The 271,305-nt window shown below is 42.6% G+C and overlaps 4 protein-coding genes across 11 annotated transcripts; 1 reads left to right on the top strand and 3 right to left on the bottom strand.

Moving 5' to 3' along the window:
- Nucleotides 1–5,647: 5,647 nt before the first annotated feature.
- Nucleotides 5,648–6,333, bottom strand: LOC147898370 (general transcription and DNA repair factor IIH subunit TFB5-like). Its single transcript, XM_087379827.1, has 2 exons — nt 6,202–6,333; nt 5,648–6,055 (listed from the first exon to the last, which is right to left on the bottom strand). Exons 1-2 carry the CDS (start codon nt 6,234–6,236, stop codon nt 5,878–5,880), a joined length of 213 nt encoding a protein of 70 aa, XP_087235953.1. The 5' UTR covers nt 6,237–6,333; the 3' UTR covers nt 5,648–5,877.
- An 87,746-nt stretch (nt 6,334–94,079) lies between these two features.
- On the bottom strand, nt 94,080–169,383 carry LOC147898371 (uncharacterized). 6 transcript variants are annotated; one of them, XM_087379270.1, is made up of 13 exons: nt 169,106–169,383; nt 168,761–168,952; nt 168,333–168,417; nt 168,074–168,149; nt 162,137–162,310; nt 151,412–151,514; nt 142,268–142,377; nt 107,790–107,882; nt 107,612–107,692; nt 96,266–96,647; nt 95,616–96,073; nt 95,168–95,395; nt 94,080–94,232 (listed from the first exon to the last, which is right to left on the bottom strand). In XM_087379270.1, exons 1-12 carry the CDS (start codon nt 169,227–169,229, stop codon nt 95,303–95,305), a joined length of 1,971 nt encoding a protein of 656 aa, XP_087235396.1. In that variant the 5' UTR covers nt 169,230–169,383; the 3' UTR covers nt 94,080–94,232; nt 95,168–95,302. The 6 variants fall into 6 exon arrangements, with proteins under 6 accessions (XP_087235396.1, XP_087235392.1, XP_087235397.1 ...); XM_087379266.1 differs by having other exon boundaries at nt 94,083–94,232; nt 95,616–96,647; XM_087379267.1 differs by lacking the exon at nt 94,080–94,232 and adding an exon at nt 94,541–94,973 and having other exon boundaries at nt 95,616–96,647.
- Nucleotides 169,384–192,466: 23,083 nt separating this feature from the next.
- Nucleotides 192,467–229,395, bottom strand: LOC147898372 (putative UDP-arabinose 4-epimerase 2). 2 transcript variants are annotated; one of them, XM_087378882.1, is made up of 12 exons: nt 229,279–229,395; nt 228,935–229,053; nt 228,191–228,315; nt 225,839–225,957; nt 225,406–225,519; nt 225,172–225,279; nt 224,851–224,942; nt 221,786–221,927; nt 194,824–194,918; nt 194,012–194,141; nt 193,258–193,402; nt 192,467–193,009 (listed from the first exon to the last, which is right to left on the bottom strand). In XM_087378882.1, the coding sequence occupies exons 4-12, from the start codon at nt 225,881–225,883 to the stop codon at nt 192,771–192,773; spliced, it is 1,110 nt and encodes a 369-aa protein (XP_087235008.1). In that variant the 5' UTR covers nt 225,884–225,957; nt 228,191–228,315; nt 228,935–229,053; nt 229,279–229,395; the 3' UTR covers nt 192,467–192,770. The 2 variants fall into 2 exon arrangements, with proteins under 2 accessions (XP_087235008.1, XP_087235007.1); XM_087378881.1 differs by lacking the exon at nt 228,191–228,315.
- Nucleotides 229,396–253,252: 23,857 nt separating this feature from the next.
- On the top strand, nt 253,253–255,824 carry LOC147898373 (pathogenesis-related thaumatin-like protein 3.5). Of its 2 annotated transcripts, none has more exons than XM_087378760.1 (2): nt 253,253–253,270; nt 255,064–255,824. In XM_087378760.1, the coding sequence occupies exons 1-2, from the start codon at nt 253,253–253,255 to the stop codon at nt 255,733–255,735; spliced, it is 690 nt and encodes a 229-aa protein (XP_087234886.1). In that variant the 3' UTR covers nt 255,736–255,824. The 2 variants fall into 2 exon arrangements, with proteins under 2 accessions (XP_087234886.1, XP_087234885.1); XM_087378759.1 differs by lacking the exon at nt 253,253–253,270 and adding an exon at nt 254,678–254,784 and having other exon boundaries at nt 255,050–255,824.
- The last annotated feature ends 15,481 nt before the right edge of the window (nt 255,825–271,305 follow it).

The raw sequence follows: 271,305 nt of genomic DNA on the forward strand, positions 1-271,305 counted from the left end.
TGTACTTCAGGGAGCTACCTGACTTGCTCCAATGGCAAGGAAAACAATGGACCAGAGTGTGTTTTCTCTCTGTGTACCAACAAGCATTTCCAATGCATGCTGTGGTTGGAATGTTTGTCTAGTTTGAGAGTGAAAGCCAGACATACAGAGGGGGAGGCCTCTGTGAGAAGCGCAGCGGAAATGAACGGAAGAGAGAGAGAGATAGCACACCTCACACACACACACTCAGAAGGAGGGAAAGGAGAGAGGGACTCGGGAGGCACAAGAGAACTGCAAGTGATCTCTGGTGAAAACCCCGCTACATCTGGGGGAAAACCACAGAGACAACAGGCTGCTTGAGAGCTCAGAACATACAGCTCAACAACCAAGTGGAAGGGAGCACAAGGGAGTGGATGAACTGCTCCACTACCTTGCTCCACAATTGCAAGACTGGGTTGGCTCTGCTCCTCTGCCAGGCCCTGGAATGAGTTGATCTGCTGCTCCACAAGATGAGAAATGAGGGGAGAGGGGAGGCACATATATAGCCCAGGCCCCAGCCCCCCCCTAGTCGGCCAGCATAAGGGGGCACCGACCAGCAGCTCATGAGGGGCCGACCCCACTGCTGTAACTGGGCCGACCCACCTCTAGGGCTGCCCACAGCCCTATAAGAGGGGCGGGTACCAGCCCTACAGCTCCCCCCACCAGGGCCGACTAGTAAGGGGCATAGGGCCGGCCCCCTCTGCTCTATATATGGGGCTGGCAGTCAGCCCTCTGCAGATCTGGGAGCCGCCTCCCTCTGCCCAAGCACGTGAGCAGCCTGCACAAAAGGGTGCCTCCATGGCCAGGTACTATGCATGAGCATGGGCCAACACGAGGTGACTACCTATCCTCACGGGGGACGGGCACACCCACAACACAGGCCCTCACTCATCTACCCTAACCTCTCACTGGCCGGGCACACCCACAAGCAAGCCCCTCTCTCTCTAAGGTGACATCAGGAGATGTTGACCTCCAACAACCTTAGGGCAGAGGCATTCGGAGCCATATGCATGCCTTCTGAAGATATTAGTGTCTCAAACTCTACGGAGATTGAGAGATTGACAAATGCAGGTGACAAAGAGAATTCTCAAGAGGAATCATTGGCACATTGCTGAATAGGGAATAGGAGGAACTACAAGTTACCTTGGCTGGCTCAAGATTCAGACCTGAATGGAGCTCAATGAGAGCTTGGTTCCATAGGCAACTGCTTCTGAGCTTCTAGAATGGGATCAATTGAATGGCGAGCTATGTGGAGCAGTCACAAGGTTCTCACTCTACAGGTAGTTCGCCAATGCGGCTGGAAGATGATCCTATTAAACAGACCCAGGATGCTTGGTCCTTTGCAGGGTCTGGTTTTTCCTAGTTTCTGACAGAATGATGTTAGAAAATAGAGGTACTGATTAACACAAGTGGACGAATTTTCTAACTCTGATCACTCACAAATGATATGCGCGAGTGCGCGCGCATGCGCGTGCACACACACGCTGAGCAACCACTCAGATAATTGAGAAAATGTAGAGAAATAATGCAGATAAATAGTCGTCCACAACCGTTGGAAACAGTGCTCACGTGAGCAGCAATCTTCCAGCCTATGCTAGGCTAACACTTGAACAAAACCTGAACCAAGACTGAGACCTCTCTCTCTCTCTCTCTCTCTCTCTCTCTCTCTCTCTCTCGGCTTCTGTTGAAATGTACAATCATGAGTAGTGCATCGATGTGTAGAAGGGAGAGGGCAAATAGGACCTCACCGAAGGATGACACGCGTGGCAAGCAGTGCAAGGGCATAATCCCATGGGTTGCCCAAATACCAAGGTACATTAGCCTTGGACAGAGAGGACCTCCAATACCCCGGATCCTTTTAAGGGGATGGGGACTCTTGGTGTGGCTAGGTGGCTGACGGTTGAGGCACACTCAGTACATGGCTCCACCACTCAATTTGCCACATGCCAAAATTCTTGACATGGTATCAGAGCATACCTCGGATTGTGGGTGGGGAGTTAATGAAGACTCTGCCACATGGTAACGGATTCCACGCCTAGTAAGACATTTCCAAGAAAAAAAAAGTCACATAGTGGCAAAGTCGACGACTAATCCAAGAGCCAATGCATGCAATGCAGATGGAGCCAGCTCACAAGCAATGAAGAGCTGTGAAAAACGGACTGCAGCATAAATCGCACGCAGTATAGAGCCCAAACAGTCGCTATAGAGAACTGGACAGACTGGCAGATAAAGCCAGACAGCAGAAGCAGCTTCTGTAGGATAACTCAAGAGAGAAGAACTGACCTCTACTTAAAAGAAGGATGTTTAACTGCCCCCCTCCACCTGCTACTGGCCGACCCAACAGTCTGTGGAGCAGACTAGACAAACTGCAGAACCCGACCATCCAACCAATGGCCGACCAGGTGGCTGATCTAGCGTCCGGTTAACCCAATCAGACTGCCGACTAGCAGTCTGCCTGCTACCGAGCAGAATAGTCACCCCTAGACCTGATATGGTCTGGGTGTACCTGGCCTATAAATAGGCCCTACTGTTGCGCTGGCCACAGCAGCCTCTCCACCCTTCACCTACCTGAGTCTACCCAGATCCTCTACACCCTAGTCCTCCTCCTTTGAGTCTACCCGGGTCTCCTACACCTAGTCCTCCTCATATGGGGGCTCACAGGTGGGGCAGCGACCATTTCCAACAATCTCTCAACGACCCTATACCCATGCACGTACGAGGTGTTCCAAGTAGTCTCTAACAAGAGACTTCATGAACTCTGTCCATTATCATTTTGTACAGGAGCTGATCATTGATAAGATTGTGAAGCTGATGTATTGCCTGATTTTCAACCGCCTCTCACATCCTTGGTCTTGCGTTCCATTCCCATCGTTACCTTCCAAAGTTTCCGAGCCACAGGTGGCTCCGGAGCTTGACCTTCCAGATGGAATAATTGTACAAGAAACAAAACTGCCTGCGCCTACCCTGAATCAGAGTCATGTTTGAACTTGGAGGCTACTCCAGCCTAGTCCTCCTCATATGGGGGCTCACAGGTGGAGCAGTGACCTCTCCTAACAGATGACTAGATGAAACTGTTGGTGCTTGGGTATCTTGAAGACTCTGGACTGTTTGTGACTTGGACCAGAGATTGTACCAGTGTTCTAGACTAGATCCAGTTGTTCATGTACGATGCGGAGAACTTGGAGATACTAGAGGTGTGGGTTCTTGGACATAATGATAACGACATCTTCAACATGTTCCTCAAAGCTTTTACCATGGAGCTGAAGGAGTTTCTATCCGACAGGACATTGGACCATGGAGTGTCATTGAGATGGGGTGTTGGGATACAAGGGTAAATACCCCACTTGTTAGCCCCCAAATGAGGAGTGCAGGGCAGCAAGGTGGCTGCCAGATGGCCAGCAGAGTACTATCCTTCTTTGGTTAACATTAGGCAGCCACATGGGCCAGAGATTGTACATGTGTTCTAGACTGGATCTCGCTGTTTGTTTATGATGCGGTGGAGGGAGATGCTGGAGGTCCGGGTTCTCGGATATGATGACGATGACATCTTCAACATGTTCCTCAAAACTTTTGCATGTGAGCTGAAGGAGTTTCTCTCTGACAAGGTGGGCATTAAAAAACAGAGTTTCATTGAGACGAGGTGTTAGGATATAACGGTCAATACTGCCCCCAAATGTGGCTGTCATAGAGCAGCTGAGTCCTTCTTTGGTTAAAATTAGGGCATCCACATGGACCACCAAATCCACCTAAGGTGGTTGTCCTGCAGCCCTGGATTAGGGCTGACAGGAAGCCCCTCTTTAGGGCTGGCTGCAGGGCTGAGAGATGCCCCATTGGCCAATCTACTGGGCAGAGGAGCTGCATAAACCACCTGTATGCATTCAAGGCAGCAGACACTACCCTGGTCGGGAGTCTCACAGACTGCAGTCGGCAGTCTGTGGAGGGGAATCGCAAGAGTGCCAGGGCCCTGTTCTGTGAAGCTAGCAGACTGGCTGGGTCGGCCAGACTGGGGGGCCCCTAGAGCCCCCTTGCGGGGTGCATTCCTCAGTTCGGAGTTGCAGCAAACTTGAGTGAGTATTGGGCTCCACATGGTAATACCTACATGCTGTAGGAGAATACGTGTGTGTGCAGGAGTAGTAGCATGCAAATTTCACCCTAGAGCAAGCTACTGAAGCCTACAACAGGCACACGGTGATCCAAGAGGGGTTCTACAGCAAAGGGTTTAGCAAGCAGAGCTTGTAGTGGTCCCATTCCTCAGTGGATGTTTGCTGAAGGTGTTGGAACAGATTTGATAGGTTTTGTAATTTGATTGGATATTTATATAACCTTTCTTTTGGCAGTACCTCTGTGTGTAATCTTCCACACTGGAAGGCAGATTGCCAAGTCCAAGCCGACAAGCACCACAAAGATGTGGAATTCAAGAAAGGACAATAGGGTGTACCGCAGGATCATTAATAGGAGACTCAAACACATAGGCAAGAAGTACCCAAAGTTCTCTCACTGCAGTCCTAGACCTTTCTCATCATCTAGTTTATCAATCATGTGTCTGTTGTCCAAGAAATGGACCATGCATGTCATGGCTCAAGCCTTATGTGGGTCCAGCACTCACAGCCATTCCAGATGTGGAGCAGCCCAAGATTGTGGACGAGTCAGAGGTGGTTGAGCCTGAACAAATATTGCTTCACAGGGTGCAAGTAACTGCAGCGCTTGTATGCAGTCAAAATCAAGCATCAGGCTCTCACATAGGACCTCAAAGAGGATTTTTCGAATAATTCTCACCTTCTTGTCACATACAAGTTCCAGCGTCAGCAGAAGGGGATGTCATGAGATGCGACATGGCCAGGGGGCAGCCATAAAAGAACAGTGAGCAGCTCCAACTGACAGATCTGGCTCTTTAGACCACAGCATCGGCCTGTTCCAGATCAGCCAAATCTGCAGCCTATTAAAGCCCCCCCCCCCCCTTCCAAAATCCCCCAATACGAGCATCTCCAGTCTCAGCGTAGCTTCAGCGCTTGCAGCAGCCTCTACAGCTGCTCTTGACTTGGGGAGTAGGAGAGAGGAGCTTCTCCGATCTACCGTACAAAGGCCCTGCCTTCATCATTGTTAACAGCCCAGAGGCTATTCTTTCTATAATAATACGACAGCCCACACAGTCACATGCATAGAAGCACCTGTGTTTCTCTCTCTGTATTCAGCATACCCTTCCGCTCCAGTCAGCAGTTGACAGGCTAGTGCCAGTAACGAGTCCCACTTCATCATGGGGGCTGACCTTTGCACCCACCCTTCATTGTCTACAGCACATACACTCACATGCATACAAATTCTCTCTCTTCATTCAGCGTTCGCTTCTGCTGCAGTCAGTACTTGACAGACTAGTGAGAGTTTAGTTAGCTTCCATGCCTCCTATTCAGCGTGGGGGCTGACCTCTCTCTTATAAAATGCCATGTTCTACCCACCCTCATGATCCGAAATTAGACCTGTGACGATTTCATACCAAGCTTATTCTATCACATGTTCTCAACTAGGCAACGACAATAGAGAAGATGCATAATCTTGTACTACAACTACGAGAAGAAAATGTTAAGCTGGGGCATAAGACACTAAACAGTTGCAAAATAAAGCAAGTCGTCCTTTCCTATATGTCCAAGACAGAAAACATCGTGGTTTACAAGATATGAAAACAAGTGCCTAGTTCTTTATAAGCTATTGACAGTTCGGTTAAATTTGAAGGCCCTAAAAATGTCCCTCCAGAAAGGGCTCATCACCAATTTCAACTGTGAAGAGATGATATAAATGAAAGATGCATCAGAACACGTGCTCGTAAGAAATGTAAGCACGCACTTACTTCAGCCATTCACTAAACTACGTAGGCTTCTCGTACGTATTTTGGTCACGAAAGTCCTGAACCCTTTTTTGAATCATGTCAACTACATGGGGTTGCACGAAAAGATGGGTATCATCTAAAACGTAAATGATGAATTTCTGGGCGTTTGGCATTGATTCGTTCAAGCTGATGACAAACTGCGCCATGGGGATGTCACTGCATCAAAGAAATCAGAGACTATACGCTTAGTTAAGTGACGATGATAATCTTTATATACGTTGGTTGATGCTGAAAGAGAGAATAACAGAGAAAACAGACTGATCCCATAAATTTTGCTTCAACAAAAGTGGTAAGCTCCTCACCACTCTATGTAGACGCCTTTGATTGCATTCACCATCGTTGAGCAATGTCTGGCAAGGGAGTGATCGGAGTTTAACTTTTGTATTTGCCCTGTGGGTTTTGACTACGTTGAATGTTTATTAGCCCAATGTTTATTAGCAGAGGGTTCGGAGTTTAACTTTGTATTTGCCTTGTGGGTGTTGTTCTAATTTTGACTATGTTTAATGTTTATTAGCACTGGCTCCTTACAGGTAGTGCTATGTCCTCTGAGTCCATAACTAGAGAAGCATATCCATTTTGAGTCCCACAACAATTGCTCTTTTGTCAACCGACTCTGACAATTCCCTCCAACTAGCTCGAGGAGGGTTCTAGGTAGGAAACCTTTGAGTCCAACTAGTCCCATCAACTGGCTCGACTGGTGGCCCATCTCCTGGTCACGAAAACCCCCGGCTAGTAGGGGTATCTTCACGCTTACTTCCCTGGTTTTTGGCAACTCCTTTAGTTTCGGTCATGCCAGCTAGGGGCATTGTGTCCCGCGGAGCTTGCGCAACTAATCAAGTATATTTCGACCCTCTTGGTCGACGTGGGACTCTGTAATATAATGGAGGATTGAAACTCCTTTTGTGATTTTTCGCATGTAATTTTTTTTTAAAATAATTAAGTTGTGTGTTTCAATACCATATATGGAGATCATTATACCAAAATTAGCTTTAAAAAATACTTTGCTTTCTCTTTGCAATCAAAAGCACTTGCTATACTACTATACAAGGAGACAGTGCCCACAACACTCTTGGATGCTTTGTTGCTTTAGCAATTCCTCCTAGATAGTGGAGAAATGGATTCTCCTACCCCCCCCCCCCCCTCAGCCACCCATGGCTAATGACGACTATGAGAAATCCATGACAAGATGTGGCTACGGTGTTGAGGTTGTGAGCGACCTGGGGGGCCATTTTGTCCATGATGTGATGTCCAAAATGACCAAGTGCCACATGACCGTTCACCAAATCTCCACTGTCTACTACGCACATGCCAATGGACAGATAGAGTCTAGCAACAAGACCATGACTACACTTGAAGAAAGTCATGAGCAACAACCGCACCAATGGGGACCAGAAGCTCTATTTCACCTTATGAGCATATAAGACAATATACAAGGTCACCACCAAACTTACCCCCTCAAAATGGTATATGGGGTGGAAGCAGTAGCTCGCATGTACCTTGTACCAAGTCTCTGTATCACTGCGAGAGTGATTGAGCCTATAAGAGACTTTAACACATAGGATGGACTAGCTTCAATGGCTTGGCTCTATGGCATCCTGGCTATTCGAATGTTGTATAGTACCATCAAAAGAAATGGGTGGACCGACACACCAAGATCTACGTGCTCAAGGAGAGAGACACCATGCTCCTTTTTTGGTCCAAGCAAGGCCTTTACCATGGTAAAATGAAACTCTTGAGGGCTAGGCCATATTGGCTTATTAAGAGGTATTATGATGGACGTATTATTATCATTAAGAGGTGTCATAATGGAATGGTTTAATTGGGCACACTACAAGGCAAGCAGTTCAAGAAGCTAGTTAATGGCTATAAGCTTAGGCCCTACTTTTATCTGATGCAACCGTACTCATTTCCCAATGAGCTAAATGAGTCAGTCGCCGCCATCAATGTCATCTTAACACGTGGAAATTATTTGGCTAGATGCCGAGTCACCATTCTCAGACACCTAATCTTATCATTCCATGACCTTTACTATAGATCATATGGGGCAAGGTTCCAAGATAGCTATCTTTATCATGCATGCATCCAGACGCTACTTTTAGAGCCTCCCCCCTTATGTCGATAGCATCTACTCCTTTATAGTCATTTGCTTTGACAATAATCTTCATTCTTCTGCTCCTCCTTTGTGCCTTGCCACTCTCTCCCACTTTATCCTGCTTCCCTACTATCATCATGCTCACTCTTATAGTAGTACTCTTTTCCCTTAGCAGTACTTTGTAGCACTCCCATAGTCTTGCCGTGGAGAAGTACGATCTCCTCTCCAACCTTCAACATCGCTCATGCCCATGTCCATGAGTGGTTGACGTCTACGTGCCTTATCAAAGCGGTGCAACTACCTTGGAAAACCACACCCACTCACCCTGAGGCCAATAGCATCATCGCCCAATTGGTGCAAAGTGATGTTGTCAGGGTCAAGAGTGAAGAATACACACTGAGCGATTGGTAGCTTAATAGCTATGATTGCCCATGGATAGGCACAAGAAGGTGCCACAATCTCTCCCTTCCAAGATGGAGATGATGTTTGGTGCCACCAATAAGTTTGAGGGCTGGAAAAAGACTACCTAGTACATCCCAGAAAGCTTGACAACCCCATCAATATCCTTGATTTCATTCCTTTTTTGAGATCATTTGGCTCTAGAACAAGTTTGTATATAATTGGGTGGCAATGGTAGATTATGTCCCCAGCAGGTCGAGGCTAGGAAACCCATGGGTTGATCTCTACAATGAAATCAAGAAGGAGGTCAACTGATAGTAGGATGCAAGCAATGGTAATGTGTGCTCTTGGATTGGCTCTCTCTTTTCCTTTCTCTTCCCTTACTAGTGGGGGGCATAGAAGGAACCCTAGGATATGTAGCTTGTCATTCGTGAAACCCTGCTAGATGCCCCTAGGTAGCACCCCAGCTTCCCACCCTACTAGACGAGGACCTCATGCAAGTCCAAGAAGTTGGAAAAGGGACAATGCTCAAAAAAAATGTTGGATGTCAAAAGATTAGAAGACACAGAATCGGAGGAGTCCAAATATTATGCGCCTAGATGATTATTATTAGAGGATGCCCCAGGGTTGGATCTTTGTCTTTCTCTCTCCCACGCACTCAATCTTCTCCAATATATAAGTTGACCTAGCACCCCAGATTACTGCGGGCTCTCTCTTATCTTTGGCCGATGTGGCTGGCATATTGGATGCCATATCTGCTCCAATCGTAGCCCCTTTGTCAACTGCCCAATCATCAACTTTTATGTCAAGTACACTGTTGTTAGCAAAAGTTCCCTCTACCCCAAAATCCTTCTCAATTGCCTCACCCTTAGTTCCCTCTCTATAGGTGGCATGCACTACCTAACAATTACCTAATAGGTGGTGTGCACTACCTAACAACTACCTCCACCGACCAATGAAGCTTCCTTCAGTTCCTCTCTCTTTGACACGATGAAATGCAATCAGCCGACACAAGCAAGGGTGTCCAAGTGCGAGTGTTCCAAGTCAAAGGTTGTGAGTCTAAGCTTGCATTAACTATCATGATGAGCCAACCTATCAACAGCAACCCCCTCGAGCATTTCGGTGTAGATGCTCGCCCAGTCAGATTTATAAGTTGCCCAATAGTGTGTCCAATAATTGGGACATTACATCCAGTGCAACAAGGCAAAGGTCCTCCAACAAGAAAATAAGGTCCTACACACCTGACTATAAGTTAAGCCTGATGCTCAGTGGAAAAATAGGCTGAATTGGAGCAATGGATACTCTAGCTATAATTGGAGGCGGCATCCCTCCAGGATGCTCATCAATAGACTACCAATGCATAATTACTTTACCACTTTGGTGTGATTGAGCGCTAACAGGTGGCCCACTCAGAGCAAGGCCACACTCTTAGAGGTGCAGGACTAGAGCTTACTAGCCCAAATGAGGATAGCATCCCCAAGTGCTTGCCAATGCCATGAATAGTGAGTTGACAAAAAAATGGTGGTAGTACCTAGAGGAGTTGACTTGAATCCTAGTGCCTAGCTACAAGATGCTAGCCATCCTACCTCAAGGTGATCACGGCCATGGATGTGAGCAGCTTGCCTACCATGCTAACTCCCTAGCAGGCACTAGCTCTGCAACCACAGAATGAGATAGTACTTTGGGCAAAGGTGCTGACCAATAAACAATGGGTCAATCCCTAACAACTATGCTGGATGTGCCTTGCCAGATTGGTAAGGATCCAATAATAGGGGAGGAGACCTGACTTGATGCCCTGGCATTTGTGGTCGACTTAGTATAAAGCTCGACCAACAGATGAAGCTAGCCATCCTCCACTACAAAGAGGAGGTTGAGGAGTGGAAGTAGGTAGAGGAAGAGTTGTAGGCACAGATCACAACCCTCGAATATAAGAACACCCCAATGAAGGGCAAGTCCAAGCCTCATTATGGCATGGATGCCGATCCGTAGGAGTCTCCGCCCTCCTCCCAAAAGTTGTTAATGACCCTGCCTTTGACTAGATTAGCTCCTATATGCTTGTGCCCGTCGTGTTGGGATCAAAACAATGCCACCATACAAAAGTGCCTGTAGCTCATCGAGGAGAAATGCAAGCTACACATTGAGGTGGAATACCTCTGTGTCAACACTCAAGAGCTCTAGCACGCATGTAATGCTATTTAGTGCCAAGTTATCGAGATGTAATGCAAGACAATCTTCTAATGGCACATTCTTGAAGATGCCTACCTTGGCATTCAATGCCTTGCACAATTGGTTGTGCAAGTTGGCATTCCACAACTCTGTGGTACATTAAGTTATCCAGGTTGGTCTAGACTAATGCCCACACCTTGGTTGCCCTGCCTTAGCTTATGCCTTTGCCCCACCAATCATTCTTTGCATTGCCTAGGTTTTTGTTATTGTTGCAAACCAGGATGAGGATGGGAAAGAAGTCATGGATGGATGAAGATTTTCATTGATGGAGGGAATTGCAAATCCCCCTCCAATGTTCAATCCAGTCCATCTTGCCTTTAAGGCAAGATCAGTCCATAGATGATGGTCTGCATAGCCATAGTTAGGGAGATTTCTGAGCACACCTCTAGCGGTAGGATATTCCCTTGTGTTGCAATCTAGTTTGATTGGCTACACAGGGGCTTGAGGCAGTCCCAAGGGGCACCTACTAGGCTGAATTCTCCCTACACTTGGGAAAGCTTCCTGGTGAACCTACCAGGATGGTAGGTTCAATCCAATCCATCTTGCCTTCAAGGCAAGATCGGTCCACAGATGATGGTCTGCATAGCCATAGTTAGGGAGCTTTCTGAGCACACTTGTAGTAGTAGGATATTCCCTTATGTTGCAATCTAGTTTGGTTGGATACACGGGGGCTTGAGGTAGTCCCAAGTGGCACCTACTAGGATGAATTCTCCCTACACCTGGGAAAGCTTCTTGGTGAACCTACCAACATCGTGCTGAGTCCTCTTTTAGCATCGTGGGACTTCAGCATCATTCGAGTCAATTTTGACTCTTTCTAAGCATTGTTCGAGTCATTTGAATTATCTAATCTAGAAATCTACCTAAATAGATGTAAATATTTTCTTTTGATGTTGTTGTAGCTCCACTCTGACTTCTCCCAGGACCAGGAGGTTCTCGGATGAGTCATCCATTCCCTTGGAGGTGCCAAAGTTTACTCATTTGGCCCATTTGTCTCCCATCGGCCCCCAACTTGGTAACACCGAGGTCTCTGACCTCATCCAGAGTTGTCAAAGTTGGAGCCATGTCTATCAGGCCTTTATGGCTCGGTGACTAATCATTTAAGCAGTTAAATACAGCTATACCCAGGGTAGCTATGCATCAAACGTTTTTTAATGTCTCCTTGTAGTGACATCCCAGATCGTAGATGACTAGCAGGAAGATGGATTTACAGGGCATCATGCCCCATTTTAAAGGTTACCAGTTAGTGTGAATGAGAAGTCTTCTTGCTCACTTGGATCTTCGTGTTGACTAGTATACTCCATGGGGACATTGAGCATAGTATTCCTTTATCAAACTCTAGTAGTTCATCCTTGTTTTGACTATCATTTCCATTTATTTCTATTTAGTTCTATTCATACTTTTAGCTTTGTCTTTGAGTTATATGAGTATTCTGAACCGACCTGTTGTAAAGTTTCATCTCGTCTCGTTGTTGCATTTCTAATTCGGGACTCTGTGTTGTGCACAAATGCTCATATTGATACATTCTATTAACATAGCATTATCCCTCTAACAAGGAGATCCTAAAAGATCTCTTAAACTCTTTGACACAACATTTTGTATTTGGCAGAGACCAATTTGATGAAGCTAAACTAGTCTAGGTTCCCATGGCTTTGATAGACAATGAATTTGAATGGTATCTTAAACTTCTTTTAGAGGAAAGAGCCTCCTAGGATCTCCTTTGTAGTCGATGCGGCAAAAGATTTCAAACAAAATGATTACAAGATGATTTGGCCCTACAAGTCAGGGAATATTAAGTAGGAAAGAAAAGAGAATGTGGGAATATATCTAGGGAGAATGAGGCAGTCGATAGCCAAATGTGATCCCTGTCTTGATGGATGAACATCTTAACCTCCCATGCTTACATACCCGATAATAAAAAATGTGTCGTGCCCAAATTGTATGTGCAACCGCACCACAAATGAGTGCCCAAGCCTGAGGAGTAGACTCTATCCAAAAGGGGCCTAATCACTAAGGATATGGTGCTAGATTTTGCAAACTCATGTGATGGTGTGAAGTGAGTGTGAGAATCAGAGGGAGAGAATATAGCGGGAAATGAATAATAAACAATGATGTAATATCTATTTGTATCCCACTCCCCAACAATATCAACAAGTGCTCATCCTAGTGAATAGGCAACCAAACTTGTGCCTAATCTATGAATGTCAAGGCTCAACCCTCACTACAAGGACACAAGTGTCTCCACTAAAAAGGAATCCTAATCCTCCACTATTAGCCCTCATGTCAAGATAACATGGGCCAGGGTCGAAGTGGTCATCGAGTGCCGACTTACTTGGAAGCAATGGAATGTTCTGAACCAAGCACCATTTTGCAGTAGTTAAGGTGCAAGAGATTGTGGTAGCTCCACCAATCACAAGTAGCGACATGATGCACCGAGCACTACTGCTCTTAGAAGGTAGTTTTCCTTAGTTAGAAGAGATGCGGTTGTAACAAGGAGTAGAGAAGAGAACAAGACAATAGTGTGTTGAGTTCTCTTCCTCTCACCTAAGCTTGCTAGGTTAGGAAGCAATTGAGTGTTCATTACAGGCTGAGGCGGCTTGGTTGTAAGCATATCAATATAAGTTGATTCCATTTGTCTATATTCTTGTCTCTTATGGTGAATAGCACTCAAAATTATTTCCTTAAGTGTGTGTAACTCGGTATTCTCCCATCATCATATAGTTCTCCTATCAACAACTAACCCTAAACTCTAAGTGTTAATGTTGTCATCCATTCCATCACTTGATCACGTTGTACTTGAATATTGCAAGAGAGAGCATCTTCATCAAGCATCGCACAGGGTTGGGTTAACACCATAGACCTTTTTAAGTTAGTCACGGGTGAGTGAATCGAAGCATCAACATTTTTACGATCCTACTAGGGAAGGGTCAATTGAATTGCGAGTTGACGAGTTGTTGGTTCAGGAAGGGTGGAAGTTGATTACTATGTAGAGTCAAACAGACGGAATGCTGGTCTTGGGCTGAGGCATCCCAAAAGATTGGCACATGAAGGTCCATCATGGCAAGTGGATTCTAAGTATTCATCTAAAGAAAGCTTAGATTTCATGCAGATGGCTATTTCCTCTGTGGAACATCAAAATGAACATGAAGACCAACTCAAAGAACAAAGAGAGCACCTTCGACAGTACTGTTGTACTATTATTCTAGAGGAATTACGTCGAGAAAGATATGAAGAAGGAAGGCCAGCTATACATTAGATGTGGTTGAAGAATCAATCGACAGGAAGAGCAGCGTGCTTCTGATGGAGAGAGATGCCATTGGAGACTGAAAGTGAATGTGAAGTAGCTTAGGAAATTTTCCCGAGTTCCTCTCATGGTGGATAGAAGTTGTACTCAGCCTATAGACGTACAACAATTTGTGCCTCTAAGGCATGAAGATAGTACAAACCGGCTATGTGATAGTCAACAATGATCTCATACACATGAAAATAAATATGATAGGTGGAGAACCAGTGACTCGGTCCTTTCAAGTGGAAGGCCTATCTACTTGGGCTATGGAGTGGAAAAATCTAATCCAACACCAATACCAAGGTAAAGTCTCAAAATTTCAAAGGCACTGATGATGAAGATCCATATAGTCACCTGCAGAGTTTCTTGCAAGTTTGCCACATCAATGGTGCCACAATAGATGAGGAATACATGGACTATTTTCCGTGTACCTTAATAAAAAATGCTTAGATATGGCTCAATTGGTTCCCAATTCGATATTTTCCCAACAATTGGTATGCAATGTCTAAAGCATTTCTTTAAAGTTTAGGCAAGAAATCAATGAGGAAGATGCTCGAGCAAAGCTAATTGAGCTGAAGCAAAACAAAGGAGAGTCCATCCAAGACTTTGTACTTAGGATGTAAGCTCTTATCAATTAGTTAAGCATTGTTCTAGATGACAAGTCTATGCAAGCATGGTTGATCATCACTAATTGCACTTAGGTAGCTTTGTGCAAGCGAAAGATAGTCAATCTGACTAAAACTTTTGAAGAAATGCTAGACTAATCCGTTACTCTAGAAAAGAGTGAAGGCTTAAAGAACAAGGCAAAGAAGAAAGATGTTGACAATGACACCGAGGAGATGCCAACTAAAGAAAGAGAAGCTCAAAACCAAGCTAAAGAAGGCCTTAAAAGAATTGGGCATTTGAGGGAAACCAAGCAACAATGAGAAATGGTGTAACAAGTGTTCTAGGGGTGGACAATTAGAAGATGAATGCAAAATTGAGTAGTGCAATGACTATACCAAGTTTGGGCATGATGACTCAGACTATTGGCTCAATGGTAAAAATCACCAAGTGTTAATGAACTAGGGAATCTTGGACCAAGTTGTAGGACATGAGATGTACTCATTTATGGACAGTTACAGTGGTTATAATCAAATCATTGTAGCTCCAAAAGATCAACCTAAATCCGCCTTTATCATGGAATGGAAAGCTTATGCAATCTAAGAAGTACTTTTGGGATTAAGAAACGCCCCATCAACCTTCTAGAAGTTTATGGTAGAGACTTTTTGAGATTATCTCACTGAGTTCATTGCTGTTTACTTAGACGATTTTTGTGTTTACTCTTTAGAGACAAAGATCATATTGATTATCTGAAGAAGGTATTCTTAAGATGCAAACAAGCGAGTATTTCACTCAACCGAGCTAAAAGTGTATTCAGTCATCTCTGAGTGGGGATACTGCTCGGTCATGTCATTTCTCAAGATGGTATATGAATCAAGCCAGGTAATATTCGAGCCATACATCAAATGCACGAGCCTCAAAATCTAACTCAATTGTGTTCTATTGTGGGTTTGTCAATTTCTATAGATGCTTTATTAAATATTTTGCCAAGATTGTAGCTGCATTGTATGAGTTGACAAAGAAAGATGCAAAGTTCGAATGGACTACTGAGTTGACTGTGGTTTTCCATGATCTTAGAAGCCGAGCAATGGCTACTCCTATTTTAAAGCAAGCAAGGTGGGATATTATTTTCCATGTGATGTAAATGCGTTTGGGTATACCTTAGGGCTTAGTTGGATGTTGGCTACATTTTCCAGTATATTATGCCAGTCAGTTGATAATCCCTACTTAGTCCAACTATAGTACCACCGAGCAAGAAGATTTGGGAATGATATTCACTATATAGAAACTGAGGAATTATTTAGTTTCAGTGTGTAGAAACTAAGGCATTATTCACCGAGTGCCTACTTACTCAAAAGCGATGGAATGTTCTGGACCGAGCACCATTTTGCAGTTAAGGTGTAGGAGATTGCAGCAGCTTCATTGATCACAAGTAGTGACATGATGCATTGAGTGCTACTGCTCTTAGAAGGCTGTTTTTCTTAGTTAGAAGAGATGCAGTTGTAACAAGGAGCAGGGATGTTTTTATCGAAGGTATAGAAATATAGTATTATAATATACTGGCAAAATTTTTCATAAATTATTTTTAAAAGTTTCAAAGAATTGGCGAATTATATCTTTTGTTATAATTTTTGTTTCAAAACTTGGCTAAATATTATAAGGCATTTAAAAAACTTTCAATTTTCACAAATATACTAAAAACTAGTTATATTGAAAACTCTATCTTTTCTATTTTACATAATTTCAAAATACATGAAATAGCTAGCATTTAGGATACTGTAGAGTATGCAAAACATAAAATTGTTTAAGGATAATGAATATCCTTCAAATCCAATGGGGGAAGAAAATTCTCAAAGTCTAGTTTAAATAGTCCAAAAAAGCTAATTATAGCCTTTTCTTTTATAGCTTGACTTCCAGAGTGCTAATGCTCTATCATATGGAAAGCTACTAACATCATCTCAAGCTAAGATCTAAGTTATCATCTAGCTTATTACAAAGCTTATTCTTCAAGTAACCAAGAGTACTAAAACACCTTTCATCCTCAATTGAGCCAAGAATAAAGGTTTGACATAAATTTGCAAGCTTGAAGTACTCAGAAATGTTATCTTGTAGGAATGTACTGTGAGAGAGCTCATTCCAAAGCCGAACCATCGAACCTTGCATTTGAACATTTTCCATTAAATTACTTTGTTGGTGCATGACTTCTCCAAAAAGGGAAGACTGTGAATAAAGCTTTCCAAAATCCAACAAACCATTGTACTTTATATTGTCCATGTCAATGCCCCATCCAAAGTGTTTTTTGAGAGCATCCAAATGATTCTTTAGACTTGCTTTGATACTTTCATAAGATCCATTGACCCAAAAATGTGGAAATATGATGGTAATTGCTTCCACTAGGTCATTTCGTGGAAACCTACTTCTGATCTCATCTACCACTTCACTTGCAACTTCAATGAGGGCATTTTTCACTATTTGTACTTTCTTTGAAAAAGCCTCTTTTTTAATGTATCAACTGCATCTTCCCAAAACTGTATAATCTCTGTAATTATCCATCCTAATGCATATATGTTTGACTGAGGTCTTTACACACCTCTCCTAGAAAAACATTGAAGCTCAGGTGTAAACCACTTCTTTCGTGCATGCTCTTGCTCTTTCTCTAAGCATAAGCATATGAGCATAAACATAGGCAAATGCATATGCTTATAAAAAGAAGAGAAAAGAGGATGAAAGAGAGGAAATAAGAGAAGGGAAAAGAAGAGAAGGAAGAGGGGGAAAAAGAATGAAAAAAGAGAGGGGAAAAGAGCATAAGCATAAGAGAAGGAAAAAGAAGAAGGAAAAAGAAGAAAATAGAGGAGAAAAGAAGAAAAGTGGAGGAAAAAGAGAAAAAGAGAGAAAGCATATGCTTGTGCTTATGCATGAGCATATGAGCATATGCTCATGCATAAGCATAAGCTTATAAGAGAGATACATAGACAAATGAATATGCTTATGAAAAGAAGAGAAAAGAGGATGAAAGGGAGGAAATAAGAGAGGGGAAAAGCAGAAAAAGAAAGAGGGGAAAAGAGAAGGAAAAAAGAGAGGGGAAAAGAAGTAAAGAGAGGAAAAAAGAGAAAGAATATGCTTATGCTTATGCATGAGCATATGAGTATATGCTCATGCATAAGCATAGGCAAATGCATATGCTTATGAAAAGAGGAGAAAAGATGATGAAAGAGAGGAAATAAGAGAGGGGAAAAGAAGAGAAAGAAGAGGGAAAAAGAGAAGAAAAAAGAGAGGGGGAAAGCATATGAGCATATGAGCATATGCTCATGCATAAGCATAAGCATAAGCATATGAGCATAAGCATAGGCAAATGCATATGCTTATGAAAAGAAGAGAAAAGAGGATGAAAGAGAGGAAATAAGAGAGGGGAAAAGAAGAGAAGGAAGAGGGGAAAAGAGAATAAAAAAAGAGAGGGGAAAAGAAGAAAAGAGAAAAAGAAGAGGAAATAAGAGAGGGAGGAAAAGAGGGGGGAAAGAGGGAGGAAAAGAGGAAAAGAGGAAAAGAAGAGGGAATAAGAGAAGAGAGGGGAAGAAAGGGTTCCTATGCCCATCACTGCAGCTAGCACTTAAAGCGCTAGCTACAAACCAATGCAAATAATGGAAACAAAAAAAGAAAAAAAGAAGAAGCACTTTCTTACTTGGAAAAGTCCCGCTCGGTGTTTCGTGGACTGGCCCTATAAAAGAGAGGAAACATACCATTTTTCAAATAACTAGTTAGAGGAAGGAGCACTTTGGAGAAGCAATTTTCTAAAGGGATTGGATTGAGGAGACAAGCATAAGCCTACAAACAAGGAGAAAGCACGAAAGGAAGGGAAAGAGGAGGAAGACAAATACCAATAAGAGAAGAGCAAATCTCGTTTTTTGTTCTTAATCTTTGAAAATCAAGCATGAAAATTAGCACATAGGCTTAGCAATGCAAGGAGAAACATGCTTCAACTCTCACAAAATGAATTCTCACAAAAAATGAACCTACATTGCTTAAAGAGACACACCTTCTTGAAAAACTTCCTTTCACATAAGTAGAGAGGGAGAAGGGTGGAGAGGGAGCACAAGTGTCAATGGGCAAGGGGCTTGGTAGGGGTGAGGAGTGTGGGGAATAGAGGTGTAAATTGAGGTCACCGAATAGAGGAGGAAAGCATGGGAGGATAGATTTTTGCTTTTCTCGTAATAGAGTTGTGAAAGACAGCATTGCGTGGCGTTTCGAGTTTTACTCTCCCAGTGTCGCTATATAGTGACACTCATACCCTAAAAGTGTCACAATATAGCGACACTCATACCCTAAAAGTGTCGCTATATAGTGACAATCCTAAAAGTTACTATATAGCGACTTTTAACCCTAAGTGTCACTATATAGCGACACTTATACCTTAAAAGTGTCAGTTCAAGGCACTTGATCTAAGAAGAGAGGGAAGGAGCTCATGGGTGGCTATTTTTTGGATCTTAATGGATTTCCTTGCATTTTGTGTTGTGACTTTAGAGGTGTGCAGATGGAAGGGACAAGTGAAAGCTTGTCAGATGATGCGCCAATGCTTGGGAGTGCAGAGTGGCTTACGGAGAAGTTGTATTGTCATTGCACTCATTGCAAGCGAGAAGTATGACATCGATGCTATATTGTCATGTGCCACTTGAGGATGTATGGGGAGGAGCCCAAACCAGTACCCACCGTTGGTGGTGCACATGGTGATGGATCATCGGAAAGTCAATGCTATTTGAGTTCGTGATTAATATTGCATGCATACACGACACGAAATCTTGAGACAAGATCTTATATTTACATAAAACCTTGAGACAGGATGAGTAGGGTGGTGTGCGTATACCTTCACACTACCAATGTGGATATGAAGATAGAGATCATGTGGATATGGATATGCCGCTACCAATGTCGGATCCAATTGATCTAGATGGATTTAGAGAAGAAGATGAAGATCACAATATGAGCCAAGAGGAAGATGTGCATAATGACATCATATGGGAGGAAGATGGAGATCACGATATTGAGGAAGAAGATGATGATCATGAAGAATCACCCGACTTTATTGAAGAAGATGATCAAGTCTATGGTGAATGTATGATGCTAGAGTACGATGATGGGCACAATACTTTGCATGCACCTCAACCTAGGTGTTATTGAGTTGCATGCAAAGTGGCATGTCCGTCCGATAAGTACTTGATCAGATAACACACCTAGGAGCGTGTTTTTAAACGAATGTGCTTTGGCATACTAGACTTGGCTCAGGATGAAGCCAAGTCTCAAACATGGACATGAATATATGAGCTTCAAACTTGATGTACATGCTCTTGTACTTTTATTCTTTCAAAGGATCAAACATGTATGAAAAGAATTTTTTTTTATCATTGGGTAAAACTATCTTTAAAGGTTAGTATGGGGAAAAACACTCTCTGTAAAACGTCGCTATATAATGACCTTATACAAGTCTGGCAAGTGTCGTTATATAGCAACGTTTATAAAAGTGTCACTATATATCGACACTTTTTAAGCCCTCTTTGCATACCGATGATTAGCGCCTTGCACGTGATAAACGTCGGTGCGTAACCATCGAAAAAGGGCCTATGCCTTGTAGTGAATCTAAGAAATGGAACAACTTTATCATAGCCCAACATACATGAAATTGGTATCAACTTATTAAAAAAAGAAGGATCACATCACATCATGCATACCAAACAATAATGCATATGCATATTCACAACATAAACTTAAAAAAAATAAATAAGCATATATTTCTTCAAGTTGTCAGCTAGAACTAAGGAACTTGGTCCTAGGTCGTGGTGCCTCTTAGCCCCCTGCCTTGTGAGTGCAGGAACCAGATACCACTTCCTGAACCAAGCCCTTCTTTCATGTTTGAAATCATAATACTACACTACATAAAGCATGTAAAACCAATTTCAACTTACTCTGTACAATGCACCAATAAATACATTAAAAAAGAAAGAGCACATCATAGACAATGATGCATATGCATATTCACAACAAAAACTTTTACAAAATAAATAAGCATACATTTCTTCAGCTTGTCAACTAGATCTAAGAAACTTGGTCCTAGGTCGTGGTGCCTCTTAGCCCCCTGCCTTGTGAGCGCACGAACCAAACCCCACTTCCTGAACCAAGCCCTTCTTTCATGTTTGAAATCATAATACTACACTACATAAAGCATGCCAAACCAATTTCAACTTACTCTATACAATGCACCAATAAATACATTAACAAAGAAAGAGCATATCACAGACAATGATGCATATGCATATTCACAATAGAAACTTTTACAAAATAAATAAGCATACATTTCTTCAGCTTGTCAACTAGATCTAAGAAACTTGGTCTTAGGTCGTGGTGCCTCTTAGCCCCCTGCCTTGTGAGCGTAGGAACTAGATACCACTTCCCAAACCAAGCCCTTCTTTTATGTTTGAAATCATAATACTACACTACATAAAGCATGCCAAACCAATTTCAACTTACTCTATACAATGCACCAATAAATACCTCATAAATACATTAACAAAGAAAGAGCACATCACAGACAATGATGCATATGCATATTCACAATAGAAACTTTTACAAAATAAATAAGCATACATTTCTTTGACTTGTCAACTAGATCTAAGAAACTTGGTCCTAGGACATGGTGCCTCTTAGCCCCCTGCCTTGTGAGCACAAGAACCAGACACCACTTCTCGAACCAAGCCCTTCTTTTGCAAAATACATTAAAAAAGAAAGAGCACATTACAAACAATGATGCATATGCATATTCACAACAGAAACTTTTACAAAATAATAAGCATACATTTCTTTAGCTTGTCAACTAGATCTAAGAAACTTGGTCCTAGCTCGTGGTGCAAGAGATTGAAATTAAGAGGTTGACATCAAGAGATAAAATGTTTAAGGGATAAAGCATATACAATGTTCAACAAGTAGTCATTAAAATATAGGATGTAATTAATTAAATTATCTTTCTAGAATTAGCTAGAGAAACTAAAAGAATGTAATTAAAAAAGAAATGAACCATAATAAAAGTGACATTAAATAACCACTAGAGCAAAAAAAATTAACAATCAGGAGGAAAGGGTAACCAGGGAAACAAAAGAACTAAATAAATATATAAATATATATGTATATATATACATATATATATATATATATGTATATGTATTTATATCTATATATATGAATATATATATATATATATATATATATATAAATGTATATATATATATATATATATAAATGTATATATATATATATATATATATATATATAGAAAGCATAGTGAAAAAGGTACTAGACAAACAATAATAGTTAGAATAGAAAACGAGAGGATACCAAGGTAGTACAAAATTAATAGACTAAGTGAGCGAGAAGGAGCCAAAAAAACAAAGGTAAGTCAACTATATGGTTGACTAGATTTTACACAAAGGAAAAGCAAAAAGTAAAGCACGCGTGTTGTGCCATGCAGTCAATGCAACCACGGTGACCTCGACCAGATGCACCAACCACGGCAACCTCCCATCAAAATTGAGAACATACGTAGAGGGAAAATAAAAGGCAAGATTAACCATGAGCTACATCCGCTTAGAGGCTCCACATCACCATCAAGACTAGAGTACGGTTTATGAAGTGTACTCAACGATGAAGGAAGTGCAGGAGGTTTGAGTGGAGAGGTCGAAAGGGAGCACGCGTACAGTAGATCAACCAACTAGCTGCTCAGTGAAGGCACTAACACAGAGAGGATGGGGACGACATGCTAACAACAAATGAGAAGGGTTGCACAGGCAGACGGTCAGGAGCAAAAAGAGTAGAGGTGTGGCCAGTCTAAAAGCCCATCCAGTTTAAAGAGAAGAGGTAGCCAAAAAGGGAAGTGTAAGCGATGGGAGGCGAGGGCATGGAGTGAGAACTGATAGCCTGTGGAGACTAATATTTGTACCGCCATGCAATGCAAAAGAGGTTGTGCATGAGTCCATATCAATCGAGCGCCACCTGCGACATGCAATAGACCATGAGGAGTAGAAAGGCAACCATTGCCACAGGATAACACAAAGGTGGGTGCAATGCAAGGGAGCACAAGGTAACAAGGCACGCTGTCAAAGGCAGCCAGTAAGTGAGGTAAGTACGCAAGAACATTACCCCAAGAGACTGCAAATCAAGCGAAATGGACAAAGCACCCGACTATGAAGCGATGAAGTTTGAAGGTAGATCTGAGAGAACGAGGAGCAGAAAATGGACTCAGGTTGGAGAAGTTGAAAGTGGGAAAGGTCGAGCAACCGAAAAGCTGGGAGTACGAGAAGGAAGGAGCAATCAAAGTTCTACGAAAGGAAGTTAAGGGCCTGAGTGAGAGAGGGGGCAAGACGGAAGTAGGCAATGAAGAAGTAGAGACAAAGGAAGGCAAAAGGAGTGGTCTCTCTCTCTTTCCCCCTCCCTCCCCTCTGTTAATAGCTGCACTATGAATCCCACACCAACATGAATGAGCTAAAATCCCTGCGGGCATGTCCATTCCGCGTGGGCAAGTGCAATGTACCCATCTCGCTATATGTACGAATGGATTTCCATCGATATGCCATATGGGAAGTGCAGCATACCCATCCTATCATATGTACCAATGGCCTTCCATCGATGAACCAAAGGCATGTTCATGCCATGCGTGCATGTGCAGTGTCTTGTGATGCCATATCTTTCAGATTTTAGAGTTTTGAAACTCTCAAAAGGTGCTTATCAATATCATCATGATGTCTTGAAGATTTTAGAGAGCTCTTATGCTAAATTAATGTCATGCATGGGCAATACATGCATGCATACATACATACATAGTGATCAAACACTTCTTAGCTAATGGATTCCCTCAGGACAAGGAATTCGATAAAGATAGAGCCCAAAAACTGATCAAGGATGCAGCTCCATGTCAATTAATAGCCGAGCAACTTTACAGGATGGGGAAGGATGGCATTGTGCACCGCTATGTCTGAGAAGATGAATTCGTGGAGATTCTAGATGAATCTCATTCAAGCATTTCAAGTGACCACTTCGCGGGAGAACTTACGACCCGTAAGGTATTGTGCACTGAATTATGGCAGCCTACGCTCTTTGCAGATGAGGCCAAATTCGTTAAGCATTGTGATCCCTGTCAATGAGTCTCCATACCCCATAGTGATGCCTTTAACCAGTGTTCTCACGAACCAGCCCTTCAAAAATTGGGGAATAGACTTTGTAGGTCCAATTAGTCTAGCCGCAAAAGGGACCGAGGCCCATTACATTGTAGTGGCCACTGATTATTTCACCATCTGGGTAGAAGCCAAAGCCACATGGAAGGCAGATGTGAGAACCACTGCTAAGTTCCTATATGAGAATGTGATATCCTACTTCATCCTTCCATTGGAAATCATGAGTGATAGAGGGACACACTTCGTAAATTACACGATTCGTATATTGATGAGTGAGTTCCTCATTGTGCATTAAAAGTCCACAACCCTATTATCCATGAGCGAATGGTCAAGCTCAGAGCTCAAACAAGATCTTGTGCCACACAATGACATGCACGGCTAAGGCAAGTCATAATGATTGGGAGCACAAACTCACCGCCGTAACACTATGGGCATATCGAACGGCATACAAGGTCATGATAAACTGCACACCCTTAAGCCTACTTTTCGGGGTAGAGGCAGTTATGCCAATGGAGTTTATTGTTCCAAGCCTCAGAGTTGTAGATAGGGATCAGATATGTGAAGAGGCAAGCTAGAAAAGCGCGATGAAACAAGACTGAGGGTGGCCTATGGCCTAAAAATTGAGACGCTATGCTGCAAGAAGTGGTTTAACCACGACCTTTTGAAGTAAGGATTTGAAGAAAGGTGACCTTGCAATGTTACATAGCATAAGAAACAACAAGAGTAAGCTGAAATATCAAGGAATTGGTCCGTATTGGGTTGTAGAGATCACACCTCAAGGGTCATGTAGAATCGCGACCCTTGACGGTGTTGAATGGATGGTTACATTAATGGTAGCAAGCTTAAGCGCTATTACGGCCCATTAACACTTCAAATATTACAAGCCATCCAATGAGAAAAAGAACTTAAAGAATTCGCTCAAATAAAGCGACAAGCGATAGAAGAGGCTATTGAGGAACCATCTCGACGTCATATGTTCGATATGTGCATAGCACTAACCCAATAGAGTGCTATCATGGGAAGGTTTAGAAACCCTAACCCTAACCCTAAAGGAGCTTGTATATATTCTACATTTTCAACTAAATCTAGTGTACCATTAGTCATTTGTGGAGTGCTCTCTGGCTATGCACTCTCTCCTCATCTCTTCTCTTCTGCTCTCCTCTCTCTATATTTATTCATGGTATCAGAGCATAGATGTACCTTCTGTTGAGGTGCCATCCTTCTTGTTTGTTCTTTCATTCGGTTGATGAAAGAGAATTTCCGTCACTTCATGTGAGAGAAGATTTTCGTTCATTGTGAGTGTGAGAGAGAGATTTCTGTTTAATCCTTATGAGAGATTCCTTCCATTTTCGTTCATTGAGAGGTGCTCATTCTTGAGAGATTTCCATTCTTTCTCTTGAATGTTTGTGAGAGTTTCTTGAAGTGAGAGTTCTTGTGAGGTTCATTCTTCCTGAGCGGTTCTTTTGCTCATTGAGAGAGAAAGATATCTCTATTCTTCTTCTCCAAGAGAAATAAGAATAAAGGGAGATACAATAGTCCTAGCCTACTGGCATGCAGCAACCAACTAAGAGGGATTCATGCCTTTTTTCTCTATCCCTAAGGTAGCCTCCTGCACCTCCATCTATTAATTTTAAGGCGACTCACAAGGCAATCGACAACAACTCACCTCATCTAAGCTCAGCCAAGCTCTAAGGTAAAGCGACGCCTCGGTCATCTGAAAGGGCCTGGGCAAAGCCTATAAAAGGCCCACTTCTCCATTCAGCCTAGCATCCAGTGCGAAATTGAAAGCCCCTCTCCAAAGTTGTGTTCAACACTCAGATCTGGGGCAGTTTGTGAGAGAGAGAGTCCATTAGTTTTCTCTAGCACTCTGTTGTGTTTTGTACTGCTCCCTTGGAGCTATTTTCTGCCCACCATTCGGTGGATGAATATACTAGCTGGATCAACAGTCGACACCCACATGGCAACTCAAGGTGATATCAACAATGAACACTTGCAGCTCTCCATCAATCTACAACTCTCCTCAACTAACTACTATTTACAACAACGAGCAGCTCTATAAACAAATACACAGCATCAACAAAACTACATCCACTCTTTAAGTGACCATGGCTTCCTTATGCTTCAGCCAATGAGCTCTCACCAAGTAACTAAGATGCAGCTCCCATTGGCCGATCAGCAACTAAGCCGCCGAAAACCTTCAATGCCTCCATCAGCACACCAGTAAATGGGATGGACCAAAAGGCAGCTCCACCAACAGCACCTCCCCACTTGATGACCATTCACCCGACGCTAGCACACAGCATACCAAGCCAGCAGCTCTAACCCCGCTCTAACAAAGTGGCTCCTGCAATAAGGAATTGCAATGGGACGGTGCCAAGAACCCCAACAATGTCAAGCAGCTGCCTATAGCCATACAAGGAACAGCTCGACCAAAATGGCTTCACACAGTGATCCTAACAAAAACTACAGACTCAACCAGCAATCGCGCATGCAACAAATGCTCTACCTTTCACTACAATGAGCTCCAACCACTACGCCAGACAATTGAACATGGCCACGCTTCAAAACACCTCCCAGCTATGTAATGACCAGTTCACCTCCGAGTTGCAGCACCTCGATCTTCAACCGACGAGGTGACCCAATGCATGTAGCAGTGCAACTCCATGCTCAAAGCCTAGACAGAGACCCTTGGGATGACAAAGCATATCTAAGCCCTGACGGAATTAACTGATTTTCACGGAATTATCTAGCTTATATTATACATTGGCAAGCTTTGCAGTGCTCCAAATAAATACATTCGCATATGTACTTGCTACAACCAAGAAAGTTATTATGCATCTTTCTATAGACAGTGCTTCACTAACCATCATTGATGCACTCTACAACATCAAAGCCAAAATCAACAGGACAATCGGTCCTTCTAGGGTCAAGTGTGTCCATTAATACATTGTTAAGGTCGAGGATAAGGGCTTGCTTTCCCTTCCACTAATATTCTTGAAACTTTGGAGGTGCACAACAAGACAAAGCACCTACAGACGCACACATAGATGCATTTACTGAACTAAATAAAAAACTTACAGGCACGTCTATTTTTGCGTCTAGAGACCCGTGTCTAATAGCGTGTCTATATAGTAGACACACGCGCATATAGACGTGCATTTAGACACGTAAATAGATGCTCTGCTTAAAAATTTAAAAAATAGATAGATGCATCGTTAAACGCGTGTATAGACACGTTTTTAAACGGTCTTATAAACGCATTTATAGATGCGCAAATAGACTCTTCTTGAACAAATAGATGCATATATAGACGCACTGACAGACGTGCTTTATAATATTTTTTTTAAAATTTATAGAATGCTGTGTATGTTGTGTATGCTATATAGTTACAAGAATCCCATTTCCACATTGTGTAATTCAATTCTTACAGCCAACCACATTTTAATTACAATTCCAAATAAAACATTACAACTCCAAAACACAATAAAATTGAAAGCTCAAAAAGTGCTTGTATGCACATATAACACGAAGCTAAGCCACGTCATGTGGCTTCAAGTACAAAAAAAAAGAGGAGTGTATATACGAGAGGCCCGAAGCCAAGCCAATGGCTTTAAGTACAAAAAAGAGTAGCTAGCACTACTTCTATGACTAATCCTCGCTCCCTTCCACGCTCCCTTCTGCGCTCCCTTCTCTGCCTCCTTCCTCGTCTTCTTCCTCATTGTCTTATGCAGGGACCTGTAAACAAGGGACAACATATATCAATGTATGAAAAACCAAATCTTTACCTATAATATTGACATTATTTAATTACTTTCAAATACCTCGGGGGCCAGTAGCATGGATATACTGCTCCTCAGTAATCAACCCGTCATGATAGAAGTGCCTCCATGTATCTCCTCTGCGATGGTTGCGGTGGTAGGCTATCTCAACAGGAGTAGGGTATCTGCCCACGATATCAAGCTACAAGACAACATAATTTGTGGAGGGATTAGTACAAAGAAACAACCTCCTAATAAACTAAATAAGCAATATAATTTGAGATCGATACTTACAAATTGGGCCTCCCATGAATCAACACCCCTTGCTCCAAAATGCATGCTTCCATATTGCTCCATCTGGATCCTTCATGCCTCCACGTGCTGCAGACTAGGGTCCTCCCTTGCTGACTTCATTGCTTTCTTCCACTCACGCTTGTGAGTTGTGTGGGGCGGGCCCCTTAGTGGTTGACCTCCCTCGAGCCTGGCAAGCTCCGCTAGTGCCTATCTCTTAAGCGAAGATCTTTATTGCCAAGTATCGTAACAATCTTTGACTTGGCCCATTTATCTGTGAACTGGCGATTGGGGGGGTTAGGATACCTAGAGCGAACAGCAGCGAGGGTCTCATCAGCCAACCTCTTTGGCTAGTCTTTGTAGTGGATAAAGCAATCTCTGTAATTGTTAGCAATTATAGAGCGTATGAAGGCCATGATGTCCTTCCCCCGTGCATCCATCAAGATGCCTCCTGTCTGAGTGATGTCATAGAATATCGTACCATCACTCGGAGGCACGTCTAAATCATCTGAATCATCATCATCCCCACTGCCACCCCTCCCAAAGCACTATGCCATGCATCCCCCACCGCTCTTCCTACTACTACGCCCGCTACTATGTCATGTCGAGCTAGTACGTTGGCCACTCGTAGCTGGAGACTGCACGGGACTACGTGGACCACTCGTAGCTAGAGAACCGAGTCTCGACTACACAGGAGTACGTCGATGGCTCTGCGAGATAGAAGGACCTCCTGGCGGCATGGGGGAAGGGGCATAAGATGGCATGGCAGAAGGGGCATAAGACGACATGGGGGAAGGGGCATAAGATGGCATGGGAGATGGGCCCGCGCTGTGTAGCCGGCTGGGCTGTGCTGACTCCACTGGGGTGATCTCAGCTGGTGTGGGGTGGTTTGGAGTCTATAGTGCCGACTCCTGAGGGGTGTTTAGAGTACCCGTCATATACTTGTATAACTCCGCAGGACTATGAGGGTGCCCTAAAAGGTTATATAAGTCCCTAAAAATAGACTCTCCGAGCCCAAAGCGCTTCCTGGCCACATGATGAACTGGAAAAAAGAAAAAAAGACAATTACTAATGAGCTCAGAAGAAAGGGGAAGGGAAGAGTGAATTACTATCAAAGTGCGTCTATAGATGCATTTGACTAGCACGTCTATTTTCACGTATAACAGTGCGTCTATAGACGCAGCTGTCTGTGTGTGTCTGAAAACAGGCTAGACACGCATCTAAATGCGCCTATAGATGCGGTTTTAGATGCGCTCTGACACACGCCTATAGATGTGCTCTGACAGACGAACTTTTCTAAAAAGTAGAAAAAGACATGCGCCCGACACAAAAACGTAACACTGATACCAAGTCATGCGTTTTTGGGATATGAGAAAGTACAAATCCAAAGAGAGCAAACTTCCAAAAAAGATCAACTGCAAAAAGACTTACCTTGGATAGAGGTATGGAAGGTTCTTCTCGTTTTTCAAAGTTGCTTCTCTTCCTTGTTCGCCCTCTTTTTCTTTAAGCTTGGAAGTAAGTGTAGGTGCCTTCCTCTTAAGTGTAAGCTTGGAAGTAAGTGTGGGTGCCTTCCTCTTAAGCATCGAAATTGTGGATCTGCTAGTAGCGAAGCAAGCAAGCTGTGCAAAGTATAAGTAATGTGAAGAAAAGCAAAGCGAGCGCGCTAAAAGTAGATTTAAAAGCCGCATCTATAGATGCGTCTAATAGCGCGTCTATATACGCATCTAAATACATAGATCAGATGCAGTTTTAGACGTGCACCATAGAACAGATAGACACGGTTTTAGATGCGCTTGTAGACGCGCACCATAGAATAGACAGACACAGTTTTATACGTGCCTTTAGACGCGCCACAGAGTTTAAAATTAAATATTTAAAGAAAAGCAAATTTTTTTGGGTTGTTTGTTTGTAGGATGTCTTCATCTTCAACAAGTAGCTCCAGTGAGGATGAATCCCTCCGTATCCACCATCGTGAAATGTGGTTGGAGCAAAAAATCAAATGTATGTGTGATCGATGTCGAGGAAACATGTATCGTGGACGCAGGATTACACTCAATCACATCTCAAAGTATGGAGAATGGGATGCGACCATAAACATGGTAAGGGTTTATAAGTTAAGGTTGATTGAGATACCTATGGGTGTTCATATGTTTGAGTTATGATCCCATTTTAATTTGATACAGGATGTAGTGCCACACCCGCATATGTTGCCCTATGCTCGTCGTGAGGAGGCGAAGCATTGGTGATATGAGGTGGGATCTTCAGGAGGGACTGTTACGGATGCATGGAGTGATGGTGATAGTAGCCCTCTGCCATTACCTCATGAAGCCGTGGAGGAGGAGGTGTTTGATGATATGGTGCGGGATTTATATGTCCATCAAGAGAGGGATGATAGCATGGAGCAGGATGATCTTTTTACTGCAGCATCGACTCCACTGTTTGAGGGGTGCACATTCTCTGTTCTACGTGCCTCCCTTGAGTTACTAAACTTGCAAACCATCTAAATGCAAGTTTGAATGCATTACTCAAGTAAGCTTTAAAGTCTATTTTGCAAACATGGTGAATTATGCTAGTGGGTCAATTACTCGAACGCTTTTCCTCATTTATGGTCTTCACGTGCAGGCTATTGTTTAAAATGCTTCCAAGGGAGAATAAATTATTGACCTCAAGAGATATGGCAAGGCAACATGTGACCTCTCTTGGAGGATTAGATTACAAGCGCATCCATGCATGTGTAAACGATTGCATTTTGTTTCGTGGACTACATAAGGATGCAAGAGAGTGTCCTACTTGTGGAGAGGCAAGATATAGAGCAGATCTCAAAACTTTGGACGTGCCTCGTAAGGTTCTGCGACATGATTTTCCCATAATCCCTCGCATCCAACATATGTTCAAGTGCAAATCTATTACAGAGCTCATGTCATGGCATTCCTCCCATCGATCAACCGATGGCAAGTGGAGAACTCCCGCGGACTCTCCTGCATGAAAGCATATTGAAGACACATGGCCAAGCTTCAAGGAAGATCCTAGGAGCTTGAGACTTGGATTGGGTATGGACGGTGTGAACACATTTGGTCTCAAAAGCACCTCTTACAATGTATGGCCAGTGATATTAGTGAATTATAATCTTCCACCCTCTATGGCTATTAAGAAAGGACATGTTATGCTGTCCCTTCTAATTCCAGGGAAACATAAAGTCAAAAATCCTGATGTTTATTTGGAGCCTTTGATTGACGAGCTAGAGATACTTTGGAGAGGTATTGAGGTGCATGATGTGAGCAGGCCTCCCTCGTCACGAGACTTCAACTGCAAAGCAGTCTTGATGTGGATGATTCATGACTTCCCAGGCTATGGCAAGTGTTCAGGTAAGCATTGCAGTTCTAATTATGAATAGGCAAAGGATGTATATCACAATGGAAGAATTGGAGTATGCTAGGGGATGCATGAGCAAGGTCGGTATATAGAATGTTATGCATAAGTTAGGAGCTTTTAATAATTTAGATTGCTTATTTAATTGATTTTTTCTTGGTGTAGTGCACTATATTCAATGCTATATGGTGTGAGGGCAAGCATTTTCGAACATAACGGATTGATGATAAGAGAAACACACAAGATTCTGGCATCATTGCTAGCTTTGAGGGAGCCAATGGAGCCATGGATAATTATTATGGCATTGTGTATGTTTTGGATGTAAAGTGGTTTAAGGACGTGGTGGAAAGAGGCCCTAATGCAACAATCAAATGCCATGCAAGTGGCTTTGTAACTATTGACTCCACAAAGTTTTGGCAAAGTAGGAAGGACACACTAGTACTACCGCAACAATGTGAACAGGTACTGTGCACACATATAAAATATACTCGCTTTTAAATATTTGATGCAAGAAAAATAACATGATTGTATTTGTGTTTGAATTAGGTTGTCTATCAACCAATGGTGGATAATAATAGATGGTGGCATGTCATACCTATTATGCCATGTTCCAAAGTGATGTATAGTACATTTACTAATATGGAGCGTATGGAGGATGATCATGGCCATGGATGTGATGATGACTGTGATACGAGAGAGGAGGATGATCATGAGATAGGAGATACAGATATTGAGGCCATTACCCATGAGGACGAGCCTACCATTGGTGATGCTGATTTCGATGAGCACATGAGTAGCATAAGTAGTAGTGGGTTGAATGAATTTTTAGATCTAAACACTTGTTTGGATTTTGAAGTAGATAGTTTGGCAAGGGTTGATCTCATTGAGGATGAGATTGAACCGTAGCCCATCATTGAGAGCAAAGTGGATGACTAGATTCCACTCATATATCACATGTCACCAGCACATGAAATTAACCTTCAAGTATCCATGGATATTTCAAGCCAACAAAGTAGGTTCCCATGGAGAAATCTACCGATCCGGCCCATGATTTTGATGGCCTGGTGCTTCCCGAGATTCAAGGCCATTCCTAGTTGTCTAGGGGGGTGGGAATGCTAAGAGGACATTCCCCTGCTATGCAGAAAAATAGGACGAACAAATTCCAAGAGCTATGATGAGGTGTTCCCGCGTGTTTCAAAGCCAAGTTCTCCGCTGAGTGTAGAGTATCTATCGCTGAATGTATTCCTGGATCTCCTTCTTCATTGGCTCTATGAGCTCCGTAATACATGGGAAGCTGAAAAACGAGGCTAACATCACAAATTTTTGTGATGTTGGCAGCGTTTTTCAGTTGCCTTGGAAATAAACCTACCTTGGCGGACACCCTCCATGTTTGGGAGTTCCACAATTCAAGATGAGCTTTTCCCCATCGCGGGAATGCTCTCTAAAGAATGACGAGACTCCTTTGCTTCCACCCCCAACAAAGCACATTGGAGTCGTGAGCAACAAAAGTGCATGCAGGTGGTTCCATGAGCTGCCTTCTTACACGTGATCATGGACAATAGGGGGCTTCCACGTTAATGATCTTTTGGCCCGGCTCAATCTGCGTAGAACACGCAACAGCACAGTATGGCCAGTTGAAACGGCTGAGCGAGGAGCTCGTCGCCTGATCAAGCTACACGCCTGTCCGCTGTCTTTTAATCATCTTTTGCGGCCTCCAAGATTAGGGCTCTACATCAGCCTCCACAATTAGGATGCTAATTAAACAAATCAGCCTTCGTCCCATCCCCGCTCAGCCACGTTCGGAGTGGACTTTCTTGCGTTTTGAGAGGGAGATCAGCATGGCCGATGACGAAACTTAAGAAGGTGAATTCAGAAGCCTTCCGAAGGAACTTTGGAATTGCTGTGTGTAATATTTTCTTGCAGTTGCGGCCCGCGGGTACTTGCGATCATACATTCACAACACCACATACAAGGACGGATTGAAACTCCAATAGATTTAGACCTACTAGCGAGAGCTTCTCTCGCTATTCAGATTTATACCTTGGGAATCAAACAGAAATTTCACCAGGTCCATCTATAGATGCAGCTCGCAACGGACGCGTGACGGCCCGGTCCAATAGTTTCTGGATGTGCATGTTTGCGGCCTGCAGCGACGTAGTGGCGGGGGCAAGGTGACCAAATGGCTGATGAATCCGTTGCTAATTTGGAAGAGACTCCATCGATGAGCACGTTAATCGCGGATTGTTCATTAAAGGATCATGTGGGGTGTTTAGGGAGAGTGGGTCCGACGTGGTGGAGATTGATGGAGGATTTCCATTTTCAGCGTTGGTGCAAGACTGTCATACAGTCATTGCCAAAGTCCTCCCCGCTATTCCGGCGACATTAAATCGCTACTTAACAGCTGGGCGCGCATTTGGGCGACCACAAGTTAATCTATTCTTCAATGTGGTCGTGTCTTGGCAGGACGATTATTGAGCGATGTAAAAGCTCGAGCCCTTGGCCGATGAGCTCTTTTCGCCGGGCATGTGAACTTTCCTCGCTGGCAAGCGTCCAGTCCCGAGAGGTCATGGGATTCCTGGATTTGAGCGCCATCGCCTGGGCATGTACACTCTGGATTCTGGAACGAAACCAGCTTCAATGAATCAATGGCTAGGTGTGCTGCCTGCATATAAGTTCAACGAGCTCTTCTCGGAGATCATCGCAGCCATGATCTAACAAAGTAACGGTGGTGCACACATAATTGACTCGAAATAATATCTAAATGTAAAGAAGACGTTCAATGTTCTTAACTTTCCCTCGAGTGTTAGTTTTACATTGAGTGCATGAGCTGCTAGCAGTGTAATAAGGTCCTGTGATTGCACATTGCATACTCGCATAGAGTAAATACCGCTCTTTATTATGGGAGCCTTGCGGCCACTTTTAGCGCCAGTTCTTTCATCGCCAGCCCACTAGCTAGTTGCTGTTGAGCTTGCCATCAAGTGATAGATACACACAATACAATCCGGAGTGGACGTGCTGCTTCACGATTCCCACGTCCATGAGGAACGCTTATTAGCAGGTGTCAAGGTCTTGCTTCGGTTAGATTATTACGTGGGTGTTTATTTGGCAATATTATGATGAATCACTCCGCACCCACTCGACGAACTGCCTGAGATAAAATGCAAGGAAAGAGTAACGTCAACAAATTGACGACGCTTTAGAGTAGGTGAACGCATTTGTTTGAGTTGTTTGGCCGGCTCCAGCTTGTAAGTTCCAACTTCCAAGTTCCATGTTCCCCGGCCAGCAAGACTAAAAAACACAACAAACTCCGAGACATATGATTGTTTAGGACAATTGAAATACATTGGGGTAAAGGTTGTAGTACTTTCCATTGCTGGTTCATAACTAGTGACACCAAACTTTGGTTATTAAACATTTTTTGGTTGCTTCTAGTGTCTACCTCATAGCATTAGTATGGCAGTTCAAGAACTCCCATTGGCTTGAGATTGAAAAGCTATTAAGAGCTTTTCTCTGGTCAGTGGAATCGGCTGGTCTTCCTCATTAGTTTGCGAGTGTAAGGAAAATCTATTGGCTCTTGGGATGATAACTATGAAGAAAGACCCTGTAGTAGGAAATCTTATTCAGAGTGTCTATGCTGGCTTTTAGTCTTGTCTTCTTACTGCGTTTGCATGGTAGGCCATGGGCATTTGGCCCTATGCTATGATCAATTTTTTGTACATGGCTTTTTTTTTAAGGATTGACCTCCCCACTTACTATAAGTTGGCAAGTTTATTGTTTAAAAAAAAACAAGTTGAATACATTCAAAAGGCCTGCCTGGAAGTTGAGAGAGAGAAGAAGAAGAAGAAGAAGAAGAAGAAGAAGAAGAGAGAGAGAGGGGGAGAAAACAAAAAGGAGGAGGTTGGGGATGGGGAGGATGATGTTGGCGAAGATGGGAAGGAAGCCTTGAATTGGAAGGGGAAGGAGAGGATGGGTGGCATGGGACCTACAAATTTGCAGGTTATTAATCGACAATCAATGAACTCGCCTAAAATTAGTTTCGACGCTAGGAACAAAACGGCGCAACTCCCACCTGCATCAAATGCATGCATTGAAAGCCCCCTACAATAGCCAATGAAATTGAAGAATTTTTTGAAATCCAAAAACCCCTATTTTACCTTTTGAAAGAACTCAAACCTTCACTAAGACCTTCCCTAAAGGGCAGGCCAAAACTAGTGACACCAAAGTGAAGTGTTGCAAGGGTGGCATAGTAAAAGGCATTTCCACTCAACACCAATCTAGCATAAGTGCCACAAAATGCCAACGATTTCTATGTTCCCATCCATCGCTGTACAATCTTAGGTGCCATAATTGAGCATTGGAATGCTTCATTGGAGATGGGATTTTTCTCTCATTGAGTAAGCATTTCAAGGCTACATTGCCATCTTGCAATCGGGTATTATCTTCTACATTCCTCTTCTCTAAATACATTAGCTTCATGGGTGGTTTATCGTCCTTACAAATAGGAAAGACAGCTACACAAATGTGGTAATGGTAGATTTAATTTGGCATTTTTGTGTTAGAATCCAAGAGCATGTGCCTAGCGTGCCCCCCGCCAAGACTGCTAGCACCTCACGGAAGTGCACAACCTTCATGGCCACTACGGAGGCTCTGGCATGTGTGTATGGCAGGTCCCCACCCCTGCCATAAGGCACCCTTGCCTAGCCAGCCCTCCAACCTCCACAAAAGGCAAGCTTGGGGGAATTGAAGATAGGAGGGGCAACTTGGACTATTTATGTCCCTTCATCTTCCACACACCTTTGTATGTGGGATAATTCAACCCTTTCTCCTTCTTCTTATCCCCTTTGTCCATGAGAGATTTGCACCTCCAACACCCCCCTCCAATCGATCATGGAGAGAGGTGGCCGGGGATCAGACCCGGGCTCTGATACCATGTTAGAATCCAAGAGCATGTGCCTAGCGTGCCCCCCGCCAAGACTGCTAGCACCTCACGGAAGTGCACAACCTTCATGGCCACTACGGAGGCTCTGGCATGTGTGTATGGCAGGTCCCCACCCCTGCCATAAGGCACCCTTGCCTAGCCAGCCCTCCAACCTCCACAAAAGGCAAGCTTGGGGGAATTGAAGATAGGAGGGGCAACTTGGACTATTTATGTCCCTTCATCTTCCACACACCTTTGTATGTGGGATAATTCAACCCTTTCTCCTTCTTCTTATCCCCTTTGTCCATGAGAGATTTGCACCTCCAACATTTTGCTAGAATGATGATGAGTGAGAATGCTTTGTAAAGTAGCTCATTGTAGTGCACTAGTGGAGAGTTTTTGGTGGGTTGCCCATCGTGACCCCTATGTTTTGTAGGGGTTTGGTTCACAATATTAAAATTTAAGGGTGGTGAGCTAGCATGAATTTCATCCATGTTGTATGGCCTTCATGGTGGGCCATGGATTGGCAATTTTATTAGCAATGTCATGGTTTGACCATCCTATCCATAACCTATGACTACATTAGTGGGTGCTCCCATGAAACATCCAAGCTCAATGTTCCTTGCCCTTGTCATGACATGTAGACATCTGAAGGTTTTGTCTATGCTACATTTTTTTGCTCGCATTCCATCAAATGTTTTCTGAGCTACAATTTTAGATTCTTGGTACTACTGCTAAGAGTTGGATACAATGCAAGCAATCTAGTAATGTTGCAGTAACTATGCTTGAACTTGGCTTGGCTTCCCATTTGGATGTATTGAAGGTCCATAACGCCCATATGTAAAGTGTATACCTCATCTAGGGGTAGTAATGGCTATTCACAAGTGCTTACCAAAGATCTCATGTAGTTGGACACATGTATGCACCCTAAACACACTACTTGAAGCTAGAAGCTAAATTTTAACAGTTTTGTGCCTTGCTGAAGATGACCCTTTTGGTCATGCTCAACAAGCATTGTGATGTGCATGCAATTTCGAGAGTGAATCTATCATGGCATCTATTAACATCAAGATACTCTTTTTTTCCCTATAAATTGATAAATCTAGCCATAATCTAGGATATGTTGGACAAGCAATGAGCAAGCATACTTGTCTCAACCCTTCCCACCTTACCTATGTATTCAAGGCTATTCATTGACTAGCAATTTATAGGAATATGCTTTTCATGAGAATCTAAAATGGGACTTTAGAATCTTAGTAAGTGTCTAGCTTAGTGCATGGAAAAATTTGCCCCTTGGTGGCAAGACTAGCCTTTAGTCTAGGCTTAAGGCTTAAGCTGTAAAACAAGCACTTCTACCTATGCACAAGTATTAGGAGGTCAATAAGCCCACTTTTGTGTACATGGGTAGGTTTCCTCCTAAAAATGTGTCCTTGTAGAGAGTAACTTATGTAGCCAACCATTTCATCAATTCATTCATTTTCTTCTATGTTTTTTTGACTAGTCAGTTGAACATTAGGCTTGAATTTTTGCACATTGGTCAAGGATGTTAGCAACCTATAAGATAGATTTCTCGTATATGTTATCATGGCAATTATGGTTATAGCCCATCTCTAGTAGGATCATTCCTTTCTACCATTCTAATGCTCGTAAAATATATATTTTGTATCATAGACATGACAATGGATCATTCCTTACTTTGCAAGAGTTACCACGAAAAGAGAATATTTTTAAATCATATTTAGCATTTTGTCTACTCGAGGTATTGTGCTTGAAGACTCCTCATTCACCCATGTAAATTGTATGGGTGAGAATGCTTACTTATTCCATATGTACTATGCTTTTCACCATGCAAATGCTTATATTATAGGCATGATGGTGGATCAAGGTTCTCGATCTCATACTAGATACACATAAGATCAAAAAAAAATGTTGGTTAAAAACTAAAGATCAATGACTAATACCCATATTTGACTAGACTAAGTAAATGTCTGAAGCCTAGTATATGTGCAAGAAAGGGAGAGATAATTCCAGTCCATGTCATAATCTTATAGGTATAACTTGGTTTGTCCTATTTTGCTTCTCTAGGTGGGTGAACATGTACGGTTACCATGGAGTAAATTTTAAACCAACCTATTACCTTGGAGTTTCTTCCCATCATTTACCACAGATATAGCTAGCCTATTACTTTGGAGTTTCTTCCCATTATATACCATAAATATAGCTAACAAACGGAGCCATTGAGTTCAAATGCTTAAATTAGTATTACATAATGGAGATGAAGCTTTGGGATATGTTGGGTGGGCATTTGATTGTTCTCTACTTCCCTCTTAAGTATTATCGTAAACACGTTTTTATCCTTATAAGCATTGCAAACTTTTTCAAGTTAAAATATTAGGAAATATGAGTAGATCCAACAAAAAAGGCAATGCTGAATAGACTCATCCATTAATAAATACTATGGATAAGAGTAGAGCTCCATTGATATACTATAATCCCTCCATGAATAGAAAGCTAGAAGAAGGGAATAACTTTTCCATTCTTCAGGGATTTCTAGAGCCTCCTCCAAAATGGTCTCAACTTGTGGATGTCTTCATTAGCCTTCACTAGGGCCTTCTCTTACAACCATGTAGAGGAAGGTGTGCTAATATGTGTGCTATGTGAGACAAGTGGTTAAGTCATGCAAAGTGATACATAAGCAACATAATACAAGGGGAAAAACGTTGAAGTAGTTTGAAAGTAGTGCATGCCTAGGGGTTAAGAAAACCCTAACTAAAAAGCTTTTTCAAGGATAGTAATGAAATCCCTAATTACATATTGAGGTCTTAGATTCTTTCTTGTATGATTTTTAAATAAAGGTAATCCTCCTTTTGATTAATCCATACTTAGGGTTACATTTTTTTCCAGTGCACCCTTGAGAGTGTGTACATTTAGGATTCCCTTCCATAGCAATGATTATATAATTCGCTAGACTTGTTGCACATAGAAGAAATTTACAACAACGTCGGCGGTGGCAAGGAGGGCTAGCCAAAACATGGTTCGAGATATAATTGTAATAGTAGTGATTTGAGAGAGCTACATTCCAAGGGCGATCAAGGCATGTGTGGGTAGGAGTCAAATCATCTCATAGGAGGAGGATGTTGTTGGAGAGCAAAGGAAAGGAAAGGAGGAGGAGGGGTGGAAGTGGGAGCTCAAATGGGGAGGCAATGGAAGGGAGAAGGAGGAGGAGGAAAGATGGTGAAGGGAATGGGAGCCCGTGAAGGAGAAGAGGGATGCCACGGGTGCATTCAATAGAGTGGAAGATTGGTGGGTGTTGTCACGACTCTCATCAAACATCCCTCTTCTTACCACCACTACTACTACTACTACTACTACCCATACTACTATTACTACTAATATCAATACTACTACATAAAAAACAAATATATATACTCCTACTATTACTATTACTATCAATACTACTATACATCCTACCAATACTACCACTACTCACTTCTCTATTGTTTCCTCTTGCATGCATGATCTCCTCCTCATCAATAGTCACCCTGGCTTCTTAAGATCCCTGCCCTTTTTATCGTCTCCAACCTCTCCTTTTCCATTGCCATCTTACTCGCCTTCTTTCGACCTCTCTTCTTCATCAACCCTTCTCTTCCTCCTCCTCCTCCTCCTCCTCCTCCTCCTTTCATGGACTTTCACCGCTTCTTTGCCTCCCATCTTCCCCCCCTCCCTTCTCCCTCCTCCCATCTCCCTTCGCCCCCCCTCCCCCCCGGTTGGGAGCACTGCCTCGATCCTCAGGTACCCTGTGATTCCTCTTCCTCTCTCCTCTGTCGCTCTTTGCATTCGTTTTGCTTGGTCTTTTGCTCTTATCGCTATGCGAGTCTGTCTCTTTCTCGAAGCCCTATATCTTTTCCCGGTATTTCTCTCAAGAGTCTTTGTCGCAAGAGATCAACGGGATAATGGACATGTAAGAATCACCCTCGTTGTACGTCATAGAAACGAAGTGACCGACTGCAACCAGTCGAGATTGCTTGATTTATTTGATGTCAGTCTGCCTATGTCCTCCCGAGTGATACGAGGCATTGCATGCAACTCGATGCGTGAAATTATTAGCATCATCTAACGCTACATGTATCGTGGGAATAACAAACTGCAGTCGGGAGTAATCTTCTTTAGAAACTTTGTCACTGGCGCTATGACGTTTTCCGACCCTCGCTCGGTGACCCATTCGGGCGGTTCGTGGAGTCGCTTATCGGACGCAGCTGCTATTGGCAGGACAGTGGATGCAGCGTGGGACAGCGGATACTTGAAGCATGGAGACGATAAAAATTTCCCGGTGGATCTTTTTCCTGGATTCCTCAAGTCTGGGCGAAACGAGCAACGCGATCTTAGCCAAGCGGTGATTGACCTGGATCTGAGGCTCTCTCTGACAAGTAGTACCGACGGAAGCTCTCCGTGTTCCTCGCTATCGTGCTTATCAGCAGCTAACTCCGACCATCGTCCGAACTCAAGGCCGTGTAAGGCTGTCAATGACAACGTCTCCCCCTTGTCTTTCATGGCGAACGTATCATGCACGTCCAAATGTTCTTCCTCGTCCTCGTCCCCGTCGGTGATGAGCTTCCAACACGACGAAGAAGCGGAAGCGCTGGCCGAGGCGGAGTCGTCTCATGAGACGCCGGTCGGGATAGAATCGAAGAGCAAGGATGAAGAAACCGTGGATGAGACATTGATAACCGCCGGGTGCCGAAGGTGCCTGATGTATATCCTGGTGTCTAGCAGAGGTCCACGGTGCCCTCAGTGCGGCGACACCGTGCTGCTCAATTTCCCAACAATCGACGGCGTACGCGCATCAAGGAAAACGGACAGGTAGGACAGCTCGGAGTAAATCATAGCCAACAGTTCTATCGTGTTGCTAGCAGCTGTGATATAGAGGAGGAATAAGCTCGTGGACAAACCTAGCAGCCGGCACTATCGTCGGCTTGATCCACCACATCAAGTTTGTTTTTTGTTGTTTGTTTTGTTTCATGATTCTATCTGGCTTGGTAAGAAGCGACGATCAATTGACGCTGGCGTTACTTGGGTGCCATTGCCCACGCTGGTAATTAAGCTCAAGCCAGTGCCAAGAGGATGCCAATGCAGCAGCATCACATGCAGAGCTTTGCCTGGACGGTGCGCACATATTGTGCTGCATCAGAGCCTTGCTGTGCTATCTGATTCTTGTGACATGTTAAATGCTTTTCTGCAGTGGCTTCGTGTTTATAGTCAGAATGTTGGCATTGCTTCTGTTTCATCCCCAGCGACAGTTATGTTCAGTGAAATTGTGCTGTTTGAGCTCTAACTTTAGGCTTTCTCGTTTTCAGTTCTCAGTTCTCCAAAGGAATTCTTAACTCTGAATACCTGTCTTGCTTCCTCTGTGAGTGACCCCAACTTTTTAAGGTTTTGCTACTAGACGAGGGATTTGCGAACTATGCTGAAATTCCCCTCATTTGTCGAAGCACTCCTCGCATGCTTACGTCTATTCGGTCTTCTGGAAATCATAATTCATAATCATAATTCATAACTCGTGTCTCAAGTTTTAAAAGTCCAAAGAATATTCCAAGAGCTTAGATGGTTTATTTCCCTTGTAATATTTAAAAACCAAAAGAATACTCGAATGCAAACCAAGTTACTTTATGCATTGCTCTCACGAGAGAGAGAGAGAGAGAGAGAGAGAGAGAGAGAGAGAGAGAGAGAGAGATTGGGTAATATACTTTTGTATCAATAGTTGAAATAAGTTAGAGGAGTTGAATAGAGGAGATTCAATCTGGGGGGTAGCAAAAAAGAGGCTTATAAGAATAGAGCAAATCTATTACAATAGGTAAGAAGATCTAAAAAGAAAAGTTCATGAGAATAGAGTAAATCCAATGCAAGAAAGAACAGAAGGTAAGAAGATTCAAAAAAGAAATTGTATTGGAAATGAGAACAAAAGGAAAGCTTTAAAATTTTGATTAATGGAAACCACAAAACTAATGTGACGACAAGTAAGCAACTTGAAATCGAAGAATACAAAGTAAGTAAATGTGCTCTACATGGATCTTATGATAATCATTATCCATGTAATTAGGAGATAAACCCAAGCATCTTGCTTATTCATCAAATAGGCTATAGCTTAAAAAGATTATAGAGCTCTTAACAAGAAGGATTATGTGTGGTTAAGGAAACATTCCAAAAAAATATGGACTCAAAAAGGGCCCTGTAAGGGAGTCCTTGGGTTGGTGACATGGAAGAATAAGGTGAATAAAACCCAATAGAATATTGGCTCTTGGAGGGCAATAGAATATTGGACTTCTCTATTTCTTTATTCAATGGCCCAAACAATGATGTGGAGCACCTACTGGCTACCTCAACTCTCCCATCACGTTTTTTAATTGTAACCAAAACCGAGAAACCTAGTTTTTCAACCAAACTTGTACCATTTGACTTGAAACCAAATCCTCCCATCCAACTACCACACTCCTTTCATTCTCTCTCATTCCTCATGCTTCCCCCTCATTTTTTAGCACCATTTTAATTTTTTCTTTGCTCCAATCCTCTTTTAAAAATTGCTGTTGGTTCTTGAGCGAGAAGCTTCTTTCCCTATTCTCCCTCTCAAGGGATGGACTCTCATGCCAAAATCTCGTCATTCTCCTCTCTACCTGCATTTCTTTCCCATTTCATTCTCATTCTTTCAAAACTTTCAAGATTTTTTAATGAGGTTTAACCTACCTTCTCCTTTCTCTATTTTGGACGCTTCTCCTTCAAATCTCGCCACTTCCTCTCTCATCTTAAATTCTCCCATGATTTGAAATCATTTATTTTCCAAAAAATCAACTGACCCAAGAAGATTTCCTCGTAAGATAAACATCTAGGTGAGTTCTTCTTTGACTTCGACGAGATCTGATGGAGAGGCATTGGGAACTAGCGGAGCGGCAATAAGAGCTGGTGGAGAGGCGATGGGGTTACACATTCTTTCCCTGAATTCATTTGCAGTAAGTGCTTCTCGACGAAGCTTGTATGAGATGCTAGAAGGATCTGCATGTGAAATTGGCCTCTTGAAGGGACGCATAGGAGGAGAAATGATCCAGTTAGGATCCACTATTGCAGCAGAGGTGACTTTTGGGCCCACAAAAGGAGGTGCTGATGAAGGGGGAGCTGAAGCATGAGGGGGAGTAGGAATCGGCAAGACAGAGGGGGCTATGGGGCTGAGGCACATCTGTTCTACACAAACTCTTCTTTTTCTTCTTCCACCAATTCTGCTAGCCCCTTGGCTTGGTCCAACAGTGTGGATTCTTCATTTGCAGGTCTCTCTTCAATATTAAAGCAGTCTTCGGCTTGAGTGTGCAGAAGGCCGAGTTTTTTGACATTAGCTCTTCATTCCTGTAGTCAGGTATAATGATTCAAAAACACTTTTAGTATCCATCAGAACATTATTAAATAGCTTATTGCATCTCTGAAGTTAAATTAATCAAAGCATTGCAGCTTTGATGACATTCCAATTTTGCGGAGCCCTATTAGGAGAGTCTCTGAGTAGTATGACTGAGTAGCTAAGAGGGAAGGGAGCAATGCGTCTGTGTAACAAGTCCCATAATTCCCTAGAGAAGGAGCAATTGAGAAACAAGCGTGGAATATCCTCCCACGCTCTATTGCAACGTTTACACTAACCATTCCCATGATTGATCTTTTGGGCTCGAACTGCAGTCTAGATTCCTCGGTGTAAGATGAGCCAAAGAAGGCACGATTGCTTCTCAGAAACCTCTCTATCCTAGACTTTGGAGAATCTGAGAGACCACTTGTTAGCGTCGTCTCACCTGTACCAAGTTTTGTTGAGTCTAGCTATCATATCCTCCTATCCATCATAGAAGATTAGGACTGGTGAAAGATTTCGTTGACCCGCCCATTTGAATTCTCTTGTAGAAGGAAGAAGTTGACCACCTAGCCAAGAGAGGTTTTCTCTGGTCCAGAGAGCTTGCGATTCCTTTACAAGGAGAAGATCGAATCTTGTTAGTCTGTACGATACTAGGACGAAGTTATTGTTATGCCACTTACCTTGACCATGGTCCCAGATATCTCCCCAGGCTTTATGTCAAAAAATCATTAATAAGATTTATGGCTCAGTGGATTCTAAAAGCCTATCAAAATCATGAATCAGTCTGGGCTTCCTTGCTATTAAAAACTGTGAGGAAAGTCAAGCTTGACTGATGCAGGCACTGGAAAGAGATTCCTCTAGGCTCTCTCCTCTTTGGGCAAGAAAGGTGTGTCACGAAAGGTTCAAAGCTATGGAAAGGAATGTGGAGAGCCTGGGAAAGTATGTTGCCTTTTTTATAATGGAAGGGTTTTACAAGGAAAACAGGCACCTTCTGTAGTCAAGACTCAATCTGGTTCTTGATTCTGTTCAACGCTCAACTGCTAAGAGAGGACCATCTTAAAGCAGCTCTTAGACTAAGCAAGAGAGGGATCTGAAATCATTTCATTCAGGAAGACAAGGCAATCAATGTTCTGAGTGAGCCATGAATGATGCAAGGTGTTTGGAGCTTAGAAGGAGCTACTGGACGAGATTCTTTGAGAAACGATCAGAGAAGATTGACTTTCAGGCATTGCAGTTGTTGCTGATGCATGAAAATCAATCTTTCTTTTGCCCATCTCTCAATACTAGCCACTTTCCCTTCTGCAATCTCTAAGGGTGCATGATTTCAAACCATTTGTGAAGGTTTGGGATCCATCCAGACAGCTTGTATGGAGGTTCAGGTGAGATAATCTTTGGAACAATGCAACATAATGATTATGATGAGATTTGTTTGTTAATGATGTAACTTTGAAGAAACAGTTAGTTCATAGTTCATTTTGTGTAGTTGTGTTGTTTTGTTTTATTGCACAGTTTAAAAACATCGCAAATTTTGTTTATTTTGTAAGAAATTCCATGAGAAATGAGTCTTTTCCACTCTTACTATCAATAGTTTTCTACAGAATATTGCTTGAAATAGATTTCGAGATGTTTGAGAGCATATAATTTATTTTGAAGCAAGAGCCATCAACTTCATCATTCCTAGAACACATTTGGGGCCACTGGGAGGGACAAGTTTGATCACATTTTTCTTTCAAAGAACCTTGCTCCAATAATCAGATACTGTTCAGTCATGTAGTTTTAGAATATTTTTAGTTTTCAACTCAAATCAGGGTCTATTAGAGCAACCTGCATGGAGATTTAGGTGAGAAAACCTTTAGAACAATGCAAGACAATGAAAATAATGAGATTTAATGATGCAACTTTGACGAAGCAGTTAATTTGTAGTTTGTTTTGGTAATTGTGTTGTTTTCTTTAAATACATGATTTGAAGAGGAAGAAAGATTTGTTTGTTTTAAAAGATACAGTCTTACTATTGAGGTTTTTTATAGAAGATGGTTCGAAACAGATTTGGAGTTGTTTGGAAGCATATAATTAGTTTTGGAGAAAATTCCATCAACTTCAGCATCTTGGATTACAAGAGGGACCATTGAGGAGGACAAGTTTGATCACGTTTTTCCTTCAAATATCCCTGTGAGGTATTGTTCATCCACATAGTTTAACAATGTTTAATGATAAGTAAATGTTTTTTTTAATTTGTAGATTTCAATCCTTAGATTTTGCATGCAATTGGGCTTTTCATTTTTGCTTGGTTTTATACTTTGCTAAAACATGTCATGTTTGTATATTGTTTGTTGATGTCAATGTTACATTATATAGGTGGAAAATGCATGAAATCATGCAAGCCACTCGGAATTAAAAAAAGGTGGATATCCATTTTCAAAAAGATGCAGAGAATGCACCATTTTTAAAGAGGAATGAATCCTCCTTAGCAAGTGAAAGTGATTTAGTAGCTCTTCGAAATCAAGGAAAAACACTTATGGATTTGTGGCTAGAAGGGAAAATAAATGCAGTAGATCTACAAATTATCAGGCTCCTCAATTCCATGGATTGACCGGCTTAATTAAGTTCCTATGTAAGGGTGAGAATGGTTTGTTAGGATATTGCTGAAGGTTGATTAGTCATGGAGCAAGTAGCCTTCACAGCCACCAATACCAATCTTTGCTTAATGAAAGAGACAAAAGGATCGCAATGTTGGAGGCTTGGAATCAACATTTGGTATCATCTATGCAAGCTACAAGTGTTCAAATATTTGCATATGATGGCAAAGAGAAGAAAATTCAGGAATTACAGGTAAAGGTTCAAACATTAGATGCTCAATTGGGAGAGAGCACTATACATGCAATTCACTTATAGATGCAAAACACAGCTCTGAAGGATGAGATCAAAAAGTTAGAAAAAGCATTATCATTCTCGTGAAGGATACTCCAATGGGTCTAAGACTACATAAGAGGAAATTGCATCCAATGAAAGAAATATCATGGTCACTGGAAGCGTCGAGTGAGAGCTTGTAGGAGTGTTTCAGAACTGATGTCTATCGATGATGAACACTATGGTGCTATGGGTGAAGTGTTTATGAAAAAAATGTTGGAGTCTGTTATACAACATCTAAAATTCAAAAGTCTAAAATTAGAGATAACATCTAAGTTAATGAACAAAGTTGTGGAGCATTTCAATGCAACTAGTGCATAGGGAGCTTGTGATATTGCAGGGATAAGTACAAGGGCATATCGACTCATATTTAAGAGCTTAAAAAGAACATGTTTTTCTATGGGAGCAAAAGTTAAAGCCCCTCTTCCTAAACTGATTGATGTTGTGATAAGGCCAAACATGCACTCAATTTGGGCATACTTGATTTAGTCGGTGAGCCCTAGCATGTATGTAGTACACTAACTTTGAAAACAAAGGTTGGAGAGTCTAAAGAATTAGAATGGACAGTCAACAATAACTTTGTGATGGATGTTCGAAGAGTTTTGCAAGCCATGGTGAATTTTTATGGTATGCCTATGGAGGAATGCAATGGTACTCTAAAGATTGTACTAAATCTTGATGAAAATGAGGTGGTCAAAGGTTAAAAATTAGAAAGAGTTAGCTTGACAATGATGAATAGAATACTAGACCTTGAAATTGAGCTTGATAATGCAAGATAATTCACTGTGCAATCAAAATAGGAGATTTGGTGGTTGGCTTCCTTTGAGGTATGATGGAAATTTGAATTTTAATGCAATAATGTAAAAAGACTTAGAATATTTTGAAATAACATGTGAGTTTTTTTTCCAGGTGCCGAGTCACATTCAATTTTGAAATGGTTTTTTGACCAAACCAATATCGCAAGTGTGATAAAAGGTCCTAACAATAGTGAGCTACTTGATGTTGAGGGCTATGGATCCTTTTTTGTAGAATGGCATCTAGCTACTGACCTCAAGACTATTAAATATATGTTTAATGTGGTACATGGAGCAAATACAAGCCATCCTTGTCCACTATGCATGCAAACGAGAGTACCTGCAAAGGGTGGTAAAAGAGTCAAAAGCAATGGGCCTCTGAACTTGCAAAGATAGATCAAACTAAGGCACCGGATAGGGATGCACTAAGGAAAGATCCATCATGGAACCCAATTCTTGAAATTCCTCTTGAGCAAGTACACATTTATGTGCTTCATGCTATTATGAGAATAATTGAAAAGTTGATGCATCTGTACATCATTGATGCATATAACTTGAAGCCCCAATTGGAGAGTTAGATGATGATTGCAAGATCTTTCAGATATGGGACTACACTCTAGGCAAGTAAAGATTACAAAAGATGAAAAAAGATCTGGAAAAATAGGCAATGTTCCTTGTAAGCCAAGCTTTGGTGGTGTCAAGGCTTTAAAATTCCTTTATGCAAAGAAGAGGATGACAAGCTCAAATGTGCTAATGAGTTTGATGTATGGAGAAAGTTACACAATGCCTGTTGTGAACGAAGGGGGAAGGGACAAAAAGGATTGGAAAAGGCGCGAGTGTGGTTAGCTCTTGATAGCTTGGTACCTTTACTACTACAAAAGAAAAGATTCAAAGATGATGATGCACAGTGTTTCTTCAATGCTGTGAATGACTTTAGCTATAATATGGAGATAGCTTGGGAAAAGAATCATTTCACACAGTACATGGTAATCTCTAACTTGGACATTGAGATGTGCATATTGAATGGTCCTATATTTACTAATTTGTTTTTCTATTTGGCAGCACATTTTATATGCTCATGCACCATACATGGCATGGAATTATGGAAGCATCGGAGTGTGGTCCACTTAGGGCATGGAAAGATTGCATTGGCAAGTACATTGTGCATATAATAGAGTAGAGTGCCCTAACATGGAGGTGGTAGAACTAAGTCAAGACCAATGGTTCAATTGGTTCAATGGTGGTACACATATATCAAAATAAGAGTAGCTATAACACTAGCATTCAAAGAGTCCTTAGTGTCCCATGCAGTGCAATATGTTAATGCGAAATGTCAAAGAATAATATACAACTCATCAAATGCAAGACAAAATCATGCAAGGTGGCATGCAACCCATCATAGACAAGGTGTAGACTCTTCCAATGTGGATGCCCATGCATAAGTTTCATTTGTAATTTTAGTTATGTGATTTGCAGTAAAGCCAACATATAATGGCCATGAGTTGCAGTACAAATGAGAAAATTTAAGTTATTGGATGTTAATTATAAGTATCTAGCTCAAGGTTGCACCAATTTTACTTTTTTAAGAGTTTTTATTGAAACAAGTATTGTTGAAAATTAGGGTTTTGAGCCCTATATAAAAGAATGGGCCCTCATTTTCATTTCATTGTTTAAAGAGCTCTCCACTCCCACATTTCCACCCTATCTCTTGCACCCTCACCCTTTCTCTCGCACACTCTCTCCCCCATGGCCAAGCCCAAGATCAAGGCACCACGGAGGCTAGCATAGCCAAACCCACCTCTAGACTCAGAGACAGAGAGTGATAGCCTCCCCCCCTCTCCCCCCAATGCAAGGGAGAAACTTGCATTCTAAAAGCCAGACAGGGAGCAAGGAGCAAGCCGTAGACAGAGAGACAGAGGAAGGCACAAGAGGATCATTATGCAGAGGCTGATGACTCAGAGAGCATAGATGAGGAGCATGAGGAAGAGGAACAACAAAGGATAAAGCATAGGACTAAGGCAAGAACAAACAATCAGGGTCCACGCCAATGGGGGAGAGGACACCGAGCTCCATGTCCAAGGCAAAGAGGCCATCAGGGGAGAATTGGGGTCTCAAAAGGGCCTCCAATTAGTGTTTCCTAATTTCAAAGGATTAGAGAGTGATTTGAGGTGTTCCAATGAGAGTGCTAGAAGGTGTGGGGCAATGGTATGTTGAGGTGGAGGGTGGGCAGGCCTATAGAGAGCCCCTATTGGTTGCTCCCCTTACAGTAGGAACCACCCAAACCATCCCCCCCCCTCTTAACCCATGTTTGACCCTCCTACCAGGTGCACCTCCCCCACATGAGGCCAAAATTGCATTCAATGGGATGATAGGGCCCAAATGGCAAAGACGAGCAATGATAACTTAAAACAAATAATAAAGACATGTAGTCATGTATCCATTGAAATATCCATTTAAATATATGTTTATATATACAAAAGGTCTCATAGGCTATCTTTCTTCTTGGCTAGTTTGAGTACATCGAGAATAGGGGTCTTTGAATCCCCTAGTGGATTCCTAGATATAAATCTAGCCGCAACAGCACTAACATCCTCCTCTCCTGCTGCCAAAGACATAGCCATTGCCGTCAATGCCCTGCCATGAATGTTCGATCCAAAGGCATTGATAGTAGCAAGGCGGTGTACCAAAATGACTTTGTTGGCATTTTGAGTAATGTTGGAGTATCCGATAGCGTGCGACAATGCCTTGCACTTCAGCAGCTTTGAAGGACCTCTAGGAGAAAATTTGCTACTGTGAAAGACCACAATATGCTCTGTGACTTTGCCAAGGTAATGGGCCAAAGAATGATCTCGCCCAAATGTGCTGTGAACATTACCTCGTCGAGATGAGAATTCATCAAGCTCAAACACATCCTGCAACAATTCAACAAACATTAGAAGACCGACAAAACAAAGTATACTAAAAGAACATCAAAATAAAAAATAACTTACCACTACAGCGTCGTCAGCTTCTATCCCTTCCTCATTTGCAATGTTGACGGAACCAGGTGTTGTGTGATGTTCCATTTGGGAGGTGGATGCTTTCTCCTGACCTATGTTGGAGGTGGAAGCTTCTGCATGAGAGGGTTGTGCATTGTATACAGACATGTCTGCATCCCTCATTGAAACCAACATCATTAAGAGAAAGTCTTCCATTGTCTGGTCTTTGGTACCTAAAACCCCAGGATCTTTGACACTTGTGTCAACATCGAACCTCGATAGGACTCCGAGTGCCTCATCCTCTCGTAGTCCAAAAAGAATCTCTATGTCATGGAGGAATACGTACTCTTCTCCATCGATGATGAGGGGGACAAGGACCATAATTCTGAGTCTGGGTCAATGGTCTCTGATGTAGATTCTTGCTCTACTGGGGGCTCTTGAAGTAGGCTCAATGCTTGAGTTTCTTCCATCTCCTCTATTGGATCATCAAGACTCTCTTCCATGTACATGTCTGAGTCTAGTCTAAGGACGACCAGATCAATAGTTCTACTAGAGGGGGTGGTAGACAATGAGGCTTCTTCCTCTAAATTTCTTTCTTGGAGAAGGAAGATGAATGTCATCTCCCATGAAAGGAATTTGGGCCTTAGATACAAGATAGTGCCTTCAAGGGCAAGGGGTGGTCTAATTCCTAAGAGTGGGCTGTAAGAGAATCTAGGGCTGCAAACTTGGGTCACTCCATAGCTGCTTTGCCAGAGCCATGTCCTTGTCCATGACTGTGACGTGCTTTGCATGGATGGCACACAAGTTGGCATCCTCGAACAAAGCAGTGGTCACTTGCTCCATAGCCTCTTGGAGCACCCCCATAGCTCCTGTGTTGAAGTGCATGTCGTCCTTGTATCCCTGTGCTATCTCCTGTACCACACGTTGGAAGGGAGCACACGGGATCAAGTTGTCAGTGGTCTTCTACATTTGCCTAATCTCCCTTAAGGCCCACGCTCCTGACTTCACTCTGTACAGCTTCTTGACTCTTGGTGGGGGCCTTACAGGTACCCGAACACCTTCCCACGGCATCCTATCTACCTTGAACTTCTTATGCTGCTCGTCTGCACTGGTCCTCCTCTGAGTCCTCCTCTCACTGACGTCTGGAGCTTTGGCCTTCTTTGGGATGGGGCTTCCTCAGAGTCTGCTTTACCCTCCTCATGGGCACAGGGATCATCTCTGCAATGGGCTGTATCTCTGAGAGAGGGAAGATGGTGCTCTTCCTGGCAGTCTATTGGCCCTCAGGAAGCCTCTCTATGTCCGGGAGGTTATTGAACACATTTTGTTCAATCCAAAGAGGGCTCTCATGGGGAGGGGAAGGCTAAGGGTCAGGTTGAGGGGAAGGCTGAGGGAAAGGCTGAGGGTGAGGCTGAGGGGAAGGCTAAGGCGAAGGCTAGGGAGAAAGCTGAGGGGAAGGCTGAGGTTGAGTGGAAGGATGAGGGGAAGGCTAAAGCTGAGGAGAAGCCTAGGAGACCTAACGAGAGTTGGGGGAGGACTCATGAGAGCTGGGGGAGGCACCACCGGACCTAGATAGGTTCATGTGCATGGATGCCATGGAGGTAGTGGAGCTAGAGTAGGAAGGGTGGAGGTGGCATCCAGTGGGTCTAGCAGTGTTCTTCACTCTTGCCATTAAATAATGAGAGTTAGGGTTTTTTTTAAAGTTTTATAGGGGCCCATCATATTTTGACATCCCTTTTAATTACATTTAGGGTTTCATCATGCCCCCTGCCCCCGCCCTAACCCCTCCAACCCTCCCCCCCACCCTTGTCGCCCTCCCCCCCTTTGCCCTCCCCCTACTTGCCTCACCCACACCTGTCGCCCTCCCCCATACCCCCCATCCCCCCCTCCCCCCACCCTTGCTACCACTCCACCCCTCCCCTTGCCCTACCCCACTCCCCTCCCTTCTCTCCCCCCTCCTTTACCATGTCCCCACTTTCCCCAATGTCGTGTGAGTACAAAAATTGTGGTCAAAATAAGCAAGATATTAAAGAGTACACAAATTGTGGTCAAAATAAGCAATATATTTATTTCATATTTGTATACAATTACACCATAGCTTCTGTTGGTGGTTGGACCCATCTGATCCCTTCTCTCACTCTAGCTTGCAACCAACGTGTGACTCCTCAATTCCCTATGGATGCTTTCCAAGCACTATGCCTTCTTTTCTTCTCCTTTTCTTAGATACAATTTGAACTGCTTTTGCAAGTTCTGGTGCCTTTGCCTTTTCAGACTTCAAAGTCCTTCCTAGTAAACATCTAAAAAACCAGTCGAACATCTCATGCAATGCATTACTGCAAGTGACACCACCACCATGCCTTGAGTTCTTGAACTAGGTTGCCTTGGCTCTATAGTGCGACTTCTCCATGCCTTGTGTATTCCAAATGGACAAAGGACCCCAATTTTGTACAAACCATGGTCCGTGTGCATAGAGAATATGCTGCAAACATGATGAGAATCAAATCAGCAAACAAAAACTATTTATAAAGCAAGTCGTAATGTGCGGCTCCCCCCATGCTTTCACCACCATTAATTGCATAAACTCTTTCACAGCCATCCTGAACCTTTCATAATACATCTCATCGATTTGAACCTGGCGAAGTAATCTTTATCAATCCATCTACCTTCATCCATACTTTAGCTCTCAAAGTTGCTACTTGAGGATGAGAAACCTTATTGGTCATGCGTTCACACAATGCTTTCCAATATTCCCAACCCAAACTACTTTGAGACAATGTATGTTTGTATTTGTCGAGATTGTGGTTCGATAGGAATCTCCTTGCCTTCCCTCCACCCATGGACACTTTTGCAAGAAGATTCTGTGTTGCCCCAGACATTTTCTTATCCTCCTTAAGTTTGACATGTCCTCCATGGAATCCCATCTCTGACAATAACTTCTCAGCTTCTGCAATGCACAGTGTGGATACTTCTTGCGGAATTAAATTCCAAGCATAAACAAGATGCAAATACAACAATTTATCAAGTACGCACAGTTCTACATGTAAAGTACATATGTGTACTCTCTCAAGTGGGATGGGCAAGATGGGATCCCACTTTAGATTCTTCTTGTCGTGATTGGGAGCTTGTGTTTGGCTGTAAGAGAGAATGCCATTCTCCTATTGTAAGCCAACCTTTTGCTTACATTGCGCGAACACATGCAGTAAAGGCATGTGTTCATTGCATTTGCCCCTGTATCACAACCATGCAAGCACTTGAGGGTTTTCAAATCACCAGCAAGCTGCCATTCAACTTGAAAGGTTCCATGGCCATCGATTGTCAATGTTTGCCCTTCCTCTTGTCTTTGGATGGCTGATGGGATTCCTATTCTATCTAGAACCCACTTCAATGCACTTCAATGTCTCATGGCACTCTTTCGGAATCTCAAATGCTGCAAGCCACCATATATCTTTCTCTGATTGCACTGAGAAATCTTGCTCTACTTCTTCATCCCCTTGAACAAAGGCTAAGGCTTTATTCATAATGTGGATGCTGACTCTCTCTAACTTGTGTTCTTTCACCAATTGAGCTTCATCCATTTTGATAACAAATATGAGCTTTCCATTGCAATCTGTACAACAAAAGAGAAAAATCGTTAGGATAAACATGATATAGGAAATGAACTAAGTAAAGTGCAATGCTATAATGGATTTCCTCTTACCATCTTCTCTCATGCCATAGAATTTAACCATTGCTTGTTGCAGTTCTCAACATCTAAGTAGACATTGTTGAAAGCATTCAACTCAAAGGTTTGCAAGCTAGATTTCTTTTTACTCTTCCAAGTCATTGTGCCCCTTACGCAATGGTACCCTCCAAGCATTTCTCTTGCACATTGGTTTGTTTCTCGCCGTGCATGTCTCACAAACCAAGGTGTGGATAGGGGCACTGTAGACTTCTTATACTTTCCAAAAATAGCAAACTTGAAAATTTTGAAAACAGATGTGTAAGCTTCACGACTTATACCCCAGTAGTATCACAAGCTACAAGCATCTCCTTTGCATCCACAATATCCTTGAAGTCCTTCATCACCTCCTTAGCAACTTGCACATGTAGACGCTTGTGTCTTGGGTCCCTTAGTATCTCAATGACATTGCTTGACTTCAATAAACTAGCTAGAGCATATGAGTAGTCAATATCATCCCCGTCCATTCTTCCCATCACATCTTCCATGAAGTTCCTAAAGAAGAACACAATAAAAACTTAGTCACAAACAATGTAGTACAAAAGAGTGTAATCTCATTGGAACATTTGATAACCAACCTTGTAGCCTAGACTCTCCTCTTTCTAGCACCACCAGTGGGTGCCAATGCATCCATGTTATGTGAGTACCTTCTTTTCCTCTCTACTGTAGTCTATGCTTTTTCCTGCTTGGCTCAGGTTCCTTTTTTGCTTGCAAAAGCAGAGAGGGTTGCGCAATTTCAATTTCTATAGCCTGGGGATCTGTAATGCTAGCTAGCCCTGCAATAGCTACTATGATCCTATGGACAAGACCAGATCGTGTGCCCGAGAACAAAAGTAAAGCTACATTATGCCTAACCAAGACAACACAATTTGCACTAGGACGGATGGGCCTCATCTTCACCATCCTACTGAGAACCCTGAACTTCATGATTAGAGCTAGAGGAGGGAGCATGGAGCAAGGTAGCTAGTTAAGGGAGGATGAGAGCTAGAGGAAGGAGTGTGGAGCAAAGTAGCAGAGAAGAGGTGGATATGAGAGCAAAGTAGTGAAATCATGTTTGGGGCCACGGTTAAATAGTAGCAGTGACACTCTTATATTAATGAGCCACTTAAATTAATCAAAATTCAAGACTGGAGGCCCAGTAGTGCCATCCAATAATCATGAGCCCTTAAATTAATCAAAATTTGAGTGAGCACCATGACTGTAGGCCCGGTGGCAATCATGAGACATCTTAATAAGCCACCTTAAATTAATCAAAATTCAAGCTAGCACAGTGACTGGAGGCCCAATGGTGCCATCCCAATAATCATGATCCATCTTTAATTAATCAAAATTCAAGCTGCCAATTAATCACATACTTGGTCACCCGGGTAGTGTTGTACCTTCTCATTAAAGGTGAGGGCACCACAGTGGGACTAGATTGCTTGTTTTTTCCCAAAAAAGCTCATCCAATTATAGAATCATAAGCCAGTATTTAATCTAATACCACTGCGGTGACTTGTAATTTAAACTACACTAAAAATAGTATTGCCCCAAAACTTTTGTATGCAAGTCCAGCATGCAATCACATGCCACTATGGTGGCTGGTAATTAACATCAGGACATCCAAATAGCCATGAAGGAGTTGCCATGCTGATGATTGGTACTTAAATGGTAATTAAATCACATGCATGTCAAGCTAAATTGCTTGTTTTTCCCCAAAAGTAATAGCCGACATGCAAGCCTGTCCAATTATAGAATCATAAACTACTATTTAATGTCATGACACCATAGTGACTCGTATCTTAATTGCACTAAAAATCATTTTGCGCTAAAAATAATTACATGCAAGTCTAGCATGCAACCACATGCCACCACGGTGGCTAGTAATTAACACCCAGACATGCAAGTCCGGCATGCAACCACATGCCACCACGGTGGTTGGTAATTAACATCGAGACATCTAAACAATCATGAAGGAGCCACCATGCCTTTAACTAGTGGTAATTAAGTCACATGCATGTCTGTGCACTATATGGATGGGCAAATTTGCCAAAGTCAGGTGGTGCCATCCAAATAACAATGAAGGAGCCACCATAAGTGGTAATTAAATTGCATGCAAGCCCAATCAAAATTTGAGCCACCAATTATTCACCTGCCACCCATCCAAATAATCGTCAAGGATCCACCATGGTGGTTGCTAATTAACTACACTCTACCTAATTTGGCAGAAAAAAACATGGTTTATCTGCCTTAAACAACCACCATCGCATGAGCCAAACCAAGCGATGTCCTTCACTCTACTTAAGCCTCCACTATTCCATTTCATTCACCATTTCTTACTCCTTTCACTATTTTGTCTAATTACTCCTTTGCCATTTTTGACTCCCTTCATTGTTACCTATCAACCTTTCTCTGTTGCACTTTTCCCACAACTTCTATCTCGTCTCACAATGGATTCTCTCCCAAATGTGTCATCTTGCTCCTCCATCTCTACAGTCTGAGAGCGTCTCACATAATCTTTACTTGAGATCGTGATATTCAAGAGACCTCACACAATCATTACTTACCTAATATTGAAATCATGACATATGAGAGCTCCTCACACATTCTTAGAAATCCTGATTTGGATTCTCTCTCCAGCTTCACCAAGTTGATAGATGAAGTGAATGTGAAGGATGGATACATTGTTTATCAAAGTGAGAAGATTAAAATCAATGAAAACATGATTGAAAAGGTGCTAGGCATTCTTGGAAGCAATCTGTAAGCACAAGTCTTGGAGAAGTTGTGGAAGAGATCGTATATTTTATATTCATATCCAAATGCTCAAATTAGTGCAGATGGTAGAGTCAAGGTTTTGAGCTTGCCAACTGATGTTCAAGATATATTGAAAAAGACAAGGTAGTGCTTTTTTATATGAGAGGAACCATGAATTTATGGCATGTTCAAGCAATAATAGAGTAATTGAGTGGGCGTATGGTTTCTTGCTCAAAGGCAATCTCCAAGAGCAATATGCAAAGATGCCAATGTGTGGCTTGTGTCCATTGAATGCCTTATAAGGTGTCATACCTTGAATCAGTTTTGTCGGAAGCCGATTAAGCAAGTAGTTTTCAGGGACAATTGCTTCTACCCAATACTGATTTGGAAGCTACTTCTCACTGAGCATTATGCTAGCACTGTCTACAAAAGTATCATTCTTCCTTTTAGCTCTTGCATTCTATTGAGGAGTATCTACACATGTGAATTGCTTTTGAATGCCATTACTTCTACAGAAGTTCATGAATGCTAAAGACATGTGTTCACCTCGTCTATATGATCTCATGACTTTGATCTTTCTGCTTTTCTGATTCTCAACCATGGCTTTGAATTCTTGAAATTTGGAAAAGACTTCAGATTTCTCTTTAAGAAAGTAGACCCAACAATATCTGTTGTAGTCATCAAAGAAAGTCAAATAGTAAAGTGAACCATTGATGCTACGGGTCTGTGCATAACCCCATACATCTGTGTGTATCAAATTAAGAATACCTCTTGCTTGAGAGGTGCTTCTACCAAAGTTGGTTTGCTTTTGTTTACCAAAGCAACATGCTTTGCAAAATTTTCCAAGAAACTATAGTTTCAGAATTCCAATTGCCATATTCTTATTCTGAGTTGTATCAAGCTTTTGAAATTGACATGTCCATATCTCTTATGCCATACTATGGAAAGTGGCATTGTGCTGACATGGCATGTAAATTTGGAACTAAAGCTAGCATTGTGAACAAGCATCCTTCCTTGACTGCTTTTCCTATTAGCTGATATCCTTTGGATTTGTCTTTGATAGTGCATTCATCTCCATCAAAGATAGCTCTATAGTTGTGTTATATCATTTTCTCAACGGACAAGAGATCCTTGCTAAGCTTCGACACATAGAGTACATCTTTCACCAATCCTTTCATGCTAGTGAAATTGTTCATAGGGACAATGCCTTTCCCTTGAATTGGATTCAGTGTGTTATGTACTATGTAGATAAAATTAGTTTATCTTCTAATGGTTTCATCTCTATGAACCATTCCTGATGCTTTGTCATGTGAGATGATGTGCTGCTGTCAATGTACCAAGGGTCCTAATCAACTTGATTAACTTGATAACTGCATTCCCTTTTGAATTGCAATCTATGTCAAGATATGATGTTTCAGACTTTTGCATATCCTCACTTGCAAGAAACATATTCTCAGATTCATTGGCAGAATGACTATGACTTGAATGTCCACCACAATGATTTTCTCTTCTGCAAAAATTCTCTAGATTGCTGCTGGACAGGGATGATTTTATTGAACCTATGCTTATATATTAATATAAAAACATGGTGAAAGTTTTTCGACTCATTTTTTTAGTTTGACAATATTGGTAGAATGTAGTGCTTTTTTATATATTTTCTTTTGAAATTTAAAGGAATAAATGTAAATCTTGGTGAAACTTTAACTTTTTTTGTATAAAAGTTCCAAATCTTGGGCGAATGTTTCAAACAGGGATGTTTTTATCGAAGCTATGCTTATATAGTAATATAAAAACTTGGCAAAAAATTTTTGACTCATTTTTTTCGTTTCACAATATTGGTAGCATATAGTGGCTTTTTATATATTTTCTTTTGAACCTTGAAGGAATAAATGTAAATCTTGGCAAAACTTTAATTTTTTTTGCATAAAAGTTCCAAATCTTGGCAAATGTTTCAAACATTTATTTTTATTAAAGCATACAAACTTTCGATGCCAATATAAAAGTTTACCTTCTTAATGAAACTAACTTGAAAAAATCATCCATGCTGCTGGATTGATCGCTTTGGCTATACTGCTTCTTGCGACAATCTCTTTCATAATGTCCAAACTTATGATGGTAGTTGCACTAAAAGTTTGACACATTGGTGGATGCATTTCCTATTCCTTGGAACCTTCCTTTGTTGAAATGATTTTCTCTTAGTTACTAATGTTGATGCTGTTGAGGATGATGCTGATGCTGACTTTGATGATGACTTTGTTACTGTGATGATGACCACTTCATTGAAATGGTCTACCTCTGCCTTTGTCTCTACCTCTACTTCTATCTAAAGCTATGAATGCTTGATAATTGGAATGATCTTTGCGTGCGTGAATGGATTGAGTTCAAAGTTCTTCACCAAGTAACATTGACTGTAATTCTTCTAGTGTTGGAATTTGCCATTAAATGGCAATACTCTAGACTAGATTCTTGTATCCCTCTCCTAGTCCATTCAGGATGACTTGAGCCATTTCTACAGGATTCATGGTCTCTCTTGCTCTGCTTTGTGAGTTGATTGTTGTAATCCTTGATTATGAGTCCATAAGCATGACCAATTTCATGCTGTTGCAGAAATTCTGGCGTATCTAGTTTCTTAGTGTGAGAATCTTAGATGTATTCTTAGACTCGTAAAGAGCTGCAAACATATCCCATGCTTCTTTTGATGTCTTAATTGTGTGGGACATTGTGTATGGAGGTGATGCCATCGTGTAGGAGCTTTTGGAGAAGAACTGGGAAATTGGAGGTAGTCCATTGGTCATCAATTAGTTCCTATGTCCGTGCTCATTCGTGGGCTTTAGAGGTTGGTCTAGTAGAGCCGGTTAGAAGGTGAGCTTGTAGAGAAGGACCTTGCCGATTATAGAGTGTTGCAGTAGCCTAAGCCTCGCTACTCCCATCTACTAGGCATGCTAAAAGTCATTGTGGGTGCTCGGGTCGCTGAGTAGCTACTTTCAGCTACGTATGGAGAATAGTCTTGAGCCACTCGAGATGCAGGAAGATTGCTGCTGCTTTTGCTTGCCTATCGTGAAGGTCATTGTATGGTAGCTTGCCTTTGCTGTGGGTTCTCTAGTCATCTTTGTTGAAATAAGAAGCTACTTTAGTTGCATAGGGTCGCTTTAGGTGAGTCAAAGCACCATGAGGTCGCTGGGAGATTTGTGTCGACCAGTAAGGAGAAGGAGCTCACTATAGCACTTTGTTGACCTTAAGCTTTTGAAGGTCATTGAGGAGTATAGTCAAGCTTGTCTTGCTAGTCATGTGTTAATGAAGATTTGCTTGTAGTGCATTCTATGTCGAGCCTTGGACCTATCTCTCTTTAGTCTAGAATGTAAAATAGGATTAATTCTCTCTCAAACTCTCACTCTCAAAAGCTTACAACTCTCCCAAAAAGAAACCTTTAATAAGCAAACTCTCAATGAAAGTAGGATAGGATTTTTCAAAAACTCTCAATGAAAATAGGATCAGATAGGATCTTTCACAAATACTCAAGAGAAACAATAGAAATCTCTCAAGAATCCTCTCACAAAATACGGACAAAAATTCTCTCAATGGATAGAAATTTTCTATCACTCTACAGAAGTGAAAGAACACCCAATTGCTTTCATTAGGGGAGAAATGGGGTCTCAGAAGGGCCTCATAAGGAATGGATTAGGACCGGGATTAAAAACTTAATCCAATCCTTTGTGGAGGGTTCATAATGGAGGCTTAGGTAGTTTTGGTAGGCTAGGGATGGGGTTTTGTCGACACTTAAGAGGGGGGAGCCAAAAAAGCTATGGGTAATGTCTACATATAATAAAGTTGTCAGTCAATGTATTACATGATTGACTTATTGGCCTAGTGGTAAGGGTCCAAGGGTGGGGGGCTGTGAGGTTGTGGGTTCCAATTCCTAGCACGCCTGCATAGTGCATTTACTTTTTGGAGGGTGCAAGTGGGAGCTCTTGGACATGTGGCATGCTTGCACGACCCACGGCCTGCTCTGTACCTCTTTGCATGCCCAATGTGCTGCCATTTCCAACCCACTTACAGTCCCACATGCATTTGCCTTCAATGCAATCCCTCCCAACCTTTTGTATCTTGGGACACATGGTAACACATGGTGCTCCCTCCCCACTTCGAGTGGTTTTCTTCCCAAAATCCATGGTTTTCTCTCCCCCTTTTTCAAATAAAAACCACATTTTTTGAATTGAAACCACCTATGACCTAGGCATAGTAAATGCAAGACACCACCTCAACATACCATTGCTCCATACAAAGGAGCAGTCTCATTGGGACACCTCAAATCCCTCTCTAATCCCTTGAAATTAGGAAACACTAAGTGGAGGCCCTTTTGAGACCCCATTTCTCCCCTAATGCGATCTCTCAATCACTCTCTCATGCTCTCCCAGGATCTCGATGTCTCAACGGAAGATAAGGGAGCTCTGATACCATGAACAAATTTGGAGAGAGGAGAGGAGAGGAGAGGAGAGGAGATGAGGAGAGAGGGCGCAGCTAGAGAGCACACCACAAATGACTAACTATATTCTAGATTTAGTAGGAAAAGAAGAATATATACAAACCCCTTCAGGGTTAGGGTTAGGGTTTCTAACCCTTTCCTTTATAGCTCTCTATTGGGTTAGTGCTATGCACATATTGAACATATGATGTTGAGATGGTTCCTTAACAAGATCCCCTTTAGGGAAAAGGGCCATATCAACATGCCACTAGACATATAGAGTAAGTCAATGCACCCCTTGCCCTAAAGGGGACCCCTCAAGGGTCATATTGAAAATTGCATTTATACACATCGTTTTAAGATTGTGATAGTTTCCTTCAAAGTTCAAAACTATTATAAGATGAATGTGGACACTAGCCCAATGGTTTTCCAAGATAGGTGGCATATATTTAGTGTTTTTATAATATATACCTTTGTAAGACTAGAATACCTCCAATCGTTTGGGATTACTAAAAAAGTGTAGTGGGTCAATGTTGGCTCTTTCCCATAGCTTCCGTAGGAAGAGCAAGGAATTTTCAGTATGCAGGGTTCATGCTTTTTGTCATCTACAGATATATCAGTGTCGTCGTTTGTAGTGTAAGTGTAGCTTAGGACCTCGGGTCATATTTTGATGAGAGACGTAGGCTTAACTATGGTAAACAAACATAGTGCATGAATGTGTGAAAGGAACGCGCATCATCATGATTGGGGTAATGAAGGCTTTCTCCTTCATTGGGGGTTGAGGGTTTAGGAGGAGTTTAAGGGTTAGAGGGAGGTTCAAGGTTCAGAAGGAGGTTCCAAGGCTCAAAAGGAGGTTCCACAGTTTAGAAGAGACTTAGGGTTCAGAAGGTGGATCTAAGGTTCAAGGTACAGTACATGGCAGAGAACGCATCTCCCTTGTAGATCATGGAAGTCAAGGGTTGAGAAACTAAGGGTTTAGGGGGAGCAAAGGAGTGGAAGAGGAAGAAGGTGTAAGAGCAGGGGGAAGTAGGAGAGGGTGGAGTCAGAGTAGGAGGAGAGGGCGGAGAAGGGAGGAGGAGGGAGGAGGAGAGGGAGACGAGGAGTTGGGAGAAGGAGAGGGAGAGGAGATGTTGCAAGGTTGGAAGAGAGGGGGGAGAAGTTGCAAGGTTAGGACATGCTTTTGGACGTGGAGTACAAGGAAGCATGGACACTTGAACACAATTGCTTGGAATACCAAAGTAGAACTCAACACAATGCCCCAAAGAGTGTGGGCTTCATTTCATTATGGGGTATTTATAAAAGTTGGAGAGCTTCTCTCTCTACATATAGGAATTGTAAGACATTCTCTCTCTACATGTAGAACATGCATCTTGAAGTTGCAAGTTGCATATAGAACTCGCATGTAGAACATGTTGAGATATCGAGCTCCACTCGTGATATGCCAGGGTGACCGTTGTGCATTTATGTCACCGACTTGTTAGCTGTAGATGCGGTTGGTACACCGCCCACTGGATGACAGCTATCCTTATCTACTCTAGTTCGTGGCTCAATTAGTATGCCACCTTAGTCAGTTGAGTTTGGTTTGAGACCCACATATAGGGTTCTTCAATTTCTTTGTACTAGAGTTCTTTTGGCTTTCACAACTAAGAAGAGAAAAACTGTTTTTAGCCTCCACCTGTGTGTGTATTCCCCCATTGTGTATGTGAGAAAGCCGCAAGCGAGACTCCTTCCCTCTCTCCCACTATCTTCACATGGTATCAAAGCCTTGTTCGTGGTAAGGAGCTCAAGAAAGCAAACCAAGTTCACAGTGTCCTGGTAAGAGGACCAGTGTTGCTTTCCTATTTCGAGTTTGGGAGCAAATCTCTGCAGGTAGCATAGCCAGAAGTGCAAGAGTGCACTGTCTCAGATTGAGATGCCCTTCGCGGTGTAGCGAGAGTGCAGTATATGCTGCGGGAGAGGGCGAAGCCTTTGGTGACTTTATTTTTCTGATTCAAGGCCATTTCAAGGCCCGTTTTGAAGGCGGAAGTTCTTCGCAGGCACTCAGAAAAAGGCCCTGTTTTTGCTATGCGACCACTGCTCAGCTGGTCGGTGAAAAGGTGCCGCAAAAATTGCATTGTATGCCTGTGTGCACAGATATTGGGAGTTGCAGAATCATGCTTGTTGCTTGTTGATGCAAAATCGTCACTAGGAAGTGACTGTGTGGTCAAATACCACTTTCGTCAGTTTTGCAGATCTGCCCGTGTGAGGCAAAAGCTGTGTTTTTCGCAGTGACAGAATATTTTGCAGTGTTCTATAATGGCATCTGATTCTCTTTCATAGATTGTCACAGAAAAGCCTGACAAGAACAACTTCCAGGCATGGAAGTTTAGAATGACGAATTTCCTTATGGGAAAAGGCTATTGGGAGTTCATTATAGGAAATGAAGAAGAACCAGTTCTTCCTAATGTTCCCAATCAATAGGAAATGCAGGCATTTAAAGGATGGCATGAGAGAGCCAGAAAAGTTATGTACTTGCTATCTATCAGTATTTCGGATTCTATGATTGTGCATATTCAGGATGCAAGTACACCAAAGGAGGCATGGGATACTTTAGCAAAAATGTACAGCACAAATATGCAAGCCAGGAAAATGCAGCTCATGCACGAGTTGCACAATGTGCAGAGATAAAACCTGAGCATCAATGACTACCACATGAAGGTGAAGAAAATTGCAGATGCACTTGCTTCCATTGGGTTGCCAGTGGAAGATGATGATCTAGTTTCTGTGACCTTGAATGGTCTAGGAAAGGATTATGCACAGTTCCGGCGGACATCTATTGCCATCCGTGAAAAATTTCCTGATTTTGAAGAGTTGTTTTCTCTTCTAATTTCTGAAGAGCAGAGAAATGGGGGTGCATCTTCTTCAGGAGGAACTTCAAAAGAAACTGTCTTCTACTCAAATGCTGGAAGAGGTAGAGGCAGAGGTAGAGGAGGCCGATCTGCAAGCCATGGTAGAAATCCGAATATGCAGCAAACTCAAGAAAACCAGTCCTATGTAGGAGGATGTGGTAACTCTAGAGGCAAGGGGAGCCAAAGAGGCCGTGGTGGATGGCAGAGAGGCCAAAATGCAAACAGCAATGTTGAATGCTACTACTATGGTAAAATGGGTCATATGGCTAAGGACTGCTACAAAAAGCAGAATGACATTATGAATGGAAAATTGCAGCAAGGCAATTACGCATCTTCCAGTAGACAGGGTGATGACAGAAATGAGCATCTATTTATGGTGTAGCATATGACCAATTCTCTGACAAGTGCAGAAGAACGAAATGATGTGTGGTATGTTGACTCAGGTGCGTCAAACCACATGACAGGTCATGCAGAATGGATGCAGGATGCAAGGAAAATGGAAAAACTAGGATTTGTGGAGACTGATGATGATACTGCACATCCTATTGTGCAGATTGGTAAAGTTCCTTTGTCTATGCAGGATGGGAAAAAGAAATACCTGTCTGATGTATTTCATGTCCCGAACATCACCAAGAACCTGGCTTCTGTTGGTTAAATGGTTGAGCAGGGCTTGCAAGTCAGATTTAATCCTCATGGATGCTTTGTTGAGGATATGAAAAATAACGATCGCTTGATAGCAAAAGGAAAGAAGAAGGGCAAGATGTTTACATTGGATGCAGACATGCCTGAATTGAGTGCAGCAATGTTTGCACATGGGATTGGTGTAGTTGCAGATATTGATATCTGGCACAAACACATTGGTCATGTTAATATACAGTGACTTAAATCAATGCAAGCCCAAAATATTGTTGCAGGATTGGCTAAATTCAAGGTTGCAGAAATGCATAAGGTTTGTGAAGCCTGTCAATTTGGAAAACAGGTAAGGAAACCATTTCCTAGGCATGTTCAAGAGAGTAAAAAGCCATTGGAATTAATCCACTCTGATGTGTGGACTACTAAAGCTGCATCTATTGGAGGCTGTCACTGTTTTGTCACGTTTATTGATGACTTTAGCAGAAAAGTTTGGGTGTATTTTATGAAAAAGAAAAGTGAAGTGTTTGGGCACTTCAAAGCTTTTAAAGCTATGGTTGAAAAAGAAACAGGCCAGCAAATAAAATGCCTAAGGTCAGATGGAGGGGGAGAGTACCTCTCAAATGAGTTTGCAAGGTTCCTGCAGGAGCATGGCATAAAGCAGCAATATTCATGCAGTCATACCCCACAGCAAAATGGAATTGCAGAAAGGAAAAACAGGCATATTGGAGAGGTATCTCGGGCCATGCTAAATGAAAAAGATCTACTAGATTATTATTGGGCTGAAGCAGTTGCTACAGCAGTTTATATAATGAACAGGACTCCCACTGCAGCAATACATGGCATGACGCCAAAGGAGATGTATACTGGTAGGAAACCAGACATTTCTCATTTGAAAATTTTTGGTTGCATTGCCTATGTTCATGTGCCAGATGAGTTGAGGTCCAAGTTGGATCCAAAAGCTGAGAAGTGCATCTTTATTGGTTATTCTCTGTAGCAGAAAGGGTATAGATGCTATAACCCTTCTACACGTAAGTTCACAGTGAGCAGAGATGTTGTTTTTGATGAGATAAGCAGCTGGTATAAACCAATAAATGTGATGATTGATGTAGATGCACAAAATGGTAATGCTGCACAGAATTCACAGCAGCAATCACAAAATATTAGTGGACCTGCAGTGTCCTCTAGCAGTGGATCACATACTTCGCCATGGACAAGTAGATTGAGATCAGGAGAATCTCCTCAAACTAATGCAGATAGTGGTACGCAGGTATCACGAAAAGGAAAAGAGAAGGTAGATCAGCCCATGTTTGATGTGAATGCATGTCACTCTTATGTGGATGGTGAATCTAGTGGCTCAGAACAGAGCATTGATGATGAGTTGGGTATTCCTTCTGTTGTTACACCTAGAGTAAGGAAGACCAGGGATGCTTTAAGAGCACCTGGAAGTGAGCCTATTTTGTGCAGGTCTACTAGAGCTAGGTATCCTATGGATAGGCTGAAATATGATGGATTTACAGCCATTCACTATGCCTATATGGTCAAAGTGATATAGGAACCAGAAACCACTTCTTTTGAGCAAGCCATGGGAAATGAAAAATGGGAGAAAGCCATGGATGAAGAAATGGATGCCTTGGAAGCAAATGCTACATGGGAATTGGTGCCTTTGCCTAAAAACAAGAATGCAATTGGCTATAAGTGGGTTTATAAGATCAAGCACAATGTAGATGGTTCTGTGAATAGATACAAGGCAAGATTAGTTGTCAAGGGGTATGCACAGACATATGCCATTGATTATGAAGAAACATTCAGTCCGGTTGCAAGGATGGCAACTGTAAGAGCAGTCATTGCTATGGCTGCATCAAAGGGATGGTCTTTACATCAGATGGATGTAAAGAATGCCTTCTTGCATGGTGATTTGCAAGAAGAGGTCTTTATGGAGCAGCCAGTAGGTTATGTTCATGCTATTCATCCTGAGTTTGTTTGCAGGTTGGAGAAAGCCTCGTATGGCTTGAAGCAAGCACCTAGAGCATGGTCTGACAAGATAGGACAGTATCTTGTCACTATTGGCTTTCAGATTTCCAAGGTAGATTTCTCACTCTATGTGAAAAAAACAGAGAAAGGGATTATGCTGCTTGTTATTTATGTTGATGATTTGATCATCACAGGTGATAGAGATGAAGATATCCTTCATGTGAAAATGCTATTGAAGCAGAAGTTTGAGATGAAGGATTTGGGAGAGCTGTGTTATTTCTTGGGCATTGAGGTGATTAGATCACCAAGTGGGATACAGCTCTTGCAGAGGAAGTATGGATTGGACATGCTGTCCAAATATGGGATGACAGACTGTAAGCCTATTTCAGTTCCTTTGGAGCAGAATGTGAAGCTGAGCACAGATGCAGGTGAGCTTCTGGAAGACCCTACTATGTACAGACGCATAGTAGGAAGTTTGATTTATATGACTATTACCAGGCCAGATTTAAGCTATGCTGTTGGATTGGTAAGTCAGTTTATGCAGGCTCCAAGGAAACCGCATTTGGATGCGGCTAGATGCATACTCAGGTATGTGAAGTCCACATTGCAGTATGGACTATTTTATGAGGCTAGGGTTCAGATACAGTTGCATGGATACACTGATGCTGATTGGGCTGGTAGTACTTCTAATAGACGATCTACCAGTGGATATGTGTTCTCTTTTGGGAGTGCTGCAGTCACTTGGAGTAGCAAGAAAGAGCCTACAGTTGCCTTGTCGAGCACAGAGGTTGAGTACAGGGGTGCAACAATGGCTGCATGTGAGGTAGCTTGGTTGCATAAGCTACTCTATGATATGCATCAGTCTACAGATGGGCCAGTTGTCATTTATTGTGACAACATGAACAATATACACTTGGCAAATAACCTAGTCTATCATGCTAGAACAAAGCACATTGAGGTGCATTATCACTATGTGCGGGAGAAGGTTTTACTAGGTCTTATTGATCTAGTTTATGTCAGCACAGAGGATCAAGTAGCTGACATATTCACGAAAGCATTGGGCGCAGAGAAGCTACGCAAGTTCAAAGACTTGCTTGGTGTGCAAGAATTGGGATTGAGCTCGAGGGGGAGTGTTGAGATATCGAGCTCCACTCATGATATGCCAGGGTGACCGTTGTGCATTTATGTCACCGACTTGTTAGCTGCAGATGCGGTTGGTACACCACCCACGAATAATAGCTGGATGACAGCTATAACCTCTAGAGTTTTAAAAAGCATCTCAACCATGTATATGGTCCCATATACAATGTTTTCCTATGTGGGATCTCACTTGGTGGTCATTTGGTTTTTTAAACCTTTGAAAAACTTTTTGTTTTCCCATTCTTGCTAGCACAAGGCATGTGGGGATTTTAGCTTTCTCCTCTGTATGCATCTAGCCACAATGTTCTTGGCTCTCTTTTATCTCTCCATGTAGGAGTTTCTTGAAGACCTTGAAACCTGATTTTTGTTGGTGATTTGGACTTTTAAAGCCTTGAAAACCTTTCTACCTTCTCATTCTTGCTAGCAAGACAAGGCCTTTAGGGGTTTCCCCTTTCTCCTCGAATATGTCTCTCCATGTAGGGGTTTTCCCTTGGTCCTGTGATATGAATCTAGCCAATATTTTCATGCCTATCTTCTAGCTTGTTGAGGATGGTGTAAATTGCACCATACCTTTAGGGCATTAGGGGCAAAACCTAACCCTAAGGGGTTCACATGTATATCTTCATGTACATTTTCAATACAACTGAGTGTACAAGTAGCTATATGGTATGCACTCCTCTCTCTCTCTATCTCTCTCTCCTTCTCTCACTTCCACTATTATGGTATGAGAGCCGATGGTGCTCCCACTCCCTTCATGAGAGTCAAGCCCTCCTTCAATGAGGCATCTTCCTTGAGAGAGTTTTTCGTCAAGAGAGAGTCAAGCCCTTGCTTTGTCAAGGAACAAGCTCTCTCTCTGAGGTATCTTCATCACTGCCCTAGCTCTCATCATAGAGCTCTTCTCCCTGTCCATTTCGGATAAAAAATCTCTCCATTTTGCTTCATGGAGGTCAAGGTATGTTGTTCCAAATCTCCATAGGATTCTTTGAGAGATTTTATGATTTCAATTCTCTGAAGTTGTCTTGAGTTCCTCTTAGGTTCTGCCTCGAATCCTTGTTTTCATTGAGGTGTGAGGGAAGATTTTGTAAGGATCCTTCTCTATGAGAGCCTATCCAAAGGACCTGCATACTGAAGCCTTACAATGAGCAGTAGCAAGCAACTGGACTACAAGACCTAAGGCAAGAAAAGAGCCTCCTACATAGTGCTTAGCAAGCACTGCTGACCAATGAGCGCCTTCACCTACTCCTTAGCGAGCCTACTCCTTAGCGAGCCTACTGCTGACCAATGAGCGGCTGCACCTACTCCTTAGCGAGCCTCTACAGCTCACCAATTGCCACTCCATGTTATCTACACTCCAACGAGCAAAAGCCAGTCCTCCCACAAGTCGCCTTCAATGTGAGTGAATGTACCAACCTCGTCCAATGGAGTAGCAATAGAGCGAACCCTTCATCAATGGCCCCATTTGATAGCTACAAAGCAACGAGGCAACAGCTATGCCAACAGTGCCTCCACACCCTTTCTCCAAATGATCAGCTACAATGATGAGCTCACTGGCTCACCGGCCATCCGAAATGCCATAGCCTTCAATGGTGACTCCACAACAACATAATATCCACTAATTGACCCTCAATGACAGCCTCATGCACACTCTACAAGCATTTGAAGCCGCCATCTATGATGACACATCCAACGCTATCATCCTCAGCATTCTTGCATGCAACTTGACTCCATCTGCAATAGATAAAGCAAGAAACAGGCCCAACACCTCACCTTTAACTACAATGACAACAGTTTTAGCTCCTTCAATGGCCTTCACTGCGGCAGCCAATACAACAACCTACATCTCTTACGACACTAGCGGCTCTAATGCTCCAAGCTCATGAGCATCGCCTCCATGCAAGCTTCTACGCCGGCATGAGATTAAGCCTCCCATAACCTATAGCTACCCGTTGCAACAACAAGGTTCTATCACGCCCTCGCCACCATCGCCGTTCTCCATTTCTTTGAAAATCCAAGGTTCAAGCCTTAGGCCATGTGGAAATGCCACATGGCAGATAGGACCAGACCATGGTTTAGTTAGGCCACCATAGGTTGGGTTAGCCACAGTGGTCAATGAGGTGATGTAGTGGATAGGACCCTTCTGCCATGTCATGTAGGCCATTTCACTTCTGCCACATCATCTTGGCCACCTAGGCAATGCCAGATCATTTGCTTGATCAAGCCAGTGCCATGTTAGCCCTAGAACCACCCCAACATGCCCACATGTCATGCCACATCATTGGCCATCTCAGTAGCTTGCACAGCCAACATCCACCTCATCAATGCCACATGGTAGTCCCCTGCTAGTAGGCATTGTTTTATCTCCATAGGCACAGTTCTTCATCAACATGTGACCCATAGTGCCACTCATCATTGTGACACCTCATCATTTTGGCCACTTCCCTTGATCAAAGCTTGGCCTATTCTTCCGGGAGCCATAACTTTTGATCTAGGTGGAATTTTGCAGTGCAGTAAAAAGCAAAAATGTTTGCTATATTGTGATCTATACACTGAGCACCTCATGTCTACCATCTGAAATTACCATATATCAACATAATTAAATCTTTGGAACCACCTCATGATCCACTATAGCGTACCCAACACATAAAATGAATCTAGATAAAGTTAATTTGCTTCATTTTGCACTTTGATCTATAGTCTAGCTATAGAATAGCACCACTTTAAAGAAGATCCAACTCCACGGAGCCAAATCAGCCATTGCCACAATACCCGATTAGTTCCCACCGGTGTCAGGCCCATCGGATCTATCATCAGTGTACACATTCACATATCTGATGCTAGCTCAGTCCCTTGGCATTCGACAGTTCATCAGATAGTGAGACACTTGGTAGCGTTCTCTCTCGGATTCAAGATTGTTGTATACATCTTGCACACACACACATGCCACCCATGTAAAGTCACACATTGTTGACTATTCTTTGGCATTGGTTCCTGCACACATACATTAGCCTTGTACAGCCTCTTGGCTACACCCGAGACTCAGTTTTCATCTTCGTTTTACAGGCTTGATCCTTGGCACATGGTCATTCCTCCATACCATGACTTGGTTTTGACAGTTTAGCATAAGCCCTCGGTGGTATATTTCAAGTGTTCTGATAGGTAGTTACTCGCTTGATACATGGGTAAGCCTCTTGCACAGAGCACCAGACCATCTCCAGCATGGAGTTTTTCATATCAAACAGTTGATGATACACTAGTCATGACTCCGGACGAGATCCATGAATGGAAAGAGAACCTACTTTGACCATTCATTGCTACAGGGTATGTACCAGTTTATGACAATGACTTGAGCCTCATTGGTCTTGTGAGCGATTGGATGCAGATGTTCCACATGCTAACATGGATTAGCCCACAATTTATAATAATGCACATTTGTTGGTAAGCCCTTAGCACAAAGCACATGCAGTTGTAAGCCCTTAGCATGAGGCATACTTGACCGTAAGCCCTCAGCATGAGGCAATATCATCTACATCAACATAGTCTGCTGATTCCAGTGATGTACAATCATTACCTTCGTGCATGGATCCGACTCCATCTATTGCCACTACATGCAAATACATAGCAGGAGTTCACTAGTGATCATACAGTTTTTTAGTAGGTAAGTCTTCAGAATGAGGCACTCACATCTCTAGCGCATGCGGAGATACATGCCACACTGCATTCAGCTCTTCAAATGATTTCATTCTAGCATCCACCACTGATGCTTTCATGTCTGATACAGAGCCTATCACATCCTTGGACACATTTTTCACAAGTAGTACAGACCAACATATCAATCCTTAGGACATTATATTTATTCTCTTTAATTCTTATGATGTTTTAAAACCCGATCATATCGACAATAAGTCATAGGATGTGATTCAAGTTGCACCTGAAAAACTCTGTGTTTGATATGTCAAAGTAGAACACTTAATGTAGCAATGGGAAACAGAGGGCATGGAATCTGGTACTTCTAGTATATCTTTTGCGCATTTTTTCAAGAATGAGGAGATTTCAATCTCATTCAAGAATTCCACAGATGGATATGACTTGGGAGGCTTACATTTGAACTTATATGCATACTTGTGTGTGTGTGTGTGTGGCCTTGGCATCTATGTAGTCTCTAATATCAAGAGAATGGGATGAGTTTGAGGTTGCATAGAGTTCCACTACTACACCCCATTATGTTACTATGATTGGTACCATATGGAGTGACATTGTCAAAGGGAATCAAAGTATGGCTACCACTACTCACCTTGGACATGATATGATGGTTGATAGTATTGATATTACGTCACATGATGCTTGTTTTGCTTTATTTCCTTTCATACAAATCAATTTTCTCTATATATATACCTCTTAAGTGCTTGTCTTATAATGTATAAGGCCTTTGATGATCTAAAAAGTTGGAGGCTTTTGTTGATTCTATATATAACACACAGTTGTGTATAATGTGTTTGTAAGACCATAATCAATAGATGCTTGTTGGAATCATGCATGGGCATTTTGCAAGTTTACGCTGGTTCCAATGGATATTCTAGTGCTTTGCTAATATGTAATCATGATATCAACCACTATCTTGCTTGCAAAAATTCCAATAATAGATTGTTAGTGATTTTATGCCTAGTACATGGAGAAATACATGAATTTTGTGTCTATTTATGCCCCACAAAACTTTGGTCAATGATGGTCAAAGATTATAGCTTATCATCCATGGCTTAGAAATGCATTTCTTTGTGAAGATTTCAATAATGCTCCATTTTGATGACAACACAATACATCAATTTGAAATATTTTGGGAACCTATGCTTTTTGGGATCCATGCTTCTGACCTTTGGCTTCTATCAAAAGGTTCAATGTTTGCTTGGGTGTAGCCATTTTTTGTGAGTTTTAGGCCATTTTTTGTATATAGGTATCTTGCGTGACCCATAACTTATGCATTGCTCAATGGAATTTTACAAACTTTGTCTATCAGTTGAAGTACACATTCTAATCTTGAACATGAAACAAAAAAAAATGGAATAAAATGAGACCATTAAAGCATTACAAGTGCTATGTCGCATGTGAAGTATGCATCTTGAAGAGAATAGGATATAATAACTAATTCAAAAACATCAAAATTTTGTTCTGCAAATACCTGCAACCAAGTTATAATTCAAAAGTAGATTATATGATCTTCTCCTCAACCCAAGGACACACCCAATTGAGGACCTTAGGTATGATCTAAGGGGCCTCCAATGTTGTGTTAAAATTTTCCACACCCATTTGAGGGTATACTTCATAACTTTTTCTTGATTCGTTGAAAGCTAAAACGGATTGAAAATTAGGAATCCAAACTAGTGGGACTACTGCATGATGGTCTTGAAACATTGATGGTTGGTGATATTGGTATCTAGATTCATGCTAGAATCGAATAATTTGGAGATGTGCAATTTGTGCATGTGCAAAGATCTGTTAATAAATTCAACACTTTTTATAATTTTGTATTGGTTCTTTTTCCATGCACTTGCTTGCTATATGGCTCATAAGCATGTCAAAGGTCATTGCATTTCATAATAAACAACATGAAACCCAATAGCATGCCATTTGGCCTATTGTATTTTGAAGCGATTTGGGCCACATTACACTTGCTTGAGGGCAATTGGTATATCCAATTTGGTGATGTGTATCACTGGAGGGGGAAAATCACGACGAGCTGAACATTTTTCTATTCCTGCATACTTTGGAAAATTTTTACCTCCTAGCCTACAAATCTTTGAATATTAAAGTGCATCCTCATTTGACTGCCTTAGAAAGTACATTCTCCTCCTACCGCCTTGCAACCTGCCCCATGCAGAGGTAGCTCCATGTAGCCTCGTTCTTTTGGTTTAGCATTATCTTCTTTACTCAGTTAAGTCTTCTTCCATTCTTTACTTGCCTTATAAGCTAGCTAGTCTATGTTTTGGTGGTGGTTCACTGATTATCTCCATGGCATCAATGGAAAGATGCAAAACTTGATAGAGGCTACAAGATAGGAAAGTTGAAAAGCTTGGTCAAGGCACAAAGAAAAAATAATGGGATGAAGAAAGAAATGGCACATTATTGAAATAAAAATGGAAGGCACTTTTGCAATGTTTGTGGAGGGAGAAACAATGACTTAGAAGAAAGAAGACTCCTTGTAGAGTAGTAGCAAGAAGCGAGTTGCAGATGCACACATTTAATCATTGCCATCAAGGCTAAGAACACGAGATGTGGTCTCACATTTAGTGGTAGCATTCAAGGCAGCAATGTCAGGTCCATTCAAGTGAATATCAATCTTAAGTCTTCATAAGCTTTGACCTATACCCTAAAATTTGAAGATTTAAAACCCTACCAACACCTCGAGAGATGCACGCCCAAGAGGCAATGCTCTCTAATTTGAGACATGGCCTATAGAAAGTGAAAGGGGTGCACAGATGAGATCAGCTAGCTGCAAAGACGGCAACATTGGCTACGTTGGTATCCTTTGAAACAAGAGAGAAATGGCTTGGGAGCACAATGTCAAAGATTTTGTTAATCAGAAGGACCAACATGGCTCTAGTAGTTGGACGCAGAGAGAAAGCAAGGTAGGATCATCCCGATCTGAGAAGTCTTTTGGGCTTCAACAGAATGCAAGAAAAGGAGAGACAAACTAAGTGCAGAAGTTATTAATTGAGTGAAAACGTTTTGGCACGAGTATTAGAGTTTCTCCAAACAAAAAGAACATCTGCAAAAAGTCGTTGGGATGCAAATAGTGGGATGAACACATCATACACATGCTTGATACAATGCATGTCAGTGGTTGCCTAAACCAACCTAGTGGCTATCGGTGAATGAGCTTTGGACTAGTTTAATTGTTTAACTTAAATTTCTAAAATGGGCTGTGGCTTGGACTTAATGTGATTAGGATGTGATTGACCTGGTGGTTGGAACATCATGCAATATATCACCCTACTGGTTTAGATCAAATACTAGTTATGGAATAGTTTAATTGTTTACCTTAATTTCTAAACTGGGCTGGCTTGGACATAATGTGATTATCCTAAATCATCCTAGTGGTTGGAATATCATGCAATATATCACCCTACTAGTTTAGGTCAAACACCAACTATGTGATTGTCCTAAACCAGCATGGTTGAGCAACAATATATTTCACTAGCTTGGTGGTTGTCTATGAATGAGTTTTGGAATAGCTTAATTGTTTGATTTCTAGACTGGGATGGCTTGGACTTAATGTGATTGTCCTAAACTAGTATTATGATTCCTAGTAGCTAAATACTAGTTAAGTTTTATTGCTAGGCTGGTTCAAGTCATATACCTGTTAATTTCTATACCATGCTACTGATTGTCCTAGACTAGCTTGGACTTAATGTGATTGTCCTAGACTAGCGTGGTTGAAAAAAAAAATAAAGACAAATAGAAATAATTGATGACCAGCCCTGTGTTGGTTGAAATTGCTATCTTTTGTAATAGTTAAATTATTTAAGTTTAATTTCTGGGTTGGTTTGGGTCATATACCAATAACCGGGCTGGCATGGACCCATGTGATTGTCCTAAACTAGCCCGATGGTTGGAACATCATGCAATATATCACTTAGCTGCTTCAGGTCAAACAAAAGTTATGTGATTGACCTAAACTAAGGTGGTTGAAGAGAAAATAAATAACAAAATATTTCATAACCGAAATAATTGATGACTATCCTAGTGGTTGAAATTGCTACATTTCCTAGTTATTAAATTGGTTTATTTTACTAGTAGTTAAATTAGTTTAGCTTATTTATAGGATGGTTTGGGTCATGCTTGGACTGTGATTGTCCAAAACCAGCCCAGTGGTTGGAACAATAATATATAAAATAGCTGGTTCATGTGATTGTCATTTAGTTGCTTGATTTTTTGTGTAATTAGTAGTGTGATTGTCCTAAACTAGCCTAGTGATTGAAACACAGAGCTGGTATAGTTATTTGTCTATCCTAAACTAGTTCAGTGGTTGAAATTGTTTTGTTTTGTAGTAGTAATGATTTTTCTTTTCTAGTAGCTTGATTAGTTTAATTAGCTTGATTAGACTATTTCTTTGTTTCAATGGAATTTTATTTCCCACATGTTGGCTAGTTGGCTGAGAAACCAAGTTGTATCTAAAGTTTACGGCTTAAAACCCTAACCTTTTAATTGGGCAAACAAGCTTTGAGCATTGCAAGTCTTGGTACATCAGGAAACTCAAAGATAGGAATGTGTGTTGTTGTAAAACACATATAGGATGTGATCGGGCCCAGCAAGCTTTGAATGACTTGAGATCTGGTCATGTTAGAGAATTGCTCCATGGAGATAGATGCCCATGTCTTGCAGATGAATGTGCAATCTATAGGCCACTTGGATCTTCATCATGTGTTGTGAGGGAGACCAAGTTTTGTAGCCTAAGGTCTCTATGGGAGCCAGTAGTCTGTCTAAATGGAGACTTTGAGTGGCACCACATTGAATGCAATTGTGGTACATGCACAGATTGTAATCTAAAGAAGAGGTGACATGATATATTTCCAAATGAAATGAGGGAAGACAACTCTGCTACTCTAAAATAGAGGATGTTTAAACATGTTAATGTTTAAAGGATCAGAGAAAAATAAATGGCTACTATCATATAAGAGCACTAAGTTGAGGGAGCTTGTGGAGCACTTGGTTCTATCCATCCCAAAATATGTGCTTCATAATTTTATGGCTAGCTAGCAACAAGTAAGCAATTCAGGAAGTGCCTTACCAAATTTTCCCATAACACTATTGCCATTCTCATAGATTGTGCCAAAAGTTACTCATTTCAAGAACAAGATGAGATACAAAGTGCTCACTGGTACAATGAGAAGATATCAATTCTAGTGCATATCATGTACAATCATTTGCTTGTTCCTTGTACAACTGATGCCAATCTACTTGTTGAATTGGAGTCCAGGTCAATGCAATGCACATACCATTTCTAAATTTTGGATGATAGGGAACATGTCACTTTTTTGTGCAGCATGCTTTTCTATCGCATTGGGAATGGCTAAAAAATGATGATCCCCATGTACAAGAAAATATAAAACAACATCGTCTCAGTTTAAGTCAGCCTGTAGATTCTAACTTGTCTCAAGGTTTAAATACCTGATCGGTCTAAACATGACATGGAATTTCTTTGGGTCTAGACCAAGAAAGGGGAAACATGATGGATGTGGTGCTGTTATTAAGCGAGATCTATTCAAACACTAGCTAACATGCCCTCAATAAAAGCTTAATGATGCCCATGATGCTTTAACATGGCTCACAGCCAACCTCTCCATAGGGACACAATCAACATATAGTAAACAAAGCCTCAAGAATAGTGTTGTGCATAGAGTATTCCATGAAGTGAAAGTGAATAAGGTGCAAAGAACTCTATTTAAGGAATTTGGGAATTTTTATATAATTTGGGACTTCCCAATATGGTTAAGATTTGGCCATATGGTCAAATCTAAACCTATAGTTAAAAGTGAAATCCATTCTAAACACCATATTAGGGAATCCTCCCAAGTCCCTCTTTCAAATAAGGGTTCAAGTTTTGGTCGCATGGTCAAATATTAACCCTTTACTTGAAAGTGGGACTTGGGAGATTCCCAAATTCTCTAATATAGTCTTTTAATAATAATAACTAAGGAGAAATAGACATGATCTAGGAGGCCATCAAAGGAGCTTGCAGTTTGCATAGCATATGGGGATTTTCAAACAACCACATGCTCAAAACAAGGAAACTTTCTTGTTTCTACAGTGTGTGCATCACAAGGGATCATGACAATTGTGATGACATTGCAACTATGAAGAGATGGGAGATAGTTCAAGTTTTCCCTCTATGTGAAGATGTTGTGACAAATAATGGAGACACAAAAGATGACTCATAATATTTGGGGGAGTCTTTTAATGACCTCACTGAGTGTCTGGAAGAGGGGGATAACTTTGCAATTGTTGCTAACTCTAGGGAGAACAAGGAAGATGACCCATACTATGTGTTGTAGTGTACTAAGCCCAATCACAAGGTTGAGGAAGCATTTCAGAATCATTGGAGAACAAGCTATGAGAAGTGGGATGTAGTAGTTGGAGCTATCTGGTACAAAAATACATCCAAGGGAGGCCACAATTATAAACTATTACATAAGATTCCACAAACATTTGTGTATTCTCATCTAGTAAGAACTATTAAGTTCTAATTGCAAGCTGTGCCTAGATGAAAGAAGGCCAAGAATATCTTCAAAATGAATTTAGACATGCATGAGCACATCATGGGGTATCTTGGAGTAGTGGTCAACTAAGACAGCACAAGAAAATGCATTCTAAGGACAATGGATTCCACTTATCCTAGAAAAATGGATAAATCCCAAACCCACCACGTTGGTTTTCCAACCACTACACTTGTTTTATGTAAATCCCAAATAGTAAATCCCCACCATGATTGTTTTACAACCACTGCACTTGTTAAATGTAAATGCCAAATAGTAAATCCCCACTAAGCTTGTTTTACAACCTTTGACTATTGTCTCTCCGCCAACATGGAGTTAGGTAGCACATAATGTGTGTGTAGAGTAGCAAAATCCAACTTGCATGTTCTACATACGATTCCTACATGCAGTTCCTACATGCATGTTCTACATGCAAGTTCTATATGCATGTTCTACATACGATTCCTACATGCAGGTCCTACATGCAACTCCTACATACATGTTCTACATGCAAGTCCTACATGCAACTCCTACATGCGATTCCTACATGCATGTTCTACATGCGAGTTCTATATGCAACTCCTACATGCAACATGCAACTCCTACATGCAACCCCTACACATAACATGCAACTCCTACATGCAACTTGCAACTCCTACATTCAACTTCAAGATGCAAGTTCTACATGTGGAAAGAGAATGTTTTACAATTCCTACATGCAGAGAGAGAAGCTCTCCAACTTGTATGAATACCCCATAATGGAATGAAGCCCACACTCTTTGAGGCATTGTGTTGAGTTCTACTTTGGCATTCCAAGCAATTGTCTCCAAGTGTCCATGCTTCCTTGCACTCCACGTCCAAAAGCATGTCCTAACCTTGCAATTCCTCCTCCCCTCTCCTCTAACCTTGCAACCCCTCCTCTCCTCCTCCTCCTCCTAGATCCTCCTCTCCCCCTTCTCCTCCCTCCTCCTCCTCCCTTCTCCACGTCTCCTCCTACTCTCACTCTACCCTCTCCTACTCTCACTCCACCCTCTCCTCCTGCCCCCCCGCTCTTACACCTTCTTCCTCTTCCACTCCTATGCTCCCCCTAAACCCTTAGTTCCTCAACCCTTGACCTCCATGATCTACAAGGGAGACGAGTTCTCCACTATGTACTCTACCCTAAACCTTGGATCCTCCTTCTGAACCCTTAACCTCTTCCAAACCCTAGAACCTCCTTTTGAACCTTGGAACCTCCTTCTGAATGTTGAACCTCTAACACTTAAGCTCCTCCTAAACCCTTCAACCCCTAATGAAGGCAAAAGCCTTTATTACCCTAATCATGATGATGCATGTTCCTTTCACACATGCATGCACTATGTTTGCTTACCATACTTAAGCCTACGTCTCTCACCAAAATATGACCTAAGGTCCTAAGCTACACTTATACTACAAATGATGACACTGATATATCTGTAGGTGACAAAAAGCCTCGGAACCCTGCATACTGAGAATACCCTACTCTTCCTGCAGAAGCTGTGGGAAAGAGCCAACATTTGGTGCCATTGCCAGGGAGAGTAGCATCTCAAGTAACGAGTAAACATATGCATGGATGTATAAAAAATAAACTACCATGAATGTTCACAAACATAGCACTTAAGGGCAAGGAGTGTACAAAAATTTTCCAACTCTAGCCAAACATATCAACCCCAAGCATCAACCTTGGGTTACTACCTTGAGAAATTTTCTTTATTTCTTAAAAAGAATCCACTTGAAGAACAAATCAGGATATGTAATGGACACCAATTCATAGAGCTTGCAATTTCAAACATTTCACCTTTTTATAAAAGAGCGATCCGAGCTAACTATATGAAAAGTTATGGCTCGGGAAGAGTTTAGGGTTTATACTTCACTCTAAAGCCATTCCGATAAAAACCCACTCCACCCCCTCATTCTTCTTCTTCCACAACTAGCCTCCATCCTCTTCCATTCCAAGCCCTACGCAAGACCCTTCTCCCTCTCCATAGATCACCACCCTACTCCCATCTTCATCGGTGAGTTATTTTGAGCCCTTCTCGTAGCGATAACCTAGCCATCGACCCACCATCCATTCACCCTCAACAATCCTGTTACATCAAGAAAGACTTGGGAGAACATTGCAGGTGACCATCTCCTCCTCCCTTTGAACTTTCGTCAAATTTTTCTGTCCGTCAAGTCCCCCCCGCCCCCCACTTCCTTCGCCTCTCCATGCGCCCCCCCCTCCACCCCCCTCCCCCTCCACCCCCCCTCTCCACATCTCTCCTTGTGGATATCCTCTATCCACATCCTCACATCTTGTAGTCCACATCCTAGGGTGGCTACTTTAATGCATTCATTAGCACATACCTTAGCCTCTAATTCATGTGCTCATGGCACCATATCTAAACAGACTTATCAATTCTCCATGCCATAATGGTGATCAAACTTCCCAAAGTTGAATAATAGCAGAAGATCCTGCAAGAAAGCTGAAGGAGGATATTGCCACCATAAAGCCAAGGCCGAATACTTCAATGAGTTTAAACAAGTCCAAACTAGGATCGTTGAGTTGTATCTTACCAAGCCAGCTCCCTTAAAACTGAGCCACCCCCTCTTAAATGGCCTTGATGGACTTGAAGGAGTATGCACAGCAAATGAACCCTTACTTGTTGGGAATACTTTGCCAGTGGAAAAGTTACCCCATAGTTCCCAATGTAAGAAGTTTCAAAATTTTAAGCCACATGTGTGGATGAAGCTTGATAATGAGAGTTCAACAAAAGAAAGTCCACAAGAGCCTCAAAAATTGGTTAATAATACTATGCCACAAGCTGGATCAGAGATTTATAGCTTCTTGGATGGCTTTAGTGGCTATAACCAAGTGCAAATTGCTCTTGCTGACCGATCAAAAACAATATTTGCTACAGAATGGGGTATATTTTCATATAAAGTTATGCCATTTGGCCTTTGTAATGCCCCGGACACATTCCAAAGAGTCATGTTCACCGCTTTCAATTTTTAAATAAGTTTCTACAGGTGTTCTTGGATGATTTGTGCATCCACTCAAATAAAAAAGACCACTTCGAATGTCTTGAAGCAGTTCTAATCAAATGCATAGAGTATGGCATCTCCCTAAATCCAACAAAATGCCAGTTGATGGTAGCCCATTTTGGGACACATAAATTCTCAACATGGGATTGCAACTAACATGGACAAAATCAAAATCATCATGGAATTACGTCCTCCTACAATGAGGTTATCCAAGAACTCTTGTTTGGATTTATGGTAATCTATAGAAAAAGCACACCCTACTACCCCCATCGGAATGGATAGGCCAAATCCACCAACAAAATATCATGCATTATCCTCACCAAGGTAGTAGAACCACAACGTTCTGATTGGGCAAAGAGACTAAATGCAGTATTATGGGCATACCAAACCACACTCAAGGTCAGTACAAGGAATACACCTTTTCAATTGGTGTACGGCCTTGAAGATGTGGTCCCACTAGAATTTGTAATACCAAGCCTATGCATAGCAGTATAGGAATGCATGGGAGATCATGAATCCTAAAAGAAAGACTCTATCAATTGGAGAAGCATACAAAGGCCAGATTAGTCACCATGACAACATAGCCGTCTACCTCTCCTCAAGTGGATATAAGCTTCCTCACTATGATATAAGCTTCCTCACTATAGACCAAAAATTGTATAAGCTTACAATAGCAGCAATTGGCATGCCATAAGCTCAATAGCCACTAGGTTACACGCATGACACATCCCAACTCTAAAATCAAAATAAGCCATAACTTGAGGATGGGTAATAAAATGGATCCGAGAGTATGTTGTCTCTGTGCTAGCATGGACTTAGGTAGCATAGCATGTGTGTGTAGAGTAGCGGCAAAGCTCCGCTTGTACTTGCATAAGGCTAGGAATAATCCCTCTTAGGAATCCAACTTGCATGTTCTACGTGCAAGTTCTACATACAATTTCAACATGTAGTTCCTGCATGCAACTCCTACATGCATGTTCTACATGCAATTCCTACATGCAACTCCTACATGCACGTTCTACATGCAACTCCTACATGCAACTCCTACATGCAATTCCTACATGCATGTTCTATGAAGATAGTGGGAGAGAGGGAAGGAGTCTCACTTGTGGCTTTCTCACATACACAATGGGGGAATACACACACAGGTGGAGGCTGAAAACAGTTTTCCTCTTCTTAGTTGTGAAAGCCAAAAGAACTCTAGTACAAAGAAATAGAAGAACCCTATATGTGGGTCTCAAACCAAACTCAACTAACTAAGGTGGCATACTAACTGGTGCAAATTTGCTCTACCTCAAAATGTTTTGGCTAGCTATTAGCAAATGTAAGCACTTGTATAATAGTGCTTATGCATTGGTGTTGATATGAATCTAAGTTGTGATGCCCTACTAGAATTTCCTTGCCTTTCTACTTTGCTAGCCTACATTTGACCTTTCTGGGTATATAGTAGCTTCAAGATGGTCTTATTGCTATATTTAGCTCATGCTTAACTCACCATATATCTTATGCTCTTGTCTTTTCTCCACATGAGCAATGTTTTAACTCCTTACTATGTAATATATTTAAATAGAGGCACTCTAAAAATAAAAATATGGGGGTATCTTTTACCCCACTCAAGACCACACAAAAAAACTCTCCCATAACATGAGACTTGATAATTTCTCAAACTCGCTTTGTAATAGAATTCCTAATGCATGAAGGAGAATATTGACTGTTACGAGAATTGGAATTATCCCATTAATTTAATCCATCAGTATTTATTTTAGTGAGATCCAGCATTTTTGTCGCACATCTGATGCATGTGTGCTCACTGTTCCGTAGTGATGCATGTGTGCTCCTACATGGTTGGATATACGGTTGCGGCTATATGAGTGTGTAACATTGTGTGCACCACTTACGCGATGACGGTATGTGTAGCATGTGTGCACCATCCATACGATTTTATTCATGTGTAGCATCAGGTGCACCATGAGATGATATGTGTTGCATGTGTGCACCATTTATCTGTGATTTATTGATTTCGCGTTGCTATAATACTGAAAGGTTGATTGATTTTGGCGATTAATTCCAAGGTTATCTTATGCTTGAAATATTTCATTACTATTGATTATGTGAATCCAGAGGAAGAGTAATTGATCGGGCGATGGCATCTAGCAAGCATGATCCACCATATTTTGGGTGCGTGGGCACAACTCCAATGATGCGGGGATGAATAAGGCTTATGCCTAATTTTTGATATTATAAAAGCTTATGTACATATTTGAATTTTGGAATATTAGTGGCTTGGCTAAGTGTATAAACTAAAGTTAGAAAAAGCTTTATTTGAAGAAAAAGCCAGCTATTCTAAGAGATGGATGGGCTTTTTGTAAAAGGGTGCATGGAGGAAAGCACAGGGGCTTTTGTATGATTTTTTCTCGAAAGCTTTTTGGAGGTATATACATAAATACATAGGAGGTGGAAGGAGAGTGGGGGAGATTGTACCCAGCGTTTGTGAGTTTTGAGAGTTTGTGCGTATTTTCGAAGAGTATTGTGTGCTTTTCAAGGATTTGCAGGTTCCGCGAGCATTTCCCGTTGCAGTGCTATCCGAGCCAACAAGGTTTTATCGTCCATAGCACGGGAAGCACACGCACCCCATGTCCTCGAATAAGAAATCACAGCACACATTAGATTACAGACATCGTGCATAAGAGTGCAACGAAGTTCGAAGCAGCAGAAGGAAACAGCGCAAAACGGCTCACAAGCAAGAAAACGGCTCCAAGCATACGACAAAGCCGACAACCAAGGCATAGTCCTTGGCATACCTGGCACCGAAGGCACCATTGGCACCGTTGGTTGTGCGCGAGGAAGCCTTGGGAGATTGCTCTTAAAACTTCCGGGGAGGTCCCCCATCCCGGTACTGTTCTAGCTCAAGTCCACTTAACAATTGGTCACTATCCACTAGATCAGGTCACTTTGTTGCTCTATTCTTTGAAGTTCCTAGTCATAAAGATATTCTTCAAGGAAAAAGTGCAAACAAGGGAGAAACCCAACGGATTTTGGAAGAGGAGAATCTCAAAAGCAAGTGTTCACAAGAGCAGGAGGCAGTCTACAAGTGCTATCGGACACGAGCTTTGCTTTATACCTTGCAACGTGGATTCACTTGTTGGAATCGTGTGAGTTCAAGAGCCCACAGAGATACTATTCAACAAATAGCCACTTTCAAAGCTTGAAAATTGAATTGAGATAAGTCTTGTGTTTGTGTGTATTTCCTTTCATAGTGATTTCTTCTTTGCAGCGTGCATACACTTAACTATGTCTGGAAGGCGTATTCCATCAGAGATAAGTTATCTTGAAGATCTACATCATGATGAGGATGTGTAAAACGATCACCATCGGTCAAGAAGAAGTTCAACAACGATGACACTTACTGAGGAAGAATGGCGAGAACGCTATCAACATGAGAAGCAACAACGTCAAGAAATTAAAGATGCTCTATGACCAAGTGACGACAACTTGGAAGCCACCTATATTGGTTGAGGACGAGGAACCTATGCATGCATCAGATTCCCTGGATGCATGGAAACATCATGCATGAGACCTTGAGCATGAACTTGAGTACATGCGCAACATGTGCGACATGCATAAAGCCAACGAAGAACATGCAAATCGAGTGTTAAAAGAGATGACTAAAGTCACAAAGAAGTGTATGAAGGACAAAGATGATGAAAAAAGTGAAAGCAGAAAATCATCAAACACTAGTGATAGTGAGTGTGGAAGAAGCAAGATGAGACATCAAAGGAAGAAGAAGCGACATGTGAAGACTTTACTATGACGACATCATGACACTACTCCTTTACATGAGTCCAGCGATGAAGACAACATGGGAAAGGCCATCTTGAAAGCACTCAAGCTTCGTGATAAGAAGAAGTCTGGTAAGATTAATCGCAAAACTTTTTCTTTTTTATGGTAAAAGAGATGGACAAGCTTTACTTGCATGGATTAGTTCTTTCAATCAATACTTTTTGGGAGAACGGCACAAAGATGTTGAGAAGGTAAAACTTGCTGCAAGTCACATTACAAGCAATGCACAATTATGGTGGATTGTGGTTGCCAAAAGCACTCATGTTCCAAAGACATGGGAAGCATTCAAAGATAAAATCAAGAAGCGCTTCCTACCTGCACAATTTGAAGAGGATACTCACAGGCAATGGCGAAGATTGAGGCAGTTGGATAATGAGAGTGTGGACGCATGCACCGAGAAATATCTTTCCTCTCTACTTCAATTGAAAACTATTGAGAAAGTGTCCCAAAAGGAGCAATGTCGTACCTTTGTTGAGGGTTTATGCCCTACTATTCGTGCTGATGTACATATGCTTCGACCATCTACAACTTTTGATGCTATGGATTTGGCATTAGAGTCAAAAAGAAAGCAGGAAAGAAGCTTTGCTACTTGCACCCCTCGAGCAAAGAAGCATACTTCATACTTCAAGCAGGAGGGTGTAAGAGGTAAAGTTGGTAGATATGATGGTAAGTCTAATTGGAAACCTGCTAAGTAACGTATTAATCAAAGAACCAAAGAACTTGTCACATGTTACGAATGCAAAGAGAAGGGACACTACTCTTATGAATGTCCAAAGAATCCACTTGCTACCCATAAGACACATACCTAAGCAAAGAATGCTACCAACAACGGAGGCAATGGAGGGAGAACCAATGGATGCACCAATGGTAATAGTCACCGCAACAACTCCACACGGATCAACTACATTGATGATGGATCCCATGATAAATCTTTTAAGCAAGAGGGCGAGGATGAGGACAACGACACTAAAGATGCCGACTACACCCCTTCAAGTAAGTGTTATTCAGGTAAAAGTGCATCTTATTTTCGTACTTCTTTGTTACATATGATTGCACTATTGCACGAAAAAAAACATAGTGTCTTATTTGATGATGGAAGCACCCATGACTTCTTTTCACAACGTTTAGTTGAAAAGTTAGGGCTCGCAACCATCAAAACAAAATATAAAGGCAAATCACCTTTTCAAGGATCGAATTATAATTGTTTGCAAATGGTTAAGGATCTTGAGGTGACTTTAGGGCCATTAGTTGAGAGCCATGATTTCTTAGTCGCTCCTTTGCATGAGCAAGATCTCATTCTAGGGATGCCATGGCGCATCGATCATAATGCTAAACCTGATTATCTTGAACGCACCATTATTGTGACTCAAGGCACTGAGACTATGACTCTAGAATGCAACAAGAATCTTCACTCTTGGCCTATATTATCACATACCCAAGCTAAAAGACCTTTGCGCAAACGTGAGAAGATATATTTGGTTATGGTCAATAAGATTGAGGCTAGTCCTGAGACTAAGAAAACTAAGCAAGAGCCTTTGGATCCTTTTCTAGCTACCTATGACGACTACTTTATGGAAGACTTACCCCCTGGCCTATCTCAATCTAGACCTGAGGATCATAAGATTGATCTTATTTCAGGTAGCGCACCACCGTGTAAATCACCATATAGACACAATCCTACTGAGCAGCAAGAGATTCAATTCCAAATAGAAGATCTTTTGGCTAGAGGCCTAATTCGACCTAGTAGCTCACCATTTGGGGCACCCATTCTCCTTGTCAAGAAGAAAAATGGAACTTTTCGAATGTGCATCCATTATCGTGCCTTAAATAAAATCACTATCAAAAATTGATACCCCATTCCAAGAGTTGATGATCTACTCGACAAGTTGAAAGGATCCACAATGTTTAGCAAGATCGATCTTAAGTCAAAATATCATCAAGTGGGAGTGATCGAGCCCGATATTTTTAAGACTGCTTTTAGAACCCAAACTAGTCACTATGAATTTCTTGTTATGCCTTTTAGATTGACCAATGTACCTGCCACATTTAGTCGGATGATGAATCGTATCTTCCTACCCTATCAAGACTTTGTGGTAGTTTTCTTTGATGATGTCATGATTTATAGCAAGAGTCGAGAGGAATGTGAGAAACACTTGGATCTTGTTTTCTCTCTCTTACGTGAGAACCAACTATATGCCAACCTAGAGAAAAGTTCTTTTTTCTAGCCTGAAATTGAATACCTTAGACACATCGTTTCAGTTGAAGGCATTCGAGTAGATCCCAAGAAGGTAGAAGTGATAGTAAATTGGCCATAGCCTAAAGATATCCATGAGTTACAATCTTTTCTAGATCTATGTAGTTTCTATCGTAGATTTGTTAGAAATTTTGCACACAAGGCACATCCATTGACCGAACTACTACGTAAGACTCGCACTTTCTCTTGGGGTGAGCAGCACACTTTAGCTTTTCAACAACTTAAGGGTGCAATGACGCACACACCAGTTTTGACCATGCCGGACTTTACGAGACCCTTCTTTGTCATGGTTACTAATGCTAGTGGACAGGGTTTTGGGACTGTGCTCATGCAAGATAACCATCCAATTGCATTCGAGTCATGTAAATAAAAACCAGCAGAGATAAACTATTCCATGTATGATAAAAAATTAGCCGCTGTGGTGCATGCCCTTAAACTCTGGAAACACTGTCTTATGGGTTCCGAGTTACTCATTAAGACTGATCACCAGAGTCTTAGACATCTCCTTACTCAACCGGTGATCTCGAATCGGCACATTAAATGGGCTGCCTTTATTGACAGCTTTAAACCAATGACCAAGCAAAGACAATGTAGTTGCCGATGCACTGAGCCATCGACCTAGCATAAATAATATCTCAGTCATCGAGGGAGACCCTTTCAAGCCTATGAAGGTGGACTATCCTACTGATCAAAACTTTTCAAAATTTTAGCATAAGATTAAGCAAGTTAATAGCACCCCTATGGCCTCGTATTCCATTCATAATGACTATCTATTCTACAAAAAGCGCTTGTGTGTCACTGCACCATTTCGACGCTTGGTACTAGAAGAGGTACATCAACCACCCTACATGGGACATAGAGGTGTCGCTGCTACGTATCAAACTATAATTCAAGATTTTTTCTGGCCTAAGCTTAAAGTTGATGTTGCAACTTTTGTTGCACAATGTCTTATTTGTCAAAAAGTCAAGAGCTACAATGGCAAATATCAAGGTTTACTTATGCCTTTACCAATTCCTGATGGCCCATGGGAGCAAATTGCTATGGACTTTATTATTGGATTTCCTACGACTAGCTCAGGTTTTGATATGATTTGGACTATCATTGATAGATTTAGCAAGCACGCTTACTTTATTCCTTGTAAGAAGACCTTGACCGCAGTTCAGGCTGCTCATTTGTTCATCAAGCACATCTTTATACACCATGGCCTTCCAAAAGTAATCGTGTTAGACCGGGATAGTAAATTTTGTAGTAACTTCTAGACCGCACTCTTTGACAATCTTGGTACGAAGTTAGATTTTTCCACTGCTTTTCATCTCGAGTCTAATGGCCAAACTGAGGTCACACAAAATACTATTTGTGACATGTTACATGCTTATGTGTCTGGTCAGCTAGGTAAATGGGACAAATTTATACACATATTACAATTTGCGTAGAACAACACTAAGCACTTTGCTACAGGCAAATCTCCATTCCAAATTGTTTATGGAAAGACCATTCCTACTCCATTGATCCACCTTAAGCACCAAGTAGAGGCTGCTGATCGATTTACTGAAAATTTCTCTAGCATATTGGCTACTGTCAAAAAGAATATTGAGCATGCTGAAGCTGTGCATACTGCACGTGCAAACAAGGGTAGAAAGAAAGTTGTATTGTTGAAGGTGACCTAGTCATGTTAGGTATTGAGAAGCACAGACTTAAGAGTATTGAGACACAACCTGTAGTTAAGTTTGCCCCTAAATCCTATGGTCCCTTTAAAGTTTTGGAGCACATTAATGACAATGCCTATCGGCTCGAATTACCACCCGATTAGAAAATTCATAATTCTTTTCATGTGCACCTCATGAAACCTTTCCATGGAGACCCACCAGTTCGGCCTATTTTAGATTATGCACCATTGCTTCAGGGAGAGTCCCAACTCTTAGAGCCAAACCAGATCATTGATTAACAAATCACTCAAACAAGACGTGGAAACTCGTATCCTATTTATCTTCTTACATTTATGAACCACCCCGTTAAGGATGCTAAGTGGATGCTCGAGCGATATTTTCGCTAATACCCTAATTTATTGACTACTTTTTTGACGCGCAATTGAGGACAATTGCGATTTCAAGCAAGAGGGATGTTACGAGAATTGGAATTATCCCATTAATTTAATCCTTCAGTATTTAGTTTAGTAAGATCCAGCATTTTTATCGCGTAGTTGATGCATGTGTGCTCGCTGTTCCGTAGTGATGCATGTGTGCTCCTACATGGCTAGATATACAACTGCGACTATATGAGTGTGTAGCATTGTGTGCACCACTTACGCGATGACAGTATGTGTAGCATGTGTACACCATCCGTATGATTTTATTCATGTGTAGAATCAGGTGCACCATGAGATGGTATGTGTCGCATGTGTGCACCACTCATCTGTGATTTATTAGTTTCGCGTTGCTATAATACTGAAAGGTTGATTGATTGTGGTGATTAATTCCAAGGTTATCTTATGCTTGAAATATTTCATTACTATTGATTATGTGAATCCAGAGGAAGAGTAATTGATCGGGCAATGGCATTTGACAAGCATGATCCGCCATATTTTGAGCGTGTAGGTGCAACTCCAGTGATGCGAGGATGAATAAGGCTTATGCCTAATTTTTGATATTACAAAAGCTTATGTACATATTTGAATTTCGAAATATTAAGTGTATAAACTAAAGTTAGAAAAAGCTTTATTTTTAGAAAAAGCCAACTATTCTAGAAGGTGGATGGGCTTTTTGTAAAAGAGTGCATGGAGGAAAGCACACGGACTTTTGTATGATTTTTGCTTGGAAGCTTTTTTGAGGTATATACATAAATACATAGAACGTGAAAGGAGAGCACCACTCCTATGGGGAGAGATTGTACCCAACACGCTTGTTCTGTCTCTTCCGTTTGTGAGTTTTGAGAGTTTGTGCGCATTTTTGAAGAGTGTTGCTGTGTTTTTCAAGGATTTGTTGTTGTGTTTTTCAAGGATTTGTAGGTTCCGCGAGCGTTTCTTGTCGCATTGACATACTAACAAAGGCATACATTAATAAAATCATCCCCACACTTCTTAGATGAAGGTAGGCTTTGAAATTGGCTCCGAAAACTAACAGTAGTAAAGAGAGATGGGGGTTGACATCCAATAAAATTAAAGAGAGATGGGGGTTGACATCTAATAAAATTACTAGGTCTAAGAGAGGTAAAAAATTGATGGCAATCCCAAGTTATAGGGTGATACAAAAAAATGAGATACGGCACACTCACCTACCAATGGGAGATGTTAAAATACACTCTAGTGCGGTGGATAGCGCACACAAATATGAGAGAGAAGAGACACAATTGTCCCCTTATAACTAGGTTTCCCTCAGTCTATAAGGACTATTGATACATACTTAGGTCCCATAGTGGTTGCATATAATTTCCATATGCTCTAATAGACCACAATTATAATATGTAGAGAGAGATGCATGGTCTAGGAAAACGGTCACCCCCTTTTCTTTATACTTATGTGGATTGTCATATGGTATATATTCAAGAAAATCATAATCCAAAAAAGGCTAATACTAAAAATAGTTGTTACAAGAATATTGTTCCACGTCCCACATAAGCCAAGCAATGTGTGTAAAATGTTATTTTTTGGACACTTAGGATTATCCTTGATACTCTCTAATGGCTATCTCCTGACGCTAGGCTATTAAGAGTCGAAATAGAGAAAATATGCATAGAGATACACTTGTTTAGAAGAAAATTGTATGAAAAGTATGCAAACTATGTGTTGTGTCATGATAAAGCATGAATGACCATGACCTTTGGATTAATTCCATAAAGAAATGGCATGCTCAACTTAAGAGGCCATTGCATAGGAGGTAATGCAAGCAAGATTGTAGTGGCCAATGATATCTATGATGCCATGAATACTTTCAAGAAGTGGCATATTTTTCATGAAACATGTCAACCATTACCAATCAATTACACGCATACATCTTGTGTTGCCAAAGGATATCCTTTCAAAACCATCCTGTCAAAAGCAAGGACTTGATTGCATGTATCCTTTCAAAGGGTCACATAATTAGCACAAAGAAAAGACATGTCGTATCTTTATTACGTGATGAAGCGATCAAATGCAAAGGTTTATATGTGTATCTCATCCAAACAAGAGCACACAAGTGTGGGTGGGCACTACCTCCTAGAATAGATCTTACGTATATAGAATACCTCCTAGTGTTATTTCGAGCTTATGGTTTAATTTAACTTTCACCTAAGCAATCTTATTTTTAAAATGATAATTACTTGTGAAAATTTACATAATAAGAGTTTTCCTCTCCACCATAGCACTCACTCTAAGGAGGCAATGATAATAAACGTGAATAATGTGATTCCACCAATGAAAATTTACATAATAAGAGTTTTCCCCTCCACCATAGCACTCACTCTAAGGAGTGACAATGATAATAAACGTGAATAATGTGACTCCACCAATGGATTTTTGTCCGTCTACAATTCCAACAAAAAATTTTTAGTGCACAAGTATTGCTACTTTGTGAGCAATGTACAACACCTTCTCCAAACATATGCAGATCCAAAAACAAATTCTCGAAACTCAATTCTTTTCAAATCTAACAAAATCTCCATCAACCAATTTCTATTCCAAATATTATAGAAGATATTGGTGCTTTATTCTTAGTTCTCCAAGTAGATGACGAGTTTTAAGAACCAACCTGCAGCTGTCAATATACTTGCATCCATCAAATTCCCCTATCCTTGCGTCTCTTCAATTTATCTACCCTTTCCCACACCACTGTGATCAAAGCGATCGGATGATTCTCTATCAAAGCATGTTACATCCATCATGCAATGGTCATACCTCAATTTCACTTTGGCTGTAATATCTAGTCACCAGCTTGTCAAGCTTCTCAAGGTCTATTGTGCCACTAGCTCACATTCTCATGCCTAATGGGCTCAACCTTAGGTATGGCCATATCTTCTTCTAAGAAAAAAATTTCCCCTAGGTATCAAACTACCATCTCGAACGCCAAAAAGGAGCCAGCTGGCTAATAGAGAGTCTGATTTCCATGCCTCAAAAGCCACTAGTTCACACCATTGTATATGGGACTATTGTCTTCATTAAGCAAATGTCACCACGAGGGGTTTCTCCACTACCCCTCGATGGCTAAATCCCCTGAATTGATGCATTCTGGTCAACTCCAACACAACCGTGAAAATCACAGCATGTGGTTCCATCAGCGGATACGTCATCTACCACCATCAACAGGTGGTTGTCAGCTCAGTGTCAGCCACAAGTCACCACATGCCACAACCACCACCATCAACAGTCACATATGCATAGCTGCCCTGAGCAGAGCACCTACCACACGTTAGTTGCAGGCAGGTGCAGAGCAGTAGCACACCATGAGCAGCTGCCATGTGTCAATCGAGTGACAACACCAGCAGGTGTACATCACCTGCTTTGATACCATGTCAGACTACTACGTGGCAGCCCAGGGAAGCGCTGGGTGCAGGGTCCCACTCCCATCCCATAGCCACACGTCTCCTCAAACCCTAAAAATGGTCCGGTTGGGATTAGCTTTCCAAGCCTTACATTCAAGGGCCACTAGTTCATACCATTGCATATCGGATTGTCTCCATTAAGCCACATGTAACTAGAGGAGTGAAGGCCACTTAGCGCTTTTTTCCAACATTAAGTCCATTCTTGGGGTGTAACTCTCTTCTGAAGGGGATGCATAGGTGATAAGAACTTTGCTACACCAGCAAAGGATCAAAAGAAAGACAAAAGCTCGAACAATCAGCTACTCCATCCAATAGGCAACTGCAGAGTCTATCAGAACTGTAATGCCACACCATGGGAGAGCCAAACTTGCTGCCACAAGGAAGTTGAGCCTGCTTGCTGAATTTGGATGCACTGCCTGCTCATTATGGTTTAAAAGAACTAACCATTGGATAGCTGCTTTGATACAGCCACACTTCCGGGTCCCTGGCCAAAAGCAGTCCCTCCTAGAGCCAGACCGCCAAATAAGTCCAATGTGGACAAAGCCCTCACAATCTTATCTTTCACAATCCAGAATGGCTCACCTCCAACGATGAGACTGGACCCTATCACGAGTCCTAAAAAAGAAAGATCTAGAAGGGAATTTCAGAATTATGACATTGTAAATAAGATCCAGGTCAAGTGACAGATTCATTATCTTCATTATGTAATCCACACAAATCTGCAATTTCCCATTCTTCTTCAAGACTATTATGGAAGGTGATAGCTAGGTCACCTTTTCCAGGGGGTAGATGAAGCCTACCTTCAAGACCTTATCAATCTCTTGTGTTACTCTAGCAAAATTTGGATTCATTCGAACCTCTGCAGGACTCGTGGAACCACATCATTCTTTAGATTGATCCGGAGCGCACACACACTCGGGTCGACTCCCTTCATATCTGTATATTCCCATGCAAAAATGTCATTGAACTCATTTAGCACTGCCATCAGGTCATTCCGGAATACCTTTCCACGTGTGCACTGATCTTTACTGTTTCGGGATTTTCCTTCGTGCCCAAATCGAACTCTTGAAGGTCATCTTACTTGACATGGGATAAGGCTTGGATTTATGGTTTGATCCCCAAGTTGCTAGTAGGAAATAAGTCTTGTGATTTGGAAAGGCTGTCAGCAATTTTGGTTTGCCCTTTCTTCATACTTCTAGTGGCAACGTTGCCACCTTTCTGCTGGAACAGGTTTGCACTTGTTTCCCAGATGTTGATTGAACCCACCATGCCCCCAAAAAAAAAAAGAATGAGGAAGCCACTCCTCTTTTGAAACTCTCTAATTTTTGTTAGTCAGGGTCTTAGCAGACAACAATGTTCAGTACATTTGAGACTAAGGAACACCATCCTTACCACACAATCTTTAGGGCACTGAAAAGGTGCGACTATTGAACCTTTGGCAGTGACAATGAGGTAGTACTACCCAAAAGGGCTACCTTCTAACAACACTTGTCAAGGCTGATGGTTGCTGATACGGACAGAAACAAAGCTTTCCACGTTTATGCAAATGCCAGTTCTGGAGCAATTACAAGATCTTCTGAGCACACTCATAGTATTCAAGGCAGCCACATGGCCATCTAAAGATTCCACCTTGCAGATCCAGTTAGAGTTGAGCCTCCAGACAGTGTTGAGTGCCAGTCAAAAACTCTCCTGCCCAAATTAGACAGCCAAATTCATAAGCTCAGAACTTCCATTCATCAATTCAGGTGGGACAATGAGCTTACACATTACCATCCTGATCCTATAGAAGCCACCGGCTGCCTATTTAAAGAGAGAATTCAGATTTGGAATAGAGAGCAGTGATATTGTGATAGCCATTTTGAGCAAAGAAAATGTTTCAATTGGGCATTTGTTAATGCCTGACTATAGGCTCAATTCTACAAAAAATTACATGACAATGAATGCATGGCAGTCCAAGGAATAGGAGCCATTGGCATTCAGTCCAAAAGAACCCTGTATACAGAGCAGAATATTCAATAAGCCCCACTGGCATCCTGGCCAACGTTTATTTATCACAAAAAAACCTGTATACAGAGCAAAATATTCAATAGGCATAACAAGCATCACGTTGATCATTTAGAGCCATCTGCTAGTGCACCAATCTCCATGTATAACAGGATATTTTTCAGCCCAACATGCTCAAGACTTTCCTGACATATGACCTAAAGGCCTTTTGAATACCACCCACAGACCATTTTTATTTCAGCTAGTCTTGATGGATACTGCCGTTTTCCAATGCTCCTCAGAAAAGTTTGCAGTTTGTCTACTCTGTGCTTGCTCTGGAAAAGCAATGGGCTCTTCCTTTACTTGGTCATGCTAAAGCTTCAAAAAGCACTAATAGACAGCATATCTTTGTGTGCAAAACCTTGGTCCAATGCTCTTGAAGAGCCTCTCCTGTATTATATAAAAGATGAGGAAAAGTAACTTTTACAAATTCGGGCAACACTCACAAATTAATATAACATTAAATCCATTTTCAGAATTGAAGGTATTTCAAACTAGAGAAAACATGGTATAACCTAGAACGTCAATTGAATGCATTTGAGAAGAAAGAAAATTGTCAGAAGATCAGTGCTTTGGTATACCCATGTTTGACTTCTCAAGGCTTCTCACTCGCCCTTGGATTCAGCTTCAGCTGTTACATCTCTTTGATCGATGTCTTGAGGAGTGAACATTTGGAACCCCCAAACAACTACCTAAGTGTTTTTTTGTAATGGGTTTCATAGCCATGATGTACGGCCACCTCCAAGAGGAACCCTAGGACAAAAAGTAGACGAAACCCACACTCTAGGGCAAATGCTAAGTTGCAGACTCTGCACGTACAAGAAAAGAAATTAATAATGTCAAGCTCCACGGCTATTGAAATCTTTTACCAACAAACACTAGTTAATCATAGTATCAAGCAGAAAGTACACAAATTCACGAGGCATGCCCTAGGCCAGTAAATGATGGCACCATGCTATGATAAAGAAGTACTAATCAGTCTTTTATTTTAAAATAATAGAACAACACACTTTAAAAATACAAACTTACAGGAATTCCCAAAAGAGCTCCGTGAGCTGTTACAAGCACAGGAAGTCCTCTTCTTACAGGAACAGGAATGGTTTTCAGCCTAGCCAAGGCCTCTTGCGCTTTGTTAACCAATGACTTCAAGCAACAAGATAAAACAAATGGATCAGTTAGCCTTTTACTCTCCCGGACATTTAAATATTGGGCATCTTTTGTACAAATCTTTGGAGAGGCTTCACCAAGAAGGTAATAACATTCTGTTCTGCCCTGACTCACGTTCTGATGCTCAGAAAAAAAAATTCCCTGTTCCACATGCTCCTGACCAGCAACATTTTGTGACACAAAGGGTTCGGTTTGTCCACCCTTAGCAATGTGAGAAAGAAGGATCCAATCCTTCTCATTTAGAAGGCGCACCCACATATCATCCTTCTCTTGCATTACACAACACCTTGCATTTTGGATCTTGCAACATTGGACTGGAACTGAGGATGGTAAGTGTGAATGAAAATTAGTCTCCTTAATATTGGGACTCTCTGTTGTCTTTTTGCCCCAAGAAATGAAGAAACGGTTCATGAAATAGCAAACATGACTGAATGGAATTTGCAGAAGCCCTCTTTGAGAACCATCTGAAGTTTTAGACTTTAACAGTCCATTATTTATTGCCGATTTCTCACCTCTTTTGTTTGATTTATCTCCATCATTCTGCAGCTTCATGGACAACTTACTCGTCAAATTTGAAAGCATGATCATTGACTTGTCTGAAAGGATGCCTGCATTGTTTGCTTCAAGTACTAGATCTGCTGAGTTCTTTACATTCAAATAACTTTGTGGATCCAACTTCAATGAGATTTCACTGAAATTATCACTGCATAACACCCTGTCCTTTGTATTTGAGGCACAAGGCTCATAGCCGCAACTGTGATCATATGGAAAAACCAAGTTTATGGGTCCTGCACTAAGGGGACCTTTAGAGTCACAAGAAATACAAATTATAATTCTTGAGCCTTTTGAACCAGGAGCAGCACAAATGTTGCAACCAGCAAGAGTTAATGCTCCCTATTATCACCATCAAAGATCAGATCAGATTGAGAACTGAAGCTGAACGAACAAAATATTCTGCTGAAGAAAAGTAAAATGACAAGTGCACACTGTGTTTTTGAAGGACATCGGTTAGAAATACAATTTCTAAATGATGTCCTTCAAAAACACAAAGATAAGATCAGATTGAGAGCAGAAGCTGAATGAATAAAATATTCTGCTGAAGAAAAGTAAAATGAGAGCTGTTCACTGCATCTTTTCAGGACATCATTTAGAAAAATACAATTTCCTTGTAACATGAAACAAGCTGACACCAACCTCATTTTCAAGAGGAACATCTATTAAAATCATGAAGACGTTGCTGCTGCTCCCCGCTCCCTCCTGCTGCCCTCCTCGCTGCTCCCTCCCTCCCCTCCTTGCTGCTTCCTCCCTCCCCCCTACCCTTGACTCCCCTCCTTCTCTTTTGCTGCTGCAGCCCCCCCTGCATGCTGCCTCCTCCCCCTTGCGCGCTGCCTCCCCCTTGCGCGCTACCTCCCCCCTGCGCGCTGCCTCCTCCCTCTCCTCCCCCTTTCCTGCTGCTCCCCCCTGCTGCCTCCCCCGGTTGCGCTGCTGCAGCACCCCCCCTGCTGCCTCCCCCTTGCGCGCTACCTCCTCCCCTCTGCGCGCTGCCTCCACCCTGCGCGCTGCCTCCTCCCTCCCCTCCACCTTTCCTGCTGCTCCCCCCTGCGCTGCTTCAGCCCCCCCTCGCTGCTGCCAGCCCCTCCCCCTCCCTCTCCTCCACTCCTCCTCTCCTCTTTTCTCCCCTCCTCTTCCTTCTTCCTCTCCCTTTGCTGCCCCCTCTTCTTCCTCTCCTCTACTTGCTGACTCCTCTCCTTGCTCATTCCTCTCTCTCTCTCCTTCCTTTCACCCTCTCCCCTCTTCTGGAGTACCCCTATTTTTGTTAGGGGTCTCCTGGGCTTCAGAAAAGCGGACAGAGTTCTTTTTTTGGTTTTGAATCGGCCTTTCCCACCTCGATTGACGAATGGGTTCCCATTCAGTCAATCCGTTACCGCCCACGCCGGCCACGAGAACCGTCACTTTCTCAAAAGACGAGCTGCAGCAGCTGCAAAAGGATTTGGAGCATGAGTGTTCCACTACTCTCTTCGTACGCATCCATGGCTCCCACCCCTCCAAGTCACAAGCTAGAGATTGGATGCTTACGGCACTTCCCCAAGAGCTCGCCCCCCACCTTAAGGATGTTCGTTTGTTGGGAGGTGTGCCTAGATTCCCTGGACATCACGAGAGACCTGCTACAGACCGGTTTTCTTTTTCTAGGCTTTAGGAGGATTTTTTTGTTTCCCTTTCAACTGGGCTTTGATCCAGTTGAAGAGGACAAGCAGGGAGTTTCTGTTTTCATCAGATTCCCTGGTCTTCCCTCAGTTTATCACCGGCTACTTTCAGTTATTGGCGAGAGGTTTGGTGTGGTAGCAGAGATCCGCCCTCTTCCTGGCGAACACTCTTCGGCTGCTGAGGTGGTCACGATGGATGGGGTACCTAGGGTTAGGGTCATTGTCCAAGACCCAAATATTTCAGATGACCACATCATGCTACAGCGACCCGATGGGTCCTTCTTCCGCCAGAGATTTGAGGTTGTAGGTCGGCAGGACCAGTGCAGGATTTGCAGATCCTTGGGACACTTCAAGCAGGACCTACCGCTCCATAGGCACCGCCTCAGACACGGGCTCCCCTCCCTCCTAGGGCTACCCAAGTCCCTCCTACACCTCGCACCATCTCTGGCCCTCGGTGGGTTCCGGCCGCGGTTAGGCCCTCTACTTCAGATCACACTTCCACCGCTTCAGAGGCTACCCCCTTGGAGCCTCAGGAGGAGACTAGTGTTCAGGAGCCTTGTTCGATCCCACCCCTCAATCAGGCTGTACCTTCCTTAGCAACCTAGGTTGTTGGCACCTCGTCCGTAGCACTTCTTGATCAGGATCCAGTACAGGTGCCTCCTTCTTTGGATAGAGGGAAGAAAGTCTTACATTCTATCCCTGTTTCGGTAGGAATCCTTCGTACACCCTCCCCAGGACTGGCTCAGCGGAACTCCTTTTCCGCTTTGAAGAACCTCTCTAAACTCCCAGATGATGATTTTGTACCTTCTACTTTTGGAGAGCCAGTTATCGGCATCCCTTGTGAGAGATCCTTCTCTCTTTCACCTGTGGACTTTCCTCCCCTTGGACCTCGTGTGTGTGGCAAGAGGTCAGCTCCAGCGGAGGGTTCTTTTTCCGCCACCAAGTCGGGTAAGGTATTCCAACCCGCTTCCTCCCGCCGATGAGGATAGCCACTTGGAATATACATGGATTGGGCGGCATCCCTCATCGCCGTTGCAGACAGCTGATCAGGAATCAGCTCCATCCAGGTGTTTCAAGTGGTTCCCTAGACATTCTTTTTCTTCAGGAACACAAATTGGATGTCAAAGATTGCTCCAAGTCAGGTAAGCTGCTTTCAGGCCAGACTTTTTGGCAACCTGCCTTGGGAACCAGAGGAGGTACATGCATATCAGTTTCAGATTCTATTCTCCCTTTGGTCATTGGACACGGCACCATAACCCCCTCCAGGGCCCAGTGGGTTTTACTTCTTATTGACGGACGTAAGGTTGGTTTCCTCAACCTCTATGCTCCAAACAACAGAGGGGACCGTGTTCTATTCTGAAAAGAGTTGCTCTCGTGGGCTGACATTGCAGATTCATGGATTATTGGAGGTGACTTTGACATGGTTGAGGCACCTTCTGATAAGCAAGGGAGCAAAGAAGGTGGTATTCATTCCCTCGAAGAGCAGCTTGGGATGCCTTCTTATTCAGGTTCAGTGGCAGAGATGTTTGGTCAGATGATGCATTTCATATTTAGTCTCAGTCACTTTTGTTTTCATGGTCGAACCATAGGATGCATATGCCTATCCATGCTCCGATTGACAGATTCTATGAGGATGACTGGGCTCTTGATAGAGGGGGGACAGTTTGCATTGCACCTGGTGTTTCCACTTCCAACCATTTTCCCGTAGTTCTGTCCATCTCAGAGGCCCATCTGAGAGGACGATCTCACAGTATCAGGATCCCCGATGCCTTATACATGGATGAGACTCTCACAGAGGCAATCTTGGAGATCTAGATTTCTCACATGCAGGGGGGGTGGCCGGTCCTTCACATGTGGCCACAGCACTTGCCAGTATCAGCGACTTTTATTACTCCGTTGCTAGTGCTCGGCGAGGTGAGGTACTCAGGTGGGAGGTTGGTATTTGCCGGCAGTTGGCAGCCTTGCAGAGGGAGGAGCAGAGACGACCATCAGATGCTTGGATACAGGAGCGCCTTGCTGCGGCAAGGGCTCACTTGCAGACATTGCTTGATCAGAGAGCAAAGTATGCCTTCCATGCACAGGAGTCATTTTGGATACAGATGGGAGGGAGAGTCAATAAACACTTTTTCTCTACACTTGGTCCCAGACATAGTAGAGAGAGTGTCAGGCAGCTTATTGACTTTGACGGCCGTTTGCAGTCTCATCCGAATGCTGTCTTGCACTTAGCGACAGCTTTCTATGCCTCCCTCCTTTCCGCAGATCCTGACACACAAGCCAAAGATGTGGCCAGAGAATTCAAGTCTGCCCTCTCTGCCCTTCATAAGGGGAAATGCCCTAGTTCCGATGTATTACTCCTTTCTTTATAGCCTTTTGGGATATGATAGGTGATCCTATTACTTCAGCCCTGCAAGACATTTGGGACTCAGGTGAGATGCCTGACTCACTGACCGAGGGACTCATACACCTTATCCGGAAAGGTGGCAACAGGAATTTTGCATCCCATTGGAGACCCATCACTCTATTGGGCACTTTATACAAAATCCTTGCCAAGGCGATCAGCATCCGATTGCAGCCCCTTCTTCCAGACCTCATCCATGATACTCAGACAGGCTTTGTGCATGGCAGGAGCATATTTGACAATATCTTCTCCTTTTGGGAAGCCACTGAGTGGGCTATGCAGAGCAGGCAGAGGCTGGCAGTTCTACTCCTAGACTCTGAGAAAGTCTATGACAAAGTAGATTGGGGCTTTCTTGAGGACACTCTTCTACGTTTTGGTTTTTTAGATGCATGGATTAGAGGGGTGGCCTCCCTTTATAGATCAGCTCATAGCCAGGTTTTGATTGGAGGGGTAAGGGGTGACAGATTTCAGATTTCCAGATCAGTTCGTCAGGGATGCCCTTTAGCCCCCTTCCTCTTTCTTTTTGTGGCAGAAGCTATGAGTATCTTCCGGCTGAGCTTTTTGGGTTGAGATTGCCCTTGAGACAGGAGCAAGAGCTTCTTGACTGTGAGTTGGCTGATGACACTGCTATTTTTATTAAGGCCTCTTCGCAGTCACTTGATTCTTTCCGGACAGCCTTGAATATTTTTTGCTCAGCTGCAGGGGCACACATTAACTAGCATAAATCCTTTGGCTTTTGGATCAGTGATAAGGAAACTCCAGACTAGGGAGTTGACCTTGGCTTTTCCTGGATTCAGAGGGGTGTTTCCTGTCAGATATCCGGGATGCCAGGTAGGGTTGGGAATCTCTCCAGCACAGCAATTTGCCCCAGTACTAGAAAGTATAAGGAAAAAGCTACTTTTTTGGAGCTCAGCCCAACTCGACCTTGCCTCTAGAGTTGTGGTAGTGAACCAGATTCTTTTGGCCACCGCCTGGTTTGTGTGTTCTTGCTGGTGCCGGTCTAGGGATTGCATCACTCAGCTCATTAGACCAGTCAGAAATTTTTTATGGAGTGGACTTGATGGCACAGCAGATGTTGCAGCGAGGCTGGCCTGGGAGACCATTATTCTCCCTACATCTAAAGGGGGCCTTAACATCATTGACCCAGACTTGCAGTGCAGGGCATTGTTTTGTAAGGTGGTGGTGAGGGGACTCATGCCTGGGCAGGAACCTTGGAAGGATTTCTTTTTTGAACGCATTCAGGCTTGCACACCAACCTTGGGAGATGATTCGGTGGACAGCCCAAGATGGATTTTTACTTCAGCCCCTCTCAGATCTCCTGCCTCTCCTCTCATGTCTGCCATCCTGAAAGCTTGGGGGAGCTTCAGGAACACTCTTTAAAGGGTTCTGCCCTCTACCCTAGAAGAGATTGATAGGCAGCCGGTCATTTGGAATGATAGTATACTTGATGAGCATGGCAGACCACTGGGCACTTCCCATTACATGCAGTGGTCTAGATGGGAGAGAGGCCCCGCCTACACAATAGGTACTTGGAAGGCATTTATCAGGCTACCTGAGGATCAGAGACTGCAGTCCATGAGTCACCTCAGAGGGATAGCACGCAGGGTTCAGCAGATAGATGCAGCCATCCCGATGGAATGGGCAGTTGAGTTGCCTATTACTTCCACCACTTGGATGGGAGCTTTTTCGAGGACAGCAATTCCTCTACAGGTGATCGCTCTTCGAGGTCTCAGAGAAGATGCACTGCTGTTTGACGTTGGGGATGGAGGTATACTCTCTAGATCCACGGATGATATTCTTCTAGAGGTTGCCTTTCAGCCTATCAAGTTTGCTGGTTTTGTGGACCATGGAGCGGGCTTGGAGTGGTACTTAGACCCCGATCCTTTGCTTTTGGCCTTGGGATCTTGGAGGTTGTGGTTGTATGGAGGTGCACCTATCAGGTGCTTGTAGTGGGACCCAGGAGAGTGGGAGTGGATAGATCATGGACACCGAGAGAGGGGAATTCCCTTTTTTCGTTTCACGGTTGGTAATGCTAGGAGATTTCAGCTGAACAATAGGGGTTGGGTTCTCTCCAGAGCCCCCCATTGGGACAACTTCTTCATCACTGCAGATTTGCGTAGGAATTTCTGGAGGAGGCTCTGGAAATCCCTCAGAAATAGAAAGATCACTCTTTTCTTTTGGCTTTCTATTCATGGAGGGATAGCAGTGCACCTGTGGACATCACGTTTTGGGGCTGATCCCACTTGCCCTCGCTGTCATTCTGCAAAGAAGTCAGTGTGACATTGCCTTTGGGACTGCAGTCACGCGAGGACTATTTGGAAAGGGGTTGTGAGGATACTCAGCATTTTTCATACTTCCCCTTTCTTCATGACTTGGGGCTCGGTCGCATCGTTATCCCTTACTGGGCCCCAGGTGTTTTATGAGGGTGAGCCTTCTTCTTGAGCACTCTCGGTCCACCGGCAGGTGATAGAGCCCTGCTCTCTTCAGGATGTACCACTTACTCCCTTCAGGGCTTCTCATGCTTCAGTGGACACCTCTTGGGAGATCTTGGCTAGCATTTCCTATTGGCACATTTGGAGAGCCAGATGTACAGAGGCCTTGGATGGCACCCAGATACACCCTTCACAGGTGTTCACGGGTATTTGGACTGACACGGTTCACACTTTGATAGCCATTTGGGCTAGCATGCAGGGCCCTTCACGGGCAGCCTCTTCTAGAAGAACTGTTTTTCTTCGAGTTTGGAAGGGTTCTCCCTTTTTCTCGGAGGTTTCTACTAGATTGAGATGGCACTATCAGCCCCAATTCTTTCTTTTTGGCTCTTGAGCTTTTCATGCATTGCATGGTGTATCCCGTATGGAGCTTGCTCTAATAGTTTTCTTTAATACTTAATAGAAGTTTCTTTTTGGAAAATAAAATAAAATCATGAAGACAAATATCTTACCTTGTATGGGCAAGTTTAGTCTTGGAATTACAATATAAAAGTTTTTATAGATACATCATGAACAGAAGGATGGGAAAGGTTTCTAGACATGATGAGTGCCTCTTTTAAACAGCACAGTCCTGAAGGCCAGAAACTAGGAAGGAAACATGGGAGATCTCAAGAGATCCAATGAATTGGGATCACTATGCTTTTGATTGTGTGCCTTTTGATGGCTAGGAATTTGATTAAGTATGAACATTGCAAGACATAAATGTTGGCTAGGGCAAGCAATGGACACTCAAAAATGGAGGTGAGAAGGAGAAAAACGAGATGTTGTAATAAATTGCTGCAAAACTGAGAGTGAAGGCTCAAGAGAGAGCCAACATAACAAAGCCCGAGGGCTAACTGCCCTAACTGGACTAAGTGTCCTAGCTGACCTAGGTGGTACATGTACTAACTGTACCAATAGTCCTAACTGACTATAACAAGGCACATACCAAGGAATAAGGGGCACCTATAGATAGCCCATAGAATGGCCTACAATAAATCAATCCCTAGAAAAAACAACTTCAAAATAGTCATAAAGGCTATATTAAAATCATAAAAGAAATGTAGTAATCTAGGCTGAATATAGTCCAATGAATAGAATCACTACTTGAAAGATAGAGGCTAGACTCTGCCTTAGAGGACAAACATATCAACATGCTTGAAACTCCCTCTTTTGCAAGACTCGGTTGGTTGATTCAGCAAGAGCAAAGTCAGGAATATTTCCATGACCTTGCATCAAGGAACAAAATGAATGCAAGCAACTGTCACAAAAGAAAGATAGTAATCTGCAGTCCCCTAATTAATCTGTAGGATCACACAATAGTCCAATGAACAGAATCACAACTCTCTTTTTCCAAAAAAAAGACTTCTATTGAGTATGAATGAAACTCCAAAAGGAGAAGTACATCATGCGATACATGAAATTAACAAATAAAATCAAGCTTCCGTGGTAGAAGAGCTAGAAAATAACCAAGGTTGAGGCTAATAGTAGTAAGTACCACCTCAACCTTGTGGGGGCTTCCGGGAAGAAGGGGGAGCTGCTCCACTCCCTCAAAAGCATTCCTCTTGGTGGAGGCTGCTTTTGAAGATCCCTGTGTAGGGTGTCTGTCCTAATACTAGCCAATGTGTGTGCTAGGTGGACCTAGGAAGCATCCAAAGCCTCTATACATCTACATCTCCAAATATGCCTTGCTGCTATGCTCACCAGAATCGCCCACGAAGTATTCATGGATGCATGCACAGGTTTGGAAAGAGAGCCAGGAACATCGTCCAGGGAACATGACTCAACCAAATGACGTCGAAATCGAAAGAGCCCAAGAAGAGTCATGTGGATTGTAAAAAACCTAAGGGCCTGAAAGAGAAAGCCATGCTACTAAGCCCAAGGTCATAGAGAAAGGAGAACGCATAAAGGTGCTCAAAAGTCTAGCGATCCCCTTCTAAATGATCGTCACCTGTTTGCGTTCCCAAAGACAATGCTGAATAGAATCATCAACAGAGCGGCAACGAGGACAAGTCGAATCCACCTCGAACCTCGACCTCCACTCATTCATTGCAGCCAAAAGAAAAGAGTAATTTTTCTCTTCCTGAGGAATTTCTAGAGCCTCTTCCAAAAGGATTACTACAAATCAGCAAAAATCTATAAATTTTCCCAATGAGGGGCTCTGGTGGGCTTCCAACCTCTAAGGCTGAGCTAGAACCTCTTGGCATTACTAACCATGTATCGAAAAAAGGGGAGGCTCTTCTCTCAATGCCCTGCATCAATCCGTTCCCATTCCCCGAGATCCCACTGCAAACACGTCATGGGCACACCTCCATAAAGCCAAAGTCTCCATGATCCCGAGGAAATGTGATCTGGGTTAGAATCACAGGCTGAAATGCAATATGCATAAGAACATCCATAGGTCTAGATAGCCTATCCCCAGAGTTGACATCAACGACAAGGCATCCCCGTTTGATTCCCGTAGTCCCACAACATAAAGAGGAATCACTGATATCGAAAAGGATCCTAGCCATGTGTCCCTAGAGTGAAATCTATCATCCAGAATAACCCAATCCAAGGGTACCGCTACATCAATCCATTGGATTCTCCTTACACTCCCTCTAAGGTGCCTTACTAAATAGAATCTACGATCATCCCGGAAGGCATCTGAAGATCCTTCAAGAACCTACAGAGGAAGCAAGACCTCTCTCCCATGAGAACTACTGCATATAGTGAGAGGTACCTAGTGGTCTGTCATGCTCATCAAGTATACAATCATTTCACATGGCAGGCTACCTGGGACTCTTTGAAGAGTACTCCCAAAGCTGGCCCAAGCTTTCAAGATAGCAGCCATAAGAGAAAAGGAAGAAACTCTAAGATGGGCTGATGTGAAGATCCATCTGATACTCTCTTTCCAATCTCCACCAGTGGAAGAAGTGCAAGACTGTATGCATCTAATAAAGAAATCCTTCCAAGGTTCTTGTCCTAGCAAGAGTTCTCTGACCACCACCTTGCATAATGAAGCTCTTCTCTACAAGTCAAGATCAATTATATTGAGTCTCTCTTCCCATTATAGTAGGATCAGAGTCTCCAAAGCCACCCTAGCTTTGGTATCTATTGAACCATCTAGACAACTTAAAATAAAATTCCTTATCAATCTTCTGAGTTGAGTGATGCAGTCTATAGAATGGCATTAACAAGAACAAACATACCAAGCCATGGCCAGCAACACTTGTTGACCACCACCACCTTGGAAACAAGATCAAGTTTGACTGAGCTCCAAAAAGAAGCTTCCTCCTGACACTCTCCAACACATGAGCAGTTGTACGATGGAGAGACACACACCGACCTGGCAGTCCAAATACTTGAAAGAAACACCCCTCTGGATCCGAGTAAAATCAAAATCAGTCCCCCAAGTTGGAGTGTTCTCATCACTAACCACAATCCATTGAATTTGTTCCACATGATGTGTGCCCTGCTGCCGAGGTTTGATAACAACTTAGTACAACTTCCCGCTGCTGCTCTTGCACAATGTGTTTTCAAGTGCTTTGGAGATATTTATTCCTTGCATTGCAATGCTTTGTAAAAGCCACACATTGTTGACAGAACTTGCGGGGGTGGTTCTTATGTAGCAGGAGTAACCAGCACAAGTATAAAGAGGAGATGGACAAAGTGAACACCTCATCCGAGTGCGAGAAGATAGGACAACTTTAGCAAATCTTTTCACAAAGACTCTACCGTGACCCCAAGTTTGAAGCTTTTCGAAAAGCTTCAGTTTGGCACTTGGTCTACTTGGGACACCGAGGACATCTAGAGAGGGCACTTGGTCCACCTAGGACATCTAGGGTGTACTTGGCCCTATATGGCCACTCACTTGTAGTTTCACTCTATCCATTTGCAAGTACACTCCATTGCTCAACTCCATTGCATTCCATATTTCCTTCCATTTCAATTCATCCACCATGGGCATCATAGATCCGAAGATGCATAGGTGGACCCTTCTTGGCAAGTTAGTAATGCAAGAACTCACTCCACACTCAAAGCCCTAGAATCTCTTGCTTCAGTGAGGGCTTCTCAAGAATACCTTGGCATAGGTGGCCAAGGGCAGCAGTTCATGAATGGATTTTTTCCAAGGCCCCGCCCTCACGGGAAAGGGATCACCCAACTTCATAAGGATAGGCCGCGAGCTGGGCTCTCTTAAAACAGGCTGGTTTTTCTGACAGCCAGTTTTTATCTGTATTCCCCACAATCAGCGCCTCACGGATTACTGATTTATATGGTTGGGTTTTTCAAGCATTAATAGAAAGTTCTTTTCTCAAGAAAAAAAGAATTGCATTTTTGTTGGCTATAGCAGTGAAAAGAAAAGTTTACTGTCTCTACAATCCTCAGATTAAGAAGATTTTTGTCACTAGAGATGCTCCTAAACTCCAACAGCTCATTTGCATATTGGAATTAATAATTAAAAGTTTAAAATGCCCCATTTCCTAATTTGGAAGTTTGACAGATGTAGGTGGCCAGGTAGTTCCACAGATCTTCCTTTCTCCACCAAATTACTCTTTGGTTTCTGTAATCCATTTCCTGCAACTTGTCCCTTAGAGGAGAACATCCGGTGCTGTTTTCTCTATTTTAAGCATGCAACAGTACTCCATACAAATATCAAGAAGACTCAATCAAGTATCTCATTACAAAAGACATTACTATGTGTTATGTTTGGGAAAGAAAATCCTTAACAAGTCAACAAATCATTTTAAAAACCCCTGTTTAATATTCCTTTGCCACACTGCTCTTAAGTTCACAACATTGAAGTACCTTTGCATGGCCACTTTTGATGTGCTGAAGTAGTGTTTGGACGACCTTGCCACGAGGAGGCTTATCATTTTGAGCTATAAACTGTTTACATAAAAATTACATCAATCTAAATGAATTTCTGGGAGGCTAGACATGGAGCATGAACTTAGACTTACATTCAAGCTGCCACATACCTCACCTGTAATATCGCCACAATTGTTCTGGAAAGGAATCTCTCATCTCCCTCATTCACATTGAGCTTTTCCAAGTCCATGGTAGCATACCCAAAGTCCTTTTGAGATAAAACCCAGGAGAGTAATAAGTCCATGACAGATATCATCATCATTACTTAACTACAATGAGATGCAGTATAATAAGTGATGATAATCCAGGCTTAGTTCCTTTTATGATTCGTTGTTTGCATTAAGCCGAGAATAAATAGTAATTGCTAATGCATGACCATACACAATATTGCAATCCAACTAAGTGTATTTGGTTTTGAGAAAATCATAATTTTGAAATGCCATTAAGAAGACATGCCTAAACTATGTCAACAGGCTCCAATTTAGGGGTAAGAAGAATGGCCCGAAGCAGGTATGCAGCAAGTTACAAATCTTGAGAATTTAATATCTAAATAGTGGTGCGATCCCCTACTGGACTGTATAAGGAGCTCTTTCTTGTCCTCCCTTCAATGTGGCTGTGAATAATGAATATGCAATGATAGTTATGGTCTACTGCCCTTTAGGAAATTGAAGGCCAGTTTCATTTCCACCCATCTTGGAGCTATACCTTGGAGGAACAAGAGACCTAGAGAAGCTGCAGACTAAGCTAGAAGGGTTTCCCACCTAGGCTGATCTACAGGCAGCAAGGTGGATAGGATCATTCTGGACAGAGAGTCTACTACACTCGAGGTGGACCACCCAGGCTCAAGTCTAGAGATAGCCGGCAGATAGTAAAAGTACCTTGTGGTAAGATCAAAGTACCACGCTCTTGTGGGACTGTGGATCTCTCTCTTTTGTTGTGTCGATAGTTTTGGACGGAAATATATTGTTTTGGTAGCTTCTGGTTCATTGTCTATTGATGAGTCTGCACATCTATTTGATGCACATAAGTTTAAGAAGTTTGTGATTCCACTCCCTACACACACTTTGTGAACTCCTAGGCTATTCTATCAATCTTCTGCTGCTCGTACCCTCTGTCGGTCGATTTCTAACTCTAGGGATGTTTTTCAAAAAGCTACAATCCTTCTTACCAACACCTGCTATGACAGAATATGTAATTCAAATCATTACCTCATATCAAAGCAAGGAGTTGGCGAAGGTAAAGTATGGCACAGTCATGCATAATCAAAAGCCTTACCTCAGTAGAGATACAATTAAGGAAGCTTTCTCATTTCAAAAGCCACAAGAAGACTATCCAATGAAACATTTGTGTTCCCACCTGGCACAAAGTCACAATGTAATGGAATACGCCATGATATGATTCTAGACCCAGTATGCCAAGAAGCAGCCAAGTTTATGGCTAAATGCTCAATCATACAGGAGTGAGAAAACACCTTATGTCCATAAAAACTCTTACACTCCTTGGCAGGGACAAAATACAAGATTGGGGTCAACACATATCCCTATTCCTACCAAAATGTCTCCACAACCCATAATGGTAAGAGCTACATTGCCCATCTATTGGCCATTATTATTGGATATGAAATACAGCAAGAAGAGGTCTCTGCACCCCTCTCAGCCCAAGAAATGGAGGACTTTGATGCATTTCTTTTATCTCTTGAATAGGAAATAGAGACCCAAATCACACTCAATGTGGATGCCATGAACGGCATACAACCAAAGCAAAATCTTGAGGTTGACAATATAGAACTATGCCAAAAAATAATGCAACTCAATTCAAAATTGCTACTACATCAACCAAAGCAAAATGACTCAAGGACAAAAATCCAAGAGGAATCCACATCTCAAATCGACTTCACTAGCCAACCAAATCGTGTTCCTCTTCAAGCATCTCAAGTCATTGTTGTTGATAAGTCTACAATTCCATTGCCTTAAACACACATCATCTTGAATGATACTTAGCAACAGGTTGCCATTCAGGATAAGGATCAGCGTACCATATGGATGCATGGAAGCAAACTCTATACTCAATATAAACAAGGCAACTCCACTTCCAAAACCATACAGCATTACAGTCAACAGATGCAACAGTGGTCAAAACTATTGGCTAGTATGGCCTTAGAAGAGCAACAATGTGAATGGGAAAGACAGATGTTGCCAGAATGATACATAAGGTCCTTGTACAAAATGCTCTAGCGGAAAGTTGAAAAAATGCACAATAAGCAACGATTCGTCTACAAGACAAACACCTTTTCTTTCTAAAGCATTAAGCCAAAAAGAAGAGGCAGAGCAATCCTTCCACATAATGAAAGCCTCTTGTGATGAGCTTAAAAAAGAAATCATGCTCTTAAAAGAGAACCTACAGGTAAAAGATGATCAACTCATTGCCACAACCGATACAAGCCATGAGTTGCAACAAAGCATCACGGAATTCAAATGCCAAGTTCAAAGACTAAAGCAAGAAGGTTTAGCATCCAGGGTACATGTTGTGAACTCCAATGCCAGACTACATGCTCAAGAACAATAGTTACTCCAACTTCATGTGCTCAATGATCAATTGCCGGAATCATCAAAAGTAACTGAACAATTCAATGTCCTAAAGCTTGCCTACACCACATCACTTGGTAAGTGTAATAAACACAGCACAGAGCTGCAAGACCAAAAGGCAAGAACTTCCGAATTGGAACTTCAACTTCAAAACCAAGCCGATGATAACACGGAGGAATCAACACAAGATCTATTGCTACAAAGCACCACAACAATATACCAAGATCTTGTTGCAACACTTAAGCAAGCAGATCATCTACAAGAACGAGCTCTGGTCATGATTGGACCAAGCCACTAAGCCATAAGACCCTCTAGGAATTATGCTAGAAAATGGATGAGGATGAGAAGAATGTATCATGTCTATCAATACATGCAAACCTCATACGGTTAAGACCGGATACCATACTTCTGTATGAATGCTTGAAGGGCAATCCTCCTCTTCGAGTAGTAGCGAGACACTTACCCCTACTATAACAAGCACCATCAATCTCCCTGAGATATCCTCCCCAGTTCCCACATTGAAGCTGACAATGCCTTCGACAAAAATTAATAAAGATCTACCTAAGGAATATGTGGTCTACCTTCAATCCAATCTTCCCTATCTCACCACCCTCTGCTCTGATCTTCTCACCTCCCTCCCTAACTCTAGTAACATCCTTTGTACAGTTCCTGAAATCCATGCTTACCACTATTCCTTGCCATGCCTCTTCGCCCATGCCTCACAACACTTCTTTCTAATCCAAGAATCCCAATCTTACCATCCAGTAACACCAAACTTTTTCCCACCACTTGAAAATCCTTCTCTTGAGGATAATCAAATTGTACATCCATTTATCCTACCCTTCCTCCACCTCCTACCAACATCCCTCCTCCCTCTTTCTCTCATTCACTACTTGCTTCCACCTCATGTATGTCCCCTCTAACCTCTTCATCTCTGCCAAGACCACATATCCCTCAAATCTCTAATGAATTTCCAATGAAAGGCGGCGACAATAATTACAACAATGAGCTTCACAATTTGGATAATCCAAACCGAACACCCACACAGGGGTTGAATATGGGAACATACAAGATTCCACTGCCAGATAATCCCATAAGTGACTTCTGGAGGCAATATCCAGACATGCGGTCAAGAGGAGGATGGGATCTCAGCGGAATTTCCATGAACATTTACCAAGCGCAGATTACTCCAAACATAAGCAACAAATTGAAACTACAACTAGCATGGTGTAGGACAAAGTTGCTCAAAGAAAAGTACCTCCTTGAGTACTTACTAGCACCATCGTCCTTTCGAGCACATCCCACATTCGAAGTGGTAACCCATCGCTATAAATGGAATTCCAATCGACATGATCCAGACAAAGAAGATATACCTTGCAATTGGCCCCTCATAAATAGATACTTCAAGGTCCAATGGACAAGCCAAGAAACACTAATCAAAGCTTCGAACAAACATGCATCAGAGATGCGAGGAAGCTATGACAAAACACTCAAGGAAAGCACCAAATACAGTGATGCTCTCGCAGTCATTCTAGGGGTGGCCCTCACATTGGTGACCATTTACCCACTCTCAGTTTCAATCCGAATGCACTGATAGATGCTCAAACAACCAGTCGCCTCTTTCAACGAGTCATATCTCTTGAGGGACGGTATGTTCGTCTATTTGAAGAAACGATTGATACCGGCTTCCTACAAACTAAGCAGAGATATTAAGGAGTTCAAGCACTACAAAGAAAGGATCGCCAAGAAGTTTGCAAAATACAATTATCGACGACGGCTCCACCACAATAAATGGGTTACCACAACCGCATCACAGAGCCGAGTGCATAATCAAACCTAACCCGAGGACGGATAATAAAATCGACCTGGGGGAATGTTGCCTCTATGGTGCCAAGGGCCAATATGCGTGTGTAGAGTAGCAGCAAAGCTCCGCTTGTAATATCTTGAGCTTGGATTACAACTTGAGAAATCTAGTGGGACGAGGATAGCAAAAATCCTCTCTAGAAAAGATCTGATCATACTTATAAAATCAAGATCTAGAAAGAGAAATACTAAAAGTCGAGAGAGAAAGACTAAAATCCTTCAATCTTTGAGGTATCTTCACAAGTACCTTCACAAGTGAAGGGACCCAAAGGTACCTTCACAAGTGAAGAGACCCAAAGGCACCTTCACAAAGTATCTTCATAAATGAAGGGATCCTCATGTATAAATGTCTCTCTATGGAATGAAGCTCCCACTTTTGAGTAGCGTTATGTTCAGTACTGCTTTGATATCCTTGCGCAAATAGTCTCCAAGTGTCCATGCTTTCTTACATGATTCTGTTCAAGCATGCTCTCACCTGTGCACTCCTCCCTCCTCGTTCCTCCTCCCTCCTCCTTCCTCCCTTCTCCTCCTCCACCATCCTCTTTCCTTCTCCCTCCTCCTCCTACCTCCTCCCTTCTCTCCTCTCTCCTCCTCTTGTCGTCACTCCTCCTCCTCCCTTCGTCTTACCCTTCCTCCTCCTGAACCCTGGTACCTCCTTCTAAACCTCGTGAATTAGTAAAGGAGACTAGCTCTCCACTCCTTAAACCTGCAACCCTCTATCGACCCTAGACTCCTTCTAAACCCTAACCCTTAGCAACCCTATTCTTCTTCTAAACCCTCCAAACTCTTTTCTAAACCCTTGAACTTCCATGGAGGTGAAAACCTCCACCAATCCATGTGATCAACTCTTCTTTCTCGCCTAGCCTCATTTTCCACGCTTTAGCCTACACCTCTCACCGGAATACGACCCGAGGACCTATGCTACACTTGTAACACCTATGCTACAACGAGCGACAACATGACTGTAGGTGACCAACACCCTTGGACCTTGAAAATGAGAGAAAAAGTGACAACAATCACTCATGAGACTAAGCAACATAGGCACATTTCTAGTCCATCGATACAATATGCATCCTTTTCGACTCTAGAGTCTAGTCTAACAGGCAATCATAGATGCATGGGAGGTTGACCTTAGAAAGCACATGTGGATAGGCTTCGAGAGGTGATATGTCATGATGCTCTCTAGCATGAGTTAGGGGAAGACGCACTCCAAAACAATATCATGTTAGAATTATTATTATATCCTAGGCAGTTGCCAATGTAATGTAATAAGTGGGTTAGGGGTAGTTTTTCCTCTTAGAGGTTTTTTCCCCTAACCACAGTCTAATCCCTAACTACGGTTAGTGATTAGATAGAGTTTTGTCACTTAGACAAAACCCGTCATCTCTTCTTTGTATTTTACTTCATTCAATCCACCTTTTGAGTGACCTACGTTCAGCTCACTCTTGCTCTCCGTTTCTCTCACATTTGGTATCAGAGCAGCTCTCCTTCCCGGACCTGCTCCCTGCTTCCGCATTTGCTCTCAGCTCCCTGCTCTAAGCTTTGGTCCGTACAGCTCCCGCACTTCAGCTCTAGCTCGAAATCTTCCGTCCATACAATCCGTACAATTGTACGGATTTCGTACCTATGTCCGTATGACTCCATCACCAAGCTCGCCATACAACGTATGTACTGTTTCCATCATCAGCTTGCCGTACAATGTCGCCATCGGCTTCCGTACAGTGCCGTCCATACATCTATACACTTTTTTCAATGTCGTACACCGTCGTTCAGCTCCACCATACAACTGCAATTCACAATCCATACTTTCGTACAAATTTTTGTACTTCTCTGCACTGTACACCATACGCACGGATTTCTGACTTCTTGTTTGCCATACGTACAGTTGCCATCCGTACTGTTGCTGCAAATCCATACAGTATGGATTTTCGTACATTTTGCAAGCCTTTGTACCTTTCGTTGGCGTCCGTACTTTGTGCAAGTTTTCCTTGCAGGATCTTCTTGCAAGATTACTTTCAAGACACCTTTCTTTGTAGGTTCTTCTCTTTGCAGAGAAATTGGGCCTTTTGAGCTCCTTGCAGGCACATTGCATTTTTTGGAGTGCTCTTGTGCAATTTTTGGGCAGATATTGCAGTAAGTCTGCGGGTGTTGAAGAAATTTGGGGCTTTTGCTATTACACATCAATTTTGCAGTGAAATTTGGGGCCTTTGCAGGTAGAGTGTAAATTTTGCAACATTTGGGACTTTCAGACCATTTACCCTCTTTTATATGCAATTTCCCACAAGAAATTGGGGCTTTTGCATTTGGGTTCCAATTTTGCAGGTGAAAGAGCATTTTGGAAGTTTGCAAGCATTTATGGACTCAGTGTGAGTCAATTTGTAGACTTTTGCCATTTTTTGCAGATTCTATTTGCAGAGTTTTGGGCATTAAGCAGAGCATTGTGATGCATTTCGAGCCTTTGATAGGTTGTGACAGTATTTGTCACTGTGAGCAGATTTTCTTTGGCATATTTTACTTGCGCATTTTGCATTCCAAGAAGGGATTTTACTTGTTCAGTTTGCTGTATTTCTGAGTTTATCTGGCAAAAATGGCTCAAAACAACCCTAATGAGACGTTCGGAGTCCTCACATAGGAGGATAAGTTGGATGGCACCAACTAGTCCTTGTGGAGTTTCATGGTTCACAACATCTTGGTTGGCAGACATCTTTGGGATTATGTCAATTGAGAGGAAGCAAGGCCAAATACAGTGGCTACACCTATCACTCCTACAGCTACAGGCAATGGTAGAGGTCAAAATGCAGCACAAGTAGTTGCCCCAGGAGCTCCCACAGCAGAACATAAAAGATGGGATTCTAGGGATGCACAAGCTCTATCAATGATTTCTCTCTCTGTCAAGAGGTTCATTATTCCTCACATTCAATCATGCAAGACATGAAAGGCAGCTTGGGAGATCTTGGAGAGTATGTTTGTAGCAAGAAATAATGCCATAGTTTCCTTTTTGAAGTGAGAGCTTTCACATACGCATATGGATGAGGGAGATTCCATGAATACTCACCTCACAAAGCTTCAAGATTTGAGGGAGCAAATGCTAAATATTGATGAAGCCATTCCGGATTCAAAGATGATTACCACCACTCTGAATTCTCTTAGTCCTATCTTGGTTTCCACACCTCGCTCAATTTGTCATTGAAGGGGGGCAGCAATCCTCTCTCTTTTCAAGAGTTGGTAGGACTTCTGTTACAGGAGGAGCAAACACGAAGAAATATGGCAACCCGGGATGGCGAGCATGCCCTCCTGTCCAAGTTCAAACCCAAGGGAAAAGGGCAGCAAAAGCAACATGCCAATCAGCCCGCACATCAGCATAAAGCTGATTCAGGACAGCCCTCTTATAAGGCTAAGGGTGATGCAGATAAGCATAAAAAGAAGGGCATTTGTCACTACTGCAAGAAGCCAAGTCATTATATTGGTGAATGCAAGAAGCACATAGCTAAAGAAAAGAAACGGGATTCAAGTATGGCTGTGTCAGATGCATCAACTTCTCATTCACATGATGGGGGAGACGTTATAGCCAACTTTGTGAAAGAGCACTATGTCTTTCTGTCTTGCACTTCAGATTTTTCAGTCGGTAGTTCAGTTGCCCCTTGTGCTTTCTTGACTTGCAGTTATGATCCTTCAAAGGATGCATGCTCTCTCAGTGTCAACGAGACACTGAATACTTGGTATTTTGATAGTGGTGCTTCAAAGCACATCACTTCTAAGAAGAGCTTGTTTGCATCTCTCCATCCTCCACCTTACTAAAAAGAAGGTGACTTGTGCAAATAATTCTTCTTATTCAGTGTGTGGAGTGGGGGACATTATTCTCACATCCACTGATGGCACATATTTCAGAATTTCATATGTTGTCTATGTGCCAAGCATAAAGAAGAATTTGCTTTCAGTGTCCTCTCTTAATAGAGGAGGATTTCAGGTTGTATTCGATGATGCTGAGTGTGCAGTCTAAGACAAAGAGAATGACTATGCTTTGATGTTGTCTGGCACTTTGTATCAGGGACTTTTTCAGCTTGATATATATGAGAAAAGATCCAATCTTGCATTTTCAATGAGCACTCCCATTGCTGCGATGCAAAATGCGGAGTTATGGCATGCCAGGTATGGGCACATGAGCTATGGCAGCTTAATGACACTTCAATAGCATGATATGGTTGATGCATTGCCTCATTTAGAGTCACCTCCTCCTCATGCATGTGAGGGATGCATCCTTGGCAAGATGCATAGATTTCCTTTCAAGAAGGATGGTGCACTGAAAGCTACACGTAAATTACAGCTTATTCACAGTGATGTCTATGGTCCCATGAGGACACCTGCTTTTGGGGGTTATCTTTATTATGTTACATTCATAGATGACTTCACCAACTACACTTGGGTCTATGGTATTAAGGCAAAATCAGAAGTGTTTATGCATTTACACTTTGTGGCTATGGTTGAGAATGAGACAGGACTCAAGGTGCAGACACTTCGCACAGATAGAGGGAGGGAGTATAGCTGAAGCTTACTATGTATGATGCGGGTGAATCAATGGATGTCACAATTTACAGTCAGGCTATTGGATGCCTCATATACTTGTGCAATGCACGGCCCGATATTTAGTATGCACTATCTCAGGTGAGCAAATATATGCACAACCCGAAGACAACACATTGGCAGGCTGTAAAACGCATCTTCCGTTATTTGCAAGGCACAAATTCTTATGGCTTGATGTTTCCCAAGGGGGGTGACTTGCAGATGCATGCTTACAGTGATTCAGATTGGGCTGGAGACTATGATACCAGGCGGTCCACCAGTGGTAATTGTTTCTTTTTGGGCAAAGCTTGCATTTCTTGGCTGACCAAAAAGCAATCTACAGTGGCTACTTTCTGATGTGAAGATGAGTATAGGGTAGCTTTCACAGCGACATTTGTTCGCTGATCTTCGCCTCTTATTGGAGGGTCCTTCTCCAATTCTCACTGATAGTCAGAGTGCTATAGCAGTGGCAAAGAATCCTGTGTTTCATGCTCGCACCAAGCACATTGAGGTTCATTATCATTATGTCAGAGAGAAGTTGCATGCAGGAGAGATCAGTATGATCTATGTGTCAACACATGACAATGTTGTAGACATCTTCACCAAAGCACTTCCACGTGATTCACAGTGTCCTAAACTTATCTCCTTTTGGTGATTGATCACTACCTTGTACACCACATTGGCACTGCAGGGGGGTGTTAGAATTATTATTATATTCTAGGCAGTGGCCAATGTAATGTAATAAGTGGGTTAGGGGCACTTTAGCCTCTTTGAGGTTTTTCCCCCTAACCACTCTATCCCTAACTACGGTTAGTGATTAGATAGGGTTTTGTCACTTAGACAAAACCCCTTAAGTGACAAAACCCCTCATCTTTCTTTGTACTTTACTTCATTCAGTCCACCTTTTGAGTGACCTACGTTCAGCTCACTCTTTGCTCACTCTTGCTCTCCGTTTCTCTCACATATCATACTAGCAAAGTTATGTGATTGTGCAATGTGTGTCACAGGGACGTGAAAAGAGAGGTAAAGTATTTTATAACTCAACCCATGCTTAACCCGAGGTTAACCATGGTTAAGTCTAGTAATAGTTTGGCTGTGAGGGATTGGCTAGAGGAAGTGCAAACTTCCTAGAAGTTGCTAGGGGCAAAGTCTAAGTGCACCAATAGGTCCTAGGGGCAAGGCAAAGGCACTAGAGAGGGGTCTAAAAGTTGGGCCCAAGGACAACCAACGTTGTCCTTGGTCGGGTAGGTTAGAGCTTTAATGAAGGTGTCATGCATGCAGGTGCATGCCCTTCTCCCACCTACCATCTCTCTCCCCTCACCCTCCTAGAGCATTCCAAGCCTAGCACAGGTATTCTAGGCAGATTTCAACGTCAGGCTCAGTTTCTTTCCTGCTCTTTTTACTGTTGGCTGCACTCCTCACCCTTTGGCCAGCTTCCTCCCCCTTTTCCGCTGCTGCACACAGCCCGAAGCTGCAGGCACGAGTCCCGAGGCAGCTGTACGGCTGCCGTGCAGCCTGTACGGACTGTTGGCGCATTTATCCAGGTGACTGTACGGACTATTCTGGGTGTCAGAACCGAGGAGGGCACACTTCCGAGGAGGTTTTCCTAGTGCAGATCCTAGATCAAAGACTTAGGGGCAGATCTGGCAGCTTTTTCTCCTCTCCAGCTCTTTCTTGTCCTCCCTTCCAACTTCTATCTACTCCTTTTCTCTTTTCCTGGAAACTGAAAGACACCTACGCCCTACTGGGGGCCTGACAAAAGATAGGCACGAGGAACAGAGCTCGCCCCTCTGCCACAAACAGTAGGTATTTGGATTTGGACTTCCATGTGGGATGATGAAGAGGAAACGGATACTCAATGCCTAATGAGTAAATATGATTCATTGAAGTAACCCGAACTTACTTCAAGACTTTCTATTGCTTTGAAGCATTTTGCAGTGCATGTGTGGTGTTTTGCAGTCCACCAATCTGGTCTCTCTCAAGTTCTACCAGGGGCAAGGGTGTTCCTAGGGAAAGGCTTAAGGATAGTGTGGATGCATGTGATAGCCTTGAGGCTGCTTGGGTACAGTTTGCTAGTGGTTTGCATGCTTGGATGCCTTTCAATTGGGTCACTTCAGAAGTGGATGCCTAAGATTGTCTTGCCAATTGGACTCTGTTGGTGCACTTGGATTTGATGCCCACAAGACAGTCAGAGGATTTGCAAAGAGGAACAGTGTGGGGGTGAACCCCTAATATAAAGCATTTCCCTTCAGAAGCATTAAATAAATACTGAAAGAGGCGCCAAGGCATTTGGGACCAGTGGGTGTGTTGTTTACTGTTTTCACTGAGAAGGGGCATTCTAGCCTCCCCATTGTTGTTGTTGAAGGTGTTGTTAAGTGACTGAAGCTTGCATTGTGGCTATTTATGAGGTTTATGAGTAGATGAAGATTACTTCCCTTTCGTTACATTATGCGTACCGAGTTGGGTGCCACCCCTATAGTACTTGACACCCTTTTTCAGTTGGTTACATACCTATACAGACTACACAAGATGGCCCTAGACAGATACCCTGGATTGGCACTGCGATCCTCACAAGAGCTTGCAACAGGAGGATACACAGGCTATTGGTTTGCACAGACTAGAGCATGGTTTACGGATCATGGCCTTCAAGTGGACACACTACCACCTCTATAGTACAACCTGGACGCACCCACCTTATTGCCCAGCCACATACACTTGAACCGAGCCATCAGGAGAAGTAATCGTCGATGCATTGGTACCACACTCGGGGAGCCTATCTCAGCCCATGGAGTGCCTTCTTCAATCTACACACCGTGGTTCTCTTGGTCTGACATCCTCCTTAGACTTCCTCCTCCAAGTCTCCATCAAAAACGCAGAGTTCGCATCCATCTAGTAGATGGGCCTTGTGGTGGGCAGCTAGTGACGTCAATGTCCGAATCGCCTCCATCCGAGCTGTTGATGCAAAGGTCTCATCGTAATCTAAACCTTCAGCCTATGAATACCCCTTGGCCACCAACCTCACCTTGTACGTATCAAGTGTACCATCTGACTTCTACTTGGCTTTGTAGATCCAATTGGTTGCAATCACCTTCCATTGGTTGGCCTTGGTACAAGTCCCATGTGCAGTTCTCCTCAAATGACAGCCATTCTCAACCTCCATTGCTTTCAACCACTCAAGGACGTCCTTTGCCTCCTAGAAGATATTTGGCTCAAGAATCAACTAGATTTGAGCCCTCCATGCGTAGTTCACTATGAGAGCTTTCTAGTTCCTTCGAGAACCTCTCTCATGTTTAAACTCACTTCTTCAAGGATATCAGTCAACCCTGAGTCTTGTATTGTCCGATAATCTCTTCTCTTTGGCAAGAGTCTTCTTCTTTTCCGGCTCTGGCTCTATTTGGACTTGCCGGACTTGCTTCTGCTTCTTTTGCTTTGATCTGGAACACTACCGAGAGTAATGCAAGTTCAAAGGCTATCTCGTTCTCAAGATAGGGCTCAGTCTCTTGAAACACTACGTCCCTTGCAAACACCACCTTCTTTGTTTCTTTGTCGTACAATCGATAAGCCTTGAACTGGTCATTGCCAACAAACACGCATTTCCTTCTCCTCGCATCTAGAACATGCTCAAACCCATCTCTACTAATGCTTGATTCGTTCACCCAGCCACCTCGTTTTTAGCTGGGATGTGTGTGCTATATTCAACTACCATTTGATGCCATTCTACTTAAGGTAAGAATGACATGAATTCCCCCCCGGAAAGTTTTGAGCCTTTTCATTCACATAATCTAGGACTTACCATAGTGGAGACTACCGAGGTTGGCTATGGAGTCATCCAAACGACTAGCTGAGAGCGGAGTGGACACATGGTATGCACGTATATCCACATGGTTTGCCACACATGGGATTTAGATGGACAGGCTCCATCCCTTTCAGTACAGTATGGATGCATCCCCTGAGTCGATTCCACGAGATGACATTCTCCAGCTACATACATCTCCGGCTTGGGGGGGAGATCAAGGGCTCCCCACCAAGACCCAGTTATACCGCGACCATTTCCTGAGAGTCTCGGAGGAGGGCTACATCATCAGACCCCAGTATCTCAAGGACAGGGGAGTCTCACATGCACTGAGGATCGCCACTGGACAGATGTGGGTTTCATCTCATCCACAAAGAATTGAGACACAAAGAGCAGCACATATACCCAGAGAGCAGCGGATCTGCATGTTATGCACACTAGGAGAGATTGAGACAAAGGGGCATTTTCTCTGTGCCTGCCAAGCCTACTACGTGATCCGGAGGCGATACCACTGTCTTTATCAGGACGGCGGCCCACTATCATGATTGATCCACTTCCATGACCAGGTATTGGACTCTATCTACTTGAGATGCGCTGCCATAAGGAAACCTTGATACGACAAATCAAGGAGCAGTAAGAGGAGACCAGACCACAGGATACACAGGCTGACCAGACACAATGGCATGTCACAGATTTCTATAATTTTGAGTCAGCTCCATCACACAGTCGGGTGGAGGAGGAGCTAGCTGATATGCGAACGATATGGACTGCTGAGAGAGGATTGCAGAGGTTACCTGTGACACAGAGAGCAACTAGAGCACACTTGATTGCGGGTTCAGAGATCGAGGAGACCAACCCCTCCTCTACCATCATAGCATGAGACAGCTAGACAGACACAGATCCGATATATCTTTGCCGCTCATAGACGACAAGCCACCACAATGCCGGGTTTCAGATTATGAGTTTCAGTTCCAGTTCGAATTCTAGTTCCAGCTCCAATTCCAATTCCAACTCTCTCCTTCCCACTTTAGCATGATATGACATGACATGACATGATATGATACGACATGTTTTGTTTTCGATTTTTCCTAAGATATTGAGCTCTTTTTTTATTTCAGCATAGTATAGCACTCAGAAAGGGCCTTAGCGCACCCTTTGCTCCAGCCCTTTGTGGCTTTTATGAGTTTTTTATCCTTTTTGGTGTTTTCCGCACTTTATCCCACGAGGCCTCCCGCAAACGTTAATCTCTCTCTCTCTCTCTCTCTCTACCCCGTTGAGCTCTTACTCCACTTACCATGATATACGCTTTGATCGCGATCACTCACCTACTTACTCTGGTCATCTGTACATTCTTCTCGCATACATTGACTTTATACCCTTACTAGAAGACCGTGCTGCCCTAGTCACTCGCTCACTACACGAGGCTGCTCTTCACGCCTTTCCCCACACCACCCGCTCCACCCGTCCACCACCTCCTGGGACCGTACCTTGTAATAGCTGGTACGATGATGAGGGTAAGGCTTTACGCCGTAACCTCAGATTCGAAACAAAACACAGCCTTCCGAACAAATCAGCGATGCTACACGAGTACCACCGTCTGGTATGCAGGAAGAAACTTGACTTCGTGCGTCGGTATGACGAGGAGTGTAAGGAACTCCGCAGGAAACTTAACCTTGAGACCAAGGAGAAGTCTCCCCTCCTTGCCGAAACCAAGAGAGACTACAAGTGGTTGGTTAGGCGCAAGAAACGCCAATTTCTAGCCCGGAATGAGGAGGAGCTGAGAAGCTTGCTTTTCAGCTGTGACTCCAAGGAATTCTGGAGAAAATTCCTCCGCTCGAAGTCTCAGAGCCCCCTCACAGATCCACGTGTCTGGTCTGCATATACTTCAGCTCTATACGATGTTCCAGATCAGCCAGATATCGATTTATCCCACTCCCCTAGGCCAGCTTCATCTAGTCTCTTCACACCGGAGAGTGTCTGTGCAGCAGTCCACCGATTGAAGAACGGGAGAGCTAAGGATCATGATGGATTGCAAGCGGAGTATGTAATCCATGGGATTGATACCTTAGCTTTTGTTCTCTCCCATCTCTTCAATGAGTCTGTTTGTACAGGCCTACCACAATCCTGGTTAGGCAATACCATAGTACCTATCCACAAGTCGGGGGACCCTATGGAGCCGTCGAATTACAGGACCATCATGATTGGCCACGTTATGGCCAAGATCTATGCATCAGTTTTGGAAAGCCGTATAAATGACCATGCCGAGACGACAGGACTCAGAGCCAGAGGACAGGCTGGATTTCGCAGGAGGAGCACGAGGAGGTCAGAGCTCACACAGGACACATGCCTCCACCCTGTGGATGTACATATGAGATGGTTTGTAGACGCCGCAGGATCTTGTTACATAGGGGACGTACTCGCCGCTTCATCGATCCAGGATGATGGCAGCTTTTCGGAGGAGACTTACTCATGGAGATCTCGCCCTACCAGCCGCTCACCTCACTTTTGCTCAGATTTGTACTCTCATAGCAGGAGGCAGAGTCGATGGACAGGATTTCCAATATTATTTTGGTTCTCAGACTCCGTGATACATGGACTTGTATCTTTGCATTGACATATTGTACTCATCCCCCCATTTTGCACCCAGGGGCGGTTTCCTTGCATCTAGCTTACTTTGTATTTAGGCTCGGATTTGACATTATGTACTTTCACTTGCATTGTATTGCGTAGCACTTAGATGATATTCGACGATGCCTCTTCTTTGTGGCACGTTGATTTTGTGCTATCTTGTACGCAGAGTTCTTGATGTCCCATGGGCCCATTTTGGCCTTTAGTGGACAATAATACACTTTCTTTCTTTCTTTCTTTCTCAACCCCCTCCCTCCCTCAGCCCCTCTAGGGCCCCGCGGGCTGCCTCCTACCCTATGTGATCAATCTCGGCCCCCGTGGGCTGCCCTAGCCCCCGTGTGGGCTCCCTGCTGCTGCATGGCTGGTAGCAGGCCATTGGGCCACCTAAAACTGCTGCGCCATCTGCTACGCCACCCCTGCCACCTGTTGCGGCACCCCCGCTATCTGCTACACCCCTCTGTCGCGCCACCCCCGCCATCTATCAGCTACAGTAATGAAGGCCACAAGGACCTGCGCAGGCCACACGGGCTACTAGGCCCCCCCCCGTACCTAGTGCTCTAGCTCAAGGCTGCTCCAGGCCCGCCAATGTCAAGGGACTGCCACCAGTCCCTGTCTAGCCAGGATGAGGTCTCAGACCAAGACAGGGTTCACAGCCCTTACACCCCTCATGCCTCGACTCCAGCCCTATGCCTCTGCTCCAACTAGCTCCTGACCTGCAAAAATCAAGAATCAAATCAAGAAAGAATTGCTATGATGTGGTGGGCAGTCCAAAGAGCAGAAAAATCAGTAAAAATCAGAGAAAAAAGAGAGGCCATGGAAAGCTCGCCCGATCAGAAAACCAGAGGGGACAAGGACAGAAAATACAGTGTAATTTGGACCAAAGGGCAGAAAGTAGAGGATGGGAATGTCAAAGCATGCCTATCTACTATCAAAGAGGTATGTAAGCTACAATGCTTACAAAAGAAACTGGAAGAATACAAGAAGGATGAGCTCTCAAACATACGTGCTCAAATGAATGACGACATGAAGGGATGAAAAGAAGAAATGCATGCAAAATGGGCAAAACAAATTGGGAAAATGCATATGGGTATGATGTGGGATATGGACGTGAAAAACAATCTTCTTACATCCAAGATAGAGAGCTTGGAAGCTCAAGTGATTAGTCTTCAAGACGAGAGTGCAAAATTGAAAGCAAACACACACGGAGATGAAGGGGAGCTTCAGCCATCCCTACACGAGGAGCTGAACATCATTAGGGAACAAATGAAGCAGCTCAAAGGGGCAAAGGGGACTTCAGAAGAAGGATGCAAGATCATAAATGAACTGAAATCTGACAATTGAGAATGAAAAACTCAGAAAAGACTTGGCATTCTTGCAAGACACTATGAAGGGTAAACATGCTGAATTCACCCAAAAAATCAAGAGAGGAGAGGCTACAATCTTGGAATGGAGTGATGTGGTCAAGAAAGGTACTGTTGTCCCCAAGAAAGAGGTCATTTCCGATGCTCTAGAGGAGGATAAAAGGAGAAATAGTAAAGCCCTAAATGTCTTAGTCCGAGGCCTCACAGTAGGAGATACTCCTATGGCAAATGCAAATGCTTTGTTCACCAAAATGGATGTGAACCTGACATGTGAGACAGCTTGGAGAGTTGGCGAGCCCGATGCACCCACAAGGCCACTTGTGATGAAGCTCCAAACAGCCATGGATAGGAAGACCCTCATGAGCACAAGGGTGACCTTGAAAGGAACCCGGATCTACCTAGACGATGACCTCACCCTCCTACAGCAGGAACACCGGAGGGAAGGTATGGTACACGTCATGGCAGCGAGAGAAGCAGGGAAATGGGCTGCATACAAAGATGCTAGGGTGATCATCCGAGAGAGAGGAGATCAGGACCGGGGGGAGAAGGTAGAAAAGGAAGAGAAAGAAGAGGGTGAATTATGACCGTGTCGGGCCAAAGGGACACAAAGTGGGCTGAGAATTGCAATGTGGAATTGCAATGGCACACTCTAATCTGATTCAAGTGGTTTCTCGGAGACATACACTGATAGAGACATGGTCTTCTACACTGAGACACATGAGAGCCCCGAGAGAGGACTGCCCACCATGACAGGATATACATGGAAGTCATCTCATAGGAAGGAGACGAGGAGAGACACTAGTGTGCAGGGTTCAGGGGGAGTGGCTATCCTCTTTAGATCACACATGAGACCTCTCATATCAGTGACACGAAGAGAGGAGCATGCACGACACATGTGGATACGAGTCCAGCTGCCAAACACACGACCGATTCTCATAGCAATTTGGTATTTCCCTCCAAATACTTCATCCTATGGACTTTGCAACGGATTCCCTCATAGTACCAGAACTAGGTACAGCTAAGATCGGGATAGTGAGACACTCTGCAAATGCACCACAAATGAAAGAGTATGGACGACATCTACTTGAGCTAGGGGCTGTTCATGATTTGATCATTTACAATGGTCTACAGAGATGACCATCATCAAGTGGTCTCACTTGTTTCCCACATGGCGGAGGGACAAGCACAGTGGACTACTATTGGGTCCCTTGGCCTTTACCTCACGGATATACGATTTTATTGTGCCCCCCCCACGCCCACTCGTGTACAGGTTCACTTTGATCGTGCCTTGGGCCCCATCTATGTGAGCAACTTGGCGAAGGGACTTCCAGCCCTACTACTTGGAGATGTTGTAGACCTCGCCCACGCCTCAAACACCCTTTCCACAGTAGTCATGGATGCAACCATCAGGTCTTTCCCCACGACTCGATTTGCAAGTGCCTCACTAGGAAAGATGCCACAGAATCCTTGGTATGATGATGAGTGCAGAGAGATGAGAGCTCACCTCACATGCGAGCGAGCCCTTGGCCACTTGACATCACCCGAGGCACAGCGGATTTCACGGCGGCTGACACGTCATAAGCGACGGGCCTTCCTCACCCATAGAATGGACGAGGTGATCAGCTCATTTCGAGGAGGGGATCCCATCATTTGCTGGGGGTTTCTATCGGAGGGAAAGCCACCTATACCCATCACAGACCCAGGTGTTTGGCACACTTATGGATGCTCTCTTTATGATGTCCCGATGCAAGCACCACTTGATATGTCCACTATGCCCCGGCCCACCACTTGCCACTTGTTCATTGCATAAAATGTGTGGGCTGCACTCAACCGGCTTCATAACTGGACAACACAGGACCATGAGAGGCTACGGACTGAGTATTTCGATCATGGATAGAAGGTTTGGCTCCGGTACTAGCACAGATGTTCAACCACGCCATGTCACGGCTTCCCACCCTCATGGAGTACCACCCTGTGCGGGTGTGACATTTCAGCAGCAGAATGGAAGAGATTTGAGTGGCTACATGAGATTATGGACTCTAGGATGATTCGGAGTAAGCCCTTGTGTTGGGGTAAAAGCCAATGGCCTAGTATATAACCCTTTGTACCATACATATATAATAAGAGCTTACCTTGATCTGGGTGAGTTAGCACCCACGATTTCGGTGTTCTCCTTTTCTTTGTTGCTCTCCGATAAGACCTCCTCTCCATCAACTGGTATCAGAGCTTGGTTGAGTGAAGCCAACAAGGAGACTGTAGCATTGCGGTGTTGCTGTGCCAAGAGCCCGAACTTGTTGCGTGGAGTCTCCTACTGCCCATGGGCTGCCTCTGGGAGCTGTATTTTGACATATATTAGCTCGTTTTTACTGTTTCAGCCTTATCTATCAAACTGCCTCGACTGTTCCAGCAATCTATTGCCTTGTTTGAGCAGGGAGAAGGAATATCATCCATCTACGGTCAAAAACGACCTGCTGCTCTGCAATTCCAGCCACTGGAAGTTGCTTTTTTGGGGCCCGAAAGCAAAAACGTCTTTTGCTTGTGGCGGACTCTAGTTGATCAAAGGCGGCTGGTACATTCAGATTTCAGTTGGGTTTATGCCTTCAAGTTGATGCATATCAAGCCAAAGGTTGGCTAAAAGTGATTACTTACAATTGATGCATTTTGAGCCTTTGTTTAGCTGAGAAAGTGAGCATAAGTGAGCAGTGTTTTTTTAAAGCTGTCTTGTATCCAGGAAGGGATTATTTTTGTGAGTGCAATACGCTTCCCACTAAGGGAATTTTTCGGACAACAAGTTTCAGAATTGTTGGGCTATTTCATTGGAGTTTATGCCTCAAATGCTTTAGGAAAAGTTGGTGATTGGCAGTTTGCAATCTTGTGACAGCAATAAAAAGTGAGCAGGTGGCTGTTTTCAAAAGTGAATATTAGAGAATCCATGAGGAATTGTCTTCTGAGTTGAACTAAGAAGTTTTAGTTTTTTGGACAATCTACAAGCGTTTCAATTCGAGATTTAGAGAAAAAGTTATGATGCCCGATATGCCCATGATTTACAGTTTTGACAGTTCATGACAGCAGCTAGAAAAAGTGAGCAAGGGGATGCATTCAGCAGTGAATATCGAAAAATCCATAATGAATTTGGACCTGCAGTAAACTAGAAGTTTGTAGATCTATTGGTTGTCTACAACTTTGGTGTTTACAGCAAAGACAACCGAGTTACGGTTGGGAAGATATTGACAGTTCAAAACAGGCCAAAACTATTGCAAACTGTTATTACAACAGTAAAAGTTGGCAAGTGGTGGTTTCCAATAGCAGATATAACGAAATCTATAAGGATTTTGGACTTGCTGTAAACTGAGAAGTTGTACAAGCTACATTTCTTCTGAGAATGGAAGGAATTGGATGAGCTTGCACGCTCCACAATCATGCTCACACTTTCAAAATCAGTGTATTTCAATGTGAAAGATATTGCAGGTGGTGCCTATGGTGTGTGGACAAAGTTGCATGATCTTTATGAGAAGCAGAGTGCCGCTTATCAAGTGTATTAGCTGAAGAAACTCATAGATCTTCGCATGGAAGAAGGGACTTCCATGTCTAGCCATTTAAATCTCACCCTTCCTGAAAGTTGGGACACTTTTAGGACTGCTATAAGCAATTCAGCCCGTGCAAGAGGCCTGACAAGCAGTGATGTTAAGAGTAGCCTTCTCACTGAGGAGATAAATAGAAAGAACAATGCTGGAACTAAAAGTTCAAGTGCTCTCAATGTGAGAGGAAGGTCATATTCTAGGGGGAAATACCACGACAAAAATACAAGCAAGTCTAGAAGCAAATCTAGAGGAAAATAAGGATTTGGAATACTTCTATTATGGGAAGAAAGGCCATTTCAAAAAGGATTGCTACAAATGGAAGAGCGATGAAGGCAAAGGCAAAGATAATGTGTAGCCCAAGAAGGAAGAGAAATCCACGGTCAATATAGAGGAAGTGAATGCCATAAGTAACAATAGTGATGAGGGTGACATTCTTTATGCCTCTATGTTTGAGCATGCTTTTCTTGTGACTAGTGATGATGCATTGTCACAAAATTGGATACTAGACTTAGGAGCACCTTTCCATGTCACTCCACATAGGGAGTGGTTTACCATTTATGATGCAGGAAGGAAAGGAACCGTGAGACTTAGAAATGATTATCCATGTGACATTGTTGGAGTGGGAGATATCCACTTGTCTCTTCCTAATGGTTCTACATTTGTACTCAAGAATGTTAGGCATGTTCCAAATCCGAAAAAGAGCATGATAAGTACGGGACAGCTTGATGATGATGGCTATCATGTGTTTTTTGGCAACAATACATGGAAAATTAGCAAAGGGTCACTTGTGATTGCTAGAGGTTCCAAGCATGTAACGTTGTACTCAATGCATGTGTCAGGCATAAGAGATAATGTAATCAATGTGACCGAGCAGCCATCCGTCTCTTTGTGGCATCGTCGGTTGGGACACATGAGTATGACAGCAATGAAGATACTTTCTAGTTTGCAGTATGTTCCCGTGTTTAATTTTTCAGATTTTAGCATGTGTGAGCATTGCATGTATGGGAAGCAAACATGGTCTTTACATAAAAAATCTTTGGGCAAAAAGAGGCTTGAACCATTGGAGTTGGCTCACAGTGATGTGTGTGGACCTATGCCTATTGTCTCATTGGGTCGTCTCATTGGGTCGTGCTTCTTACTTTGCTACTTCCATTGATGATGCTACACGGAAAGTGTGGGTCTATCCTCTCGGAAGAACAGTGATGTCTTTGATGCATTTCAAAAGTTCTTAGCATTTGCTGAAAATCAATCGGGCAAGAAGCTAAAATGCTTGCGCACTAATAATGGAGGAGAGTATACCCCTCATGCATTTAAGAATTTTTGTGAGCTACGTGGCATCAAACGGTGTTGGGATAAGTGTGCTCAAGGGCTTGCTCTATGGTGCATGTGTGCATCTAGGGGAGTCACATGTGTGTGTGTGTGTGTGTTGTAGAGGCACATCTAGTGCTATGATGTGTCTAGTGTGTGACCTAAGTGATGATGTAAGCCAAAGGCCCCCACATGGGAGGTTCCTTTGATTTAGGCTAGTCCCACTGATGTAGGGGCTGATTGCCACTGATGTAGGGAAGGTGCCTTTGATCTAGGCCATCTTCTCCCCATTTCTATAAGAGAGAGTCACCTCTCTCACAATCAATAGTGAACAACATTTTTTGTTACATCTTGTGCTCTCACTCCTCTTCCAAGATGCATCTATTCTATCCCACGTGTTTCTACATTTGGTATTAGAGCTTTAGGTTCTAGATCTAGCTTAGCCTAGCATTAGATGCTCTCTCTAGCATGAACTACTAGTTTTTTCAAAGATTCCTCATCATCTCCATTTTCCTCTTTTCTTCCAAAATTTTGTGAGAGCTTGTTCTCAACCTACAAGCAACCATTCCCAGAGCCCTTTCAGACCAAGCATCCTTAAATATGGGCGACCTCCTGGCGGCAAGCAATTAGAAATATATTCCCGCATACGCCCGTGTTGATAGCTTCTTCGCTCGGCGAACTTTCACACAATTCTGCCCAATGCCTCGACTATTCGATAATTCCTCTGAGCACGAGTTGGGCGACACTACAAGCAAGCTGCTGATGAATTTTGAGCTCGTTTGGTTGAGCATTTGAGGAGAAACAGACAAAAGACCAGTTGATTTTGCTAAGCTTCTATATGGCGACCTAGCGCAACATTGTGCCTCTTCTTGCTGGTAGCCCTGGTCTGGTATACTAGTGTTATTTCTGCATAAAAATCCCCTTGAATAGAGCTACGAGCTATGCGAAATGTGGCCTCCAATCTACCTTGGTCTCTGCTGACAGAATTCTTCATATTTTGGTCAAAGGGTGTTGAGCAATCACCATAAGTTTGGGGCTTCTATTATTTACTGCAAATTTTTATTGTTTTGCTTGTACTTGAGTAGTAGAACTCAGTCATGGAGCTCATGAGTGTCCTTATACTTTGCATTTAGAATGATGACTATGTGATTCTCTTTGACCATGATTGATGAGTACTTGAATTGTAAACATGACTAAGCCCAAGCAAGTAGAGAAGTTTGATGGAACTAGTTTCCATACTTAGGCAAACAAAAGCTAAGTTTGTGCTTATGAAAAAGGGGATATGGAATGTTGTGAATGGAAAGGAAAAGAAGCCTACAAAAGAAGAAGCTAATTGGTTGATCAAAGACAAGAAGGCTCTTGCTATCATTGCTTTGGGATTAAGTGACTCATACATTCACCACATTGATGGCTTTGAAACTTCACATGAAGCTTGGGATCATCTTTACACAGTATTTGGTGTACAAGGGAAATGCTTCAAATGTATCTTGCTTATTAAGTTCCTTTGGCTACAATTGGAAAAGGGAATGTGTTATTCCATGAAGAACAACTCCTCCAAAGAGAATGAAGCATTTCTTGTGAAGAAGGGCTACTTCAACAACAAAGCAAATCTGGCTGAAGGAAGAACTCCATCAGCAAATAAAGAATTAAACTTGGTGGTAGAAGATAAAGACTATGCTTTTTGAGCACTTTGTCTTTTGAATTTTTGTTTATCATCACTTGGTCAAATTTTGAGGTTCTCTACTTGGAGTAGTACTCCAAAAAGAATGTCATATGTTTTGTCTTTTGTAAATCACCTTTGGTCACCATATGATGTAGGCCATGTGATCTGTGTTTGTCTATCCCATTTTTGTGAACCTCACACCCTTGGGAACCCTTGCTAGCATGAGATCCTAGCCATAGATTTATCCTTGACCACCATGAGATGGCATGAGAAACTATGAGACTAGATGTATCCTTGACATTGCAAGAGGCAAACCCTTGAGGGGGAGTATGTTGGGATAAGTGTGATCAAGGGCTTGCTCTATGGTGCATGTGTGCATCTAGGGGAGTCACATGTGTGTGTGTGTGTGTGTGTGTGTGTGTGTGTGTGTTGTAGAGGCACATCTAGTGCTATGATGTGTCTAGTGTGTGTGACCTAAGTGATGATGTAGCCAACGGCCCCCACATTCCTTTGATTTAGGCCAGTCCCACTCATGTAGGGGTTGATTGCCACTGATGTAGGGAAGGTGCCTTTGATCTAGGCCACCTTCTCCCCATTTCTATAAGAGAGAGTCACCTCTCTCACAATCAATAGTGAACAACATTTTTTGTTACATCTTGTGCTCTCACTCCTCTTCCAAGATGCATCTATTCTATCCCACGTGTTTCAACAAACGGGAGTTGACTACTCTTGAGAATCCTTCTCAGAATGGGGTTGCTGAGAAGATGAATAGAACTATTCAAGAAAGGAATATAAGCATGCTTTCTAATGCCGGTCTACCTCATGGCTTTTGGGCTGAGTCTATCAAGACAGCAGTACATCTTATCAATAGATCGCCTAGCAAGGCTTTAGATGGGAAAGTGCCAGAAGAGGTTTGGTCAAGCAAGCCACCATCTTATGGGCATCTTCGTGTATTTGGCTGTGAAGCTTATGTTCATATCCCAAAGGAAAAACGCAGCAAGCTTGATCCGAAGTCAAGGAAGTGCATTTTTCTTGGATATGGTGATTCAGGCAAGATGAGATACCGATTGTGGGATCCAAAGGCTAGGAAATAGTACGCAGCCACGATATTATCTTTAATGAGGACAAGATGCACAAGAAGCCAGAAAAGACTGTTGAGATACGCAAAGTGGTGTTTCAAGAGGATCGACAACCACCATATGAGAGGCATGCACAACCTCTTCCACATGATGCAGGGCATGGACAGCCCATAGAGCGTGAGGTGGGAGAGCCACATCTAGGTGGACAACCTCAGGTTATGCAGGAAAATCAGTTGGGACAGCAAGATGCTCATGGTGAGCAAGTGTTGAGACGTTCCACATCTCTAGATTATGTCATGTTGACAGATTGTGGTGAGCCTTCATGCTTTGAGGATGCTATGTCTAGGAATGACAAGCATAAGTGGGAGAAGGCTATGCAGTCAGAGATGGATTCTTTGATGAAGAATGCTACTTGGGATTTGGTTTATTTGCCCAAAGGAAAGCATGCATTGCCATGCAAATGGGTTTACAAGAAATGGGTTTACAAGCTGAACATGTCTCCAGCAGATGCATTGCCTAAGTATAAGGCAAGGTTGGTAGCCAAGAGTTTTAAGCAGGAGAAGGGTATTGACTTTGATGAGATCTTTTCCCCAGTGGTGAAGATGACTACCCTTCGTATAGTGCTTGCTTTGGTTGCCAGAGAGGACATGGAGCTCGTCCAAATGGATGTAAAAACAACTTTTCTACATGGAGATCTTCATGAGAACATCTATATGCAGCAGCCAGAGGGGTTTGTTGTGCAGAGCAAAGAACGGATGGTATGCAAGCTTCAAAAAAGTCTTTATGGGCTGAAGCAAGCTCCCAGGGAGTGGTGCCATAAGTTTGATGCATTTATGCGATCCCAAGGGTACACACAGAGTGAGACAGATCACTGCCTCTACACAAAGAAGGCATCAGATGGCAGCCTTCTTATTTTGATTTTATATGTTGATAACATGCTTATTGCTGGGAAATCTACTTTGGATGTGGATGCCTTGAAGAAAAGGTTGCATGAGATCTTTGACATGAAGGATTTGGGTGATGCCAATCACATACTTGGCATGAGAATTGTTCGGGATAGGAACAAGAAACTCCTTCATTTGTCACAGAAAGAGTACATTAGCAAGGTACTTGAGCGTTTCAATATGGAGAGGGGAAAGTCCATAAGTACTCCGTTGCCTCCATATGTGAAACTCAGCCAAGCGGACAGCCCTAAGTCAGATGAGGAGCGGGCTGAAATGGCAAAGATACCTTATGCATCCACAATAGGAAGCTTGATGTATGCCATGGTTGCTACACGTCCAGATATTGCTTTTGCAGTGGGAGTTGTATGTAGGTATATGGCAAATCCTGGCAAGACGCATTGGGAGGCAGTGAAAGGTATCATGAGATACTTGAATGGTACAAAGAACATGTGCATTTTCTTTGGGAGGAAGGACACATCTGTTGTTGGATATGCAGATGCTGATTTTGCAGGGAATGTAGACACCAGCAGGTCTACTACAGGATATGTTTTCTCATTCACTGGAGGTGCAGTTTCATGGGTCTCTCATTTGCAGCCATGTACGGCTTTGTCTACCATTGAGGCAGAGTATGTTGCAGCCACTGAAGCATGCAAGGAAGCTATATGGCTTACTCGTCTAGTGGGAGACTTGAGCATTGCAGGAGAGGTGCCAGTTTTGCACTGTGATAGTCAAAGTGCCATCCAGTTGGCACAGAATCCTGTCTTCCATGCGAAGACAAAGCATATTGATGTGAAGTATCACTTCATCAGAGAGGTGATTGAGGACAAGCGCATCCAGCTTGTCAAGGTTCACACAGATGAGAACCCTGCAAATCTTCTTATAAGAGTCTTTCCTCAGAGCGGTTTGCATATTGCAGAGTATTGATGGGTGTAGGATGACATTAGGATGCCCATCTTCTCCCTTAAAGGCGCATTGGCCTTTAAGTGGGAGGTTGTTGGGGTAAAGGCCAATGGCCTAGTATATACCCCTTTGTACCATACATATATAATAAGAGCTTACCTTGATCTGGGTGAGTTAGCACCCACAATTTCGGTGTTCTCCCTTTCTTTGTTGCTCTCCGATAAGACCTCCTCTCCATCACCTCGTTCCCCCATCAAATAGTACAGACAGAGTTTGTCATGACCCCTCTCCAAGTTGATGCCATTTTTTAGACAGTGACCTTCCTCCACAGAGTTTGGGACCTACCTCACGAGAGACTTCTGAGGCTGGCACTAGAGTCCTCCATACAAATAGTAGAGAGTGAGGTAGGTACAGCATGGTTTGCACGCGTCACCGCATGGTTTGCCAATCACGACATTCAAATGGATCGGCTTCCCCCGTTTCAGTATAGCATGGATGCACCGCCCGAGTCGATCCCACGGGATGAGATTAACCTCATCATACGGTTAGATCTCCTCCAACAGCCAGCTCCACACATCTTGCACTGGGGGAGGCCAGGAGTTCCCCACCAAGACCCAGCTCTACTATTACCACTTTCTCAGAGTATCGGAAGATGGTCTCATCATCAAACCTTAGTATCTCGAGGATAGAGGAGTCTCACACGCACTGAGGATTGCCAACGGACAGATGCGAGTCTCGTCCCATCAGCTGAGAATCGAGACAGGGAGAGCTTCACGCATACCCAGAAAGCAGCGGACTTGCAGATTGTGCACAATGGGGGCGGTCAAGACAAAGGAGCACTTTTTATGTGTCTGCCCAACCTACTATGAGATCCGAGGACACTACCACTGCTTTTTTCAGGAGGGGCGCAGCTTTGGCCCACTCTCACGACTGAACCACTTCCAGGACCAGGTCTATATTGGGCTCTACCTGATGGAGATACGACGACACAGGGAGACACTAGTACGACATATCAGAGAGCAGGAGGATGGGACCACCGCACCACAGGGTACTGAGGTAGATCGAGCGCAGAGACAAGTCACGGATTTCTATGTATTTGACTTAGCCCCACAGCACTCTGGGATAGAGGAGGAGCTAGCCGACATGAGAGATATATGGATCAGTGTGGAGGGAGCCGACACAACACTGCCAGGTGAGGGACATAGAGACTGTACACGGCGCGACCAAATGCACACACGATCGAGGTTCGACCTATTTCATCTCTCCTTAAGGGAGATCGACCGAGGCGAGGCATCATCCTTGACATAGCCCATCGGATCCAGAGATTGAGGAGACCACGCCCTCCACCACCACAGGAGACTTCTCGACAGATGCAGATACATGAGTTCTTTGCATCTCATCAGAGAGCCACCATGGAGCCTGGATACGTGAAGCCAATTCATGCACTTGGGACTCTAGCTCTGAGCACTTGATATTTTCATGCCACTCTCATGCTATTTTGCTACTTTTTTTGCTATTTTGTACTAGTATAGCATTTTAGTACTTAGCAAGGGCCTTAGTGAGCCATTTGCCCCGGCCCACAGTGGTCTGTATGAGTTTATTGATTCCATACTTTGTCCCATAGGCCCGCGAGGCCTCCTGCGGACGTTAATCTCTCCTTCTCTCTCTCTCTCTCTCTCTCTCTCTCTCTCTCTCTCTCTCTCTCTCTCTCTCCCGTTAGCCCGTCTGCTCCTCCGCTCAGCCATTTAGCCGCTTAGCTCCAGCCGTATATTCGTACAACCATACAACAGTGCCATAAAGCACGCGCGCCATACAACCGTACAATAGGTTTGCCAAGAGGGATCCACGCTGTTAGGGAGGAGAGCTCGTTAATAGGGCATACCTAGCTCTAGGGTTTGGGCTGAGCCCCCAACCCAAACCTGACGGTTAGTCACAGTTGGGGGTGCCAAAATACACGCAGGCCAGCATGGAGGGGGATGCCAACACACCCATGGATTTCCCCAAGGTCAAGATGTTTGCCTCGACTCCGACCAAAGCTTCATATTCCTCCCTCGCGGCCCTCCCTTCACCTTCACCCCCTTGGTACATGTTTGCAAAGACACCTTCCCACATGCAAAGAACTATTTACAGCATAAGAGAATGGTGAGCATGATAGACCCACAAGAGCATATCTATTATTTACAGCAGTAAATCTGTGAGCTGAAGCTCAGACTTGCAGCTCTAGAGAGGCAAACAAATGCCTGGGAAAGACAAGGAAAGCAGGAAATCATTCATAAAATATTCAGATACACTATACAGCAGCACCCATGGCACAGGTGGTAACTACAGTCCAGGACTTGGTTACAACTCAGCTCAAGTCAGTGAAACAGGAAATTTCAGCAACACTAGACACTAAAATCAATGCATCAGATTGTACGTAGAGGTACAAAACAAGAAAAAAGAGTGGCAAAATCCAAGAATCATACGCATAGGGGGGCTACCGGAGGGCTGGTCTGAGGGAAGTCACAAGGAAAAACTAAACGATATCATGGAAGGCATCCCACATATAGAGGGGGAACCTGAAGACGTACTTGTCGTGGAATTGCACTCGGAAAAGAGAATGCCTTTGGATTGAGCCTATGGGTTAAGTGCACTTATGTGATGGTGTTCTATGCTTGAAAGCCTTGCGAAGGCTCAGTGAATTGGGGCTGCGTACTCAATTGCAGGGAAGGTCTCCCAGATGCAACTTGTAATCATTTCACTGTGAAATATAAAGAAATACCAAAAGGGACGCCACGGTGTTTGGGGCCAATCAAGTGCAGTTTCCCGTACTGCGTCAGGTATCCGTTACAGGTTTCCATGCTGAGCCAGGTCTCCGTACAAGCTTTCGTACAGAAGACATGGCTGAATACTCTTATGAAAAAACTTTTCAGAAGGATCGACTGGCTCAATGCAAAAAGCAAAAGTAGGCTGAGGGTCAGCATGACCCCGTGCATGATTCTGTTGAAGCACAACTGGTGTATGAAGTCATGCATGAAGGATTTGCAAACACAAGGAAATAGTGGAAAGACTCTATTCCATCGGTTCGTCTCATGGTTAAAGTGGATGAAATTGTGGATCAAGTTAGAGAATATGTCAAAAATGCAATCATTTTATTTTTCCCAAGTTGGATGCCACCTGCTGTAGAAGTAGGCAACTGGTTGACCCGAACACTAGCTCACTCGTTTGTTCGTAAGGTACACTATACAGCCAGAGGCTTTTTTGAGGTCATTATGGTAGATGAGGTTCACAGGCAAATGCTTTTGGAACATTCACCACTCTTTTTTGGGCAGCAAATGGTGCACATTTTGCCATGGTCCCCCACAAGGGATTATCAAGCTCTGATTCGACATCGATGTCCGGTCTCGGTTGAAGTTGTAGACTTCCCGCAATGCATGGCTTCACTCTTGCCTAAAATTGCAGCAACTTTAGGCAGAGTGGTTTGCCCACCGCGGCCTAATGGCAACTCTAATCGATTTTGCATTCTCTGGGATACTGATAATCCCACACCAGAGTCTTATTCAGTCACAGTGAACAATGTTGACATGGGAAGTGCATTTTATAAATTGAAATGGGGATTGTTTGCAGGGGCTTGTTTTGAATGTAAAAAATTTGGGCACATGGCTTCGCAGTGCCCAATGAGTCAGCATAAAATGCCTTCTGCTACTTTGCTTGCTCAAATGCCCATGCCCAATAAGGATGCTCCTGCCTCTATTGGGAATAAAAATAAAGGTAATAGACAGCTTTTTGTGAGTCAGGATAAAGGCTAAGCCCCAATTGTTTCAAATGGGAATGCTTCTTTCCCTTCACTTCCTGCTATTCAACTTTCAGCAAAAGGACCAAAAACTCCAATTGATGGATGGCAAAGTCCAAGAAAAGTTATTTCTGTTAGAAGACCTCCACCCCCTCGCACTTGGAATGGTGCATCTTCTAGTGGAAATTCTCCAGAGGTCAACTCAGGAATTGGAATCACGTGGGCTGCAGTGACAGCTAGCAAAAACCCTCTTCCCTAAAGAAGAGGTTGCTGCATTGCTGTCCAATCCTCAAGCGGATGTTTCTTCTCAGGGAAGAGGCCCTGACCATGAGGTAGAAATGCAGCGTTAACATCCTGAAGGTTGCTGCTGTACATAGCTGTTTTTTCCTATAAATATCTGTAAATATGCTTGCTCATATCAAATGCCTTACCTTAAATGTTCAGGGGATGTGCGACAGTAGGAAATGGAAATCTGTGTGGCTATATATCAATCGATTTCAGCCTGATATAGTGGCATTACAAGAACACAATCAGCATGTCCATGCAGGAAAGACAGGTCATTACTACGGCTATAATATATTTTATGCTGGGGAGCACTCCTTCTCAGGTGTAGTCATTCTGATTAAGCATGAGCTTCAGCCAGTTATTGCTTTAAATGACAATCAAGGCAGATGGATTATTCTTCAATGCATCATTCAAGGCGAGGTGTTTGAATTTGCTTCTGTATATGCACCTCAATTTTCTCGGGATAGAAGTGCAATTTGGGATGCCATGCACCGATATCCATGGAGATATCATGCCTTTATATGTGGGGATTTCAATAATGCTCCGCAACAGGGTGACAATACATCAGGAAATACTCAAATGTTAACCTCTGAAAGGCATGCATGGTCTCAATTACTGATTCATCTCGATCTGGTTGATCTTTGGAAGGAATTGCAGCCTTTGTCACCTGGATACACTTTTCAACATAATGCCCTTTCTTCTTACCAGGCACGTCTGGATCACTGGTATAGCGTAGCCCCGCAACATAATGATGATTTTACATGCAAAATGTGGGTTGACTATGCCTTTGTGCATTCAGATCATGCACCGTTATGGTTGAGGCTATCTTTTCATGATATGCCAGATAATAGACTGCCTCAAAGGCGACATCTGATTGTGAACAATAGTTATTTGCAGCATGTTACTTTCAAGGCAATGGTTACTAATGCCTATCAATCTCTGTCTTCTCAGAGCCACTTTGATATTGATAATGCATGGGATTCTATTGTTTCCAAAATGCAAGTTGTAATTAGAGGTTATGGCAAGTCCTACATGAAGACTATGAGGGAAACTGTTGCTCAGGCTCAATTGACTTGCCAAGACCTCACTGAACTCCGCCGTCAATTTCGTCCTTTGTTCTTGCATGAGCAAACAACACTATGCCAAGCTAAACATTGTCTCCAACTCAATGATCACAAGAAACTTGCCAAATGGGAGACCAAAGCAAGACAAAGAGCTTTCATAGATAAAGGCTCTTCTTTCAAACAATTTTTAAAAGCTTGCATCAGAAGAGATTAAACACAAATATTTGCAGGGTGCTTATGCCTGATGGTTCACGGACTACATCACGGTCACAGCGGTTCACGGACTACATCACGGTCACAACTTGCTCCTATTTGTGTACATCATTTCTCTCAACAGTTTGGTTATGCAAATCCTCCTTCATATCACGTTTTGTCTGCAAGAAAATTGCTTTTACAGCATGTTTCTCCTATTATCTCCACTACTCAGGCTTTGGAATTAGAGGAGCCTTTTACTGAAAGGGAATTGTTAAATGCAATCAAATCATGTTGTAGATGGAAATCTCCACGATGGGATGGTCTTACAGTTGAGTTTTTCTTAGAATATTGGCCTCTTTTGAAGCATACTTTGCTGCATATGGTGAATTCTGCTTGGCAAAATCAGAAAATGCCAGACACATGGAAGAGAGGTCTTGTTAAACTCCTTCCAAAAAAGTAAATCAGTGAATCTTTGGCTGATTGGAGACCTATCACGCTTATGCCAGTTATTTACAAATTTACTACCAAAATGATTATTGATCGGATAAAAAGCTATTTGCATGATCGGTTGCATCCTGCGAAATATGGTTTTATTCCTCGTAGGCATATCACAGACAACATTGCTAATGCCTATGTTGGAATAGAATATGCCAAATATATGCAGCAGGATGTTTTGCTATTACAAGTTGATATTGCCAAAGCTTTTGACACTGTTCAGTGGGATTTTATTTCACAAACAATGCAGGCATTGGGATTTGGCAAAAAAATACAGCAAGTTATCAATTGGCTATATCAAGATAGTCAAGCTGCCTGCATAATTTCAAGGGATATTTCTACCACCTGGACTCTTGGTTGTTCTGTTCGGCAAGCTTGTCCCCTTAGTGCTTTACTATTTGCCATAGCCACTCATCCAATGCTTAATATATGGACCACCTTTTGGACACTGGCCTGTTGCATGGATTGGAAATTCCTAGCAGCCGCAGCATGATCGCTCAAGCATATGCTGATGATTCTTTCTTTACCCCGAAAATAACTCAGAGCGATCTCTCCTTGATTATGTAGGCTCTTTCCACATATGGCTTGGCTGCTGGTTTTCATGTGAATTTTCAGAAATCTAACTCTTGCCGTTACATGCTAAAGACTGGCATAGTCTTTTGTGGCCTGGGGAAATTGTTCCACCTTCTCAAATGATTCGACATCTTGGCTATCCTCTAGGCTCCTTCTCAACACACTGATTGGGTGCTCACCAAGTTGAGGGAAAAAAATTGAATATTGGAAGCTTGCAACTTGGCCATTACATGTTCATTTGCGAATAACGCAATCCATTTTTATAGCATACATACAATTCTATCTGCCCCTCATTATGTTTACTAAGGCTGATCTGGTTTTCTTTATGTCTCTATCATAAAGATTTTCTGGCATTCAAAAAATGGCAAGAAAATTCTCAGATTACTCTCTATGCATCGTCTCTGTTCTCCAAAGATGCACGGGGGTTTGAACATACTCAATATTCAAGTGCATATACTTGCTCACAGGGGGAAAATGATGTTGCAGTTTATGCAAGGGGATCAGCCTTGGGCTTTCATGATCCGCTCTCTTTTGTTGCATATTGATACTTCTGCTTTTGAGCATTGGCAGCCTACACAGTGGGATTTTCTACTTGGCTCTATTCGAGGCAAGATCAAAGGCTGCCCTTTTGTCTCTCGTTTGCTTCTTGATTGGAAGCATATTTTATCCCACTTGGAATGAAATGGCAGGGATTCTTCCTTAAGGGCTGAGAATATTTATTGGTCCAAAGTATTCCACCCTCCTTTGGCTATACAAGAACCCAGGCGTTCTTATTTTATATCTTTCAAAGGGATTGCTTCTGTGGCAGATGTACTTCATGATGATGGCACTCTTTTATCTTTTTCTGCGACTGCTAGCAAGTATGGTTTGGGAGCTCATTATCGTCCTTTATTGGCACAAAATTGCAAAAATGCTTCAACCTTTCTTGCCGGTACCTCGTTTGGAACTTCAAGATAGGCTTGAGGATTGGATTCTCCATTCTTCCTCTTCTTCAGCCCGTCCTTTGAAGCTGTCACATATCACAGTGTCTTCTCTGTATAAAGTGTTGTTAACTCTGCCTTGGGTTTCTGACAGAGCCAATTCTGTTTGGCATATGGATCACCCATCAAAGTGGTGGCCAAAGCGGTTGCGTCTCCTTTGGCATTATGAAGTCCCTCTTAGGCAACAGGTTTTCCTCTGGCGAGTCCTACTTGGCATTTTTCCATCTGGGCAGTTACTCGCGCCTAGACATATTGCCTCGGCTATTTGCCACCGATGTCTACATTCTGCAAAATCTGTGCCTCACATTTTATGGCACTGTCCATATACTTGTGATTTCCTCGCTCTCATTCGTAAGGGGCTTCGAGCAAGATTTCCTACTCTTACTTTTGGCAAGTTCTTCTGGTTATTTGGTTTTCATCCAGCTAGACAGGGTTTTGATTTATTTTTTGTTTGGGTGCGCAACTAGGCACTTTGGACTCTATGGATGGACAGAAATCATAGAGTCTTTGGTGATCCTACTTTTCCATCTTTTGTTTTTTTCAAAAGATCTCTACGGCAATCGTTTTATGATTGCTTTCAAACTCATTTGATTGACCATGATGTATATATGGCTTATACTGAGATTTTCGGTTGAGTAGTAGTTACTCCGCTTTTGGAGTACCTATGAATGTAATTATTTCACAGCAATAAAATATTCTTCTCACCAAAAAAAAAGTGTGTGTGTGTGTGTTTGTTTCTTCAATCTAATAGACCCTTCACTCTTTCGGCTATTTTAAAAAAGAGAGATACACTTTAGCTCTCATGTTATAAATGAATTGAAGAGTCATGACATAACTTGATCTAAGATGGCAGATAGCATTACAATCTTCATGTTATAAAGACAACAAGATGAAGAAAGCGTCACAATCTGCCACCAAATGTGTCACATTATCAACTGTCCACATAATCACATACAAAACTTACTTGATTCATGGACACAGCGCTGCAAAGCAAGCAATTTCTTCCATTGTCAAGTACTATGCGTAGTTCACGACACATGCTGATCACACGTTGCAGTTCATTCTTCAACAAACCTGAAATTCCATGAATCCATTGAGTCAAAGCGAACCAACCCACATTCAAAAAATTAATTTTGAAGCTCTAAAAGGTTTGCTGTTTAGATATAATGTATCGATATTCATTAAGAGACCAATTCCAAGCATATTTCATCCATCTTGGATGATGCACCTCTAAATGGACTAATCTCTTTTCCCAAATACTTTGTGAAGATCAAAGAAGCCACTTGGATGCAGAATTGGAAGATCTATATATAAAGTAGTGTAAAGCAATGCATGAAATAAAGGAGGTGTAAAATTGGGAGACCTATATATAAAGTAGTGTAATGCAATGCATGGAATAAAAGAAGACTTATTTATCCTCGCGCACAATCCAAGCTGTCTATTTATAAAGATCAACATCTCTAGCTTTCTTGGAAAAAAAAAAGATCAACATCTCTAGCTACTTCATCAAAGCGTGAGAGTTGACCAAGTTCTCGAGAGAATGATGTCTCCATGTTAAAGAAAACAACATAAGTGAGAAATGCTTCTATTAGAGTTGCATACAAAAATAAAGCCCTTCATCCACAAGCTTGAATACCTAGGACTTGGGCTAACCTAACGATCAGCTAGCCACACTCGCGTGATTTACAATAGAAAGTTCATATCACCAGAGACTTTGTCAAAAGCACAACAGATGCTAGAGTATATCAATGCAAGGCTATGGATAGAGCTAGCCTTGTGCAAAAAGAGCCATTCATTGAAGGAAATTACAGGGGGGAGAAATAGCTTTCTTTGCAATACTACCAAATCTTACTTACATTGAATCAAGGCAATACGTAGCCCCAACATATTTTAGACCATAAAAATTCAAACAGAAGCTCAATGATGGGGCATAAATGTTGGAAGCACCACAAAACATCCATGTGTTCAAAAGCAGAAACAGAACTTGCTTGCTATCCACACGAAGCAAAGTTGCCTGCGCTTCAAGAAGCTCCGCAAGGAGATAGCCACTATAGTTGGCCCAATGATGACTTCTCCAACAAAGACAACGTCGGTCGTCAATGAGGAGATTGAGGATCAGAATGCTTTTCCACCACCCTAGCAGGTTCAAATAGTTCGGAGGACATCATCTCCACGAAAGCAACCAAGCACGTTCTCTTCTTCCTTTGCCTACAGTTGCGTTGAACAGAGCATTCACCAACCATGTGTTGAAAGTAGCATGGAGACAAAATGATCCGACCGGAAGATTTCTTTCACTTGTAGATCAGTCGCCTTAATCGGAGCATTCACCGTTCAATGTGTTGAAAGCAACATACAAGCAATACCTTTCATTCTAAAGATTTCCGGATGGATGGACAGCCGAGCACTCAAGGTCACACCAGCACAAGCAACAAGTGTCATCTTGGGAGCTCGATGGTGACACCAGTTTGAGGTCTGGCCCAACTATCACACCAAAGGTTTGGATCTCACCATTCCAGCCATTGGTAAGTTTATTCTTTGGCTTTGAGGCATTTTACTACAACCATTGATCTTAGCCATCCAACTGACCAAGAAGATCCATTGAAGTGGGGAATTTTTAAGCACAGTACAACAGTCGCAGACATGCTCAACAGTAGCAATTATCTTGACTGGTATAAGCAATACAGTTGCATCAGGAGGGTGGAGCAGGGCCTGCAAAATGAGCAGGTGCAGGGCCAGCAAAAGGCGCCTGCAGGGGACCTTACATAGGCACCACATTTGGGTTTGCAGGGCAGGAAAGCCCAGACTAGGTCAGCCCAGCCTGTGGGCAGTCGGCTGGCTCACAAACTAATCAGCCAATCTGCGAGCAGGTCGGCAGCAGGTCTAAGGACTGCAGTACAGTCTGCTCCAGGGTGGCTGTCCAGGAGTCTTTGGACAGTCCAAGAGCACACAAGGGGCAGATCTACCCACTGAGAAGAGCCAGATCGTGGTGAACAGGAAGAGAAGCAGCAGATTCACCTAGAGCAGCCACTGAAGTTCCGTTGGGGACACGCTGTGATCTAGGAGAGGTCTACAACAGTTAATCAGCAAACAAAGCCTGTTCTGGGTAGCTTACCTCAGCATATGTTTGCTGATGGTGCTGTCACAATTTTAGCTATATTTTGTAGTTGGACATCACCTCTATTTATGAGATTTTGGGTGAATATCTGTGGGTATTCCCTCCATATCTGGAGTGTTCCCTCTCTATACATGATCTTTACATCAATAATGGGTACTTCTTCATTCCAAATCATTGTTTTAGTCACTTCCACCCTTGTGGTCAAGGGCTCCTGCAAGTCGTTCATTGATTGAAGGATTTTGAAAGAATTTTGTGCAGTGGAGAGCAAGTACTAGCAGTTGCCAGATGGAAATCGGCACAATCGATTCCCAGAATTTCTCCCAGCCCATATTGATATTATTCTACTCCATGAGAATGCCTTCTGTTTGGTCTTCGCTCCTTTAATCATTCTTGTTTTGATTCGTCTAGCTGCAATCTGGCTCCTCCGTGCTTTCATTCGCTGCCTAAGGGCTTGGTGGCTCCCTTATCTCAACAAGGGGCTTTTTCTGCTTGAGTGCATAGCTGATTTCCTTCGTCAATCTCATTTCTTCTTTCCAACAAATCCTTGGCTCTTTTAATTCGACTAGTCCTTTGTCTCTTGTGACCTTGTAACCAACCAACCTTTACTTCTACTTCTGGCAACACCACTCGTGTAGTTGGTGCGGCCATCTTGGTCACATGCTCTTTGGAGCATGTCTAGCTGCTTCCTCCAGAGGTGGCATTCGTTCTTGCAGTGACCTTCCTTCCCGCAAAAGAAATATGACGTATTAGTGTTCGTTGGTCTATCTCCTTGATAAGGCTTTATGTCCTCCCTTTCCACTTGGTGCCTCCCTTTCCACTTGGTGAACCTCTACGGTCCTCTTGTGTTTGTTGAACTAACATTCTTCGAACGTGTTCCTAACAATCACTCGTTCATGGCAAAATGGCCATCTACTTTGCACTTGTGGCACCATACTTCTTTTTTGGGAACACCTCATATTCGCATCTCTTTTAAAGGGCTTTTCAACCTCCTTCCTTCCTGGTGCCTTTGATGACAACCAGATCATCGTCTTCTTCTTCGTTGCCCATGTCACAAAAGACAGCTTTCCATGTTATGTGGCTCTGCGTCGTTGGTGAGGCTGCTGAACAACAAATGCAAACCGTTTCATCGTCACTTGATTGTTTAACGCCTCATTCGGGCTACAAAGTCGTACATCGATTCGTTGAGTTTTTGTTTAATTCAGTTGGGCTTGAAGGTCACATCTTCCTCGATGATTTCAGGAAGGCTCCCTTCAAGTCAGTCTATGTGGTAAAATGATCATGTGGATATTAGTCAAACCAGTCAATGGCCTTATCTACGAATGTGGAGAGGAAGTACAACCAGCACTCCCCTTTGTATTGCATTGCAGTATTACCGCCATTCACAAAAAACTTTGCAAATGGAAAAGAGTTTTCTCACCCTCTCATCCCATGTATTTTTGAAATTGTATTCTTATTTTGGTCCCCTCAATGTTGCTGCATTTATTCATGGACTTGGTGGTAGGTTTTCGAACAAATCCATCATTGTGGATGCGCTCTTGAACTTGAGTTTCTCCCTTGCCTTCATGAGCTCGGTAGGAATCTACTTCCTGGTTCTTGCTTTGATTCTCCTTGAGAGGTAGAGTCTCGCACTTCTTAAATTCTTTCCTCTCTTTGGTCTTCGGCATCGTTTTTGGTCTCAAACTACTCAGTTTGCTCACTTCATTTTCCGTTTGAGTATCCTCTTTGTTTAGCGTCCAAAGTTCGCTAACTTGAGCATCCAATCCTACTATACATTCTTCTCTCCTCTGTTGATATCTTTGTCATCAATAAGCTCTTGCATTTTGTGGTCCCAACATTCATTTGCGAGTTGGTTCCCACTGTTTATTCCCATCTTAATTCATTGGCTCATCCAACACAAACCATTGCATTCCCCAACAAGATTTCCCAAAATGTTGACTACAAATGGTAGCAACATGTCGAACCATTCGTTTGATCATGCTTTCGTTTTTCACCTTTGTTCTGGATTCTTAATGCAAGTAAAGTGGAAAGGAAAACAATTGCTCAAGATGAAGAGGAAAATGCTCTGTGTATTTCTAAGAAATATTTTGCACAAAGGTAGTACAACCGGCTTGCTAGCCAAAATCAACACATCCTTTATCACAATAGCAAATGGAGGACCTTCCTCTCTCACATCTACTTCCTTTTATACAAGTCCCTTTGACAAGTCATGGCGAGCACCACCCGCCCACATTTACATTCGCTTGCAGCTACCTGCTAGTAAGGTAGCTGCCTTTAAGGCTGGTGCCGAAAATACCTTCTAACAAGGCAACCCCCACTACTCGGCTCGATGCATTTCAGCTCATTGGTCTTATTTAAGCTTGGTGTGTTTCAGCTCAATGGTCTTATGCGGGCTTGGTACATTTCAGCTCAATGGTCTTATTTGGATTCGGTCCATACAATGTTGACTTGAGCGAATGGGTCGCTTCGCACTTCACTCGAACGGGTGCTTCGTTGTGGTGCATTGGCGCCCTTCATTCAGCTTCGTCTCTTGTTGAAGCCCGTCATTCAGGTGTTCAACACAGAGCTCCACTTCCAAATCACCATTTCGTGATTTGGAAAAGCTGTTTTAACTTCCATCTGATAAAGAGGACAACCATAATGAGTGCCAAGGACTACTATCAATCTGATAGTGTTATGTTTGGCTACCGCACAAAGGTCTCATTATAGTCAATGTCTTGTTTTTGGGCATAACATTTTGAAACAATCCTGACTCTATACTTTTTCACGCTTCCATCACTCTTCATTAGACCCATTTGTTACCGATGGAAGTCTTTCCTCATGGTAGATCTACCCACTTCTCTGTTTTTGTATGATACCATGATACTCCTCTTTCGTGGCTTCCTTACCACTTGGGTCTTCAAGCTCGGAAACATCTTTCAATTAGTCATTAATGCATGACACATTGAGTGTATCAGGTGCCCTTTGAAGCCTCGTGGATCTTCTAAGCCCTTCCTCACGAGTTGAGGATTCATCAATAACCTGACCTTCTTTGATGGTCCCATCAAACACAAGCACTAGACGAAACCATCTCTAAGCTAGATATCTAAGAACTTCTCTATCTCTGTGCTAACTTGCAATCACAGACCAATATCAAAATACAAACACATGGACACATGTGGTATCATCTAGTGCATCACCCCACCCAACCGTAGATTTTTTAGGATCACCCCCGAGCTGGAGGTCAAGCAACCTCCGACCGTGGTCCATCCCACGTAAGGCTGCACGTCCCATACCACGCAGCCCCACTGTGCACAGATGTCATTAGGGAGACACAAACCTGAATGGGCTCTCAACTTAGTTGAACATTCTTTTCAGAAAAAGGTAAATTCTATTGATGCTTGGAAATGCAAACAGCTTCCAAAAGGAGCTGTCGATGAAAGTACAAAAGAAAAACAAGTTGCCAACTATATGAAAGCCACCTATTTTCGGATCTCACGGATCACCGCCTAGAGAGATTCTAAAACAGGAGTTAGCAACCAAGATGGTAATCTATGCATCCAATGAATACCCCTAGCAGAAAGGGTGTACAAGATTCCTTCCAGCCATGCCTCGCAGAAGTAGTCTTGCATTTCGTCAATCGCTCTCGAACCTAGAGTACCACGCTCCTATATGGCGCGCAAAGTGAAGATGATATCTTGCCAGATGGCTCCTAGGGTAGCCATCGGAGAACCGACTGGCCTCCCATCACCCGGCTGCATCGGGCAACCCGGATATTCCAAGCAATAATGCTGGATCCTGTCTCCAACACACTATCCTCCAATAGAGGTGGTGGGCGATAAGAGGGCTGAGATGCGTCATGGATCTCTATCCGGGAGACCTGTTGTCCATGCATCTTGTATGCCAGTGAATCGAAAAGGCGTGTCGTCCTCTGTGAGCCAGGCCGACATCCCCCAAGTAAAGTCCTCCTCATCCTTTGTGTGCTAGCCACAATCCTGAGGGACGCCAACCATATCCATTGTGCGACCGGGCATCCCCACAAGCGATGGGTCATCTCCAAAACACCTTTCTCACAGCCCATGCATCTGCCATCTACCCGCATCTGCTCCAGCCAGGGGCCAATGGACAAGCCCCCATGAGCCATCAACCAGATAGGAAATCTTGTGCAGATGCAAGCTCGTCCAAAGGCGAGGCCAGAAATGGGAAATAACCTCTCGGGACATCCTGCTCTAGCCAATGATGTTCCCTCGAGGGGGACCATATTGCTGCCTCAAGCTGTAAGCGGCGCCCAATACGAGTCGTGTAGGAAAGGAGACCACCTCCACCCAGTCAAGTTGCCCCTAGATCCTACGGGGTGTCACACAGGATTCTGCCCTCCCAAATCCACACACACCACATTGCTCCCTCCAGGGTCGATAAGACTATAGTTGGATCAATGTACCAAGTCCTGCCCAAGCGGCCCTGTACCATAGATCCTCCAATTCCGCCTCTAACTCATCATCCACCTCTATGTACCTACAACGAGCCTCCAAGTCCCACCCTATAAAACAAAGACTCGCAGGATTCGAGAAACCCACAAAAGAAGCGTATCCTGAGAGGTATCCCTATCCGTGAGAACTGTCCTGACCAGCAATGGGGGATCCAAGGACTCTGTAATCCGTCCCACCATGAATCTTGGATCGATCTCCAACATCCTGATACCTACCCTTCAGTGATGAAAGAGGGCCTGTGTGTGGGCCTATGGCTCTCTGGGACGCCGTCGCCAAGCCCTGAAGGATCTAGCTGGCCCACTGTCCCACTGTGCCCATCCCATGTGAGTCCGTTGGCCTAACATGCACCCCTCCGAATCTCTGACCTCCGGGTGCCATATGAGCGGCTATCTCTCAAACTCCTCTCTACATGATGCCTAGTCTTAATGAGTCCTCCCGTCAATCTCTACCACACTCTGTAGAGACCACCCCTCATCAATGGAGAATCCTTCCCTATCGAAGGAGCCTCGGAGAAGATCCACCTGTAAGATTGTTGCCACTGTCATCCTGTGCGAGGAGTGTTCCAAAGAAGCCCCCGCTGGAGGAGGAGTTTCCAAGGTTCAGCTCTTAGGGTGAGAGCCTCTCACTGCCAGCCTGCCCAAGAGGGCTCTACTTTGCATCTCGGATCAATAATGCCCAGCCCTCCCTACACCTGGGGCAAAATCACAGTCTACCAAGCTACCCTGACTCTGGTGTTGCGCATTCCATCCGATCCTGACCACAAGAAGTTCCGCATCAGGCGTTGTAACTGCCCCATGCAGGCCCGATGGGAGATGAAGATTTGGGTCTTTTGAACTTTTACGTGGGTACTGAGTTTGTGCATTCAGGTGAAGGCATAGCATTACATAAGTTTGGTTTTCAGGATTGCAAGCTCATTTCTACTCCAATGGAACCTGAGCTGCAGTCATCATGCTGCAGGAGAGTCCCCCAACAACATGCGACATATCATGAAGGTTAGGTTGGCCTTCCAAAGGATCAATGATGCAAATGGCAGTCTCAACCCTGAGAAATGCACCATTGGAGCCACTCAAGGGAGGTTACTGGGACATATTGTCTCATCTGAGGGCGTCAAGCCTGACCCCGAGAAGGTAGAAGCTATCCTCAAGCTCTCCCCCCCAACAACCAAACGTCAAGTACGCTCATTTGTCAATCTAGCAGGATACTATCGCCGCTTCATTGATCAATATGCTACTTTGACGCGACCCATGCCACTTCTCTTTGTTGCATCTGCTAGAATTGGTCATTTGATGTTGCCTAGAGCTCCGTGTTGGAGATCTAGGAGGATGGTCAATGCGATTCTCCTCTGGTTGTATTGGTGATAGGGACAGAGGACGACTCATCGAGAGGAGGATGGAGAAAGGGTTTACGGTGTGCTTCTGAATCTATTCATAACAACTTCGTGGGGCAAACTACGCAGGAACCAACTAACTCTACTTGTAAGCTCCTTATATGAGGAGAAGGCATTTGAGCAGCTCAGTTATCCAGTAGGTCCTGGTTTGGACACCAGATGGGGGCCATGTGTGGCCTGATGGCTAGACAGCTTCAGATAGAGTTGGTACACTGCCAACTAGGCTACATGCAAGTGCGGGAAGGCATCCCATGATTGATCGCATTGAGGGTAGACGGAGCATTTTGGAGGTGCAGTCAAACCCCCAATAGTTGGGGTAGCCTGCCCAACCATCTCAATCAAAGCTGGTGCACTACGCGAATCGGGGCATTTGGAGTCAAAGCGCCCCCAAGAGAGACCTTAGCTTCAAATGCAAGTCCCTTGCTGGATCCTATACACTTTCTAGGCCCACCTATGGGGTAGCCATCTATACTCCTTGGCTGGAGCTAATAAGACGACAGCAGCAGCGATCATTGCAACGGTGCCTTCTAATCCTGGGATCATGACTAGATGGATGGTATCCTAGCTATCAACGTCGAGCAGGTTTTCCAATTTGACATCATGAGTGGTCCTACCTCATACAGGATGCCTCTATGGACCAATTGGAGATCACCGAGGTCACCCAGACAACTTGCTAAAAACATCCCCTCATCATGAAGGCGACATCTAGGAGACCATAGCCAATACCAATGGCTGGCATTGAGGGCCATTTGGCTCAACATTATCTACCCCTTGCACTCCATCTGGTAGCAAGGTCGCTCGGATAGCTGATCATCATGAAGTTCTCCATCACGTGCAGAACCCTGCCTAAGTTTTCTGCAGCAAATGACCAATCTCCACCTTCAGGTGGTGAGATGATTGATCCAAAAAATAAACATGAACTGAGATTATGGCCATTAAGTAGCTGTTGCTAAGTTTTCCTAGAAGACATAGAAAGACGATATTCTAAACAATCCAAGAGTGCCATAACACAAGAAACTTACCAGAAACTTTTATTATGCAAATTTAAGGCTTTCTCTGACTTCTCAATTAGTTTGCAGAAAATTACACGAATAGATAATACATAAAGGGAAAAAGGGAGCAATCTTTGCTAATACTTACAAAAGTGAGCTCCACTCAAGGATTTCCGAACCACATTACGCAGAAATGCAAGGTTATCATTTGTTGGATCTTCAACCCATGGTTGAGCATACTTCCTACACAACTGAAACATAGTGTCCATTATGATGAGGCATGAATCGGTGTGATTACAAAATCCAGCTTACTTCAAGTCCAGAGAAAAATGTCAATAGAACATGATCTTGAGATAGAAACAGAAAGATGAAAGGACATCACATTCCAACCCATCAGCGAGAAACATAGCATACAGACTCTACTACCAGTGACCTACACAGCCTTCTCAAGCGGACAGGAAAACAAGTCTGCTCCTACATGAAGAAAGGGTTGGAAACCACGACATGGTCCTGAACCGAGGCAAACACACTGGCTATACATGTTCTACACACAACACACAGAAATAGGTTGTTAACAACTGTGCACACAGCTGCAACTTGTGATCAATGATACTGCTTTTTATTTCTCTCGTCCAAAAGAGCATGATGGGTATCCTTTGAGCATTAATATTCTTTCATTTCATATCGGGCTCAAGACTTTGATAACCGGAAGTCCACCAGGGGAAATTGTTTCTTCCTTGAAAACTCTTGCATTTCTTGGTTGAGTAAGAAACAGCCTATGGTGGCTACCTCGTCATCTGAAGCTCAGTACAAGTCACATTTCACTTACCATGGTGGAATGTCTATGGCTTAGGAGATTACTTGCAGATCTTCAGGGCAAGTTGGAGACACCAACTCCAATTCTCACTGATAGTTAAGAGTAGTATCGCAGTAGGTGTTTCATGCTGCACAAAACACATTAAAATCTTTTACCATTATGTCAAAGAGAGGCTCATGCAGGGGAGATCAACTTGGTCTATAGTCCAACACATCAAGGCACTACTTAGGGAAAAGTTTGAAGCTTCCCGCAAAGCTTTAGGCTTACTTCCTTTTGATGATTGATCTTTCACTCGTACATTTTTAGGATTTTTGTTATGTTGACACCCTCTTGTACTCCACTCTCACATTCTTCCCTATTCTGAATTTGAAACTGCATTTCCGTGAGCTCATGTCACATCTTGTCTAGCTTTTGCTGCATCACCAAGTCTTATGATAATATCTTGTTGTTAAGGAGATGGACGCAATTATTTCATGCACCAGACTCTTGCACTGTCCATCCTTTGTCTTCCGTTTCTTTCCATTGTCTTTGTGTTAAGGTAATGCATATGTCAGCACAACATTTGCCTTTCAAAAGCAGGAGACCCATCTCAATTAGCATGATGGGACAGCAAGTTTGTATTTTGACTGCAGCTCTTCTATGATGAATCTCTTTTGTACTATTTCCATTCTCTTCCAATACTCTCTGGTGAGTCCTGGAGTTCATGCCTAGCATCCATACAACTTGGACAACACGGTTTACAAAATGTTTTCCATCTTCCAATCACATAGGTTTAACTTTCTACATTTGTTCTACTTTATTCTCTTTCACAACACTGTATACTCTTTCATCCATGCATCCATGATGCATGCCATTTGTAATTGCCTTTGAATGTGAGGCCCAAGTACTTCAATGATTTAACTACCTCTGGTTCTTGCCTTTCAAGGTGCGGGAGATTTATTGTCAGAACTCCCAATGAGCAGAATATTCGTCTTACTGACATTTATCTGCATGCTACAGAGCTGGCAAAATCTACTCAAGGCATTAGGATGCAAAAAGAATTGTAAGCAGCGATTTATTGATGAAGTAGCTGCATGCGGCATGATGAGGTTACATATTGGAGAGAGCACCCTATACTCATTGATAGATGGAAATGATGCAATCCCTTTGCAAAGGACAAATGTGCTCTACAAAGATAGCTTAATGTTTGTTTGTCTAACAAAAGCCTCTTCAGTTCCGCGGAGACTTCTTAGCACAGCCGAAGAGTAGTTTCTTTGAGTTGCTTGTACAGTGTTAGATAGAAAGAAAGAAAGGTTATTTAAGTCTTCAAAAGACCAAAGGGTCTATGAGACTAAAAAAACGAAATACAATGAGCTGAATGGGTGGAGCCTCTAAGTTGGCATCTTCACCCACGACAAGTACAACATAAACATAAAACACTAGTACAATATAAAACATAAAACATAAAACATCCGGGTTTGAAAGATTCCGGAATCTTTCAAAACCCAAACGGGAGCTTATGCTGGGGTACTGATGAGAACATAAGTGCCGCTTTTCTTACTAAGCTATGATTATTTATTATTTTTCTCATTTACTCTTAATTTTGTCTAAAGTTGCTTACAAACTCTCTTCATTCCTTTCTTCTTTCGCTTGTTGTACAAAAATTTTAATTTGTGAGATTGGATATATTCTGGTCTTATGAAGGTATATATATATATACAAAGTGACTAAGCCCATGGAGAGAACAAGAGCTCCGATGTGGCGTCACTGTGGTGGTTCTCTGTGAGACCAGTAGTGATCCTTCGCCTCCTAGGCAATCTATGAAAGAGGTGATCTCATCAATGTACAGCCCGAAGAGAGTCGGTGAGGGGAGGCAACCCTGCTTCACTCCGATCGTACTCTCTACCAAATCCGATAGGCCAACCTGGGGGCACGAACTATGCCTCTGACTGACTCATATATGCTCATCACCCCCCATATCAGTGTCTCTGGAATGTGCAGCTCTTGTAACCTCCTGATCATGCGGGATCATGGGACAGTGTCAAAAGCCTTCCGAAAGTCTACAAAGCATGTGTGGACTTTCTGGTGTCTAGACCTCGCCTCCTCAATGATAGCCCTCAGAGTGAAGATGTGATCTAGGGTAGAGTGTTGTCTCCGAAATCCTACCTGTCCTAGTGCCCGCTGACCTCAAGCCTCTGTAAAACTGCTAAGTTTCCTCTCTAGAACTGATCAATAAATCTTGGCCAGAGTGTGGCCAATCATAAGGGTCTGATAGTTCCCCGTCTCCATAGGGCCCCAAGCTTTGTGTATCAGCACAATAGTAGCGGTACTCCAAGAAGGTGGAAAACCATCACACAGCCCAGTTGAACATATGTGCTAGGATCAGGGCTAGGACCTCCTGTCCATGTCAGTCCAGATGCCCTCGTGGTCCTGTGCTCTCTAATTGTGTAGACAACAAAGTGCAGCCCGTACATTCTGTGTGGTGAACAAATGACAAGTGGGGGGCCTAGCGTGGACATATCCAACGGTGTCTGCATCTAGGCATCATAGAGGGAGCATGCATACATGTGCCACACATCTGGGTCAGAGATGGGGATAGGTGGCTTCCCCTCGTATAGAAATCCCCAACTAGTGGTCGGGTCTCCTCCTCGAAACGATCTAACAATCTCATCCATCCTATGTGTGAGGAAAGCCCGTCTCTTACGGCGCGTCAGTCGTCAATAGATCCTCTGTGCCTCAGGTGTAGCCACATGGCTCAAGGCCTCCTACTGTGTGAAGTGGGATCTCGCCTCTCTGCACTCGTCGTTGAACCAAGGGTTCTAAGGCATCTTCCCATCCTTGGCCCGCCCTACATCCTATACCACTAAGACAAGGGTGTCGGAGGCACTATTGAGGTCTATGTCATCTCCACGTAGAGCTGGGAGCTCCCTGGCTAGATGGCTTATATACACTGCGTCAAGAGCACGGTCAAAGTGGATATGAGTGCGTGGGGGGAGCTCTCCCTGTGGCTGGCATAGTGATGGAGATATGGAAGGCCAAGTATGAGTGGTCAGCTCCGAGTGGGGGGAGGCCGGGGGGGGGTATGGCGAAGTCGTGTCTCCGTGAGACAAAGTATAGTGGGCCTACTAGATAGTCCACTGTACTAGATCCACCACCATGTGGGAAGCAAGTGAGTCTCCCAGAAGATGGCCATCTGTGAAGGCCATTAAACATGATCATGTCGTGGATTGCCCCCAACTCAAGCAGATGTCGTCCATATCCTGTCACCTATGGGGCATCTGTAAAATGCCTTACTATCCCAAGCTCACCTGCATCTAGTTCCAGGACTATGTGTGGGTCTCTGTCATCATTTGAGAAGTCAAGTAGGCCCACCTGTCTATTTCATGTCCGTGCATTGAAGTCCTCCAGCAGGAGGGTGTCTCCCCGTCTGAAAAACTCCGTGATGTCATCATGGATCATCTCATATGGGCTCTCTCCATTTGTAGTGACCTCTCGTGCATAGGATGACGTGTCTGGAGGAAAGTAGCACACTGCAATGAAGATAGGCCGAGCATCTGGGAGCTGAACTCGTATCCACATGTGTCGTGCATGCTCCTCTCTCTGAACCATAGACATGAGTGGTCTCAATTGTGATCTGAAAAGGACAGCCACTCCTCCAGAGCCTCGGACTCCGCTATCTCTTCTCAACTCTCTTCTGTGAGCTGATTCCCCATGTATATCCAATCACTATGGCCAGCCCTCGCTCCGGACTCTCATGTGTTTCGGTGTAGAAAATTATGTCCCTGTCAGTGTAGGTCTCCAAGAAACCACCTGGATCAGACCAGAGGGTGCCATTACAGTTCCATACTACCATTTTCAGTCCACTATGTGCCCTCATCCCGTGGGCCCGACACCGTCACAATTCACCTTTCTCTTTTTCTACTCTTTCTGTCCTTTCTCGAATGATCACTCTGCCATCTCTGTATGCAGCCCATTTCCCTTCCTGTCTTGCAGCCATCACTTTCACCATTCCCTCCCTGTGATGTTCCTGCTGTAGGAGGGTGAGATCATCATCCAAAAAAGTCCTGGTGCCTTTTCAAGATGCCCTCATGCTCATCGGTGTGGATCTGTCTTCCTTGGTCCGGAATCCTAGTATCAGTGGCCTGCTTGGCGCATTTGCTTTACCCACCCTCTAGGCTGTCTCGCAAGTTCGGTTGACCCCCCATTTTAGTGAAGAGTATGTGGGCGTCTGCCATGGGAGTGTCCCCCTTTGGCAAACCTCTAACAAGTACATTCAAGCATTTGATGTCCTGTCTTTTGTCCTCCTCAAGGGCATCTGAGATGATCTCTTTTTTGGGGGCAAATGTACCCTTCTTGACCACGTCCTTCCATTCTAGCATTTTGGCTTCACCCACGCTGTTTTGTTGTTTCAACTCAGCGTGCTTCCCTTGCATTGTGGCCTGAATGGCTGCAATATCTTTTCTGAGGGTAGCATTCTCTGCTTTGAGCTCCTCCATTGCCTTGCATGTCTCTGCTGGGGTCCCATTCATGTCTTTTATCTGCTGTAGTTCAGTCTCTAGTGCGTGCACTTTACCTTGAAGGCTGGTGTTGGCGGCTGTCCACTCCAATTTGTCTTTCTCCCATTCTTCCTTTCTGGATTTCTCCTTCCTCCACTCTTCTTGTATCTTGCTACCCTGTTTCTTCATTTCATTGAGTACTTTATCCACAAGTACTTTCTCAGCCAATAAAGCCACATTTGTGGCTTCGAGATTCTCTACCTTCTGAATGAGGGCTGTACAGAGATTATGAAGGCTGATAAGAACACTTTCTGCAACTTTATTGGTGATGTTGCCCCCATTTGTCCTCCACACATCCTCGTGTCGGCATAGTTGCAATCCACTGTTTGCTGCCCGTTTGCAGAAATGTATAAGAAAGAAGAGATATCTCACATTTTGCTGTCCCCGGGTGATTTCCAGGCCTGCTGGTATGTTTTACCATCTCTCCTTGTTTGCCTCAATGCTGCATTGTAGCTATATTGACTGTTTGGGGTGGTCTCTTCTGCCTTTTCTTGCCTCAGCTGTCGATTTTCTTGATTTTCTTCAGGTCCAGGACAGAAGGTGGAGGTTCACCTATGACAGATAGATGGCGGGGACGGGGGCGGGGGAAGGGGGGGGCAGCGCTGATGAAGTCGAAAGTGTGGAGGTGTGACTGAGAGACCAGACGCACTGAAGGGGGTCGCGAAGCAGGCTGGAGGGTGTCGCGAAGCAGGCGGGGGCCTGCTAGGGGCTGGTGGGGGTGTCGCAACACAGGCAGGGGCCTGCTAGGTGCTGGTTGAGATGTCGCGAAGCAGGCGGGGGCCTGCTGGAAGCTGCTAGAGGTGGCTGAAGGTGGCTGTGGCTGGGTGGCGTAGGAGGTGGCTGGGGGTGGTGAGAGACAGAGGAGCTGGAAGGGATGGAGGGAGAGGCTGGCGGAGCTGGCAGGGATGGACGGAGAGGTTGACAGGGTTGGCGGAGCTGGACGGGCTGCTGGACGGAGGGGCTGAGGGTTGGACAGAAGGGGGGGGGGGGAGAGAGAGAGAGAGAGAGAGAGAGTGCACAAGCGAGTAGGGGGAGAGAGAGGGGGCTAGCACCTCACAGCAAACAGGTCGGGGTTATCCCTGGGCAAAGGCTGCAACAGATGGCACAATCACATGGAACGGATCGCAAGGTCTTCAGGGCCTGGATCCGGCCTGGCAGGAGGCGGATCTGGAGCAGCAAGCAGGCGGGGTAATCCTGGGTCAAAGGCACACTGTTGGCGAGGTTTGTGGGCAGGTTTATTCCATGCAAGGCCCAGCCCTTTTGGACTGCATACCCTGCCATCTGCCAGCCCTGTTGCAGGCCAACAAGAGGGCTGCCACACTGCCCCTGCCCTTAAATAGGACTGAGGCTGGCTGGTCAGCCAGCACACAGCCCCACAAAGGGTCCCCACGGCCCCATAAAAAGGGACTGGTAGGTCGGTTGAAGGGCCTGCCTGGGTCCACCTAATAGGCTGCCTGGGTCGGCCATTTTGGGCCAGGATTGCCCTATAAAAGGGAAGCCCCAAGGCCTCATTTCATCATCCACCAAGGCAGCTTTCAGGGAGCAGATCTGGAGCAGAGGAGCAGCAGACTTGGGGCCTACACCCAGGAGGACCAAGGCAGCCTATGAACTGCAGACACAGTTTGAAGAAGGGCTGCACACCTAGGCTCACGCTAAGGACAGCAATGTACGGAGGATCATACGGAGACTAAGGTCTGAACGCTCATCAGGGAGCACGCAGACTCATGGATCTAGGAGTGTCTCAGAGGTGGTAGGACGACAGCTTTTGGTGAGAACAAAGGACCACATGTTGGTGGGACTTTGGCCCTATGTTGTATTGTGCCTATTGGACAGAAATATTTTGTTGGTCCTATATCTCTTCTGAGCATTGTCTATTTGCTAATCTGCACATCTATGTGAAGCACATTATTAAGGAAGGAAGTTTGTGATTCCACCCACACCACCACTGTGTGAGCTCCTGGGCTATTCTATCAGTCTTCCACTGTCCGTACCCTCTGTTGGTTGACTTCTAACATCATGTGTATCCAACTAATATAAACTATGATGTAAAATACCTGTAGTGACTATTTGGTAGTCTTTTCCTCTCTTTCTAGCCACACAGTTTGCTGAAGCATTATCCTTGTTAGTATCTAAAGCTTTAGAAACTAAAACTAACATTCCAGCTTCCTACTTCTCTTTTTCCAATTCGTTGATATGATGATGTGGCATTTTACAATCATGGCATCTTCCCTTCTTTTTTGCTTTGCTTAAATAAACCTTTGCCTATTAGATGGCTGTCTAAAGCAGCCTTAAATTGCACGTCACCTTTCAGGATTCCTATTTTGTACAACAAGTGCTTGATCACTGCTACAGGAAGAGGAAGGTTTATTCTTACTTGTCTATTCCTCCTCTAACAACCAACCCATAAGCTCCTCAAGCTAAAGTCTCTAAGCATTGCCCCTCAAAGAACAAGCGAGAGAAGTATGGAAACTCAGGTAGGACTTCGGCAATGACTGCAATGTCTTGGAGATCAAACCTTTTTCAAAGATGATCTCATCAGTATTCAAAAGAGTCTCTAAGATCCTAAAGTTTATACCTAGATGAATCCAGGAACATTCCCAAACTCATCCTCTAAAAACACAACATAGTGCAGTTTCAATCTCACGATAGTCACTCATAAGATTGAAAACCATAAACTCCATCACGCATAGCAGGGACTAGCTACTATGACATCCCCACTGACGTCATCAGCACCCAACAGTGGGTGTAGACCATAGTATAAAAGTATGCTCTCACACATACAAATCCACACACCCACACATACTTGAGCATCCATTTATACAAAGTCTTCGTACTGAGTTTCTGTCGGCACTCCGGAGGTGAAGGGCAAACTCAACCATAACGAAGGCTAGCACTAAAGGAGAAGTCTAGATCCTAAAGTTTAGTCAAATGCTCTGACATATTGCCACCCTCATGCACATTCAGATTCTCAAGCGCTCCTTCTTGAGGAATGAAACCCTTGCCTCCCTCTTAGCCTAATACATAGTTTGCAAGATATGCCATGCATGCAAAGAGGTCCTACAAGACTTGATGTGTGGAATAATAAACCTCTTGATTGACAAAGAAATCGAGGCAAGTGCTTGGGCATCATGTGATCCCAACTCCTCTACTGAACTGTGACAGCTTCAATAGCTGCAATGCTGGTCCAGTCGCTACTCCAACTTGTGTTCTACCAGGTGTGGTTGATGCATTGGGGGCAACATCTATGAGACATGGTGCATCCCTATTTACTAGTCCCCATAAACCTTTGGCAACCAGCACATTTTCAACCATGAAACTCCATGAGGAGTAATAGGTGCCATCAAATTTGTCCTCCTAGGACAAAGCTCTACCAAATAATTTGCCATTTTAAGCCATATTTCATTGCACAATTGACCGCAACCTCTGACTGCAAGTGCGAACTCAATGCAGCTCTTCTTGAGTGCTTGTACTAGCAAAGTGCTCAACAAAACTCCAAAGAGGAATTCGGGAACCGGAAAAGCAGATACGAAAACCAAGAATCTGAATAGCAAAACTCAATCTGAGCCAATCCAGATCTAGTACAAAATTCAGTCCAATCCGGATCCTAGATAAAATCTTAGACAAAATCCAATCCAATTCCGGATTTGGGCAGATCAGGGACAAATTCTGAATCCAGGCCAATCCAAGTCAGCAAAATTGATCTGGGACAAAATCCGAAGCAAGGAGACTTCGGAGCAGGATTGATCCGTGGCAAAATCTGGAGCAGGACGCAGCAAGATACTGATTTCAAAGTAGATGCACCTTTGTTCCAGGGGAGGAAAACAGGCCGAGCAGAAATAGAGGTCAAGAAACAGCAGATTGAGACTGAAATTCAACCTTGCTTTTGCACAAAACCCCCTCTTTTGACTGAAATAGGCCGGGCACATATTTCCAGGTGTGGTTGAGCAGCAACTGAATTGAGTCGAACAAAAAACAGATATACCTAGATGAATCCAGGAACATTCCCAAACTCATCCTCTAAAAACACAACATAGTACACTTTCAATCTCATGATAGTCCCTCGTAAGATTGAAAACCATAAACTCCATCACACATATCAGGGACTAGCTACTATGACATCCCCACTGACATCATCAGCGCCCAACAGAACTGGCTGAGCCTAAAATGAGCTGAAACAAGGCCAAAAATGTTGGCTGACAGCTCCAAGACAGAGGCAACAATTCTGAATAGTAAAATCTGCTCCAAATGCGGTCGAAACCGGGTAGAACAGCAGCAAAAATCACTATTTCAATGGCAGCCTGTTTGCAAACCAGCTCCCAATGACCTGAGACCAGCTCAAATGCTAGAACTGAAGGTGGCTCCTCCAAAAAAACTAGCCGCCTTAGGAAACAAGGCCAACCACCTACTCTACAACACATCTTTATGAAGCTGCATTGTGTAACCACTGTATTGGACCAATACTTGTGTCCCATAGATCCAATTGGGTCTCGAGAGGATAGTAATGTCATAAGAATTGGATGTGCTAACAAAGTTCTTTCAATCTTCCACCATGCAATTGTATATTATCAAGACAAAATCGTGGGTGCTAGGATAAGACACAAACAAGTCAATTTCACATTCAAACGGAAAACTTTGGATATGGTGGGTCTAGAGTTCACCAAAAACAACAAATGTAAAACATGTAGAGAGAAGAGATTTTCAGGGTTGCAAGCACTCACTACACTTTAAAATGGATGCAAGAAATCACTCCTTTGGAATTAGAAAATAAGAAAATTTATACACTATGCTGATGCCAATCCCACATTTCTATGGACGACAAGCAAGGGCTCTAGCTCTAGCCAACAAATATTCAAAAGAGAGTGGAGATTGTGCAGAAGAGATTCATAAACTTTAACTTCTAGTACCAGAAGAAAAGTGCCTCTACAATCACTCTTAATAGCCTCCAGTGCACCCCAGGACTCCATGCTGCAGTCCGTACCACAGTCCATACAGCAATGATCTTACCCAGGTAAGCTCCTACCCTATCCCACATTCACTGTACCTGCGTCCTCCTCATATAGGGCTCACAGATGGGTGTGGTGCCCTTTCTAACAGAATGAACTGCAGGAAGGTACAAGGGGAGGGACAGAGACACACACTGAAGGGAGGAGCAGCCAAGAGCTGTTAGGAGGGAAAGACGACCGGCAAGCAGCAAGGAGCAATTGGGAAGAGGAGAAAAGGTAGGTATGAACTGCAGGCAGGCGTGAGGGGAGGGAGAGAGACACGCTGAAGGGAGGAGCAGCCAAGAGCTGCTAGGAGAGAGGAAGGAAAGGGTAACACATTCAGAGGGGGGAGGAAGGAAGCAAACAAAAGCCTCATAAGAAGGAGATTGGAGCAAAGACGGGTTCAGTAGGTGGCTTCTTCTCTTTATTTGCCAAAACTCAATGAGCATTGGCATTAGATGGCTGCTCAACATCAATAAAAACAATTGATATACAACTTACAAGAAATTCAAACTAAGTTTCATAAGTATGCAGCTTACAGAGCAAAGATCACTTTTCTTGAAGCCCAAAAGCGGTCGCACCAACAATAATCTATTAACGAGCTCATTCTGGGCATAGTCAGGTATACATTGGAACCTTTCAGATACAAAAGGTATACCAGCGAGTCCAGCTAAGCCACTGTGTCGTGATAACCTAATAATAAATAGTTCCATCTGCATTGACAAAAATGACTCATGTCAGTATTTCCTTTTGGCTAGTCATGGCCTTGATGTTTAATCCATCATTTCATCAAACAATGAGTACCCAATGCATTGACTGATGCCGAATTACTTCATAATAACAGTCCCTTTCTTCCAAATCTGAGCATTGTGTGTGTGTGCGCGCGCGCATCACAGCAAACAAATAAGCAAGCCATACAACCAGAGAGATGGAGAACAATGAACTCAGATGCAAGAAACCCACTTACAATCCTGTCTATTCCTTACGGGGTGGAATGCTCTTATACAAGTACAGCGAGACGTACAAAAATTACAAAGCATAGATACACTCAAGCATGTATGCACATGTGCGATATGCAAATGTATATGTGTGTGAGTGTATACACACATATATCATACCTGTGCATATAGGAGATAATTGAGAGAGAGAGAAGTAGAAGTAGAAGTAGAAATTATTATCATCCACGGGGGGCCGAAAACGACCCATGGGACCCGAACGGTGTACAAGAAAAGTCTCCTCCGGTGTGAAGGGGTCAAGAATTTTCAAGTTCTTGACGGTACAAAAAGAGGCGGGTAACAAAAGATCCTAATGCTGCCGGCGAGGCTGTGGAAAGGACTGATGTTAACTGTGTGGAGTCTCCCAATAACTTCTGGTAGTCCTCCCTAATGTGTGCATAACTGGGACACTGCAGAGCTATATGTGCCTCTGTCTCCACTGTTTGAGAGTCACAAAATCTGCATATTCTGGCATGTCGAGGAAGATTCAACCACACTCCCTTCTCAATTGCAAGCATGTGAGATCTAGTCCAGAATCTAGCAATATTTCTGCGATAGAGCAAGGGGATGGAAGTGCTGATGTATGCCTGAGCAGGGGCCTCTTTTGTCATATATGTGGACCAACATGTGGGGTTGATGTGATCTTGGTAATACTCCAGCTTCACCCTCTTCTTTGTTGTTAGCCATTGAGTCTATAGAGTGCTCAGTAGGGACATCTGAAACTCTTGGATATCAATTCTTGCGGGTGGCATAGTCAGGTATGAGTCTACATTCCATCTGCTGAACCACTTCCTTATATCTGTCCCCCATCATGTGCAAATGATCTTGCTCTTATGGTGCTTTTGAAGTTTCATGCTGGCCATCCATGCCCTGTGAGGTAATCTATATGTTTGCATTTGTTGTACCTCCACTAAGTATTGCAGTACTCTAACCAAAGCATGGAACTCAATAGGTCTCCTGCCTGTTTCTAATAGTAGCACCGAGTATGGAGTAGTTGCCTTTACACCTAAGTGGTGGCGTAAGAAAGCCTTCTGCATTTTTTCGATCTCATTCCATGTCGATGGGGGAATGCTGCCTCCCCATACTTCCACTCCATAGAGTACTGTTTAAACCACATATGCATCAAACAAAATGTTCCGAATCTTCCAATTGCGAGTGTCGGTGTGCCTGCAGTCATTTTCAAAGTGATAGTATTTGCCCCAGCCTGTGTCTAGTCTTCTTTGGACACATTGCCACCATCTATGATCTGCTGGAATATCAATTCCTAGGTATTTAAAAGTATTGACATATTCGAGGGGTTGTCCATCGAATATAATGTCTAGGGGATGTAAAGGCTGAATGGTGCACACTGCCATCATTTTGGTTTTGTTGACATTTACCTACAGCCCGCTCTCTAGACAAAAGGTCTTCAATATCTGTAATAGTTTGTGCATGTGGTCGGGATCATATGCAAAAAGAACTATATCATCTGCATATAGCAGTAACAATATTACCCACACTCCTATTTTGGGGCCTTGTATGTCTTCTGTTGACATAGCTTCTTTTACAAGTTCTTCTAGCCTGTCAATGAATATCCCGAATAAAGTGGGTGAGAGTGGGCAGCCTTGCTTGACTCCCATGTTGCTTTGAAATGCAGTCAATAGTCCTTGAGATTGCTTCAATCGGCATAGAACTTTTTCATATATCCGGGAGATGCCCACTCTGAGTGTCAAAGGGACCTCCAGGATGTGCATTCTATCCCATAAACCTCCTCGTGGTATTGTACCAAATGCTTTTCTGAAATCAACAAAGCAACAGAGTAGAGTGTTTCTGTGTAATCTGCTTTCATCCATGAGGACCCTCAGTGTAACGAGGTGGTCTGCAGTTCTGTGTTCTTTGCGGAAGCCTGCTTGCCCAATAGCCCTTTTCTTGGCTTCTTCTGCCCAGCTGCTGATTTTTGCTTCAAGTATTGTACTAAAAAGTTTGGCTGGGGTTGAGCTGACCATTATAGTTCGATAATTGGTAACTGAATTTCTGTCGCCTCCCTTGAAAAGGGGCTGAACCCAATTTTCCTGCCAATCAAGCGGGAAACCATGTTGTAAAGCGTGTGTTAACACCTGTGATAGCCACTCTCTTGCTTTGTCTCCTGTCCATTTTAGAAATAAAGCGCACATAGACATGTGATCATATGCTTTTCCATTGGCCATCTTTTTCAGCCCTGTTTCTATGTCTTCAAATGCAAAAGGATTGGGAGAAGCAAGTGGTATCTCTTCAGTCCCCATTTCTGTCGCATTGACATGGTTGTAGAGTTTTCATCTGATATATTCCCCATGATCTTTTTCTTCGGACTCTTGACATGCCTCCAACCTTTCTTGGGATTTTTTATGAATGTAAGTAAATCAGATTTTTCCTTTTCTAGAATGTAATGCCTCTTCTTTTTCCGTGTGAGAGCATTATATTGTTTCTCCTTCTGTCTGTACAAGTCTGTGTTTGGAATGTGTTTCAATGCTTTGCGCATTTGCTTGCACTCTTCATCGTACCAGTTCTTACATGGTAGACCTTTGACCAATTTCTGTCTTGCTTGGGGGGCTACTCCAACCTCCTTGCTCCTTTTCAGAATGGGGCTGGTTCCTTCCTGTAGGGGACTAGCCTCTCCCTTCATGCCACTTCCTCTTTTCTTGATTTGAGCTTCTTGGTTGCAAGCTAAACCCCTCTTGCTCCTTTCCTGAAGGGGGTTAGTTCCTCCCTTTAGGCTCCTTTTCGTCCTAATCAGGCTCAATCTTGGCCTTTTTCAATTTCACACCTTTGTGGCGGTGTCCAAGATAGCCTCTTTGAGGGCTCCCCATGTGGGTGTAACTGCCATTGCATTCAGTTTTGCATCCAGTGTGATGGCATATTCTTTCTGTTTCTCTTGATCCACCCGGAAGCCTCCTGGATGTGCTGTAATTTTGTGTGTGGATTTCAGCCCGGGAGAGATGGTCTGACTCTGGCTGTTTTGCTCCTATTTTGAGGCTCTGAATGTTAGGTAATGCATCTACATGTGCCAAAGCATAATCTAATACACGGTGCCCTCCACTAGCCGAAAAACATGTAGTCCCGTTGGTCCCGGGAAATAGTTGCATTCCATTTAGTATTGGCATATGTAGACCATTCATCATGCTTCTGAGTGCTCTGCCTTGTGCATTAATGGTGTTATCGTCTGAGATCCTGTACCATCTGTCATCCACTTCGATTGCATCCTCTTTATCCATTTCATCATGCATGATCGGCTGAAATTGCATTTGTCCAGTTCTTGCATTGAGATCACCCAGTATTATGACTTTACCTACTTCCTTCAACTCAGCAATGTCTAGGCATAAGGCTGCAAATGCATCACTGGTGTCTATTTCATTCCTGCCATAAAAGGGAGAGTCATGATGTGGTATATAGCAACCTGCAATGAAGAGAGGGCATGCGCCTTCGACTTTCAGCCATATAAACCTCTTGTATTTGTCGGCTCTGTAGAAACTGATCTTTTCTGCCAAATGTTCCTGATACATGCATGCTACACCACCTTGACCTCTTTTCCCTATCTGTTTCTCATACACGGTATGCACCACATATCCTGGTACGTCTGGAATCCTGCAAATTTCGCTCTCCCATGTTTCTCCAAGGAAAATGATGTCTGCATCTTGTATGAAAGCATTGATACTAATTCCCTTGTTCCAGGGGAATCCTCTGCAAATAATTACTTGTAAGGACTTGTGAGTCCCATGGGTCTTGCATCCCTATTTGATAGTCTCCTCCATTGGAGGGATTTTCCCCTGTCGCTTGAGCCTCTCATTGTACTGCTTCCTTCTTATTTCTTGCTGTTTTGGGGTGCGATCCTCACTGACATAGAAAGGGGAGCCCTTGAGGTATACTCTACTGCTGTCCAAAATGATGTCACGTTTTGTTGTGTCCATCACTGTGCATACAATGGCTCTTTTACCAGTCGTACATTCTTCTATTCTACCCACACGATGTGCTCCATACACTGCCACATCTGGCATCATGAAGTGCTCTGCAAAGAACTCTGTCACCTCTTTTGCTAGGCTGAGAGGACTCTCCTTTTCCACCACTGGAATTCCTCGTATGACAAGGTTACGGGATCGGCTTTCTTTTTCTTTTTGTTCCTGTAGGTCTTCCTGTGTAGCAGTGTTGTTACAGGCTGGAGGAATTTGGGCTTGTTGAGCTTGTTTATGCTCGTTTGCATTTCCACCGGGTGTGAGCTTTGAGGCAACTTCTACCGACTTTTTGGGTTCCTCTAGAGTGAATCTTTCCTTGTTCCCCTGTTCTTGGGCTTGTTTAAGTTCATGTACCTGTTTGCAGCCTGTTTCCACTTTGGTTTCTAGCACTGTCACTCTGTTTTGCAATTGCATCATAGTCTTGTGGAGTTGGAGATTTTCTGCTTGGAGTTCCACCAACATGTTAATGAGCATGTCAAATTTCTTGCTGTTTTTGGTGCAGTAAACCTTCAAGAACGGAGTGGCAAGATCTAGTTTCTTGCTCAGTTTGAAAGGGGTCTGAAAAGTCCCCATCTCTGCCTTGAGGCCTGTCAGATTGCTCCTCTTCCTACAGGACCTTGCTGGAGAGAGAGAGAGAGAGAGAGATGCATGGTATAAAAAATATTTGTCCTAAGAGAGAGAGAGAGAGAGAGAGAGAGATGCATGGTATAAAAAATATTTGTCCTAAGTTAAAGCATTGCTAGGGCTTCATTGGGATTTGATTAGAAGATTTGCTAAAACGCACACAAATTGTAAATAAAGGCTACTATCCCAACCTTGAGACCCGGCGGAGCGGGTCTCTAGCCGGCCTAGACAGGTCATGCTACTCGTTTTAATAACTTGGGAACCAAGTTAGAGTTTTTTATTCTTTCCATCCAGTGACACATATTGAGGCAGCTAACATGGTGTAGTTGGAGCTTTTCGGAAGTTATGTTCACAATCATCCCCAACTTTGGGACCATTGCCTTTGCCTCTCATTCGTAAAAAGTATGAAGTATTTGGCGGTGGTAAGGTTATAGGTGCCTGTGATTACGTGAAGAAGCACATTATCCAGTCACAAAACGCCAAAGGGCGTCTCCTAATAAGCGACGAAGGGCAGTTGAGTATAAGAAAAGTGATTGGGTATTGTTTAGATGCAAGGGCTCAAGGCAAATAAATAATCATGTCTTAGTAACCAAAGCGTCAGCTCAAACAACAAAACATGTCGCAACAGAGGTCTCAACCTTGTTGGCATGATTCTTATTATGTAACATTGTGGGCTTAATTATGAAACCATGGTCAGGTTTACATGGGAGATTGGTTCTCCCATCCAGCATTTCACACAGTTGTGTCTTCTTGACCTCGATGTTTCATATCCATGTTGTGATCAAACCTCATTGGTCCGTTACATGACTCGACAAACAGAAACAAATTCAGGGATCCAGGACAGACATATCGATGCTCTTAACTTATTCACGTTTCATGCCAGAATACTGACCTGGTCGTCCACATGATGGGCAGTAAGAAGAACACGCAATTCATTTCTTCTGCAAGCCTTCTGAAGAAGTTCATACCTGCAAGGAGAAATAAGACAGCTCCTAAAGTGTTTCTGCCAATAGCAACTTTCAGCAAAGCATTGATTTCAGAAAACCAATTGCTGGCGACATGAAACTATTTTACTGATCCATCTATTTTATGTAAATATAAACACATTGATTTTGCGAAGCCTCAACAGAAAGAAGTGGTTTTACATCAACCTGGCGTTACGTGCACCTTCTTGTAAATGACCTTGTGCTGGTATACCATTTGTCCACAGACAGTTTAATACTTCACACCTTATCCCTTCATAACATAACCCATATATGTAAGTTTACTTGACATGAAGACGATCAAGTGACTTTTCAAAAGCACATCCACTTTTAGGTTGAAATGGGTATAGACAAGCTTCGAATTTTTCCAGTGTAATTCGTTTCAGAGTTATATTAAGGTCATGTCAACCCTTGAAGAGCTTCCAGAGACAGCCACACAAACGTTTTCTTCGCATAACCCTTTTTTTTTTAATCAAGTGAAAAGAGCACAATACTCGGGAGCAGATGATTGTGTGATCTCAATCTTTGCATTGTCGAAGTAGTAGTAGTCTATTCCTGTTTGATCAGAAAGGCTGCAGACAGAAAAGCATATTCACCCAGCCTGTGGACCCGATTTTGCACGAGAAGAGCTTCTAATCCACTGTCTGCGCGTAAGCCATGGTCCACTACAAATCCCACCAGATTGCCTGACTGGGCACGAATAGGACCTTCCTTGCGTTTCGAACGTATCCATCGACTCGCTAAAATGCAAAGCGCAGTGCTGTCCGAACCACCAGACACTGCGATACCTGCATCACACATGTTGTTCGTATCACGGATTATTGCGACATCTCTGAACGTCGAGCGGCTCAAAGATACAACGTGAGGTTAGTAGCGACAAGTTATCGGCCGTGCATGGATAGCGAGATGTTGAATCAGTTCATCAAAATGCAAGCTCATACCAATGTGATCTGCAGGGGTGATGCCAGCTGCACTCATTGCTGTTGCAAACAGAGCATCAAAGGCATCTGTCTCGTCGCTAAGAGGTGGACTTTTCTGGGTCGAATGATTTCCAAACTGTTCCATAATTCTTGTTGCTGAGTCGTCGTCACCAGCACAACATTATCATGCATCTCAAGCCCGAATGGATCGATAGATAGCTGGGCAGCCGCTTCCTCAACAACAATTGGAATTTGTACTTGTCACAACCTGCATATCATCATCATCATAAACACCTTCTTCGGTGCGCTCACTCACGTGCGTGACAATGAGGTGGCCACCAGTGCCCAATCCAGCCCATGCAGGCAAGAGTAGATCGATTTGAGCACCGAGAGGCCCCCACGGGCGGCCCCAAACCCAAGCTTCTTGGGCAGCCTAGACCCCCTCCCCAAGCACTCGGAGGGAGGTGGCAATTCAAACCACTGCCCGGTTTTTGTGTGTTAAGGACATCTCAAATCCCGTGTTGAGGTGGCAATTCAGACCACTCCGGTTTGTGTCTGTTAAGGACATATGCCCACCAAGCACTATGGCTAGCAAGCACTTGTTCTATGTGTACCTGTGCTCAAGTTATGACACTTGTCTTTCCATTCAGTATGGGGACTTTGCTATAAGATAACGTGACAAATGATACACATGGCAACAAAGCGTAGGACCTGAAAGTCCATCTACAGAGCGAATTCTTTCTTGTCTCTCTTTATGTTGACGACTCTAGCTTCCTCTATCTATTTTTGACACGCTACATTCTTTGGTGGAGACGTCAAGTACTCGAAGGACCTAAGATAGAAGATGGAGCACATGGAGCATGATGGTAACTAGGTGCGACAGGAAGAGCAGTTGACAGGATTTCAAATTACACTAGAAATGTGGGCAACCTTTCTATCAGAACTTGGTCAGTCAATCGAATATCAATGTAGCTATACTTGCATCGCGATATGCATCAACAGCGTCAATTCGACCAAGCCATGATCCAAAAGTACAACCGAAAGCCTTTACGGGGTCTCCAGAAGAGGATATATATCTATGGTTGGATCACTTGTACAATCTCGACAATTACCATAGATGATTAGCAGATCAACAAAAGATAGAGGAATAAAACTAGCATTTCAAGATTGGTAGTACCAATTGGATGCACAAGTGAAAGCATCATGGATTCATCTTCGATTAGCTTTATCTGCAGCATTTGGTAATACAGATATAGTGAAAGATGCCCTAACTCAATTGCAGGAGCGAAGCCAAATTGCCAAATGAAACAATTTCACAGTTCAAAGTAAAATTAACACATTTGCTGATGAGAGTAGATTACAATACGTTGGAGGATTTGAAGCTGTTCTTCCTTTGGCCGAGATTGAAGCCCAACATCCCCTGAAGAACCCAAGCCCAAGGACCAAAATCTTTGAATGAAGCCTTGTTGGTAGCAACGCGAATTGAGTTCAACACATCATAGTTTGTGTCCAAGGTACCTCGGTTGCCACCGATTTTGCTCCACGACCAACTCCAATGGACATTGATCATGTCCACAATGCTCAAATGAACTAGAGGCCTCCTTTTTGTAAACAATTTTCAAAGAAGAGCAAGCTACCAGATCGTGACGCTCAAGGGTGGCCTAGATGTTTTTTCTATAATAGATATGGCCATGTTAAGAAGTATTGTAGGCAATTTCTTCCTTCACAAGGACAAATTTCAGTACAAATTTCATAATTGACAGATAATTCTTCATTGTCATTGATCTCTCGAAAAGATCAGTCGAGGGCATTGCAAGAGTAACATCCTCGGCACCAAACACAAAACTCTCACCGTCGGTAGTATTTGTCATTTATCTGCCATGTAGATGACATTCTTCTGTCCTTCTAATGGTTTCATCTCAGTGAACCATTCCTCATGCTTTGTCATATGAGATGATGTGCCGTTGTCGATGTACCAAGGATCTTGATCTTGTTGATCAACTCGATAATTGAATTCCCCTTTCAAATTGCAATCAATATCAAGATATAATGTTTCAATCTTCTGCATATCCTCGCTTGCAAGGAACATATTCTCAGGTTCATTGGCATAATGGCTGTGACTTGAATGTCCACCACGATGATTTCCTCTTCCGTGAAATTCCCTCAATTGCTGCTGGATTGACCACCTTGGTCGTACTACTTCTTGCGGCAATCTCTTTCATAGTATCCAAACGTATGACAATAGTTGCACTGAATGTTTGAATGTTAGTGGATGAATTCCCTCATCATGCTGATTCTGACTTTGATGTTGACTTTGTTACTCATGATGACCACTTCGCTGGAATGATCTACCTCTGCCTCTGCCTCTGCTTCTATCTAAAGCTATGAATGCTTGATCATTGGAATGACCGTTGCGTGGGTGAATGGCCTGAGTCCTGAGTTTCTTCACCAAGTAAAACTGACTAGAGCTCTTCCAATGTCAGAATTTACTGTTGAATGGCAATACTCTGGACTAGATGGCAATACTAGTCTATTCAGGATGACTTGAACCATCTCTGCTGGATTCATGGTCTCTCCTGCTACTACTGCTATGAGTTGATTGTTGTAATTCTTGATCCTGAGTATGTAAGCATGGCCGGTTTCATTGTTGTTGCAAACAATCTGGTTTATTTGGTTTCTCAATGTGAAAATCCTGTAAGTGTTCTTGGAGTTGTAAAGAGTTGCAAACATATCCCATGCTTCTTTTGATGTCTTGACTATGTTGAGCTGTCCTAACATGACATCTTGCACATTCTACTTGATCAGATGATATGCATACTTCTCTTTCTTGTGCCACTCTACGTGTGCTCGAGCAATGACAAGATCTGCTATAGGTGCGGACACTATTGGTGTAGCCATAGATCCCTCTGTAGATTGTGCTGCTGGTGCTGTGGCGGCAATAGGTGGAGTAGACCTACTACTGGCTGGATCATCCAACGGTCTAGGTCTAGACCCATCGACATACTCCCATTTGTCTTGAAGTACAAGAATGATCTCCATTCAGTATTTCTATGTGCCGTAATTGGAGTTGTCTAGCTTAGCAGATGCCTCCATATTGGGGTTGCTAGTCATATACATGGTGCAATGTACTCGAAGTGTCTGTGAAATCACTGTCTAAATCAACTACAAAACACTCACTATGTCGAGTGAAATCTGAACTGTCGGTGAAGATAGAACTACAATATATAATCCAATCTGTTTACAAGACTTGTGGCAAATGATGCCGAGAATAGCCAAGAGGCTTTACAAGGCTGGAATAAAGTGCACAATGCCGAAAAATAGCCAAATAGGCTTTACAATGATGGCATGTGTGTGTAAAATCAAATCATTGGCTATCTGCCCACTGAACAATCGGTCAATGCCTTTGAACACAACACTCTGAAGTCTCCTCCACTGAACTGTGGAACATCACATTTCATGTAATGTGATGATGTGAAACCGCATGTGAGCACTAGGACTTACTCCGAGTAGGAACTATCTAGTAATTTTTTGGCATGGCTGCGATTGGATGCTTTGGAGTTCTCTCCACTATGGATATAATGTACTCTGAACTAGATCTACATCAACCATCGAGCGATGAAAAGCAGCATATACTTCCTTTTCTTTGTTCATTTTAGGTGTTGGGTCAGATGCATCAATGTAGAGGCTGATGTGCATGCAAGAAGTGGATTTGTCGTTGAGGCTCAAAAGTGTGTGGTACTTGTGTCAAAATGTGCACATGATTGGATGAGCACGTAGAGCACAAAAAAGAAGCGTTTTTCCTTTTTGGAGTGCTCTCAAATTCTTCCTGGATCAAGAGATATGGCTTGATGTACGTGGAGGGGCAAAAGGAGAAAATGATGATGTGGCCATTGTGTTCACATGCAGGGGTGTGCCTCTGGGGTATTGTGTGATGAGGTGGAAATTGTGTTCCTGTGTTCCCATGCAGGGCCTAGGCAGAGGCTAGTGTGCCTGTGGAGATAATGCCACGTGGCAATGTTGAGGTGGACTCCTGACCGTGCACTAATGAGGTGGACTACTAACCGTGCACCGATGACATGGACAAGGTGATGTGGCACTAGGGCTAATGATGACATGGCAAGTAACCCTTGTGCTGATGTGGCTCCTACGTGTCAGTCTGGACACTTCAATGTGGTCACCCAACCTGATCGAGTTAATCTGGCCCGAAGTTAACTTGACCAACCCTATCCTCAATTTATCCTAACCCAATTGTGGGGTTTTTAGTCTGCGACGTGTTACTCTTTTGGAGGGGATAAGATCCAACAGAATATTTGGAGATTATGCATTCTACTACTTGTTGCAGAAACCAATTTTTAATGTATCTTCTACAAGTTTAACTTCACAAAAAATGGGTGGGATTTCATTTACCTTGATTTTGAAGCTAACTTTTATGCAGTTGAGTCCAATAAACCAAGAACTCAAAATTTCTTGTTTCTTTTTCTTTTAAGTATTTGATTCTAGTGCTACAAAATGATGTGGCCTTAAGAACAAGGGTTTGTGCATGTGTGCCTTTTAAAAAGGATGGGAGATCAATTGAAGATCAAAAGGTTGTGTTGAGGGCCATGATACATTGAAGATCAATGGAAGATTCAATTGAAGATCACGTGTCCATCATAAAAAGGATGGAAGATCAAAGGGTCAAGTTATGGGCCATGATACAAAAACCAAGTGTTGTTATGCCACAAACTAAGTGGTATTATAGATGACCATGACTCTAAAGTGATGTTGTGAAGGTTTTGTTACTAACGAAGCGACGTAGAATGGACACACATGATCAACTAAGTGGAAGCCATACAAACTAACATCAAGGAGAGGAACTAGAAGCTATTGTTAAAATCAAGGAGATGCAAACCCATAGGAGTAATACTCACTTCGGCATCTTATTGAGAAAAGCATCAAGCCTTGATTTATAATCCTGCACTAAAATTTCCTGGCCCAGATGGTATCCCCATAATTTATTTATTTTTTGGGCACAAAATGTAGTTGTTTTTTAGATTATGTCTCAAGAGACTGATAATCACATAAAGTTCCCATTACAACAACTGGTTCCACCAATACATTTGAGAAACCAAAATACAAAAAAGGAAAGCAAATGAAGAGCATACATCAGTTATTATAGACTGAGGGTCTATTGGTTTTGCTTTGAAGTCTTTGATCAATGCCTTGCCATCTTGGTAGATAGCCCATTTGCCTTCCTTTCTAGCCTCCTTCACCTTTGCAAGCTCTGAGGCTTTGCTCTTTAGCTAAGTTTTTGTAAGTTCCTCTGCAATCCACACTGGAAGTCCTTTCAACTTGTTAGATTGTAGTAAGGATCTGTATTCTTTCCTCTCTTGTTCCAAAAGTGAGAATTGTGTGAGCTCCTTCCTTTCCAATGTCAAATTCCAGATCTCCCCACTCAATTCTTGGTGGAGATTTGCTCAGTTTTTCGAAGGTCTCACTCCCACTGTCTTCTGCTACATTCCAGCAATTGTCTGGTAGTCCTCCAATCCTTATTTTCTTTGAGTTGAGCTGCCTTTTAGCTTTCTCCTTTACTTCCTTCTGAACCTATGTACCTAATCTCTCCTTTGAAATTCTCTTGAATCTCTCCCTTAAGCTTCTTGTGCAACTCTTCCATCTGAGTAGAGACTAGCTCCTTATCTAAAATTACATTAGGGATAGGATTGTTGAGTTTGAGCTCAAAAGATTCTGTTTCGTTTGCATGATTTCAGCATCGCAAATAGGGGGGTCCTGGTAGTCTGTCATTTTTTCAATGAGTGACATAGAGATCTCTCTCCCTCTCTCTCTCTCTCTCTCCCTCTCTCTCCCTCCCTCCCTCTGTCCCTCCCTCCCACGGGGACTTGCTGATCCTCTTGAAGGAGGTAGTGACTTAGGGTGCCACTTGCCTCCTCATAGGGGTAGTAGTCGAGGGGTCTGTGATCTGGATCCGCCATCTCCTCCCAGTAATTAGGCACTTCCTCAACCAATACTTGATTGATCAGAGCTATACGAGGTAGTGGAGGTTGAGGGCCCAGTATGGGTGACCAAAGAAGGATTTTCTTTGTCAGCATATGTTAGACTATGCTTGAAAGTCACCTATCCAACATGGCAAAGGCTTGATGCTACATTGTGATGAAATATTTAGAAACCCAAAATGCATCCAAGAATTCAAGTGTATGTTGGTCACTGTGGTCTTGAAACACATTTTAAACTAGCATTAGTTCAATAGCTCACTTTAATATGTATACATTATTCATTTTACATTGTTGCTTTCTCCCTTAATTGCTATCATTTCCCTTTCTTATTACCTTCCCTCTTCCCCCACCCCCCTTTCTTTTTCTCACTTGATCTAAGTGGTTTTATTAATCAATCTTTTGTCGGGTATGTAAATCATGAGCAAAAGCTTTTGTTGGGTATCCCAGTTCCAGTCCATCCTCTTCTTGTTCCTCTTCCTCATCTTCTTCCTCCTCGTCCAGTTCTTCCTCCTCTTCCACATCCTGAGAGTGCTCTTCATCTGATCACAGATCAAGAAGAAGAGATTTTAAAGGAGGCAAGTCTGTTGAATTTACCACTTTTGATAGTAAATTTGGGATAAGCGACAACGCTCTGAATTTTATTTGATAATTCGATATCGCTTTTCAGATAGGGCACTACTATAAAAGGTCAAAGTTAAAGATTGTGAGCTTGCATCTCACAAATAGTGCGCTTGCATGGTGGGGAGCACTTCTAGTAGTAGATGATGCCCCCAAGACGTGGTGGGTGAGTGGTGGCATGGTGGAATCATAGCCATGACAGACGTGGCTAATGACAGCCACCACCATCGGGTAGTAATTCCCACAAAAGTAAATCATGAAGCCTAATCACCTCTAATCCCTCATTACCATGCACTCTAGTACTCTCCTGAGCATGCAAGCCCAGTGACTAGTAATTTACTGCACCCGTACTAATCATGCATGCAAGCTCGGTGGTGGTAACTAGAAGCTGAGTAATTGCCAGCCACTGCGGTGGCTGGTAATTAATTGCTAGCTCAATGGGTCTTAGCCACCACCACAAACATGGCTGGGAATCTTAGATGCCACCACCTCTAATAATTCATTACCATGCAAGTCAGTACTGTCGCCTCGAATTATTCAAAATTTGGGCCAACCATTATGGTGGCTCTCACCTTGACAGTAGTCGGGCTACAATCACCACAGTGGCTCTCACCTTGACAGTGTAGTCAAGTTACAAACCACTCTTCCATTTCCTTCACTGCTTCGTCTTCTATCCCTCTCGACCATTTCTTTCTCCCTTCCAATTGGACTGCAAACTCAAGCCTCCACTATTCCATTTCCTTCACTGTTTCATCTTCTATCCCTCTCGACCATTTCCATCTCCCTTGCTCTCTTCCTACAACTTCTATCCCCTCTCGTAATAATGGATCCTACACAATCGGGGAGCTCCTCATACAATCTTTCCTCCCCCTCTACAGCACAGTGCGAGAACTCCTCCTCCCCTGATCTTGAAATCGTGACATATGGGAGCTCCTCTCTCGCTCTTCAAAAGCCCAATTTGGATGCTCTCCAAAACTTCACCAGGTTGGTACAGGAGGTGAACGTGAAGGAGGGGCAACTAGTCTATCAATGTTAGAAGATTACCATCAATGAAAGCGTGATTGAAAATGCTCTAGGAATTTTTAGAGGCAGTTTGCAAGCACACTTTTTCGAGAAGCAATGGAAGAGACAAGATATTCTAGACGTATACCCCAACGCTCAGATTAGTAAAGATGGTGGAGTCAAGATTCTGATCTTGCCAACAGACCTCCAAGATGTATTGAAGAAGACCATTCCCTTCTTTCCTAATACGAGAGGAACCTGCAAGTTCTAGTTCTCATGTCTGTAAGAGGTACCATGGAGGCAAAGACATATCACATGGTCTACATCATATTGTGACCAGAGGTGATTTAAAAAGACTATAAGGACTAAAAACGCATAACGTTCCTTTTGGAGTACTACTCCAGGTAGAGAACCTCAAAATTGACTACAGAACCAAGTGATGACAAAAGTTCAAAGATATTGGACTTTAGAAGGTCCAATTGTTATCTTCCACTACCACAAAATTTGTTTCTTCATTTAATGATGCTACCACAAAATTTCTTACTTATTTTGCTGAGGGAGTTCTTTCTTCAACCATATTTGCCTTTACTTTCTTCCTCTCATTGCAAAACTTCTCAGAGTAATTGTTTTTTTCACAATAAGTGCAAGGATTGATCCTATAGCAATCCTTGCCAAGATGATTAGTCTTTCCACAATGTATGCATGCTTTGTACTTGCCCTTTGATGAGAAATTCATTGTAAGTGCTTGAGTTTGATCTTCTACCTTCCTTAAATTCTTTTATCTCTTCTTCTTGTAGAGCGCTGATGATGCTCTCTAGTGTGGGGAAAATTCTTCAAAGTAGTCACAACCTAGTCAAAATCCTGAGGCATACTCTTGAAAGCACGGCCATTGCATCATCTTCAGTGATTGGAGAGTATCGTATCATACGACTCCTCATAGTATTGACATGAGCTACAACAGAGTCTCCATCCATCTTAAGTTCAAAGAACTTAATCTTCAAAGTCAATTTAGAGTTATGAGAGCTAGCACCAAATAGTACATCTAACTTATGCCAAGCCTTAGAAGGAGATTCCAAATCTGAAATATGATGCACATAATCATCTCCCAACCCTAATGCAATAATTGCATAGGCTTCTCTAGCCTTTTAGCCTCTGTTGGTGTTGTTGAATTAGAGTCACTTGCCTTCCCCTTTTCTTTGGTTGTGGTGGATTCACCCTCTTGAAGCCTTGGCCATTGAATTTGTCTATTTTAAAGGTAGCCATGAGAGGGTCTTACCTTTATGATTAGGTAGTGTTTCTTCTCTTACAAATGGCTCTAAATCTCAACCATACAAGTGCATATTGCAAACTATGAAATCATAGAATCCTAGTACTTTTGCATCAAAATAATATTATGGCTTTTTCTTCACAATCTTTGTCACTTTTCTATTGACATATCTAGGTACTTTCTTCTTCTTCCCTTTTGCTTTCACATATGAAGCATTAGAAGAGCAACAAGAGCTAGGCATTGTGGAAAATCATTACCAACTGAAAATTTACTATCAATAAAGTATCCTCTGCATATTTGAATTTGCATCAAGCATCCATTTCCCAAACTGTCAAGAATATGAACTAGAAATAATAGCAATCTTTGAGACCAAAATTTGCATTGATAGAAGCAATAATTAGAGGGCTTTTGAAGTAGAAATAAATATTGCATACCAGCCAATATCTACATGAGAGGATGGACGCAATTGCACATCAGGTCACCATAGCCAAGCTAAATGATTTTGACTGGTTTTTCTTTAAATCATCCTCACTCCACCAACCCTTTGGGCTTAAAATTTATCAAAAGGTAGCTTGCAATATCACCCAACTTGTGCTCAAAGGACAGGTTGAAATTTTGATTGTAGGAGCTAAATTGCACAAAGTTCATTTGGAAAAGTGTATGTTGACACGGGCTATAGAGGGCAAATGTTGGGAAACCCTTCGAGGTGGAGGTGCACCCTACTGAGGTGGAGCTATAGTTCAAAGGGTTTGAGGAATGGCACACTACAGAGGGAGAACAAGCTCTTAAAAAAATCTACAAGAAAGAGGCAAAATGGAGAGAAGAAGGTGGAATTGAGGAAGAAGATGAGGATGTGGCAAACTAGAGGGCTAAAGGGTTTTGTAGAACCTAGAGCTCTGATACCACATGTTGGGGTGTGGTGGGAGAGAAGCATTATGACAAGAGATGAGAACATGAGAAGAAGCCAAAAGTCTGTTCCATTGATTGTGAGAGAGAAGACTCTCATTTATAGAGTGGGAGAGAGGGTGTCCTAGATCATAGGCACCTCTCCTACATCAAAGGCAATCACCCCTACATCATAGGGACTTCCTAAATCATTGGCACCTCCTAGAGAGGGCACCTTCTACTGCATCATCACTTGTGTCATGGTCCTAGATGGTACTAAGTTTACTTTAGTACTAAGTGTGCTTTAGTACTAAGTATGCTTCACTACACACACACACATACACACTTACTATCCCTTCCTCCATTGATTTGGTCACTTGCTCATTAGATCTCCCCCCTACAACCCCTCCCCCCTTGTCTCTTTCTCTCTCTCTAGCTCTCTCTCTCTCTCTTTCTTTCTCTATCTCTCTAGCTTTCTCTCTCTCTCTCTCTCTCTCTCTAGTTTTTTATTAAGTTTTCCTTAATTTTCTTTGCATTTTCTTTAAATTTCCTTTTTTCAAGTATTTCATAAAAATTTCTAAAATTTTCATAAAATTTTCATTTTTTCTAATTAGTTTCTTTAAATTTTCTCTCTATTTATTTCATGATGCGTGAAAATTTTTCCTAATTTTCCTATTTATTTCTTCTTTTTCCTAAAATTTTCCTAATTATCCCCCTTTTAAAACCTTTTTTCCCCATTTTTTTTGCTAAGTTCTAACCCCCTTGATTTAATCTACTCCTAACCCCTTTAACTAGAACTACTCCTAAATCCTTTTTCTATTTCTAAAACCCTTTAATTAAAACCCCTAATCCTATTTACTACCAAAACTGCCTGCTAACTAGCCCAAAATAACCTAACGCTCTATTCCCCCGACCCTTTATTCTCCCGACGCTCCCCGACCCATGGCCTATAAAAAGTATCCTAAATCTATGCTATGTCCACCATATTTCCTTTGACGACTGTCTGCCTGCTACTATCTGGTCCTTGTCACCTCGCCTCCTATACTAGATACTAGTATCTACCCTGCAATTTGCATATCGCTACGCACCTAGCATATCGCTACGCACCTATCCCGTCCTTTAGTCCTGGTTTTTGGTTGCCCATTACCCAAGCCATCACATCGAGCAACGTAGTCAAATCTCGTGCGGTTCTTCATGCGCCATCATCAGATGGTCTGATTTTGGTAATGCACTCAAGCTGCTGTCCGGGCGCCCTTTAACCTTGACTAAGCTTCTACAGTGTATACTTCCAAGTCAAGTATTGACGCTCCTACCTCGTCTTCAATGCACGCAGCTATCGTCTTACGCATTGGACTCAGAGCTTCCCCCCCTCTCCTCTTTCCTTATTTTCTAAATTTCCTCTCCTCTCTCCTTGTTTTCTAAATTTCCCCCTCTCCTCTTTATAAGTTCCCTTTGTTCCCCTCTCTATGAATGTTTTACTCTTTTACTCTCCTCTATTTATGTCTCGTCCCTCCCTATGTACTTATAGTTATTTTTCCTCCCCTTTCTATCTACAATTCGTCCCTTATCTATGTATTTATAACAACCCCCTCTCAATTCGTCCCTTATCTACGTATATATTTCCCCCTCTCTTTATATATATATTTTACCCCCTTCTCAATATATGTATCTTCCCTCCCCCTCTATTTTTTCATTTTCTTTCCCCCTGCTTCATGCGCTAAAAACATTGTTTCTTCTAAATTCCTCCCCGGGTTGTTTCCCCCTTCTCTCTTTGCAAAATTAATTCAAAATTTGCCTATATTTTTCTCATTATGTTTTCCCGTTGTAATCACCCTATAATAACTTCGCTTTCTTTCAGTTCCAATATTCTTATACTTCTATCTCTTGCTCTCATTTGTTTTTTCTCTACTACTTATAGCTATTTTTTCCAGTCTCTTCCCCTGCCCCTTCTTTCTAGCCACCATAAGTAAAGCATCCTTCTCATTCTTCCCTTGCCCTTCCGTGTGTATATCCCCATTTCTTTACAAAACTCCCCCATGTATTTTTCCATACAACCTTTGGTTTGTTTTCAGCCTCCCCTAACCTTCTACCTAACCTTTTATTGTATACACTCTACCAATTCCACACTCGATTATGCCCATCTTTTTTACATTTGGTAACTTTATAGTGCTGGTTAAGTTTATGGCTAAGTTTCTAATTTATTGTGACCCAAATAATAAGGGAGGAGGGTTTATGACACCTGTCTTACCAACTTGAGTTGACTTGGTTCTTATCATGTTTTATTGTTAGATGGTGGCAAGTAGGTAGACTCCCCTCTTCATTAAAAGTGATGCTTGCCAGGACTTATCCAAGCTCAACTTCTATACATTTTCCACAAAAGTCATTTCTACAAAAGGGCCCATTGCTAGTTTCCTTTATAAACAAGGATTCACTGACTTGTACAAACTTTTTTATTAATGCAATTAGTCCTATTTCATTGTCTAGCTTCGCTCGTTTGTCTTTTCACTATGCAAAGGGGTGTTGTAAAATCTCTCACACACACACACACACACACACACACACACACACACACACACACATGTGACTGCTACTAGATGCACACATGCACCTTAGAGCAATCCCCTGATCACAAATATCCCAAAAATGACCATGTTTCAATGTAGGTGCATAGGAGGGTTTATGAATTGAATTTTGCAAAATTTTCTAAATCCCATTGTTAAAATACTATCTGCTTAAGGAACCACTATACATGTCACTATAGGCACCAATATGGAATGTGATACAGAAATTAAGGTGCTAGCACAAGTACTAATTAAAAATTAGTGGTACAATTTTTTGATAGTCCACTATTTTTTCTGATGCTCTGTCACTTGAACTCAAAAATAATAACCTAAGTATGGGCAAAACCATAGATAAAAAGTGATGAAAATGGGCCTTTGGCTAGTAGTGGAAGGTCCTCTTTCAAGAACACTATATACCCACTATATATCTAGCTCGACAATATAGTATGGGAAATTTTTTTCATACATGCGTATGCTTGTGGATTAGGGAACTCTTCATAAAATAAAAGTGGGATTCCTCTTACTTGGACATATAAATGGTCAAATTGCTTTCTCTTGTAGTATAGTAATTGAAAAGCTCATTAATTTTTTGTAATAATTTTATTCAAAAATCTATGGACTTTTGGTATCACTACACAACTAGGTTGTTTTAAATTTGCAAACTTATGTATGCTTTCGTGGTTGCATAAAAGAAGTTGATAGTTTAATTGAGGTGCTAATGCTGTGATGCTTTGATGATTAGAATTTCAAAGAGTAGAAATGATGAGAATAGAATCCCAATATCTTTGTGAAAGGGTACCACATGATTTTCTATATCAACATCCACATCTTCCTTGGGGTTAAGATCATCATCATCATAGTAGATGAAGAAGTGGATGATTACCCAACAACAACAAAGAATTGTAGAGACAAGCAAAGCGGTTTTCTATACAATGAAATGGTCACGAGCTCCTTCTACGTAGACCCGACTCAACAGCCTCCTACAATAAGAGCACATCAAGGGGGACCTAACCAAATACCTGTGTAGCACAAACCAAAGTCCATGCAAGGAGAGAAAGGCCAGTCTGGGTAGCCGTTGCCAAGACCACATGGAGTCGAATCACAATCAGTGCAATTAAGAGCCGCCACTATTGCAGTAAAGTGAGAAAAATTGCACCACCACAAATAATTAGTTTCTATTGTCGCATGCAGTCCATCAGAGAATTGCTACAATCCACAGGTTCATACATGCTCTGATACCATGTTGATATCCTACACGTGTCCTAGGTGACGTAGAGGGCAGGGGTCCCCTCCTAGCTAAGTCATGACTCCTCTCCCCCCAAAAGGTCCCGGGAGGGATAGGAGAGGGGGGTCTCAATGGACTTTTATATTCAAGGATGTCCAAAGTACCCTCTATGCTTACAGGATTAATCTACTCAAATACACGTATCACTGCTGTGAGCCACCCCATGAATAAACATGCTCCGCACAAGCAAGTGGTGAAGGCCACTACTTCCAATAGGGACACAAGTAGAAAGGCACGACTGGCTGATGTCGTGGTGACCACTTGTCCTATTGGCATCTGCTGCTTGACTTAGACTATTCTTGCTCTTACTGTTCAAAGCCTTCCTTGTCTTCATCACGCTTGCGACTTCCGAGTCAAACTCGATGTGTTATGACTTAGATTCCTAGGACTGTGAAGGGGAACCAGTGCCTTCATCTCCTTCCTTACCCATTGGCTTCTCTTGCTCGCTTCCCTTATCGTCCTTGGTCTTGTGTCGGATGGACTTGCTCTAGTGCCCGGTGTTGCTCGAGAGGGTGTGGGCCATGGTACTTCTCCCAAGACCAACCTATGGTGCAATATGCAAAGTTGGGGTCCGAGATTTGCAACATGCTTAGCACTAGCCTTAGTGGAGGTACAGTGCCTAGTGCTTTTGGAATCGATAACTGAAAGATTCCCCCCCAATAAATGATGTAGACAGTCGAGCACATGTGCCTTGGACAATGATGTTGTGTTTTGATGATGGATCGTTCGGGTTGCACATTCCTCCATGGTAAGGAATATGGTGCAGATGGAAATGAATGAAGGTGGAAGTGGAAGCAAAGGCAAAGGAAAAACAGAGGGCAATAGAATATCAGACAAGTGCAATTATAAGTGATGAAGAAGGAGAATGCCCTGTATCAGCAATCCAAATATCATATTTGTCCTTTAAATTGGAGGTGACTATCTCACCATTTTAGAAAGAATGGGAGCAAGAAATGAGGATTTCGTTGCGATCATACGACACAAGAAGAGCAATTTTTTAAAATGCAACAAAGAACTTGTGTGCACTTCAATATTTTCAGCAGAGGAAGACTTTTGGGAGACAGTGGTCCTAGATGGGAGCTTTTGAAACAAATTATTGCCTAACTAGATATTTACAATGACTGCTTTGTTGAAGGATGAGGAAGACTCTTTATGGGATGTCTGGAAACTCTTACCTCAGCCCTATCCTTTGAAATCCAAGATGCAAATAGACATTCTTTGTCAATCTTGGGTTCGGTAAACATCCTCTTTTCTAGGTATTCTCCTTCAACAAGGTGAGCATTGGTTGATGTAACTACTTCAGTTAGCTCAATGGATGCTTGATCACTCTTCATAAACCCATAAAGCATGTGTGAGCAAATATGTGTTAAAAACTAGTTCTATTCTTGCATTTTTACATTTCCTCATGTAATTGGTTAAACCCATGTACGATGTTATGGATAAATTTGACCAATGAAAACGGCATAAATATGTGTGTGTGCTTGTATGTGTGGCAATAGTATAATAAAATATCGTGTACATAGGGCCCAGGGTTGAGGTGGCAGGGCATGACCATGTGCCACCCTTCCACGTAAGAGGACCCATAAGGTGTGTTGTACATAATCCATGGTAGTAATATTATAAAATGTTAAGGTGGCATGGCTCCCCCATGTGCCACCCCTCCACCTAGGCGGTCCTATGCTTGCATTTAATAAGATATGGCTCAAAGTCCATGGGAGAAGTAATATAAAATAGATGGAGATGGATATTATATTGGGTTATTCCCTCCATATAGGATAGGCCCATGTGGGGGAGGTATAGATAGTCCAAGGATGCAAGTTAAATAATGGGAAAAGTAGGATGAGGTGGCAAGATTCCTTGTGCCAACCCACCACTTGTCCTCCTAGATGTTTGAACGTATTATAAAATTGGGAAGAGACCAAGGGAGTATCATAGACTTGGGATATGGGAGTTGATATATGTGAAAAAATGTGGCCAGGCGTTATCGCATACAATTGAGAGTGCATAACCGCCTAGCCCACATGGGAGACTCTTCCACACACACCATGCATGTGAGAGGATGCATTTATTGGGAGAAACCCTCTCTTTTGACTATAAAAGGAGGGGGCTATTCCTTGATGAGACACACTCATTCTTATAAAGCCACCTAGCTAGTACTTTGATTTCTCCCTTCCCTTCCTTTCAAAATAAAGCATGGTTCTCTTCCCTTTATGTCTCCATCTTTACATTCCTCGTCCGATCATGTACACGCTTCTCTTCCCCCTCTCCCTTTTCCCTTGTGTCATAGTCTCCCTCTTCATTCCCTCCCCTTCTAATTCCTTTTCCCCTCCCATGATAACGTTTCGCCCTCATATTCTCCTTTCCTCTATGGCCCTCGAGCGTCGCCATGCTTAGCCTCTAGCCTCTGGTCCTGATTTCTTTTTCGGCTAATAGAAATTATGTGGCTGCTGGGATCGAAATCTCCACAGCTAGTGGTATAAAATATGTTACTCCTACGACTGGGTGCGGCACTGCGGCCTCTTCCATGCGCAGTTCTCTTCTTTTATGCCTCCAAACTGCGTGCCTTCCCTATCTCTACGGCTGTAAAACCGCCCTGCTTCTGCGCTTCCAGTCGGCCTGCTTTCAGCTTGCGGTTCCCACGTGTATTCTGGTTGGTGAATCTTCTACTCATACTGATCACAGCTGTAAAACTGCAAAATTTGTGCTCCTGCGTTCGCATTCGCACATCCACTGTGTACACTCGCGTGCATCACAAACAAATCGCACGTTTTTATGGGCTCCTGCGTCTTCTGGTCGCGGACTGTTTTTTCGGGTTTCTGCAAAACTGTAACAAATCCCGCGCCCCCCCTCTCTTCTCTTCTTCTTCTTCTCTTTCTCTTCTCCTTCTTCTCTCCTCTCCTCTCTTTTTATTAAAGAGTGGGATTTGAACCCAAGACCTCCCCCTTCACAAAAGGGAGACTTACCATTGGGCCATCAGATAAGAAGTAATGAAAACGTAATGATTCTTGCTTATATATTGAAATCTCGAAAACTGTAACTCTCTAACCGTAGGGAGTTTTCACATGCTGTAAAAAGCAAAAGTACTTCACTTCATGTGCTCTACTCATATCTCCTACTAGATCACAGATTCTGAACTTTTTCAAGTTCACTTCATGGACGCACACCTCGATGAGTTCAAGGATTCGGTGCCAGGTCCTCCACGCCTTACGGCTACCAATGGGCGAGATCTCTTTCTTGATCTTCATGTCAATCTACAACAACTGATTGTACAGTGCATTGCTCAAGGAGACGACGGGTGGGATGATACACCGTGGATGATTCAAGGTGAAGAACTACTGATATGCTGAGAGAACTTAAATTTCAATTCTACTCATTGTACGGTCATCAAGCTACTTGCTGCTTCGGAGGTAATTAAAAGGGTGTCCTTCTTCGAAGGGTGGGATGCTCCCCAAGCTTGGGGGGGGGGGAGATTTGGCGCATCTACTTATTAATTCCTGTGGATAAGCTCGTCTTGAATGGTTTATTCTCAATCTCACTACAAAGATTTCTAGGCCTTGGCTATGGTTGGTAATGTTTCAACCAAGGAATCCATTTGTACCTAATTAACCCTTTGTGCCTCATTTTGAGCTTCAAGTTATAATTCTTTTTTGTCTAAATATAAACTATCAACAAAGGATTGCCAATTTATTTGGTGCTGAATGTTTGGCTCAAGTATAGAATTCTCCCCACCCTCTCCTTCTACCTATCTTGGACTACTGAGAAACTTGGGATTTCCGGATTTTAGTCTTGGTGTGATGACATCTTGGACCCTTCAATTTGATGGAGCTTACAAACCTTCGACCAAGGCTACTGGCGTGGGTGTGAAGCTCACTTCACCGGGTGGTGAGGAGTATTGTTATAGCAAGTTTGAACCTACAAGTACATGCAACCAAGCTGAGTACTTGGCACTCATTTTTGGGCTACAAAAGGCACAAGAGCATCACATCAAGCAACTTGAGGTGCAAGGAGATTCTCAACTAGTGTGTGAACAAGTTAGTGGAAGGTGGAAGGTGGGGAGCAAAGGCTTGGTTCCACGACATCAACAAGCATTGAAACTGTGCCAACAATTTGAAGAGGTAAAAATTCAACATATCCCTCGAGCTCAAAATATAGTTGCTGATTTCTTAGCACGAGAAGCTTGTACTTCAATCACGCATGACGCGAGTGGAAGCACCACCCCTACAAAGCTGCAAGCCACGAAGGAGGGTGATCATTTGTAAGGAATGCAAAGGTTGTGGTCATCATGAAACTAAGTGATGGGCATATTTGATACGAGTTTACCGACTTCGAAAGATCATCAGGAAGGTCCTCAAGGACATTGCTCAAAAGAAGGATGCCAGACGCACACCCCTTGAAGAAATAGCATGGCGATTACAAGAACTGGAAGAAGCTAAAGGTAATGTGCAAGCTCTCCAACTGTTGACATTTGTGATGGCATTCTTGTTTGCCTTGATGAACAACCTCATGCAGCGCCATGTCTCTAACCCTCGCTTGTAAAGATGGATGCAATGTCATGCCTCGACTAATAAGGATTGGTCCTTTCAAGATTGTCTATGAGCTATTCTATGCTGAAGAGTCTTCCCGTACAGTATTTTACAATATACTAATCACACCCTACCCTACCTATGTGTGCTTTGTGTATGTATCTTCACCTGATTTTTAGTTCAAGCTTCCCCTTTCCATTGTTTGCCAATAGATAAGCCTCATTTTGTCTCTCTCTTTTCCATTTTCCAAGCATGGCAGACATTCCTGTGTTCTGTGGACGGGTTGAAGAAAATCCAAGTGAGTATCTTGTAGCCTTTACATGCTATTGTGTTTCTCTCAACTTTCTTATTGAAGATAGATGGTTGTTGGTTGTTCCCACATTCTTAGATGATTTTGCCAAGGTGTGGTACAAGAGGCAGGCTGATGAAGTTCAAGAAAGCTGGCCCCATTTGACTGTAGCATTGGTCAAGTATTTCAGCAAAGAAGAGGAGCCCAAGAATATTCATCTATTGATAGCGAGGTTAAGGCAAGAAGAAGGAGAGATAGCACATCGATATGTGGATCGAGCGGTTGGGCTCTTGGATTGCCTGGTAGCTATGTATCCGGATAATGAGGGGTTTGTTGCCGGAATGACTCAGTATGTGTTGAGCCATATGGTGTCTGGTTCAGCTGATGAGTTTCATCTCAAGTTGAAGTGGGAGGACCCGAAGACCATGGAGCATGCAAAGGCAATTGCAGTGAAGTTTGATAGAACGTCTAGTGATTTAGTCATCATTCCTCCTTTCCCTTTTGCAACGACAGTCAAGGTGTCTCATGGTGGATCCATCTTAGCAAAACCTCTTCATCCCCCATCTTCTCCCCCTCCTTTGCAATATGTATCCCCTACCCCTATTGGTGTACCTCCAACTCCTCATATTGTGAAGATTATTGATGAGCTCCGCATTGAATTGATGGAATTAAAAAGTAAGGCTACTCCTGCTCCACATGATAAGTCCCAGTTGGTTTGTCACGGTTGTAATCGAAAGAGGCACTACCACTCAGAGTGTCCAAATATTCCTCAAGTGCATCTCATGGAGACTTCTAGATCAGTTACTAGGGAGTCAGATAATGATGAGATTGAATGTGGCAATGATAGTGAATCAATTCCCTCTGAAAGCTGTAGTGAATCCGCTAATGATAATGAACCATATGGACTTCATATACCCTACCAGATTGCATTGAATCCTTAAGATTCTCTTTCTTCTCCTTTGGATTTTTCTTTAGGTTCTCTTTCTCCTCCTCTGGATTTTTCTTGATGGATTGTTCGATGATGAAAGCATCAATGAGCTCGAAGTCTTGACAGTAGGGGCCGACAATGGTGAAATCCTCACCATTTCTTCTCCCCTTGATGTTGTGAGTCTCTTGGAACCTGATGTGATTATATGTGGTGATAGCATGGTAGAGATGTTTGAAATGTGCTCAGAAGATGCTTTGATGGATATTGAAGAACAATGCAACCAACTATGGGCTGAGCTTATTGATGAGAAAGTCATGGTGTTAGATGAAGTGTTGAGCAGTAAGGATGAAGTTGAGGCCAAGAAGTTGATGGATGTGATGCATGTTGAAAAGGTCTTGATGTTATCTCTTGATGATTTCACAAGGTATGATCCCATGATTGATTTGGAAAGGAGCTCCAAACCATTCTTGCAAGAGTCAATGTGGGATGGTGTTTTTCATCAAATAATAGATTTCCCTCCATATGGGGGGAAGTATGTTTTGGAGTTCCTTTCATCCCAAATTGGGGAAAGTGATCCGCTCCTGTGTGCTTTGATACAGCATCCGGGTTTTGTGGCCCTTTTAAGTAGTAACCGGTTTGTATTTGATCCAAGGCGTGAGGAGATGGCAGTGACATCACAGATTGTTTTTGATCGAGGAAAGTATAACGGTAAATGAACACAGATTCTTGGATCTATTGAGTTCCAAGATCATTTTCAAAAACCACATGAAAGAAAGGTATTCAACAAAAGGGATCTCAAGCTTTTCCTTGTTGTGTTTTTTTTCCCAAGCACGAAATGCTATGCATTTCCTGCCGGGAGGGGGAGGAAGTGTTATAATTAAAGTTAACCAATGAAAATGGCATAAATATGTGTGTGTGCTTGTATGTGTGGCAATAGTATAATAAAATATGGTATACATAGGGACATAGGGCCCAGAGTTGAGGTGGCAGGGCATGACCATGTGCCACCCTTCCACGTAAGAGGACCCATAAGATGTGTTGTACATAATCCATGGTAGTAATATTATAAAATGTTAAGGTGGCATGGCTTCCCCATGTGCCACTCCTCCACCTAGGCGGTCCCATGCCTATATTTAGTGAGATATGGCTCAAAGTCCATGGGAGAAGTAATATAAAATAGGTGGAGATGGATATTATATTGGATTATTCCCTTCATATAGGATAGGCCCATGTGGGGGAGGTATAGATAGTCCAAGGATGCAAGTTAAATAATGGGGAAAGTAGGATGAGGTGGCAAGATTCCTTGTGCCAACCCTCCACTTGTCCTCCTAGATGTTTGAACGTATTATAAAATTGGGAAGAGACCAAGAAAGTATCATAGACTTGGGATATGGGAGTTGATATATGTGAAAAAATATGACCAAGTGTTATCGCACACAATTGAGAGTGCGTAACCGCCTAGCCCACATGGGAGACTCTTCCACACACACCATGCATGTGGGAGGATGCATTTATTAGGAGAGACCCTCTCTCTTGGCTATAAAAGGAGGGGGCTATTCCTTGATGAGACACGCTTATTCTTGTAAAGCCACCTAGCTAGTGCTTTGATTTCTCCCTTCCCTTCCTTTCAAAATAAAGCATGGTCCTCTTCCCTTGATGTCTCTATCTTTACATTCCTCCTCCCATCATGTATACACTTCTCTTCCCCATCTCCCTTTCCCCTTGTGTCATAGTCTCCCTCTTCATTCCCTCCCCTTCTAATTCCTTTTCCCCTCTCATGATAACGTTTCGCTCTCACGTTCTCCTTTCCTCTATGGCCCTCGAGCGTCGCCATGCTTAGCCTCTAGCCTCTAGTCATGATTTCTTTTCCAGCTAATAACGGGTTTACATTTTCAATCTTAAAACTCATCTTTTGGGCCAAAACAATAAAATTTTGACAACTTGAGAAGATACAGGGATGTGAAAATGCCATCGTTTCGCAAAAGATGATTTTGCGAAAAGATGGCATTTTCACATCCCTGTATCTTCTCAAGTTGTCAAAATTTGATTGTTTTGGCCCCAAAGATGAGTTTTTAACATCTTTGCATCGCAGTCCCTGTTTTGGTCCAAAAGATGATATTTTCACATCCGTGTATCTTCGCAAGTTATCAAAATTTGGTTGTTTTGGCCCAAAAGATGAGTTTTTAACATCTTTGCATCTTTTAATTGTCAAATACAAATGGCATAATATTACATATCAAATCAAATGACAAGGCACGATTTAGATGAATATCATTCCTTTTTGTACCATTTAAAATTTTTTTGTGCATTAGAATATGAATTTTGTGAATTTTTTTCGACGGTCCCTATTTTGGTCCAAAAGATGACATTTACACATCCCTGTATCTTTTGATTTACAAGTCCAAACAAAGTCATTTTACTTATCAAAACAAATGGCCAAAAGTAATTTAGATGATTATCATGCATTTTTGCACTAGTAACGTTGAGACAGCATGGCCTACTAGTAAAATTTCATACACCAAAATATGAATTTGTAGTCAATTTGTTGCATTGGTTGGATTAGTGGAATGTAGGGTGAATTCATTGGGGAGGGATGTTTTTGCAATAACAAAGAAACATGGATTTTGTTCCAAGAGTAAATAGAGTTAAAAAAGCTAAGCATTTACACATGCATGGAATCTAGACTAATCCATTCAAGGAGTCGAAACACCCCAATTGTATGAAAGGTTGCATTCATGATTTCAATTACTATGGTCGAAAGAGATTGACTACAATAAGGTTTGTCTTTAATACTAACGATGACTTGGCAATGAAACATACCAACTCTCTTATGGGTGATGTGAAATTAGTGGTAGTGGCTTTAAAGTTATATGCATATTTAACCTTTTAGCATTGAGGTAACATATGGACTTTCAAATAAATGATATTTTTTTGTTATTCAAATAGGGGATTTATAAATCTTTTATTGTTTTGTATCACTTGCTTTTTTGTAATCTTCCAATTGGACCCTGTGTGTCTTGGACCTCGTCCCCCACATAACCTCTGTTCTAAATTTCTCTTTCTCTGCCTCTCCCCACAAGTGAATTCCTTCCTCTACCTGTGCATGTGCTTCTGCCCGCATAGGCGACTTCCTTGATATTTGCATTCTTCCACATAACCTCTGGTATAAATTTCTCTTTCTCTGCCTATGCTTGTGCCTGCCAAGATGCTAACATAAAACTGTATAGTTAAGTTCATTCAGGATATCCATACCACAATCATCTTATTTTACCTTGATGTCAAAATGTGCCGATTCATTCCGTATTTCTTTAATTCTAAAAATACCTTCAATTTAAAAAGTGCCAATTCATTCCGAATTTCTTTAATTCTAGAACTTCAGCAATACCTTCAATTTGTCGCTGTCTTAACCTGCTCAACAAAGCACGAATATGGTCATTATGCAACATGATGAAAACTTTGAATTCCATCCAATGAGGAAATTAAATTTATATTAAACCTGGTAAAGCAAGCAGTGACTCAAGTTGAGCATCTTTTATACTAAGGGTCCATTTGTAGGTTAAGCCAAGTCCTTTATTCATTCTGGCCCAAGGTAATAAGCTTCTGTTTCACTCTCTTAGCTTCAGATCATCATCAAACATCCCCTGAAGAACTCTGAAATGTAAATGTGTACCATTACAGGTCAGAAGAGTTGGATGTAATTGATAACAAGAGTCAACAACCGAAAAGGTCATTTAACATTCCAACCCTGTGATCATGCAATTCATAACAATAAACTAGATCCAATGTTTGGTTCCTAAAACTGTCTCTCTCCAGGTTCTATAATATCAGGACACAATAACAAAGCCCTTCAAATAAACAGCATGTAGTATAGCATTTTGTATAAGGAGCGGTCTACTCTTGTGAATGTGAAATGGCAGTACATAAATTTTGCGGCGCCAACTTCAAAAAATGGACCATTTGAAATGCAATTGCATACATGCATCTAACTGCATAACAATATAGAGAGCTCCTGTTTCATTATTTTGGCTTCAATTCAGAAAAAAAATTCTGAAGAAAGATTAAACATAAGATAGTAGCAATGTGAAGCTCCTTCATTAGCATTTAGTGTATCATTCGTTTTCTAAAGATCAGTCTAGGAGCAATTTTAAATGTGAAATGGTAGTAGAAAAATCCTGCAGAGCTAATTTCAAAAAATGACCGTCTGAGATGCAATTGTATACACAAAGCAAAGATGCAATAGTATATACAAGCAACTATCTGCATACAGGCACAAGGAAAAAGTGCCAGAAAAAATTGACTGAGAACTACTATTATTTCTGATTTGAAAGAGTCAGCACATCAGGACGCTGTGGGGTGTGAATCATAACCATTTGGATGATCTTTTCGCCATCTCCAGGCATCCGCCAAGCTTGCTGTGAGATCTGTATGTTGGGCTGCCCACTTGAGCTCTCGATTTATTTTTGAAACATCACTCCAGACTTCTGCATAATCGCCCTCCCTCCGTCCCAGATATGAAACTCTGATGTTAGTTCCAGTCGCTGCATGACAAGCCTCCACAAATTCTTTCACTGAGACCCCTGCAAGCACACAACAGGTTCTTTACTTCGCCAAGTGTGGTGAAAAATAGCCTATTAACAACGATCAAAATATTTCTACACACATCTGGATGTGTGACCATGACTGATCTGGGATGAGGTTCTCTAAAAACCAATAAAATGCTCAAGCAGCTTCACTTGTTAAATTTATATAAAAGGGATTGATCTTGCTAATGATAAGGAGAAATGAGTTGCTCCTTAAGATGGGCACTCACTGATCAAATACATACCTTTTCCAGTTCCTACATTGTAAATGCTCACTTTTCCAGGTGAACAATGGCTTAAGGCCTTCACATGAGCATCAACCAAGTCTGTTACATGGATGTAATCCCTAACACATGTACCATCTTTGGTTGCATAGTCTGTTCCTCTGATCTGCCAAATGCATGTTTGATATGTTACAAAGGCCAACAACAAGAAACTGGGAAAACATTTCTTGCTATAAACATCACTTGCTAAGTACAATGATTGCTTCTTCTGTTTTTATATTTCAACTTCTCCCTTGTAATTTCTATGATGTATTACATTAAAAGCAGACCAAAACAAATATTGCTTCCCGTATTTGCAGTTGATCCTTTGTTTCTTACATTAAAGAGTCTGTAGAAGAACCTACTGGTCTCTTTAACTTCAATGCCAACCAGAAGAGAGAATCGTTTTTAGGTGACTTTGCTCTCCTGTTTCACTTCATTCATTTATTATTGAATTTCTGGTTCACATGGTGTGTAGTGTTGGGCATCATTTTCATTGATGTACATAGTCAAATTTTCACAAATATACTATGTTTACTTATCAGGAAACACATTTCCTAGAGTTTGCAAGAACACAACTTGATTGCATGATTTGACTGGAATGATTTTGGGAGTCTCATAAGTCGAACTGACATCCATTTTCCTTTAATTGTAGAGTATGTTTTCTTCCATCTGGAACGATGCTCATGTGATACTGAGCTACAAGAGATTCACATTTTTAGGTCTCAAAATCAACCTGCAGGCCTGGAATGACTCCCATGACTGCATCAAAACAAGCACCAGATATCCGCCCATATTTTCGTAACTCTGGTCTCGGTGCTTCACCCAGTCTCCCCTTTGGATCTGATCCAATCACATTGAAGTATCTGTAAAGAAAGATGAGAGTTTCAAAGCAGTAGTACCATAGACAACATGTATACCTTTCTAAGGCTAGAATGAGGATAAGTACAAAAGGAAGGTAAGGTAGAACACAACTGAGAAAAAAGTGGAAAGGGAGGAAACTGAGGGGGGAGTGGTGGTTTGCGGAGGAGGGGGGGGATGAGCAAGGACAGAGAAAGGTTTGTTGGTAGGCTTGTTAGAAGATAACATGAAACAGAAAACGAGATCAGAAAATAGAAGGCTTAGTTAATGTCCCCATGTCATGCAAAAATAAAACTTTAGTTAATATGGCCTCTACTTCATAGACCCCCTGCGTAGATTTCTGGTTCAGTCATTTTGCGAATAAATTTCCCATTTTTAATTAAGCCCTTTTTTCAATAACTTGAAGGACTGCCCCTCCATATGTTTACAAGGGTAGATTCTCCTTGCAAATAAAGCCTTAATATTAACCTACTTCATTCTTTCCTTACCAAAACCAGATACTTCACATGGATGCAAAAGAGTTAAAATGACACTTTTCCACCCAAACAAAATTGTGGATGCCAAGCTATCATCCAAAAAAAAACCTCATACTACATATAGCAAGCTGCAGTCATGTTAGATCTGATCAACTAGTAAAGAACAACTGGTAAAATAAACAATACCCTGCTTTGTGGAAAGGAAACCAACCGGAGGATGACTGCACCCATATCTGACTTTCTTGCATGGTCATGGATAATTTCTTCAGCCATCTTCTTTGCTTTTCCATATGGATTGATTGGAACCTGAGAAAAAGCACAGATTAGCAATTTTCTCTACTGTTATGTAACTGAAAGGAAGTAGCTTGTCGTCTAAGATCAAATGATTTGTTTCTATAGGAGAGAACTGATCCTTCCTCTTTTAACAGAGAAGTATCCAAACAATACAAATAATATTCCATAAACACTCCTTCCCTTGAATATCGGTTGCAGATCAGATGAGATTTCATGCTAGAAGTGACCTTATGCGTGCCTCAGTCCCACTTCATTAGGCATATTCCCTTTGCGTCAATGTTGCTATTTTCCCTATCAGAATGCCAAGGACTGTCATAAGAATTGCACTCACTCGGACCGTTCCGTACCAAAATTTGTCATCTGATGTCGAAGCCACTCGCTGCCTGATCATCCCTCGACATGGTGCACTATCAAGTTTCAATGTTGGCCAGTTCATACTTCATGAGGCCAAGCCATACAATTGAATCTTATCTTTACTTGCCCACTTTGTGCCTCTAACAGCTCATCCGAATGCCATGCCCACTTTGATGCACTGCGATCTCTCAGTGCTGGCAGTTACCTTTCCACACAGATGGCCAAGGCAAAGATCATTGCTTTCAACATCTCACCACCAGATTGCAGGGGTATAGCTTCCTCTTGGGGGGTGCAATGCTCTAGAGGTCATATTCTATGTTTGACTAGAAGTAGAGTTTTGTTTTTTTCCAAGAAAAGATCCATTTAGATACAATTATCAACTATCATGATTGTAATGACAAAGGGAAAAGACTGAATGTTTGCAGCCTGCTTCACGAACTTGCCTAAGATAGGCCAAGAGTAGGTGCAAGCCAGTGTAGTGAGCAGATTCTTGATTCGTGAGAATGTAGAAGGTGCATATAGGCCAAGTCTTGCTAAAAATGCCCAAGGTCTCCAAGAACCTGCATGGTCCCAATTCACAAGGTTCTAACTCACTGCCTAAGGTAACCCAAGGGTAAGTGCTAATAGGCTGTGTAGTGGGCTATCCAACCACCAGATTCCTGCCATATCATGCAGCTTGCTTTCATATGTGCATAGGTGTGCAGCTAAACACCCTGAGGTAGTCCACCTTGGGTTTTCTGTTATACCAAGTCTCAAAGGGAGTCACAGTCTTCAAGGCCTTGGTTGGCCATTCGTTCACCGAATTCTGCAATTTTTCATTTCTGAAGTAACCTTCTTTGGAGGAGTCTCCAAAGAAGGCATATGCTGTACCTTCCCATGTCTGAAGTAACCATTGCCACACATGCATTTGACATGCTGCTTTCATGTTTATCCAGCTGAAACACACCTTGATTTAAAAACTATTTGATAGCCCTCTTCTCTATCCTTGACAATGCATTTATCATCTTCAAAAATGATGGCAAAGCCTCTTTTCTGAAAAGATGATACTGATAGCAAATTCTTCTTAATCCCTGGCACATAAAGGACATATGAAAGGCATAAAGCAATCCCATCAACTAATGACAGCTTTTGTTTTGTTTTGAGAGCCATCTTGCGAGGCACTTACACCCACTAGACATCTCATGGAGAACGCTTTCCCCCCACCATATGTATTCGGTGCCAGCTTTAGTGTGGACTCCCCACTAAGCAGAGAGCGGAGAAGATACCAGGACCCCAATAGCAAAATCCTTCCAACTCCCTTGACAAGGTATGAGAATTGTTGGTATAAGACGTTCTCCTGCCAACTGGAGCAGGCTGTGAATCAGCAAACAAACTTTTTCTGGAAGTAACGTGCCTAGAAACCCCACTTTCAAAGCACTGAAGCATCACTCACACTAAGTGAGGCAACCTCATGGTTGGCATCACACCTGGCATCATAACTGGTAATAGGTAGATACAGCAGCCTGTGAAGGAATCTTCAGCACTGAAACAAGCATAATCTGCCTTAAAAACAGCAGGAACATCTCGAAATCTGCACCAGAACTGATCACAAGGTGCAAAACAGATCCTGGAGTACACCTGAGCAGACACACAGCTTCGAGCAGATGGATGAGGGTGGTGGCTGTAAGAAAACGGCCTGATTCAAGCTGCAGGTGGAGATTTCCTGCGACAAAACTCCACTCCTAGGATTGGAATGGAGTGGGGAGTGTCAAGCAGGGTCACAGGCAATCTGATACCAAATGTGAGAGATGGAGATGGTGAAGGGAGTAAAACCGTTCCCCGTCTACCCCCCCCTCGCATGCTGCGCAGCCCTCCCCCTCCCTCCGTCAGCTGCTGCCGCGCAGCCAGCCGCCCCCCTCTCCTCATCCTCTGCCCGTCGCTCCTCCTCTCCCCCCCCCCGCCACGCTCCACTCACCTCACCCCGCCTCGCTCCGCTCCGCTCACCTCACCTCACCCCACCTCGACCCGCTCCGCTCCACTCCGCCCGCTCCGCTCACCTCACCCCCTCTCCACTCACCTCACCCCGCCATGCTCCACTCACCTCATCCTGCCTCGCTCCGCTCCGCTCCACTCACCTCACCTCACCCCGCCTCGCTCCGCTCCACTCACCTCACCCCCCTCTCTTTCTCCTCCTCTTCCCCCGCCACCCCTTTAGTCCCCACCTTCTTCCCCCCCGTTTCCCCATACCTCTCCCCTTCCGTTTCCTTTCCCTTCCCCCGCCTCGGGAGTTCGCAGTTAGTCAAGCGATATGGCGGCTACGTGCCCGGAACCGGTGGCCCAGACATACCCCCCCCCCCTCCATCAGCCTATCGCGTTACATTGACAGAGCACCAGGTCTCCTTGGTGAAGCAGGCCGCCACGGATTTCTCCCAGACATCAGTTTATGGGAGAGTCATTGGCTACTCCCCTTCACGAGTAGACATCAGGGACTGGTTGCAGTCCACCCTCTACCTCGAGGACAGTCACATTGAGGAGGTTGCACTCATGGGACGTGGCATCTTCTGGCTTAAGCTCTCCTCAGCACAGGCTACGAGCGACATGGTCAGGCGATCCCCTACTTCTGTGGGTGGGAAGATCAGCCTCATGGTCCCATGGTACAGGGGTTTCAGTGTAGCGGACTTCGATGCCCGCTTTCGCATTCCTCGCCATCCAGTACCCTTATCTTCCTAGGTCTCGCAACAGAGCTTCGCCCGATCATCAAGGACCTGGGGGCGCACTTTGGTTGGCCTATGTAGGACACCTACGTTGATGCGGCGGCAGCCCAAGGGGTGCCACGTGTCAAAGTGGCAGTCCTTGATCCACAGAGCATCCCCTCGGAGTTTGAGATAGAGACAGACACAGGTGTGGTGACGCAGTGCATTCTGGTCACTGGTCGCCCAAACCAGTGTCTGAGATGCCATGGCTTCGGGCACCAAGCTCGCTCATGTCCTCGCTTCACGGGTACAGAACCTCAGAGGACCCCCGTTCAGGCAACTCAGGATACTCCACACCAGCCAGCGACATCCCTCCCGAAGGGGAAGGCTGAACGGAGGTCAAACGAAAACGGAAGGGAAACAAAGCAGGCCCCAAAAAACCTGCCCATCTACAGCTAGAGCCCCCTCCGATGGTCCCTACTCATCAGCAGCCCGGTAAGGGGAAGGAGAAGGGAAAGGAGAAGGTCAGCCAGCCTCCCCCTCATCCTTCACCCCGCCCTCCCCCCCCTCCCCCCTCCTCCTCGATTCTCCGACCCCCACCCCCTCCAGGATCCCCCTCCGCACCAGTGGTTTCCGCTCCACTCTCTTCCTCCAGCATGATCCAGAAGGATCCCCCCCCTCCACCTGCGCCACTTGCAGCCCCGAAGCCGGCACAGACCTCACCCTCGCCTATCCCTCCGGGCCCGGCGGAGGGGAGAGGCCCTTCCCCGCAAGTAGCTAGCACCCCTCACTTCGGTTCAGACTCCTCATCTTCGTCCCCATGCCCAAGGGCTGCTCCTAGAGCTCTTCCATTGGAGTTTTACCGAGCAGGTCCTTGGGATTACTTGGATGCAGCGGGTATTGGCTCCTTTCCCGCATGCCTAGACATCAGCATCTTCTTCCTCCGCAAGGGGGCGGAGGGTAAGGTGTCCATCCTTGCCCCACACGATGGTCCTAGCTATTCCTTCACTATCTCCAGTGAAGGGAGACGAATGAAAATGTTTGGGAGACGATACGAGACCAGTCCCAGGAGCAGGTACAGGACTGGATTGGTAGCAGAGCAGCGGAGCCTCTTCAGCAACAGTGGCAAGAGGGTGATGTTCGTCTGCGTTGGCACCACAGCGCCAAACGTTTCCGACTCCTAGTCATTATTAGACCACCGCTGGAGTGGGCCTACGCGCAAGGGCTTCGCCCATGGAGGACTTCAGAGGTTGCGGGCTTCTACAGCATTTCCTTGGCAGAGGCGTCGAGCTGGTTAGAGACAGCATACCACCACGGGACGAAGGGCCTTTCCCCTCTGCTGAAGGTTTTAGAGGATGGGTCCATTTTGACTCCTCGGGCTGAATCCGTTTTGTGATTACAGCCCGCTAGCCTTTAGGCCTTCTTGTACCTCGCTTTCAAGTAATATAACTAGCACTACTTTTTGCACAAAAAAAAAAAAGAAGGGAGTAAAACCATGGAGCTCTATTAAAAGGAATTTGCAAGAATGAAGATACAAAGGATGTCAACATGAAAAAACCCCCCTAGGTTAGAAATGAGATTTTCAATGAGAATCCCGTCATGCCCAGCACAAGGAGCTCAAGCTTGTCATAACACATGACACATGATAAGGTGGAACAACTATAACGAACAGCATTCTTTCATGTTTTTCCTACCTTCATCAAATGCCTATCAGATGTGTGATAGACACCTCTAGTTCCCCCACAAGGGGTGTACTCTCATGATCTGTTGGTCTCAATAGGCCTTGGGCCTTTTGCACATGGATGCCCCCCTCCCCCCCTCCTGACTCTCTCTCTCTCTCTCTCTCTCACACACACACACACACACACGCATACACACACACACACACAACTGAAAAATAAGGCAACGGAATTAGCTAAGGTCAAGGCTGCTAGGAAGGATGGAAAATGGGCAGTATATCGTGGAGGCATAGCAATCATCAAGGAGTTTAAATCTAAGCCAAAAGACTCTTAGTCTTAAACTGATGTATGGCTGATTACGTTTTTCAAGCTTTAAGTAAGATACTCTAAATAATTGGTGTTAACATCCACAAGTACAACCACCAAATGCAGGGTAATCAATGAGTAAAGGTGACCAAACAGAATGATCAACTTTAACAAAACAAGCTCAAGGGAGTTTGATACCCAAATACACCAAGGCCAATGATTACAAGCAATGTGCACACGGAATGAGTATAGCTCAAACACAAGCAGTTTGATTCCCAAATACCCCAAGCCCCCCCAAAAGTCCAAAGATTCCAAACAACATGCACAGGTTGTACGTTCCAGCTGTCTCCGCCCAGAACATGAAGGTGTTGGAACAAGGAGATGCACACTTCAGTCTGCATACGCCTTGCACTGTTCAGCTCCACATCCACAAGAAATAGCGACGCCAACGAAAATAGCCATGAAAGGAGTACAACTCAAACTCATGGAGTTTGATCCCCAAATATTCTAAAGAAAAGGCTTCCCAGCAACATTCAACTCAGGGAGTCTGTTCCCCAAATATCGTCCCGGAATAGGGTTTGTTGGAATATGAAGCCGAAGTGAGTCAAAAATGTGTGTTCTAGGTGGTCTAGGTGGTGTTTTATAGTCTAGTGAGTCCTAGACGTGCCACGTGTCATATTGGGAGATATCCCATAGACATTGTGACTCTCTAGAGTCTAGTGTCACACTATATAGTGTTGTACTTGTCTATTGTCTATCACAACAGTCAACATCAAGCTATGAATACATTGTGAGTATTTTGGTTATTGCCTTGCACTTGTACTTTCTTTCCTTTCCATTCTTCCTTTAATTATGCTTTCCATATTTCCATTCCGTTCCTAGCTAGCTTCCATGTCCCTTCAGGGTTACCGTTGAGTGTCCCGACGAAGCTGAGTATCGCCACTCCAGGTTTGAGTCTCATGCACCATGCATGACACCAAATAGGTGAAGGTGTAAGGATGCTCAGGGAGTTTGAGTCCCAAATCACCCGAGCCTAGGAGTGGCGAGGCTAACACAAGCGCTATTTGGGAACCTGTTAGGATCACCTCCTAATACTAGGTTTATCCCAAGCGCTTTAATATGGTTAACACAAGCACTATTTCCGCTAGTAGGGAGAGTTGGTAAGAAGAGCAATATGCCTTGGCGCCCTACGAGCCCAAGAGCCCATGGTTGTAAAGTGAGGGAGAGTGCTAAAAAGAAAAAGGGTTGGCCCTCCCTTCAAAAGGTGACTTGTATAAAAGGCCAAAAGTTTGACTTTGGTCTTCATTGTTGTTTGCACAAGTTTGAATACAAGCTCCCTCTTCTCTTCCAAGAGAGTGTTTTGAGTGTTCTCTTGTTTCCATTGTAGTGCCTTTGTGGTTGTCACTCTATCCCCTTTCACTCCCTTCTCCTTCTTCCCTTCCTCGTCCTCCCTTCTCCCTCCTTCCTCTCCCCTCCCCTCTTCCCCTTCCCCTTCTTGCATGAAACCACATTGCAACAATCCGGAGGCCGCTTGAGTGACACTTACGGACGGCTCATGCTATGCATTGCTCCCACAAGGAGTAGCTAGGAGCGGAGCTCCGTTGGCATATCTTCAACTACCCCATGACACGTGAGTCACCGCCAAGACCCATACTACATTTTTGGCGCCGCTGCACAGAAGAAAATGTATGCTTTTGCATTTGCACTTATCTTTCTTCGTTATAGTCCCATTGCACAAGTTTTCAAGCTTAACTTGGAGCTTGTTAGTGGAGTTGTAGGAGAGAAGAGAGGTAGAGAGAGAGAGAGAGAGAGAGAACAGAAATCTGTTTTTTCATGTAGGAATGTCAATTTTGAGCTTGGGAAGCTCGTTTTAGTTGCTTTTTGGTATTTCAAGTTGATAGGAACGTAGTAAACTTGATTGCTAAGGTGTGTGTGTAGTCTAATCACCTCGAAAAACAACAAAACTAAGGATTTTTGTCAAGTTTTGGAGTAGTTTCATGTTCTAGAACTTGCCTTTTCTGAGTTTTTGCATTTTGACTTCAAAAAGTGTTTTTTTTCAAGTTTTTTTTCATTGAGTAGGTAGATTAGGTAGTGTAGCACCCCCCCATCACAAAAAAACAGAAACAAAGACTGCAAAATCTTCAGAAATCACCCAATCTCAGTCGGCGCAGCTGTGTTTGACTATCCCGCCGAGTCGGCGTGGTAGCATATCACACTGACCAGATTCCCCGCCGACCGACGCGTTAATCGGATCCCACTGGTCAACCGTAGTTGACCCAGTGCCGTAGTGCTTCTCCGCCAACCTAACCCCTGACCACGGTCTATCCCGCCACTTGGAGTTAATGCTTGTCAGAGTTACTTCCGCACCAATTTGACAGGTCATTAACTGGTGATGTAGTGGTTCCCCGCCGATCGTTGCTATTTTACTATCCCGTCGCTGGCGTGGTGAACCTACCCCTCCGTCCGTATCCATAATCGTTCCCCTCCGCCATCGCGTTACTACATCGCACCGCCCATCGTTGTGAAATCCCGCCGTCCAATGTTGTCCGCGTACTACGCCATTGTCGCTATACTATCCCGCCAAGTCATTTTTTCGTCGACCGGTGTTATACCGTATCTCTATGCCCCTGGGGATAGTTCGTCCTTCGGATTGCACCAACCACGTGGCACCTATTTCTCCACCGATCGTCACCATACATCCATCCCCTCGCCCAGTTCTATTTCCTATCCCGTCGAGTCATTTTCTCGCCGACTGGTGTTATATTGTATCCCTACGCCAATGGGGATAGTTCGTCCTTCGGATCGCACCGACCACATGGTACCTATTTCTCCACCGATCGTCGCCATACATCCATCGCACCACCCGGTTCTATTTCCTTATTCCGCCAATCATCGCGGAAAGGTTACGCCACCGCCCGCTGCCAAAACCATATTACACCGCCATTGCTATACCCGCAGCCTGCCGTTCAGTGCTGTAGTGCTAGCCCACCGACCGGTGCTGTAGTACTACCTCACTGACCGGTGCTATACCTCTTGGGTAGCTAAGGAATTAACAGAAAATTCCAGAACCTCAGTTCAACTTAGGTGTCCCCGGCCAGAGGCACCCCACATGCACCTGAGGTCCGGAAGGATATTGCCAAAGGGTCTAGTGCCAGAGGAAAGTGCCTCGAGCTACGCTCAGCCCACCCTCCCTCCTAGATGGGGATCCAGTAGCTCGATCCCAAGCCTCCACTCGTTCGTAGGACCCCGTCCAAAAAATCAATCTAGTTCAGACAACACAGAAATCTGGAAGGAGTAATGCAAGACCCCACAAGCCCAAGGGCATCATCGAAAGCCCCTTTCACGAGTGTAGCTTCTCCCAACTCTCCTGCTCCTTCGGTTGCATCTAGGCTTAGAGGTACGTTCTCTAATATGGCTCCTTACTCACTATGCGGCAGTACGGCGTCCGCCTCCACCGCATTCATCACAATCATCGCATTTAGGTCTAGGTGAGTCAGTACCGTAGGCATCTCACCTGATGCACCAACCGCACACTAGTCCCTGCCAAGCCCACCGCACGCACACACGGTCAGCACTAGGTGACTAGGGTCCACTCTTGCATTGTTTATAAGGGCTCATGTTCTCACACGATGACCCCCTTGTCACGGCACTCAACACAAGTGCACTCTACTCCACCCACACTTCACCCACCCCACCCCCCCTTGCTTCCCTTTTTTCTATTTTCCCACAGTCACTACAACACCGACCGTGGCAGAAGGGTTCGCCACCGACCATTGTTGAAAGGTATGCCACCAACCGTCGCTGAAAGGTACGCCACCGACCGTCGTCGAAGGGTTCGCCACCGACCGTTGCCGAAAGGTGAAGGAGAGGGAGTGAGTGAGAGCAAGAGGGAGTGAGAGAGTAGGAAGCTTGGAAGCTGAAGACGTAGTTGCAATAGAATAGAGTGAAAAGAGTACAACACAAAGTGAGAAGGATAAGGTTTTGTCCTAGTGACAAAACCTTAGTAGTCACTAACCATAGTTAGTGAACTAACTGCAGTTAGGGGGAAAAACCTCTAAAAGAGGGAAAAGTGCCCCTAACTAGCTTATTATATTACATTGGTCACTGCTGAATTATATCTATAATTCTAACACCCCCCTGCAGTGCCAATGTCATGTACAAGGCTGATCAATCACCAAACGGATATAAGTTCAGGGCACTGCGAAATGCCTCAAACTTCTCACGTGGTAGCGCTTTGGTGAAAATATCTGCAACGTTGTCATGTGTGGACACAAAGATCATACTGATCTCTCCTGCATGCAACTTCTCTCTGACGTAGTGATAGTGAACCTCAATGTGCTTCGTGCGAGCATGAAACACTGGATTCTTTGCCACTGCAATGGCACTCTGACTATCAGTGAGAATTGGAGAAGGACCCTCCAAAGACAGATGAAGATCAGCAAATAAACGTCTCAGCCAGACACATTCAACTGTTGCTGTGAAAGCTGCCCTGTACTCAGCTTCACATGATGAGGTAGCCACTGTAGATTGTTTCTTGCTCAGCCATGAAATGCAAGATTTTCCCAAAAAGAAACAATTGCCACTAGTGGACTGCCTAGTGTCATAATCACCAGCCCAATCTGAATCACTGTAGGCATGCATCTGCAAGTCACCCCCCCTGGGAAATAGTAAGCCAAAAGACTTGGTGCCCTGCAAATAACGGAAGATGCGCTTAACTGCCTGCCAATGCATAGTTTTGGGGCTGTGCATGTACCTGCTCACCTGAGATACTGCAAACTGAATATCAGGCCTAGTATTGCAGAGATATATGAGGCATCCAACAGCTTGACTGTAAAGTGTGGCATCAACTGATTCTCCTACATCATGCATTGTGAGTTTCAGCCCCGGTTCCATAGGAGTAGATATGGGCTTACACTCTTGCATGTTAAATCTGTCCAAGAGTTTCTGAACATACTTGGACTGAGACATAACAGTGCCACGTCTCTCATGAGAGAACTGGATCCCCAAATAAAAGTGAAGCAGCCCCAAATCTGACATGTCAAAGTTGGTCTGCAAATCAGCTTTGAAATCTGCAATTTTTTCTTCATTGACCCTGTGAGCAGTAAGTCATCAACATAAAGAAGGATGACTAAGATTTCCCCCCCATCCATCTTGATGTAGAGGGTGCTCTCAGTAGGACTATTGTGCAGCCCCTTGCTGGTCAAAAAGGCATGTATTTTGGCATACCATGCACGAGGGGCCTGTTTCAGCCCATATAAAGCTTTATTAAGCTTGCATACTTGAAGTGCATTTGCTGTAATTTCAAAGCCCGGAGGTGGCTTGACATACACCTCTTCCAGCAAGTCCCCATTCAAGAAGGCTGTTTTTATGTCCAACTGATGAACATTCCACTCAAAATGTGCAGCCATTGCAATTACTGATCGGATGGTGGTCATCCGGGATGTAGGAGCAAAAGTCTCCTCATAATCTATGCCCTTTTTCTGAGCATAGCCTTTAGCAACCAGCCTGGCTTTATATCTGTCAATGGAGCCATCTGGCTTCCGTTTGACTTTAAATACCCATCGTGTGCCAATAGCATGTTTACCCTCTGTGGCAAGTCCACAACATCCCAAGTCTGATTTTTTGCAATGGACTGCAACTCATCGTGCATGGCATTCATCCAATGCACATTACCTTTTGCTTCTTCAAATGTGGCAGGCTCCTCCTCATCAAGGAGAGTACCTGCATATGCTGATTCCACTGAATTAGCACCTTCCATGTGCCTTGCTGCACTGCGAGTCCTGCCAGGTAACGGAGCATCAAGTTTACTCTCCCTGAGAGTTTGTAACAGCCAGTTTGGGACTGTTTTTGCTGCATGTATGTCTGCAATTTCTTGCTGCACCACTTGTTCCACTGCCTGTTGAGGAGGCAAAACATCCTGTGGCGGAATTGAAGCATTTGAAGGTTGCTGTAAATTCTGATTTGGATCAGAAAAATCAGCAGGGGAACCCAAAGCAATGGGTAGCAACCCTTGAAAGACATCTTCTGAAGATGAAGGCATTTGAAAATCAGCCTGAGTGTGAGCTGAATTTTCAGAAAATATTACATCTCTACTTACAATGATTTTGCGTGTAGCAGGATTGTAGAGACGATACTCCTTGCTTTCTGCACTGTATCCAACAAATATGCATTTGATGGCTTTATCTGACAATTTGTGCCTAAATTCAACTGGCACATGTGCATAGGCAAGGCATCCAAAGACTCGGAAGTGATCCACTGAAGGCTTCCTGTCATTCCAGACCTCAAAAGGAGTTTTTGTTTTTAAAGCCTTAGTGGGAGCCCTGTTCAAAATGTAATTGGCACACATTAAACCCTCCAACCAGAATTTATGAGGCATGTGTTTGCTTTTCAGCATACATCTGTCCATCTCCATGAGGGTTCTATTTTTCCTCTCAGCTTTGCCATTTTGCTGAGGGGTCAGCCTGACTGTGAGCTGATGCACAATACCCTTTTGCTTGAGAAAAGCATCAAATTCTGCAGATAGGTATTCCCCACCTCTATCCGTGCGTAATGTCTGTATCTTGAGTCCGGTTTCATTTTCAACCATGGCTGAAAAGTGTTTAAACACTGTGAACACTTCAGATTTCTTTTTCAGCCCATAAACCCAAGTAAAATTGGAGTAGTCATCAATAAATGTGACAAAGTAGAGATGACCACTTAATGACGGAGTCCTCATGGGACCACAGACATCACTGTGTATAAGCTGCAATTTGCGAACAGCTTTAACTGAACCATCCTTTTTGAAGGGGAATCTATGCATTTTACCTAAAATGCACCCTTCACAGGCATGTGGAGGAGGTATCTCAAGAGGTGGCAATGCATCAACCATTGAAAATTTCTGAAGTGTCATTAAGCTATTATAATGCATGTGGCCATATCTGGCATGCCATAGTGCTGCATTTTGCATGGCAGCTGTAGGGGTAGAAATTGCCAAAGCATGGGCTGCTCTTTTCTCAAAAATATCAAGCTAAAAAAGCCCACGCAGCAGAGTACCAGATAACATTAAGGCATAATTAGCTTCCCTGTCTCGGACAGCACATTTGTCATCCTCAAAGATGACCTGAAATCCCCCTCTGTTAAGAGTGGACACTGAAAGGAGATTTTTGGTTATGCCAGGCACATATAAGACATCAGAAAGTCTGAAAATTGAGCCATCAATTGCAGTGAGCTCAACTTCTCCTGTGCCACGTACTGAATATGAGGAGTTGTTGGCACAAGTGACTTTCTTACCAACAGGAGGTGGATGCAAGGAAGTAAAAAGACACTTCCTCGAAGTGATGTGCTTGGATGCACCGCTGTCAAAATACCATGTGTTCAGTGTTTCATTAACACTGAAAGCAGATGCATCTGTAGAAGAGTCAAAGCTGCAAGTCAAAAATGCATATGTATCATCACTGCAAGAGGCTGTACTATCCCGAGCATCTGGAACAGCCAACCTAGAATCAGAAATGCAAGATAAAAAGGCATAATCTTGACCAACAAAGTTGGCTGCAGCATCCCCACTGTCAGATGCACAAGGGGCTGAATCTGAAACAGACATTCCTGAGCTGTTTTTCTTTTCTTTTGCAATCCTTTTCCTGCATTCTGCTATGTGATGACCTGGCTTTTTGCAGTAGTGACAAAAACCCTTCTCTTTGGGCTTACTTGCATCACTTTTAGCCTTTTGTGAAGGCTGTCCTGACCCACTGGAAGGCTGATTTGCTGTTGTCTTTGCCTGTCCCTTTGTTTTTTATTTAAATTTTGAGAGCATGGCTTGTTCACCTGCACGTGAAGCCAAATTTTTCCTGGTCTGCTCTTTCTGAAGCAGAAGTCCTATCAACTCATGAAAAGAGAGAGGATTTGCACCCCCCCTCAATGATAAATTCAGCGAAGTGTGAAAGCTGAGATAAGACTCAGGAAGAGAATTCAGAGTGGTTGTAATCATCTCTGAATCAGGAATAATTTCATCTATGTTTAACAACTGCTCTCTGAGATCCTGTAGCTTTGTGAGGTGGACTGACATGGAGTCACCCTCCTCCATATGTGTATTGCTCAACTCTCTTTTTAAGAAAGATACTCTGGCATCATTCCGTGCTGCATACATGCTTTCCAAAATATCCCACGCTGCCCTGGAGGTCTTACACGACCGGATATGCGGAATGATTGATCTTTTCACTGAAAGAGAGATGCATGACAAGGCTAAGGCATCTCGTGAATCCCATCTCTTCTGTTCTGGAGTATTGACTGTAGCTGCACCAACAACTTGTCCTGCAGCTGCACCCTGTGCACGACCTCTTCCACCTCCTTGCTAAGGAGGGGTAGCAGGTGCAATATCTGCTGGTCGGATTTCATCCCCATTGACATAATCCCATAAATTGCGAGAAATCAGAATATTACGTACCATGAAACTCCAGAGGGAGTAGTTGGTACCATCCAACTTGTCTTCCTGTGAAAGACCACCGAACTGGAACTCATTCTGATTTTGATGGGCCATATCTGAGAAAGAGATTGAAGCAGATACTAAGCTGAATTCCCTTACTGGGAATAAAATGCACAACTCCCAAAAACACAGCCAAGCACGGGCTGTATATGCAACTTAGATTTCTGTACTTGAGCTGCCAGAAATCTGTCCAAGCATCAAACACTCTCCAAAATCTGCCAAAAGTGTTCCAAACACTCCAAGAAAGGCAGTATGTACTGAATACTCCAAAAAATGCTCTCCCAACACAAAAGCCCCAATTTGTGGCTAGAAATTGCAGCCAGAAAGGGGTAAAAATGCTAAAAGCCCCAAATCTGCAATTTTAAAACAAAAGCCCCAAATTTCAGACTATATCTCCAATTTTGCTCCAGATGTAGCTCCAAAATTGCACAATGATTGCAATGGCTGCAATATGCAAAATGCCCCAAATGTACTCCAAAACAACTGCACCAAACTGTAGTTTTCTGCAAGATGAGCCTGTCAAAGAACACCCGAGGCTGACAGCAACCGGTGTAGATCTACAAGTACAGATGGTAAGTCCAAACTGTACAGTCAATACAGATTGTACGTACTCTACGGTAAGTACGGAACAGGCCGTACAGTACGGGAAGCAAGAGCTGTACGTGACTAGCGACGATGTACAGCTCTGAAGTGCGGAGCTGTACGGTCAACTTGTACGGCTTCCTGCGCAGGTACGTCGAGCAGAACAGGTACGGATAGTGTACGGCGCGCAGGTTACGGGAGCAGAGCTCTGTACGGTGGCAGATGGCAACACGTACGGAGCTTGTACGACGATGTACGGTGGCAAATAGCGACACGTACGGGGCTTGTACGGCGATGTACGGCACTTCACGATGTACGGGGCGCAGAAATGTACGGCGAATTTCGTACAGTCGTACGGACTGTACGGACGATTTGGAGCAGACTTAATACGTGGAGCAAAAAAGTACAATGAAAGAAGCAAGGAGCCCGAGTCTCTTGGACCTGCTCTGATACCAAATGAAGGAGAGGGAGTGAGTGAGAGCAAGAGGGAGTGAGAGAGTAGGAAGCTTGGAAGCTGAAGACGTAGTTGCAAGAGAATAGAGTGAAAAGAGTACAACACAAAGTGAGAAGGATAAGGTTTTGTCCTAGTGACAAAACCTTAGTAGTCACTAACCATAGTTAGTGAACTAACTGCAGTTAGGGGGAAAAACCTCTAAAAGAGGGAAAAGTGCCCCTAACTAGCTTATTATATTACATTGGTCACTGCTGAATTATATCTATAATTCTAACAAAAGGTTCGCCACCGACCATCGCTGAAGAGTTCACCACCGATAGTCGTTGAAAGGTTCGCCACCGACCGTCCTTGAAGAGTTCACCACCAATCGTCACACTGAAAGGTTCGCCACTGACCTCCGTTGAAGAGTTCACCACCGATCGTCTCGCTGAAAGATTCGCCCACTATCGCCAAAAGATTCAACACCGACCGACGCCATCTCGATCCCCGCCGGACCGTTGCTATCCCAATCCACACCGCCCCGTCGCCATTTGGGTACCATGCCGGCCGCGGCCACGTTAATTCACACCGATCGTCACCATCGATGTTCGTCGCCAACCATCGCCATAAACTCAGCACCGACCGTCGCCATACAGTATCCCACCGATCGGAGGGATAAAAATCTATAAAAGCAGGCCTACCTCGCCGGGTCGTCGCCATAGCAGTTGCAGCCAAACTTTGTCAAAATTTATCCAGAAATCTGACAGTTTCCTGCCCACTTTCCCTCCATCCCTAATAGCAAATTGATGTCCTCTTGTTCTTCCTCATGCACCGATTCCCTCGTCACGCAACTCCCACTTCTATTTGCCATGGAGTCTGAACATGACTTTTTCGAATTCGAGTCACACTTGGACCTCCACCCTCGCCCTATCCCAGAGGCCATCGGCCCACCAGACTCGCAGAGCACCCCTTCGGTCACAATTTGAATGCCGGACGAAACACCCGTGGAGGACTTACAGAATGAAGACACCTCCACCAGACAGGCGACTCAAGAGGAGCCAGCCGCAACAGGCACAACCCCCACGAAAACACGGAAGCGCACCCCGACGCCAACCACTGGCGAGTACAAGATCGTGCGTTCACAAGCGCACTCACCATTGGGAGAAGCATGGCTCCAAGAGCTAATGCTTGTGTAGTCCACTCGCGCTTTGCATTCGAGGGTCGGGACTACACCCTCCACTACCACACTGCAGCAGCATATGCCGCTCTCCAGGACCCAGCAGTCGTGGAAGCCCTTAACTTTTCAAGCTTGCAGAGAGTAGCAGACCGCTTCCCATGCCACCTGGACATGAAGCTATTGGCGGAGTTCCTCAAGACATACGACAACAACACCAAAATCGGAGTCTTGAGAGATGCAGCAAGCAAGCCCCACCACCACCAAATCAATCAAGACACGGTACGGGCAGAATTCAACCTGCCAGTGGTGGCAAAAAAATATTCCCAGCAAAAGAAGAACCTCGACTCCCTAAAGAAGGTCTGTCCCTACGACTGCCACAAGTGTAGAGGTCGCATCCAGTTCAACACCATCTACAAGCCCGAAGTAGAGCATCCAGCAAGAGCCCTGCAATGGCTCACTCAAGTAAAGCACTCGGACCATCATCAAACCATTGTGCCCAATATCTTGCTGAGGATGGTGAACTTTCAAAAGACGAACTCGACTGACTACTACTGCACCCAGATGAGAGAGGACCTCACCCATGGGGACGTCATCGGCAACCCCATGTTGTATATACTGGTCCTCTACTACCCCAAAAGTCAGCATCCGCCCATCAGCTTCGGACTTGCCGAGAAATCCGCCATCGGTCCGATGCCGACCGAGCAGGAAGAGACAGAAACTAGGCCCAAGAGAGCGAGGACAACACCAAGTGCCACTCCAGTCATCCAAGTGCAACCGGAGCCAAGTCAACCGCTCAACCGGTATGAGGAAATCCAGTTGCACGAGTTCATGCAACAACAACTACGCATGCAGTGGCTAGGTCCTCAGGATAAGGGCAAACAAGTGCAAGGAGGGTCTATTCTCATTGAAGACCTCCAAGGCGATGACACCATCGAAATCGGCCTCCATCCAGGTGTCGAGACTACGCCAACAACCCCAGCTGCATGTTGGAAAGCTGAAAGGAAAGGAAAGAGTGGACACAAACTCAGAATACTTGCATTACTTGGTTGTAGAATGAAGAAGAGTGAGGTCCTTAAGTAGGCACCTCATACATGCTCACTGACATCACTGATGACCTCGGAGCTCCACAATCATCTCCTCAATCTGCTCCTAGATTCTCTCAATCATCCTATGTGGCTCTCCACCACCTAACTGTGCTTGTGGGCACCTAACTGTGCCTCTAGCACTCACACATAGAAACATAAGGTGTGCCTGAGGCATACACCTTGAGATATCCCAACAAACCCCCCCTCAAGGAAATGCCTCAGGCTATGTCAAGGATACATCTAGTCTCATAGTTTCTCATGCCATCTCATGGTGGTCAAGGATAAATCTATGGCTAGGTTCTCATGCTAGCAAGGGTTCCCTTGGGTGTAAGGTAAACAAAAGGGATACAAAAAGACCTTCCAATGGTTATCTCCCCTGCATGTACATGCACACAATGTCTGCAGGAGATACCATGGAGCAAAACATACACATGGCCTACATCATAAGGTGACCAGAGGTGTTTACAAAACACACAAAAACACAATAGTTTATTTCATTCATTTTGGAGGACTATCCAGGCTGAGTACCTTGACATAAAGAGAGAGATCTGGAGCATACATAGAGATGTGTTTAAAATGCATAATCTTCAAAGGATGCCTCATCTTGTGGAGGCTCATTAACTGTAAGTAGATTTGCATTTTCTGTCTTTGCTTTGGCTCTGCAAAACTTCTCATTATGGTTGTTCTTGCCACAGTGCTTGCATGGATTAATTTTGAAGCAGTCCTTTGAAAGGTGATTTGTCTTTCCACAGTGGATTGCAAGGGGTATACTTGCCCTTCTGGACTTTTACAGCATAAGCAGTGTCATTGCCTTTCCTGAGCTCCATATGCCTTTCTTCTTCTTGGAGAGCAGAGATAATGCCTTCAAGGTTAGGATTGGGAAGATTCTTCAAAGTACTAACAATGTGATCAAATCCTTCAGGCATACTCTTAAGTAACACTGCCATAGCATCATCAGGAGTGATAGGAGAGTTGATAGAAGCTAATTGAGTCATAAGACTCCGCATATAGTTGACATGAGCTGCTAAAGTAGTACCACTTGCCATCTTTAATTCAAAGAAAGAGATTTTAAGTGATAGTTTAGAGATGTGAGAGCTTGCACCAAAAATCATGTCTAGCTTCTGCCAAGCTTCCGAAGGAGACTCCAAGTCAGAGATATGGTGTATATAATCATCACCTAGAGCAAGAGCAATTATACCTGCTTTTTCTTCTCTAGCTGGATCCCTTGCCGGTCATGTCGGAGTTGAGGATTGTCCAGCATTGGAGGCCGTAGAAGAAGGAGTAGGAGTCGGTTTGACAAGTCCCCATAAGTTCTCCCTCATCAATGCAAATTTCACCTTCATTTGCCATGTATGGAAGCCCTTTCCATTGAACTTCTCAAGATTAAATATGGTAGCCATGAGAGGGTCTAACCTAGGTATTGGGCAGTGTCTATCTCTCTTACAAGGCAAAAATAATTAAAAGACTTCCAAAATATGAGCACTTGATGTAGCAAATAGTAGTGACCAGATTTCAAACAATGATGCTTCTTCTTACATGCTTCATAGAAGTGGGTGAAATAAACACTTTCCAATCAAAACCAGGTCTAGCAAGTCAAAACAAAACTGAAGCAACACTTGTACTGAAGTTATTGAAAACTTCAAAAGACCAGAAATGCTAGAGTAGCATTTTATGTAGCATCATTTTCAAAAGCTTGTCAAAACTGTCAAAACTAGAGAGCTGAACTTGGAGGGCTTATAACTCACTCTTCAAAGCAAAAGAAAGGGGGCTTTCTGAGGCAAAAGAAAGCTGGTATACCACAGTAGATCCTCTGGGAAGAAGAGGCAAAAAACGCGTCAGGTCGCCTTCTCTTCCTTCAACAAAGTCGACTGGTTTTTCTCTGTTTTCTCCTTCAATATGCAGCCATTGCTGCTTAGATTTCAGCACAAGGTAGCCCAAGGTATGGAGAAGCTTGCCCTGAAAGGAATTAGAGAAAGAAGGAGCAGGCGCAGAGAAAACGCAGCAAGAGACATCGACGAAAATCGTACAATGGCGACCAGCAGAGGTGAAGATACTTCAATTCCTTGCAGCCAGAAATTCGCCCCAACAAGATGGATCTCCAGCTGGAAGGGCGTGGGAAATGGGTGAGAACCGGAGGAGAACAGGCTCAAGCAAATTTTGGGAAGAAGAGGGAGAGATGGTGAAGAAGAAGAAGAGGAAGAAGATGATGATGTGGCAGAAATGGGCTCAAGGAGGATCAAATGGCTCTGATACCATGTTGGAAAGCTGAAAGGAAAGGAAAGAGTGGACACAAACTCAGAATACTTGCATTACTTGGTTGTAGAATGAAGAAGAGTGAGGTCCTTAAGTAGGCACCTCATACATGCTCACTGACATCACTGATGACCTCGGAGCTCCACAATCATCTCCTCAATCTGCTCCTAGATTCTCTCAATCATCCTATGTGGCTCTCCACCACCTAACTGTGCTTGTGGGCACCTAACTGTGCCTCTAGCACTCACACATAGAAACATAAGGTGTGCCTGAGGCATACACCTTGAGATATCCCAACACTGCACCCTTCGTCTTAGTCTCCACCACCCCTCAGGAGACCTCATTCTTCGCCACAGGCACCTCCTCCACGCCATGGTCAGGCCTAGCAGAGGCCATACAATTTTACAACGCGCCCCAGTACAGGGAAACGGGGGGCTATAGTCATATGATGGAAGAACAGTTGTCACGCACCGACGTCATGGAAATGAACCTCTTTGAAGCCATGGCACAACTGCCGCAAGTTGCCCGTACAATCTTACAAAGGAGGCAACCAGCAAGGGCCTTAGTGCACCCTTTGCTCCAGCCCACTGAGGCTTGTATCTTATCATCCTTTTCGTGTACTTTGTACCTTGTCCCATATGCCCATGAAGTCTTCTGCAGATGTTAATACATCTCTCTCTCTCTCTCTCTCTCTCTCTCTCTCTCTCTCTCTCTCTCATTATAGACTCATCATATTCCCCTTGCCCGTCGTCGTAGCCCTCCCTTGTAGCTCCTTGTAGCTCTTCGTCGTTAGTAACCTCGACTAGCACAGTGACGCGGGCACACAGTTAGCAGGCGCAGCTACGCCACCAATAACAGTGCTGTCAGTAGCTTAACGCTAGTAGCACCCTCAGTAGTGCACCCACAGTAGCCGGTCAACAACAGCCCGTCAGGAGAGGAAGGAGTGGAATAGGGTTCGTGCCGCCATGAGGAATCTTGTTTCATAGCAGGGCATACGCTCCAGGGTTTGGGCCGATTCCCCAACGCAGCCATCGGGGGTTAGTCATAGCAGGGGTTACCAAAATACATGCAGGCCACCATGAATGGGGAAGCCAAGATGCCCATGGCTTTCCACAAGGTCAATACTTTTACCTCGACCCCAACCAAAGATTCATACTCCATTGCGGCCCTCCCTTCGCCCCCCCCCTCCCTTACATGTTTGCAAAAACGCCTTCCCCATATGCCAAGAACTATCTACAACATAAGAGAATGGTGAGCATGATTGACCCACAAGAGCATATTTAATATCTACAGCAGGAAATACGTGAGCTCAAGTTCAGACTTGCAGCTCTAGAGAGAAAAACAAGTGCTTGGGAAGTACAAGGGAGCCAGGAAATTATTCATGAAGCATTGCACATACACAACACAACAGCACCCACACCACAGATGGTGACTATAGTCCAGGACTTGGTTACAAATCAATGAAACAGGAAATTACAGCAACATTGGACACTAAAATCAACACATTGGATGTGTATGTACAAGTACAAGAACACGGACAAAGAGTGGTAAATGCAAGAATCATACGCATAGGGGGTATACTAGAGGGCTGGTCTGAAGGAAGTCAAAAGGAAAAGCTGGAAAACATCATGGAAAGAGTCCCACAAATAGAGTGGGAAGCTGAAGATGTAATTGCTGTGATCTAGGATGGGACACAAGCCAAAGTAGGTTTCCAGGACAACATGAAAAGAAGCAACATTCTCAGCAAACCAATAAGTTGAAAGGTACTAAGATATAGATAGCGGAGGAGCTCACTCCAACTCAGCTCAAACTCAAGGCCATTGAATTCACTAAAATGGAGGATGCTCAAAAGGAAGGAAAATGTGATGTTCACAGGGATGAAAAGCACTTATCAGAGATTTCAAATCCAAGCCTAAAGACTCTCACTCTTAAACTGATGTTGTTCAAGCCACCTTTAAGATAATACTTGAATGTAGTTATGCTATAATAATTCGGGGCTGAGCTGCCATAGGCACTCCCTCGATTCTCTCTAGGTTTTCCAAACGATGTAAGTCCTTTTGATGTTTTGTACTGTGTCCCATAGCCCGCGAGGCCTTCTACGGACATCTCTCTCTCTCTCTCTCTCTCTCTCTCACACTTTTTTTTTTTAGTGATATCCAGTGCAATATATTTATATGCTCATGAATTTACATGATGGGAGGTCTCCGAAATGGAGAGTATCCCAAAGATCAAAAAACTAAAAAGAAAAGCTCTATGCAAGAAGCATCCATATCACCCTCATGGCAGGCATCATATAAGGATTGCCACAATGAGGCTCGGAAAGATTCATATGACTTGTAAATCTGCTGACCCAAGTATGCCAAAGTATGCTCACTCTAGATTGTCCAAAGAGCCCAATATCTCACCCAAGAGAGAAATAGTGAGTATTGAGACAAAGACCTCATAAATCTGCCAAAGAGCCAGAAATGTTTCCCAAATCTGTGACTCGGGAAACAGAGCCGAAGATGATCTGAAATTCTCTTGAGGAGGATCCTAGAACACGGGCAGTGCCAAAGCAAATGAAGAACAGTCTTTGAAGGAGCCTGACATCTTAAACGTGTGGATGGTGCAATGCGACGTTTAGCAAGTGTGACTCCCACTGACAATGTGCCTGTCATACATCTCCAAAGAGAAAGTCTTTGTTTCAATGGCATTTTACACTTCCATAATATCCCGAGATTCTTCCGTCACCATGAGAGGGGCTTCCTTATATGCCACAGAGAATTAGCATATTGCTGAATCCATGGAGCAGGCTGAAGAAGCCTGTAGGCTTTGATGGAGGTTAAGATAGAAAGAGGAACACGATGAGTGCATGTAGCAGAGGGTTGCAATTGCCAATCCGTAAGCCTGTCTGTGTCAGCCACAGGAGGAACAGGTAGAAAAGGATGTAACAAATCAGCAATTTTCTTCCATATAGACCTATGATGCATAGGAAGCAGTGGCCTGAGGAAAAGATAAAACATAGCCCTGATCATCTACCACATCATGTATGTATCTAATTCCCAATTTCATGAGATTGTATGCCCGAACAGGTTCCTGTAAAGCGAGTGGAATGTCAAAGATGGCACTCCAATGAATACTTTCTTTCCTCATTGAGTTTGTCCCCGAGCAATTATCAGGAGCCCATTTTACCTTAGAAAGTACTTGTTTCCACTCAAGTATCAGAGCAGTAAAGAAAGGACAGCCAGGTATCTTCCCTACAAATCTCCCAATGATCAGTAGTCCAATGACCATAAGCACAAGTCCTCATGTTGACACACATGGATGCTAGTATACAAGTCCATGGCTATTGTTTGTAGAAAAAAGTATGCAGCATAGTCACCTTCCTTGCAAGTACATGATATCTTATATTGAGGACATTAAGTCCACCATGCATCCTAGGAGAGCACACCATTTCCATCTTCATCAGTCTCAATGCTTTCACAGCATTTTTTGTCCTCCATAACATCTCCATAGCTTGAGACATAAAGGCTGAAATATCCCTGGAGGACCAATGCAGCAAAGGCAAATAGAACTGGACATAGGACATTACAATGGACTGTACTATTCTGAGCCTGACATGAAGAGGCCAAGTAGAAATCTTCCAATATTCCAGTTTATGTTGAAGTCTTTGGAAGATCCATTTTAGTTGCTACTTCCTCGTGATATGCCATCCTATGGGATATCCCAAATGCCTGACTACATCTTTGGAATGCACTACCTGACTTGGCCAAAGAATAGAATGCCAGTCATATTGTTTCAGGGGAAGTAATTTAGATTTGTCAAAATTGACATGCAATCCCGCTGCCAAACCATACAATGAAAGAGTGGTCATAAGCATGTGAACTTCCCGGGGAGAATTCTGTGGCATAAAGAAGGAATCATCAGCATATGCTTGTGCCAAAAAAGATGCAGCCCCAGGGATTTTAAGACCAGTCATCTGTCCTGTGTTTGTAAGATGATCAAGATACATTAAAAGGGGATGGGTCGCAATGGCATAGAAGAGAGCACTGAGAGGGCAGCCCTGTCTAACTGATTGACCCAATGTCCATGACCGAGACAGATGACCCCCAAGAATGCACTGAGAAGTAGAGCCAGAGTAAAGTCAGTAAACTGCATTTGCTATCTTGGGACCAAAGCCCAACTTTGTCATGATTTGAGAGATAAAATCCCATTGAACAGTGTCAAATGCCTTAGCAATATCCACCTACAATATGAGCACATCTTGATGCGAATACTTAGCATATTCAATTGCAGTCAAGGCATTGGATATATTGTCATGGATTTGTCTTCGCGGCACAAACCCATACTGATGAGGATGAAGTCCCGCATCCAGTATCCTGTGAAGCCTATGCACAATCATTTTGGCAATGAGTTTATAAACTATAGGCATCAAAGTAATACGTCTCAAATCTGACATATGGTACACAGATGTTTTTTGGGCACAAGTTTGACTATGCCATGCTTCCAAGAGTGCGGCAACTGATTTTCTTGCCAGGCAACATTGATCATTTGCAAGAGGACTTCTTTCAAATCATCCCAAAAAGAAATATAAAATTCCACCGTAAGGCCATCCAGGCTAGGGGACTTGTATTTGCTGAGGTGGAACAATGCATTATCAAGCTCTGTGTCAGTAAAAGGTCTCTCCAAAATAAGAGCATCATCCATTTCCACTATTCCAGAAACATATTGGAGAAATTCAGTCCTAGCATCAGTCATTTGATTTGATGGGGAACCACGAGCGGAGAACAATTTCTGGAAATAATTTTGGCATTCATCTTGGAGATCAGAGAAAGTGTGCGTCCAAGAGCCATCGAGCTTCCTTACCCTTAGACATGAGTTTTTCTTTCGAGTAGCATGCAAGCCCTGGAAGAAGGCTTTTCATGAGCAGCCCTTATCCATGAGGGGCTTCATTCTTGCCCTAATCTGCCATTTGTGCAATTTCCTCTGATCATTAACAGTCAATTTAATCTGAGCATGTGAAAGGGAATCATTTTCTGAATCAGAGAGAGGCCTTGACTGAGAAATTCAGTCAATTGTTGTGCTGTCCTTTTTGCTCATTTAACCTCATTCCTCCATTCAGTCATATGCCAGTTGCCATACTCCCTAATGACATTCTGCATACGAGAGACAAAACTGTCCCAAGCATAATTCATGTCCTCTTGGGCATGCAAAGGCAAGGGATGAATTGCAAGCCTGATCATTTGCTGGAAATAGTGATGTCGGAAATAAGCCTGATTAACATGCAATAATCTACTGGAAAGGGGTGGCAAATCATCCAGAGGCATGCCAAGCTGCAAATTCATCCACAATGGGACATGATCTGACAGGCCCAATGAGAAATCTATAAGGAGATGAGGGCTAAAATCTGCAAATTGTTGTGGGTAAAACAAATACCATCTGTCAAGCCTTGCCCAGTATGTAGTAAGTGCATTATGATGAAAAGTATATCCAGGCACTGACCCTTGGAGAAGCAGCCATAAATCTTTAGCCTGCACAAAAAGAAGCATGCTATCCCATTTCTGCCTTTCCAATGATAGCATATGAGATCTTGAAGTGGTGTTATCTCTTGGTAGAGGGGAATTATTAAAATCTCCACATATGAATGCATTGGATCTCCATTTATATCAATATAGAATCCCATAATGAAGCCCTCATGGCAGAGGTCTGGGAAGCATAGACTGATGCAAACTCAAGAATATCACCATTGACATTACATTGTATGACCATCCATCTGCCACTGCTGTCATTGAAGGCTAACTGAGCTTCTAGCTCATGTCTAACCAGTATGCATACACCTGAGAAGGTAGTGGTACCAGCATAATATACATCATAACCGCCAAAATAATCATGATGACCAACCATGGAGTGTTGATTATGCTCTTGCAAACAAACAATATCTGGCTGCATTTTATGTACATAATTCTATTAAAGCCTCCACTTGGAGACATTACACAGGCTCTATACATTGTATGTAAAGCACTTAAGTGTTTGAGGCATGAAAGAGGTATATACAGCAAGGTATCAGAATAAAACAAGACATCAGAGAGGCAAAGCCTCTGCCTGCATGGGCTGCATTCCTTCATGATCCATGAAAGAGATAGCATTTTCCCCTTCTTCTGAATCACATATGGGGATGCCCTTCTTCAATACCCCCACCCAATTTTGAAGGATAGGAGCTGAAGTAGAAGCCTGTCCGGGTGAGGGAGAGGAAGCATCCCATTGACGAGATTGAAGGGAGCGTTGCTTCAATACAACCACCTTCTTAGGTTGTTGAAAACCATCCTGATCATTCCCCGCAGATTCCTTCATCTTCTCTTTTCCTTTATCTTTTCCTTTTCCAGCAAGTGACTGCACCTGATTGATTGGTTTGGCATTCTTTGCTCCATTTCTATTTGCTGTCTTAGCTTGCAAATTCTCATTCATTTCCCGTGTCTAGGGCAGCAAGGCATTGGGAGGGTGCTGATGCAGAACCATTGGGCATTCAGAGGCTAGATGCCTAAACTTGTAGCAGGCAAAACAAGCTCCAGCAAACACACCCCACTTCAATTCAAAATACTTTTTTCCCAATTGCACTCCCTCAACTTCCATTGCAATAAAAGGAGGGGTAGGTGTATCAGTGTCCCAGAGAATGCAGAACCTGTTACGGTTTCCCATGGGGCATGGAGGACAAATGACCTGTCCCAAAGAAGCAGCCAGGCCAAGCAACTCTTCATGCATATAGTCCGGGAAGTTAACAACCTCAACCCATACAGGACAATGATGTCGTATAAGACTTTGATAATCCTTGTTTGGGGACCAGGGCATAGCATGTACCATCTACCTCCCATAAAACAGGGGAGAGAACTCGAGAAGCCTCTGCTTGCACGAAGCATCTGATAAGTGCACCTCATAAAAGCCTCTGGAAGCAAAATACACTCCCTCTACAAAGCATCCTCCAAGGATGGACTTAACCCATTGCGCGACATCACTGGCCGCTGGGATTCTTCCTGGAAAGAAAATTATAACCGCAGTTTGAGACAACTTCCTGAGAGGATTCACGAGGGACAGCAATTTCAATTTGTACGTGACCTCTGGAACCGGTTTGCCCCATTCCTGTCGTGACTGCTAAAAGTCATCCTTAAGGTTGTCAAACACGTACTGAGCTTCCATAGTAAGTTCATCATCTTGTGATGCAGGCTTTGATAGGCGGCGCTTAGCATCTGCGGGCCTTTCTTTTCGAGCATATGTACAAACATCCAAACCTGAAGCCATGATTGAACTACGACAAGACAAGAAGGAAAAAAAGAGCGTACAAACATAGGACTGTACGGAGAAGTACAAAAACAACAAAAATGTACGGAGCTGCAAACGGGACTGTATGGAGATGCAGACGGGGCTGTACAGACGTACGAAGCGTGGTCTTCCTGAAATTTGTACGGAGATGCAGATGGGACTGTACGGAACTACGTGCAGAACTGCATGGAGGTACGTCCACCTAACCTATCTGTTTGTACGGATGTACGAACAGCGTGCGAACGCTGTACCGGGACCATACAGGTGTATGGACAGAAGGGGGAGGCTGTACGGAAACCTTGATGAGGCTGAACAGCAGAGGTCGCACTCTCTCTCACACACACACCACACACACACACACACTCACACACACACACACACACACGGGCGCGTGCACGTGCATGCACGCACACAAGAACACACACACACTATGCACATGCACACAAAACATATACCCACCCACAAACATGCACACACGTTTACATCTACACAACAAATTGGTGCGACTCTCATTTCGATATTCACAAATAGAAACACTTTCACAGTTGATTGCATCAACCATTTAAATACAAGGTTGGATTTATTACCTGTGGAGTTTCTTCGATTATTGGCATTTGAGCTGGTTCACCATATGTTGCACATGTACTTGAATAAACAAGCTTCATGGCTTTCTGTGAAGACATAGCCTCTAAAAGAGTAATAGTGTTTGCAGTAATGTTACGATAGTACCTACAAGAGAAATGAAAACCTCTAGTGAGAAGCAATGAATATGAAGACGGAAAAAGACTTTATACCATTGTGATACACAGGCATTCATAACTTAAGCATAGAAAAGAGGTTTCTCCCCCCCCAAAGAAAAGAACCTTCTATTAATGCTTGAGAGAAAAAAAACCATACAAATCAGCCATCTCAGTGGTGCTGATTCTGGAAGAAAGTGAAAAGAAGTATAGCCTGCTTCTACAGAACCCAACTCATTGCCTAGGGAATCTCTGAAAGAGTCAACAACTACTATATAACCAATAGATGCCTCAATCTGTGACTATGAAGCCATTGGATTTATGCTAGTTAATTTGTGCAAGTCAAAACAAATCCAGAATCTCATTATCCTATTGGGAGGAGTCTCAAACCAAGGATGTCTGCTTGAGATTTGAGGAAAAGGCCATGAACAAATACAATCGAGGGGCAAGAGGGCATCCCTGATGGACTGATCTGGAAATCTCGAACCTCTCTTCTCTAGTACCTCTAATAAGAACCTGGGATGATTTGTAAAGGGAGACACACCTTCATCCATGAATCAGAAAACTCAAAATGCAGCAGCATATCTCTAGAAGGCCTCAATCTACCCTGTCATAAGGTCCTGGCCACTGTGTCTTGTCTACTCAATGGCCTCCCAAAAGATATTATTAAAAATGTTGTGCCCATGCACCAAGCCAATCTGCAAGTCATGTATAAAGTCTGGAAGTAGGGGCTATAAACAAAGGCTAATTGCCTTTACTAGAAGTATGTACGCAGTGCCCAAAAGTGTGACTGGCCTCCATTGATTTATCAAATTCATGCACCCTCCAAGCATGCATTTGATAAATCCCAAAGCAGAATTAATATTGATTATCGATATCCTCATAGAGACGAATGAAAAACGAGGGTGTAAAACCATTTGGTCCCCGATATCCTCCTAGAATAATAAGAAAATAAGGTGGTCAGAAGCAAATGTCTCAGGCTATCATTAAGGACAGAAAGAAGAATCATCTATATTATCTATGTGGTGAGAAGTGAACAACTGAGCATAGGAAAGTTTGCAAAGGTAAGGTAAGAGGCAAAGATGAGCATGGTAATTGACACTGAAGATGACCCAATTTCAGATGACCCTGCAGCAAAGTCACAATTTCATGATTGCGAAAATAATGGTCAGGGTGATGTTGAGATTATTCATGGATCCAAAAGGGAGCCCTCCTTTCCATTTGATCCAGGTGGGTCTATCTTGTGTGATACCATGATTAAGGGAGACTGCCAGTCCATGCCCTGATGCTGGTTCACTGCATTAAGGATACCAGGCCATGTCTGCTTATTTCCAGTAAAGTCATGTTGATCATCAATTGGCAGACTGAATTCTAAAGTTGGTTCCAGAAATTCCACTGTTTCAGTCTTAAATTCCTTAAAGGCTCTCACAAAGGGCATTGTATCTGCTGTCTACCTCTCTAATCTTGGTTGCAGATGCTCCATAAACACTGTGACAAAAGAACGCAGAATCATGCTGATGAGAGGAAGAGATACGAAGGAGTTCAAATTTATGGGCTTTGGATGGAGTGATACTGGATGAATTTGTGAGCTTTATAGTCATGTTCATGGGAAGTCCACTACACGTAAAAAATCCTTACTTGTGGACAAAAAATGGTGGAGGTTATGAATGCATGGATGCCACTGAAGAACTCAAGCTTCAAAGGAAAGGCAGAGCCTACTGAGCATCCTGCACTGATATTTGAGGGAGACACCATTTCCCTGTTGCTATCTTAAGTTGAACCTTATGAAAAGGGTATGATGGTTGTGCCAGTTGCACCATTTGAAAACACACTCTGCTCTATACCCCCCAGCACTACCACCATTGCCAGCAATAACAACATCTAAGGTAAGGGTAAAGACTCAAACTCTGGGAGCTGAGTACACCATCTCCCTCCAAATTTACTATTGATGCTGCTGATGAGAGGGCTAGCAAGAGCTGAGGGATCTCGAACCTGCACTAAGCTTCTCCAATGGTAGTAAAAGAACATTGAGGTATACTCTAGAAACCGAATGGTGAGGATAGTGTAGCTCTTGTTCTCGAGTATCATGAAGGCCTGCCTTCCTTTCCCAATGGGAGGAGGGCTGAGGCAAGAACTGAAGTGGAAGCCTCTGGTATATCAAAGTCTGGCTGGAAGAAACCCCCACTGAGTAGCCTGATGTCCACCTGATTCGAATGGAGCACCGCAAGGTACCAATCTCAGACTTGGCTTCTTGACGGTATGAGAGCCAAAGACTCTGCCAATGAGAGCGCATCCATGCTCTGCTGTAATGTCCTGGCTCTCCCAGCCGGTGGGCATGGAGGGGGATTATTAAATTGATCTGGGATGGAAAGGCCAACTCAAATCACAATTGTAACTTTCCGACTCCTGCTCATGTGCCAAAGAGGCTGAGTGTGTGGAGAAGAGAGAGAGAGGGAGAAAGAAAGTGTATTATCGTCCACTAGAGGCCAAAATGGGCCCATGGGACATCAAGAACTCTGCATACAAGATAGCACAAAATCAACGTGCCCCAAAGAAGAGGCATCGTCGAATATCATCTAAGTGCTACGCAATATAATGCAAGTGAAAGTACATAATGTCAAATCTGAGCCTAAATACAGAGTAAACTAGATGCAAGGAAATCTGAGAGAGAGAGAGAGAGAGAGAGAGAGAGAGAGAGAGAGAGAGGGAGAGAAACGGTGCGCATGAAAGTGACAATCAAAGTGAGGCAGTGCGAGAGTGTTAAGGCTGCAGCCAGGGCAGTTCCATTAAGCTTAATAAGAAAACCTTTTAGGAGAATAGCTAACATAATAAGTATTACCATCCCTTTAAACAATGATCTTTCCTTTCTTAAAAAATGAGCTACTTCACAAAATAAGGGGGAGCAAAAACTATACCGAAGAGGCTCATCCATACTTTCTCCAACATAGGCTACAGCAGCAAAGTGCATAACTGCATCAAAAACATTCTGGCGAAAAAGTTCTCCTATCTGGAATTCTCAGTTAGGGCAAACTTCTAGCATCTACTCATTGAATATTTGGTGTTCAAAGCATCTTCCATTCAGTCATCAACATGTAGTATTCATTAACATGTAGTATTCAAAGCATTTACTATCTTGATCAGGACAAGACATCTACCATTTACACATTATTATATCTAATAATAAAGTTATGAAAAAGACATCTAACGTGCGTTTAAGATTCTAAAGAGAGGGATACAGCCTTGGAATCCTCCAAATCTGCCAAAACAAACTGCAGCTGCCAAGATTCTGGGAACAACTGCTGCAAAGTCTGGACAGCTCCAAGATTACCTCTAGATAAATTGTCCTGTCTCAACCCAAAGCATGACACAGAACTGCAACTTAATAAAATACATTACAATTATAAAAAAAACACTTTACATAACCTATCTATGTCGTGATGAGGTCAGTAGTGCAAAGATGGTGGCCTTACCACTATTGTCACCCTGTAACCTTCCTCTAAGAGGCGCATTGCAGCGTGTGAGCCTATGTAGCCAGCCCCTCCTGTCACCAGGACATGACCAACACCTTCTTTGCTTTGTAAAGGCTACAGCAGAGTGACAAAATAATCGCAATGCATTAAAGCAGGGTGGAATAAAACTAAAAAGTGACAACTATAATATCCCCAGTCATCACTAAGATGTCAGAGAAAGGGAAATTTGATTCTTTGATTGAACAACAGAGTGCAGTGATCAAATATTAAGAGTGCATGGACACGGCCAAAATTCCTGAAAAGCTCTTTGCAAAACTTTTGTACAAGTTGAGATACATGTTCTAACATGGCACAAAATACATTTCATTGTTCCAAACTTCAGATGGCTAAGACATAAACTTCATAATGTCAAAGATGTGTTGCACAAGATTACCATCTCCAAGCTGGTTGGAGGAGACAACCCAGGCAATAAGATCATGCACAGATTGGATGACAAGCTGCACTGGCACTTTTATTGCTGCATGTGTAGTGCTAGGAAATCCATAATCCTCACTGATTTGTCAAACGAAAAATTGTTAGTAGTCTCTGTGGTGTATTCAAAGCAGGTTTCAAGCATACTAAAATCAAATGAAAACTTCTATGTGCATTCACACTATTGTTCGTTTTTCCTTTTTACACGGCCTTGCAGGACACAACAGCATAATCTCTCTCTTGCATACGATTAAAATATTGTACAACAAAGAGAGAGTGTACAACAAACTCATGCTTGGCCCTTTAGACAGCCTTGCAGTACAAAACAGCCAAATCTTGTGTTTTTTCTATCTCTTGCATATTGTTAACATATTGTATCACAAGGAGGGTCTACAAAAAAATTTCGCTGGGAAAGCACTGGTATGATCTACAAACTGGCAATGAGCCTAGGGGCTCACATTCAAATGCATTTTGGCCCCCAATTCATTTGATTACAGAAAAAATGGTGCAAAACACAACCACATTGCACTTATAATCCATCTCAGCTCCCTATCTTGCCCACTCTCCAATGGAACCTTGCAAATTTGGATATTATGGTATTGGGTATCTCTCAAACTTCTTTTATCATCTTTTTAGAAGAATTCCTAGCTTCTATCAGACTGATCCGAAAAGGGTAGGCATAGTCCAATTATCACTATGTGACAGTGACACATAACAAAAATAACTATCAGACTAGTAATGGAGATCTCATGGTGTGGCATGACGCTTGTAAGCAGGCATATGCATAGCAATTCAATTAAGATGTCTCCGTGTGGCACAAGGCCAAGTTTAATGGATAACTGCACTAGAGATTGGGCCAAGTTTAATGGATAACTGCACAAGGCCAAGTTTAATGGATAACTGCACAAGGCCAAGTTTAATGGATAACTGCCATTGCGAAGGATGGTACTAATTCTTTCCAACTCTGATGTGTAGTGATATGAAAGACTCAATTGGATCTATGTGGTCTCAGAAGAGGTGACATCCTGTAGATTACAGATTGCTATGATCCATAGCCATAGCTGGACTCAGCAGCAACAATGCTTCACAACAATGACGAGTCCAACAAAGACAAGAGCTCCTAAATGAGCTAGCCTCATGGTACAGTTGTGATGCCTAATAATCTAAGGAATTATGTGGTATCCCTGCAAGGGGACGAGTTTGCTGATTGGTTGGATGCTGTGTGCATAATCAAGTGAGTTTGAATACTTTACAGTATGGTGTCAGTATTGAGATTGCACAAAAGGATCGTGTTTAGAGTTTCCCTATGATAGCCTCTCTTGGGCTGTGACACTGTTTTTTGGCCTGTGCCTTGGCCAGGTTTGGGAAGGCGTTGTGTGGCTTGGATTGATGCACAATATGGCTGTGCCTCTGTTCGAATATTGATGTTACTATCGTTCATGGCTAGCAGCATGCATAAGGGGGCTAGTGGGTCCTTAATCTAGATGAGTTCTTTTACTTGGATGGCAACTTTAAACCTTTTGCAGGCCTCTCTTGGTAGGTTGAGCTCATGTAACTGGTAAGTATGTGCTGTGTACTTCGCAGCTGGGGCAGAATATCTTATGTGGAAATTTATGTCTGTTGGGGGTGATTGGGATTTTAGCATCACTGGTGTGGGAGGCCATACCATGGTTTTGTAAACCCAGCTCCCCTATGGAGTCTAGCGAGAGGTAGGGAGTTTTGCAAGCTTTTGGATGTGACCTGTTTACGTCGATCGGGTTACTAGAACCCAAGTTATGTAATTGAACGTGTCAGGCATGGTCGAGTCCCTTGGTGAGGTAGAATAGTTAGGATGATGAAACAATGTGAGGGTCAAACTGGTCAATACACATAAGGCCCACCAGCCTGTCATCTCCTATACAGGAAAACAATTTAAGGCAAAATTTTTTTAATACATGGGGATTGATGTTTACAAATGCCATAGTTGCATTGAAAAGGGAACTGAGGCAAGGTGGCAGCAATACTATGCTTTGGAGAACCCCTCTTTGGTACTCTAGTGTTGGAATCTGAAGAAACACATATTTGATACTCTTGTAACACCAGGTTGAGGTTTTGGGGGCAGCATATTAAAGGACACGTGGAATCAGCTAGGGAAGATTCTTGCCCAGCTTTCTGGGAGAGTCTGACCATAAAGCTATTGGTAAATACAGAGTCTGACATAGAGCTATTAGGAATGGAGACAGTTGTCAGCTACATGACATGTCGACTCATAGATTGCCCCAAGACTGGAAAGCTAATTCTCAACCACAAAAAATGACCAAAAGCAAAATCTTACACTCAAACTGGATGGTGGAGCACATCAAGTTCTGATTTCAGGAATGGAGAGCTGAACCCTTCTAGTGCCACCCTCGACGACACATACTTGCAATGGCAGCTTCTGGACTCTTGGGAGAAGGTCACCTGTCAGACACGACATGCAGCATTAGCGTGCAGCCAGAGGCTTCAGGACACAGCCGTATCTGCTAGAATCAGTTCCTCGACAAACCCAAAGAGCCATCGTATCCATTAGGATAGGGGTCCCACCATCTGAGGTGCAAGACCACACGTGGAGGGGTGTGTGCGGCTACCCTAGATGAATTTTGCAACCAGAAGGTTAGAGATTTGGATGGGATCCCACCACTTGAGGGGTGAGATAGCATGTCCAGCTACCGTAGAATAACCTTACAGAGCAACTTCTAATCCAAGAGGTGAGACAAATCATACCCACTTGCACACACCTATCGTGTACACTTCTACCTTTGTCCTTTGATCCCATAGGCAAGTGGACGTTAATATTATTGATATGAATAGGCCAGATGTTTTAAAAATGTCATCTTACATAAAATTATTAGATTAAACATACCACCTGTCATGACTAGGTGATGACAAAACAAGTAGATCTCTTTACACCAATTAACGTCTTGTGCACCTACTGATGGTAGGTTGATATGCCTCACATTTGCGGTGCATGCAAATATTTTCACCACCTGTGCAAATGTACACAGTAATCAATTTCGATAAAAAGTACGTGTAACGATACCCATTCTGGCCATACGCTCGATGTGATGGTTGCTACGCTCCACCCACTTGTCCTGGACGCTAAAAGGCGGATCACTTCACCCTCTTCCAATCCGAGTTGCCCAAATGCTGCTACGAGTGCTGAATCAATGCATCAATTTTGCCAGCGAGGCAACATACATTTAGTCGTCCATTTTGTCGATCTTTGTGGTGAATTGAAGGTGAACAAACGAGTCACAGCTTGCAATCCGAAAACGTGGAACGCCCAAATAACTACAAGATCGATAGAGCTTAATGCAAAGAGATACAAGACGCCAAGCGGCAAGATGGAAATACGCAGCGAAGTGTAAGAGGTGAAGGAGGAACCTGGCAATGAGTAAGGCCTGGAGCTATCGAGGAGCTGGGAAGACAACTCTACGTCTTGAAACAAAGGGAGCTAAAGCGTTGATTGCGCTAAAAGCACGCAAAGAGACAACATGCACGAGAACCTTTTACTTTTACAAAATTAAAAGTCTCTCCATCATTTCAATACCAATGTTGTTCCTTGGGCCTTGCCACATGATTATGAGTTGGTTAGTTGTCTTTTTCGGGAACCAACCACTTCCAATGCCAATTGTACTTCGGTAGGCCCAAATTTATTCCCTTTGATTGGAACAATCGACCAACATTAGGCTCACTGGTCCTACACTCCCTTAATGCGCTTGCATGGGCTTGTCACACAACTTATGAGTTGCTTCATTGTGAGCCACTAACAGCCAATTATGCCCAAGCTTATTCCCTTTGTTTGAAACACACTAGCCCACTTGTACTCTCGTTCAGGGACATGGCTCAACGATAGGAGTCAGGGAGTGCTTATTTTATTGAATGAGAATCCCAACATTTAGCCCAACGGTATTTCTGATGCCATGTCGAAATAAGATGGGTCTTCAACCGTTAAAAAAAGGTATCTTGTCATGGTCTAAGAATGATCTACCATGCTCGCATGGGAAAATGGAATTGTTGCTTTCGCATGCACCTGTGTGTGTGTGTGTGTGTGTGTGTGTATGTGCATGTGCATACGTGTGCACCCCCTCCCCCCAGCCTCACACACACACACACACATAGAGAGAGAGAGGGGGGGGAGGCAAGAGGGCGGGGGAGAGGGGGAGGGAGCATTATTTTAATGTCAAGAAAAGGCCAAGAAGCCGTATGGAACCAAATCAGATTACAATTGTGGAGGGCAAGGGGGGAATGGGATTTGAAATGCCAAAATCCATCCTTCACTTTACAAAAGCAAACTTAAAAAAATATCCCCATAATCTTAATCCCACTATCCTTTTGAAGTGACAATTAAGGTTTGTTTAAAGAGTAGGTGGCGCATCTATAGCCATGTGGAAAAGAGAAGTATACTACAATCAAAAAGTAGGTGAAATGTAGATTAAGAGGGTGTCCTGTAGCATAATTTATGATTTTTGGATGAAGAGTCAAATGTGGCATAGGTGGGACTAGCCATATCCACATGAAAAAGATGCACTCTTGAGACATAACATGGAAGCATTCGAGCAAATATAATTTTGACCTAAAGTTAAAATCTCAAAACTATAACGTAGGATAGGAACAAGGTTTTCATTAACAAATTAGTCAAATGACAAAAAAGGCTCATAGGATTTAAAAAACCTAGTGTTGAAATCTCAAAACTACAACATAGGGTATTACGTTGGAACAAGGTAGTCATAAACAATACAGTCAAATGACAAAAAAGGCAAGGCTTATTTACGCCTAAGCGTGCAATAGACATTTTGGCATCATCTATAATAAACATATCACCGAGAAGCACACAAATAAACACATGCTAGTGTAAAGATCATTTATATTTTTGGTAGCAACACGTGCTATTTAAACTCAAATAAAAACATGCTAGAGTGAAGATCGTTAATAATTTTAGTAGCAGCACATCGTAATGCTTATTCTAACCACAACACAAAACATAAAAAAGAAAGACATTTATCTTTTTTGGAAGATCATGTGATACTCTAGAAACATGGAATTAAATTAATTACATTAAAATGTGTTTTTGCTACTTAAATCCTTGCATGAAAAAAACACAAATGTTATCAAAACCTCAAATTTCTGTAACTCGAGATTTTAAACCAAGAAGAGGGGGAGAGAGAGAGAGAGAGGGGGGGGGGGGGGGGGGGGGGAGCAAAAGGATATCAACATCTTTTCTAGGTCTTGACTTGAGACATGAGTGAGACAACAACGTTTTGTAGATACACATAAGGCCATGTCAAATACAATAGAGATTCATAAAATTAACCATCTTACATAGAACATAATTTTAGACTTAGGATGTATACTCACTAATAAGTGCAAGGTGCAATTCATGTGGAATATATCAACAAATGATATCATTTAAACCATTCAAACTTTTCGCTTGCCAACCATCTAGTTGCACAAATCAAAAATTTTAAACCATTTTTAGTTCCCAATGTGCTTTGATATGCCCCATTCAAGGAATTCAATGAGTTTAGATTATACAATTTTGCCTACTCAAGTATAAACATGACTTGTTTAAGAGTCTAAAGCATAAAGGTAAGAGGTCATTTTTTCTCAAGACCTTGGTCTCCCACACCATGATGTATAGGGATTCAAGGGAGGTGGTGCACTTGTGTGTGCGTGCGTGTGCGTGTGCGTGCACACATGCATGTGTGTGTGCGTGTGCATGTGCATGCATGCGTGTGTGGGTGTGTGCGTGCATGCATGTGTGTGTATGTGTGTGCACATGTGTGCACGTGCACGCGCGTGTGAAGGACCCTTATATGACATCATGTCGGGGTCTAAGGCCTACCTGATGGAACAAAAATGTTCAAAATCATTCAAAGTCAAATCAAAGGAAATGCATCGTTTAATGCAACAAAGTGCTTGCATGAGGCATTTGAGATCATGCTTCAAAGGTAAATTTGAATATTTAAAATTAATTATATCTCAAATTATTCTTAAATTTTAGAAACAAGAAAAACATGCTTAATTGCATGCTATAAAATGGATGGTGTTTCTATACTTTCCCATGTTGGAGTAAAGGCTTTGCTACACTTTCATTACCTATGTATTATAATTTAATAGTTTCTTTTATAGCACAAGAACTATTTAGACTGATGATCATTGATGGGGCTATACTCATTAATGGATATAGACACATAATTGATGTGACCAAACCCTAAAACTTTCAACTTTGCTGTACATGAGAAAGAATCTTTGATTTTTGTCCAATCCCCAAAGATAGGCCATCATATTGGTACCTTTGGGGATTTCATGAAAAGCAATTGGGGTCCCACGCCTTATATTGGTACCTTTGGGGATTTCATCAAAACCAATTGGGGTCCCACACTATAAAACCTCTATTTCATAGGGGGCGAAGTGTGGTGGCTATAAAACATAGCAAATGATATGCACAATGTGTCATTATACATATAGGGTTTTTGGTTTTTGAATGTTTGTTTCCTCTAGACTCTTTAGGTGCCTCACTTAATGACGTTAGAGCAATTTAAAATCATAGGTAGAATTCCTAGTACCTCTTTATGACATTACAGAATTTTAAAATTATAGCTTGAATGCCTAATATGCTATAATATTTTTACCAAATTAAATTTCCATTTGAGAATTACATAGAAACAATGAAGATAACATATAAAATCTCAAAATATGGAGTTTCTACTTCTCAAACATCTTATTTAAAGTCAAATTCTAATTATTGTTATTCTTCAATAGAAGCTTTTGAACAAGGTATAAACTTCAATGAAGTGATCCTATAGTGAAGAAATTCAGAATCATAACTTGAATGCTGTTAGATGCTGTAATATTTTAACCAAACTATAAGGACATTTGAAGGTACAATGTGATCATTATGAATTGTAAAATATAGGTAAACACAAAGGAACAATGAAGATAACATGGAAAACCTAAAATTTGGTATTTGGTACTTTTCAAAGACCTTCTTGAAATCAACAAATTTTGTTTCGATTGAAATTTTAGAGCAGAATAAGAAGACCATTGAATTTTGGTTCATTTCAATGATTTTTTTACTAAACTAGTGTGAGTACTAAGATAGGCCTAACAAAACGCTAACTATTATGAGTGTTAAGATAGCTTTAACAAATTTCCAAATAGAAAAAGTCTGTTATAAGCTAGGCAAAAATGGTCTTTGAACCCATTATATTATAAAGAAATTTTATTGGCTTCCTTTCTTTCTTTATGGGTAAGTATTGGTGGCCACTGTATCTTCCATGTCAAAAAAATGGAGTTTTTAGAAAGTGCCTTTTTCCCATTGTCTATAATACAAAAAAATTTAAGGTCACCTTTTGTTGCCATTAGTCAAGAATAGGAATATATTTGTTGATGCCAAAATATGATGATTTTACAAAACCACCATTTTCAATACATCCAACATAAACAAATTACATTTTTATTTTGTATGAAATTAGGTGGATTTAAAAGGCCCACAAATTTTTCCATGTCCTCAAATATAGGGTGGCTACTATAGGTTACGCTTTGGTTAAGCCTAGGGAAAATATTGGTTCTCTCATCCCATCATACCATGCTAATCTATGGATAGCATGCAGGATGGATTAAAGCCTATCCAATCACATTGTGTAGACATTACTTTCATCCTCATATGCATCTTGTTGATGGTGCCTTCAAATTTTAAGGCATTTGAGTACGTAAATTGACAACGCATAATTAAAACTAGAAGTGTTGATATTAATGATCAAACATAAGAACAAAACAAGTCTTTTAATGAGAAAGGAACATACATAACATATTCCAATAGGAAATTCAATAAGGCTACCTATTAAGAAATCAATTCTTTATCATACTAATAAAGTTTCTCTTAGTAGACCCCACATGGTAGGTCATCACATGCCATATCTTGCACCCTTCACATAGGACCATGCACATTGAGGATGGCCCGATGTTCCATCCATATTAATTGTAGGCCACCGCAGTGGCTAGTAATTAACTGCCAGCCCGGTGGAATCTTAGGCACCACACCCCATGACAATGGCAATTAATTACGATGTGGCTAGTAATCATGAAGTAGATGCCACCGTCTTGGTAATTAATTAGTAATTAACTGTGGTAATTAACTGCACTCTAGTGAGCATGCAAGATCGATGACTATTAATTAACTACACTCTGCTGATCATGCAAGCCTGGTGGCGATAACTGGCAAGTGAGTAATTGTAGGCCACTGCAATGGCTGGTAATTAACTACCAGCCCAGTGGAATCTTAACCCCATGATAGACATGGCTCATGAGAGTCACCAGCACTGGGCAGTAATTCCCACAAACACAAATCATGAAGCCTAATCACCTCTAATCACTCATTACCATCCAGGAGGTTTCAAATTGTGGAGAAAGAGACTTCACGTGTACTATTCATTGGTGCTTTTAGATCTCCCCCCACATATAGCACACCCTCATTGCAAAGTGGGAAGACTGTCAGTTCCACACTTGCATGAATCTCTTTGGTTCATTGTCTCAAGCATGAGATCATATTACCTTTCTGAGCAAGTAACATTCTCTTCTTTAGTCATGCTTTCATAAGAATTTGTTTTCATTCTATCAACCTCGTTGTTGTTTTTATCTCCTTAGGTAGCTATCCATTTTTGTGCACTTTCATGCACAGTCATAGCATGATGGGGTTGATAGCATCCTCGAGTGTTGAGTGATTGTTTGGGAGTATAACTACAATATCAATGATGGTTGTTATCATGATGCACATTTTGTGCAACATTGCTTCACCATGCCAACATGCGTTGATCCCTAGATTAAGTGTGTGCTTTTGCCATACCATCTTTGTGAGGAAGCAACTAATCCCCATGATGTGAGGTTTACACTAGTAGGGATTATAACAACTTGAAAAATTTATGATGTGTTTGCTATGATTGCTCCTAAGAAGAGCGAGGAGCATGTGGAATAGATTCTCTACGACAAATATCATGCTCAATCAGGATGTTTTGAATGGTCATGGGATGCCATTTGTCATAGCATGGTGGTGGTTGACTAGAGGCACGATGGGTGTATTGAGTTTCAGTGTTATCAACTTGATTGCACCGTATACATATATTCCCATCTTGTCATCACAATCAATCTATAGCTTAATCGAGTGCATAGCCACTTCACGTTAGCTACTTGCTAGAGAACTTGAGAGCATACTATTGACTATTGGTTGGAGAGTGTAGATCATTGTATTGAGGATGATGGTCATACTGGCATTATTGAGTAGATCATTGTATTGAGGATGCAACATCTAGTCATTGTATCATTGTAGATCATTGTATTGAGGATGCAACGTATAGTCATTATATCATTTTATTGCAGGTGCTTTTTATTGTATTGTGGCATTTCTTTATTGTTATAGTGCAATCTTCACTTACTTATGATTGGAATTTACATAATTGAAATATATAGATTGAATGACCTTGTCACATCAAATTACATGTAATTGAAATATTTCAAATTACAATTTACAAAGGACACCTTGTTATCCATACACAATAAGACTTAAAATCCAAAAAATACAACTCAATAAGACAAATCTAATATATAATATATAAGGAGATTAGAATCATGCTAACATAACTAATCTAGATTTAGCATAAACATAATACAATAGAGGAATACTAACCTAGCTACTCTGGGTTAGCTTTTCTTATCAAAGTCACTCTTTTAGGTCGACGCCTCTATGTCACCCTCCATATAAGTCCCTAATATACCTACTAGCTATCATGTCACCTTTCAAGAGAACTTGAGCATCTGACAATTGTCTCATGTGCACTATATGTGATGCACGCTAAATGTTACAATGAGATCAAACCAAGTAATAGAATAAGAGCAAGTTTGACATTAGGGAGAGATTTCTTATTGAGTCTATAAGACCTACTGAAATTGATTCCCCAATTTTCCAAAGGGGAGTAGGGTCATTATAGGAGTGACCATTTGATTCTTATAACTAACTCTACTCTTTGACAAGTGTTTGACTGAGTCGTTGATTTTTATTACTAACTTGCTCTACTCGTTCACAAGTGTCGCACATTTTAATATGTTTGAGGCAGTCCTTTACTAGAGTGGCTAGTAATATCTAGCCAACAGTATTTTTAGTCATGTCATATCACCACCAAAATCTGCCCCACAGGATGACTCATTTGCTCTTACACATTGATGATTTACTCCTTTAGGGCCTCTTTAGTAGAGAGTGCCCTTACTATAGTAAACCTTGTTATTGTATCATTCACTTGCACTTTTGGCTCCGATCATATCCTCATCGAATTTTCCCAATTAAAATGTATTGACCATTCAATCAAATGCATTGTAGGATTGTATCCTCATTGAATTTTCCCAATTCAAATGTATTGACCATTCATCAAATACAAATGTAGGATTATACTGAGCAAATCTTCCTAGGCCAAACCGGATCCTCTTTACTGAATTGTGTAGAACCCTTTGGCTCTTGATATCCATCAATTGTGGGGTCATTAAGGCATCGCCCATTACCCAACATTCTAATGTTGGTTGTAACCAAGGTGGATTCGTTCAAAGTTCATGATTCAAGTACTTCAAAATCAACTATCCATTTCATCAACCTATCAAGAGGCTTCAATTTGTTCATCACATCAACTTCAACACTTCACTTTTGAAAAAGAATATGGTTTTTGATTTTAATATATAATGATGCAACTTTTTAGTCAAATAAATAATTGTAAGACTTAATAGCTCCACTCGAGTGTAACACGACTCGACAAGTATGTGTTTGACTTCAAAAAATGAGGGGGTAATACATCTGCTCATCATGGCACTGGGCTAAATGGCATGCGATTTTCTAAGGTGCTATTGCTATGAACACAAAGAAGTCCCTATTGTACTCATCTCAAACCAAGATGAGATCTTTCTCTAACATCAATGGGAGCTCCTCAAAAGCTCAATTCAATCCTTTCCCCAATTGAGTTTTGCATTTTTCTTAAGCAAATGAGTAAGAGATAAAGTTTGGGTAGTGTAATCCTTGATAAAATGCCTACCTTTGGTAGGTACCTAGCTTGTTTTCCAAAGCCAACAACCATACGGGTGGATCCAATGGTATGAATATTATTTCTGCATGCATTCAAACTTTAATAGTCTGCTTTGGGCAAAGTGTTTGACTCGTATTTCTCACCTGTTGAGAAAGTAGAGGGTGAAAGCCTTCCTAGCAAACAGAAGGGGAAGTCTTGTTGTAGAGGCCATCAATGGGTAGCACATGATCTTTGTCAATGATAGTGATAATTGCATTAAGCAAGAGTTTTGAAGGATTCCGTAAGTCTCAATTGTAGGACATCAATAGATCGAGAGTATTTTGTTGTTGCTAGTCGATTACTCAAGGGTGAGCTTATGGTTTAGGATTTTTAAAAAATAATTTGCTTAGTGATGGGGATCTATGTGGATCAACCATAGGATCTCATTGCTCAAGTGGATTACTTGGTTGCAGATGGTGCCATGGTACTTGGGAGGAACCAAGCTATCCTTGGACTTTGAGGGGGATAGCCTGATGTACCTACTAATGTACCTACCAAGCTATCCTTGGATTTTGAGGGGGACAGCTTGATGTACCTACTAATGTTGGTACTACAATTGCTCGACTGTATTATCATGTTCATGATTGAGGATGGTGGTATCATGGATGGATGGTGCTACCTATAGGTGACAAAAAACTCAAAATCTAAATGAGAGAAAACCTGCCAGGGAGGTTAGAGATTATAAAGCAAAAGAAAATTATGTGTTTGCTTGTGTGAAATAGAACTCTATGAAAAGCATCAATGATAAATCACTCAAGGCAAAGAAGTAAGAAAGTGCTTCAATTACTACTAAAATTTGAGACTTTACCATGATTACATGCTCCCACATGGTGACTTCTATTAAAAGCATTCACCATGATGCCAAAAATTAACCCTTTAGAATGAGGAAGTCTTATAATGGAGGGTGGTGATGGAGACAGCGATGGTTACTTATGTCCCTCGCAATCTAGGCTCCCTCTCCGTCCTCTCAAACCTGAGTATGGCGCCCTTCCAGTGACATTCTTATCTCACTCAACTCTCACTTTGCCACATACGACACTCATAAAATCCCTCGTTCTGCATGCACGATGTGACAGTGGCTGCGCCCCTTCGACCTTCTTTAGGAAGAGAATTCTTTGGTCCTAACTTCACTAATTTCACCTCCTTCCCTCCACTACTCAACAACTTTCCTGCGTAAACTCATACGGATGTCAGCAATGGAGGCAGAGCAATCTAGACCTCCCCTGTGTTGGTTCCCAAGAAGGAACCGAAAGAGGAACCGGTGATTGAGGAAATGCCTTTACCTTCTCAGGCCGCGGAGGAAGTAGGCTTGGAAAGTCTACAGGTAATGGTTCTCTCAACTCCAGAGCAGCGGTCCCTGGTCACCCTGGACAAGCTTCAACACATAGGTCCTTCGTATGCAGGAGCTCTCTAGCAGAATAGAGGGGGCTTCTTCTCAACCCCTTTTAGAGAAAGAAAAAACGTTTTGGCAGCTCTCGGACAAGCGGGGGTACAAGAAGCAAGGAACGGGTCCCAAGCCTTAGCTACTGCAAAGTCAACCCAAGAGGAAGGTCAACCATCCTATGAGAACTCCGACAAAGCCTACGCCCACGCCCTCACCACCGTCGATGGCACAGAGTCAAGAAATCGATCATTTGATCCTTCACAAGGTGTTCACCGAGCTCAAGCATTCCAAGAGAGAGGATGCCTACTGAACCAAGTAAAGCTATCTTTGCATAGGTTGATGGAGATCTTATTGACGAATCTATTGAATGGCTTGAATCGCATGCTCTTGTCAGATATTTGCATGGACCTCATCCACTAGCCACTTTTCTTGAGAACTAGTTTAGAACCAATTGGAGTAAGAGAGGCAATCTAGTCACCAATGTCTATTTCCTCCGTCAAGGTTACTTCGTCTCTCTCTTCAAGAAAGCCAAACATGCTATGAGAGTGGCCGGTCTCTAGACCATGCGCAATCAGCCATGGTATCTGGATAAGTGGTCTCCTTTCTTCGGCCCAAATAACCCACGCTCAACTATTCTCCCGATCTTAGTAGAGCTTCCTGATTTGCCTTTCTTGCTTGTAACCAAGCCGCTTCAATTTGCAACAGCCTTGGAGAGGTAGTCAATGTAGAAAGAGAGCAGTTCATTAATCCCAAAGGTAACCCCCCGGCCTGTGTTCAACTAGATTTAGCTGAGGAGTTGCCTGATATAATTGTAATCCTTAATCGCAAGGGAGGAGTGATTAGAGAACAAAAAGTTCTGTATTAGAACCTACCTAATTCATGTTTTCTGTGTGGTTTGTCAAACCACACAGTTAAGAATTGTCCCTTGAAGCGAACCAAGCCCAGAAGTAAGATTGATCCTCCTCAATGTCCTAAGGAAAAATGGACTCCTAAACAGTTAGAAGCTCCTTTGCATCCAGCCAGTCTAGCTAAGCCAAAGCAGGATGTCTCTCCACTACTCGATTCCAAAACTACTCCCAACATTCCAATGAAAAATGCTTTTGAGGCATTAGCAGAAATGGTCCTGAAGCCATCCTCTAGCTCATTTCCAAACTGGAACATGGGGATGGATGGGCCAAAGACTTTGAGTATGAAGTCATTAAGAGTGATGATATGTTGATAGAGGATCTTGATGATTCAGAAGAAGATCTCCCTATTCCCCCTCAACCAGATAAAGATATAGTGGTTAAAGGTAAACCAATAGCAACTACTCATAGCAAGAGGGCCCATCTGCGCATGCAAGTAGCCCAAACCCCAGGGCCAAAAAGGGGCAAAAAAGGCATGGTAAGTAAACCCATTTCTTTCCTATCCTTGAACATCCATGGTCTCACTGACCCCAACAGGGAAAGTATGCTGGCCACTTGGCTGAGAGATAGATCTCTCTCTTCAACATTTTTGGCACTACAAGAAGTTAAAACAACAGGTGAAGCTCTAGACGCTCAACTCAAGAGTGTTGATAAGAGGACTTGGTTTACCACCTCAAATGAGGAAGGTAGAGGTGGGTGTGCAATTCGAATTTTGTCACATTATTCCCAAAGCATCCTAGATGTGGTTCTTGACACTGACAATAAATGGATTTTGTTGAAATGCCTACTCAAGGGAATTAAGATATGCACTTACTAGCTATCATGAGAGGTGTACTATGTGGCAGCTTATCCAATCTAGGGGACGATGGTGTGCTAGTAGGAGACTTCAACTTGGTTGAAAGAAGTACTAACAGATGGCTGGGTAAAGGTAACACCTTAAGAGGATCTAAGCTTCATGCTTGGAGCGACCTCAAAGATTCTCTTCATCTGGTTGACACGATCAGTTTAGGAGACTTCACTTGGTCCAATAGGCAAATTGGGGAGACAAGGAGAGAAGCACGACTAGACAGAGCTTGTCTTTCTCAAACTCTCCTCCAAGATACTTCTAGTTTAAAAAGTACAGTCTATTCCACATTTGCAATCTCTAATCACAAACCGTTGTTTCTTATGTGTGACTTTGGGTCAGGTACAAGAGACTCATCCTAGTTTAAGGCTGCTGACCCCAGCCTTTTCCAACTAGGTATTGTACAAGCAAAAGTGGAGGAGCTGTGGACTGCTCCTAGACTCATTGATGAATCAGTGGCCATAGCTGACTTTAGGATTTGAAATGTCCTTAAAACATTGGAAGTTCTCAAGCAAGCAAGAAATCTTAGAGACAAAGTTTAATGACAGAGAATATACGCTGTCCAAAAGAGGTTTGATACTCTTGAAGCCCAAGTGTGTAATGGAGATACTCAAGCATAGATCGATCTTCGCCTTGCCAAGAGCGAACTAGCCAAACTAGAAAGCATAAGATATTCCTCAGCCAGATTATACACCAGAAGATGGTGGGTAGGTAAGCTTGATAGGCCCACCAAAGAAACTTTCAAGATTATCCATAGTAGGAAGAGAGCTTTAGAGCAAATTCCGCTCCTTGAAGTCAGTACAAATAGTTGGGTGCAATCGGACACTAAAAATAGAGACTTCATTTGTGAACACTTTAAGAACTTGTTGTCAAGAATTATGAATTCAGATGATGGAGTGGCTTGTGCAAGACATAGATGCCAGTTTGCAAGATAAGGGGTAGTCATAGGTTTGGATCATCAGAGCTTGGAGGCTCCTATTACTCTTGGTGAACTTAAGGAAGCGATGCTAGTCATGAAAGATGGCAAAACCCTTGGAGAAGATAGTTTACATGTTGAGTTTTACAAGGTCTTCTGGGATTGGATAGGCCCCAGACTTTTGGAGGTGTGGCAGGAAAGTATCTTCACCTCTTGTGCTCCTAATCACTTGAATAGTGGAATAATCAAACTTATTCCAAAAGAAGAAAGGATTTAATTAAAATCTAGAGACCTCTGACTATGCTTAACTGCAATTATACAAAATCTTTGCCAAAGCTTTAGCACTAAGAATTCAACACAAGATGGACAGATGGATTTTGTAGGAACAAAAGGGATTCATAAAAGGAAGACACCTCCTAGAGGCTGTTGTAAATATCTAGGAAGGGTGTGAACATGCTAGGGAGTCGAGTCAAGATATTTGCTTCATCAAAATAGATTTTGATAAAGCTTATGACAAGCTTGATTGGGATTTTCTAATGCAATCCATGAAAGACATGAAACTGCGGCCAAATTTCATCTCCGCAATCAAACTTTTGCTCTCCAATGCCTCAGCCAAGATGTGAATTAATGTGTGGTGCTATGTGTTCACCTATCCCGTTGAAAAGATCCGTTAGACAAGGCTGCCCCATTGCCCCTCTCCTATATTGAAAAAACGTCTGAGGGTACAGTCAAAGGAATTGAGTTACCTACTAGGAAGTAGATGGTTATGCAAAAATTTGCAGACGACACCAATCTTATGCCTAGAGACTCCACTCATGATGTGAGTGAAGTTATGGAATGTCTAGAAACATATTGTCTAGCATCAAGCTCACTCATCAATCGAGCATCAATCATAACAATATAGGATATTGCACTCTCAAGAGAAAGTCACAAGTTGAGCTAGATCTCCTGGGCTGTCAAAACTGATCCATAAAGGCACTATGTTCAGATTGCTTGGCATATACATGGGCTTCGAGGTGTCTATGAAGGAATGATGGGATTGGGTGCTTAACAAGTTCGTGCAACTGGAAAAGTGGAGCAGATTTAAATCAAACCTGGCAGGGAAGAAGAATGGTACTCAACCATCAACACTAATTTTATGCCTAGAGACTCCACTTGTAATGTGAGTGAAGTTATGGAATGTCTGGAAACATATTGTCTAGCATCAGGCTCACTCATCAATCGAGCATCAATCATAACAAAACAGGATATTGCACTCTCAGTGGAAAGTCACAAGTTGAGCTAGATCTCCTGGGCTATCAGCTGATCCATAAAGGCACTATGTTCAGACTACTTGGCATATCCATGGGCTTCGAGGTCTCTATGAAGGAACGATGGGACTAGGTGCTTAACAGCTTCAGCACATAGTTGGAAAAGTGGAGAGGATTTAAATCAAAGTTGGTCGGGAAGAAGAATGGTACTCAACCATTGACACCAATCTTATGCCTAGAGACTCCACTCATGATGTGAGTGAAGTTATGGAATGTCTAGAAACATATTGTCTAGCATCAGTCTCACTCATCAATCGAGCATCAATCATAACAAAATAGGATATTGCACTCTCAGTGGAAAGTCACAAGTTGAGCTAGATCTCCTAGGCTATCAACTGATCCATAAAGGCACTGTGTTCAGACTGCTTGGCATATACATGGGCTTAGAGGTGTCTATGAAGGAACTATGGGACTCGGTGCTTAACAAGTTCAATGTGCAACTGGAAAAGTGGAGAGGATTTAAATCAAACCTGTTGGGGAAGAAGAATGGTACTCAACCATTGCTTGTATCCCATAACCATTTTTTACCTGTCTTATTGGCATCCAAGTCAGGCTGGATAAACTTATTGCCAAATGCAGATCCCTTTTGTGGGGGGGATATAACAAAATCGCCAAAGTGAGATGAAACTTTTGCACTCTACCCAAGAGTGAAGGAGGTCTAGGAGTAGTCAACATCAACTAGATGGCGGTGAAGTTGGCTACTACATGGATTCTCAAAGTCCTTTTAAGCCCTAAACTTGATTGGGCTGCATTTCTAGCTCAAAACTTTAAACTTATTCAACGTGTCAGGGCTAAGAGATGGAAGAAAATACCAAATAATGTCTATAGTTTTCTATCCTAAACCCTACTCAACCAAGGGAAGTGATTTATGGAAATCCCTATGGATGGATCTAGAATCAATCAAAACTCAATCGTGCTTCTCGAGAAAAGGAAGGCTAGACTCCATTTGGGCTTCATCAATTAACAAAAATGCTTTACTTAGCAACACATATTTTATTAGAGCCTACTTCCTTTTCAATAAGGGCCTCCAATCTTGGGGACAACTGTGGCAAAGGGATCAATTCAGATGGAAGACCTTGCTGGAAATTAGGCGAGAATTCAAACTTACCAATCAAGATGTGATGTTTGTCAGTGCTAGACTAGCTCTTTGGGAAGGAGACACACAGTGGAAGGGAGGCTCTATACTACTCAATTACACCTTAGAGTTTAGCTGGATACTCTCCCCCCATATGCTTCTGGTTCCTATACCTTTTGACTCTATTGAAGATATGATCCTTGTCCTAAATTCCCAGTGGAACACCTCTGACTCTATGCTTTGCTGGAAGCGGAGATTTTGATATATTTGGGCAAAAGCCATTCTGAAGAAGATGTCAACCTTGCTTTACCTTGTTCTACTAAAGGCTGTTTGGAAAAATGCAAGGGGGCTGAAGATTGGAAAAGGTGATGGCAAGTGCCGATGCTGTCCGGGAGCTCAAGAAAATGTTTTTCATGTATTCATAGCATGCCCATCAACTAGGAAAGTCTAGAAGAAAGTGCATATACAATTAGGTGAGCCAGTCAATTGGAAAGCGATTCTTCTTAGGGACGCATCTAAAGTCAAACACACTCAATGTTCACTCATGCGGGCACATGCATTGTGGTTTTGTGGATTTCTAGGAATGAATTTCAATTTAATGCTAAGCATATAGATGCAAAATATATGTTTTCTGAATGGTTAGCAGGCATCACAAATCTATGATAGTGACCTTAAATTGTTCTTCGCGGAGATCAAGAACCACAAATTGAAGCACTACCAGACCTTCAACCAAGAATGCCATTTCAAGGGATCCATCTACTATGAGACGATTTAGTTACAGAGTATCATCTGGATGATTCATGATGTGCAAACTTGCTGTTATAAATGTATTTTTGGGAGTATCATCTAGATGATTCATGATGTGTAGACTTGCCCTCCCATTTTCTATCCCCTCCCTCTTCCATTATGCTCCCCTTCCTCTTCCTCCCCCTTTTTTAGTCCCCTACCTCTTTCCCATTCCCTCTTCCCTGACCCTTCTGTTCGCTCTTGCCACCCTTCCATTCCCTCCCCCTCTTTATGCCAATCAATCTGACACAATATATATTCTGGTTGACAAATCACTATCAGTTTGTATTCCTCAACCATAAGGTACATTATGTTAGATTAATTGGCATAATGACTATATACTTGATGATTTTGTATTCCATAAAAATTTCCTCCATTGTTGTTTGATCAACCTCCTTGGTCATATTGCTTCTTGTAGCAACTCTTTCATAATGTCCAAACTTATGATAGTAGTAGCATTGTATGTTGGACTTGTTGTCACTTGTGATTTCTCTTCCTAAAAGTTTCCTCTATTAGATGAGTTACTTCTATGTTGATAGTTTCCTCCTGAATGTTAATGCTAATCATTGCCATTCTACTATTAACTTGGATGTTTATGTTGCAAGAGCATTCATTTGAATTAGTGAGACAAGTGGATTTTGATCTTCATTCAATCTTGTTACAAGATCAATCTCATTATATATAATGGCCTCCCATAAATTATTGTCTAACTCAAGGGCATTTATCCAAGAATCAAAAGTTTGGTATAAGGCCCCCAATCATTATAGTGCTCCCACCCCGTGGATTATGCATCAGGGTTATTTTGCATTCATAATGAAGAAGAGTGCATGATGTATGTCAAAGCACGGCAATCAACCTCATGAATATTTGCTTCCTCTTAGCTAGAGACAAGCACTAATAGAGTAACAAGCCAAGAAAATAAGACATGTACAATGTGTGGAGGACATCCATCAAAGATAACACCTAATGAGCTTGTTCATGGTGAGGCTATTGTGCAATATAAATATAACATGCAAATGACAAAGTATGCATTGCAATACAAATAGGACATAAGGGACAAGTACCAATGAAGTTCTTAGACACATGACCATTATTCCTAGGCTATCACATGTTTTGTCCTCCCTCATTGGCATAGTTCATGGATTGGCATGCTTGAAACTACTTGTAGATGATACACTGTGGATTTCCATGGATCGGAAGCCAATCCACTAAAAGGAAAAAATATTTTTTGGATTGGATTTCCATATTAATGTTTATTATTCATAAATTAGAAATCTCATGTGGTTTCACCATGCAAATGGTTCATACAAGGGCTTGATTCAAACTATAGGTAATATTTGTAGAATAAAATATCATGTTTTTTCTTAAAAACAAGGGATTTTGTGGCCTATAAAGGGTTTATCATAGCTTCCTTGATGATTATTGTAGTCCCCTAAGTGTTCAACTTCTACGATGGTCCACATCATGTAGTTAACATAATTGTTATGGAAGTGCCTTGGGTAGCAAAACCAGATTAATATCTATGTGTCACTGCCATTCGCCTCTTCAAGAATTTGAATCATATGCTCCTTTTGCACTTCATCATTGATAGCTTATTGATACAATTTATAGCCAAGAAAACCAAATGAGGTATCAAACCAAGTTCAAGGTTGACCAAATAGGTTATTTGTGCTACCTATACATTGTAAGTACGTATCATACCCTGTCTGCTTTTGCTTTTGGTTAACAAATGTATGTTACGCTTTTTGGTGAAATTACTAAGTGGTATGTAAATAATTTTAACAAGTTGTTTTCCAACCTTATTGATTTCATGACAAATCATGGTAGACAGTGCAAATTTCACCTCAAAATAAACAGATTTGGGGGGTAGGTTGAGCACAATATCACATTTCTATCCAACCGATTCTCTCTTATTCAACTATTGAGGAACATCCCTCTCAAAACACATTGAGAGGAAAAGATGAGGCAATATTTACCTTGGATGATTACTATAATATTTTTGTGGAGAACTCTATCTTTAGAGCATGCATGAGATTTAGTAGAAGGTTAGGACAACACATATTACTTTCATTGACACATACAATACCCATAAACAAGAACAATATTGATCTAGTGTATGTGATATCAATGTAAGTAACATGATGTTATTAACAAGACATAATTTGGATTTTACTCTTTGGTCAAATAGGGTTGATATTGTAACTACTACCACCATTTTCCATTGTGCTTTTTCGACTTTATAAGAAATTATAAGAAAAGAAATTGAGATTTCTCTTGTTTTTACTAGGAATAATGAAACTTAAAATTCCAACGAGCTTCAAAAGATCATCCTTTGAAGGAAAGTCAAAAGTGCATCAAGTCAATTTTTAAAAATAGTGTGTAATCAAATGAATTTTTTGGAATCTTGAAAGCAAGGTCAACATCACATTGTGGTCAATATGATAGAAGGCATGCCATTGCTTAACATCATCCAATTGTAAGCTTATTTTTAATGAGAGGGAGCTTAGTTTCAAAGTAGTAGAAGGATAGTTCATTTAAATCTTTTGTTAAACATCCCATCATTTATCACGCAACCAAGGCTGTTATAGTTGGAAGAGACTCTAACACTATGGCAAGACAAGATTTAATGGAGGGGAGGATAGTCAAATGGTTCTTTGGGATCCCCAAGAAGCAAAGCATCATCATGAATTGTGGAACGGTCATGCATCATACCCATATCATCAATTGTGAACACGTGGTACCAAGGAATGAGGAACACTAGTAGTGGGCCAAGGAAAATGGGACTCTGCTCCACCAAGCTTGGCTAGGGTTGGGGAACTAATCTAGAGAAGAAATACTCCTTTCCCATAGATAGTGGCATCTTGGATGTGATCACCCTCTAATGTCAAGCTTTCATGGATCCAATCACACACCTAACTCCTCATGGGCATAAGACCAACAATGCAACCCACTAGTGCTTTGTCCTAGAAGGAATAAACTATTGTATTCATCTATTTCTCATTTACAAGGGAAAGAATTACCCAAGTGTGGCTGTGGGAGTCAAGGGAACTTCCATGAGACCCCTCTATCTAGACCTATAAAAGTCACTCATTGGAAAGCAAACCCCAAGAAGAAACCAAAGAACTTCTCTTGCTTGCTGAGGAAGGAGAGGAACAAAGGAGTGGGAAAAAGATGAAGGAGAGCAGCTCTGTGTAGCTCGAAATAATGGCAAAGGACAAAGGGGAGCTATGAGACAAGTAGCAACCCCAATAAAACCTCCGGCAAAAGACTTGGACTAGCAAGAATTTGATCAAAGAGACTAGCAAAGGACCCAACTCAATGGTTCATTGTTCAAGCAGTAAACTACTTCAAGATCAAGAAAAAAGTCCTCAACATGGTAGCAGAACAAGACAAGTTAGTAACTAAAACACCACCAAGAATGGTAACCGACAATAGCAAGGGGTGATTGTTGGTAGGAGAAAGGTAGATAACCAAAGTGGCATCTGCCAAGCAAAATCTACATATGAGGATGGAGGAATGGATGGATGCAACAAGGGAGTGGTGGCATAGGTGGAGGCACAAAGCAAGGAGGGGTGAAGGCAACAAAGCAAGGGGAACAGGTATCTAGTAGAGGGGAGCTCAACTGGGAGGAGGAGTAGCATCAGTCTCTATGGGCGAATTTTGGCAAAGGGAGCTTCTCCAAACGGACAAATTTGGCTTCTACAAAGGGAGCTTCTACAACTAGGAGGAGTAGTAGCATAAGTATCTATGGGCAAATTTTGGCAAAGGGACAATGCCAAATGAGTCAGAAACGAGTTGTGAATGATAAGCCATGCAAAAGAACTTGAGTAGCAATCATTTTAGAGATTGCTTAAATGCTTTGAGACCCAAGGGAATTAAAAGGCACCCATTAGTATCATAGTACACACAAGCTCCATCAATTCCTAACTAAGAATTCCTTTGAGAAATACACAATGTTTAAGGATCATTCCATGTTACTTAACATATCCATATGCCATACTATGATTAACCAAATGCATTCATTTTAGTAAACATTTCAAAAAGAGCAACAAGCATCTAGCAACTCTTGATATTTAAAAATGTGACTACTTAGAAAAAATGTGAGATTATGGTGTATTATGCCACCTCATAAAGCAAATAAAATTTGCCCAAATTGAGTCACTATAGAAAAACCATTGGTGTCTCCTCACTCTTTCTTGTGGCACTTTCTAGCCTACCTTCAAGCATTTGACATCAAATATGAATGCCTTTAATGCTTCCTAATCCACTCGCAAAATTTTCTACATGGTTTAAATATATCTTAGCTATCCTATTCAAAGATTTTCATTAATTCATGGTTGAAAGTATTGCACTTCACATAAAATTGCTACTTAAAGCTCATAATGCATTGGACTAAAGAGTGGACCACATATTTGATGCATTTATCACTAATAAGAAATGATTGACTTGACTCAAATCCTTACATGCATATGAAAACCTGATGCAAATTACTCTTCTCTCTTGATTACGATCTTTCCTAATTCTTTAACCTCTTAAAGAGTAGGTTTCAACCATTCTAAATGTATTTTGGAGGGAGCTTGCATAGCTTGCCTCGATACATTTACACTCTATTCTTTCTCCTTCAAGATTTCATACCCTCCCATTTTTATTTGGATACCTATAAACACAGTTGTGGAGGCAAAAGCTCCTCAGTTCTAGTTGCATTCCTATCCTCCCATTTGCATTTAAATACATTTAAACATAGTTATGTAGGCAAAAGCTCCTCACTTTTAGCATTTAGACACCTCACAACATTGTTGTAGAGGCAAAAGATCCTCACTTTTAGTTTCAAAGTGAGGGTCATCCATTTACACTTCTATTTCCTGGAGACACATCGTTAACAAGTCTTAAGTCATCCGTTTTATTCAAAATTCAACATGTGGATGGATCTAGTTGCACTATAAACTCTAGGATGTAAAATATTAACTCTTGGACCAATAAACATTCAACCATGAATCCATCAAGCTGTACTTTCCTCTCTATAGACCTTCCAATACCCTCATGAATTGTTACAAGAAGGACATCCATCACCCATTCTTTCACCTCATCTACTAGATGGATTGTAAGATGTAATTGGATGTCCATAATAACTTTTAGGGTTTCTCAGTCATGGGTATAGCCTCGATTGCATGGATCCTCATTGCTATAGGTATGATTAACTTATCTCCTTGATGATATCCACCTACAATATGATAGAATTGGACATATCTTATCAATTGGGGTAATATTGGGAAACCTATAGGGACATAAGCTCCTTGCAAGTCCATGACTTGCAAAAGAGCGCATCTTATTAAACTCTTTCATCAAGAATTCCTATAATGTCATCAGGGGACGAGCATTTTTTGAGCAAAATCTTCCGAGCATCCAAGCGAAGGGAAAAAAAAGCTTCCAACTATGTAAAAATATGGCAAAAATGGATCGGAAGTAAACATAGTTTCACTTAGAAATATGCAAAGTATTGTAGCAATGCCTATTTTATACACGAATCTTTACGTGAATCTTTGGGAATGGTGAGAACAGAATGGGACAGATTTTGAAGAAACCCACATGTAGAGTAGACTTCTCCATGAAAATTCCCTTATGATCCTTCTTAACAACTTTTACTTAATAGGGGGTGACATTGAAAAACCTCTCTTAACCTATCTTCATGAAAGGGCTTCTCCAAAGAAAACTCATTGAAGCAAGCCATCAAGTAGTTTCGCTAGTGAAACCCCTTTGAAGTAGTCTTCCAAGGTAGTCCAACGAAACTACCTTGGACAGTACTTTTAAAAGTGATATAACTTTCACATCCAATGTCCAAATATAGTTATTCAACCACTCAAATTGATTGCAAAGCCCCATTTGAGCACATCGATGAGGTTATATTTTGGCAAATCTTGCATATATAGTATTAAATATTACATGTATTTTATGAAAGTGATATTTAAGCCCAAGTTAATACTTGTTTATAGTAATTTAAACTTCTTTAAAAACATGTCCATAAATATCTTATTATTAATACTATAAAAATACTAGAAAGATATTGCCATATGATATAAATGTGTTTAATGAGTAATTATTTATGTATAATATTATTACATTGAGAGTGATTATGAGGGATGTTTCTTTAAAAAATTAATTTTCAACACTTTTTTAAGGTAATAACAAGGGTACAAATGGATGTCTATGAATAAGAAGATTTATGTTATGTAAAAATGAATGAGTGACTAGTCTATATAAAATAAAAGTGAAAATACCATGTTTCCTAAAGAAATACTATTTTTTAAATCTCTTGAAAAACACGCTCGAATAAACCTGCTCATAGGTTTTTGCTTGTAAAATTGACGCATCCATGTCATCACAATAGCATGTACTATTGCAATGCATGACATACTGATTTATTTAGTTGAGCTACAGAATCAATACATCCCTTGCCCTATTATAATAATAAAATTAAAGACCAATTATTGTAGGTATGTTATGCCAATCATGGAATTTTAGTTCGCTTAAATTTACTTTAGCTACAAAGTATCCTCAAATGTATGCATTTCATCCCTTAGGTTTTTCATGCCTACAATCATGCTCTTTACATATTACAAAGTACCCTTAAATGTATGCATTTCATCCCTTAAGTTTTTCATGCCTACAATCATGCTCTTTACATATTTTTTCTCAAAACATTGTTGATATCCATGGCATCTTGGTAATGTCTTGCTTGCACACCCACTTTCATTGTTGGCCACATGTTTCTCTTATCCCCCATACATCTACAAGTCATTTCTTTGCATTTTTGTCTCTTTTTTTGTCAATGAAATGGTCTTAATAAAATTCAATATGTACATGAGATCCATCATTTATAGCTTACTTTTTAATGTTGAGGCATAGACCCATGCCTCATGGCCTAATGTTGAGCTAAATGGAAAGAATAAATAAAATATGGGCCTAATGGCCCTCATGAAGATGATGTGCAACATACAGTAATGGGTATATTCAAATGTGAATAATAGATGATCTAACATATAAAGAATAATTAGCACAATCCTCCTCTCACCCATTGTGACATCTTTTGGGGTAGACCCTAGTGGCAAGGTAGCGCTTTGGTAACCATATGCATCCCCACATGCATGCCACTTGGCATGCTAGAATTGGACCCCTTCTAGGCCTAGCAAGTAGTACCAAAGTGGAGTTTTAATATCTTGTAGGCTAACAATCCACAATAGATGGCCTTGAATCACACAGTTCTACATAGTGACTATGTGTAGTTATTGTGGTGTGGAGTATGAGAGATCACATGTGTGGTGGGATGGACATAAAGAGTTCACAATGATTATGGATAAGCACTCATGAGATGTGTGGCAAATTGAACTGGTAGGCTATGTATTTGATGACTGTTTATTAGTGAATCTAAGGAGATCTCATGATTTTAAGGATGATTGGTAGTGTGACTTTGGCGATAATATTTAATGCTTGATTAGTACTTCTAAGGCCAATTTGTGGGTGGTACAAGCTAAATCAAGAGGTGACCATGTGTTAATGCTTTGTGTTAGAGTTTTGATTAGTGGGTGACCTCGCTCTTTGGCTAGTATTTTGGCCTATTGGGGGGATCGTTGGGGTAGAGGCCCACCCCATGAAGGCACTAAGCACCATAATAGTGGGTAAAAATACATTAGTCAAACTTAAACAATAGATGACCTAGCAAATAAAAAATAATAGCAAGGTCTTTCACCCGCAGGGCCACACCACCGAGAGTGATGATGACCCTAATGGTTGGTTATAAAATGCTTTGGGGGAAAAAGCATAATTACATGCAATCAATCCTAGAACTAAAATTAAAAAAGGTAGGCTTTATAATAAAAGTAGTTTGCTTAAGTTATAGGTTCCTCAGTTGCACTCCAGAGAGACCAGGATCAAGGCTGGCAGTAGGTGTGATACGTCTACCACCTAAAGTGAAGATTCATCTGACACAATAGTATTTGGGTAGTGTGCAAAGGCATTTGGGCCAGACTTTTCCTTCATGATGTAGTGTGGGCATGGAAGGTGGGCATCGAGCCAGTTGCTACTTTGGTTCGTAGGCACATAGACATAGATTACTCTCCCTCAAAGCCCCCATCAAAATCACAGAAGTCCCATTTCCTAGGACAAGCTCCCACTCATACAAGAGCTTTTTTCTCTTTGACATCTTCCTCATGAGCTGGACAATTGTAAGTTGGAACATGCAAGGACTTCACTATCATGCACATAGTCAAACTCAATACCTAATTCTTTACCAGGAGCAGCATGTAGTGGTAGGAAGGTCAGTTGACCTCCTCTTGATCTAGGAACACATGTTCATAGTGGTTGGTATCGGACAACAGCATCACCTCCTCCTAGGCTCGAGGGCCCAAGATCTAGTCCCCAATGGTTGGAAGGACTAGAGGGTCTATGTCTTAGCCTTGCAGGCAGTGGCTTTTGAATTTTTTGATCAGAGTGAGCTTATAGTAGGCAGGGCAATGTGGATGGTTCACATGGGAGGCCCCATGGTAGAAATCTTGAACGTCTTGGGATATTTTCTATGCTATCAGGCCGCTAGCCTTTTTGGATGTGACTCTTGATGCACTAGAAGGATGAGTTGCTAGACTCAGAGTTTGCAAACAACATAGCATTCTTTTTGGAGGTCAATAGCAGTGAACCTCGATGGCAATCAGGAGGGATTGGCCATTTATTGTGAGGACTTTGGAGTACGTATTAGCTGGAATAAATTTATTTGTTTCTTCACAAGCACGGAGGAGGTCCAAGAGATCGGGACTGGGGGCACCTCTCAGCTTCAAGTGGATCCCACGTGGGTAGACAAGGAGATACCTAGGGTGTCAATTGGGGTTGAATATTTCAATAGTGCAGTAGATTGCCTTGGTTCTAGAGAGCCTTCAATGCAAGCTTCTATATTGGCTACCACTCTAGAACCATAAGGCTACTAGCTCCCCTAACTCCCTCTCTGACTCTATTTGGTAAAAGGCCTCTTGGTCCCACCTTGTAGAACCTATGTTGGATGGATCCCATATGCTTTCTAAAGAATCAAATCCTGAGAGGTACCCCTATCCAAGATAATTGTTTGTCCTAGTAGTGGGTGGTCCAAAGACTACAAAACCCCTCTGACCATGACTCAAGAATCATTGAGTCAAATTGAATGTCAGCCATCCATATACCTGCTCCTCTTGGGTGAGAGAGTGCCTGTGTCTTGGCCTCTGTATCCCTAGAGAACTACCTCTAAAGACCAAAGGATCTAGCTAGACCACTGTCCCTGTGTGACCATTCTCTTGTATTGGAGTTTCCTTGCCAATCTATTCACTAGACACCCCAATAGTGCACTGTATGTGGACAGATTTGCAAGAATATTGAGATTTGTATTGTCGATGAGGTTCACAAGGTAAAAAGCGATTTGCGTCGACAATCAATTTTGCGATGGATTCTTCCAAACCTTTAAAAATTTCCATCCAATGACTCCCACATCGATGCACTGCTCTCTTTTGTTTCTGTCTTTGTAGCCACAAACACATCTACCCAACAGATTTCAAATCATTTGTTACATCTTTCATATAGTCCATAGCCTCGAGCGCCTCTCCCTCATCTATGTTAGCTTTGAATTTGTTTATGGCCTCCGTGTCATCAAATGGGGTTATCAAGCTAAGATGGTCCTCATGAACTTGTATCATTTTTCTTCCTCATCATTATATCTCTTCTTGAGCCAATGAGACCCGATAAAGTGCATTTTTTTCGAACATTGGCAATAAAATCATCACGGAATTGGAGCAGAATTGATTATTTGCAATTCCCATGAATACACCAAGGTCAAATGCTGGGGGGAAAGGTGGAAAATTACAACCTTCCTCATAGGATGAATTTTCCACCAAATTCCCCAAAAAAACCTGTTTCAGCATATGGGAAATCCAATTTCCCACCAAACCCCTCCCATGTCATAAGGCCTTAGGGCCTTTACACACTACCCAAAGCCCTGCCTCTCTTACAAGGGCGTGGTGCCACATTGAAAGAGCTGATTGGATCAGCCAAGAACCCCCCACCAAAAAGAATGGGCAAGGGATTTAGATAGGTGAAAGCATTTATTGCATCACAATACCTTGCCAAGTACTTTGTAACAGCTTGGGCCACCCACCAAAAGGGACGGGGGCTTGGAGTGTAAAGACCCTTAATATAGAGTCATGTACCACTAAAAAGAAAGGACAAAAATATGAGATCGAAGAGGGCAAAAATATGAGATCGAAGAGCAATCAAAAGCCATGTAGCACTAAAAAGCAAGGACAAAAATATGAGATGGAAGAGCAATCAAAAGCCATGTATCACTAAAAAGCAAGTACCAAAATATGAGATCGAAGAGAAACAGATTTTTGATTGAACCCGCGCCCATTCCATCTTGGCAAGACCTTGCAAAACTAAGTAATAAGACTTTTTTGTTGGCCATCTCCTTCACTCGTAGCAAAAAGGAGCAGCGATGGAGTCCCTGATCATGTATCCATTCCGCCTGCTTGTCTCAGCATGCCTCCTCGGCCTCCTTTCAGGTACGTCACAAATCGTTGTTAATTCTCTCTTCTTAGCTACATTCTCGTTGCCTCCATACAACCCGTTGTTGCTCTCTTCTTAGCTACATTCTCGTTGCCTCCATACAACTCGTTTTTGCTCTCTTCTTAGCTACATTTTTGTTGATGCTTTCTGCTTCGTATCGTTGCCTTTCTCTAACACGCGAGCATGGGTTTTTGCTTGCACTCGCTGCCGTAGCTCGCTGCTGGAATTGTTGTAACACTGCTGACTTTGACACTCCTTCAGGGACAGTCGTCGACTCCACTACCTTCACCTTGATCAACAACTGCTCCTACCCGGTTTGGCCAGGAGTGTTACCTGATGCAGGGCAACCTACGCTCGCTGCTGGAGGCTTTTTGCTTTCCCCTGAGCAATCAAATAGTTTAAGCCCTCCTTCAGGCTGGTCTGGACGATTCTGGGGGCGAACCGGGTGTTCCTTTAATGCCAGCACGGGTTTTGGCTCGTGCTCCACCGGAGATTGCGGTGGAATGCTGGAATGTAATGGTGCGGGAGGTAGTCCTCCGGTCAGCCTTGCCGAATTCACCCTGGGACCGAAGGATTTCTATGATGTCAGCCTGGTGGACGGCTACAACATCCCACTGACAATCAGCTCTACAGGGGGAAGTGGCAATTGCGCCACGGTTGGCTGCACTTCCAACTTGAATGGCGTTTGCCCTGCTCAGCTGCAGATGGAGAGCGCTGGCCAGGTGGTGGCATGCAGGAGCGCTTGTAATGCGTTTGCTGCACCCCAGTATTGCTGCACGGGTGCGTTCAGTACCCCGCAGACGTGCACTCCGTCTTCTTACTCCAAAGTGTTCAAAAGTGCATGCCCAACAGCCTATAGTTATGCTTATGACGATCCGAGCAGCACCTTCACGTGCACCGGAGCAACGGACTACGCTATCACCTTCTGTCCTTACGGATCAAGGTAAGGGATTGCAGATTACGCCCTGAAGACCAGAGCTGCGGGTTTTCGCGTGCAATGCATCGTTTATGCTTGATATAACATAACGTTCTTGTGGCTAATGGCATGGCACGTGTACTCAGCTCATATGGCTCAAATTCGAACACCCAAACTTTGGACAATTTCTAACCCAATCTCTTAATAGTGTGATTCTTTTTAAATCTTTGAGCTCGCCTCTCTCATTTATTCATGCTTTCTTGTTTTGTTTGTTTTTTAGAAACTAGGGTGTGGGTTTGTGGCTCACACTTGGATTTCTTTATGGTAGGCAGCCTAAAGCGATGTTTTGGTTTTCTTTCACTTCCTTCAACCACGTGTCATCAATATGAGCCCTTGATTTTGATTGATTCTTATTGATCTGAATCGTGAATTTGTTATCAAAAGTGTAATCAATTCATGTTTTGTACAAAAGAGTAAAAAGTGAATCGATTGAAACTCAAACTTGAAGCTTTTATCCAAAAGTATATTATAAAAGCTATTGAGTAAAAGCTAAGTGCTTTTCAAAGTAATAAACAAACTAGGATGCCACGAACTAAGGCAAGACGCTTGCCAGTACCGGTATCGATTTACAAAACTTTGGTAGCATATTCATTGATTGTTGGTGGAAGAAGGTACTTGACTTTGTCTTTCTTGTGTTTTTGAATTCGTGTGATTTTGATTTCTTGTGGTATGAAGGATTTTGCCCACATTTGAGATTTGCTCTTTGGCCTTTCGTCTCTCTGAGATTAATGATCTGCTACATAGTAGAAACTCTTGGAACGAAACCCATAAAACAAACATAGCTCAAACACTATACTAGCTATATCGAATCTCATGTCTAATGGAATTTCGCATGGTTATGGTTTATAGGCCAATGGAGTAGCATCCTTCATCTCATCGATATGGTGATTGAATGAAAGCATAACTTGCTCACCAAAAACCTTGCAAAAATCCATAGTTCTGAACTTGCAATGCCATCTTTTGGCATGCTGAGGCTTGTGCCACCCTCTCTTAGTAGCCAGAACAGTAGCCTCATTAGCAGCTCAAGATATTCCATCTCTTCGATCACCCTCGTTGTTCCTTCCTCATTATACCATTTTGCTAGCTTGCTCTCAAAGTGTTTAAAGCTCTAGCAATCGTTCTGAAGCTCTGGTTCATCCAAGGGGGGAGGAGGAGGTTGAGAGGAGAGGAGGAGGGGGGAGTGTTTAAGGGGGAGGAGTTGGTTTTGGGGGGGAGGAGGAGGGTGAGGAGGAAGCCAAGGGCAGAGAAGGACATGGCCAAGAAGAGGGAGGAGGGGCCGAGGCCGGGAGGGTAGTCGGGGCAGATCTCCACAAGGTGACTGCGGGAGCCTTGGGATGCATACAAGAAACCCAATGAACCCACTATGACTCTTGCCATCCCCCCCGCCACCGATATCCCATGACAACTCGCCCTTAACCTCGTCGGGTATAGCTCCACTGCCACTATGAACACTGTGCTCGTCGTCTTGTAGCTCATAAAGAAGAAACTCAGCCCATATAACATCGCAAACCCCCCTTCCTTCCTGTCCCTCCACCTCTCGTATGGTATCCCCATCACTAATAGTAGTCCCGTAATCACCATAAACCCTTGTAGTTGTATCTTCCTCCTCCCTACCATGTCTACCACCACTGTGAGACGTCTCAGGTAAACACCGCTATGCAAGGAAACCTTGGCTATATTGCTCCTAAATGGCTTTTGCATTCCATTGTTTCGATTCAAAACTCTGTTGGTGTTGCTTGGGTCAACCATCATACCTACCATTCATCCGATGGGTGGAGCAGCGCATTCGATTGGAGCAAAGAAAGGCGCTGTGTACAGCTATATGATGATGGGATCAATGTTTGCTTGGGTGTAGCCAATCGCAGAACTATTTTCGGAGCCACGATGCACTCCTGGGGAAATATAAGAATTTTCCACGGACCCCTGCTTTTACCAAAATTTTTCCTGACGTCATGAAGGCGCACTGCGTAATACGAGACGCAATCTATTTTTCAAAACACCACATAGCTCAACACATGGCATCTCTGCACTGCTTTACGCAATGCAGTCTCTGGCTGATGTCGCTTGATCGATTATGATCACGCAGCCTTTTGCTGCAGCTTTGTCACCTGTCACTAGACACGCACCCATGCAGATCATTAAAATCGAAGGTTGGCTTGGAGAGACCATTGCGTTGGTTCTTAGCATAATAATTAAACGCAATCTATCATTCAAAACACCATCGCAGCGCAGTCTTTGGCTTGACCACACGTCATCGTGCAGCCTTTTGCCACATCTTTGCCCACAGTCCATGTAATCATAGGTTGGCTTGGAGAGACCACTGTGTTGGTTTTTGGCGTAATAATGAGACGCAATCTATCATTCTGAGCATCGCCTCAGTGCAGAGTCTTTGGCCTGACGACCTGTCATCGCCTAGGATTCAAGGTTGTCTTGGAGAGACCACCATGCTAGTTCTTGGAGTTATAGCTCCCTCACCTATTTTTATGTATTACAAGAGGAGGTCTATGATGACCAACGCGCTAGCAAACAGAAGGAGATCTATGAAAACCACCATGCTAGTTCTTTGAGTTATATATTTGTGTACCAAGGAAAATGTATTCCGTTGTACAACCAAGCAAAATGCAATTGATGATATGGCCCTTGAGGGATCCCCTCTAGGGGCAAGGACCATATCGACATGCCATTTCTATCCAGTGGCATCCTGGATATTATATAATGCACGTTGATATGGCCCTTGCTCCTAGAGGAGACCCCTTAAGGGTCATATTGTCAATTGCATTTTTTGAAAGTTTAATTGTATTTTTCTAGATGTATCTCCATGTGACCACAACGGTGGAGCCGTTGGAGATATTTTAGCGCTATTTTGGTCATAAACCAAGGAAATTGTAGTCCTTCTTTCCTGGTATTTTAGTCCTTGTTGCAATAAATATAAATGAGGGCAAAAGTACAACTTATCGTGTGAAAATTGAGCAAAAGAGCTTACAATGTACATCTACATCCAATAACAGGTTACATAAAAATTATTAACTTATACCGAGCAAAAATTAAACAGAGGATCTTACATTTGTAAAAACTCGGCAATTGTCGAGAGCCTGAAAGGCCAAAAGATTACAAGTAACGGCCATAACCATTCAAATACAAATATAAAAGTTAACAACAGAGCATACTGAGAGCCTCAAATTGAACAAAAACAGATTACATAAATGCCTTAGAGACCAAAACATTACATCCAGTGAGCCTAAAGATCGTTGAGAGCCCAAAAGATTACATCCGATGATTGCTTAGAGCCTCGTCTGAGCAAGAGGGAATTTGTACAACTCAGTTTTTTGCTAGTCTAGCTTACTTGTTGCATTAAAAAATTTTAGGGAGCCAAAGGAGGATACGATGGAGAGGTCGAAGACCATGCACATTGCCAGGACTCAGATTACAGACCCCCAGCAAGTCGAGAGTACTCTGCTCTGAAAATACTAAGGCCTTCGTCGACATCTAGGGGAAACCCATACAGCACAACCATAAAGAGGCCCTCTGTGAGCATGTCATCTAAGGTCATGGCATTTAGAGGTGTGGGGAATCGCCTGTGGGAATGGTCTCCACTAGTGCTAGCATTTCTACTTTAGGTGAGTGCAATGCAATCACCTTATATGAGAAGGTAGATATTATTGGGATCATAGAGCATCGAGGGGGGGAGCATGGAGCAAAGTAGAGTAGGGTTAGAAAAGAGCTAGAGGAGGGGTGTGGAGCAAAGTAGCAAAGCAGATCATAGCAACATAGTAAAATGCCAAATGCCACGGATCTTATATATATTATAAAGTTCGAGCCACCGCGGTGGCTGGAGCCCGGTATTCCATCCATATTAATTTGCAGGCCACCCCATGGTGGAATCGGTAATCATGAAGAAGACGCCATGTGGTGCCACCGAGTGGCTGGTAATTAACTGTGCCAGCCCAGTGGAATCTTAGCCACAATAGACATGGCTGATGAGAGGGCAATAATTCCCACAAAGGTAAATCATGAAGCTCTAATCACTCATTACCATGTCTAATCACTCATTACCATGTACTCTAGTTCTCTACTCTGCATGCAAGCCCGGTGACTGGTAATTTTTACTACACTCATAGTGATCATGCAATGCATGTTCTACATGCAAGTCCTACATTCGATTCCTACATGCAAGTTCTACATGCAACTCCTACATGCAACTTGCAACTCCTACATGCAACTTCTATATGCAAGTTCTACATGTAGAGAGAGAATGTCTTACAATTCCTACATGCAGAGAGAGAAGATCTCCAACTTGTATAAATACCCCATAATGGAATGAAGGCCACACTCTTTGGGGCATTGTGTTGAGTTCTACTTTGGTATTTGCTCCTACAACCCCCTATGCCTATACTCATGAGACCTATAATGCTTGCCTTTGTGTAGCCTTTGCTCCTACAACCACCTGTGCCTATACTCATGAGACCTATATTTTTAGGCTTTATTTGTGAGCCTACTACATCAATACCTATACAATTGCTAGATAGCCCTCTTAGAGTAGCCTATTCTTACTATCTGGATGGCAGCGTACATGATGCCCATGTGGAAGTCCTCCATTTTCTTTCTACTAGTACACATCTCTGTATCCTCCTCATTTGGCAGCTCAGAGGTGGGAGGTGACCTTGACAATTCCAACTCCCCCTCTCACCAACCACTATGGACCAATACCCAAACATTAATGTATGTGCCCCATTGTCAAGTGGATTACAATGATTATGTAGAGTCAAAAAAAGCTCATTTGTGTAAATTCCAATGGCCTTGCATTCCAGCTCAAGGGGCTTTACCCACTTTGTTTGGCCAATCAAGTAAAAATTAGCTCCTTTTCTATGTAAAATAAAAATTAGCTCCTTTTCTATGCCAATCGAGTAAAACTTAGCTCCTTTTCTATGTAAAATAAGAAAAGACACTCCAGATTTGATGTAGATGGCCAAGCAGAGTCCAATTCTTATATGTCCATGCCATTTTGTTATACAAGATCAATCCCATAAATTTCAAGGTCCTTTTACACTCTTGTCCAATTTGAGGGCCTTTACCCACTCATTTGGCTAATCAATTAAAGAATGTTTTTTGTGCTCAAGAAATTGTAAAAAAGATGCTCTAGGGTTGAATTAGAAGGGTGAAAGGATTATAATATCTTACCTTTCCACAAGATGCATTCCATTGAACTTTAGGTCTTTCATACATTGTTGCCTAGTCTAAGGCTTTTACCAGCTTGATTTGGCCATATAGTGAAAAATGGCTCCTTTTCTATAGGAACAATGGAAAAAGACCGTCCAATATTGAATTAGAAGGGGGCTATATCACCTTCGAAAAGTATTAATACCATCAATTGCTTACTAACTTAAGGGCTTTTATCCTCCCTCTTATGCTATCAAAAATTTGGAAAAAAGCCTTCGCAGGTTAAACTATATGTGCAATTGGATTCCAATGCTTATGTGGTCTTTCCATAAGATCATTATCATCAAAAGCTTACATAGTAGACGGAAGAACATTTGGGGGAAGCACATTTGGGGGTCAAATTAGAGGGGGAAGGGGACTCCAATGCTTATGTGGCTTGGACATAAGATCATTGTCAATAAGTTCTATGGCCGTTCTCACTTTAAAAAAGACACTCATGGGTTGAAGCGATGGAGTTCAATGATTATGTAGCCTTGCCACAAGCTCAATTCCATCAATTTTTGGACCCTGGTGCACTCATTGGGCTACTCAAATGTATTTTCTTATAGAAAGTTTGAAAGAGAACATGTGAGGGTTAAATTTAATGGGAAAGTGGATTCCAATGATTATATGGCCTTGCCACAAGATCAAATGGTATAATCTAGGTCCATATGGCATGCTTGATGAAATACTATTGGAAGGTTAAATTAGATGGTGAAGTGAACTCCAATGCTTATGTGGCCTTGCCACAAGGTCATTGTCATCAAATTGTTAAGGGCTTGCACAATTTTTAGCAATATGGTTTGGCCAATCAAGTTAAAAATGACTCCTTTGCTATGGAAACTATGAAAAAGGGGCAATTAGACTATAATTCTCATGATGTTACTTCATTCTAGCCTTGAAAACTTGTTAGTTGAGTCAAGGTATTTTACCCACTATTTGATGAATTGAGTGAAAATTATTACATTACTATAGAGTGTGAAAAAAGATGCTTCATGGTTGCCCAGAGGGGCAATTGGATTTCATTTCTTATCTAGCACTAGAACAAACTCAACGCCATGTACTGTAAGGGACTTATGCATAGTTTATTGCCTCAAGGGTTTTAACCACTCTTTCCATGTTAGTGGAGAATAGCTATTCTCCTTTGGTAAGAAAAAATGCGATTGAGTTGCATTGTCATGGGCATCTAAGGGATGAAGGTAAAAATAGGGTTTTGCATGTGAAGAGGCTAAGGGCAAGATGTCAAAATGAAAGTGATAAGATATCAAACTTTAGTGCCAATGTTTTGGGTTGCTTAAACAACAATTTTGATGCTTATACAATAAATTATATTGATTTTTCAAAATATTATAATAATTCTAATACTGACTTTGCAAAAATTAAAGAGCAAGTTTCAATGACTTTTTTAATGTATCCTATTCTAATACTTATACCAATCCTTGAGACTCTTAATCAAAGCAATCTTGACCTTAAGGTGTGTTTGAGGGTTGTATTCCCTTTTTCCTAAATATATTATCTTTTCCCAAATACGTGATGGCATACCAATTGTTAAGAGAATCTAAACAAGGATGAGAAGAAAGTGTAAGAGAATGAGGGGGTGATAGAAGAGAGAAAGTGAATAGGAGGGTTAAAAGAAAATGGAAGAATAGAGGGGTGGATATCAATGAAATCCAATAATTTGTCAAAGAAAACACAATATTATTCAACAAATGTTACCAAAGACCTTGCCCTATGATGCAACAATCATGCCAAGGAGATGGACCAAAGGAACAAAAGTAGTTGGGGGTGGCATTGGATCTAGATGAAGTAGAAGTGAGAGGGGTCCTCAACCTCATCATCAAGTAGAATATCAAACAAAGATGGAAAAAAAGGGGTCATCAACCTCGTCGCAAAGATCTAGAAGGAGTTGGTTCATAGGAACAAAGTCAAGTTTTAAGATGAAAACATTCAATTAAGGACAAAGCCTAATGCTTTTAGAGCAAAGAGAAAAGTGTTATTTTGTGCATGTTTTGTCAAGTTTGATGTATTTGATGTTTCATGTTCTCTAAGATAAAATAGCAATAGCTATCACTCTTGGCTACCATCTTGGCCTAGGTAGCTACTAAAATGACTAACCTCTTTGATCATAGTTAGTAGTTAGCAGCTCACACATGGCTAGTAGGAAATTGTAGAAAGCATCAAGTATATACTCACCTTCCACTACTAACTAATAGCTAGAAATTACAAGAAAGTGCTTACTAGTAGCTACAAATATTAAGCCAATAGCCAAAATTTATCATCTAGGAGTTAGTAGTGTGAGAGCTTCCAAGGGAGTCCCTACCACAAAGGCAAGCTGCCATAAGACATTGTTGGTGGTTAGTGCCTCCACAACAATTTATGTTGGGTTGAATTGGTTCATGATACAGGTCACATGATAGATGCTAAACATGGAGAGAATAGTGAGGATCATTATGTGTTAGCCTAATTGGGTAAAGAAAAGTGTCTTAGGGGGGGGGGGGTTTAAGAAAAAAGTACTCAACACCAAACCCAAAAACAGCAAGGGTTGAAAAAATGCTTGAAGGTAAATCAATCACCTACAAAGGCTACATAAAGATTGCAAAGATTCATTTTACAAAATAAAAAATCAAGGTAAATAATGAATAAAATTTAATGTTTGTCATGATTGGTTGTGTTGTTCCTTTGGGATGATGTGTATTACTGTCGAATAAAGGATAAGAGATGCAAAAAGGGTTGCAATTACTACAAATGATGAATAATCCAAGACAAAAGCTCACAATAGGACATTGACTATATTGGTAAACCTTGCAATGAAATTTGAGATAGGAAGGCCAAGGGTTGCATTTTGATGGCTACTTTGGCATGTCTCTTCAAATTCTTCTTGGTTGATCCTTGTGAATAAAATTATGTAGACAACCCTAATTAGTATGTAGTGCTTTATTGCCATTCATGTAGTGAAATGACCTAATTTCAGTTTTTGTTTTTGTTTTTATACACTATTATTAGATTCATAGGATCCGGACCCTTGGAATACAAACAATCACAATAGCTTTATGTGAGCTAGTGTTGAGAATAATTGGTAACTATATCCTAGATTTGAGAATAATTGGTATCTATTGGTGGACTTGTTTGTATTTGAATCTTGATGCGGAAATAGCTATTGCACTAAGGAAGTCGTAGTCCTTTTGTATATCATGTTGCTATTTAGCACTTATTTCAAATAATTCAATTCATACCAAACAACAATGAAAGAGGGACTAGTAATTCTTTCCATAACAACACAAAGGCAATAGAGATGCTAATTGTACAACAATGGCATTTTCCCAATCATATGGAAATGAAACATTGAGTACAAAATTGCCATACAAAAAAGTAATATATCTAGTATATTGACATGCCTAGTAGTGCTATATCATTGGTAATAATATTGAGCACTCCCATTTATCTCTAGTGGATCAAAGCAAGCATTGCCATATGACCACTAGCTTGTATGATAGTAGCAGATGGCAATTGCGAGTTTCAAAGATATAGTAGTCACAATATCTTACTAAAGCTCTAGTATAGCTATGTCAACTACTAACTAGCACCTTCTAATACTTTAGAAATATTATTGCTATCATCAATGAGTGGCAAAAAATTGCTTTTATACCTACAATCTAATAGATAGCTATATCATAGCTACTATCTACCATGTAGCAATAGTATAGTAGCTCCCAATCTTGCAAAGTGTAGTAGGGGCATGTATAAAATAGATAAGTACTACCATGTCTAGGATAGCTAAGCACTACCAATGCATAGCTACCTAGTATATTTTATGGAGATTGATAGCCACAAATGGAGGATAGATAATGAGTTTTGACCTTAAATGACCCAAGAGGCTTCTTATGCATGATATGCATGACATAGGACATACAATATCCAAGTAATCATGAGGGGCAACAAAGTATCTTAGTAGTGGTTTAGCCTAACATAAAAGGACTAATGCATATGGGTAGTCCTAATTTCAAACGTTCTTTGGATTGGTCCCATGACAATTTTGTGGTCATACTATGGAGTGTATTGCGTATAATGGAAAACAAGAGATGTTTTAGTCTTGAGATTCTAGAAATACAATAAGAAGGTTTGCATGCATCATGTAATAGACCAAATGCACAATGGTAGATTTCATGCATCCATAAAATATTGGCAAGCCTCTTTTTGTTTTAAAGAAATGCCAAGATTAAGGAGCGCCAATGAGGAATCCACACTTTTGGTGAGGATAGTATGCATATGTGTATAAAAAATGGCCAACACTATGGCTACCATCCAAAGGCATTCAACTAAAGAAAGATAACCAAGATCCCTACTCTCTTATTAATGAGCTAGCTCCTTGGCTATTCATGCCACCCATATCTAAAAGAGAATGTACGTCTAAATTAATTACAACATGCCAACAAGGAATCATTTCTAGCATATAGGAATATTTTATACTATAGAGGACTTGCATGATATGCAAGTATTACTTTCTACAACATGCATGTGTCAGGAAAACTAGTAGAGGACTATTAATAGAGTAGTATAAATCTCAATCCAAATGTGTAGAGTGGCAAATAAATTAAATCACTAAAAGAAAATCTTCATTAAAAATAGATCAAATTGATGAATAGGGGAGTGCCATCTCGAATAAAATGGACGTCTCCATTGTGAATTTTACAAAAAATAATGCTTCTAAAGATATTGTTGAGTTTTTCTAAATGCGCACTCTCTCAAAGTTTGTAAAGCATGCTATTCTAGATTGCCTCGTGAATATTAAAGGAAAGATATTATATGTTTTTCTCTATGTCAATTGCCTCTATATAGCATCTGAGGGACATCACTAGCTACCAATATTGCCATACTATGGGAAGGACTTGTAACAATTGGTAGTGGTGCTCATCCACTCTTTTGTGGTATCATTCAAACACCTCGTATTTCCACTTCTTAAAAAACATTTCTCTATCCATACCTTATTGAAAGGGTGATCTTCTTTGCATTTGTACACTTGAAAGTGTAAAACTCCATACCTTACTTCTTACTTGCCTTTGCATGGATGACAAAATTATCACATATACTAAGCACATACTATGGGAAGGACTTGAAGCAAGTGGTAGTGGTGCTCATCCACTATTTTGTAGTATCATTCAAACACCATGTACTCCCACAAATTTTTTAAAAACATTTATCTATCCATAGCTTATTGAAAGGGTGATCTTCTTTGCATTTGTACACTTGAAAATGTAAAACTCCATCCCTTACTTCTTACTTGCCTTTGCATGGATGATAAAATCATCACATATACTGAGCACATTGCTTAGAAAATCATGATAAACTTCGATCATCAAGGAGGTTCTCATTGGTGCCATTATATTTAAAAGGATCAAGCCCAACATTATCCAATTTTCCAACATGTGATTTATTGTCATATCTTCTTTGTTTTCCATATATAAAGATAAGATTTTGCATGCCAGATTCCTTGTCCTCAACTAAGTCAAATCATTATTTCAAAAACCAAACAGCTAGAAAAAAAATGTAGAAAATGAGACAAAGTGATCTTTTCATACGCCCCCTAAAACATGAAAATGAAAATGATTCATAGTGTATGTTATGAACATCATCTAAATGCAACAACATATGCACTATCATTTAGCTTCCTTAGAAAGAAGTGTCTTAAGTTTTTAAAGGAATTCTAGCCAATTTATGCATCTCCAAACCGTGTTGAGTTTTAGATATAGCTCCACCTACAAAGCTGCCAAAAATAGGAGAACATTGCTAGACTTGTAAGATCACATTCAACTTTTCATCAAAGCCACAACACCACTCAAATCCATGCCACATTGTAATGGTATGATTTTTCATTCAGTTGCTACATATGAATACACATTATGGCTGGTTGTGATGTTTATGGCTTTATAAATTGCTACATAGTAGTGCCAACTATTATGTTATAGCTAGCAACACACTATAATTGCTAGATAGTACTCCTAATAGTGCACACTAAGATAGAGAATAAGAGAGAAATTGTAGGCAACAAGGGAATCATACCCAATCCTCTCCACTCATGCAAAGAAGTAATGACAAAATGGTGATGATACATACAAAAATGGTAGTCATGCATCCATATAAGCTCCTTCCCTCCACTATTCCCAAAGAGACTGTTCACACCTTGCAAATAAAATTCTTAACTTCTCACTTCCAAGATGACCCTTCAATTGCTCAAGGCTTGTGTCAACTTGTGCCCTCATACATTCATAGTATATGCACCTTCTACCTACCTTATTTCCCATGCATCCATGTTCTCATAGCCCCATGTCCCTACACCCTTCTACCCTTCAATCCTGTTCTAAAGCCCAAGGCCTTTATTCCACTTTTACCACCATTAAGGGACCAATTTTTTTGCATAGTCCATAACTAATCCACCTACCCACCCAAAAATAAATTTGTATAACATAAGAAGTGCAACTATGTATTTTAGCACTTAGCTCTACAATGCATGCTCAACTACTATATAGTGATTAATGGAAGTTGAACTTAAGATAACATTGTGTAGACCTTGAAATAGTGCTTAGTTCTACTATGGAGGCCTAAGTGCTATATAATGTCTAATGGAAGTCGAACTTAAAATAGCATTGTGTTGGTCTTGAAACATCACTGTGTTAACGTTGAAATAGCACTACGGTAACCTTGAAATAGCACTGTGCTAAACTCGAAATAGCAATATATTGACCTCATGGAGGCTCAATCATGATATATTTGGCTAATAGAATCCAACCTTAAAATAGAATGTGTTAAATTGATTATTGGTTTGGTGGTCTTGTAGGTATGGGTAGCTTTTGAAAGGAGAGTTCTAGAGTCTATTTTGAAAGAGCACTTTGAGAGTTCGGATTTTAGAGTTGGAAAATTTGTGATTTCTTATGAGAAGTTGTAAAGTTTGGTGTAGCTTGTGCTATGGAACACTTTTTCTTTGTCAACAAATACCAAGCAAGCTACAACAAGTAAAAGAAGAACCAACAAGGAAAATGGAAGAAAAGGAATGCAAGAATGGAATCAATAGACAAAGCATCGCAAGAATTATCAAGTATTAACCAAAGGTTGCAAGACATAGGAAAAGACAAGCAAAGGAAAGGAAGAAGGAAAAACATATAATCTATAGTTAGCAAAATAGTTCAAGAAGAAAGCCATAACGAAGCAAGAAAAGCTAGTAGACAAGAAGCAAAGTTAGTTGCACTAAGCAATGACGCATCCACCTTGACCAATCTTTGGCGATTTGCTATCCCTAGCATTTTTCATTTTTTTCCTTGTAGCTATAAAGCCTTTACTTAAAAAAAATAAGGCTTAACTCATCTCCATGTGGTCTATTGATGAAAGAGTAGAAGACACATCATCATCACACTCATCAAATTCTAGGAGTATCATAGAACATGCGAAGAACAAACATCAAATATCTAAAAACTAGTATAGCATCCAAACGCAACCTCCAGAGCAAGAAATGGAACATCAAGTGAGGCATCACGAGTAACCTTCACATCAAGTGCAACATCAATGGTAAGTGGAACATCAAGTGCATAATCAAGGGAGACCTTGACAATGAATACAACATCAAGGGTGACCCACATGTGACCTTGCCATTAAGTGCAACATCAAGAGTAATCTCAAAACATCAGGTTCAACATAACTGGTAACCCAACCATCAACTGCATCACAAGGGTGACCTTAACATCAAGTAAAATATCAAGTGCAATCATGACATCATTCCATTGGGTATTTTGTAACCAAGCATGAGACCCAAATCCCTAGTTTCTATGTGATTGTGAAAGAGGTTTTGGGCCTATATTGGGTTTATGACTTGCATGAGTTTGAAAGGTCACTTGACTTTTGAGGGTAGATTAGACTTGATTTGATTTGATTGTGCAACATCATCTCAATGACATCATCAATGATGTATGTGTGTGTGGAAGTATGCAACCCTTGCCTATGAAAGGTGGTATCATGTACTTGCTTTCAAATCAATAAATGAACTTAGTACTTGGCCTCCACCTGACTCCCAATCTCATTCCTCATTTCTCTCTTGTGTATTGTTTCTCTCCTTTTAGCTATGGAGACTTTTTATCCCCCTTCTCTAGTTTCTAGTCATGCCTCTACCATTTTCTACAAAGTGCAGCATTAAGGGCACCCTTGACAATCAAGTGTAGCATAAAGGGTGACATTGACATTGAGTGCAACATCAAGGGTAAAATTTACATCCAATGGAATATCAAGTGAAGTATCAATGGTGGTCTTTACACCCAATGGAATGCCAAGTATAACTCAAGGGTGACCTCAACATGGGTAGTAGCATCATCTAGAATATTATATGGAGACTAATTAAGTAAAATGACATCACAAGGAACATGAATATGACATGAAGATTCATTTAGTGGAATGGCATCAAGTGGAACCCAAATCTCACATGAAACATCATGTGTATCATCATCATCAATAGAACAATACTATGAATGCATGTATCACCCCTTAGCATGCGATGGTATAGCTTTCTTTTTCTTGACTACCTACTTCAAAATGCTCCTCTTGGTGCACAAATTGGGTTATTACCATCCATTCTTGGATGACTTTGCTTCAAGTTTTGAATTTTTTTAACTTCTCAAATTATGATGTTTCAGATGATACCCTTGCTTCTCATAATGTTAGCATACACAATCCTGTTCTCTCCTTGCTTATTTTTAAGAATTGTGTCAATCATATGCATATGCAATTGCTTCTTGAGATGTTTTCAACCCTAGGTGGTAAAACTCGATTGTACTTATAAATTTGTACCTCATCAAAGATTTTTGAAAAAAGAAGAAACTTGCAAAAAGGCATCCCAAAATCTATTGTTGTAGGCTTTAATAGACTCATCCTCCTCCATATAGAGACCCTCCCATGCCATGTGCACCTTGTCCACAAACTATTTTGGAAGAAGTTGCTGATAAAATACTTTCTTGAAGCCTACCCAAATCTTTGGACCTTTGCCACAACAACCAATTGAGCACTCCACCAAGTGATGGCCATATCAATGAGATGGAGACTCACCATACGAAGCTTGGAGGCTTCTTCAAACTTTTCAGTACCAAAAGCCACATCAAATTGAAGCTTCATAGCTTTGGTTATGTGTCCATAAGCTCCATTGTAAGTGGCGATTTACCTCCTTTTAACTTTTCCTCCCTAGACTTTGACTGCTTCCTAGGGTGCTTTCTGTGTGAGATGTCCAAAGACAAATGGTTATATCTTGTTTTGATATATTTTAACATGGTTTCATACACTATTTCCCATGCTATTTTGATATTTATATAAAAGATGATCACTTACACATGCTAGTCCTAAGGTTTAGAAATTAGTAAGAAACGTGGGTGAATTTGAATGGTAGGCAAAGGTTGTGATAGAAAAAGTACACAAATTTCAAAATGGTAAAGGTGCAACCTACACAAATCACTATAGAAAGCTCACAGCCATGTCCCACAATGTTCTTCTAAGGACTTTAATTTTAGAGTGGCACGACTCAAGAAAAGTAAATGCCTTGTAAGCATATATATCATATATGGATCCATGAGCTACAAGATATTTTGAAAGAGAATCCCTACATTCAGCAAATGGGCCTTCATCCAACCGAGCACCCTTGCCCACCCCTTGGGCGGTTTGATGCATATCAAAATCAAATCCTGCACACTCACAAAAAATGTGCTAATTTTGTGCCATAAATGTGTAGCTGTGCACATCGCTTTGTTTGAAAACCATAGTTGGCACAGGTGGACAAGTTGGGGCGAGTGTTGCTTTGTTCGAACTTAGCCTAAGAGGCCGCTCCCATATTCCCCCTAGATTTGTTTTCGGAGGGTTGGGTGGCATTTAACGGGGCCATCCCCATGGCACCAGTTGTGTTGGAGCGCATGAGCTTCACCAGACCTCCTTCCGAAGGAAAACCTTGATGTGTCAGCACATAAGTGTTGTTGCTCCACCCTACACCCCTTGCTACACATCCTTGTGGCAGTTGGTGTAGCGGGGGTGGCCTCTAAGATGCTGTTCCCATATCTTGGATAGGTAGGGTGCGAGATAGATAATTGTGGAGGCTAGCTACACCAGTAGCCTCGTCCCCATAGGAGGAGCCACTTCCTGGTTACAATCGGTGAGATAGCTTGCAACCCTCATTCAAGTTTGCACCCACACACGTCCACCTTACAAAAAAATTGGCACGTCCTCCTTGATGACCGCAACCTCACGTTGCATCACACTACATCTTGGAATGGACAGGGGGGGTACTCCTCCTTCCCCGAGACCCTCCTCGATGGGGAGGGTAGTGTAG

Source organism: Dipteris shenzhenensis, chromosome 9 (genome assembly GCF_047967505.1).
Source record: "Dipteris shenzhenensis isolate YYH24624 ecotype China chromosome 9, Dip_SZ_1.0, whole genome shotgun sequence".
Classification (NCBI taxonomy): domain Eukaryota; kingdom Viridiplantae; phylum Streptophyta; class Polypodiopsida; order Gleicheniales; family Dipteridaceae; genus Dipteris; species Dipteris shenzhenensis.

What these genes read in the sequence shown, in the direction of transcription:
- LOC147898370 (XM_087379827.1), bottom strand. Translation starts at nt 6,236, where the DNA reads ATGGTGAATGCAATCAAAGGCGTCTACATAGAGTG. An exon ending in AAAGGCGTCTACATAGAGTG is followed by an intron (nt 6,056 to 6,201) that starts GTGAGGAGCTTA and finishes TCTTTGATGCAG; the next exon opens with TGACATCCCCATGGCGCAGT.
- LOC147898371 (XM_087379266.1), bottom strand. Translation starts at nt 169,229, where the DNA reads ATGGAACAGTTTGGAAATCATTCGACCCAGAAAAGTCCACCTCTTAGC. An exon ending in CACCCCTGCAGATCACATTG is followed by an intron (nt 168,953 to 169,105) that starts GTATGAGCTTGC and finishes TGTGTGATGCAG; the next exon opens with GTATCGCAGTGTCTGGTGGT. An exon ending in CCCATCATGTGGACGACCAG is followed by an intron (nt 162,311 to 168,073) that starts GTCAGTATTCTG and finishes TTGTCAATGCAG; the next exon opens with ATGGAACTATTTATTATTAG.
- LOC147898372 (XM_087378881.1), bottom strand. Translation starts at nt 225,883, where the DNA reads ATGATCTTATTGCCTGGGTTGTCTCCTCCAACCAGCTTGGAGATG. An exon ending in TAATCGAAGAAACTCCACAG is followed by an intron (nt 194,919 to 221,785) that starts GTAATAAATCCA and finishes GCTTTTTCTCAG; the next exon opens with GTTCCAATCAATCCATATGG. An exon ending in CAATGTAGGAACTGGAAAAG is followed by an intron (nt 193,010 to 193,257) that starts GTATGTATTTGA and finishes GTGTGCTTGCAG; the next exon opens with GGGTCTCAGTGAAAGAATTT.
- LOC147898373 (XM_087378759.1), top strand. Translation starts at nt 254,718, where the DNA reads ATGGAGTCCCTGATCATGTATCCATTCCGCCTGCTTGTCTCAGCATGC. An exon ending in CCTCCTCGGCCTCCTTTCAG is followed by an intron (nt 254,785 to 255,049) that starts GTACGTCACAAA and finishes ACACTCCTTCAG; the next exon opens with GGACAGTCGTCGACTCCACT.